At 39.3% G+C, this 288,358-nt stretch overlaps 1 protein-coding gene across 2 annotated transcripts; it reads left to right on the top strand.

Annotated features, from left to right (window-relative positions):
• Positions 1 to 102,906: 102,906 nt before the first annotated feature.
• On the top strand, positions 102,907 to 259,156 carry Hel25E (ATP-dependent RNA helicase 25E). 2 transcript variants are annotated; one of them, XM_067144991.2, is made up of 11 exons: positions 102,907 to 103,024; positions 103,367 to 103,582; positions 136,910 to 137,130; positions 138,926 to 139,109; positions 163,143 to 163,261; positions 188,868 to 188,999; positions 189,125 to 189,271; positions 196,401 to 196,538; positions 223,393 to 223,510; positions 239,147 to 239,196; positions 258,899 to 259,156. In XM_067144991.2, exons 2-10 carry the CDS (start codon positions 103,378 to 103,380, stop codon positions 239,158 to 239,160), a joined length of 1,278 nt encoding a protein of 425 aa, XP_067001092.1. In that variant the 5' UTR covers positions 102,907 to 103,024; positions 103,367 to 103,377; the 3' UTR covers positions 239,161 to 239,196; positions 258,899 to 259,156. The 2 variants fall into 2 exon arrangements, with proteins under 2 accessions (XP_067001092.1, XP_067001093.1); XM_067144992.2 differs by having other exon boundaries at positions 102,935 to 103,035.
• The last annotated feature ends 29,202 nt before the right edge of the window (positions 259,157 to 288,358 follow it).

Below are 288,358 nucleotides of genomic sequence, written 5' to 3'. Positions count from 1 at the left end.
TTCTAGTCCCGAAACCCCAAGGAGGCTTCAGGCCTGTCATTGATTACAGGGCTCTCAATCGGAAGGTGGTGTTGCAATCTGTGCCCCTTCCTGACCTTCATTCTTGTTTTTCATGGTTTCGTAAGGCCAAGTTCTTCACCATCTTGGACTTAAATCAGGCCTATAATCAAATTCCCCTTGCCGAAGAGTCTAAACACCTTACAGCGTTTGCCACGGACTGGAATTTATATGAATACAACCGCGTGCCTTTCGGGCTCCCTACGGGAGCAGCTGTGCTCACTAGGCTACTAGATAGGGTCTTCTCCGACATCAAATTCGAGTACTTATATCACTATTTAGATGATGTCGTCGTATTTTCAGAGACTTTTGAAGAACATCTAGATCATCTGCGAGAAGTTCTCGATCGCCTTCGTAAGGCTGGGTTAACTGTAAAGTTGTCCAAGGTTGCCTTCGCTAAGCCCTCTATGTCCTTCCTAGAGCATATTGTGTCACCTGATGGTGTAGCAGTCGATCATTCTAGAACCCAGGCCATCCGTGATTTCAAACCTCCCAAGGACATTAAAGGTATCGCCAGGTTCATTGGTATGGTGAATTTCTTCAGGAAGTTTATTCCTAACTTCGCTAATAGAGCGGCGCACTTAAACCTTCTTCGTAGGAAAGGCATCAAATTCGAGTGGGGACCATCTCAACAAGCCGCTTTTGAAGATCTGAAATTAGCTCTCTGTAATGCCCCTGTCCTTGCTATGCCTGATTTCTCAAAGAAATTCATCGTCCAAACGGACGCGTCATCGTCAGCTGTAGCTGCAGTCCTTCTTCAAGAGACTGAACTAGGGAGGCGACCCATCGCCTATGCATCTAGGACTCTATCGGCTCAAGAAGCCAAGTATTCCATCTATGAGCTCGAAGGTTTGGCAGTCTTATTTGCCTTAGAAAAGTTCCGTCTCTATCTGGAACATGTCAAATTCGACCTGGAGACAGATAATCAAGCCCTAAGCTGGGTCTTAGGTAGGCCGCGTCGTACTGGTCGTATAGCCCGTTGGGCCATCCGTATTTCTGCCTTCCAATTTGATGTCAGGCATATCAGAGGTACCGAAAATGTTGTTGCTGATGGACTCAGCCGTATGTTTTCTAACGACGTCGAGACCCAGGAACCGGTCGACAGTTCATCACCTCCCGAGTCCATACTATCTGGTGTTAATGCCATCTTAACAGATGCTCCCATGCTTTTTAGGGATATTGAGAAATACCAACGTGAAGATCCGACGCTGGCTCCGATAATGGAAACCCTTTCTTCTGGGGAACATGTTGTCCCTTATGTTCTGAGGAATGGTGTTCTATGTTGCCCTTCGAGGCATGATAAGATGATGAAAGTTGTTGTTCCAGCGGTTGTTGTACCTATGATCTTCAAGTATTATCATGAGACCCCATTAGGAGGGCATCTTGGTATCTTTAAAACCCGTGAAAAGATTCGTGAAATGTTCATCTGGAAAGGTATGGACGGCGAAATTCGTGAACTTGTAAAAGCTTGTAAATCCTGTTTGATTAGTAAACCAACCATGTCCACCAAGGTAGGCCTCTTGTCTTCGCATCAAGCATCGCGCCCCATGGAACGCCTGTATATTGATTATGTAGGACCCTTCCCCCAGTCGAAGGGAAATGCCAACAAATTCATCTTTGTATGTGTAGATGGTTTTACCAGATTTTCCTGGTTATTTCCGACTAAGCTGGCTACCGCTCAGTCCACCATTACTTGCCTAAATTCTATTTTTGCTTCTTTTGGTCCGTGCCAATATATTGTATCTGATAATGCTAAGGCTTTTACATCTAATTTATTTCGTAAATTCTGTTTTGACTTATCCATCTCTCATGTAACTACTTCTGCTTATTACCCTCAACCATCTCTGGCTGAACGGGTTAATCGTAATCTCAGGTCCGCACTGATTGCCTATCATCATGATGATCATTCCAGGTGGGACACGTCCCTGCATTGGTTAGCTTTTGCTTTGAATTCAGCGGTTCATGAATCACATAAATTCACTCCAGCTTCTTTGATGTTCAAGTTTGTTCCCAACTCGCCGCTCTCTAACCTCTGGTCTCTGAGTGACATTCTACCCGAGACAATAGATCCGGATAATATTAAAGATCTTTGGAAGAAGGCTAAAGCCAATCTTAAAGTGTCTCACGAAAAGGTCAGGGAAAGGTATGATCGTGGACGGAGACCCAACACTTTGAATGTAGGTGACCAGGTAATGGTCAAGAATTTTGTTCCCGCGGGCAAGCTTGCCCCCAGATTTCATGGGCCATGCATCATTCTCGATTTTCTTACGCCAGTTACGTTGTTAGTAAGCAATCCAGCCACCGAGAGGATATTTAGGGTTCACCTGTCACAGGTGAAACCAGTGTAAATTTTGTGTCAACTTGCTTCATATAATTTAAAAGGAATATGAAGGTTATATTTTTTTTTTTTTGAGTTCAACTTTTAAGGCTTTCTGCCCCTTCTATAATATTTTGTCTTATATGTAAGCCTCTTGTAAAACCTTCCCCGATCCGTTAAACTGCCATTCTGTCCTTGCCTCGGCCATTACCACGCTCCCGTCTCCTGCTTCAATACACACTGTGGCTTGATTTGAGTAAATGCCATGGATATCTGCACGCCGCTGACCCCTCAACCTCCTCACCAAGCCTGTGCCCTTAAAAAAGATGATGGTCCAACACAATTCTGCCGCCAAGCTTTAATGTTTCAGTGCCCCCGCAGCCGCGCGGCGCCGTGCAGCAACTGGAGCAGAGGACGGGTCCCCTCGGCCCCAGCGAGGACGACGTGTGCACGGCGAGCCGGAGCTCTCCTCCCGGCCAAGGCTGATGTGCGGCGCACGACCTGCTACTTGCCCGCAGCCTGTATATGTTCACCGCGGGCGCGGCGTGCTTCAACACCTCTGCTCCCCTCATAGTGCGGGCGAGCGGTATCTCAGGGTACTTGAGGGGTCCGAGCGGCCTCCTTTGGACGCAAGCCGCAACGGCCGGTCTGGCCATCCCCCTTCATCATCATCTACTACATGAACAGTTACTATGAGTAATGACTTCACTTGGGAATTCAACTGCAATATTTGGTGGACTTTGAAAATTTTTTTTTTCCTTCACTTTCAAGTATAAAAAGTTATCTTCAGAAATTCAACTTCTACAAATATAAAGACTTTACTTCATCTGCAACAACAAATTTTGAAACCAAATCAAACCAAATTAAGAAAATCTTATAAATTTTTTGGCAATCAATCTTCATACCCACAGCATAACTTGGACCTTGTTTCAAACTGATTTCATGTGTCTCCCCTTGGAGGAACTTTTGGGGGGGGGAGGTCTGTACCGGGTGGTACACCTCCACGCCGCTAATTTAAATGCGCGCCAGTTAAAACTCCTCTGCTGGAGGAAGTCTGAACTTTATTGACGGTATTAATTTTCTACCTTCTCAGAAGATGTCACTACCTGTAAATTTTGGAGTTTTAGAACTGTGTCACTTTTGATGTGTTTTTGTTTCGCTTGAAGTAAGAAGTGTGAACTTTCTCTTCTAGAGGACACTACTGAAGATCTACAATAGTGCAACCTAGTGCGGAGTCAAAGAACTATTTTTTTGGAGAAAATTTAATTTCAAGAGTTTGTTCTTTGTTAAATTTCTTTCTGTCATTGTTTAAGTTGGCAATATTTACCCCTTTCTTCCCCTTGTTATGAATGTATCCAATCCCGAATTTCTTCTATTAATTTCTGACCAATCTGGTGTATCTTCCCCCAACTTTAATCTGTTGCGGGGTCCTACCCAATAAAGAGTTTGTGGGAGGGTGTTTTCTTTCCCCTAACGACTAGAACCTTCCACGAGAGGATATAAACTGCTGATTTTTGGGTCTCTGCGCCACTTCTGTTCCATCTTTCAGTGTATTAAGTACACAGCAGGGGGCGGGAAGCGCCTCTTTCTTCTCCAGCCGTTCAACACAAGGTAATGGCCAATTAATAACTTCTTTCGTTGCTAGATCAGCAGTTTGACTCTCGGGGCGGGTTCTAGGCCTTCCACCATGTAACTTTCCTTAAAATGTAAAAACTACTGGTATCTATTCTATCTTTCAAACGACATATCGGGATAGAGAGTGCTTAACCCTCTCGAGCTCCCACTCACATCGTCTTGAGGTGAACTTACTTTTCTCAACCAATTCTTCCGGAATGTAATGTAAATTGTTATTAAGTCACCTCTGTAGTATGGGATTAGCCCTTGTATTAATGGCCTAGTGCCAAGTTGGTCTTAAGCAAAGTGTATTAGGAGTGCAAATTTGCCTCCTCTCAAATTGTATTTTAGAGGTCATGTATTAACTTTCTTGTCATTTAACAGACCTCAGTAGGTTGGGTATTTTACCCCTGTGTATATGGCCTTTGAGGACAGCTTAAAAGTGGAGTTCGGAGTGGCCTATGATAGGCTTGTATTTTAGGGGGAAGTTGCCCTTTCTTGAAAATTGTGTTTCTGCCTCAAGGAGGCTTTTGGGTGTAATTGGAAGCAAATGTTTCTGGCATGTTTGGGGGTTTTCGGCCCCTTTGTTGTATGGTGTTCATTGTAAGGTTGGGCTCTTTGCTCAAGAATTATGTTTCTGACTTTTGAATCCCCAAATGGGGTACCTATGTAAATGTATTTTTCAATCGTGTTTCAGCTACTAAGTACCTGTTCTATTTGTTGTTACCTAATTTTCAAAAGAAAATATAACCTTGTTAAATTTTAAAATTAATTTCACTTTAGTAGCTTGAGACCTATTCACCACCCAGCACCTTCTTTCATGCATAACTACCACCAAAACACGGTAACAATTATTATTATTATTATTATTATTATTATTATTATTATTATTATTATTATTATTATTATTATTATTATTTTGGGGAAAACCTTTTTTGACACTCGATAGTGATTTTACTCCTTTCCTTGTAGGAACTGCCTGGGATGTACCTCAAATATCATTTGCGTTTAAAAAAAAGAAAAGGCAATTAAGTGAACTCGATTCCTAAAATTCGCAATATCAAAATTGGAGTGAGGTATATTGGTTTTATACCATATCTAAAAGGTGGAAGAAGTGTTTCAATATGGCGTATGGCCTTAATTAATTTACCTGTTAGTTAATTTCTTTATTCTATTTATTTCTAACGAATCGGTCCACCGTAAGTTTTTCTTAAAACAATTTTTAAGTACTAAGTTCTTTAGGTTTAATTCCAGCGAGGATTTTTCAATAATGTGTAAGTTTCTTATGGTTTATCATTAAATCTCTCTTTGTTTCCAAGTAAGTGGTTGTGTTCATTTGTAAAAGGTAAACATTTTAAGATGACCAGGTCTCCCTCTGGTGTCACCGGTTCATTAAACAGCGAGTACTTGTTCATTTTTCTCATTTGATATTTGTTTGGTTTCGCACGTTTCCACAACTCTGATAGAACCTTTTAGGTATGGCCAGAGAATGTGTGCTGTCACTTAGAGTAATTGTGTTGTTAATTGCCCTAAGTGGTACAGTTTTCAGTCAGCAGTATCTAAATATTGTTAGTTACAAGGATAATTTCCAGATAGAGGAGGTGACTAATACTAAGAAAGTATTAAAATTTACTTATGATAACAACGACATTTACAATAAGATACAAAAATTGAAAACAGCTGGAATTTATAAGATTTCTGGTAATATACTAAAGACAATGGATTGAGATATAGTACCATATCTGAAGTACTTATTTAATTATTGTTTACATGAAGGAGCTATACCAAGTGGATGGAGAGTTATAGTAGTCCCTGTGTATAAAGAAAGGGGTGATATACATAAAGCTGAAAATTACAGGCCAGTCAGTTTGACATGCATTGCATGTAAGCTTTGGGAAACCATTATTTCTGATTTTATTAGACATGTTATCAAAACTAATAACTGGTTTGATATAAGGCAGTTCGGGTTTAGGAAAGGTTATTCCACCGAAGCTCAATTTGTAGGATTCCAGCAAGATATAGCAGATATCTTGGATTCAGGAGGTCAAATGCAGTGTATTGCGACTGACTTATATAAGGCATTTGATATAGTAAATTATGGAAGTATGCTGGCAATAATGTGTGTGTAGAGAACCACATACTATTCTTTGACTCTTGATACATTTTCCGAGAAACCTTCCACTATTATTAACCAAGAAGTCTTTGATGGTTTTGAATGAACGAGTGAAAGTGCTTGTATTGATTGGGTGCTGCATTTCTAGTTAAAATTAAAAATTAAATGAATTTTGATTATTACGTTACATGTAGGCTAACTCGTTGAAATCCTACAAGTGGTGACCCCGAAGCACTACGATAATATGTGTTAACCTTACATTGCTTGTCATCTGCACCAACGTGTGAAAATAGTGACGATGCCAAACAATGAATTGAAAAGGTGAGTGTAAAATTACCTCCCTTCTGGGTTGAAAAGCCAGGAAGAAGGTTTTCACAAGTAGAAGGGCAATTTAACCTTATCGGAATCACAAATGAAAACACAAAATTTAACTATGTTATGGCTCAACTTGATCTTAAAATTGTTGAAATCATTTGGGACTTGGTATCATCAAACGAGAAGAATAAACACACGTGAAAGTGAAGAAATATAAATCAAAAAGTTAGTTAGTGAAATTGAACTTGGTGACTTAAAACCAAGCCAATTACTTCGGAAAGTGAAAAGTCTCGGTGGTACTGAAATTTCGGTAAATTTTTGAAAACATTGTGGCTTGACGAATTACCTCAGGAAATTCGCAGTGTATTAGTGATTGCTGACGGTGATGTGAATAAACTTGCAGATATTGGTGATAAGATATAGGAAATTTAGTCCCGTGGTAGTGTTGATAAAGTTAGGTCAATAACCTCGACCTCTAACCCCACTGAAGGTTTCTCTCTTCATGTAATCAGGAGAAAATATGTGACTTGAACGGAAACTTAAGCGTCGTGATAATTCTCGTCCCAGGTCGCGAAGCCGTAGCCGCAGCAGGCAGCAGGAAAGTACTGTTACTACCATTTCAGGTTTGGTTCGAAGTGCAAGCCAGAAAAATGTGTACCACCATGTCAGTGGAATGATCAGGGAAACACGAGGCAGCAGACACTGTAGCGGCTCCGTGCGCTGCTAATGATTCATTGGAAGGCCGCTAACTTAACTACGGTCTGTTCGTCAATGATCGTCATTTCGGACAACGTTTTCTGGTCGACAGTGGAGCTGACGTTTCCGTATACCAGTAACAAAGTTGACAGGAATTGAACCATCAGATTTCAAGTTTTTTGCAGTCAATGGGACTCAGATACAAACTTTTGGTTAGAAATTATATTGATTTAGGACTAAAGAGAAAACTCGAATGTCCCTTTATTATTGCTCAAACATCCAAGGTTATTTTAGGAGCTGCTTTTATTCACCAATTCGTTCCATTAATTGATTTAAAAAAGAACAATTGATTGATAGAAACACGAAGTCGACTGTTTCATCTGACTTAGCAATTGTATCGGAGGCTGATTCAGTTAGTACATTGAAAGCTAACTGTCAATTTCCTGAGCTTCTAATGAAATTTCCTGATATAACAAAACTTGCTATTACACCTGGAGAAATCAAGCATGACCTTCGACATTTCATTACGACATCTAGTGACCCACCAGTATTCTGCAAACCTCGCAGACTTGATCCTCAGAAGCTTAGCCCGCTAAAAAATTCCAATTTATGTTGAATATGAACATTATCCCACCATCGAATCTTAATGTGCTAGTCCCCTGCACCTTGTTTCCAAGAAGAACAGACAGTGGAGAGTGTGTGGTGATCGCACCATTCCAGATCACTATCCCATTCCAAGGATCGATGATGTTAGCCAGAGCTTAAATAACAAATGCATATTTTCCAAGCTATATCTCCTACAGGCGTATTATCAAATACCCGTAGTTGAAGAAGACAAAGAAAAGACTGCTGTTATTACAGAATTTGGACTTTATGAATTCAAATTCGTGCCGTTCGGGTTTCGGAATGCCCCGAGATTCATCAACGAAGTGGTACGAGGACTGGACTTCTGCTTCGCCCGACGACATTCTAGTTGCTTCTAAATCCGCAGAAGAGCATGCTGAACATTTTAGACTAAACCATTTTGGACTGCGCCTTAATTTCAAGAAGTCCATATTTGGAGCAAAAGAGATAGTATTTCTTCGTTACCTAATTATCGAAGAGGGAACACAACCATACCCCGAAAGAGTTGTTCTTGTTGATGGGGGTGGGGAGATTTGGTTCTTTTAATGTTACCCAGTCACCACTCAGGAGTATAACTTTACATGACTCCACATTAAGCACATACGATAGTAACGAAGAACTTAGTCACAAAAAAGCACTATTATATACACACGTTATTTACTGAAAGTTATGGACCATATTGAAGAGATACTGAGTTCATATGACAATGGAACGTAGGAGTGCGAACATCTTTGTGAAACAAAAGAAGATCAGTTGTTTACAAATTTAATTTAGAATAATCAAGAAACTGGTTTATAAGTTTAAGGATGTTGGAAAAAGCTTCGAATAACAAGCACGAAACACTAGTTGAGGAGGGGATACGTAATTGTACCAGTTGTTTTAATGACGTACGGCGTGAAGAAGAATACTCAGGACACTGGAAAAGCAGATGATTACTATCGCCCTCTGGATTACCACATATACAGTGGTTTTTTTTGTAATGTTCAAACGATATTTATATTGAGGAGTGAGTGCAAGGTTGAACCGTAAACGTATAATGCTAATAATATGCCGCCGCGTATATGATCCTTTAAGGTACCAAGGTTTCTCTGGAATGTATGGTTGAAGCTGATAATAAAATCGTATTTTCGTACGAGCGGAGCGTTGCCACACGTCCTGCCAAGATTGAAAGGCTGCATCTTTAATTAGAGGATAATAATCGGGGAGGGGAGCAGCTACTGTAAAGGGCTCAGAGGGTGAGTTACTCGCTTCGTGAGCCCCTAGATCAGCTTTATCATTTCCTAGATTTGCGGAATGTCTTGGAATCCATATTAAAGTTAAATAAACACCCGAAGTTTCAAGTTGATAAAGTAAATATTTAACGTTATATAAATACCAATTATACGACTGAGTGTTCAAACGAAGAGCTTGTAAAACCTTTTGGCCATCAGTATATATGGTTGCTTTTTTAGGGAATGGTGTTTAACGTATAAATAATAATAATAATAATAATAATAATAATAATAATAATAATAATAATAATAATAATAATAATAATAATAATAATAATCGTATGGCCTCAGCTACCGTGTGCAGACATTTCGATTTGACGCCATCTGGCTGTCTGCTCGTTTATTTCCACGTTCCGTTTTACTCTAGGCCCACTAGATGGCAGACAGAGTAAACCGGATCTTTCATGGGCGCCTATGGCTGAGATTTAATTAATTTTGTCTGGTAAATACCAAATGTTTAGCGTGATTAGCTGCCACCCCCGGAGGGCCGGGTTCGATTCCCGGCTCTGCCACGAAATTTGAAAAGTGGTACGAGGGCTGGAACGGGGTCCACTCAGCCTCGGGAGGTCAACTGAGTAGAGGTGGGTTCGATTCCCACCTCAGCCATCCTGGAAGTGGTTTTCCGTGGTTTCCCACTTCTCCTCCAGGCGAATGCCGGGATGGTGCCTAACTTAAGGCCACGGCCGCTTCCTTCCCTCTTCCTTGCCTATCCCTTCCAATCTTCCCATCCCTCCACAAGGCCTCTGTTCAGCATAGCAGGTGAGGCCGCCTGGGCGAGGTACTGGTCATACTTCCCAGTTGTATCCCCCGACCAAGAGTCTGAAGCTCCAGGACACTGCCCTTGAGGCGGTAGAGGTGGGATCCCTCGCTAAGTCCGAGGGAAAAACCGAACCTGGAGGGTAAACAGATGATGATGATGAAATACCAAATGTATCACCAAAGATCTTTTACACGCCGACATCGTACGTCATGGAGTGTCGAGTGGACTTTTTTCTGCCCTTAAAAAATCCGACTACCTCTGCCGGGTTTGAACCCGCTATCTTGGGATCCGGAGGCCGACACTCTACCACGGATCCACAGAGGCAGCTTGTTTAACGTATAAAAACGCTTGTCGAATTGCAAAGATTTCTGCTGAAAAGGTGGAAAAGTTAGTTGGCAAATGAAATTGCTCGATTGCGTTCGTATTAGAAACGAAGAAGGCCGCACCTACACCCCGATGAGATTTCGATCCGTCAGTATAGATATTAACGCCACAATCGCAAGGAGAAATTTTAAGTTTCTTGTTCGCTGAAATAGGGAATGAGGCACCTATTGAATGATCTGGGGAAATGGATGTGGAGGTAATTATGATATGGGGAGTAAAATTTAAGCTATCATAAAAGAGGGATTGCATAGATGTCTGAGGGGTGCGTAGTAATGAATTGCGAAGAAAACTCATCTCAACGTAAGCCTGGCATACTGCAGGAGTTCGTCCATATTTTTGGGTTGTTGGCTATAATATTCGTGTAGAAGTTGTAGCTTGGGTATTAATATGGAACGGAATAGAGCGAGTTGTTTAAGAATATATTTTTCGCAAGAATTTGGCGTCTAATGAAAAGGGGACATTCACTTGTTTCTACGAGTAGAGCATTGGTGGGGGAAGTTTTGAGAACGCCAATACAAGTTCTTAAGGCTTGGTGTTGGATTGTATTGAGTTGAGATAAAGTGTCTTCCGACGCTATATCTTGGAAATTGGCACTGTAATCCATATATGTACGGATAGTTGCTCGATATAGCGATAACGCTATTGAAGGTTCGACTTCCCAATGGCGCCTTGTGACTGTTTTAAGGATTTTAAGTTAGCCGTCTGCTTTATAATGCAATGTCTTTATATGTTGTTTCCAATTTAGGTTACGGTCTATAAGTATGCCCAAGTAGGTATGTTGAGTAGTGAAAGGAATACTGAGTTCATCAAAGGAGATAGTCGTATGATCAAACGAGCGCTTGTGTGTAAAAATCCTTGCAGCGCACTTTGAAATAGAAAGTTGCAAGCCATTTATGTTGAACCATTTTAGTACATTACTCATAACGGTTTCTATGGACTTTCAGCATTCATCTATGCTAGTTTATGAGGCGTAAATGACGAAATGCTAAAGCGCGAACTAATGGTGTTACGGTCTGTTCTAAATCACTCGTGTAGAGGGCAAATAATATGTCACTTAATGTCGCTCCCTGTGGTAACCCATTCGATGTCCGGCGACTAGGAATATGGTGGTGTGCTGATTTAATTATTAATTTTCGGTAAGCAAACAGTTGATGTAACATAGATAAAAATTTAAAAGGCATTCCCTTTGAAGCTAACATTTTCCACAGGAGATGTAAGAGAACTGAATTATACGCACTCTTTATGTCGAGAAATATAGCAATAGTGCTGTGTTTTCTCCAGCGGGCTAATATAATGTCAATGAGTAGAATATTAATCAGCTCCTGGGTACTACGACCTTTTAAAATGGCATATTGAAATTGTGGATAAATATTGTAATAGTCCAATGACCACACTAGTTGGCGCAGTAGAAACTTACAAAAGGTTTTACGTAAGCAAGAGCCCAGTACAATTCCACGGTGATTTTCGGGGTCGTTGGGAGTCTTATGTGGTTTTAATATTGTCTTTAAATGAAAATCACTCCACTGAGGGGTGATACGCGCAGTATGCAAAAATTTTGTTATAATAGTTAAGTAGGACCAGTTGTGCTTGAGGAGGGAGTAATCGAAGCATTGTGTACGTTATTGAATCCGGACCTGGAGAAGAACTGTTTGCCGTAGTCAATACAGCTCTTAATTCTGCGAATTGTATAGGTTGTAGTAAAGTAGAGAATGGTTGTAGGAGGGAACGAGAGTTGTGGTACTGTGAAGTCAGGCGTAAGGGAATTGATAAAGGCACAAAGTATATCTCGCGATATCGGTTGCTGTTTTTGATTTGGGGACGCCCAGCATTCCACAAATGGGACGCCGGGACATGAGTGTTTAAGGAGGATATGAATGCTCTCCAAGCAGCTCTTTTATTATTAAATATAATTTTAGTTCGAGCGAGGTGACGCTTTATACTCAAATAATTCGCTTGCGTTAAAGATTGACGATAAGTTTTAAATAAAATTTCACGTTGTCTAATTAGATCATGACACTCTTTATCCCAACAATGTATAATTTGAAAAGGCCGGGGAAAAGACTGGATTATTGGTTTATATGGGTGGAAAGTAGAAATATAATTGTGGAGGATTGTAAGCAGCGTCGAATAAGTTATTGTGCGTCCGTGACGGCTATTAAAATAATTGTTTAGGTATTCGACGTAAGTTTCGTTATCAAAGTTTCTAAAAGATCGCATATTACTGGCTTGTGCAGCTAATTGCATAGAAGTACGTGGTCCACCAGTACCGATAGTGGTCGCTAGAATAAGTGTCGGATAAAGTATTCCAAGTAATCATGGGGGCCATGTAATCCACAGCGCTGGGAGGAGATCCTGGAGGGGAGAGTCTCGTGGGAGATCCATCATTAAGGATGCTGCTGAGAGGCGAAAAGGAGGTGGGAACCTTTCGGGGTATCATTTATATTTCCCCATGCAGTGTGGTGGCAATTAAGGTCTCCAAACACAATAACATGCGATAATAAATCAAATTGAGTGAAGAAAGACGACCATTGTGTTGTCGAAACATATATATCAGGGGGACAGTATGTTGACTAAATGTAAATTATTATGTGTAATACCAGCAACGTAAGTTTGCGGGATCCTACGAAATATGGCTAAGGGTTGATATGAAAATGAATTATGTATACATATCGCTACTCCAGCGCAAACTGGCCCATCTTATCGCTCGATATTATATCCTGGAAGAGAGAAGGTGGTTTGAGCGGTAAACCATGTTTCCTGAATCATAAGAATATGAGCAAAAGTATCTTGGAGAAGTAATTTTAATTCACTTTTTTTAGGAATTACTCTCCTAGCAATCCATTGTAGGACGTTTATCATAAAACTCGAGGATATTAGCTATACGGTCCCGTAGTTGATAAACGACATGAGTAAGTTGCGGCTCATTGCCAAGGAATTGTAATAGTAGGCTAATATGAGAATTTGGTGAATTTCTTTTTGGAGATGATTCTTCTTACTTTGTAGCTGGTGTTCCTGATGTGATGAAATATCACTATTGCATACATTTTGCGTAGCGGATATTGAAGTTTGTTGTTTGGAAGCGGTAGATACATTAGCCGGCATATAAACGGGTCTTTCCAAAGGAATATTTTCGTTACGAAGGAGGGCCATATACCCTGTTCTATCGTAACCTGGGGGAGGAGTAGGCTTAGGGGTGTCCAGGATAACTTGTGTCAATATTCTCTTCCTGGGGTTTTCAGGAGGAGGAGGGGTAGTTTCTTGAGACAAAGAGGGAAAATGTTGTGGGTTTTGACGAGGATAATATACGGGAAGTGCTATTTTACATTTCGCTTCGCCGAAAGACATATATTCAGTGTCATTACTTTCTTCACTTGCAATTGATATTTTATATTCTGGACACTCTGGAGATCCCGTCAAATGGTCCCGTTTGCAATATACGCATTTTTAAAATGTTCGGTACATTGGTTAGTAGCATGTTGTTGAGCACATTTACCACATCTGTAGGCCTGTGCTCAATGTTTTTCGGTATGGCCATATCTCTGGCATTTCCGACACATAATAGGGTCAAAGATAAAAGGTTCAGCATCTAAGTAAACTCTATACAAGGACACGTGTTGCGGCAAGTTCAGCGCACGAAAAATTACTTTGATCGATCCGGTGGGGAGGTATTCGTTTTTATCATTTTGTACTAATTTTCGGTTTAGCCTTTGAACTGCCTTAATATGGAGATTCGATTCAAGGTGTTGTAGTATTTCTTCGTTTGTCGAATTTTTATCAACTCCCCGTATTAGATCGACACGTAAGACGTTGGAGGACGGAATATAAGCCTTCACTTTAAGAGTTTCAAGAATAGGGTTGCGCAGGAAGGCACTTGCCTGTGAGGCTGATTGAAAAGACACCTGTATACGATTTCTGCCCCTACGTGATATGGATTTGACACATAAGTCATTCTCACAAAAATGTCTGCCTAATGCCATGGGATGCAATTGACCGGTATTTTCGTTATTAGAAAATTCTACGAACACAATGTAAGGGCCATAATGAAACTTATTGTAATACTCCTGCACGTTTGTCGCCTGAGCCACTTCACCAAGTTGAGCACGTTGTTGAATTGGTGGAAGTTCCTTATCTTGAGGCATTTGACCGAGTTGATCACTCTGTTGAATTTGTGATTGATCCTTATTTGCATGTTCGTGAGAAGAGTTATCCGTGGATTCATCGTTCATAGGAATCTCAATCTCTTTATCGACTACTAACTGTTCACCCGCAAGTAGCACCACCGTACACACGAGGGAATACGAGTAACTAACTCGTCACACAAAGAATGGCGACCGCGTAACTGACCCCAAAAAAGTAACAGCTATAAAGAACCATAAGCGACCTGACACTGTCAGAGAACTTAGAACATTTTTGGTTTAATCATTTTCTATCGCCGACACATAAAGAATGCTGCTCAAAATCAAGGCCTTCTGAATGACTACCTCAGAAAATCTAAGAAGAATGACAATCGCCAAATAGAGTGGACTGAAGAGACAAATGCACAATTCGAGAAGTGCAAAGAAGATCAATGTTGTTGTTGTTGTTGGAGAGGTTATGGGCTCTATTATTTCACCCAGCCACTACACTTATTATCGTGATATTGCACTTAATATGCGAAATCACACGCAATTATTCACACTACGAAGATCACACGCAATGAGTCTCACTACAAAGGTCACAAGAACAAAGTTGAGCATCATGTCTATGTACACATCTTAAATAGCGCGTAACATAACAAAGGAAGTGCATAGAAGTAAAAAACAGTGGAAGCAGGAGTATGTAACCGAGCGAACAATAAAAAGACTGTAATTTACAAATGAATATGAGAGTCATCCAAATATTGATTGATAGCATGTATTATAGCAGGAGACATATCGGTAAGCAAACAGGAGACATTGGTGGGGAGAGCTTTCTGAAGACTGATAAGACGAGAAATAAAAGCCGGACGAAAAGAATCATACACAGGGCATTGGAATAATAAATGATTTACATCAGCATACGGAGTACTACATAGACAGGAGGAGTGGGGGGAGAGGTTAAAACGATGTTTATACAGAGGAGTAAGGGCATGATTAAAGCGAAGACGAATAATGTTGGTAATGTGGCGGCGAGAATAGTTACCCTTCAAATACCAAGGATAGGGAGGAATACAAGGCTGAATATTGTAATAATAGCGACCTTTATAAGAAGCTGATCGAGTCCAATCTTCTTGCCACTGACGATAAGCGGAATGTTTAATAACAGGGTAAAAATCGGGTAGAGGAACTGTAAGTTTAAGTAGGGATTTTCCATCACCAGCAGCTCGCTTAGCAAATAAATCCGCCTATTCATTCCCATAGATACCTATATGACTAGGGATCCAGACAAAAGTGAGAACCACCCCAGATTGATGCAAGGAATAAATTAGACTTTTAACATCATACAAATACCAGTTAAAAGAAAGATGAGAGGACATGATCGATTGAATGGCACTGAGAGAATCCGTATAAATAGCTGCTTTAGGTATAGAATGATGCTTAATGTACATGAGAGCTTGACGAATAGCAAACATTTCCGCAGTGTAGATAGAAAAGTCACTGGGTAAACGATAGAGTTCAGCAACATTGGTATTGACAATATAGAACGCTGCTCCAACACCAAAAGAGTTTTTGAGCCGTCTGTATATATGTTGACACCAGAATCACTTAGAGCAATACGTAGTTTTTTAAAAGGAGGGCCAGTCAACGAAGAACCAGGAATAGAAGAGGAAAAAGAAGATGTAGGGGAGGTAATGATAGAAGGGACAAAAAATAAACAGTCAAAATGTACTGAATAAAAGGGAGAAGAAGCAGTGCGTAAGATAGTATTTTTGTAGGAGAGAAGAAATTGATATGCATACAACAAAGCAGGCATCTTACGACGGCGAGCCTGTGAAAGAAGAGAGTATTCATCTAATAACTGCAATTTAGGAAGCAATGGGTGTTGAGCCAGGGCAAATCTTTTAAGTAAATATTTAGATGTTATCATTTTACGGCGAATTGGAAGAGGGAGCTCACCAGTCTCGACAAGGAGAGCATTAGTAGGGGTAGACAACAATGCTCTAACACAAGTTCTCAGGGCTTTAAATTGTAAAGTATTTAAGTGGTTAAGAAAAGAATCCGGCGCAGTATCTATAACATGTGCACAGTAGTCGAGTCTAGAGCGAATAGTAGCGGAATATAACAACTGAGCTGTGCCAGGGTCAGCACCCCATGATCGTCTAGTAACCGCTTGAAGAATTTTAATATGCATATCAGAAGAATTACGTAACTGAGTAATATGATGTTTCCAAGATAACGAGCGGTCTAGCATGACACCAAGGAATTTATGGGAGGAACAAAAAGGAATGACATGAGAATCGAAAACAAGTGGTAAACCTACGCTTAGAGGTAAAAAACATTGCACAGCATTTGGAGGTGGAAAGTTGAAGACCATGAAAAGTAAGACATGTAATGACTTGCTCCATTAGCTGATATATATGGTGACGACAGTGGCGGCCCGTGGCCAAATTATCCGGCGGGGCACAACTTATAAAATTATATGGACAGTCAAGTAGATATTTAAGGTATCGGTTGCAAAATATAACAATAATGCGCATGTGAATAAATACACTAACAACTGACTTGTAAATCAGCTTATTCCGTTTACAGTTGGTGCCAGTTAGATATTAACACCAAGGAAAAAGACAGTGAAAGGTGGGGTCAAAGGAAACGAACCCGTGACCTCTCCATTTCCGGTCAAGTGTTATTTCACTGAGCTAAATGGCAGGGGATAAGCTGATCCTCATTTCGTTTATAACCTGTTCCCCTACAAGTCAAGTAATAATGAATATACTAACCTTCTCATTTTTAGATGAAGTCTATTCTTCGATCCTTTGCTTGAGCAAATATTTCGATAACTCGCTGGTTGAAGTCGGAAATCGAACGTACCATTTTACTTTCAATTGAAAGCATCGCCAGGGCTGTTAGTCTGTCTTGACTCATCGTATTCCTCAAGAAGGTCTTTATTCGATTTAGAGTAGAGAAAAACTTTTTACTTTCCACTGTCGACGTCGGGTTTGTAACAATGATGCTCAGTAACCTAACGCATTCATTGAAAGTGTCTTGCATATTGTTGCGCAGGAAAAGTTGCAAAAGCGCCGCAGCACCATCTGCCGCACGCACGTCTACTCTGGAATATAACACTTCAAGTTCGGTCCTGAGCCTGGCTTTGTTCACTTTCGGGTACTTGTTTACGGTTGACGCGGAATATTTTCCGGAAAGAGAGTACAATTTCTCCAAAACTTGATACCCGAATAAGGTTGGCAGCTGCTAAATGGCCTATTAGAAACACGGTAACCTCATTTAAGATAACTTATTTTAATAATGAAAACATCTGAAAGCAACTAAATCCCTGCATGAGCGATATGAACGCATTTTTAAATAAACAAGACTAAAATATTATTGGATTTACTTTAGTTACAGAATTGGTGAATTGGCTACTCTGATGTTTGTAAAGCGCGGATATTTCTCGTGATCTGTTATTTGCTCTATGCGCATGCGCTGCGGAAGGCCTCAAGGATCTGAGTGCCCAACCAGAAGTACTCCCCGTCGCCCGCTCACCCACACAAGCCCACAGCTGTCATGGACTTTCACCATCTTCAAATACTGTGTTCTAATGCGCAGGCGCGTCGTTTGGGCACAAGACGGTCTAGTGCCCAGAGCTGCACATTTCGCCTGCCACTCGCTTCGCAAGACTCCTGCAGTCATTATTGTCGCACTGACAGCAACAGCTTGTCTCTTTAAATACGAGTACAAAAGGTATCCTCTCTTCGTGCTTAAAGACATGGTTGTTTTAAATACCTACCAAAATCCGTAATCCAGTTAAGAATATAACATTTTGTCGTGATAATATTTGTAGAAATAATTCTGTTGTTCGGCTGTAGGGTAGCCCAACTAAATTATAAATTATTTCCTGAAATTCTGAGTGCAAAAACTTGACAGGGCACGTGCCCCTGTGCCCCTAAGGGCCCACCGCCACTGGGTGACGACACACTTCGACATTACTATGAGAATAATAAAGAACTATATCATCAGCATAAAAGAGAATGCGAGCTTTTTGTGTAACCAATTGTTCAAGATTACTCATGTACAGGGCGAAAAGCAGACCACTTAAAATGTCCCCCTGAGGAACACCGACAGATGACAGACGACAAGGAAGAGAAGAAGAAGTGGATTTAAGTGAAAGTTCCCGATACGTAAACAAATTACGCAAGATGTGGAGAAAATGAGCAGGAAAACCTCTCTGTGCGAGATTAGTCCAGAGAAGATGAAGTGGTATGGAGTCAAAAGCTCCTCGTATGTCCAAAAAAATAGCAATAATACAATCCTTACGAATTTGCGCTAATAAGATATCTATAATTAAAATGTTAATAGCATCTTGAGCACAACGACCTTTAAAGTAGGCGAATTGATATTTGGGAACCAAATTATAATATTCAAGAGACCACAGGATTCGTTGAGGGAGAGTTTTTAAAAACGTCTTGCGGATACACGAACCAAGGACAATCCCTCGAAAGCTGTTAGCGTCAGTGTGAAGTTGACCAGGTTTGGGGATAGGCACAAAAGAAAATCATTCCAAGAGGTAGGAACAGAAGTAGTGAGAAGAATATTATTATAGAGAGCTAATAAAGCTTGTTTAGCACGTAGAGGGAGGATCCGGAGCATATCATATGATATATAATCAGGGCCTGGAGACGAACTCTTTGCATTACACAAGGTGGCCTCAAGTTCAGAAAGGTGTATAGGTTGGAGTAATACAGAAAAACGGGAAGAGCAGGGGGATAATAAAGTCAGGCACAACATAATCAGGAGTGAGTGAGTTAAGAAAGATAGATAGAATCTGTGGAGGGGTGACAGAGGGTGGAATGTATTGAGAAGCTCGGGTAAGTGAGCGAATTGCACTCCATAAATGAGAAGACGAAGTACAAGCGTTTAGGGAGGAAATAAAAGATCGCCAGGCAGCACGGCGTTTAGAAAGAAAAACTCGTCTAGCGTAAGCAATATGTTGTTTAAGACGTAAATAATGATGGGGGCTAGTGTTTTCCTATATATCCGGAATAAGCGACGTCGTTTAAGAACCAGATTATGGCACTCTGAATCCCACCATCGTAAAAAGGAATAGGGACGAGAAGAGTGAGAAGAAATAGGTTTATAGGGATGGTAAAGATCGAGATAATCTTGTATAAATTGAAAGAGAGTAGAAAAGGACAAAATAGTATCCGAAATAAGCTCAATACGATGGGTAACATAAGAAATAAAAGATACTCTATCAAAGTGACGGAGGGAGCGAACATTACTGATACATGTAGGAGCGGAAGAAGAACTAGGAAACCTACCAAGACCATACGTAAGAATAATAGGGAAATGGTCGCTAGAATGTGTATCAGATAGACGATACCAAGTTACAACCGAAGCCATTGCAGGACGACATAATGATAAATCCACAGCACTGGGAGGAGAGCCGGGGGGAGTGAGGCGCGTGGGAGAACCATCGTTTAAGATGACAAAGTCGTGCGATTGGGAAGCAGTGAGGAAATAAGAACCCAGGGAAGTATCACTACTGCTTCCCCACATAGAATGATGAAGATTGAAGTCCCCTAAGAGGAGAAGCTCGTTATGAGAAGAAAATTGCTGCAAGAATCGACACCATTGAATATGAGAAATAGAAAGATTTGGAGGGCAGTAAAGGTTAATAATGGAAAGGCGATTATATGAGATACCGATAACGAACGTATGGGGTAGACAATACGAGATATGAAGACGTTGATAGGATAAACTGTGGTGAATAAATACGAAGCTGAAGGCAAACACTGAGAATTACGGGACGTAGACGGAATTGGGGACGGGGAGGATGACGATGAAGTGGATGGAAAGACCGAGGTATGTGAAGACACTGGAGTGGGTCTGATGAGATTAAGATACCCAGACTTATCGAAACCAGGTTTTGGAATGGGACGGGGCTCTTTCATAACCACCTGAGTAAATTTACGTTTACTGGGGGTTTCCACAGGTGAAGAGGAACTAGTAGAAGGAAGAGGTGGAAAATGATGGATATTATTGGACATGTCAAATTGGGTCGAGGGTTTTCTAGCAGACGCCTCGGAAAAGGATAGATTTTCTGTACACATAAGCTTTTTAAGAGCAGTTTGCTGTTGATGAGTAGGGCAGTTTGATGAGCCAGTATAATGTTCCTGCTGACAGTGAACACATCGGCGAATATTTTCCTGACACTCAGACGTAAGGTGATGTAACGCACAATGCCCACATCGGGGTGACTTAGCCTGACAGTTTTTGATCGTGTGTCCATATCGCTGACATTTTGAACATATAATCGGAGAGAATATGAAAGGGTGAACCTCTAAATGCACTTGAAACAAAGAGACGTATTGAGGAAGAGTCTGAGAGCGAAAAACAATCTTAACTGTTCCAGTAGGAACGTACGTCACTCCACTGGGCTCCACAACCTTACGGTTAAGCCGCTTGACCGATTTGACCCGAACATCAGATTTGAGGTATTTAAGAATGTCAGAATCAGAAATATTCTTTTCCACACCGCGTATAAGTCCAACACGAAAGATATTGGAACTGGGAATATATGCTTTCAAAGAGTGAGTTGCAAGTATTGAATGACGTAGAAAGGAATTAGCCTGGATCGCGGAACTAAATTCCACCAATAATCTATTTCGTCCTTTGGGCGTTTTACCTTTCACAAAAATATCATTATCGTAAAACAAACGCCCAAGCGCCATGGGATGTAGCCCACCAATATTTTTCGACTTAGTTGATTCAACAAAGACAATAAATGGACCAAAATGAGCCTGTTGATAAACCTCCAACTCTTCAGGAGGTGGAGGAGGTGGCTGAGCGTCATTAGACTGTTGAGGTTGTAAAGGCTGCTGTAATGAATTCATATGTGAAGTGAGATTAATCAAATTGGTTTGCATCGGCACAGTTTCTTCACGACCAACATTGGCATTGGATGAGGGATCCGGTGCCTCATCTCCTCCACTATCAGTATCCATCGCCAAAGCTTACACAGACACACACTCGCCAAACGTTCACACACTACTTATCACCGCAGGCAAACACCAGACTGCAACCAAAGAACGATCCGCACCGTACAAGACACACGGACGGACTTTTCTTGTATGTTGTTGGGCTTAGTTACTATTATTTGTGATTTATTTGGGAGAATACTTTTTCGCGAATATTTCCAAGATGGCTGCTGAACAACAATTGAAGATCAATGCAATGCGGCTCTCTTAACATGCCCCAGCACGGACTATGAACTCGTACTGTTTGTGGATACTTCTGATTTTGCGGCTGGTGCTGCCAACCAAGAAAGAAAAGTATGTCAAGAATGGAAACCCATTGTATTTTATTCCAAAAAGTTATCAGGTACCCAAAGAAAATATTCGACATATGGCCGTGAACTGCTCAGTATTTATCTAGCAGTCAAGTACTTCAAGTATCTTCTAGAGGGCAGAGCTTTCTCAATCTACACAGATCATAAGACCGTGATTTTTGCCTTCAAACAAAACAATGAGAAAGCTTCTCCAAAACAACTTCGACATCTCCAGTACATTTCGCGATTCAAAACTGACTTGCGCCATGTATCAGGAAAGTAAAATACAGTTGCAGATCACCTTTCCAGAACAGAACTGCTTTCCATCGACTATGATGATTTTGCTAAAGCACAAATGAAGGATGGCGAGCTTAACTTATTGCGTTCAACTCCTCAAACTTCGCTGCAGTTTAAACCACAGCCTTTCCCAGCTGAAAATATACTATGGTGTGATTTATCTTCAGGCAATATCCGTCCATAATTTTCGGAAGATTTTCGTTTAGCTGTGTTTCAACATTACCATAATGTGTCTCATCCAGGCATCAAAGCAACTGTGAAACTGTTTTCTTCCAGATTCATCTAGAAAAACATGAAGAAAGACGTGTGCATTGTGAACAAGGTGTGACCTGTCCTGTCAGAAAAGCAATATATCGAGGCACACAAAAACTCCCATTTCAGAATTCCCAATAGTCGATCAACGATTCAGTTAGTGCACATAGACCTTGTAGGACCACTACCACCATCCGATGGCTTCAGTTACTGCCTAACATGTTTGGACAGATGCTCAAATTGGGTCGAAGCTATTCCTCTTCAAAACATTACAGCGGAGACAGTGGCACAAGCTTTCTACAACAACTGGATAACCCGGTTTGAATCACCTAATCAAATAATTACAGATCGAGGAAGACAGTTTCACTCAGAACTTTTCTGTGCACTAGCCAAAGTATGTGGATGCAAACTGTCAAGAACCACCGTTATCATCCGCAGAGCAACGGCAAAATCGAGAGATTTCACCGCACCCTTAAATCAGCAATAAGAGCGCACTCAACTGACAAATGGACCGAAGTATTACCAACCGTTCTCTTAGGACTCCGATGTACAGTCTGAGAGGACACTAACTCCTCTGTAGCTGAAATAGTGCATGGCACACCTCTCAGAATCTCTGGTGATTTATTTATTGAACCATATTCTAAGTCACGCATGGACCTGCCAACAGTTGTTAACCAACTTCGCCACAGAATGAATAATTTTAAATCGGTGAAACAGCTTCAAAACAATAAGACAACGGCATTCATCCGTAAGGATCTCCACGAAACGTCTCACGTCTTTGTTCGAGTTGATCGATTTAAGTCATCCCCCGAAAGGCCGTATGATGGTCCGTATTCCGTTATTAATCGGACTGAGAAGTGTTTCACTTTGAGCATCAAGGGAAAAGAGGTGAATATTTCAATCGACAGACTTTAACCTGCCTACCTCCTGGCTGATCTCCCAAGACTTCGTCCAGATCATCTAGATCACTATTCTGGTGTTAATGATTCTGACAGACCCGACCGAAATTCACAGCAACAGCAGCCACGGAGAGAAACTCGGACTCGCAGTGGAAGAACGGTTCGTTTTCCAGCTAGATTGTATACGTTGTACACTGAGGGGGGAGTGGTGTATGGAACCACATACTATTCTTTGACTCTTGATATAGTTTCCGAGAAATCTTCCGCTATTATTATTAGTATTAGTAGTAGCAAGGATGAAAAGGAGAGGACATACAAGTCTCTGGTAAGACCCCAAGAAAAGTATTGTTCCAGTGTATGGGACCCTCACCAGGATTATTTCATTCAAGAACTAGGAAATGTTTACAAATTTTAACAATATCTGTATTAACTTTGTCCAATTCAATGTTCACACACGAGTCTCTACTCAAATCATGTCTCTGGGTACATTCACTACAAAGATGTTAGTGTGAGTCAGTTTCTCTAGTGTTTAATTATATAGGTTGAGAACTTACACTCTTGGCGTCGTTGTGAGCTACGTCGTTCGTACCACCGATGATAAGCACTGCATCGCCACTCCCGACGTTTCTAGTTCTACGTTTTCCAGGACATTTCTGATAGAACCTCCCGGATATACTCCACCAGTTGCTGCTATATTCTCGTCGTTTATCACTCCCGCAATTCCCTTTCCTTGGCTATCACCAAACACATCTAACTTTGTTGATTTAATCTTAGCTGGGTCATAGTTCTGAAATCTAAGTCTACGGCTGTGGTTCGCGGTGTTTTTTTTTTTTCACGCGTGTGATCATTTACATCCTGAATTAGATTATTTAGTTCTTTAAACCTGATGTTTATTTCCGTATATTCAGCTGTATATTTCTTCTTAGCAGAGCAACCATGAACTACCGGTACTTGACACCACATGCTCGAGCTTGTTAATGGTACCGGTACATCACTCGTAGAATTGTCAGTCACGTCAGTCTTTCTTTTAATTCTTTATCTTCTACTTTAAATGCCTCATTGTCCTTTTGTAGAATGTTTATAATTTCTAATGTACTTGGGTATGCTCATCGTTTATTTTCGATCCTTCATCGTCAGTGCCGTCGCCAATTACGCCATTCCGAGCACACTGGTCACAAATTCACTGAACGTTTACATTCATTTTTACGTCTCTAGTGCAATTTTCGCACTTATAATGCCACCATCGATCACATGAATCACTAATCGTCGACATTTTCAGCACTTTTTGTCAAATTTTACTCGGAGGGGAAAACACTACGTTGTCATTAGCGGTCGCCATCTTGTATATACTTTTGAAGTGTACTAAGAAAGAGTGTTGGGCAACACGACTACAAACAAAACTATGACCTATTTTAAATTAGAGCTACAAAGCGAAACCAGACATGGTCTGTGAGGAACTTAGAACTCTAGGAACAAGTAAGTCCTTTAGAATAGGGATACCTATTCAGAACTTGGAAGACACCGAAAATACCAACTTTTGGCCCGAAGGTGTAACTGTACAGTCCTTTTGGCTCCGGTTTGGGAGATTACGTAAGAGGAACCAAGGGGTGGACATGAAATAATATATCGTTTTTTCTATGGAATGTAGAAGTGCTTAACAATGTTAGGAAACTAATTCCTTTAAAATGTTCAGGAGTGTACCGGGAGGTACACCCACCCCGTTCATTTAAACGAAGCGCCTTGGAAAATGCCATCTTAAATCTAAAACTTGCAACAACTAGCGCAAAAAGTTTGAACTTTTGTCAACAAATGTCTTACTACAAACTATGTTTATGCCCTCTGGCATGAAGAGGAATTATTAAAATGGTCAAGGAGTTTTTAAGGTTTACTACACTGAGTTGATTATTCTTTGTTCTTTGGTATGTTAAAATTGACAACACTTCTATCTCTTCCCGCCAACTTTGGATGCCGGCCAATAGAAAAATGTGTATATTTATTTTTCAACCAACTACATCTATCTTGTATCTATTTACTTACCCAATGGAAATTGGGGGTGTGTTGGGCCTTAGCCCAGAGTTCTCTAGAACCATCCTCTCGGGTATAAAAGCAGGCATATTTTCGACCAGGTGGTCTTATTCATCCCTCCAGTCTAGCGTGTGTGTTAATAAAGGAGTAATGCACCAGCTCAAAGGTAATGGCAGTTCTATCTAAATGATAGTCTTTGAAAGCTAGTTCGAGGGGAAGGTTTCCAATCTTTACTAATGTACGTAACTTCCAAACAAGTCAATAGAATTTAGTCGAAATCAGGGAATAGGGAGTGTGATACCCTCTCGCGTTCCCTACCAACTTGATTTTGATGTGACTATGATTTTGTAACCTGTTTCAGTTTGAAATCTTATTTTAAATATTCCCTCCATCTAGTCACCTCCGTAGTCTCCGTAACTTCGGGCCCGAGGAGTGCAAGTGTCCGCCTCCTGTTGTTTTCCACAAAGGACCTGGAGAATGGGTATTCGCTACCCCTATCAAATTCATTCTTTTATGTTAAGACTGTTGTATGTCTACTGTTCGAATTGTAAAATGTAGGTTGTGCCTTTGATAGGCGTGGACTTTTCTGGAGCTAGGTCTTTAATAGAGCAAAGCCGCTCCTTGTTTGGAATGGTTAAAGGCCGGTGTGGTATAGTGTTTGGAGGAAAAGGTGCTCTTGAAACATTGTACATTTTGAATACTGTGTAAAAGAAATTGGGAGGCTCGTCTGCTTTGAAAAGATCCGCAGCGCTCAGCGAGCTTGTTTGTTGTTATCCGATCATCTCAAACTGTTACCCTATCTTATGAAATTTTGTACCTGAATCCGAGAAAAAATATAACACTAATTTTAAAATTTTAATTAATGTTTTGATAGACCCATTCATGCCCGCACCATCTTTCACCTCTGTCCACCACGGTATCCCCGGAACAAGCAATATGGTTATCTTAGTAGAGAGCTTCCTAAAAAGGTATCCTACATAGAATGCTATTTCAATAATCACACCTCAGCCGTCCAAGGACCAAGAACTTGACCTACTGGTGGAATTACTTGTATGTTAATTGCAACTGAATTTGGTAGTGGTGATGTCAAATGCACCGGAGACAATACGGGACAGTTAGTGGCATATCGCGAATCCGCGCTATGAACACCATCTGGCGTTAGGGTATGGCAATTCCTGTTTTTGTGGATATACGCCGTGTTAAGTCAATCGCAATCAGGAAGGGTTCAAAATTCACAATTTATGGATTCACCTTAGTGAAAATTTGTGCAGTTTATGGCTGCTATAATATGGAATTCAAAATAACTTGTATTCTTCTTTCACGTTTCAAAACGATAACATTCAGCGAGCATCTGTGAGTTTGTTAATGATTAGTGCATTTTTACCTCACTACTAATGTAGGATAGGGTTTAGCAGAAGACTATCATCGTTTAATATAGCCTACGACTTTTAAAACTTATTTTCAGATGTGACCAGTGGTTGTCAAAATGCAGGAGGAGTGATCTGGACAAGCTCTATAAGAGAGAATGCCTCTCACAGCGCTTTCGAAAAACGAATGGGTATGTGCAGTTCATTTTCAAATTTTTGGTTTTAGAAATCCACGACAGAGTCAGGGGTAATTGAAAAGCAATACGATTATTTAAATATGGGCGAACACATAGAGTTAGTATATTATACACTAGAGGTAGCATGGGCGCTGCAGTCGCGTGCGAAGTTGAACGAGCGTGCTGTTTGGCAAAAGTTGGATTGTTTGGCACTGTCACTACTGGAGCTTCCCGATAAATTGAAGTATATACTTCTCTGAAGGAAAATGCCAGTCTCCTGTGCATCTTATTGATGCATAGAGAGGTTCATAAAGGGCAGTGGCGTATCATTTCACAGGTATGTTTCCTTGAAATTCATTTCCTTGCGTATAAAATAGTACTTTGCCTGACACTCATTGTCATGTGAATTGGCCTACTTGGGCTGACTTCGCGACTGATTATCCTGTCGGTGTGAATGAGAGTCTTTGGATCTTTCCTTGAAGACTGTAATTAAAGTTTTAGGAGATACAAGCGATGACATTTTCCTTTCACTGAATGGCCATGCTTTTGAAAGCGAATATGCAGAAATATCATGTGCACGATACCGAGCGAGTGGCTGTAGGCTTCAGGTCACGTAACTGTCAGCTTGAACCCCACTGTCGGCAGCCCTGAAGATGGTTTCCAATTTTTACACCTTAATTAAGGCCACAGTCGTTTCCTTCCCACTGCTAGCCCTTTCCTGTCCCATAGTCGCCGTAAGACCTATGTGTGTCGGTGCGACGTAAAGCAAATTGTACCAAAAAAAAAAAAAAAGAAACTTTGTGCATGATAGTCTGGAACTGTGCTCCGTTTTTCAGTTCTGTGTGTATTTATAGTATTAAAACCTAATGAATATATGTTCTGTTTATTATACAGTTGGTTGCTTTCCCTTCGTACAGTACGTGTAGCAGTCCCCATTCATACCTTACCAGAGCCTAAATGTGCAACACCGTGTCAACATCTGAGTCCTTTATTTCGTGAATATTATTCCCTTGAATGGCATGTCTGTCTATCTGTTAGGTCATCAGCCCAAAGGCTGGTTGGATCCTCAAATAGCACCACCAAATGTTATGCGGTTATAAGGAAACCCCAAAAACCAATGGCAGCACCAAAATTAGGCGTACTAGGCAAGATGAGGAGTGAGGTAGTTTGCCATTGTTTTCCTCACTGGGGCAGAAAGTACTATTGCAGCACGACTGACCCTATGAGCAGCACCTTTCATAACACTCAGATGCACTAGTCATGCTCTGAATGTCATTACTCAGCACCACCCATACCCCAGCAGCTTCCATATTGCCACAGCCATGGATGTTGACTGGGACTTCGGTGGAAGCTACACTTTACTCTGGCCTGAGCCAAGAGATGGATGAAAAAGTACTGCATCCATCAAGAAATGACAGCAGGCAATTAAATGGCATATAGGACTATAAACAACCATAATATGTAAATTATTGACCGAGCGAGTTGGCAATGCGGTTAGGGCCACGCAGCTGTAAGCTTGTTTTCGGGAAATAGTGGGTTAAAACCCCGCTGTCGGCAGCACTGAAGATGGTTTTCCGTAGTTTCCTATTTTCACCCCACCCTGGTACTTTCCTATCCCATCGTCACCATAAGGCCCATCGGTGTCGGTGCGATGTAAAGCAAATTGTAAAAATTATTGTATTTTTTCAGTTCTCTTCAATCATACAATTTACCACTTTCCCTTTCCATTAACAGAAATCATTTTACAATCATACATTTCAGGAAAAGCTAAATAAGAACTCCATAATAGGCTGAAACCACAAGCGAGTGTCATATTTCCACTTGTAATCGCATTTAGAAAACATCGATAATAATAATAATAATAATAATAATAATAATAATAATTGTACCGGGTGGTACACCTCCACGCCGCTAATTTAAATGCGCGCCAGTTAAAACTCTTCTGCTGGAGGAAGTCTGAACTTTATTGACGGTATTAATTTTCTACCTTCTCAGAAGATGTCACTACCTGTAAATTCTGGAGTTTTAGAACTGTGTCACTTTTGATGTGTTTTTGTTTCGCTTGAAGTAAGAAGTGTGAACTTTCTCTTCTAGAGGACACTACTGAAGATCTACAATAGTGCAACCTAGTGCGGAGTCAAAGAACTATTTTTTTTGGAGAAAATTTAATTTCAAGAGTTTGTTCTTTGTTAAATTTCTTTCTGTCATTGTTTAAGTTGGCAATATTTACCCCTTTCTTCCCCTTGTTATGAATGTATCCAATCCCGAATTTCTTCTATTAATTTCTGACCAATCTGGTGTATCTTCCCCCAACTTGAATCTGCTGCGGGGTCCTACCCAATAAAGAGTTTGTGGGAGGGTGTTTTCTTTCCCCTAACGCCTAGAACCTTCCGCGAGAGGATATAAACTGCTGATTTTCGGGTCTCCGGGCCACTTCTGTTCCATCTTTCAGTGCGTAAGGTACACAGCAGGGGGCGGGAAGCGCCTCTTTCTTCTTCAGCCGTTCAACACCAGGTAATGGCCAATTAATAACTTCTTTCGTTGCTAGATCAGCAGTTTAACTCTCGGGGCGGGTTCTAAGCGTTCAACCATGTAACCTTTTCCTAAAATGTAACTACTCTTTTCATATATTATCTTTTAAAGCTTCATACTGGGATAGAGAGTGCTAACCCTCTCGAGCTCCCACTCATATTGTTGTGAGGTGAACTTCGTTTTCTCAACCTATTCTTCGTTAACGTAAAACAAATTGTTCTCTTCTTAAGTCACCTCTTTAGTATGGGATTAGCCCTTGTATTAACGGCCTAGGGCCAAGTAGGTCTTAAGCAAAGTGTATTGGGAGTGCAAGTTCGCCTCCTCTCAAATTGTTTTTTAGAGGTCATGTATTAACTTTCTTGTCATTTAACAGACCTCAGTAGGTTCGGTATTTTACCCCTGTGTATATGGCCTTTGAGGACAGCTTAAAAGTGGAGTTCGGAGTGGCCTATGATAGGCTTGTATTTTAGGGGGAAGTTGCCCTTTCTTGAAAATTGTGTTTCTGCCTCAAGGAGGCTTTTGGGTGTAATTGGAAGCAAATGTTTCTGGCATGTTTGGGGGTTTTCGGCCCCTTTGTTGTATGGTGTTCATTGTAAGGTTGGGCTCATTGCTCAAGAATTATGTTTCTGACTTTTGAAGCCCCAAATGGGGTACCTATGTAAATGTATTTTTCAATCGTGTTTCGGCTACTAAGTACCTGTTCTATTTGTTGTTACCTAATTTTGAAAAGAAAATATAACCTTGTTAAATTTTAACATTAATTTCACTTTAGTAGCTTGAGACCTATTCACCACCCAGCACCTTCTTTCATGCATAACTACCACAAAAACACGGTAACAAGTGGTAGCAGAGCGTGGTTGAATGGGTCTCATTTTAGCCCCTTTTGACGGCTAAACATTGTTTTGTTCCGAACTCTAACTATTTTCCCAGTTGCTGGAATTTTTGAGTTTTTCAAAATTGTTCTGTCACCATGCCCGGCCCTCGCGATGTTCTCCATCTTAACTATTTGCGCAAGGAGGAGTTGATCTATGAATTAACTATCAGAAATGTGCAATCTGGAGGCACGGTTGCAGTAGACACTAACAAGCTTAGAGAGTCCCTTGATTTGCCCATTTCCATCCCCAATTTGGGAGAGAAAGAAATTGACGACTCTCTTTCCACGATCACGGAGAATATTACTGGGCTAGCTTCTGTAGTTAGTTTTTTTGATGAAAATGATCCTTCTCCCAATCAAATTAAGCGTGTGCAAGCTAGGCTATATCACTTTTCAAATAGAGTTAACGATCTGTTGTCTCTAAAGTTGAATGACGTTCAGAAGAAGGAAGCTAGTACGCTGCTTGAAAATATGTCTGAATTATCTAGCAAGGTCACTCAATTGTTAACTGGGGAAGTTCCTCCCAAATCTGATCAGCCCACCATAGTGAATGTAGGTAGCGAGGAAGAACCTGCTAAGGGAGAAGTAAATAGGAAAACCATCGCTGCTCAAACTATCTCTGCCCCATTGGACAACAAGTCTGAACGCCGTGCATCGCTGAGTAACATCCGTTCTGAATTAAATTCTTTGCCATTGAAACCTTTACCTACTATGTCACCCGGGTTTAGCAGCTTGCCTCATCCATTGGCAATGTTGCTCAGAGGTATCTCTAAGTTTTCGGTTAATACCACCAGTGAAGTAATTTCATTTTTAAGATTTCTGGTTGAATTTCAGGATCATGCCCTTGTGTTTTCTCTTTCTCCATGTCAAATTTTGCAAATTATCTATCCGTATGCTATAGGTATTCTCTCAGACAAAATAGTTAGAGCCATTGCCGAGCAATCATCTATTGAGGATTTCCATGCCCATTTGCTAGCTAACTTCATCCCGGCTAGGGCCAGGTCCTCCCTTATTCAGAAGTACTATTATCGTGTACAGCGCTTGGATGAAAACTTGGCTGATTTCATACAGGACATTAAGTTTTATACTAGGGTGTTTGCCCTTCATTTTCCTGAAGATCAGATTGTACAGGCTATTGTAGAGGGAATTTCACCGCCCTATAGGTCATATTTGTGTTTCGCGGCGTGCCCGCAAACCTTCTCTGAACTTGAAGCATTGGCCGTCTCAGCGGAAGGAGTTAGATACGCCGATTCTTTGCGTGTCGCGAAAGAACCCCCGCCTTCCTTTAGTAATACTCGGCCTCCACCTCGCCGACCAGTCAATCCCCGTAAATGTTATGCTTGCGGGTCGCCTGACCATCTGCGCAACAAGTGTCCACTGATCAAGTCAAGTGGGACAAGGAATGGAGCCGGGTCATCACAAGGCTGTTTTAAATGTGGGGCTTTCTCACATATTGCCAAGAATTGTCCCAACTTAAATAGCACCCCCTCCTGCTCAACTTCTGGTGCAAATTCCACCTATGCCAATAATAAAAAGTGACTAGTGGCTTCGGCTGAGTCGACTAATCCATCTTCCCGAGACTCAGCCCCTAGTAAACAGGTTGTAAATGCAGAGAACGATCAGCCTTCAAATTCATCTTTTGAATGCCCTAAAGAATGTCTTAGGATTGCGGCGGATACCCCCGCACCTGTTCCTTTTCTTAAGATTGAGTTAAATAACGAGCCTATAACGGCTCTCTTAGTTTCAGGCAGTGTTTGTTCGATTATTTCGGCTGAATGGTATTCTAAATTGAAATCGGTTTGTAAACTTCCTGACTATGTCTCTTCTCCTGTTCAATACGTTTCGGCTAATTCATCTCCATTAGAAATTCTAGGTTCCTTATTGGTCAAAATTCGTATTTTTAAATTCACTTGGAGAGTTAAATTGTTTGTGGCCAAGCTCTTGTCTTGCCCCATTATATTGGGAGCGGACTTTATTTCTCACACTGGTCTTGTGCTCGATCTTCAGAGTAGGTCTTGCACTTTCAAATTTGCCTCTAATTGTAGCATTCCTCTATTAAAGTGTAAAGCTGCATCATGTTCTTCTATTTCGCCTACCCAGGATGAGATGTTGTTAGACCTTAGACATCTACCTGAGGAGCAGGCTGATAGTATTCGCAAATTGTGTCAGTCGTTTCCCGAGGTGTTCTCTGATACTCTTGGTGTTACTGACCTGATCGAATACAAAATTGAGGTCACGGATTCGATTCCTGTTCGTTTTCCACCGTATAGGCTATCTCCACCTAAAATGAAGGCTCTGAAAGAAATTATCGACCAGATGTTGTAGGATGGTATTATTAGGCCCTCTAAGTCGGCGTATTCTTCGCCTATTTTTCTAGTTCCGAAACCCCAAGGAGGCTTCAGGCCTGTCATTGATTATAGGGCTCTCAATCGGAAGGTGGTGTTGCAATCTGTGCCCCTTCCTGACCTTCATTCTTGTTTTTCATGGTTTCGTAAGGCCAAGTTCTTCACCATCTTGGACTTAAATCAGGCCTATAATCAAATTCCCCTTGCCGAAGAGTCTAAACACCTTACAGCGTTTGCCACGGACTGGAATTTATATGAATACAACCGCGTGCCTTTCGGGCTCCCTACGGGAGCAGCTGTGCTCACTAGGCTACTAGATAGGGTCTTCTCCGACATCAAATTCGAGTACTTAAATCACTATTTAGATGATGTCGTCGTATTTTCAGAGACTTTTGAAGAACATCTAGATCATCTGCGAGAAGTTCTCGATCGCCTTCGTAAGGCTGGGTTAACTGTTAAGTTGTCCAAGGTTGCCTTTGCTAAGCCCTCTATGTCATTCCTAGGGCATATTGTGTCACCCGATGGTGTAGCAGTCGATCATTCTAGAACACAGGCCATCCGTGATTTTAAACCTCCCAAGGACATTAAAGGTATCGCCAGGTTCATTGGTATGGTGAATTTCTTCAGAAAGTTCATTCCTAACTTTGCTAATAGAGCGGCGCCCTTAAACCTTCTTCGTAGGAAAGGCATCAAATTCGAGTGGGGACCTTCTCAACAAGCCGCTTTTGAAGATCTGAAATTAGCTCTCTGTAATGCCCCTGTCCTTGCTATGCCTGATTTCTCAAAGAAATTCATCGTCCAAACGGACGCGTCATCGTCAGCTGTTGCTGCAGTCCTTCTTCAAGAGACTGAACTAGGGAGGCGACCCATCGCCTATGCATCTAGGACTCTATCGGCTCAAGAAGCCAAGTATTCCATCTATGAGCTCGAAGGGTTGGCAGTCTTATTTGCCTTAGAAAAGTTCCGTCTCTATCTGGAACATGTCAAATTCGACCTGGAGACAGATAATCAAGCCTTAAGCTGGGTCTTAGGTAGGCCGCGTCGTACTGGTCGTATAGCCCGCTGGGCTATTCGTATTTCCGCCTTCCAGTTTGATGTTAGACATATCAGAGGTACCGAAAATGTTGTTGCTGATGGACTCAGCCGTATGTTTCATAACGACGTCGAGACCCACGAACCGGTCGACAGTTCATCACCTTCCGAGTCCATACTATCTGGTGTTAATGCCATCTTAACAGATGCTCCCATGCTTTTTAGGGATATTGAGAAATACCAACGTGAAGATCCGACGCTGGCTCCGATAATGGAAACCCTTTCTTCTGGGGAACATGTTCTCCCTTATGTTCTGAGGAATGGTGTTCTATGTTGCCCTTCGAGGCATGATAAGTTGATGAAAGTTGTTGTTCCAGCGGTTCTTGTACCTATGATCTTCAGGTATTATCATGAGACCCCATTAGGAGGGCATCTTGGAATCTTTAAAACCCGTGAAAAGATTCGTGAAATGTTCATCTGGAAAGGTATGGACGGCGAAATTCGTGAACTTGTAAAAGCTTGTAAATCTTGTTTGCTCAGTAAACCCACCATGTCCACTAAGGTAGGCTTTTGTCTTCTCATCAAGCGTCGCGCCCCATGGAACGCCTGTATATTGATTATGTAGGACCCTTCCCCCAGTCAAAGGGGAATGCCAACAAGTTCATCTTTGTATGCGTAGATGGTTTTACAAGATTTTCGTGGTTATTTCCGACTAAGCTGGCTACCGCTCAGTCCACCATTACTTGCCTAAATTCTATTTTTGCTTCTTTTGGTCCGTGCCAATATATTGTATCTGATAATGCTAAGGCTTTTACATCTAATCTTTTTCGTAAATTCTATTTTGACTTGTCCATCTCTCATGTAACTACTTCTGCTTATTACCCTCAACCATCCCTGGCTGAACGGGTTAACCGTAATCTCAGGTCCGCACTTATTGCCTATCATCATGAAGATCATTCCAGGTGGGACACGTCCCTGCATTGGATAGCTTTTGCTTTGAATTCGGCGGTTCATGAATCTCACAAGTTTACTCCAGCTTCTTTGATGTTTAAGTTTGTTCCCAACACGCCGCTCTCTAACCTCTGGTCTCTGAGTGACATTCTGCCCGAGACAATAGATCCGGACAACATTAAAGATCTTTGGAAGAAGGCTAAAGCTAATCTTAAAGTATCTCATGAAAAGGTTAGGGAAAGGTATGATCGTGGACGGAGACCCACCCCTTTAAAGGTAGGTGACCAAGTAATGGTCAAAAATTTTGTTCCCGCGGGCAAGCTTGCCCCCAGATTCCATGGGCCATGTGTTATTCTCGATTTCCTCACCCCGGTTACGTTGTTATTAAGCAATCCAGCCACCGAGAGGATATTTAGGGTTCACCTGTCCCAGGTGAATCCGGTGTAATTTCTGTATTAACTTGCTCCATATTATTTTGAAAGGATATGAAGGTTATATTTTTTTTTTTTTTTTGAGTTTCGCTTTTAAGGCATTCTGCCCCTTCTGTAATATTTTGGTTTTAGATGTAAGCCTTTTGTAAAACCTGCCCCGATCCGTTAAACTGCCATCCTGTCCTTGCCACGGCCATTACCACGCTCCCGTCTCCTGCTCCACCTTACACAGTGGCTTAACTTATGCCATGGATATTTGCACGCCGCTGGCCCCTCAACCTCTCCACAAGCCTGTACCCTCAAAGAAGATGATAGTCCAACACAATTCTGCCGCCTAGCTTTAATGTTTCAGTGCCCCCGCAGCCGCGCGGCGCTGTCCCGCGGCTGGGTTCGAGGACGGGCCCCCTCGGCCCCAGCGAGGACGACATGTGCACGGCGAGCCGGAGCTCTCCTCCCGGCCTAGGCTGATGTGCGGCGCACGACCTGCTACTTGCCCGCAGCCTGTATATGTTCACCGCGGGCGCGGCGTGCTTCAACACCTCTGCTCCCCTCATAGTGCGGGCGAGGGGTATCTCAGGGTACTTGAGGGGTCCGAGCGGTTCCCTTTGGACGCAAGCTGCAACGGCTGGTCTGGCCATCCAACTTAGCCTACATCAACTACATGGACAGTCACTATAAGAGATGACTACACTTGGGAATTCAACAACAAATTTGGTGGACATTGCAAAATTTTTCATCACCTTTAAAAAGATTATCTTCAGAAATTCGCCTTCTACAAACATAAATACCTTACGTTACCAATTACAACAAAATTTTGGAACTGAATCAAACCCAATTAAGAAATTTCTCAAATACTTCTGCAATTTATTTTAATATCAACATCAAAACTTGGACCTTATTTTCAAACAAAAGTTTATGTTCTTCTGTGTTACCCCTTGGAGGAACTTTTGGGGGGGGGGAGGTCTGTACCGGGTGGTACACCTCCACGCCGCTAATTTAAATGCGCGCCAGTTAAAACTCTTCTGCTGGAGGAAGTCTGAACTTTATTGACGGTATTAATTTTCTACCTTCTCAGAAGATGTCACTACCTGTAAATTTTGGAGTTTTAGAACTGTGTCACTTTTGATGTGTTTTTGTTTCGCTTGAAGTAAGAAGTGTGAACTTTCTCTTCTAGAGGACACTACTGAAGATCTACAATAGTGCAACCTAGTGCGGAGTCAAAGAACTATTTTTTTTGGAGAAAATTTAATTTCAAGAGTTTGTTCTTTGTTAAATTTCTTTCTGTCATTGTTTAAGTTGGCAATATTTACCCCTTTCTTCCCCTTGTTATGAATGTATCCAATCCCGAATTTCTTCTATTAATTTCTGACCAATCTGGTGTATCTTCCCCCAACTTGAATCTGCTGCGGGGTCCTACCCAATAAAGAGTTTGTGGGAGGGTGTTTTCTTTCCCCTAACGCCTAGAACCTTCCGCGAGAGGATATAAACTGCTGATTTTCGGGTCTCCGGGCCACTTCTGTTCCATCTTTCAGTGCGTAAGGTACACAGCAGGGGGCGGGAAGCGCCTCTTTCTTCTTCAGCCGTTCAACACCAGGTAATGGCCAATTAATAACTTCTTTCGTTGCTAGATCAGCAGTTTAACTCTCGGGGCGGGTTCTAAGCGTTCAACCATGTAACCTTTTCCTAAAATGTAACTACTCTTTTCATATATTATCTTTTAAAGCATACTGGGATAGAGAGTGCTAACCCTCTCGAGCTCCCACTCATATTGTTGTGAGGTGAACTTAGTTTTCTCAACCTATTCTTCGTTAACGTAAAACAAATTGTTCTCTTCTTAAGTCACCTCTTTAGTATGGGATTAGCCCTTGTATTAACGGCCTAGGGCCAAGTAGGTCTTAAGCAAAGTGTATTGGGAGTGCAAGTTCGCCTCCTCTCAAATTGTATTTTAGAGGTCATGTATTAACTTTCTTGTCATTTAACAGACCTCAGTAGGTTGGGTATTTTACCCCTGTGTATATGGCCTTTGAGGACAGCTTAAAAGTGGAGTTCGGAGTGGCCTATGATAGGCTTGTATTTTAGGGGGAAGTTGCCCTTTCTTGAAAATTGTGTTTCTGCCTCAAGGAGGCTTTTGGGTGTAATTGGAAGCAAATGTTTCTGGCATGTTTGGGGGTTTTCGGCCCCTTTGTTGTATGGTGTTCATTGTAAGGTTGGGCTCATTGCTCAAGAATTATGTTTCTGACTTTTGAAGCCCCAAATGGGGTACCTATGTAAATGTATTTTTCAATCGTGTTTCGGCTACTAAGTACCTGTTCTATTTGTTGTTACCTAATTTTGAAAAGAAAATATAACCTTGTTAAATTTTAAAATTAATTTCACTTTAGTAGCTTGAGACCTATTCACCACCCAACACCTTCTTTCATGCATAACTACCACAAAAACACGGTAACAGTAATAATAATAATAATAATAATAATAATAATAATAATAATAATAATAATAATAATAATGGATTTACGACCCACTAACTACTTACGCGGTTTTCAGAGACGCTGAGGTGTCGGAATTTTTTCCTACGGGAAATTTTTCATGTGCCGGTAAATTTATCTACAAGAGGCTGACATATTTGAGCATCTCCAAGTATAACCGTACTGAGTCAGGCTCGAACCTGCCAACTTGGGCTCAGAAAGCCAGCGTCTAAACCGACGATGACAATATTTTGTCTACTTTACCCCATAATCTGGCCAACGCTGTTAGGCCTAAAAACTCTCTCATCCGCTTCGTACGAGAGAGGACATTTTCGGTCATTGGGCAGAATTATACCAAATTCCTGGCCATTTACACAAAAGATAGCGAAATATACGTGCCCTCCTTCTTAACGTATGTTGTTAGAAGACTTCATATGAACAGCAAATTGGTATTGTATTACTTAACTGCAACTGAACACTGCCCTCTTTTATCACGCATTTCTTCTGTATTTATGCTTTTAGGGCTTTCTTTTTTACTGGAGAGAAGCATCGCAAGTATACTGTAGTATCTGAGAATGTTTACATGTAAGAAATTTAAACCGTATCTATATCCACATAGTCCCCAATTTACATTGATGAGTACGGCGGAGCTCCGCTCGCTGCAGTGATTCTCTCGTCGACGGTGGCGCCAATGCTACCTCTAGTGTATTATTTACTAACTCTATGGGCGAACATAACATGTTTTAATATCACACTGCAAACCTAACCTAACCCCTCTTTTGGAATTAACGTACAATATATGTCCCAAATGATACAAGTAATACCACAGTCTAATATACACAGTCGCGAAGCTCGGCTTATTTTTTTCATCCATGCGACTGCAGCGCTCCACGTGGCCAGCAAGCTGCCGGTCTTCTGGGATGTGTAAGTTGTATACGTTTTGCGAGGTAAGCGTGAGGTAATTACATTATAGATGATCGGTTTACTATTAAATTGACATGGTATGTACGAAAGGAGGTGTGTGTGGCGCAATAAATTGCTCAGTTACAAGAAGACACCAGAGCTATCATTCTTTAGGCTGTCTAAAGATCCTGAACATTAAAGCCTTAATTACTGTTTAAATTTTCGGATAAGAGAACAATATTGTGAAGATTCAGAAATTAACTTCAGATAAGTAGGCATTTCGTTCATCACTGATTCAGGAATGTAACTCGTAGTGAAATCCATCCAATGATATGAACTTAAATAACGTTTTAATACAACCGTAACCTCTAACACGTAGCGGTGTTTTGATTTTCAATGTGTAGAAAATTGCTTGTCGCCTCTGTGTAGTGGTTAATGTGATTAGCTACCACCACCCGGAGGCACGGGTTTGATTCCCGGCTCTACCACGAAATTTGAAAAGTGGTACGAGGGCTGGAACGTGGTCCACTCATCCTCGAGAGGTTAACTGAGTAGAAGGGAGTTCGATTCCCACCTCAGCCATCTTCGAAGTCGTTTTCCGTGGTTTCCCACTTGTCCCGACAAATGCCGGGATGGTACGTAAGTTAAGGCCACGGTCGCTTCCTTCCATCTCCCTTGTCTATCCCTTCCAATCTTTCCATCTCCCACAAGGCCCCTCTTCAGCATAGCTGGTGAGGCCGCCTGGGCGAGCTACTGGCCCTCCTCCCTAGTTTTATCGCCCAAACCAAAGTCTCACGCTCCAGGACACTGCCCTAGAGGCGGTACAGGTGGGATCCCTCACTCAGTCCGAAGGAAAAACCAACCCTGGAGGGTAAACGGATTAAGAAAGGAAGAAAGGCAAGAAAATTGCTTGTAAATAGTAGGGGGGATGATTTATTGAAGAAAAATGTGAACTATTTGTACAATAACATCACGTTATGTTCCAATCATTTTGGAGACAGCCAGTTTATGTCAGCAGAGAAGAAGAAATTAGTATGGAATCTCCGCAGATTTCTTCGAACCGAAAGTTATTGATAAGAGATGATTAGCCCGTCTCAAAGGAGCACAACACACAGTCATACGTTGCACCGACTCAGATAGGTCTTTTGGCAACAGTGGGATAGGAAAGGGCTTGGAGCGAGAAGGAAGAAACCATGGCCTTAATTAAGGTACAGACTGTTTTGACAATTGGAAACCACGGAAACCCATCTTCAGGGCTGGCGACAGTGGAGTTCGAACCCACTATCTCCGAAATGTAAGCTGATAAGCCGCCCAGCCACTTGCGCGTTTGTCAGAGGAGCCGAGAGAACATGGGCTGTATGCTCACTAACTTCGATGTAGTATACTATTAATTCCCTAATGTTAACACCTGATTTTCCACATTAATGCTGTGAAGGTACTAAGTCATTAGTGTTGAAATTATTTGTGAAACTAAGATTAGATTACCTCGTGATATTTTGCAATGAAAGTTTTCAGTGTCATAAAACAAAAAAGCTCAAAATCCAGCCATTTAGGTTCCTGAGATGTTTGAATATTATTTGAATTGTTTTATAGTTCATTACTATTTTTATGATGTATGTGAAATTACCAAATTCAGTTCAATAATAGGATTTCGAAAATGGCTAAGACCTTAATTACAGTGGTATGATAAGCTGTTCCTTCGAAAATAAACTATTGTTGTTTTCCTTCGGTATTATTACCACTCTGTAGTCTAGTGTATCAACGTATTTTATTAAAATGTACGATTAATATAGTTGTCGAGGTGGTTACAGTTTATAATTTACGTGGAAAGTGCATTCAACTGTTGGGTAGAGAATTGTTCCGGTCAGTTAGAGCTTGCTGGCCGCTACGAGCGCTAGTGTCGTTCCGCCTGACAACAGGACGCCATTTCATTACTAAGGAGCTTCGCGTCTGTGTATATTAGACTGTGGTAATACACCATCAGGTAGGAAGAGAAATCCTTGGAAGAGAAAAAGAGATGACGAGAAAACTGTAGAGGAACCAACAACAGAGAACCTTGTTAATGAGTCAGTTAAAGACAAAAGTGAAGTCAACATTAAATTATTCACACTAAGGTTACGTAAGCGGGTAATGTAGACTAAGATTCGTCATTTAGAATGCAGGGAATCCTCAAGTAAATCAGATGTCCTAAATTATTTTCAAAACTTCAGTGTTCATTCGCAGGCCTTTTTCCTAAGCCAGTTAAAAATTACGGGCTTACATGTAAAGGAAGGCGATAGACTGATCTTGACAAATCTATTGCGCTGGCAACTTATTATTGCTCGTGCAAAGCCTATAAGATCTTTCTTTCTTCTTGATGTTTGGTTGGGCTCTGTATTTAACTAACACCCAGTTCCAATACTTTATAAATGAAACACTAAAGCCTATACGATACTGCGTACCTTATCTGCTCTTCCAACAATTCGTTCACTCAGGAGATGGCTTCAGAACTCAGGCAGACGAGTTTCATGGTTTTATACATTTTGGAGGACATGGGTATGGTGCAAAAATGTTTTAGTGCATGCTGATCAAGCGATGATAATTTTGATTCGAGGACATGAAGTACATTTTAAGCACGTTTTAGGCTGCGGCCTGACTAGAGATGCTATGCCAGGATATTGCTTAAAAGACGTAGTCTTAGATAGAAAAGGAAAATCATGGAAATTGGATTTATTCCGAAGGTGGTAGTTTGCAATTAAGGTAGAAATAATCTCAAAATGAGGCCACCGTTAGGAGTCTCTTCGCATAAACCATTCAATGAAGTTAGTGGTAATAAAGTGTATTATTTTATTCATGCCCCACACTTGTTAAAATCAACAACAAATAATTTTAAGAAGTGCGATGTTTTCTGTTGGTGCTCTTGGAGCCATACAGTGAATTTTACAACAAAGGTGTATTTATTTGCTTGTATTTACTCCAATGAGAGTCTGCTTAGGAGCACATGTGTTTAGCCAGTCTGTTAGTTGTGCCATCATGACCCATGTTAAATTCAAATCAATGTTCCCTGATGCAATGGCTAGTGTGAATTTCATTAATATAATTTTGCTAATTTGTAAATTTTGTAAATCTTTAAATGCTAGTACATACTCTAATAAATATGACATTTTTAAAGTTGTGCTTAATTTATCTTCTTCTTAAATGTGATTATTTTAAGTTACTGGAGTTGCTAAATATTCGCCATTTTGACATTTTGATATTTTCAATTCATCCCTTATCCAGTGTCCAAATGAGTTGTTGTGCAGTAAATGATGACCGGAAGCACTTTGCACTTTTTAGATGATACAGTAAAATATTTGGCTAATATTTTTATTACGAGCAGTCAACACAGGAAACCACATAGTATTAAGAGATGAATTCAATAATTTTAGCCCTAAAATTGCCGTCGAAAGATGAAATTTGATTATGATTTTAGCTACCTTCTGGACTGATTCAAGATTGTCTTGAAAACTTATTTTCTGTGATCAGGGGCAAATGTGGCTATAATGTCTCGCCAGATCGATGTAAGTTCAGGATTTCCTTAAGGCAAGCTGTAGCCAACCGATTATTGCAACCTTCAGGTGATAGTAATTGTGCAGAACGTGTTGGTCAGTTTTTGATTGTAAAATCTGAATTAGATGAAACACACATTGCATTTCATATTCAAAGTGATGTTCCAAACAATGCTGAAATCAATACTCATAATATTCCTGTACCCACTGTTCAGAAAAGTGCTTGTTCATGTGTATGTGGTTGGTTATGTACTACCTTAAAATATTAAGTCCATTAACTGCATTTGCACGGAATTTGCTAATCTTTTTTGTTGGAAAATGTTTGAATATGCATAATCAGTGTTATTTTAATGAAGAAAACGAATAGTTCAGGAAGTGTGAGGCAAGAAATGTCAAAGATAAAGTAATGCATTTTAACAGCTTGATTTTGTAAATATATAATTGCCATTACATACTCTAGTAAATATGTCATTTTACATTTTGTGCTTTAATTTGTCTCCTTGATCGTCATGCTGAATATTAAAAAAAAAGATCCTCCTTAAATGTGAATATTTTAAGTTACTGGAGGTGTGTAATGTTCACCTTCCTCCCATAAGATTTACGGTACATTAACTTTGCAATTTAACGCCATTTTGCCAGGCTCGCTCAAGAGGAGGCCGAGGTAGCAGTGGTGACTGACCTGCGTTGTCTCTATACGAGAGTTGGAGTCTGACGTTTAGCGCCACCGGTGAAAAGAAGTTGACTAACGATGCTCGAAAGTGGACTGTTGCTATGGCAATGATAACAGCGATGCCACAGCAATCGCTACGTGGTTGGTTTGCTCTCAGTCCTTTTTGTGATATTACTCCTAGTGGCACTGTGTTAGCTGTTGCTGCTTGTTGTATTTACATGTTTGTTTTCTGAATATTATTTTCGTGGTTAGTTTATTTTTGTGTAATTTAATCAGTGGCTAGATTTTTTTGCTATTGGCTTTACGTCGCACCGACACAGGTAGATCTTATGGCGACGATTGGAGAGGAAGGGCCTAGGAGTTGGAAGGAAGCGGCCGTGGCCTTAATTATGGTACAATCCCAGCATTTTCCTGGTCTGAAAATGGGAAACCATGGAAAACCATCTTCATGGCTGCCAACAGTGGGATTCGAACCCACTATCTCCAGGATGCAAGCTCACAGCTGAGCGCCCCGGACCGCACGCCAACTTGCCCGGTCAGTGGCTAGCTGTGCAGTTCTACTCCGTATTTATGATGTACAGTTTTTGAGGTTATTTTCTTAGTGATTACGAAATCTCATATTTATCCGCAATGTTGTATTCTGTCTTAAATGATGGAATTATTAACTCGAGCTTCGGATCGGGTCAGAACTTAATGAATTGCATTAAGCCTTCATGTTTTATTAAACACTCAGCCTGTATTATTACCTGCAGATGGAGTTAACTAGAGTGTTTTTTCGTTTCACATATAGATCTGCATGTCCCAGGACCTAAACCTGGTCCATTTACATGTATGTATCTGATTTTTTTTAATTAAGGAGAGAGAATCACACCTAAGGTATGTTTCTTCTGGCCTTAAAGATATTCGCTATCGGGGAGAAATCGTATGCGGTCATGTATAAAATACATGATTGGAATGAAAAACCCCTACTTTAACACGCATCAGTTTTATCTTTTATACATTAGCCACGGTCCTCGGGGTTTACGCCTAGTAGGCAATTTTGAAATTTGGAAATATCTTCTAATCATGTTGATGCCGCGATCTTGAAGACCGGCACTGATGCGACCTAATACACCTAGAGCTGTCTTGTCTATGAACCTGCGTATTGTCAGGGTTTGTAGGGAGGTGTGTAGTCTTCGTAGATTCGTGAATCGTGGGGAGTTGATCATAATGGATATGACCCTGTTTTGCACGACCTGTAGTTCTCTAATATATGTCTTTGGGATGTATCCCCAGGCCTCGTAGCCGAACATTAAGACAAGCCTAATGCAGGCTAGGTACATCCTCTTTTTGAGTTGAACAGACAGATGCCTGTCTCTCAAGAGAGGGTACAGAGCGGACGTACGGATTTCCCAAATATCTTGTCCTGGGTTGCCATGGTTGTTAAAAGTCAGTGGCGGGGATCATGTTAACCTTAACACGGTTTATAACGTTAAGTGCAACATCGTGTGCGTACTGCGGTAATCTTGGAAGATCGTTCACCATGAGGCTGTAGTGTGCTGCCTTGGGCACTTCCGCTTGGAGGAGCGCTCGCCATCTACACTCACAAAGGACCATCTTCTCTCCAGGAAGCTGGCTACCATTCGAGTCAGGTAAGGCGGTACATAGGCATCAAAGTGCATTTTATATAACAACAATGGGTGCCACACTGCATCAAATGCATGTTCGATGTCTATAAATGCAGCCGGGACAGGCTGCCTGATGTCTATGGCAGTTGTTATGTCGTACACCAGGCGTAGAACCTGTAGTGAGGCACTACGTTTTGTCCTGAACCCGAACTGCTCGGGTCGTATTATGTCATGGCTGTTAAGGAGAGAACTGAGGCGTCTTAAGAGGTATCTCTCAAGTATCTTTGAAATATGGGACAGCAATGAGATGGAGAAGATGGTCCTTTCCGGGCTTGGGGATCATTATTATCTTTGCTATTTTCCATTCACTAGGGAAGTAGCAAATGGAAATGAAACCATTGAAAATACCTGCCAAAAATTTTAATGAACTGGGGAGGGGGGCAAATATTTTAAGTGCTCTGTTGTTACACTATATGGGCCTGCGGCTTTGCCCTTTTGTAGTTGTATGATTACCCGTCTAATCTCCGTAGGAGTAATTTTGTCAAACTCGTTCATGGTCGTTGTCTACTGTCTTCTAAGTCTCGAAACGTTTCGCAGAATATCATCATGAATGTTAACAATGTCTTCGTCGTTCGTAGCCCTATTAGCTGTGAATTGACTCTCTAAAGTATCTAAGAAAGCCTCGGCTTTTTCCAATGGCGAGAAGGCTAGCCCATGTCGCCCGTGAATAGCACGTTTTGTTGCTTTAGATCTGGTAAGGGAGCGAGTGACGCGCCAAATGTCACTGTCGCTCTTAACTAAGGTCGCAGTTAGCAACTCCCATCTTTCAATCTTACGTTCAAGTAGTCTCACCTGTACAAGTTTATTTAATTGTTTGAATTCTTCTTTAACAGCAGGTTCCCGAAATCTCTGCCAGCGCTTTCTGACATTATTTTTAATTTAGATCAAATCCTTAAGGAGATCTGCGAGTCTTGAGTCTGGTTATCTGATGACTGGTTGTGAACCCTGTTCTGTTGGCATCAGGTGGAAGTATTCCTGTGTTAGCCGGGTCATGGGAGTTGCCTACCTGGCCTTGCCATTGGGGTTCATTATTTCTTGTGTTTGAGCCTGTCACCGTAATTGTTTTTGCGTGTCGTATTGGATTACGCATTTTATGAATATAATGAGTAATGGCAAAGTCTATTTTGTCTTTAGTCTCGAAAGTGAGGCTGGTATTAATATTTTTATAAATATGTCGATTATATCTAGCAAAATTAATACCAGGTCTGACGTCAGACAGAGGCGCTCTCTGATATGTACACATAAGATTAAAAATGATTGGTGCATGATCTGAATTTAGAACTCTGTGTACATTAACTTCAAACTGGTTGTAATAATTTTTACACAGAACAACGAGATCTTGTGAGTATTATGTAAATATGCCTATGTAAATACGGTAACTGTATATAAGAACACCATGTAGAATGTAATTGTATACTTGTATATTATAATTTTAAGTGGTGATGGAGGCACTTTTGTGTATGTAGGGCTATGCCCTTTCTCCATTCACCATCCCTAAATTGTAACTACAATTAGTGGAAAATAAATAAATAAATAAATAATAATAATAATAATAATAATAATAATAATAATAATAATAATAATAATAATAATAATAATAATAATAATAATAATAATAATAATAATGGAATGTCTGGTTTACACCTTGATGACCACGGATAGTATGTGGGTTCATCAGAGCATTATTATCGTGTAAAAGGAAGGAATATTTCCCTTTGGATTAGTAGTTCTACTTTTGAAGTCTATGTGCTTTGAATTGAGGTCGCCGGCTACTACTATCGGAACCCTATCTTGTTGATTTAGTAAAGAGACCAAGTCTGCTGGTTGTAGAGGACTTTTAGATCTTGAGTAAACGGAATATATACGGTAGTGGAGGTGGTTCAGCGTTACCTCTACACTGATACATTCCATAGTCATGTCAGAGGGAGGAAGTAGCACGTGATGTACAATCTTCGTTTTAATACATACGGCTATTCCACCCTTAGTCGTCAGTCTGTCGAGTCTGTATACTGTCATGTTAGGTAGTTTAAAATTGATATACGGTTTAAGATAGGTTTTCGACAATAGTAAATCGTCGATATTATTGTCCGAGACGAAGGCCTCGAGCTCAAGTCTTTGGTCAATCACACCTTCACAATATTAAAAGCACATATAGTGAGTCTATAGTCAGACAGTCGCCTACTCTGAGTCATAATATCTCAAGAAGGCGTTAAATAGTACCTCTTTTACTAAATATATCGGGACACTGTCTGATCTTAATGGCCGTTTCACGTAGTATGATTATTAACCTGGGGAGGTTAAGTTCCCTTAATAAAGACAAAATTTCTAGTATTCCGGAGAGGTCACTTATCGTCACTCCTGGAGCAGAGGATTCAGGAGGGGCGTCTCCTCCTGCAGCATTCGCAAAAGAAAAGTCACTAGTGATTTGTCTAGCTTGCTGGATAATCGTGCATTTCTGTTTCCTAGCCTCCATCTGCTTTACAAATAACTGACATCCTTTCCGGAAGGCAGGATGATCGCCACCACAGTTTCCTCGAGTGAGTTGGAGCGTGTGCGGAACCACACTTTACACACCTCAAAGGCATGTAGCAATAGTTAGCGGAGTGGCATAACTTATGACATTGTAGTGGGGTATTACCACTTCTGAACTCCTCAATTTTCACTTTACATCCGTAGATATACCGCACGCTGTAAATCGTCTTCTAGAATTCTCACCGGTTAAGTGTCAGGGAGAAGGCAGGGAGTTTGATAACACTCTTACTGTCGTCTCTTTTGAGAACTGGTGCACGTATATAGGTGCATATCCTAATTCTGTCATTTGCGTTTTTAATCGTCAATATCGACGGTCTCGGTTAGATTTCCTATAATAACTTTTAATGGTCTGAGGTGGGGTAACTGATGGGTGTAGTGGGGAGCAGTTGAATTTTCGATGTATGTTTTCAATTTCTTGTAACGCTCGATGCTATCAGCATGATATTTTAAGCAATCACGTTTATTGATTGCTCTTATCTCCCCACTGAGAATACCTCTAAGGTATTTAGAATCACAGGAAAAATTAACTTTGTCGAAAACAATTATTGGGGGGACCCTACCTTTTCTGACCACCGAAATAGGTTCTTCATCCATAGATGAGACCTCACTGGGGCCCGATTCGGTTTCCCGGGACTGTGATGTTGAGGCCACTTGTAGCGGGAGTCGCTTCTGTCTCACCAGGTACTCTCCTGGCAGGTTGGTTGTTCTCAGCGAGAATTGAGAAAACATTACTTATTTTAATGGGCGCATTTTTTTCTGATTGGTTGCGTTGTCCTTTTAACCCTTCCGCGGAATATAACCTTTCTGGTGGATTTGACCTTTCTACTCGGAGGTGGAGGTGATAGTTTTAACAAATTTTTTACTCACTGTAGGTTCACAACTTGTCACTTAGTGACTTGAGAAGGGGTGGCTGTAGAATTTGTGAGTAATTTAAAAAGCTGGAGGATCTCTGGAATGCAGCCAAAGTTTCCAGGGTTCGTGAGGAGGTAACTCGTCAAATGGTGGAAGTGCCCCTTCACACCACACAGTCACTGGGAATGTACACTTATTTCAATAGGTTTCTTCCAACAAGCAGTTTGCGTACGGTTTTGTATCGATTCATGGACTGATGTAAGTGCATGCGCGAGCTATGTACTCGTTGGCAACCGTCGCTAAAGAGCAGTCTGTTGGAACGGTTCATGAACGGTCAAGGAAACTACAATGAGCATGCGTTCACGATTACGCGGGAGATTCCTGTTTGAGAATAAATAAACAGCTGTGCTTGTTCAACTCTGCTAAACAACTCAATGGAAGGTAATTGGCAATAAAATGACTCAACTAATAAAATTATAGACTATTGCACCTGTTTCTAAAATAATAATTACTTTATTCCAGAATTACGTGAATTTATAATTCTACCACGAGTACTGGCAGCGTAAACATCGATGATGTAGACGGTTCTCTTCGGAGGATAGCCACTGTCACATATAAAAGAAAATATTGACCACATTATTTTCTTCTAAATTATTGCCAAACTTCTAAATACTCTGCTAGTTGTAAAAGTTCAGGCAGGAATGCTAAAGCTAAAAAACGAATGCATAAATGAAAGAACAAGCCCTTTCACAGCAGTCCATTTCACACCTTGATTATATGTCACCCGCCGGCCCCAGGTTCGATTCCCGGCCGGGACAGGGTTTTTTAAATTGTAATGATTAATATCCCTGGCCTGGAGTCTAATAATAATGTTATTTGTTTTACGTCCCACTAACTACTATTTTACGGTTTTCGAAGACGCCGAGGTGCCGGAATTTAGTCCCGCAGGAGTTCTTTTACGTGCCAGTAAATCTACCGGCACGAGACTGACGTATTTGAGCACCTTCAAATACCACCGGACTGAGCCAGGATCGAACCTGCCAAGTTGGGGTCAGAAGGCCAGCGCCTTAACCGTCTGAGCCACTCAGCCAGGCAGGCCTGGAGTCTGGGTGTTTGTGAGTCCTTAATTTTCCTATCCTCACATACAACATTCTACATGGGTCGACGCCCCGAACAAATAGCATTAAAAATGCACTGAACCAGGATACTCCAGAAACAACTTGCATCTGAGAATTAAAAGTACCAGTATATAACATTCATTAATAATAACAGTGGTCTACTATGTACGAGCGGGTTATCAGACAGCCACTAACGACACCTGCAAATCCACTTTCCCTGAAATGTTGCTCAATATTTACTTTCTCATCTTCTGTAGGCCAAGTGATCACTTGTGGAGGTAAGTTGCAAACGAAGACAGTCAATCGTTTGACAGTTCTATCAAGAGAGCCCAAGGAAATGGCAAACCGGTCTGCAACATCCCGGAAACTTGCAGTCTGATGCCCAATAAACCACAGGAAAATTTGAACCTACATTGGAAAAGTAACACTTAACGATTATTATTATTATTATTATTATTATTATTATTATTATTATTATTATTATTATTATTATTATTATTATTATTATTATTATTATTATTATTATTATTATTATTACCGTGTTTTGGTGGATCAGCAGAGGTGAAAGAAGGTCCGGGCTGGAATGGGTCTAACTACGAGTCCGAAAGATGAATTTAAAATTTAAATAAAGGTTATATTTTCAACTGATAACAAGATTTAACAATTTTCACTAGGTGAAATGACAAAGAAAAATCAGGTACAATGCAACTTTACAAACGATAGCACGAGTTAAGGGGTCTTAAAGGGCAGAAAACCCCTAATTACATGGAGCACTTGCTCCCACCTCGTAATGTCAAGCCTCCTAGAGGCACCTTTCACAATACCAGAAAGAGCTGACCCGCTCTTAATCGTCCAAGCCTATTAAAGGCAATAACAGATTATTACACTTAACTGCCATCAAGACGCAACTTATAATGGAACAGGGGTACCTTGTACCCAATCTACTGGGCCTTCGCAGGAAGGAAAACCAACACGGGTTAAGTTAATGGCCCAAAATACAAAGCTGAATGGAGGCGAGTACTTGCACTCCTACATGAAAGCTTGTTAAAACCTAAGTGGCGCTAAGCCGATACCCAGGGGCTATTCCCATACTATAGAGGTGACTCGTATAAGAAAAATAATTTAACACATTAATGAAGAGAAGAAAATCGGTTATGAAAACGTAGTCACCTTAAATCCAAATTGAAGGGGAGCTCGAGAGCGTAAGGCCTCTCTATCCCCTATTTACAGTTAAAGTAATAAGACAATGTTTACATAAGCCGGCACTAAGTTACATTTTTGAACAGGTAGGACACTTTGAAAAGGTTTCGAACCTTCACCGGGGGTTAACCTGCTGAGCAAGAAAGAAATAAAGATGTTAAAAGGCCATTACCTTTGCTGAAGAGCTGCTTCTCGAAGGAAGAGGCGCAACCCGCCCCCTGCTATACTTCCATACACTAAGCTAGATGTTGTTGAAGTGGCGAAGAGCCGAGAAAATCAGCAGTTTTTAAACCCTCGTGGAAGATTCGAGACCTTTCATGAATAATAAAGACACACCCACTCAACTTTATTGGGAAGCTAAGAGTTACACATGGAAATTCGAAGAAGAAGGTGGAAAATTAATTACAGAAATTACTAATTGTCTAAGTTCAAAACAGGCGGAAAGAAAGCTTAATATTGCCAACCCACAAATGAAAGAACAAAATTTAGTAAAGACCAAAACTTATAAATACAAAATTTCTTCAACAAAAGTTTCTTCACTTCGCACCAGGGTGCATGATCATAGTTTTTTTGGGTAGAGACATCTGTTTGCGAATGTCCACACTTCTTGATCCATAGAAAACAACACACGTTGAAATCCACACAGTATAGACAACTTTGTAATCCCAAAATTTTTACTAGAGACCTCTTCTGAGAAAACGCATGAATTAATAGAGTTCTAAAAGTTCACAGTTGGATTTATTGGCGGAAGATTTAACTTTGCGGCGTAGAGGTGTTCCGCCCGGTACAGACCTCCCCCCCCCCCCAAATGTCCTTCCAAAGGTTGGCACAGAAGAAGTTTTTTTGTGTTTGATCGAAAATTAATCAAAATTTTCTGATTCCTTGTCAATAGATTTGTTAATGACTCATGGAAGAGGTATTAATGGTTGAAATTGATTTGCAGAAGAATTTTGAAGACTAACGTCTTTTCACATTTTTTTTGAAGTAGATTTGTGGAAATTGTTTAAACACCAGCTTGCCGTAACCAGCAAGGTACATGTTGATAATTCTGATGGCCAGACCAGCCGCCGCTGTCGATGTCCAGTAGAAGTCGCCCGGACCCCTCAAGTACCCTGAGATACCTCTCTCCCGCACTATGAGAGGGGTAGTCGTGGTGAAGCACGCCGCAGGTGCGAAGTTGTTTACAGTCCCTGGATAAGCTGGCGGTTGGTGCGCCGCACATCAGCCTTTGCCGGGAGATGGACTCCGGTGCGCCGTACACAGGTTGACATCACTGGAGTGGAGTGGACCCGTACCCCACCTCGGTGGTGGTACGGCGCCGCACGGCTGTGGGGACACTGAAACAATAAGATCTCGGCGGCAGAATTTTGTTGACATACGATTTCTTATTTTAGGGTACGATCTTGTTGGTGAGGCAGAGGGGTCAGCGGCGTGGAAAATTTTTATTGCCACTGGTATGGTTTAGCAGGAGACGGGAGCTTGGTAATGGCCGTACAGGAAAGGGCAGCAGAATAACCCACGGGTAAGGTCTTACATCAAATATTGATTACAATAACAATTAAACTATATTGGGGCATAAGGCCTCTGAAAAAAAATATAACCTTTACGCCGCTGCAAGACATAGATGGCAAAGTTAACAATGACCCTACAGGGGTTTAATTTGTGATATATGTACCCTAAAGATCATCTCAGTGGCTGGATTGCTTACTAACAATGTTACTGGAGTTAGGAAATCCAAAATTATGCACGGCCTATGAAATCTGGTGGCAAGCTTGCCCGCGGGAACAAAGTTCTTGACCATAACTTGGTCTCCTACCTTTAAATTGGTGGGCCTCCGTCCACGATCATATCTTTCCCTAACCTTTTCATGAGAAATTTTTAGGTTGACCTTAGCCTTCTTCCAAAGATCTCTAATATTATCTCGATCTATTGTCTCAGGTAGAATATCACTAAGAGACCAAAGGTTAGAGAGCGGCATGTTGGGAACAAACTTAAACATCAAGGAAGCTGGAGATTCATGAACCGCCGAATTCAGAGCGAAAGCTAACCAATGCAAGGACGTGTCCCACCTGGAATGGTCATCATGATGATAGGCAATTAGAGCCGACCTAAGATTACGATTGACCCGTTCAGCTAGAGATGGTTGAGGATAGTATGCAGAAGTAGTCACATGAGAGATGGATAGATCAAAACAGAATTTACGGAAGAGATTGGAGGTAAAGGCTTTAGCATTATCAGAAACGATATATTGACACGGACCAAAAGAAGCAAAGATGGAATTTAAGCAAGAAATAGTGGACTGAACGGTAGCCAGCTTGGTCGGGAGTAACCAGGAAAATCTTGTGAAACCATCTACACACACAAGGATGAATTTGTTGGCGTTCCCCTTTGATTGGGGGAAGGGCCCTACGTAGTCGATATAGAGGCGTTCCATGGGGCGCGACGCTTGATGGGAGGACAAAAGACCTAGCTTAGTGGACATGGTGGGTTTACTAAGCAAGCAAGATTTACAAGCCTTTACCAACTCACGGATTTCATCGTCCATACCTTTCCAAATGAACATTTCTCTGATCTTTTCTCGAGTTGAAGATGCCTAAATGCCCCCCTAATGCGGTTTCATGGTAGTACTTGAAGATCATAGGTACACGAACAGCTGGAACCACAACTTTCATCTTCTGATCATGCCTCGACGGGCAACATAAAACACCATTCCTCAATACATAAGGGACTACATGTTCCCCAGAAGAAAGGGTTTCCATAATAGGGGCCAGCGTCGGATCTTCACGTTGATATTTTTCAAGATCCCTAAACAACACGGTAGCATCTGTTAGTATGGCATTTGCCCCAGGAGATATGGACTCGGGAAGTGAAGAACTGTCTTCCTGTTCAAGGGGCTCTACATGATTGGCAAACATACGGCTTAGTCCATCAGCAACAACATTTTCAGAGCCTCTTATATGCCTAACATCAAACTGGAAGGCAGAAATTCTGATGGCCCAGCGGGCTATGCGACCAGTGCGACGCGGCCTACCTAAGACCCAACTTAAGGCTTGGTTATCAGTCTCCAAATCGAACTTGACATCAGGCAAGGCAAGAACAGGGGCATTACACAGAGCTAATTTGAGATCTTCGAAAGGGGCTTGTTGAGAAGGCCCCACTCACATTTGACGCCTTTCCTACAGAGTACGTTAGCGAAGTTAGGAATAAATTTCCTGAAGAAATTCACCATACCAATAAATCTGGCAATTCCTTTCCTTTGATGTCCTTAGGAGGTTTGAAATCACGGATGGCCTGTGTTCTAGAATGATCTACAGCGACACTATTGGGCGACACAATATGCCCTAGAAATGACATGGAAGGCTTAGCAAAAGCAACCTTGGACAACTTCACCGTTAACCCTGCCTTACGAAGGCAACTCAGGACCTCTTTCAGATGATCTAGATGTTCTTCATAGGTCTCAGAAAATACGACAACATCAAGATAATGGTATAAGTAATCGAATTTGATGTCTGAGAAGACCCTGTCTAGCAGTCTTGTAAGTACAGCTGCTCCGTGGGGAGCCCGAAAGGCACGCGGTTGTATTCGTACAAGTTCCAATCAGTGGCAAATGCTGTATGATGTTTAGATTCTTCCGCCAGAGGGATCTGGTTATAAGCCTGATTGAAGTCTAAGATGGTGAAGAATTTAGCCTTTCGAAACCATTAAAAAACAAAAGTGAAGGTCTGGAAGGGGCACAGATTGTAACACTACCTTCCGATTGAGAGCCCTATAATCAATCACAGGCCTGAAGTCACCTTGGGGTTTCGGAACAAGGAAAATAGGCTATGAATACGCCGGCTTAGAGGGCCGAATTATACCATCTTTTAGCATTTGATCTATGATTTCCTTCAAAGCAATCATTTTAGGTGGAGATAACCTATAAGGTGGAAATCGAACAGGGATCGAATCCGTAACTTCAATCTTGTATTCAATAAGGTCAGTAACACCAAGAGTATCGGAGAAAACTTCTGGAAACGACTGACACAACTTACGAATACTATCAGTCTGCTCCTCAGGTAGATGTCTAAGGTCTAACAACATCTCATCCTGGGTAGGCGAAACAGATGAACATGATACAGAATTACATTTAAGTAAGGGGATTTTGAAATTACTAGCAAATTTGAAGGTGCACGACTTGCTCTGAATGTCGAGCACTAGACCGGTGTGAGACATGAAATCCGCCCCCAATATAATGGGGCAAGACAAATGCTTAGCCACAAACAGTTTAACTTTCCAAGTAAATTTAGCAATTCTAATTTTGGCATATAGGGAACCTAGAATTTCTAAAGGAGAGGAGTTTGCCGAAACGCATTGAACCGAAGACGAACAATAATTAGGAAATTTGCAAACAGATTTTAATTTGGAGTACCACTCGGCCGAAATAATGGAACACACACTGCCAGAATCGAATAGAGCAGTTACAGGTTCATTATTCAATTCAATTTTGAGAAATGGAACAGGTGCGGGGGGATCCGCCGCAATCTTAAGACATTCTTTGGGAGCTTCAAAAGATAAATTAGAAGACTGAGTTTTCCCTGAGATTTGATCGGATTCAACCGGGGCTGAGCCTGAAGAAGGTGGACTCGCCGACTCTGCCGATGCCACTAGTCACTTTTGATTATTTGTGGAAGTTGCACCCGAAGTTGAGCAGGAGGGAGTGCTATTCGAATTCGGGCAATTTTTGGCAATATGGGAGATAGCGCCGCATTTAAAACAGCCTTGGGATGACCCTGCTCCATTCCTTATCCCGCTAAATTTAATCAACGGACACTTATTACGTAGATGATCTGCCGATCCACAAGCATAACATTTGCGGATTGGTGGAGTTCGGCGAGGTGGAGGCCGAAAATTACTCGAAGGTGGAGGGGGCTCCTTCGCGACACGTAAGGTGTCGGCATATCTAACCCCTTCGGCTGAGACAGCCATAGCTTCCAACTCGGCAAAAGTTTGCGGACGCAACGCAAAGCACAAATATGACCTGTAAGATGGTGAAATTCCTTCCACAATGGCCTGTACAATTTGATCTTCAGGGAAATGTAGAGCAAATACCCTAGTGTAAAATTTAATGTCTTGGATGAAGTCGGCAAGATTTTCATCCAGTCGCTGTACTCTATAATAGTACTTCTGTATGAGAGAGGACCTTGCCCTAGCCGGAATGAAGTTAGCTAACAAACGGGCGTGGAAGTCTTCGGTGGAGGATTGATCAGCAATGGCTCTTACTATCTTGTCTGAGAGAACACCATTGGAATAGGGGTAAATAATCTGCAGTAATGACATGGAGAAAGAGAAAATACAAGGTCGTGATCCTGAAACTCAACTAAAAATCTTAAAAATGCAATGACCTCATTAGTAGAGTTAACGGAAAATTTAGAAATACCCCTGAGCAACATTGCTAATGGATGAGGCAAACGACTGAACCCGGGTGACATAGTAGGTAAAGGCCTAAGGGGCGGAGAAGCTGCTTCAGAGGGTGCATTATTCAAAAAAAGGGTGGAATGGACGTGCGCCGACCTGACTCAGTTTCTAATGGAGCAGATGTTTGTTGGACTCCTACAGATTTCCTTCATTCTTCCCCCGTGGGAGAATGCTCCTCGCTAACTACGTTTACCAGAGTGGGTTGGTCGGTTTTGGGGGGTACTGCCCCAGTTAACAATAGGCTAACCTTACTGGACAATTTAGAAAGGTTTTCGAGAACAGCACTAGCCTCCTTCCCTTGAATGTCATTTAACTTCAGAGACAATCGATCAGTAACCCTATTGTAAAAATGGAACAATCTTGCTTGTACACGTTTAAGTTGATTAGGTGATGGATCACCCCCTTCAAAAAAACTAACTACTGATGCTAGCTCAGTAGCATTATCCGTGATCGTGGAGAGAGCGTCATCAATATCTTTTTCCCCCAAGATGGGTATACTAATCGGCAAGTCAAGAGAATCTTTAAGCTTGGTGGTATCGGCCGCAACCGTGCCTCCAGATTGAACATTTCCAATAGTTAATTCGTAAATGAATTCCTCCTTGCGCAAATAGCCGGGATGGAGTACATCGCGAGGGCCAGACATGACGACAAAAGATTGACAAATTTAGAAAATAAGAAGGAAAATTCCAGCAACGGAGAAAGTTAGAGTTCAAAACAAAAGCAATGTTTAGTCGTCAAAAGGGGCTAAATTGAGACAAATTCAACCACGCTCTGCTACCACTTGTTACCGTGTTATGGTGGATCAGCAGAGGTGAAAGAAGGTGCGGGCTGGAATGGGTCTAACAACAAGTCCGAAAGATGAATTTAAAATTTAAATAAAGGTTATATTTTCAACTGATAACAAGATTTAACAATTTTCACTAGGTGAAATAACAAAGAAAAATCAGGTACAATGCAACTTTACAAACGAAAACGAAAAGGTGTCTTTACAAATTCTGGGCTACGGACCCCAAAGTTTAACAATTTCTGAGCTCTCAAATTACCAAAGGGCAGAAAACCCCTGATTACATGGAGCACTTGCTCCCACCTCGTAATGTCAGCCTCCTAGAGGCAACTTTCATAATACCAGAAAGAGCTGACCCGCTCTTAATCGTCCAAGCCTATTAAAGGCAATAACAGATTATTACACTTAACTGCCATCAAGGCGCAACTTATAATGGAACAGGGGCACCTTGTACCCAATCTACTGGGCCTTCGCAGGAAGGAAAACAAACACGGGTTAAGTTAATGGCCCAAAATACAAAGCTGAATGGAGGCGAGTACTTGCACTCCTACATGAAAGCTTGTTAAAACCTAAGTGGCGCTAAGCCGATACCCAGGGACTATTCCCATACTATAGAGGTGACTCGTATAAGAAAAATAATTTAACACATTAATGAAGAGAAGAAAATCGGTTATGAAAACGTAATCACCTTAAATCCAAATTGAAGGGGAGCTCGAGAGCGTAAGGCACTCTCTATCCCCTATTTACAGTTAAAGTAATAAGAAAATGTTTACATAAGCCGGCACTAAGTTACATTTTTGAACAGGTAGGATACTTTGAAAAGGTTTCGAACCTTCACCGGGGGTTAACCTGCTGAACAAGAAAGAAAAGATGTTAAGAGGCCATTACCTTTGTTGAAGAGCTGCTTCTCGAAGGAAGAGGCGGAACCCGCCCCCTGCTATACTTCCATACACTAAGCTAGATGTTGTTGAAGTGGCGAAGAGCCGAGAAAATCAGCAGTTTTTAAACCCTCGTGGAAGATTCGAGACCTTTCATGAATAATAAAGACACACCCACTCAACTTTATTGGGTAGCTAAGAGTTACACATGGAAATTCGAAGAAGAAACCTCTGATAGGTGGAAAATTAATTACAGAAATTACTAATTGGCTAAGTTCAAAACAGGCGGAAAGAAAGCTTAATATTGCCAACCCACAAATGAAAGAAGAAAATTTAGTAAAGACCAAAACTTATAAATACAAAATTTCTTCAACAAAAGTTCCTTCACTTCGCACCAGGGTGCATGATCATAGTTTTTTTTTGGGTAGAGACATCTGTTAGCGAATGTCCACACTCTTGATCCATAGAAAACAACACACGTTGAAATCCACACAGTATAGACAACTTTGTAATCCCAAAATTTATAGTAGAGACCTCTTCTGAGAAAACTCATGAATTAATAGAGTTCTAAAAGTTCACAGTTTCTCTGGTAGAGGAGGATTTATTGGCGGAAGATTTAACTTTGCGGCGTAGAGGTGTACCGCCCGGTACAATTATTATTATTATTATTATTATTATTATTATTATTATTATTATTATTATTATTATTATTATTATTATTATTATTATTATTATTATTATTATTGCAGCTGCAGACAAACCTGACTCAGTGCAGAAAGTTTTCCATTTTGGCTAGACTGATGTTTGTACTGGTCACTTCCTTCATACCGTTCTGCAATATTTTCCATTGTCTCCCAACTGACGCTGAAATGCTCCTTGAACGTTTCATTGTCATAGCGAGGTACTGATTCTTCTGTAGTCGGAGAGCGAAAGAGAAAGATAACACTAGTTAACAAATTTAAACTTTTCTTTTGCATCTGGTTTGTAAATTGGTGGATTTACCTAATTTTGGGGTGCTGAATACACTGGTAAAATCAGTTTTTCTCTATGACGTCACATTTCCTAGGTATGCAGCAGAATAAAAAACGGCAATAGCGAAAATTGACACAATTAAGTCAAACAAAAATACATTCAGAACGTTTGAAATCAATACTGTTTTGTATGTATATATGGGCATGATGCCAATAAAACTTCCAAATTGGTTCAGAAGATATTTTCACCTTCAATCGTCTTTGGTTTTTGAAAAATGCGACGACGGAGCTCTTCTTTTGTTTGCCGTTTCATCAGTCTCCCTAACAAGACCCCAGCAGTAGTCACCCATCATCGAAGGGTTCCAATGGCCTTGGTAACGGTGTTCCATGGTAAGAATGTCTTGGTGAAAGCGTTCACCATGCTCATCGCTTACGGCTCCCAAATTTTCCGGGAAGAAATCAAGGTGAGAATGTAAAAAGTGAATTTTATGCGACATTCTACACCCCATGTTCTTATATTTGTCCAGTAGGTCATTCACAATGGTAACAGTTTTTGTCTTTCCTGTTACCCAAAAAGCCCTTCAAAATTGCTTTAAAAGAAGACCAAGCAGCTAATTGGATATCTGTGAGTTTGGTATCAAAGGTTGTGTCTTTCAGCAATTTTCTTATTTGTGGTCCAACAAATATACCCTCTTTCAGCTTTGCCTCACTTAATTTGGGAAACATTTCTTTTAAGTGATTGAAGTTCTCACCTTCTTTATCCAGAGCTTTTAGTAAGTTCTTGATAAGGCCCAACTTGATATGAAGGGGAGGGAAAATTATTTTATCGGGCTCAACCAATGGGGTATTGTTCGCATTTACGTTTCCAGGAACATATGACTTCCTTATAGGCCATTCCTTGACTGTATAGTGGTTCTTGGTGTCACGGCTGTCCCAAAGGCACAAAAAGCAGCAGTATTTCGTGAATCCAGCCTGTAAACCTGTAAGGAGTGCAACAACTTTTAAATCACAGCAAAGCTGCCATTCATGATCCTTATATTTGATTGCATCTAGCAGCAAAGCCATGGCTTCATAAGTTTCTTTCATGTCTACTGCGTAAGCCAAAGGTACCGATGGAAATGCATTGCCATTATGCAGTACTACTGCTTTCAAGCTGGTTTTACTGGAGTCAATAAATAGTCGCCATTCCTGTGGATTATGTTGTACACCTAGCTGCATCATCAGACCATTGACATCTCTACATACACACACTGAATTCTGCATATCGAAATATTGAGCGAAGGAAGCACCTCTTGATCTGAAGCTAGAAGGTTCCGTTGCTGCAGTCTCGACCCCAAGAGCTCAGCTTGCTGTTTCGAAAGTTTTAGATCGCGAACCAAATCGCTCAATTCCTCTTGATTAACGAGCTGAGGTGAAGTGTCATGATATTGAGGGCAGTACTCTCCTGTATGTTCAGTACTTTCTGATTCACTTGACATGGTGTCTGGTTCCGTGGATTTCAAGTTACAGACAGGAACAGGCAACCCCTCATCATGGGGCACAGGCAAATGCACTGAAGATACATTTGGATACTTTATTTTATGTCTAGTTTTACTTGAATGTCCCGAAATATTTGTAAAACAGAAGTAACAGTCTGAATAATGGTCTTTAGGCTCACACCACACCATCGGAACAGCGGACGGCATGACTCGGCGTTTTCCTTTCAACCACTCGGTTAAAGTTGTAGTACAGGTTATGCAGGCAATATGAGGTGCAAAATTTTTATCTTGATCACCAACAGGACAATCAAAATACAATTTATATGCCTTCTTAACCAAATCAGTGATTGGTTTTCTTTGGGCTTTTGGAGTGAATTTCCCACACACATAACAAAAGTTGTCGGAGTGGTTTGGACAGCAACGCGATTTACTAGTTGCCATTTTTCTTAGTGTAAGTTTTAAACACAGAAAGTTTGCACTATCTTTCACAGGAAACACTCACTGGGGATCTCTTTCACACCACTGGATTACCACACCAACCATTTACTGACGATTTGTAGATCTTCTAGCTCTCCTCTGCAAATCAATAAGTAACAATTGGACATCAAAACAGAAGAAGAGCAAAAAGCGAAATACTGAATAAAAAAATTAAAAAAAACGTTTAAAAACTCAAAAATGGTACGTGCTAGAACATTTTGAAAGGTATATTCGGATTCTACACACCAAAATACATACTAGTTGATGTATCACATTCCAGATGCAAAATGGCTGTTGACTAGTGTAATTTTGATTACTAAATTATGAGTTACTCGTACAAGTACCGTAGTGAAAATAAATATCATTTAAACATAATTGCGAACACCGAGCTCGATAGCTGTATTTGCTTAAGAGCAACCAGTATCCAGTAATCGGGAGATAGTGGGTTCGAACTCCACTGTCGGCAGCCCTGAAGATGGTTTTCCGCGGTTTCCTATTTTCACACCTGGCAAATCTTTGGGCTGTATTGTAATTTAAGGCCACGACCGCTTCCTTCCTATTCCTAGGCCTTTCCTCTCCCATCGTCGTCATAAGACCTATCTGTGTCGGTGCGACGTAAAGCAAATAGCAAAAACAAAAAATTGCAAACAAGTAAAAAAATTATAATAATTAGCCTAAATAATAATTTTTCGCTAGATCATCTTCACTGGAGTGCGAGTTGATAAGACCATCATCAGAATCGGCTTCAAAATTGTTATGCATCATTCTCGTTTTTATCTCGTGCCTCTTACTTAATTCGTATGTAGTCAAATATGACTTTTTAACTGTATAAATTTAACTGTATAATTGTATAACAATACCATGTATGTGTATGTTCAGTCTTCAGCCCTAAGGCTGGTTGGATCCTCAACAGCTCTGCCATCAGCTGTCATAGATGGCCTAGGCATCACTGAAGAGGCGTACTAGGGAAATGAGGAGTGAGGTAGTTTCCCGTTGCTTTCCTCACCGAGCCAGAAGTTGCTATTACATATCAGTCTTCCAAGCCTCTTGAAATGCATGCACCAAACGACCCTATGAGCAACATTTTCACACCATTCATAGCAGGGACTGGCTGCAGAAGGAATGGCATTACTAGCATCGCTCATACCTCAGTCACTTTCATATTGTCAAAGCCAAGGATAAGACTGAGACAGATCAATGAAAGTAACAGTATTGCTCTAGCCCACACCAGAAGACAGAGCACTGTAAACTCTAGGTCCTGCCAGCAAAGGCACAATACCATACGTCTATTAAATTGTACGTGTAACGTGTCGTCTGCTCGCGTCAGATGATACCAATCAGCTGTTCACGCTGCACCAAGTGATAGCTATAGACCACAATGCACAGCTCACACTTATTTAGGTGAATTGTGCATGTCACTGACGAACAGTTCTTGTTCTGGAGCACGAACTGCTTTGCTAGTCCGCAAACTTCTATCATGAATGGTCCACAGTCTGTTGGAACAACCGACTCGGAGTCCGCGTTTGAGTTTGAAGCTTTCCTTACTGCGCATGCGTCAGGAAGTTTGCAGACTGTTCCCGTTCTTGTTGGAACAAACCTTATGACAACTGTTCAATATCGCAGTCAGTCATCAATCACTACTGATCTGCATTTAGGGCAGTCGCCCAGGTGGCAGATTCCTAGCCTTTTCTTAAATTATTTCAATGACATTGGAAATTTATTGAACATCTCCCTTGGTAAGTTATTCCAATTCCTATCTCCCTTTCCTATAAATGAATATTTGCCCCAATTTGTCCTCTTGTATTCCAAATTTATCTTCATATTGTGATCTTTCCTACTTTTAAAGGCGCCACTCAAACTTATTCGTCTACTAATGTCATTCCACGCCATTTCTCCGTTGACAGCTCGGAACATACCACTCAGTCGAGCAGCTTGTCTCCTTTCTCCTAGTTCTTCACAGCCCAAACTTTGCAACACCCCTGCAACGCTACTCTTCTGTCGGAAATTACCCAGAACAAATCGAGCCGCTCCTCCTTGGATCCCTTCCAGTTCCTGAATCAAGCAATCCTTGTGAGGGTCACACACACTGGAACCACACTCCAGTTGGGGCCTTACTAGATACTTATAAGCCATCTCCTTTACATTCCTACTACAACTCCCAAACACCCTCATAACCATGTGCAGAGACCTGTATCCTTTATTCACAAACCCATTTATGTGACTGCCCCAATGAAGACCCCTCCCCACATTAACACCCACCTTCAATGATCCCCAGAAGAACTTTCACCCCATCAACGCAGCAATCAATGCTCAGAGGATCCCTCCTATTTGTGAAACTTTTAACCCTTTTTATCATCATACCATTGCCTACCGTCCATCTCACAACACTGTCGAGGTCACTTTGCAGCCGCTCACAATGCTGCAACCCACCTACTACTCTATAGAGAATAACATCATCCGCAAAAAACCCTACCTCCGATTCCAATCTCCCACTAAAATCGTTTATATATATAAGAAAACATAAAGGTCCAATAATACTGCCTTGAGGAATTCCCCTCTTAATTATTACAGGGTCAGATTATTACAGAGTCCTGATTTTATAGACATCGTCACTTCAAAAGTAAATACATAGGAGATAATGGTCAGCATCTTCTAAAGTGAATGTTTGATATTGTTTTAAAAGTTGTACGGATTAAATATCCTCCTTCATTATTTGATTTTTTAACATGACGTAGGGGGGAAATTTATCTTCGTGTACCGGTATGGTTGGTCTAGTACAAATGCTACCCGTGTGGTGTAGGCGGTGTTGCGATTTGGGAATGGCTCGTGCCTCTTACGAAAATAATCACAGGGTCAGTGGTGCTGCAATAACACTTTCTAGCTGAATAGTAAAAGGGATGACGAACAAACTCAGCACTTCCTTCGCCTCGTCTGCCTCATTATAGTAATGCCTTCGGATTTTGGCATTTCTCTGTCCTCACTTAAACTATATACTGTGGTATTCTTCAAAGATCTAACCAATCTCCAGGGCGATGACTTTATAATGCAAGAATTATCAAGAAAGAAACTATAATGTAATCAAGTGAGCTTACCCCTTCCTGCAATGACACAGTTCCGCTTTAAAAGAAAAACAAATACTCATGGTCACTACTCACGGACATTGGCCGTTCTTTCTTTAAACGGAGCGTATTCCCTAGAATGTAGACTAAGGGTTTTCAAACGAATTGCATTGCGACAGCACTTAGTATGGGGACAATGGTGTATTAAATAAGCGTAACACAATGTCACTTGAACGCTCAGTCACTTCAGTTGGGCTTAAAATGGCTTACAGTCACTTCACTATTTAATGTTTATTTTTCTACTACCTTTATTTGTACTTTAATGGGACATAAATTTTTATCGTGTAATATGATCAATATGGCTGGCAACTACAGCATGACAACGCTCAAATGTCAGACTCCAGCTTTCGTGGGCCAAACTCTGGTGTAGTACAACTGGGCAAACATCCTCTTTTAACATTAACGAGATGGAAAATATGGAAGGGTCTGATACTTCGAAAAATTGAGCTATCGGCTAAAGTAAAACAATGGCCACGAAAGGCGTTAAAATGAAGGACTCCTTAAGCCTTGTTACTGCCGTGGTCGGAAAAGTGCCAAAGATGACCATGGCAGATCGGATAGGATAGAAGAACGTGAGGAGCCTAACACAAGTTGTTGGAAGCAATGACAGGACTCAGGTAAAGTCCCCGTGGTGGCCAGCGTAAGCTCCCATTTTAAGATCCCCTGGATCCCCTTTTAGTCGCCTCTTACGACAGTCTTTGGATACCGTGATTGTTATTCTACTGCCCCCACACAGATCGCGGATGAATTTCATGTGCAGTCATTTTCATGATGAAATAGTGAAATACCGCACACATACGTTTGGGATATTCATATATTTACCTATGATTAACTTTTTGAATTCAAGTAATTACTAATTTTAAAATATATCTTACACATTTCTTATTTTTTATCAGACACCTGGAGGTACATTTCAACTGGTATCAGTTACCTCGAATTTTCAATTTATATTAATTATCAGAAAATTAAATTTTTCTGGTATGAGTTTCTAGTCGTTGCCTACGAGATATGCAAGGCCGGAAGTGTGCGCTAGTTCAAAGAATAAAAATCGTCCCCAACCAGGTTCGCAGTACCGCCGCCAGATGTCTCGTCATCGTGCTATAGTTTGCATTTCGTCGTTGCCGGGACAAAACCTCCTATGTGATAATATTTTTGGAGATATACTGACCCGCAACACATACATTATGAAGAGCGAAAATGCCTTGACAGTATTCACACAATATTGCACCTTAGATAACAGAACCTTACCGGCCAAAGTTCTAAGCTAAAATATTTCACATAGGAGGTCTCGTCCCGGCAGCGACGATTTGCTGTAGTGTATTAACCGTGACGTCAGAAAAGTTGGATGGCGCAGCCACGCGGTAGAATATTGAAGCTGCAACATAGTGACTGGTGAGTTTTATTTACATGGCGAAGCATTGACATCGTGATGGAAACAGAAAGAAAATTGTCAAATTTGAGGAGGTACTGCTCTGTATACGGTTGCAAATCGTATAAAACGGATGCGAAATCTGTTCACTACTTTCCTGTACAAAAAGTTCAGAGAGAAAGATGGGTTTTCGCGCTGTCAATTGGAAAACGCGTTACGCGATACATGACAGTGTGCAGTCTGCATTCTCGTGAAGACGACTTCTTTCCACAGTGTAGGTACCGGTACTGTTTATTGTACTCAGTGATAGTTATTGTCTCTAATTTGTATTCACAAAGATTTAGCTACATCAAAAATACTGATAAACTTGTAGCCTAATACTTCTGTGCCGCACATAGAATGTAATCCGCTCTTTGTAAACTTCTTCATATGTGTAACTTTGCTAGTTGCTTTACGTCGCACCGACACAGATAGGTCTTATGGCGACGATGGGACAGGGAAGGGCTAGGAGTGGGAAGGAAGCAGCCGTGGCCTTAATTAAGGTACAGCCCCAGCATTTGCCTTGTGTGAAAATGGGAAACCACGGAAAACCATCTTCAGGGCTGCCGACAGTGGGGTTCGAACCTACTGTCTCCCGAATACTGGATACTGGCCGCACTTAAGCGACTGCAGCTATCGAGCTCGGTCATATGTGTAACAGCAGACAGTAAATTAACTATCTACGTGTGAGTAATATCTTTAACTGGTAGTAACTAAGCACTGCATTTAAACTGCCTATAAAATACTTCTATCAATGAAAGAAAAAATGTAGTATTTTGCCATCATAAATTAGCTTTTTTTGATATTTGTTTTACGTCATTCCGACATGGGACAGGAAAGGTCTAGGAATGGGAAGGAAGCGGCCGTGACCTTAATTAAGGTACAGCCCCAGCATTTGGAAAAACCACGGAAAACCATCTTCAGGGCTGCCGACAGTGGGGTTCGAACCCACTATCTCCCGGATGCGAGCTCACAGCTGCACGCTCCTAACCGCACGGCCAACTCGTCCGGTCACCGTAAATTAGAAGCCATAACCTAATTATTTGGTAGAATTGGACAAACAAAGTATTCTTCAACCCCAAAAAGGTGTGACTGTAGAGGTTATAGAACTCTTAAATTATAATTTTCAAACTTTGCTCTGCGTATTCTGTAGGTAGTTATAATTTTTATACTTATTATTGTTGGTTATAAGTTCTAACTCTTGTGCTGATGGTAAAAATGGAAGAATATTGAGACTAGGATGTGGGCTGTTCCAATCAACCAATCAATCAATCAATCAATCAATCAATCAATCAATCAATCAATCAATCAATCAATCAATACTGATCTGCATTTAGGGCAGTCGCCCAGGTGGCAGATTCCCTATCTGTTAATTTCCTAGCCTTTTCCTAAATGATTTCAAAGAAATTGGAAATTTATTGAACGTCTCCCTTGGTAAGTTATTCCAATCCCTAACTCCCCTTCCTATAAACGAATATTTGCCCCAGTTTGTCCTCTTGAATTCCAACTTTATCTTCACATTGTGATCTTTCCTACTTTTATAAACGCCATTCAAACTTATTCGTCTACTAATGCCATTCCACGCCATCTCTCCGCTGACAGCTCGGAACATAGCACTTAGTCGAGCAGCTCTTCTTCTTTCTCTCCATTCTTCCCAACCCAAACTTTGCAACAATTTTGTAACGCTACTCTTTTGTCGGAAATCACCCAGAACAAATCGAGCTGCTTTTCTTTGGATTTTTTCCAGTTCTTGAATCAGGTAATCCTGGTGAGGGTCCCATACACTCTAGTTGGGGTCTTACCAGAGACTTATATGCCCTCTCCTTTACATCCTTACTACAACCCCTAAACACCCTCATAACCATGTGCAGAGATCTGTACCCTTTATTTACAATCATATTTATGTGATTACCCCAATGATGATCTTTCTTTATATTAACACCTAGATACTTACAATGATCCCCAAAAGGAACTTTCGCCCCATCAACGCAGTAATTAAAACTAAGAGGACTTTTCCTATTTGTGAAACTCACAACCCGACTTTTAACCCCGTTTATCAAAATACCATTGCCTGCTGACCACCTCACAACATTTTCGAGGTCACGTTGCAGTTGCTCACAATCTTGTAACTTGTTTATCACTCTATAGAGAATAACATCATCCGCAAAAAGCCCAACCTCCGATTCCACTCCTTTACTCATATCATGTATATATATAAGAAAACATAAAGGTCCGATAATACTGCCTTGAGGAATTCCCCTCTTAATTATTACAGGGTCAGATAAAGCTTCACCTACTCTAATTCTCTGAGATCTATTTTCTAGAAATATAGCAACCCATTCAGTCACTCTTTTGTCTAGTCAAATTGCACTCATTTTTGCCAGTAGTCTCCCATGATCCACCCTATCAAATGCTTTAGACAGGTCAATCGCGATACAGTCCATTTGACCTCCAGAATCCAAGATATCTGCTATATCTTGCTGGAATCCTACAAGTTGAGCTTCAGTGGAATAACCTTTCCTAAAACCGAATTGTATTCTATCGAACCAGTTATTAATTTCACAAACATGTCTAATATAATCAGAAAGAATGCCTTCCCAAACCTTACATACAAAGCATGTCAAACTTACAGGCCTGTAATTTTCAGCTTTATGTCTATCACCCTTTCCTTTATACACAGGGGCTACTATAGCAACTCTCCATTCAACTCCAAACAATAATCAAATAAGTACTTCAGATATAGTACTATATCCCAACCCATTGTCTTTAGTATATCCCCAGAAATCTGATCAATTCCAGCCGCTTTTCTAGTTTTCAACTTTTGTAACTTGTTGTAAATGTCATTGTTATCATATGTAAATTTTATTACTTCTTTGGCCTTAGTCTCCTCCTCTATCTCGACATTATCCTTGTAACCAACAATCTTTACATACTGCTGACTGAATACTTCTGCCTTTTGAAGATCCTCACATACACACTCCCCTTGTTCATTAATGATTCCTGGAATGTCCTTCTTGGAACCTGTTTCTGCCTTAAAATACCTATACATACCCTTCCATTTTTCACTAAAATTTGTATGACTGCCAATTATGCTTGCCATCATGTTATCCTTAGCTGCCTTCTTTGCTAGATTCAATTTTCTAGTAAGTTCCTTCAATTTCTCCTTACTTCCACAGCCATTTCTAACTCTATTTATTTCCAGTCTGCACCTCCTTCTTAATCTCTTTATTTATCTAATATAATAACGTGGGTCTTTACCATTCCTTACCACCCTTAAAGTCCGACTCGTTGGCTGAATGGTCAGCGTACTGGCCTTCGGTTCAGAGGGTCCCGGGTTCGATTCCCGGTCGGGTCGGGGATTTTAACCTTCATTGGTTAATTCCAATGGCCCGGGGACTGGGTGTTTGTGCTGTCCCCAACATCCCTGCAACTCACACACCACACATAACGCTATTCTCCACCATAATAACACGCAGTTACCTACACAAGGCAGATGTCGCCCACCCTCATCGGAGGGTCTGTCTTACAAGGGCTGCACTCGGCTAGAAGTAGCCACACGAAATTAAATTAAATTACCACCCTTAAAGGTACAAACCTGTTTTCGCATTACTCAACAATTTCTTTAAACCCAACCCAGAGTCTGTTTACATTTTTATTTACCGTTTTCCACCGATCATAGTTACTTTTTAGAAACTGCCTCATGCCTGCTTTATCAGCCATATGGTACTGCATAATAGTCCTACTTTTAAGACCTTCCTTTCTACCACATTTATTTTTAACTACCGCAAAAACAGCTTCATGATCACTAATACCAACTATTACTTCAGTTTCCCTATAGAGCTCATCTGGTTTTATGTTGGTTCCATCACTTCCTAATCAGCTGTCCTTCCCATATTAACTTATTTGCCATTTGTTGGTCATGCTTCCTGTCGTTCGCATTTCCTTCCCAATTGACATCTGACAAATTCAGATCTCCCGCTACAATCACATTTCTTTCCATGTCGTTTCCCACATAGCCGACTATCCTATCAAATAATTCCGAATCCGCGTCAGTGCTACCCTTTCCCGGTCTGTACACTCCAAATATATCAAGTTGCCTATTATCTTTAGAAATGAGCCTTACACCTAGAATTTCATGTGTCTCATCTTTAACTTTTTCATAGCTTACAAATTCTTTTTTCGCCAGAATGAACACTCCCCCTCCCACCATTCCTATCTTATCTCTACGTTACACACTCCAGTGCCGTGAGAAAATGTCTGCATCCATTATATCATTTCTCAGCCATGATTCAACTCCTATTACAACATCTGGTGTGTATATATCTATTAAATTACTTATTTCTATTCATTCCTTTACAATACTTCTACAGTTCAACACTAACAATTTTATGTCATCCCTACTTGAATTCCAGTTCCCTGTTCCCTTATCACCGCTCCCTAGGCCATCCCGTTTCCCTGAATGTACCTCCATATTACCCTTACAAACAAATTTCCTAACTTATACGTACCACTGCGGTTTAAATGAAGGCCATCCGAGCGCAGATCCCTATCTCCTACCCACCCATTAGGATCTAGAAATTTCACTCCCAGTTTCCCACATACCCACTCCATAGTCTCGTTTAAATCCCCAATCACCCTCCAGTCAGTATCCCTCCTACACAGTATTCCACTAATAACAATCTCCGCTTTCTTAAACTTCACCCGTGCTGCATTTACCAGATCCCACACATCTCCAACTATGTTGGTACTTATATCAGCTTGCCTTACGTTGTTGGTACCAACGTGAAACACTACCACCTTCTCCTTCCCCTCCTCCCTCTCTTCTACTTTCCTCAACATCTGCCTCAATCTAATTCCTGGATAACATTCTACCCTGGTTCCCTTCCCTCCACACACTTTCCCCACGTGTCTAACGATGGAATCCCCCATGACCAGAGCCTCAACCCTACCCACCTCAATTGATCCCTCCCCTCCTGGTCAGCCCTATCTTTCCTGATAGCTGCAGAAGCTACTTCCTCCTCCCTTTTCTCCTTCCCATGACCCTGTTCCACCTGTCTTTTCCTATCCTCTACTCTACATTTCCCTTTCCTACCTTTTCCCTTCCTCCTACTTCCACACATCTCACCAACAGTTCCCTGTCCCTCATCTTACCTCTCTTGTTCTACCTGGAGTGACTCGTACCGATTTCGCACAGACACCTGTCCTGAATTCTGATCCTGAATAGAGCCCTTAGCCTGCAATCTCCTTCCCCTTAGAACATTAGACTACCTGTCTTCTACAACTCCCCCCTTTCCTTCCCCTCCCTCTTGTACACCTACTGTAACCTGTACATTGTTTGAGGGAGTCATATCTTCCTTCCTGTCTTCTGTGAGAATCCTAATTATCTCCCTCAAACTTTCAAACTCCTCCCTCATACCCCTCAATGCCTCGCCACACCCACAGTTCGTACACTCGCGCTCCTTAGTCATTCTTCACGGGAAAAAATGAAATTAAATATAAAATAACTTATTTGCAAAAAATAAACGGAGGGATAATATTGTCTGGGATATTACCTACTCAAAGATCACACAACAATAAGGTAATTAATATACGACTACAACACTACAATACTACTTAGTCGTGCTCTATTTTTTTTTCTTACAACCCCTAACAGGATAACAGCCTGTATAAAGCCTAGGATTTATTTGCTTTACAACATTTACTTAGTAGAATTATTATTTTATTTCTTCCCCAAGATTACAGTTTACAAGACAGGTAACTCCCCCGTCACCTGGCTAAGGCTTTGGCATGGACAAAATCAACAAGAAATTACTCCATAACCTCTAATAGTGGAAAATTACAGTAGCTTAACTGTTAAGGTGAATTAGCGTGTCAACGGTAACATTTCTCTGACACACCCGATTTACATGTACAGTTGCACTTCACATTTTCACTCCCTTTGTTCAAGACAACATTAACTTTGTGGGGTTTTGAATCGATGTGGGATGATTGTAAACACAACGCGACAACACCAGTTTCATCTTCTATTTCAAACTTTTTACTTATACATATCAAGTAATTACGCTTGAATAATTCTTCCCCTTCCACTAATGGACGCGTGAAATCTCCGACAACTCTCAACAGTTGCGCATACGACACCAAAGACATTTTGAACACTATCTCGCTGCCATATTGGAAACAGCTGACCGTAAGCTCCTCCCCCGTTTCGGACGTCATACAAAGCCTTGAAATGCACTCATGGAAACGTGTGACATCCTAGTTCACCATTCAGCCGCTAGGACCGCGTACTTGTCCCCTTGTATTCGCATGGCCGTATATGTCAATAAGTAAATTATATCCTAAATAAAAAGAACTGAATGTTTTTGCGAGTATTGACATTGCTTTATTTATAGACCGGTGCTGCTTTGGTTTGGATATGTCATTGAAGTTTCAAAACTTTTCTTTTGAAAGGTTTCTTATCAAGTTTCAAAACTTTTCTTTTGAAAGGCTTCTTATCAAGTTTCAAAACTTTCTGTCTTCTACTTGAGTGGCTTGAAGCAATGTTGTCTAATAGAGGTCTCACAAATTTTCATAGTAGAGAAAGAGGTGGTTTCTCGTCTTTACACTTTCTACACTTAATTTCACTGTTGAACATGGCCTTCGAAAAAAAATCACATTTTAGTAACACTCTTCGGGGCAAGTACTGCGTAGCGGAGGTGACAAATTCCGTCGTTCACTGCAGAAGTACCACAGACGATGATTTTCGGTATCTGAGGGCTCCTCGATCTTGAAAACGAATAAGACACAATGATAATAATAATTTCGTGTGGCTATTTCTAGCCGAGTGGAGCCCTTGTAAGACAGACCCTCCGATGAGGGTGGGCGGCATCTGCCATTTGTAGGTAACTGCGTGTTGTTGTGGTGGAGGATAGTGTTACGTGTGGTGTGTGAGTTGCAGGGATGTTTAGGACAGCACAAACACCCAGCCCCGGGCCATTGGAATTAACCAATGGAGGTTAAAATCTCCGATCTGACCAGGAATCGAACCCGGGACCCTCTGAACCGAAGGCCAGTAAACTGACCATTCAGCCAACGAGACGAACATAAGACACAATGTTGGAATTTGAGTAGCTGGAGAAGAGATATGTTCTAAGCAGCCCTTACAGCCTGTTTGTTCTTTTGCCACACGAACCATAATGACATTTTTCCGCTTGGCGTCTTAGGTAGCTGAAGAAGAGTTCGATGTTATCGCTTGTTAGGTTCCTCGTCAATGCATAATGCAAATGTATACTTATGAGGTATTTTATGCAGGCCACAGTGGATTGGAGTAGTATAATAAGCGGGTTCTGCCGCACCTCCGCCGCCGCACGCCTCCTCCTCCGCCGCCGCCGCCGCCCGCGGGAAATTTGAATTTTGGCGGGAAATTTGAATTTTGGCGCGAGATTTGAATTTGTAAACAAAGCCACGTGCTTTTTGACAGCTGTCATCGACAACAACGCAACGCTAACCTCACTGCTGCCATCTTGACGGGCCTAAACCTCACTAGTGCCAACTTAACCTAACTAGCATGAGGTAAACAAAGCCACGTGTTTTTTGACAGCCACGTGCTTTTTGACAGACAACAACGCATCGCTAACCTCAGTACTGCCATCTTGACGGGCCTAAACCTCAGTAGTGCCAACTTAACCTCACTAGCGCGAGGTAAACAAAGCCACGTGCTTTTTAACAGCCACGTGCTTTTTGACAGATTTGTAAACAAAGCCACGTGCTTTTTGACAGCTGTCATCGACAACAACGCATCGCAAACCTCAGTACTACCATCTTGACGGGCCTAAACCTCAGTAGTGCCAACTTAACCTAACTAGCATGAGGTAAACAAAGCCACGTGTTTTTTGACAGCCACGTGCTATTTGACAGATTTGTAAACAAAGCCACGTGCTTTTTGACAGCTGTCATCGACAACAACGCATCGCTAACCTCAGTACTGCCATCTTGACGGGCCTAAACCTCAGTAGTACCAACTTAACCTAACTAGCGCGAGATAAACAAAGCCACGTGCTTTTTGACAGCCACGTGCTTTTTTGACAGCTGTCATCCGCCATCTTTAAACTACAGAGCACCGTGCTGCCCTCTTTCGTCACCTGTCATCGGCAGTGCTGCCATCTTGACGGGCCTAAACCTTAGTGCTACCAACTTAACCTCACTAGCTCGAGATAAACAAATCCACGTGCTTTTTGACAGCCACGTGCTTTTTTGATAGCTGTCATCCGCCATCTTTGAGCATAGTGCTGCCCTCTTTAGCTACTTACCTTTGAAATGTGGTGGCGGATAATTTGAAAAATGCTTTTCGACAAGCAGCCATCTTTAATCCAGAGAGAACAGTGCTGCCCTCTATGTGGTGGCGGCAAATTCCACGTGCTCTTGTTTGAAAACAAACTCACGTGCTTTTTTGACAGCTGTCATCTGCCATCTTTAATCTATAGAGCACAGTGCTGCCCTCTTTAGTTTGAAATGTGGTGGTGGTAAATTCCACGTGCTCTTGTTTGGAAACAAAGCCATGTGCTTTTTTGACAGCTGTCATCCGCCATCTTTAATCAACAGAGCACTGTGCTACTATCATGCGGGCAATTTCATCACCTGTCATCCGCCATCTTTAATCCACAGAACACCGTGCTGCCCTCTTTATGGCTACTACCTTAAGCACGTAGTAGCGGGCAATTTGAAAAGTTCTGTTAGCTATCATCCGCCATCTTTAATCAAGAGAGCACCGTGCTGCCATCTTTAGCTAGATACCTTTGAAATGTGGTGGCGGCAAATTGAAAAATTCCACGTGCTCTTGTTTGGAAACAAACTCACGTGCTTTTTCGACAGCTACCATCCGCCATCTTTAATCAACAGAGCATAGTGCTGCCCTCTTTAGTTTGAAATGTGATGGCGGCAAATTCCACGTGCTCTTGTTTGGTAAACATAGCCATGTGCTTTTTTGACAGCTGTCATCCGCCATCTTTAATACAGAGAGCACCATGCTGCCCTCTTTATCGTAGTAGATGTAAATTCGTCACCTGTCATCCGCAGTGCTGCCATCTTTAGCTAGATACCTTTGAAAAGTGGTGGCGGATAATTTAAAAAGAAAAATTCTACAGCAGCCCTCTCTCGACGCTAATTGCATAAGATGGCGGCTATACATGACTCCTTAAGGGTGCTTACGCAAGATGGCTGCTATACACAGGTTCTTATGAGACGCCCTTGGGATGCTTGCGCAAGATGGCAGTTATACATGGCTCCTTATGAGATACCCTAGGGATACTTGCGCAAGATAGCGGCTGCTCTTATGGGACGGCTTAAGGGTCCTTGCACAAGATGGCTTGAGACGCCCTAAGGATGCTTGCGCAAGATGGCGGACACAAGATGGCGGCTATACATAACTCCTTATGAGACGCTTTAAGGGTGCTTGCACAAGATGGTTGCTACTCTTATGAAGAATGCTAGCTTAGAGGCTAACGTGTCGTGATAGTTCGATTCATTAAATTTAGGGCTTAAATGCAAAATGTTAAATATATCGAAAACGGTGCACCGTAGAGCAAAACGGACAAAATTTTTCTGCCTAATACCTAGGTTCGCAGTATGAGGAACAAGAAAATCATAGTCTAATGATGGGATCAACGGTTCGGTTCCTACTTAGGCCCTTTGGCATTTGCTCTGTTTTAGCTTGTATTGAAGCGAGTCTTCGTAACATGATCAGGTCTAGCTATAGTAGAGAGTATAACGTACCGTGCAGGTTCGATTCATTAAATTTAGAGGCTTAAATGCAAAATGTTAAATATCTCGAAAACGATGCATCGTAGAGCAAAACGGACAAAATTTTTCCGCCTATTACGTAGGTGCGTAGTATCAGGACCAAGAAAAAACATAGTCTAATGATGAGATCAACGGTTCGATTCCTACTTAAGCCCTTTGGCATTCGCAGCTATCTATTTCTACAAGATGGTGGCTGCTCTTATGAGAAACAAGATGCCTTGAGACGTCCTAGGGATGCTTACGCAAGATGGCAGACACAAAATGGTGACTATACATAGCTCCTTATGAGACGGCCTAGGGGTGCTCGCACAAGATGGCGGCTACTCTTACGAAGAAAGCTAGCTTAGAGGCTACTGCGCAAGATAACAGCTGCTGTTATGCATGTGGTGGAGGGCAATTTGAAATTCTATGTGCTTAATCAACAGAGCACCCTGCCGCCCTCTTTAGCTGAAATGTGGTGGTGGATAATTTGAAAAATTCTTTTGACAGCTATCATCTTTAAAAACAATGGCGACTATACATAGGCTGTTAAGGCCTTATCATTCTCCTCATCCTCCTCCTCCTCTTCCTCCTCCCCCCCTCCTCCTCCTCCTTCTCTACCTCCTCCTCCGCCTCTTATGTCAAGGCATAGCTTTATATCGAACAAGTTTAAACCTGCATCGCGAAGGCAAGCGTGTGCAGCGATAACATTATTGTGCATGTTTAGACTTTCGAAACATAAGAAGAGTAGAATCAAACGCTGTACTCGATACGACATGTGATCAGAACATTGATTGATGCGTTCAGAAAACAAAATAAGTGATCAAGACTAGAATCGAACAATGTACTCAATACATCATGTGTTTAGAATATGTCAGGGGATACGCTTGTTCTAAGAAGATCAGATTGAAACATAACAAGACTAGAATAGAACACTGTAATCGATGTTGTTAACTTCAACATGTGATCAGAACATTGATTGATGCGTTCAGAACACAAAATAAGTGATCATGACTAGAATCGAACACTGTACTCGATACAACATGTGATCAGAACATTGATCGATGTGTTCAGAACACGAAATAAGTGATCAAGACTAGAATCGAACACTGTACTCAATACAACATGTGTTTAGAACATGTTAGGGGGTACCCTTGTTCTAAGAAGATCAGAATGAAACATAACAAGACTAGAATCGAACACTGTAATCGATGTTGTTAACCTCAACATATGATCAGAACATTGTTTGATGTGTTCAGAGCAAAAGTACAATTTTGATGATTTGCTTAGTGTAAAATAAAAAACTATGGAAACACACTGTGCAATTTTATGGGTATAGGTTATGCTAAGATAGCAGCACGATCTAGCGGGTGAAGATTAGTTCGATGGTCGATGCATGTAAAATCGATAGGTCATGTGTACACGCTTTGAAACATAGCAATTCATACTGCTGCTCTGTTCCCAAGACTTTTAAGCATAGCTAACCCTAATACTGCTCTTAACGACGTCGAGCTAAGGATTGATTACGTGACCGTGACGTCACGACCACGTGCTCTTGTTTGGTAAACATAGCCACGTGCTTTTTTGACAGCTGTCTTCTTGACGAACCCTAACCTCACTTTGAAGGACAATAGACCGTCGCTAACCTCACTGCTGCCATCTTTACGGCGGTAAACCTCAAGGCTGCCACCTTATGCATGTTATAGCGCGGAATTTAAAATCTAACAACAGAACATTGTTAACCTCACTCTTGCCATCTTTACGGCGGTAAACCTCAAGGCTACCACCTTATGCATGTTGTAGCGCGGAATTTAAAATCCAACAACAGAACATTGCTAAACTCTCTGCTATCATCTTGAAAAGTTCAGTGTTCCAAACACTAGTTCGAAAAACGTAACTCATCGCACCTCGGGGATTTTATTACGTAAGACGTAACCCCTAGGTTCCATTCCTTGTTCTGAACATGAAACCATTTACAAATAAAGATTAATTTTCTACAAAGTACAAGCGTTCTTGCTGATAGCGATCGACGAGGTTGTTGCTCCTTTAGCCCTTTAGCCCATTAGCCCTTTAGCCCATTAGCCCTTTAGCCCTTTTGCCCATTAGCCCTTCAGCCAATTAGCCCTACAAGGAATGTGCGGTAAGGAGGAGGAAGAGTCCTTTCATCCTTTTTGCCCTTCTGATAAGATGTAACCCCTGGGTTCCATACCCTATCACGATTTTTTTTTCAGCTATGTTTATGCGATAACTTGTTCGACTGATTTTTACACACAAGACGAATGATGGAAGGTAAATAATTTGAAGTTATACTTTGGCTATATCGTTTACCGAGCGAGTTAGCTGCGCAGTATGGGTACAGTGTGTTTTTGATTTTTACACTATGCAAATCATTGAAGTTGTAGTTTTGCAATATTGCTTACTGAGCGAGTTAGCTACGCGATATGTGCACAGTGTGTTTCCATAGTTTTTTATTTTACACTAAGCAAATCATCAAAATTGTACTTTTGCTCTGAACACATCAAACAATGTTCTGATCATATGTTGAGGTTAACAACATCGATTACAGTGTTCGATTCTAGTCTTGTTATGTTTCATTCTGATCTTCTTAGAACAAGGGTACCCCCTAACATGTTCTAAACACATGTTGTATTGAGTACAGTGTTCGATTCTAGTCTTGATCACTTATTTCGTGTTCTGAACACATCGATCAATGTTCTGATCACATGTTGTATCGAGTACAGTGTTCGATTCTAGTCATGATCACTTATTTTGTGTTCTGAACACATCAATCAATGTTCTGATCACATGTTGAAGTTAACAACATCGATTACAGTGTTCTATTCTAGTCTTGTTATGTTTCAATCTGATCTTCTTAGAACAAGCGTATCCCCTGACATATTCTAAACACATGATGTATTGAGTACATTGTTCGATTCTAGTCTTGATCACTTATTTTGTTTTCTGAACGCATCAATCAATGTTCTGATCACATGTCGTATCGAGTACAGCGTTTGATTCTACGCTTCTTATGTTTCGAAAGTCTAAACATGCACAATAATGTTATCGCTGCACACGCTTGCCTTCGCGATGCAGGTTTAAACTTGTTCGATATAAAGCTATGCCTTGACATAAGAGGCGGAGGAGGAGGTAGAGAAGGAGGAGAAGGAGGGGGGGAGGAGGAGGAGGAGGAGGAGGAGGAGGAGGAGGAGGAGGAGGAGGAGAATGATAAGGCCTTAACAGCCTATGTATAGTCGCCATTGTTTTTAAAGATGATAGCTGTCAAAAGAATTTTTCAAATTATCCACCACCACATTTCAGCTAAATAGGGCGGCAGGGTGCTCTGTTGATTAAGCACATAGAATTTCAAATTGCCCTCCACCACATGCATAACAGCAGCTGTTATCTTGCGCAGTAGCCTCTAAGCTAGCTTTCTTCGTAAGAGTAGCCGCCATCTTGTGCGAGCACCCCTAGGCCGTCTCATAAGGAGCTATGTATAGTCACCATTTTGTGTCTGCCATCTTGCGTAAGCATCCCTAGGACGTCTCAAGGCATCTTGTTTCTCATAAGAGCAGCCACCATCTTGTAGAAATAGATAGCTGCGAATGCCAAAGGGCTTAAGTAGGAATCGAACCGTTGATCTCATCATTAGACTATGTTTTTTCTTGTTCCGGATACTACGAACCTACGTATTAGGCGGAAAAATTTTGTCCGTTTTGCTCTACGATGCATCGTTTTCGAGATATTTAACATTTTGCATTTAAGCCTCTAAATTTAATGAATCGAACCTGCACGGTACGTTATACTCTCTACTATAGCTAGACCTGATCATGTTACGAAGACTCGCTTCAATACAAGCTAAAACAGAGCAAATGCCAAAGGGCCTAAGTAGGAACCGAACCGTTGATCCCATCATTAGACTATGATTTTCTTGTTCCTCATACTGCGAACCTAGGTATTAGGCAGAAAAATTTTGTCCGTTTTGCTCTACGGTGCACCGTTTTCGATATATTTAACATTTTGCATTTAAGTCCTAAATTTAATGAATCGAACTATCACGACACGTTAGCCTCTAAGCTAGCATTCTTCATAAGAGTAGCAACCATCTTGTGCAAGCACCCTTAAAGCGTCTCATAAGGAGTTATGTATAGCCGCCATCTTGTGTCCGCCATCTTGCGCAAGCATCCTTAGGGCGTCTCAAGCCATCTTGTGCAAGGACCCTTAAGCCGTCCCATAAGAGCAGCCGCTATCTTGCGCAAGTATCCCTAGGGTATCTCATAAGGAGCCATGTATAACTGCCATCTTGCGCAAGCATCCCAAGGGCGTCTCATAAGAACCTGTGTATAGCAGCCATCTTGCGTAAGCACCCTTAAGGAGTCATGTATAGCCGCCATCTTATGCAATTAGCGTCGAGAGAGGGCTGCTGTAGAATTTTTCTTTTTAAATTATCCGCCACCACTTTTCAAAGGTATCTAGCTAAAGATGGCAGCACTGCGGATGACAGGTGACGAATTTACATCTACTACGATAAAGAGGGCAGCATGGTGCTCTCTGTATTAAAGATGGCGGATGACAGCTGTCAAAAAAGCACATGGCTATGTTTACCAAACAAGAGCACGTGGAATTTGCCGCCATCACATTTCAAACTAAAGAGGGCAGCACTATGCTCTGTTGATTAAAGATGGCGGATGGTAGCTGTCGAAAAAGCACGTGAGTTTGTTTCCAAACAAGAGCACGTGGAATTTTTCAATTTGCCGCCACCACATTTCAAAGGTATCTAGCTAAAGATGGCAGCACGGTGCTCTCTTGATTAAAGATGGCGGATGATAGCTAACAGAACTTTTCAAATTGCCCGCTACTACGTGCTTAAGGTAGTAGCCATAAAGAGGGCAGCACGGTGTTCTGTGGATTAAAGATGGCGGATGACAGGTGATGAAATTGCCCGCATGATAGTAGCACAGTGCTCTGTTGATTAAAGATGGCGGATGACAGCTGTCAAAAAAGCACATGGCTTTGTTTCCAAACAAGAGCACGTGGAATTTACCACCACCACATTTCAAACTAAAGAGGGCAGCACTGTGCTCTATAGATTAAAGATGGCAGATGACAGCTGTCAAAAAAGCACGTGAGTTTGTTTTCAAACAAGAGCACGTGGAATTTGCCGCCACCACATAGAGGGCAGCACTGTTCTCTCTGGATTAAAGATGGCTGCTTGTCGAAAAGCATTTTTCAAATTATCCGCCACCACATTTCAAAGGTAAGTAGCTAAAGAGGGCAGCACTATGCTCAAAGATGGCGGATGACAGCTATCAAAAAAGCACGTGGCTGTCAAAAAGCACGTGGATTTGTTTATCTCGAGCTAGTGAGGTTAAGTTGGTAGCACTAAGGTTTAGGCCCGTCAAGATGGCAGCACTGCCGATGACAGGTGACGAAAGAGGGCAGTACGGTGCTCTGTAGTTTAAAGATGGCGGATGACAGCTGTCAAAAAAGCACGTGGCTGTCAAAAAGCACGTGGCTTTGTTTATCTCGCGCTAGTTAGGTTAAGTTGGTACTACTGAGGTTTAGGCCCGTCAAGATGGCAGTACTGAGGTTAGCGATGCGTTGTTGTCGATGACAGCTGTCAAAAAGCACGTGGCTTTGTTTACAAATCTGTCAAATAGCACGTGGCTGTCAAAAAACACGTGGCTTTGTTTACCTCATGCTAGTTAGGTTAAGTTGGCACTACTGAGGTTTAGGCCCGTCAAGATGGTAGTACTGAGGTTTGCGATGCGTTGTTGTCGATGACAGCTGTCAAAAAGCACGTGGCTTTGTTTACAAATCTATCAAAAAGCACGTGGCTGTCAAAAAGCACGTGGCTTTGTTTACCTCGCGCTAGTGAGGTTAAGTTGGCATTACTGAGGTTTAGGCCCGTCAAGATGGCAGTACTGAGGTTAGCGATGCGTTGTTGTCTGTCAAAAAGCACGTGGCTGTAAAAAAACACGTGGCTTTGTTTACCTCATGCTAGTTAGGTTAAGTTGGCACTAGTGAGGTTTAGGCCCGTCAAGATGGCAGCAGTGAGGTTAGCGTTGCGTTGTTGTCGATGACAGCTGTCAAAAAGCACGTGGCTTTGTTTACAAATTCAAATCTCGCGCCAAAATTCAAATTGCCCGCCAAAATTCAAATTTCCCGCGGGCGGCGGCGGCGGAGGAGGAGGCGGCGGAGGAGGAGGCGTGCGGCGGCGGAGGTGCGGCAGAACCCGCTTATTATTCTACTGATTGGGTAGTCAAGATCTATGCCTGATACATTTCCCCCATGCATCTTTTTAACTTTCTCTTAATGCATTTGAATTTTCTTAATATACGACAGGAAATGATTAATTAACCAACTGAGGCGTTCATCTTCAGCACTAAATGATGCTCGTTTGTTCTCATTTCTGGAATATGTCCCATGTGAGGTGTTGCAGACGTCATGTGCATCGAACAATTTCATAAAATGCTCCATTAAACAACTGGTTTATTTTAAACTGTGTTTAATGCTCTCGGGACCAACCATCTCCATACTTTTCAAACCAGAGATTGTTTCAGGGGAAAATACAATATTTTTGGCTCTTGCTACATTCATTTTCTCAAAATTTGTTGGGCGAATTATTTTTCTGGTTGGTTTCTTAATTTAAGGTTTTCTGAGTTTAAAGAGGCTTCTCACGGTAGCGCTGTTAAAAAAAAAAAGTCCAGCGATAAATTTTGGGATCGCCCGATTCTTATGACGTGCCGGTAACTCGGATCAAAACTTAGGAACAGAGGCCTAAATTCATCAGTTTGAAGTCGTATCTCATGCGTAATACTTCCTCTGTATAATGTTTTGAACATTGAACAATCACTGGAAACTTGTGAAACGAAATTCCACTACCTTTAATTTCTCGTGAATAAACCATGACTGGAACTGCGAATGCTTAACATCAGACGAATACATAATACATTCACAAGCAACTCAGTTTATAAACACGTTTACAGGCACGAACCTGGTAGACAGGGGGCAAGAAAGCGATCCTAGCGGTCCGGCATTGAACTTCAGTATGACCACCTCAATAGCGTTTTACGGGCTCTATTTCCAGGCCTTGTATTATAACGTAGGCAACGGTATTAACGTATGGAGAAAAGTGTTTTTAATACGCTTACGTATAGATTTCACTTATTGTTAGTGTTCAAATGAACTCCAAGTAGATTTCATATACACTATAAAATGTCGTACTGTAAGTCCAGTTCGTCAAAGAAAGGAGAAAACTGTTTTCAATCGTTTCCGGTCGATCCAGTTTTAAAGAAGTGGAGAATTGCTATATCCAGGCAGGGGGCAAATTAGGTTACCTTTGGTCGCGTGGGACGTCATCGAGAGTTTATAATTTACATTTTAAATATTGAGGGTTCAGTTTAAGGTCTACAGATTCATTAGATCACTTCACTGCCTCCGACTTCCGCATCAAAAGACACTTAAGAATTATGTTGGCTTTTCGAATGGAGAAACTGGAATAACATTCCTCATTAAAGAAAGGCTCCATTAGGCCTACGAAGCCATGAATTTGACATGCGTGGAGGAAACGTTAGGATACCTTATCATAGATGAAATAGCTATCAAGCTCAGAGTGCACTATAATCGTAATCCTGACCAACAACAGTTTTGGAATTACTTGATAAGACGCTCGAAGGTAAGCTAACTAATCAATTCGTGATTATTGTATTTTCTTTTAGATATACTATTTTTAATAAGCCTAAAATATCTGCAAGTTTTATATTATCTTAGGTGCTATTGATATTAAGAATGACAGCGTGCCTTTTCAGAAAAACCTGTCACTCTGGGGTTGTCTTCCTGGGCCATGATAGGTGATTATCTTGTTTGAGATGCGGAGTAAATTTCCAATTGGAATCATGCATGGGACAGATATCCTCGGTCTCTGCTGAGCATTACGCTACCCCTCAAGAAAAATGGTTTACTTTATGCAAAATACGTAGAATTTTACGCGTCACCCATTACGTTATCTGGGAAATACGAATTTAGTTTTAAAACCTTAACGATTTTGTTGTTCCAAAGGTATTTGAGGCATTCAAATGTGACGAGTGTGATCAGAGAGCACAGACTGTAACTCTCATTACAAATCTTTTAAAACCAATACTCGACAATGAAGCTCATAAAATTACAGATGCTCTTGACTTGGAAAAGAACTTCACGACAAAGCATTTAAGTTGGAAGATCTTAAAAGAGTAATTTTAATGTATCACTTTTATTATTTATTGCACTTCACTTCGCCTAAAATAATTCCAGATATCACTTAAGTGTGTTCTACTTTACATCCAATCACTCTAAATCACATTTAGGTGGTCCTAACTTCATTATTTGTAGTTTTTTACGTTTTTACAAACCAACATGTACTATTAATTGAATGTATTTCCCGTTGCCTACGTTATAATGCAAGGCCTGGAAATAGAGCCCGTAAAACGCTATTGAAGTGGTCATACTGAAGTTCAATGCCGGACCGCTAGGATCGCTTTCTTGCCCCCTGTCTACCAGGTTCGTGCCTGTAAACGTGTTTATAAACTGAGTTGCTTGTGAATGTATTATGTATTCGTCTGATGTTAAGCATTCGCAGTTCCAGTCATGGTTTATTCACGAGAAATTAAAGGTAGTGGAATTTCGTTTCACAAGTTTCCAGTGATTGTTCAATGTTCGAAACATTATACAGAGGAAGTATTACGCATGAGATACGACTTCAAACTGATGAATTTAGGCCTCTGTTCCTAAGTTTTGATCCGAGTTACCGGCACGTCATAAGAATCGGGCGATCCCAAAATTTATCGCTGGACTTTTTTATAAACAGTGCTACCGTGAGAGGCCTCTTTAAACTCAGAAAACCTTAAATTAAGAAACCAACCAGAAAAATAATTCGCCCAACAAATTTTGAGAAAATGAATGTAGCAAGAGCCAAAAGTATTGTATTTTCCCCTGAAACAATCTCTGGTTTGAAAAGTATGGAGGTGGTTGGTCCCGAGAGTATTAAACACAGTTTAAAATAAACCAGTTGTTTAATGGAGCATTTTATGAAATTGTTCGATGCGCATGACGTCTGCAACACCTCACATGGGACATATTCCAGAAATGAGAACAAACGAGCATCATTTAGTGCTGAAGATGAACGCCTCAGTTGGTTAAGAAAATTCAAATGCATTAAGAGAAAGTTAAAAAGATGCATGGGGGAAATGTATCAGGCATAGATCTCGACTACCCAATCCACTGTGGCCTGCGTAAAATACCTCATAAGTATACATTTGCATTATGCATTGACGAGGAACCTAACAAGCGATAACATCGAACTCTTCTTCAGCTACCTAAGACGCCAAGCGGAAAAATGTCATTATGGTTCGTGTGGCAAAAGAACAAACAGGCTGTAAGGGCTGCTTAGAACAGATCTCTTCTCCAGCTACTCAAATTCCAACACTGTGTCTTATGTTCGTCTCGTTGGCTGAATGGTCAGCTTACTGGCCTTGGGTTCAGAGGGTCCCGGGTTCGATTCCTGGTCTGATCGGAGATTTTAACCTCCATTGGTTAATTCCAATGGCCCGGGGCTGGGTGTTTGTGCTGTCCTCAACATCCCTGCAACTCACACACCACACGTAACACTATCCTCCACCACAACACCCAGTTACCTACAAATGGCAGATGCCGCCCACCCTCATCGGAGGGTCTGTCTTACAAGGGCTCCACTCGGCTAGAAATAGCCACACGAAATTATTATTATCATTGTGTCTTATTCGTTTTCAAGACCGAGGAGCCCTCAGATACCGAAAATCATCGTCTGTGGCACTTCTGCAGTGAACGACGGAATTTGTCACCTCCGCTACGCAGTACTTGCCCCGAAGAGAGTTACTAAAATGTGATTTTTTTTCGAAGGACATGTTCAACAGTGAAATTAAGCGTAGAAAGTGTAAAGACGAGAAACCACCTCTTTCTCTACTATGAAAATTTGTGAGACCTCTATTAGACAACATTGCTTCAAGCCACTCAAGTAGAAGACAGAAAGTTTTGAAACTTGATAAGAAGCCTTTCAAAAGAAAAGTTTTGAAACTTCAATGACATATCCAAACCAAAGCAGCACCGGTCTATAAATAAAGCACTGTCAATACTCGCAAAAACATTCAGTTCTTTTTATTTAGGATATAATTTAGGTACTTATTGACATATACGGCCATGCGAATCTTAGCCTACAAGGAATACAAGCCTGCTCACTCGCAGTGCTCTCTTCGGAAACATTGTCCGCCTGGCAGTGCGCGTCTTTACCACTGCAGCGCTAGTATACCACCTCACATCAGCACTCACTAGCATTGCTAACGGGAGTTAAAACCAGCATAAATTTACCTCTACACTATAATTACAGTATATTATATACGCTAGTGAGCAGAATGAAGTAGACAATAATAAATGTTCCCCTTTTACCCCTAGCAGTCCAATTCAACTGTGGACTTTCATTTGAGATGACACACATAACTCGAAATTTGTCTGGCATTTAAAAGGATGTAAGGTCTGCACTAGATATCTTTACTATCGCACCGCAGATTTTCAGTGGAAAGGAACGACTTTAACCATTTTTCTTGATATTTGCTTCTCATAAATTATTTTTCTTCCCAAGAAGTATTCTCCGCGATACTCATCTGTCATGCAATTAGCGTAGTTAGTGATAGAGGGGCGCAGACACTTCTGCAGTATTATTCTGCTTAGTTCCTCAGGATGATCACTTTTCCCACACTGTAGATTAGGATTTTTAGCAACATGCGGCAACAGTATTTCAGTTAATGTTTGTGCTATTTTTGGACTGCCCAGCGTTACCGATATCATTTCGTCCGTTACTTGCCCCAGTATCATCAGCAGTGAAACAAAACTTGGCTTTGGATACCTGAGGCCACCTCTGTATTTGATTTTTATTAATGACGTTAGTGGAGATGGACTCTGGATACTACTAATTTTATCAACACACTCTTGACATGGCATGTGGTCTTCGACAACTCTTACCAAGTACCCTCCAATTTATGCCATTGCAGCCTTCGACATAGAAACGCATGGTGCTCCTTCGGCTTTCTGTTTGATGTTTTCCAGTTGTGTTTGAAAATTTCTTGCTAACTCAGGATTCGTTGCTGCCGGTTCACCCGCGTCATTTGTTGAGCTAGTATGTTTCCTTGTCGAGTTAGATGTTGCCATCCAGTCACTGCAGGCGGATTCATGTGGCACATTTCCCGTGAGAGATGCACTAACAGGTCCAGTTGTTAAAATTTTATGTAGGGCCTGTGTAACACTTGCAGCGTTTGTTTGGTTGTGCTACCTCCAAGTTGTCTGATGCAACTAAATAAGCTTTCTACTTCATCAGAAGAAAATGTTCTGGTTAGCACAAAATGGAAGACATTCTCAAGCAGGTACTTGACACACAGGATGGCAGATTTTGTTGTCAGACAAGCTGCTTGATAAGTTTCTTTACTTATGAATTCCACCGGACTTGCTGATGCTTTCTACCAGAGTTCCAGATTGGAAATGAAGTCGTTCTCCAGCCATTCCAGTCTTTCATCATTAACTGAGAAGAAATGCATTGCATCTTCATTCCGACAGCGAATATGCTGCAAAGTGTTCTTCACGTTGAGGATGGTGAACCATTTATTAACTATCTTCAAGAACTCAATAGTACCTTCAGCATCCTGAAATTCCTTTATCCCAAACTGAGACCCGTATTGCCTCAAGAAATCGAGCGACGAAATGACGGCTCTGCTCACGTGCATCTTCTCAAATGTTGTTTGTGTGTCAGTCTTCTTACTAATTTTACATTCATACTGTAACCGTAAAAGCTTAATTTGGCGACTAGCTCTGCATAAGACTCGGCCCAAGTTGTGACCGGTCGTTATCTGAAAGGTTACAGGTGAGAGGGAAGCAAATAAGTATAATGAAGCAATAACTGTTTAAAACAAGTTTATTCATGAAAGAAAACCAGGTTTCAACATCACCTCAGCTCTTCAGTTGTAATGGATACCTCTCCCTGGGGTGGAATTGACTCTGATGCATTGTGGGTCAGAAAGTCTATTTATGGTGCCACCATCTTCCGAGCTGGTCTTGAACCTCTGGAAGGACCTGAGTGTCTCGAAGTCCGGATGGCCGAGGAGCGACTGAAGCTTGAGTTGTAATGTGGCACTGGACAGGAAATAGACCCTAAGAAACTGACCTGCACAGAGTAGATAATGGTTAGTAGTGGTCTACACATTTGACTTCACGGTGGGATCCTCTAAAAAAACACTGTTATTGCTGATGAACTAAACTCAATATTACATCTGTAAGGTCTCAACCACGGAAATAAATAAGTCACTTTATTAAACTTAAAGATGAAAATTTCGGTGGAATCGTGACGTAGGAAATACAACATTCCACACAGTTCAAGTCCGAATTAGTAACAAATGAAATCAAGAATTTATTCTGGGAGGAATTTACTCCCGCTCTCGATAAATGAAGAAATACTGTCTTTCTAGAACCGTCCTGGGTTCGATACGAGATATATTAACTATATCAGTTATTTAACCACAGTCTTAAGGCTGGAAATAAATCTTAAGTTCAATGGCATTGTGAATTTCAACTACCTGTGTCAGTAGCTTGTAAAAAAAACGTATAGTATCACTATCACCAAATTCAATCACCTGTACTGAATTACGTCTTACTATCGGCACAGGTTTATCACTCGTTAGGACCAAAGGCAAAATTATGTACAGTCGAAGTTTCTCGAACGACAAGGTTCTCTCACCATTAGCAGTCAATGTGAAGTTTAAATACTGTCACTAAATTCAAATTGCACTGTTCCTGTTAAGAGTTACACGCCTAAATTGTTCGCGTCTTAACTTGTACACAACTCCTATTACCACACGCAAATCACGCTATAATTTTTTCTAAGTCTTGGAGATGCATTCGTAGAATCAAAGTCCACTGAGGCGAACTTGCACTCCCATCGGAAAGTCGGACTGGCGACAAGCCTCATGGTGACAGCAGAACCAACAGCCGATCGACCGGCCTCGACTGTGGTACAAGGTACACTGATCTGACGAGCGAAATGCTCGCCTATTTATCTGTCCGAAAGAAATTAATGATGGAAGGAAATGGAACATTCCACCTGACGTAACACGACTCTAGAACATGTTACTCAGTCGTGACGTTTCACTTCCGCTATGCGCAGCTGACATGGCCGCAGGGGAACGAATTTGGCGGGTAGCATAACTCCGCATTCATCGGGAGTTTTAACGAGAACCATGTTACGGGTATATATTCCCCTCTCTCCAAGGAAAATAAAATCCGATCAGTTTTTTCTTTTTTTTCTCTAATGGTCTCGATGATAATATTTCTTCAAATTGGCGGAGTTGTGAATTCCTTCCAAGTCCCCATTTAATTTACTGACTTCATAAGTCCCATTATCAAAGACTGCAGTAATCCTGTGAGGTCCTATGTAAAGGGGACAAAATTTAGCGTACACACGAAGTTCTGGTCGTGAGACAGCGGGTTTCCTACTTAAAACCATGTCATTTACTCGAAGTGGTGGTCGAAATGTTCTGTTTCTCATCCTCCTCTCTCGGATTTGGGCTGCATGTCGAAGTTGTTCCTTACGATCGCCAAAGGGTTTAAATAAGGAGTGATACACTTAGAGATAATGCCATCGTTCTCCATCTTCCGGATCAAAGTCCTAGCTTCTTCTCGATATTTTTCGGGAACAGGATACGGTCGCTTTTTATATGGTGAAGCATCCCTGACATTCAAACAGTATTGAAAATTCTCGATTACACCAAGCTTATCATTGAAGAGATCTGCGTACTCCTCGAACAATTTTTGGGTCGCCTCTGCCACCTGAGAACTGAACTCTGGGCTTTCAGTTACACTGTTGAGAAATACGAAGTCATTACTACCCAAGTCGAAATCATCCTCAATGATGGGAATTTCTTGGCCTTCGACGGGTCCCACTTCATCGGGTCTACCCTCTTCCTCGATAGGCGGAGCATCGCTCTTATTGCCTTCGGAATTAACTATAGGGGCATTTAGACCCTGGCACTTCATATCTTCACTATTTAATAGCTGTAACTCTACAGAGTTAGTATTTGAAAATTTTAAGGTATTGGCAGAATAATCAATAACACCACTATACTTAATTAGAAAATCAGACCCTATGATAATATTAAACTTCATCGCAGTAATTACAAGGAATACGTGTTCAAAGTAGACACCTTCGATTTCGATTGTCAAGAATGCATGTGTCTTACATTTGACGAATTTGTCAGGTACAATACCTTTAACTTTAAGTTGGGCGACTGTCATTAAGGGTACCTCCTCTTTCCTTGTTAACTCATCAATTAATCTGTCGGAAACTAATGAGGCCTGAACTCCGGAGTCGACCAAAGCAGATGTGATGAGATGGCCTAGCTTAATGCTAATGACTGGGAGACTACGTTCTATCCTGGGGTTGGATATAGTAGGCTCTTCGTACAATAATTCGCTATCATCTAAGTGCCAATAATTAATGTTAGTGGTGCAAGGAATTACTTCTTCATACTGGTTTTCAGGCAAACTTATTGCTGGGAAATTGAAGGTTTTTTATCGCGCCTTTTCGATTCAGGATTTGGCTCGGACGTCTCATTTCGTCTACCAACATTCTCTTGGTATTCTAATGAAGCGGCGCCTGGTAATCCATCGTCCTGATTTCTACGTTGGATATATTCACGTGTGTCCCTCCATCTTTTTTCGAGTTCAGCCCCATGTGTATTTCGGTCTTGGAGAGCTGATTCAGTTGGCTTCTTCCAATTTTGATTACGCCCGTAAGGTATTTTATCCCCATATGAGCGTCTTCGGAATCCACAGAAACGAGAGGGTGTATCTCTCCTCTGTTCCGTGTCCATGGGCGGTTCCAGACTCGGCCTCTTGTGAACTTATTTCCACGTGGTTATTCGTGACTTCTTTCTGTTTGTTAGTCTTAATGGGATTCTGCGTGTGAGCGGTGTCCAACCTCCTAAGAACATCATCAAGCTGTTCTATATCTTGGACATTAGCCGCAACAAGAATCTCTTGAACATGCGTAGGAAATTGAAGTATTACTACTTGAATTAATTCATGTTCGGGTAGTGGTGGATCAAAAAATTGCATCTTTTTAAATTGTGATAGTAAAAAGTCGGAATAGCGTGAGGAATTAATTGCTGTGTTGTACTTTCTTGAATCTCTAAATTCCAAAATCTTTTCAAAAGTGCTTCTTTAAAATCATCGTAAGTTTTAATATTAAACTTGAATGCCGAGTACCATGTTAGCGCTCTTCCTTCGAGTAATCGGGAAGCTATTCTTAACTTGCAATCAGATCTTACTTGATTATCTAAAAAATATTCATCAAGATTGAGGAGAAATTCCTTTGCGGTATATTCTTCCCTTCCGGAGAACCTCGCAGGTTTGTCATCAGGCATTCGTATAACTTGGGAAATGTGAGAAGTGCTTCCGCTAGTGTCGAGAATGCTTGGTGCTGTCCCATCCTTTTCCACTTGAGAAACACTATCACTGAGTGTTTCAATTTTACCTTGCAGATCTAATTTAATGACTTCGACCTGACTACTAATGGATGTTTCTACATTTTTAACTTCTTTTCGAGGTCTTTTTTGACTTCAACCACGTCATGGCTTATGCAGGTGATCTGTGTGTGTGCGTTATTTAATTGGGTTTTAACATGTTTGTCAGTTTCTTCTTGTTTAGTTTTCAACAAGTCTACTTCATTAGTTAAGTTGTGAATACCACTCTTAAAAGACTCACGAATATTATCCTGTATTGACGCAATCTTAGCTTGCGCTTGCGAAAGATGTGCATGCGATTCTTGGAATTCCGCTTTTAAACTCCCTACTTGATCAATTAATTGTTGGGATGTAGGAAAAGCAGTCTTTGAATCCGCGACAACTTGTTTTTTTATGTCCTCTTTTACTATGTCTAACTCACGGGTGAGGCGTTCATTAATCTCTGTAAATTGAGAATTAATTTTAGCATTGGTATCAGAGAATCTCTTTTCGATCTCTGAACCAGCCTTGGCGAGTCTACGTTCAAGGTTTGTATTTATCTCAGAAAATTTACTATCTACATTTTCCGTCATTTGAGTAATACGAGTTTCAAAATTGGTATTAGACTCGTTAATACGTGCTTCCAAGTTGACGCCGAGTTGAGTAGTAGCCGCGTTTGCTTCATTAATGCGAGCTTCCAAGTTAGTGTTTGACTCATTAATGCGAGCTTCTAAGTTTGCATTGGACTCCTGAATACGTCGTGATAAATTGGTGTTAGATTCCGAAATCTTTTCATTCACGCTAATTTTTAAAGCTTCAATAGCTGCTAATATACTTTCCATTTTGACAATATTATATTTGATCAAGTACCATAGACAAGTAATAAATAAGCACTTATAAAATTTGCAAATATCACCATTAATGTTCAATGGTAGACAGTTTGTAAAATAATCACTGAGGCAAATATTTCACATACAACATCAAAATCACATTTTGAAGAGAGAGAAAAAAATATTTGTGATAGTTCAGTGACCGAATATAACCAAGTATTGACTTTTGAATGAATCCAACTAAGTTCAAAATTAGTCCGTTAATTTAAGATTGCTCTCATTATACAGCACACGATCCATGTTAATATTTCTATCACAGCACTTCACTAAACTTAGTATGATCTGAAAATTAAAGTTTCTGTATTTTAACATGATTGTAAGATCTATTCAGGTCAAGTTCTGAAAGTCTGATCTTCATCTAAGTGTTTCTTATGTTATACTTTGTGATAGTACATATATCACACCCCCGAATTATATGTAGAAGTTATAGATATTATTGTCAGTATTCGATTTATTATTATTATTATTATTATTATTATCAGTATTTCATTTGTATATTTTGCCAGTTTTATTGGTAAGCTGGAAGATATCCACATATGTAGGTATGAGTAATTTGTTTTGCACGAGTGGGAAAACATTGCTTTAATAACTCTAGTAATTTGAATGAGTCATATGGCTACCCCAGTGTTTGTTGTGATGTACCTGTGTCGGGAAATTCATGAGTCATGTATATATCCCAGCCTGATGAGATGAGCTTGTTGTTGTATTAGGAAAATTTGGTGACTCATGGAATATACCCCAGAGTTTGTTATTGTCTTGGGAGGAAGAAGTAGTTCAGGGCTTGGTCTTGACTTGAGATCACTCATGATTGGTGGGCAAGCACCAATCCAGACGTCTCATCTGAGAGGAGGGGGATGTTGATGTCTATAAAGGTTGATCATACGGCCTCAACCAAAAACATTGTAAGGGTGATTGTAGAGGTGATTGTAAAGGAACGAGAAGGAAGATAACTACAAGCAGTAACACTGTATGAAGGAACGACAACTGACACACTGTACGAGAAGGAAGTAGTGCTGATACACGGTACTGGAGTGACACGGCAGCAATGGACTGGACTTCAAACGTTCGTGGAGCGTAGTCTTGTTATGTTCGTGGAAAGTGGCTGATTGTGGAGAGTGCTTGCGCATTAAGTATGGTAGCACTTGTGGCGGCCTAGCATTAAATGTTGGTGAAAGCTTCAGACTTTCCATAAATTTATGTTGAGGATCGACAGACGTGTGTATATATCTTTACAACAAGTGTTAAAATATGTGAACACAGTAGTACAAGGTACAGTATCTGTGTGATGTGATAACTGCCGATTATGAGAATCGGTAAGTCGAATTGATATAGAGACAGTGAAGGGTATTTATCTTCATACATGTACATTGTTCATCGGACTATCTACAAATGGTAGCTTAGTTCTCGCTTTCGTTTTCCCACGATTTTCATTATTGTTGTTGTTGTAAATATGGGGTCTTCCAGCAATATTTTATGTGTGTATTATATGTATAATGTTGTAGATTGATGAGGTGCTCACGCACGGAATTTGTTAAGAATATAGTTAGCTATTTTAGAATCAGTGTTATTGATGAACCTAGGTGCAGTTCCTACCTAAATAGTCGTTTTCAGGAGGTTAGGTAAGGCCTGCAGCAGATGTACCAGTACGCAGCATTATGTACACGCCCTGGGATATAAAGTTTATCATGCTCTTATCTACATTCGAGGGATCCATTCTGGTGAACTCTGGCGCCCATACTACGGACATTTTGGTTAATTATGCTTATTAATTTTATTAAGTTTTTGAGTAATTTTATTTATATATTTTTTATTCATGATATTATTTATATTCATAAAAAAAGTTACAACTTGTACGCTGTAGATAATTCCTATCACATCTGAGTGTCATTTACACTTATGTATCCTGATATGTTATTCAGATCGAGCCCCTATACGTCTGGGGCGCCATTTATACTTATCTTCCCTCTCTGTAACCGTAAAAGCTTAATTTGGCGACTAGCTCTGCATAAGACTCGGCCCAAGTTGTGACCGGTCGTTATCTGAAAGGTTACAGGTGAGAGGGAAGCAAATAAGTATAATGAAGCAATAACTGTTTAAAACAAGTTTATTCATGAAAGAAAATCAGGTTTCAACATCACCTCAGCTCTTCAGTTGTAATGGATACCTCTCCCTGGGGTGGAATTGACTCTGATGCATTGTGGGTCAGAAAGTCTATTTATGGTGCCACCATCTTCCGAGCTGGTCTTGAACCTCTGGAAGGACCTGAGTGTCTCGAAGTCCGGATGGCCGAGGAGCGACTGAAGCTTGAGTTGTAATGTGGCACTGGACAGGAAATAGACCCTAAGAAACTGACCTGCACAGAGTAGATAATGGTTAGTAGTGGTCTACACATTTGACTTCACGGTGGGATCCTCTAAAAAAACACTGTTATTGCTGATGAACTAAACTCAATATTACATCTGTAAGGTCTCAACCACGGAAATAAATAAGTCACTTTATTAAACTTAAAGATGAAAATTTCGGTGGAATCGTGACGTAGGAAATACAACATTCCACACAGTTCAAGTCCGAATTAGTAACAAATGAAATCAAGAATTTATTCTGGGAGGAATTTACTCCTGCTCTCGATAAATGAAGAAATACTGTCTTTCTAGAACCGTCCTGGGTTCGATACGAGATATATTAACTATATCAGTTATTTAACCACAGTCTTAAGGCTGGAAATAAATCTTAAGTTCAATGGCATTGTGAATTTCAACTACCTGTGTCAGTAGCTTGTAAAAAAACGTATAGTATCACTGTCACCAAATTCAATCACCTGTACTGAATTACGTCTTACTATCGGCACAGGTTTATCACTCTTTAGGACCAAAGGCAAAATTATGTACAGTCGAAGTTTCTCGAACGACAAGGTTCTCTCACCATTAGCAGTCAATGTGAAGTTTAAATACTGTCACTAAATTCAAATTGCACTGTTCCTGTTAAGAGTTACACGCCTAAATTGTTCGCGTCTTAACTTGTACACAACTCCTATTACCACACGCAAATCACGCTATAATTTTTTCTAAGTCTTGGAGATGCATTCGTAGAATCAAAGGCCACTGAGGCGAACTTGCACTCCCATCGGAAAGTCGGACTGGCGACAAGCCTCATGGTGACAGCAGAACCAACAGCCGATCGACCGGCCTCGACTGTGGTACAAGGTACACTGATCTGACGAGCGAAATGCTCGCCTATTTATCTGTCCGAAAGAAATTAATGATGGAAGGAAATGGAACATTCCACCTGACGTAACACGACTCTAGAACATGTTACTCAGTCGTGACGTTTCACTTCCGCTATGCGCAGCTGACATGGCCGCAGGGGAACGAATTTGGCGGGTAGCATAACTCCGCATTCATCGGGACTTTTAACGAGAACCGTGTTACGGGTATAATACCTTTCTGTAAGTCGCACAGCTTCCGGATGAACATGCCAGATATGGGTTTCCCATCCTTGACCAAATGCTTCTTCACGTCTAATAAAGCATTTCTTAAATTTTTCAATATATGACATTGGTCATAAGAGAGAAATACATTCCGTGAGCTGTCCGAGGGACGTGGCACAACAGATAGAGGGGTACTACCTCCAGAAAGCAAACGAAAAATTTCACATTTGTGGAGTGATTATCTGCCACTCTACGTACAACTCGAAAAGAAGCCTTTTCCACTTTATCAATAACTTAAATAGCAAGTCGATGAAGTACTTCAGCCTTTAGGTCCTTAGTAAAAAAGTACGCCACAGGGATTTTAAAATGGGAAGCAAGTCCAACGAACACAAAACAGAAGTTTTGTTGCAAATACATTTTCTAGGCCTAAATCTTTTTCCAGTCCACCCAGTGACACAAGTCCCTGTACTTCATCAGCTGCTTTACAGTAAAGCGCGCGGGGTTGAATAGCCATCTCATCTACAATAATCGAGCCAAATGTATTTATTCCCTCGGTGCATTTTGCTTCTTCGTGCATTCTCTTTACTATTAAACATGAAACCATTACACCAGTAGTGCTTCCAACATAACGTTTGATAGTAGACCTAGAAGGCAAGCTTAACAGTTCGCTACTTCGTATAAATCTGTAACCTGCCGGGGGCTTACTGTGCCAGATAATGCAGTACCTGACAGTTATATCACTCCACCTGGGCTTTTTTGTACAAATATTTTAAGCTGTTCTTGTAAAAACTTTGCTTTTAAATTTCCTTCAGCACTCGAAGCCTCAACTGCGTCTAGATTATAATCGACCATTTTTTCTCTAGCCTAGTGACTTGTTTCTTGAGTTGCTGTTGGTAACGCCTCAGTGCAGATATCTTCTGCCTTGCACGTCGAAGTGACCTACGCAGTGTTTGTAATGTTCTATTCCGCGAGTTTATATGTCGCACTTGTAACTTTGCTTGTGTAGACACATCTTTCTTGGCTAAATCACTACTACTTGAGATACCAGTTGGGGGGGGGGGGGCGTCATCAGGAGCACAAGAATTATTCGGAAGAGAACCAGCATTGGAAGATGTTTTGGGTATAATGGATTTTACAATACATCTTCTTGGCACTGAGAGTTTAATTTTCTTACTTGGCGGGTAATCACTAAAGACGCTGGGCACCGTATCAGGCTTTAACCGCTTTAGCTTTAGTTCATGTTTGTGATCACATTCCATAAAGTGATTACTGCACACGACGGAGCGGTCACTAGGGTTCCATAACTTATCCTTGGTACCACCTACAAAACAAATAAGGAAATTATCATAATCAGAACAGGAGCAATAATAATAAGTACCTAACTTTTTTCCGTCACATGGTCTGCGTATTTACTGTACCATACCTTGTCTGCTTATTGCTTTAATCCATAATTCCCTAGTTGGCTCTTGGCAAGGGAATTCATGGAAACTAGTTCCAGGAACTTTATTTATAGAGCCTTGTTTACAAAATGGTACGCAACAGTACACCATTGTAATATAATTGACGTATTTTAACAATACGACGTCACTACTAAGTATACAACGTGTAGAAATACCGCCAACCGAGGTGTTCATGTCAGGTTGAATTACAGCGCCTCTAGCGGCAAATATAACATCCATAGGGCGGACAGCTTTGAGTGGCTATGTGGCTATTGGGCAGGCTTTGTATTCCTTGTAGACTAAGTGCGAATACAAGGGAACAGGAACGCGATCCTAGCGGCTGAATGGTGAACTAGGATGTCACACGTTTCCATGAGAACGTAGGCAACGGTATTTCCCGCGAACATCATAGCGCAATGTCGAGACCTCTAGCGGACGTTCGTAAAACTACTTGCGACCAGCATTTCTGTCGGTCCACTTCCCGGCCTTGTATATCTCGTAGGCAACGTTCTAGTTTATACTTCGTGAGAACCAAGGGTTTGACAGCGGCATAAGTCCTACCCTTCCGAGGGCCCGGCTCAGACTGAATACTTTCGCCCTCCACTCGTGTGGGCGCGCTCTTGTACATCACGTCATTCACTCTAAGCCCACGTGACGAATACGGCACCTCCTATTGGTAGAAACAAACATCTCCCGATTGCTATTGGTCAATTTGAGTTTGATAACTTGGACCACGTGGGACGACCACGTTTTTGACGTTTGTGACATTTTGCTTCACTTTGATTTGTACGCGTATATCTGTTATCTTCGTTTGCGTGTTTGAAGAAAAAGTACAAGATATTTGAGGTAAGCATCCTTACTGTTCTTGTTTTAGTAATCTCCTGAGGCCAGAACATGAAAACATACCACACCAAGGCAAATGAATTTCGGATAATTTGAAACATAAGTGCGGTCAGTATCCAGTATTCGGGAGATAGTAGGTTCGAACCCCACTATCGGCAGCCCTGAAGATGTTTTTCCGTGGTTTCCCATTTTCACACCAAGCAAATGCTGGGGCTGTACCTTAATTAAGGCCACGGCCGCTTCCTTCCCAGTCCTAGCCCTTTCCTGTCCCATCGTCGCCATAGGACATATCTATGTCGGTGCAATATAAAGCCAATAGCAAAAAAAAAAAAAAAATAAATAAACATAATCGCCTAGGCCTAAATTTTCTGTTTATTTTATCTTATTGTTTTAATAATGTTTGCGGATATTCCATTCTATTTTTAAATAAAATCATATTCAAAGGATACTAGGCCGCAGGAGGTTAAGTAAGTTAATAAGTTAATGATTGATAGTTGCTATTATTTTTTGCTGTCACCTTTTTATTACCTTTTTGCATGGTGGCTGATATGATAGTTACATAAGCCTACTTGAAACAGACACCTTAAAATTCAGTTGATGTAATGTTTTATTAGGCCTATGTCTGATAGGCCACTATCGTTTTGATAGTATTGATATTAGCAGTAAAAATATAAACTGATTACAGTGTCCTTAATTATTTTCTTCTATTTCTTTTCATGTCTCAGACCATGCACGAAAAGTGTCAGATCTGTGGAATTTACACAGATAGCAAAGAAGGCCGGTAACAGGGAATCTTATTTCATCATTTCCCTGTTGCTAGACCTAACATTTGCAGAGAGTGGTTGGACGTTGTGGGGGTCGAACGGTTGCGGCAGCTTCCTCCGAAGCAGCTGAGGAACCGCACTGTGTGTTCAAGGCACTTTCATCACTCCAGCTATCAGGACCCCTATCAAGGATGCTGTATAAAGATGCTGCCCACAGGTCCACAGCAACCGATTGGGAGGCCTAAGTCCACTGTAACATGATTTGGAAGGAGCAATAGAACACTAGAAGTTCAACGTACTCTGTTATAACTTGTTCGTGATAATAACATTCAAATAGTTCAATTGTGCAGTTAATACTTACCTGTCTGATATTATTGTTAATGCCCTGAGGGGAAAGAATTGAAATTTGTATTCACATTGAAGTTTTACGTAGTATTCCCCGCCCAGCTACTCATTCTTGCGACCCGCCTGACAAACATTTCTGGGGAGAACACTGGTGCTAATGTTATTAATGTTAATTTTACATTCAAATTAAACAATTTCAGTTTATGAAAGCTAATGATTGTTTATCAATATATTTAATTTTGTATTACAAAACACCCAACAAGTAGGCTGTGCAGTGTGGTCATGTATCTATGAAATTGCGCTTGGGCAGTGGTGGGTTTGAACCCCGCTGTCAGCTATCCTGAAGATGGTTTCCCTTCTTTGCAATAGGCAGGCAGATACTAAGGCCATACCTTAATTAAGGCCACAGTTGCATCCTTCTGAGACCCATTCCATCGTTGCCATGAATCGGTGATATATGAGCCTCATAGGCAAAAAAATGAGATCATTATGAAGCCCAGAACGTCATTATAATTGTTCATAAAGGTTGAAAACAAGTACCTATGTTCAGTTCATGTTCATTGTTGTAATTCAAAATATGCCATACATCTGCATGTTTCAGACTCCCATTTGTCTTAATTGCATTAATGACTTTTATAAATTCCTGCCCTACAGTTGTTATATAATCAAACACTTTATTTAAACTTCATGGGACATGTATTATTATCATTAATATTAGTATTAATATTAATAGTATTATAGGGAGATTAAGTACAGCATGAAAAATATTTGCTAAATGGGATGTGAAAAACTGTAATGTGGAGTTATTTTCAGGAGCAATGAACCTTTCAAACATGTGGTTTACTGTACTCATAGTCTGTTCCTTTACATGAGATCATCATTTGTGTATAATTGTATGATAATAATCAAATACTGAAGTGGAAGTGTCGTGTGATATTGTGTGAATGATTTGTGCAAAGAAGTCATAGTTTTGGTCAAGCATCCATTTCTACCATAGGAGGTTTCACTGAAAATCTCGTATTTTGGAGAAAATTTCTCATCAGAACACAGGAAATATATTATGCTCTCTCCTCTCTTATTTGCAGTTTGTATGCACATCCTCCTATACAAAAGTACGTACTGGTATGTATGCAATGTCCATGTAACTAAATTAATCTTTGTGAATTTTGTAATGTTGGTAACCCATTCATTTGATGTGATGGTAACAGTTGTACAAACGTTCCTTATCATAGTACTGGGGGAGTTGGCTGTGCGGTTAGGAGCGCACAGCTGTGAGCTCACATCCGGGAAATAGTGGGTTCGAACCCCACTGTCGGCAGCCCTGAAAATGGTTTTCTATGGTTTCCCATTTTCACACCAGGCAAATGCTGGGGCTGTACCTTAATTAAGGCCACGGCTGCTTCCTTCCCATTCCTAGGCCTTTCCTGTCCCATCATCGCCATAAGACCTATCTGTGTCGGTGCAACCTAAAGCAACTAGCCTTATCATAGTTGTCCCCCTGTGGGTAGGGGCAGTAGAATAACAGCCACAGCATCCTCTGCCTGCTGTAATAGACGACTAAAAGGGGTCCCATGTGGGCTCTGCACTTGGGAGTTTGGGTAGGCGACCACGGAGCCCTTAATTGAATTTTGGCATTGCTTCCGCTTACTTGTGCCAGGCTCCCCACTTTCATTTATCCTATCTGATCTACCTCGATCACCACCTGTTCTTTTCTGCCCCCGATTGTATTATGTATGGAGGCCTAGGGAGTCTTATTTTCCCTCCATGGCCCTGGTCTTCCTTAGCTGATACCATCATTTTTCCTAGTGTCGGCCCCCTTCCATTTCTTCTCTCCGATTACTAATATATATAGGGGATGGTTGCCTAGTTGTACTTTCTCTTAAAACAATGACCTAGATGTTAGGCCCTTTTAATCAAGAAGCATCATCATCTTAAGCAAGGAGATTTGTGGTGAGGGCAAGATGTTTGGTGGCCATGACATATACTAGGAACTGTCCCATTATTCGCTTTACTGCAGGCGAAAGGAAAACCATTCTCAGGACAGCCAGTGGTAGGGGAACAGCCCGTTTCTGTGTCCCAAATGCAGAGGTGTAGAAACACGGTGGAACCATAGCCACCCCTCCTCTGCTTGGTTGGCCAGTTGGAGTGCATGCTGTCAGACCACAGATCAGCGTACTCTGCAACCACCAACATAGATTTCTGCCTTCGATATACAGTAGGTACAAATGGCACTGTCTGAAGTGAGTTTCCACTGTCTTCAACTGGCATTTCGTCTAGGTCACAGCAAAGTCCCTTGCACACCGTAATGTTGTGGAAGTAGCAGCATATTGTTCATAATACTATACTAAATTAGCAAACAATTCCTTGGACATAGCTCTTAATAGGTGGAGCTATGTTGTGACTTGGCATGGGAATGTTTTGTGCTGGATCAGCTGCCATATTATTGTATGTAGATCCTGATGCTACATATTTCTTATCAATTTATTGGAACTCCTCTCCTGCGGATGGACTGAAAGGAAGCATTATTTGTACCTCCTGCATGTTGTAAGAGGGAACAATCACCAAATTTGTAAGCGCTCTCTTGTCTTTTAAACCCTCAAATATATTCATGATTCCATCCTTTTCCATGTAGCAGACAAATTTAGATATATCCTACTGTCACATAAAATACAACATTTTTTATTGTAAATAGTGTAGATCAATGAATACAAGGGATGTATACAATTTTGTAGCTTGACAATGTTTATCATCTAAATGCAGATGACTGATTGAATGATATGTTGTGTTTTGTTGCAGTATGTAGGAACAGAGTATGTGCTATCATGTCTTGGTTTCTTCAAACACTACTCTGCCAGAGATTTGCCACCCTCTAGTAGATGCAAAAGAAGTACAAATCTCAATATTTCTCAGTGTGTGGCCCTAGGTGCCTCTTTTGACAGACTGAAAGATGTATCATATAGTAAGTTCCTTGGGAAAATACAAATGGTGTTGCTGAAAACTTTTGCAATGTCAGTGCAATGTTAGACTGCAATAAGAGAGAAAAGTATTATGTTGTACCTTGTCAGTTGCAGTCTTTCTTTCATAAATGAATGATTTTGTATTTGTGTTGTATTGAATAGTATTCTGGCTGATGAATATTAATTGATGATTAACACTGCTGAATGTAATGTCATGAGATTATGATATACTATGATCACTAAAACTTTTGTGCAAATTTCTGCACAATTTTATACCTGTAACACTGTGGATAGTAGGTAGAATATAGCTCCATAAATCAAAAGATCATGTTTCATTTCAATTTACCTTTGAATCCTACAAACTCCCTCCTTAGCATATGAGTTTCCTTGCATCATTTTGGTTCCTGTGTATGGTTTTCTTTCTTACATTGTATTTATATTTTATTTCCTGCATAAGTGGCATATCTTGATACTATTGACTGTTACTATTGGCTTAAGTAGTGTTAAAGAGGACTGATGTACGAGGGGATGTTAGTGTCTATTTCTGTCATAGGTCTTAATCTGAGATAAGGATTGCCAATCCCACTCACCTTCTGGTCACTTCCTTCCTCCCTTTGTGAGTTAGCTTCCTTTTTCCTCAGCAGAAACAAACAAAAGCAGCACAGGCAAGGCCGGTCACTCCCATTCTTCATGGCTTTGTGAATTAGTAAAAATAAAATATAGCTCCATAAATCAAATAATTATAATAAGCAGCACAAGCTGGTAAGCTTCTTTTCTCCAGTAAAAAAGTAAATAATAATAATAATAATAATAATAATAATAATAATAATAATAATAATAATAATAATAATAATAATAATAAAAATAAAGCACAGGCCAACCTCCAGGTGTACTGTTGTTCAGAATACAGTATTTCAGAAAAAGGTAACAGAAAGAAGGAAATAAAGAAAAGGAAATGAAAGAAAAATATAAGAGAAAGAAAAAAATATATATTTAATATAATATTTAAGAGTGGAGGGGGGACGAGAACCTGGAAACCCTCCGCGCGCTAAACGATTTAAATCACCCGCCCGATAATTTTAGTTCAGCCCTATTTACACTAGAGGCGCTGGTGTGCAATTCCTGGCGATCATTGCGCAGCCATTGCGTACAGAAGTGAAAAATAATAATAATAGTTTTATTGCAGCCAAAAGGCCATGTAATTAAGTACATTAATTTTAACATTTCCAAGCCACATGGGTCTCATTCTTCTGAACAGAATTTAATCAGCGATTTCCCTCTATTAGGACATGTTAAGACGTGGTATCTATCACATTCACGATCGCACAATTTACACATGCATCCGAAATCAGGTTCATGAAATGTTTTGGATTTGCAAAGCTTAAAGTGAAAGCCATGAACAGCCTATCTAATTGCAATATGTCTTAATTCGTAGTTCGCTTCCATCCCCGCGTCGTCATAGCATCTGTTGCATAGAAATGTAGCCAAATGTCTTCTCTTTTCTGATTCAGTTCCGTAAGTAGTCGATCGTAATTTGTCGTGGATGGTAGTGACATCTTGAAGCGTAGCTCTTCGATCAGGAAAGATTCCCTCGTCAGAACATACACAAGTCGAGATAGCGTATACTTCGAAAGCCCCAGAGCTCTCTTTAAGTATGCGGCTTTGACTTTCTCTATCCGTCGTAGACTATTGATATTTAGGTATTCCCAGACGAGTTGTAGACCATAGGTGATTATAGGCACAACTTTAATATTGAAGAGCTGTACCGCTGCTTTAACTGACATCTTACGTAAATCTTTGATTTCGTTCACTGCTTTAAATGCAAGATTGTCCTATTCTCTATGTGTTTTGTGAAAACATCACCTCTGGTTTGGAATATGACTCCCAGATATTTGAAGTGACTAACCCTTGTTAGTTCTTTGCCATTGTAATGGGCTCTGTCAGTCACTGCTGGCCTTCCCCGTTTTCTGAAAATCATGTAGACAATGCTGAGATCAATTTCATGTGCCCATGCTGCCAGAAGATCAAAGGACTCTTGCAGGTCCTCCAGCCGTTCTGCAGCGAGAACCATATCATCTGCATATACATACAACTTTACACCATCTTTGATGCATCGTGTCACATCCGAAGTGATTATTGAGAACAGAAGAGGGCTTAGAGGATCTCCTTGTAGTACACCATTGGTCTGTGCTATTGCATCTGATATTGATATGTTATCCTGTATATATACTGTATTGTTGGAGAGAATGTCTCTGATTATGACCGTCAAGTAGTGACTCTTACCAATTAATTGTTCCAACTTTGTCAGGAGTATGTTCCTATTGAGCATATCGAAAGCTTTAGAGAAGTCAACAAAGATTGCGTGGAGCTTTCCACCTGGTACTCTTAGTGCTTCCTCGATATCTTGTTTTAAACACTCCACCGCTTGCAGGGTAGATCTACCTCTTCTGAAACCAAACTGTTGCTCTGGTATATATTGATCCTATCAGTGATAATTTTGGTCATTAACTTAAAAAGAGTGCATTCGAGTGCGATACCTCTGTACGAGTCTGGATCTCCCATGTCCCCTTTGCCTTTGTATACCATTTTGATGTAGGATCTCCTCCAGAAGTGAAAAATAACGTTGAGAGTCATCTCTTACTCATTCTCTTTGATGAGAACCTTTTACTCTCTGGACGCCAAGCTGGCTGTGGGACGCTATACTGTCGAATACTTCCGGTTGCGCCAGTTGAGTCTTTTCCTGTGTGTCGCCATTTGATCAATTGTGTTGGGAAGGTGAGTCGCAGGTATCGTTATAAATTTGAACAATCTTATTTGATTACTTATGTTATGTGTATGTATTTCATTGGAGGTGTTGATATAGATTGAAATACAACCTAATCCGGTTGATATTTCTGGGTTTCGACAAGTTATTGAAGAATATCACGTTTTTTTAACGACTTGTTTTCCCAACAATTTTGGTGTCGTGCGATTCCTTCAAATGGACGTCTGTTAGACTCTTGGTAGTTTTGGTATCAATTCTGTGATCGCCTTACATGGCTACAAGTGCTCATCTTGATCACTAACTTAAAGTTGCTTGTATTTCTGAGTTTAATTTCCTTTTTTCCCTCCTGGTAGAAAAACTGATAATGGCCGACAACGACGATCTTTTGGACTACGAAGATGAAGAGCAACCAGAACAGAGTGTTGTTGATGGAACTGGTGACGCAACGACGAAAAAGGAAGTCAAGGGAACTTACGTGTCTATTCACAGTTCTGGTTTTCGTGATTTTCTTTTGAAGCCAGAGATCCTTCGTGCTATTGTGGACTGTGGTTTTGAACATCCATCTGAAGGCAAGTGTAGTTTTAGTTTACTTTGATGTGTGGGCAACCTGTTCTTGTTGACACTGTTATTACATCTTCGTACTAAGGTCTTTTTCGACCTATTGGTTCATTGTCGCCGTTCGGTTTATATATGGGTGACGTGGTCATTAAAATGTATTTGTTGGACTATGATTTGACTCCATGCGAGGATCTCGCTATATCTTCTGCCTTGTGTAGGTCCCCCAGGTGATCTTAACTTGGGAGTTGGCGACTACGGGGCCCTTAATTGTGCCAGGCTCTTCACTTTCACATATCCTATCCGACCTCCTTTGGTCAACTCTTTTTCTCCCTACAGTATTAGAGCACTCGAGACCGAGGAAGTCTTTCATCTTCACGCCCTTTGTGGCCCTTGTCTTCCTTGGCGTTGTGTATAGAGGATGCTTGCCTAGTTGTACTTGCTCTTAAAATAATATTAATGCTTTACTTCTCGCAGCCCAGCGCTCGCTACATTTAGCCGCGCGCGGAGCGACTCTCGTTTGTTTGTCGTTTCTTTACAAACCACAAAAGTGGTGGTCAGTTCTGCCAACGTCTGTACTTAGGAACTAATGTGGACTTAGGAACGAGAACGTGTTGATGATTATTGTTACACGATTGGTCTATTGTTACATCCAGGTACAAGACCATTGGCCTGGACGGTTAGAAGCCGCGAAGCGGCCTTAGGCCAGGTACAAGACCATTGGCCTGGACGGTTAGAAGCCACGAAGCGGCCTTAGGCATCTACTTTCGATACCTGGTGGTGGTGATTATTCTTACACGATTGGTCTGGACTTGTTCTTGCCGTGCGGATGGTTAGGATACGATCTGGGCGGTTACGATAGGATCTGGGCAAGATTCCTGCCGTGCGGACGGCTACGATAGGATCTGCACAAGACCATTGGCCTGGACGGTTAGAAGCCGCGAAGCGGCCTTAGGCATCTAGTTTCGATATCTGGTGGTGGTGATTATTCTTACACGATTGGTCTGGACTTGTTCTTGCCGTGCGGACGGTTAGGATAAGACGGTTAGAAGCCGCGAAGCGGCTCTAGGTATCTAGTTTCGTGTGGAACATAGTTTCCTTTACATAGTGTTTGTGCTTTAATTCAGCCGGGGTTGGTAACGCAATGTATTTATCAGCATTGATGGCAATGACGTCACATTCTGTTCACGTTGACCAATAAGAATGCGAGTAGCTACTTTAGACATGGCCGATAGCGGGTGCTGCTCTTCATTAGGTTATAAAAGTAAATATACTTCTTGGGGCGGGATAGTGGGTTTACAGACACCGCAATGAACACATCGCTCCTCTAAAAGGAATTACAAGTAAGATTTGCATTATTTTAACTCCCTTATAATGTTATAAACGCTGGGCTGCGAGAAGTAAAGCTTTACCAAAATAATCATTACGGCGAAGCTTTAGTAACCCTTACTCAAGGTTTAGTAACACGAGCCACCGTTAGGTGGCGCATGTCGCTGTCGCATTAGTAGCGCTGAGAGGGAGCGCCGAGAGGAACAACAGTGCTGCCAACTGTTGGTTTGATATGGCTATACTATTTTTTCGTGCCGTGCGGACAGTATGTGCCACGGCGATGGAAAAGTCTCTCTCGAAGGGAGTGTTGCCACTGTTCTCATGACAAAGATTGGCCTGGATATGCAAAGATAGGTTACAACTACTAAACTACATTTTTCTTGCCGTGCGGACAGTATGCGCCGCGGCGATAGAAAAGAGCCTCTCGAACGGAGTGTGGCCCTGTTCTCATGACAGAGATTGGCTTCGAGGTGCAAAAATACCTTGAAGCTAATAAATGACCTTTATTTCTCGTGCCGTGACCCTTTTAAGCTTCCCTGGCTGCTTCATAATTTTCTTCTTCTGCAATGGTTGGTGACATTCTCGGCCTCATCCTAGGTGTCAGCGCCGTCATTCTCTTCTCTACGTGAACCAATCACCGTTATAAGCAATGGAGTATGGCGTCTAGAATGGTATTTCTGGTTAGAAAAGTAAATGTAATTCTAGGGGTTGGCGGGTTGGTCCCAGGATAGCGTATTGAATACATCTCTCTTCCACGATCATAAAGTCAACTTGGAGGCATTTCAAGTAACATTCTGTGTAATAATCCTTGAGTAACGGTTTCTATATTTTTATCGGTACATGTTTTGCTCCTTTTCGTGAGCATCATCAGTCAATTATCATTTACTTAAGGTTATATAAGATCGTGAATCCACAGGGTGGCGCACGAATAGTTGACACATTTAATTTTAGATTAAGTAATTCATTTTTCACAGAACATTAATGAAATTTTAGACACAGGCATCTTGGAGCCTGGAAATACATTTCACTATATCACAGGTTCAATGTGGCCTCCATTGCGGCAGACAACCTCTTCGATACGAGTACGCATGTTTCTGATGACTGCGGTACAGGTCTTCATGAATTTCACTGCAGAGCTGCACGATCCGAGCACGCATTTCCATGCGGCTTCGAGGTCTTGAAGCAGAAAGGTTTTCTTTCAAATATCCCCATTAAAAGGAATTACAAGTATTTACATATGGGCTTTAACTCTCTTGGTGCCAGGCGGTAGTAGGAGCACCCGCCCTTTAAATTGCCAGAACCGATCTGGTCGGCCTTTAACAATCCAGTTGGAAATTGCCAGAGCTGATTACATCGGCCGGCTTAAAATTCTGTGATATACATAATTTTGAGGCAACCTATAGTGACGTTCATACTTTTGTTACAACCTGTAGCAAAGGGTCTACACGTTACTGTGTGCCTGGCCTTGCTTTGGCAGTTCTAAGAGGGTGTTACCTTTCACAAGAGTCGTTTACTGTGTTTTCAAATACTGCTAACCGGTCAGTAAGTGATTGCTCCGTGCAGTGAGTGGATTTGTGACAGGGAAATGGCAAGTTGTTCACATGATATTTTTTCAGCAGGTATTGATGACAATAAATTAATGCAGTATTTGGAACAATGCGAAGTTAACGCGGATGATTTATCGGATGGCGATAGGGAATTTAGTTTAGAGAGTAGCGACGAAATTATACCGGACACGTCCACGGAATCACTGCAGCTAAAGAAGAGACGTTTAATTGTTTCTAACGGCACTAAATGAATATTGTGGTAGTTGAAACTAGAAGAAAGAAGGTAGAACTGGCTGAGTCAGCAAAGAGGATGCATCTGGATGTGCTAGGAGTAAGTGATATTCGGGTAAGGGGAGATAAGGAGGAAGAGATAGGAGATTATAAGGTGTACTTGACGGGTGTTAGAAAGGGAAGGGCAGAGTCTGGGGTAGGGCTCTTCATCAGGAATACCATTGCACGCAACATTGTATCTGTTAGGCACGTAGATGAGCGATTGATGTGGGTAGATTTGTCAGTGGGAGGAATTAAGACAAGAATTGTGTCCGTGTATTCACCATGTGAGGGTGCAGATGAGGATGAAGTTGACAAGTTTTATGAAGCATTGAGTGACATCGTGGTCAGAGTCAACAGCAAGGATAGAATAGTGCTAATGGGCGATTTCAATGCGAGAGTTGGGAATAGAACTGAAGGATACGAAAGGGTGATTGGTAAATGTGGGGAAGATATGGAAGCTAATGGGAATGGGAAGCGTTTGCTGGACTTCTGTGCTAGTATGGGTTTAGCTGTTACGAATACATTCTTCAAGCATAAGGCTATTCACCGCCACACATGGGAGGCTAGGGGGGCGAAGCTACAGAGAAGAGCACTCACGGTTTAGTAACATGAGCGACCGCTAGGTGGCGCACGCCAGTTCACTGTCGCACTAGCAGCGCCGAGAGGAACGACAATGCTGCCAACTGTTGCATTTTAGAACCTCTGAATGACTTTTTTTTTTGCCGTGCGGACAGTATGCGCCGCGGCCATAGTTAAGAGCCTCCCGAAGGGAGCCACTGTTCTCGTGACAGAGATTGGCCTCGAGGTGCAAAAATACCTTAAAATAATGATCTTTTCGAGGTGCAAAAATAACTTGAAGCTAATGCAATGGTTGGTAACAAATTCTCGGCCTCATCCTAGGTGTCAGTGACGTCATCCTCTTACTTACGTGAACCAATCACCGTTATAAGCAATGGAGTATGGCGTCTAAAACAGTATTTCTTATTATAAAAGTAAATATACTACTAGGGGCGGGCGGGTTGGTCTCTGGCAAGCGTATTCAACACATCTCTCTTCCTCGATCATTATAAGGTAAAATTGGAAACATTTCAAGTAACATTCTATGTAATAATCGTTGAGTTCCCCTCTCTGTATTTTTACCGGCTAGGGGTACCAGATCCATAATAGACTATATCTTAACAGACTTTGAATTCAGGAAATCTGTTAGGAATGTAAGAGTTTTTCGGGGATTTTTCGATGATACAGACCACTATCTGATCTGTAGTGAACTAAGTATCTCTAGGCCTAGGGTAGAGAAAGTGAAATCTGTCTGCAAACGAATAAGGGTAGAAAATCTCCAAGACGAGGAAATTAGACAGAAGTTCATGGATATGATTAGTGAGAAGTTTCGAACAGTAGACAATAAGCAGTTTCAGGATATAGAAAGTGAATGGGTGGCATACAGGGATGCTGTAATAGAAACAGCAAGGGAATGCCTAGGAACAACTGTGTGTAAAGATGGGAAAAGGCGAACATCTTGGTGGAATCATGAAGTGAGAGCAGCCTGTAAACGTAAAAGGAAGGCTTATCAGAAATGGCTCCAAACAAGGGCCGAGGCAGACAGGGATTTGTACGTAGATGAAAGAAACAGAGCGAAACAAATACCGGTAGTTGTTGAATCCAAAAAGAAGTCATGGGAATATTTTGGTAATAACCTGGAAAGGCTAGGTCAAGCAGCAGGGAAACCTTTCTGGACAGTAATAAAAAATCTTAGGAAGGGTGGGAAAAAGGAAATGAACAGTGTTTTGAGTAATTCAGGTGAACTCCTAATAGACCCCAGGGAATCACTGGAGAGGTGGAGGGAATATTTTGAACATCTTCTCAATGTAAAAGGAAATCATCATGGTGGTGTTGCAAACAGCCAAGCTCAAGGGGAGGAGGAAAATGATGTTGGTGAAATTATGCTTGAGGAAGTGGAAAGGATAGTAAAAAAAACTCCATTGTCATAAGGCAGCAGGAATAGATGAAATTAGACCTGAAATGGTGAAGTATAGTGGGAAGGCAGGGATGAAATGGCTTCATAGAGTAGTAAAATTAGCGTGGAGTGTTGGTAAGGTACCTTCAGATTGGACAAAAGCAGTAATTGCACCTATCTATAAGCAAGGAAACGGGAAGGATTGCAACAACTATCGAGGTATCTCGTTGATTGGTATACCAGGCAAAGTATTCACATCTTGGAAGGGAGGGTGCGATCAGTCGTTGAGAGGAAGTTGGATGAAAATCAGTGTGGTTTCAGACCACAGAGAGGCTGTCAGGATCAGATTTTCAGTATGCACCAGGTAATTGAAAAATGCTACGAGAGGAATAGGCAGTTGTGTTTATGTTTCGTAGATCTAGAGAAAGCATATGACAGGGTACCGAGGGAAAAGATGTTTGCCATACTGGGGGACTATGGAATTAAAGGTAGATTATTAAAATCAATCAAAGGCATTTATGTTGACAATTGGGCTTCAGTGAGAATTGATGGTAGAATGAGTTCTTGTTTCAGGGTACTTACAGGAGTTACACAAGGCTGTAATTTTTCACCTTTGCTGTTCATAGTTTACATGGATCATCTGCTGAAAGGTATAAAATGGCAGGGAGGGATTCAGTTAGGTGGAAATGTAGTAAGCAGTTTGGCCTATGCTGACGACTTGGTCTTAATGGCAGACTGTGCCGAAAGCCTACAGTCTAATATCTTGGAACTTGAAAATAGGTGCATTGAGTATAGTATGAAAATTAGCCTCTCGAAGACTAAATTGATGTCAGTAGGTAAAAAATTCAACAGCATTGAATGTCAGATTGGTGATACAAAGCTAGAACAGGTCGATAATTTCATGTATTTAGGTTGTGTGTTCTCCCAGGATGGTAATATAGTGAGATTGAATCTAGGTGTAGTAAAGCTAATGCAGTGAGCTCGCAGTTGCGATCAGCAGTATTCTGTAAGAAGGAAGTCAGCTCCCAGACGAAACTATCTTTACATCGGTCTGTTTTCAGACCAACTTTGCTTTACGGGAGCGAAAGCTGGGTGGACTCAGGATATCTTATTCATAAGTTAGAAGTAACTGACATGAAAGTAGCAAGAATGATTGCTTGTAAAAAACAGGTGGGAACAATGGCAGGAGGGTACTCGAAATGAGGAGATAAAGGCTAATTTAGGAATGAACTCGATGGATGAAGCTGTACGCATAAACCAGCTTCGGTGGTGGGGTCATGTGAGACGAATGGAGGATAGGTTACCTAGGAGAATAATGGACTCTGTTATGGAGGGTAAGAGAAGTAGAGGGAGACCAAGACGACGATGGTTAGACTCGGTTTGTAACGATTTAAACATAAGAGGTATAGAACTAAATGAGGCCACAACACTAGTTGCAAATCGAGGATTGTGGCGGCGTTTAGTAAATTCTCAGAGGCTTGCAGACTGAATGCTGAAAGGCATAACAGTCTATAATGATAATGTATGTATGAAACTAGTGATAACGAATATGATGATGTCGCTGGTGAACATTTTGTGGAAATTTGTCCCAATGAACCCGACAACATATTCCTCAACCTCCTTTCTGTTTCAAGGAAGTTCTTGGACCTAACCTTGCCCTACCGTCTGATTCTCCGCCTGTATCATACTTCAATTTCCTTTTTACTTACTCTCTGCTAAACCTTATAGTCGCATATAGTCCTCTATCATTACCTAAATGCCGGTCTCCGCGGGCCAAGTGTAGCGTGCCCGCCTCTCACCCGGAGTTGATGGGTTCTATTCCCCCCAGGTCAAGAATTTTCACCTGGTCCTGAGGGTTGGTTCGAGGTTCACTCAATCTAAGTGACCCTAAGTGATTGTACTTGTGGAGATATCCGAGGGTGAGAGGGCGACCCCGGTCTGGAAAACCAAGAATAATTACTGAGAGGATCCGTCTCACTGACCATGATTCACCTCTTAAACTGCAGGAACCGAACTGAGTAGCGGTCGCTTAGTAGGTCAAAGCAAATCACGGCTTTAGTGCCATACATGGTAGAAATTCAGTAAGACTTGCATTACTTTTATAGCATGATAAGGATGTAATATGTTGGAAATCTTAAGTGGAATACCTTGTGGAGGAGCGATGTGTTCACTGCGACAGTTAAGAACCCGCTCACCATCCCCCAGAAATAATTTTACTTTTATAACCTATTAGAAGTTATCACGCGCCATAGTCCATCGCCTAACTACGCACCAGCATTTCCATTGGGTGAGACGCTATGGGATATGACGTCACTCCTAGCAATGAAGTAAGTGAATTCCGTTACCAACCCGCGCACAAGAAATACACAACTGCCCAGACCAATGGAGGTGTCACGCGGAATACTAGAGGCCTAGGGCCGCTTCGCGGCTTCTAACCTGGACGCCCCCAGGCCCAATGGCTTTGTCACTGACCAATGGTCTAACCAATCCAGACCAGTGGCTTTGTCACGCGGGATACTAGAGGCCTAGGGCCGTTTCCCGGCTTCTAACCTGGGGGCTTATGCCCCCAGACCCCCTTTGCTTCGTCCAGACCAATGGCTTTGTCACTGACCAATGGTCTAACCAATCCAGACCAATGGCTTTGTCACTGACCAATGGTCTAACCAATCCAGACCAATGGCTTTGTCACGCGGGATACTAGAGGCCTAAGGCCGCTTCGCGGCTTCTAACCTGGACGCCCCCAGGCCCCCTTTGCTTGATCCAGACCAATGGCTTTGTCACGCGGGGTACTAGAGGCCTAGGGCCGCTTCGCGGCTTCTATCCTGCCAGACCAATGGCCTAACCAATCCAGACCAATGGCTTTGTCACGAGATTCGTAAATAAAAGTAGCGCCGCTGCACTAGGACTAGTTCTTTATATGAACAGTTGACAGCTCTGTCCACCGCACGATCAAGTCCTTCGCGAGAAGCGAGAGAGAAACTAATGACAGTGCAATCGCACCTGGATGCGTAGCGCTAGAAAATGTAAGGTGTTCTGAACTTTTTCCGAAACGGTAATATCAACTACTATTTTTTACTTATTTAATAATTCAGAATTATTTTTATGCTGTGTTGTCCGCACGTAGAAATTATGTTGTCAGTATTTGCCAAACATCGATACATACACGTGAATTTTATCGGTGAGTAAAATGTCTTGTTTTTACTAGTGACATATGTTTGAATTTTTATTTTTTATGTTTATATTTTTCTCGTTCAAATTAGTTATTCTGTAGAATTGTATTTGGAAATACATTATACATAATAACGTATATTCTTTTGTATCGTAAAAATTATTTTTTTCAAAGTAGATATTGAGAGAGAAATTGCGAAAATATTTTTCTCTTCCTAATGATTAACGTTATTGACAGCTATAAATCAACAATAAAACGTTTTTGACTCTTTGTATCACTCCAAACCAGTTTCTTATTCTACGTGGTCAATATGTAGAAAATTTAATCCCGGTATTTGCTATACACGGGTAGATATACGCAAGTTTTAAAATACATGTATTTCCACTGAAAACGGCCTGGCACTTTACAGTAGCAGTGGAGAAGCGGAGCTCTGGCCTCTTCCAGCTCTGCTCTTGGCTTCAAGAGGGTTAAAGAGGCCAGAAGAATCCGCCATAATCATTGTAATGTGGGTACACCAAATACTCCCCTCAAAAACTCAAGAATATCGTTAGCTGTGCGAGGTGTTGCACCATCTTGCACCAACTACTGTGTATGAATAGGGATAGCGTGAATTTGAGGCATGAATCCATTCCCCAGCATGTCCTTCTATCGCTATGCAAAAACTGTCTGAAAAAATGGTCCATTTAGCCCATGTCTTGACAGACCTACACACAGACTGACTTCCCCCGTACGTGTTTTTTTTTTTTTTCGTGAATAATGTGCGGTTTATCTGTAGCCCAAAACCGCACATTTTGTTTATTAAGTAAGTGCCCCGTTGAGATGAAAATATGCTTCATCAAAGAACCAAGTGTTAAACGGTACTTCATCTTTATTTTGAGTCCATAAGGCGTACTGCAAACTTTTCTGTCTGAGAAGATCTGTTAGCTTGTGTAGTAGTCATTTTTTACAGGTACACTTTAAGGTCACTGTGTAACGTTCTTTGAACTAAATGGCGTGATCTTTATCTTGAAGCTCCCCGTGTTGACTTGTGTTGGGCTGCGCTGCGTGGCGTCCCTCAGCGCAAGGATGTTTTCGGGAGACCGAACTGCTGGTGCATGTGGTCGCTTTTCTTTCTTCACACTGCCTTGTTCTTCAAAGTTTCTGTATAAGCGAAGTACGGTGTTCCTTGCTGTGCCCACCTGGTCTGAAATACAGCTCGAAATTTCCTTTGAGTCGCCGTAACACTTTTTGATTCGCAATAAAAGGTAACTGTTTTGGCGCGCTGCTGAACGGAGAGTCGGCCGTGGCCGGCCATGGCAGAAAGCTCATTGGAATGCAGGCATTTGGAAACAGCAGCAGTGTCACCTCTTTAGTCATTTCCATGAAACGGGGAAGGTGTGCGCAAAATTTTTACAACATAGTACGTAAGTTGCATTTTATATTTGCTTCTCAAATGTGTCAACTATTCGTGTGCCACCCTCTATTCTATTTGATTAAATTATGCTTGTAAACCTGATTGACAAATCGTATAATATTTTACAAGTCTTATAACAATAAAATTATGTCTTCAAGTTAAAATATTTGTCTAAAATCCATCTAAGTCTAACATTTTATTGACAAAACTCATCTGGTGAACATCCTTTAAAATTATTTTAAATCTTTCGAGATCTGGCTAATTGTATTGATTCAACGTTGCTTGACTTGTATGATTGCCGTTGAAACTTCGTTAACAGAATTTGTTCCTGTCCTGCCGGCGCCAGAGGAACTTGCAAACATGTAGCTGCGGTAGTGAATTATATAAATAATGAAAATGTTGTCTCCGAAACAGAACGTACGCAGCAATGGGGGAAACCGAGCCCGAAAACAATGTTAATAGAAAAATATAGTAAAGGCAAACTCGTAGAAGAACTGTTCGGTAAAATGACTTTGGAGACATCTCTTCCCCCCTTCGAATTAACTGAGGAAATTTTAAAACATCCCTTGCAGTCTTCGTACAATACTTTGAGCAGAAGCAAGTACTGAAATCGAACATTCGTGCAGGGCCGTAGTCACCTCATTGATAGGGTAGTGAATGATGTGGAGAGAGAAGAACGTGAGGAAATCGTGACACAGCTATTACATTTACAAGAGTCTAACGACGTGCACCAGCCAGACAAATACACCTTTTGCACTGTCAGTGACGAATCTCCAATTGGGGGAGCTGCTTTGAACAATCTTTCTTACGGAAGTGAAATGGAAAGTGAAGCAATAGAATGCTATGAAAGTTCATTTGGTGTTTGTGTTATTCGATGTGGGTTAATAATCCACAAGAAACAACCTTGGATTTGTGGATCTCCAGATGGCATAGTTCTCAAAGGAAATGTAGCTGACAGCTGCTGTGTGTTGCCTTATGTTAAAATCAAATCATGTTGTCCTGTGACGTCCATAAAATTTGAGTGACATTGGGTTCAAAGTAGTGGCTCCTTTCCCATTTGTAGCTTTGCAGTGATGTTATATTTATCTGTGGAAGATAAGATTGAGCTATGAGTGATATTTGTTGGAGGAATGTCTTATGGGTTGTGTGTGCTAATTTGAATATTTACTTCTCACTAATCATATCCATGTACTAATTTCCTCGTTCTGGAGATTTTCTACCCTTATTCGTTTGCAGACAGATTTCACTTTCTCTACCCTAGGCCTAGAGATACTTAGTTCACTACAGATCAGATAGTGGTCTGTATCATCGAAAAATCCCCGGAAAACTCGTACATTGCTAACAGATTTCCTGAATTCGAAGTCTGTTAAGATATAGTCTATTATGAATCTGGTACCCCTAGCCTCCCACTTGTAGCGGTGAATAGCCTTATGCTTGAAGAATGTATTCATAACAGCTAAACCCATACTAGCACAGAAGTCCAGCAAACGCTTCCCATTCCCATTAGCTTCCATATCTTCCCCACATTTACCAATCACCCTTTCGTATCCTTCAGTTCTATTCCCAACTCTCGCATTGAAATCGCCCATTAGCACTATTCTATCCTTGCTGTTGACCCTGACCACGATGTCACTCAATGCTTCATGAAACTTGTCAACTTCATCCTCATCTGCACCCTCACATGGTGAATACAGACACAATTCTTGTCCTAATTCTTCCTACTGACAAATTTACCCACATCATTCGCTCATTTACGTGCATAACAAACTATATTGCGTGCAATGGTACTCCTGATAAAGAGCCCCACCCCAGACTCTGCCCTTCCCTTTCCAACAGCCGTCAAGTACACTTTATAATCTCCTATCTCTTCCTCATTATCTCCCCTTACCCGAATATCACTTACTCCTAGCACATCCAGATGCATCCTCTTTGCTGATTCAGTCAGTTCTTTCTTTCTTCCATAAGCCCCATTAATATTGATAGCTCCCCATCGAATTCTATTTCGTTCGCTAAGTTGTTTCCAATGAGTCCCTCGCCTGTCAAATGGGAGTGGGACTCCGTTACTCCCATAGGTCCGAGGCTTGCTTAAAATGTTCTGAGCTCGGTAAATTCATGAAGCAGGATGCTACCCTACGTGCACAGTCCATGTGAGGACCTCTGTAACGGGTTATGGACCACCGGTGGATTGTATAGTCCTAGCCGCCTGAGCACAAGGAGGGCTAGGACTCGGAATATGTCCGAGATGCCCACTCCCATTCCATAGCAACTGGTATCCCGACTCTCAGGACCACTTACTAGGCCACTCGGCCGTTGCCCATGGTTCACGAACTAGGACGTGACTGCAGTAACCCACAAACATGAACCATATAGTATTAAATATTTTTTAAATGTTGTATTGCAAGGAACAATAAAAATTAAATGCGGTTGTGAAAAGAAAGTGGTAAAATTAAAGTGTTTAAGAAAGAACAACTAAATAACAAAACCAAGCCCAAATAAAACACACGTCAATTTTTTTTTGATCGGCACAAGTTATGCCATGACGTATCAGTCCACACAACACCAAAATTTTCAGTAACAAGTTCTGTACAGTACAAGAATAATAGAGCACATACTAATACTGTACAACATACAACTAACTCTCACTCACGAAAAGTATGAACTGATTTAAAGCCTAAAAACACACACGCAACAAATAAATACTTTACTACAGAACTGAGCTGTCCTCAGTTCACAGAGTGAGGGACTACACTATGCTTGTACCAGAGCAACATAGAAAGAAAATGAATAAAGTGGTGACTGTTCGTGCTTCAACCCTACGAATATATTTATGAAAAATAAAATGTTGTGTAGTTATTTTAATAACTCACAAGAAAAATGCCTCATCCTTGTTATCTGTCTTCTGTAATACACTACAAAGTACAGTATAATACCCCTTACACACAAGGAATTATGGGTGTCTCGGAGGGAGTGTGTTCACTCTGTAGGTCCATAAGAGCAATACTGTTTTCTTAACGTAGAATGAGCTATAGTATTTGGTATGCATGCACTTTGATTGGATGACAGATTCAATACGATTTATTGCAGGAATCTTTGATTTCCTTATCATTAGGGGCTGTATTTTTTGGTAATACCGATATGCACGAGTTTTTTGATATCTTTCTTACCTGTGATAAATCTCATAATTAGACCGTATTGAAGATAATGTATTATAGTTAAAAACTTTTTATTACCACCTATTTAATACAAAAATAATGCACTCAATTATTTATAAAATATTCATGAGGTACATTGGTTAATAGGACATGTTTCATTCGTCCTTGCGAACATCATCAGCTATAAATACATAAAGCTTAAGGTCAGGGCCCTGAGTTTATTTAAATGGTTAGAAATGTCGTTATATTAAAAGAATGGTAAAGTTGTAATAAAAGTGGTTGTATAGTATTAAAATTAGCCTGTAACATATTATACAGATTAGCATCAAAGATTTTTCATAACGTACAATGAATATTAATAATCTGAAAAGTAAAAACAATCATAAAGGTTGTTAAAATAGAAATGGTGTAATAGTAGACATTAAAAAGAACTTCGATGTTTGAAGCGTGGATTAATTGTAGAGTTGTTGGGTATAAACTTGAAGTTTGAAATCTGAAAAGAAAGAAAAAAGGGGAAGAGTGAAGTAATGTTTTACGAAAATAAAAAGGGGATGGAAATTGTAAAAAGGAGAAAGCTTACCCGTTAGGCCGGTGAAAATATTTGCTAGCGATGACAGTGTGAATAGGACAAGGCAGGCCACTTGTTATTGCCTCTCGTGAATTGTGTTGAATTGAGACACTAAAATACGTCCATATGTGATCTTTTCAGATTTCAAACTTCAAGTTTATACCCAACAACTCTACAATTAATCCACGCTTCAAACATCGAAGTTCTTTTTAATGTCTACTATTACATCATTTCTATTTTAACAACCTTTGTGATTGTTTTTACTTTTCAGATTATTAATATTCATTGTACTTTATGAAAAATCTTTGATGCTAATCTGTATAATATGTTACAGGCTAATTTTAATACTATACAAGCACTTTTATTACAACTTTACCATTCTTTTAATATAACGATATTTTTAACCATTTAAATAAACTCAGGTCCCTGACCTTAAGCTTTGTGTATTTATAGCTGATGATGTTCGCAAAGACGAATGAAACATGTCCTATTAATCAATGTACCTCATGAATATTTTATAAATAATTGATTGTATTATTTTGTATTGAATAGGTGGTAATAAAAAGTTTTTAACTTTAATATCTTCTTTCTTGTCTATATATGACTTCCCAGGTACTAAAAATACTGTATTTTAGCAAAATGAACGCGCGAAATATCGCGAAATTTGATTTATTGCGCGAATTGCGCAAATAATCGCGAAATATACACCACTTGGTGCGAAAAATACAAAATGGCACCGGAAGAGCTCTCCAATAAACGTTTAAATGCTTCTGAGAACTTGACTATCGTAGTTTCCTTCTCATTTGCTTGATACCGCTGTATATTCTCCACACAAATGCACATAAAGCGCTACGCACTGTGTATCGAAAGTATGTGTATTCAGTTCCGTGATCTCTAAGGCAGTCGATAAAAATCAATATCTGTTATCGATTACAGCAAATAGCGTTGTGGTCGTAACAAGATAAAAGACCGGTTGTAGATACAGCAGTGCGCAATGAGAGTTTGTTACTTACGAACCTCTATCGGCAAATGTCCAACATTTAAGTATAAAAATGCCGAAAACTGAAGTCGCAACAGGTTTTTCGAGGGCCGAAGAATACTACAGTGAGGGGTTCTATATATTTGATGCTGCAAGAAAGATTCTAATGTATCAGTAGTGTACCGGTAATATTCGTAAAGTTGAAACGTGCCATATACACTGCAGAGAATCAGAATGAAGCAAATGAACATAATTCAAAGCGGCAAATAACAATCGGCAATACTTTACAGATCGTAAAGGTGTTGAAAAATTATAGAGAGCAATTTGTAATAGACAAAAAAAGCATTCACGCAAGCCAACATAGCAAAACATGATAATCCTGGCATAAGGAAGAGAATGAATATAAAAGGAAAGATAAATAATACTTTTACTGTAAAATATGACGGTATTGGTAGGGCTATTGTATATAAATCGCCTGTTTGAGTAGTAATAATGTTATTGTTTTTATGTCCCACTAACCACTTTTACATTTTCCTGAGACGCTGAGATACCGGAATGTTGTCCCGCAGGAATTCTTTTACGTGCCAGTAAACTAGTGACACGAGGCTGACTTATTTGAACTCCTTCAAATACCACCGGACTGAGCCAGGATCGAACCTGCCAAATTGGGGTCAGAAATCCAGCGCTTTAACCATCCGAGCTACTCGTCCCCGACCGGGGAAAAAGAGTATATCCATGAACACCTTCCAGAGCTATATGACTTTGCAAAATGCAATGAAAGCACATCTGGTTGAGGAAGTGAAAGAAGACAGTGTTAGCAAAGTTTTAGGAGGTTTTATAAAAGACCACAGTGAATTTGCATCCAAGTGTTCGCAAGCATTATGGTTTCCGACGTCTAATGTGGTCAGCGAGAGGAGCTTCTCTGCTTACACAAAGACACTTTCTGACTGTTGCACAACTCTGCATCCTGATAATGTTGATACCATGCTTAGTTTGTACTTTGGAGACAAGTAATTCAACGTCTGAAAATGTAGGCTATGTATAAATGTATATCACAGGGCAGATCATCTAACTTCATTTTGAAGTATCAGTGATTTATATATTTATTTCTATAACAATTTGCATATTTGGTTTTTCTAAGATTTAGTAACAATGATACGTTACAAGAGTTTACTTTAAAACCCCGTATCACAAGGTTAGTTTCATTTACCCTATACGCTACTACAAGGAAGATTTGGCAGGAAACATCGATCAGTATAACAATTTATTTCACGAAATACCTACCGAAATAGTTTTAACACCGAAATAAAGTTTTATTTCACCAAAAAATAAGGCCCCTACTTATCATGGTTCCATTGAGTGTGTCTATGAGATTTATCTTGGTTGTAATGCTGTTTTTCTTCAGTTTTCTCTTCACAATGGCCCAGAGATTCTCAATACGGTTTAGATCGGGGCCAAGGAAGAGTTTTTACTTTTTCACTTAAGAACTTTGTCACAGAGTTTGCTTAATGGCAAGGAGCACCATCGTGCATGAATACAAAATCACCATTGGGAAACCACTCTCATATTTGTGGCAATAATCTTCTTTCAAGTACTATTTTGTATTGATGCTGGCTCATCATACCTTCTGCTATGTAGAGACGTCCTGTACCATAAACTGACATAACACTCCAGACCATAACCTGCGTGGGATCGGCTGTGTTGATAGACATATTACTCGCTGAACTTAAGGCGCTGAATTTTTCTTACAGCACTTTAACCTGGGTACAGTCCTATCTTAGTGATCGTCAGCAGCGTGTATCAGTATCATTATCACCTGTATACAGATGATATTCAATTATATATTCACACAAAGCTTAGTGACTTAAGGGGAGTTTGAAAGGCCTATCCTGCCAATGTTAAATATGCCAAGATTATGTTCCTATATTTTTGGAACCAATGAAGATACGACTGAATTTTTTACAGCTGACATTTCTATATTATTTACGTTGACGGAAGCAGAATTAAAATATAGAAACCAAAGGAACGAGATATATTCATTTTTTTTATAAAGTGCCATTTTTACACCAAATATTTGAAGATGGACACCCCTTACTTCATGTCTATGGAAACCTGTGCTATGATTCTGCTTCAGTAAGGACAGTAAGATATAATAAAGCACCTCACAAAGTTTCATGTATGTATCACAAGCAGTTTTTCAGATACAGGAACATTAATTGTAAAAAAAAAAAGTCATTTTGAGAAAATCAGGTTTAAAACTTGAAATTATAAGAACTCATTCAGATTTTTAAATTAAGGCTCAAAAGCACCTTGCAGCATAGTCAGTATCCTCTTCTTGGTATCCCCCCCTCTAAAAACCTTTTCCTTCGCAATGACTTTGCTGCTTTGATGTTGATCTCTGCTGCTCGCTGTGCCTTGGCAATTCTTAATTTGTCTAAATGTTGCACTCCCTTCATAGCATGATGACCTGGGTTGATGATGAGATGCAATAACACTCTTACTCTTCCTATGTTCCCACCATTAAATGTTAATACAGCATCACTGACTCCCCATTTCAAAGTTCTTAACCCCCCAAAATTAATATATTTTTGGGCACTCGAGTCCAGATAATATTGTTGAGACTTGTTGGGATTCTGAGTGCACCCATGTAGACACTTTCTGAGAAGGTCTGGATGAGCAAGGTCTGTAGATTGGCTTGATAGCATCCGTAACTGCTTCAAGTATAGAATTATTGTGCTCAAAATACTTTCCTGCAACTTCAGCCTTCCAGATCCCAGTTCATCAAAATGTTTGCCTAATTTAGATTCACTTTCACTGGTAGGGGGCGTGTCTGTCTTGTTTTGGTGTCACATTTTGACAATCTGTTTCTACACTGTTGGCGGATTCTACCTCATGTGAACCACAAGGTCTTGTGTTTTAGTATGCTGGTTGCCACAAAACTTACGTTTCCCAAAACTTCTAGGCATATTTATACTTTGTTTACCAAAATAAGTGCAATCAAACTACACGGAAGCACTTCTAGAGACACTAATTCACACGAAATTCAACATTCTTTACACAAAAGCAATCATAGTGGCAGACATATTTGAAACAGAAGAGTAACGAAAATTGAGCGCCGAGTATTCTCTATCGATAGGTGAAAACCACAGCCTTCTACGTGCAGTAGTTTCAGAAATATTCGTAAATAAAGAGATGCATGTGCGAAATCAACCAGCCTGACGGCTACAGTACCTGGCCACTTTATTAGACTCAACATAAAAATCTTCATTTTTCTAACAAAATGGTATATTAACAGACTTTTAATGGAATATTACACATTCACTAATGGATAGCATTACAGTATGTTTAATTTATGATGCCATATGCAGTTTTATGACTGCAATTCTAATATTTAGTCAGTCCACCCTTAGCTTTTATGACTGCTTGCACCCTGCGAGGCACACTTACAATGCAAGATGAAGCTGCTGCTGACAACTTTTCATTATGGTTCCAATGAAATATGATCTTTTCAAGTAGTGAAGCTTGGTAGTAATACACTCTTTACCAATTTCACGTTTCAGACATTGCCACACATTCTCAATCGGGTTCAAATCGGGTGAATTACCAGGCCAATCCAAAAGAGGAATTTCTTTCTCTTTCAGATCTTTAATAGATTTTTCCGCGTGGCATGGAGCCCCATTTTGCATGAAAATCTTCACTAAACCAGTCCTTCAATTGCGGGATCAGTCTCTTTTCAAGTATTTGTCTGTACTGATCCTGACGCATTATACCCTCCACAATCTGAAGACGTCCCTTTCCACTTATCACTGACCAAATCATGACCTTGGTAGGATGTTTTATTGTTTGCTGGACGCAATTCTTCTCATAGGTTTCACTAGACAATCTTCTTACAAACCGGGATTTCTCGCTTGACAGCTCAAAAGTTGATTCATCACTGAAGCAAAGCTAGAAATTAAGACGTGTATGAAATTTAACCCTCTTGGAGCCAAGAGCCGATCTTATCGGCCGCTCCCCATCAGCTGGAAGAGGCCAGAGCTCCGCCTCCACTCTACTACTGTAAAGTGCCAGGCCGTTTGCAGTGGAAATACATGTATTTTAAAATTCGCGTATATCTACCGGTGTATAGCAAATACCGGCATGAAATTTTCTACGTATCGGCTACGTAGAATAGGAAACTGGTTTGGAGTGATATAAAGAGTCAAAAACGTTTTATTGTTGATTTATAGTTGTCGAAAACGTTTATTTTTAGGAAGAGAGAAATATTTTCGCGCTTTCTCCCTCGATATCTACTTTGAAAAAATAATTTACGATACAAAAGAATATACGTAATTATGTATAATGTATTTCTAAATACAATTCTATAGAATAACTAATATGAACGAGAAAAATAAAAACGAAAAATAATTCAAACATATCTGACTAATAAAAACAAGACAATTTTACTCACCGATAACATTCGCGTGTATGTATCGGTTTGGCAAATACTGACAAATTTTCTACGTGCGGACAACACAGTATTAAAATAATTCTGAATTATTAAATAAGTAAAAAATAGTAGTTGATATTATAGTTTTTGTTTTCAGAAAAAATAGTTTCCCGTTTTCGGTTGTAGTATATATTAGAAAAATAATTTTAAAATACAACAGAATTTACGAAATTAAGAAATGTATGGCACTAAAGCCGTGATCTGCTTTGACCTACTAAGTGACCGCTGCTCAGTTCGGTACCTGCAGTTTACGAGGTGAATCATGGTCAGTGAGACAGATCCTCTCGGTAATTATTCTTGGTTTTCCAGACTGGGGTCCTCTCACCCTCAGATATCTCCTCAATTGCAATCACTTAGGGTAGATTGAGTGAACCTCGAACCAACCCTCAGGACCAGGCGAAAATTCTTGACCTGGGCGGGAATCGAACCCATGACCTCCGGGTGAGAGGCAGGCACGCTACACTTGGCCCGCGGAGACCGGCATTTAGGTAATGATAGAGGACTATATGTGACTATAAGGTTTAGCAGAGAGGAAGTAAAAAGTAAATTGAAGTGTGATATGGGCGGAGAATCAGACGGTAGGGCATGGTTAGATCCAAGAACTCCCTTGGAGACAGGAGGTTGAGGTATGTTGTCGGGTTCATTGGGACAAATTTCCACAAAATGTTCTCCAGAAACATAATCATATTCGTTATCACTAGTTTCATCTACCACCATATTCAGAGTAGCTTTAGTGCTGTTTGACACAATTAAACGTCTCTTCTTTAGCTGCGGTGATTCCGCAGACGTGTCCGGTATAATTTCGTCGCTACTCTCTGAACTAAATTCCCTATCGCTATCCGATAAATCATCACTGTTAACTTCGCACTGTTAAAAATACTGCATTAATTTGTCATCGATACCTGCTGAAAAATTATCACGTGAATAACATGCCATTTTCCTGTCACAAATCCACCCACTGCAAGGAGCAATCTCTTACTGACCGGTTAGCGGTATTTGTAAACACAGGAAACAACTCTTGTGAAAGGTATAACACCCTCTCAGAACTGCCAAAGCAAGGCCAGGCACACAATGTGTAGCCCCTTTATTACAGGTTGTAACAAAAGTATGCACTTCACTATAGGTTGCCTCAAAATTACGTATATCACAGAATTTCAAGCCGGCCGATGTAATCGGCTCTGGCAACTTCCGACTGGATTGTTAACGGCCCACCAGATCGGCTCTGGCAATTTAAAGGGCGGATGCTCGCACTACCGCCTGGCACCAAGAGAGTTAAAGTTGTAAATACTCATTGGAATTTTCCTAGCTAAAACATCACTTGTTAAGGAATAAGGAACTTCCCCTTTTCCAGTCTTCTGTTGTGAAATGTTGGTGTTTTCTTGCCCACTGTAGCCTCCATTTCATCATTCGCTCAGTAAGTTTCGCTGTCTTAGCTGGTCGACGACATCGGTACCCCAAGCTGCAAGTACGTCGTCGCACTGTTCTCTTAGAAACCTTGATACCACTGTTGTTCAGTTCTTGGGTTATAGTAGCATAAGATGCCCTTCTGTTTCCTTTGACAATTTTAACGAGCAAACGTTCTACTCTTGGAGTCAGAATTTTTTTCCTACCACATTTCCCTCTTCTGTTCTTCGGGTAATCTCTACCAGTTTTATTTGTGCGAGGAGAAAGGTACTGAGACTTCCCATAACTGTTATCAAGAAATTGTTTGATTTCAAAACTAACAAATTTAAAACCACTGCTACCTCATAAAGTCCCGTTATAAACACAGATTTAGCGTAAATATATAAAATACGGCAAGACAAACTGTTAAAGTTAATTATCAGTAAACCAAACACATCTGACACAAAAACCGTGGGAATTATTACCTCATGTTTATGGCAAGGTAGGTACTAAGTTAATAAAGTAAAAAAGGCGGGAATTTGTAAAGATAATAAGTTCCGAAACTCACATTATTAGCAAGAATACCATGTCCTACAATGTAAGTATCAACAATGGGTTTGCTGTCACATAAATCCAAGAATTAGGGTGTCAAGTGAAAAGAATTGCTAAAAAGGTCCTTAACCCTAATAATGTGGCCAGGTACTGTATGCAAGCAATCACCTGCCTTCGTTTGACTGCACTCCATTACTTTTGTTTTGGACTTAATTATTTTCATCTTGTACTCCTTACCCAAGACTTCGTCCATACCATTCAGCAGCGTCTCGAGATCTTCTGCAATCTCAGATAAAATAACAATATCATTGGCAAATCTTAAGGTTTTGATTTCCTCTCCTTGTACTGTGATTCCCTTTCCGAATTCCTCTTTGATTTCCTTTACTGCCTGTTCTATGTAAACATTGAAAAGAAGGGGGGGGGACAAACTGGAGCCTTGCCTCACTCCTTTCTGTATTGCTGCTTCTTATCACTGCGGACTAATTTTTATACAGATTGTAGATAATTCTTCGTTCTCGGTATCTGATCCCAGTCACCTTCAGAATCTCAAATAGCTTGGTCCGATCAACATTGTCGAATGCCTTTTCTAGATCTACGAATCCATGTATGTGGGCTTGTCCTTCTTGATTCGATCTTCTATGATCAGACGTAAAGTCAGGATTGCTTCACGTGTTCCTACATTTCTTCTGAAGCCAAACTGATCTTCTCCCAACTCAGCCTCAACTTGTTTTTCCATTCTTCTGTAAACAATACGTGTTAAAATTTTGCAGGCATGAGATACTAATGGTGCAATAGTTTTCACACCTGTCAGCACCGGCTTTCTTGGGAATAGGTATAACAACATTCAATAAGGATACAAAATTATAGAGGTTAAGTAAATTAATTTTAGTGATTTTTAGAAATATATGTAATCTATACAAATAAAAATGAATCGCTACATGTGTTGCTAAGCGCAAAATTCGGGAACGGCTGGACCAATTCGACTAATTATTTTTTCAAATATTCGTCGAAGTCTGAGTAAGAGAAAAACTGGAAAAAAAGGCCAGGAAAAATGTAAAAGCCCCATTTCTCTTTTTCCATTCAAACTGTTCGTGTCTCTTTCCTTCTTGCATGTTTGCGCTTAGTTCCCATTTATCTTACAGTCTATCAGGGTTATTTCTGGGTAGTGATATGCTGTGACCTATTTCAGCCTTTCCTTATTCACAATCAAGATATTAATATTGCAGGTAATGAAAACACGTTTTTCCAGTAGTTTGTTATTAAATTTTTATAGCAGTAGAAAATTAATTCATTCGATGTTGATAATGTAGTCATTTGCATTCTGATTTTTGCGTGCAGTACGGACTGAATTTGAGTTCATTCCATTGTCATTTATTTTTGACAGAACGACGTCTGTCGGGTCAGCTAGTATGTAATATATCGTCGTTGCTGGGACAAAACCTCCTATGTGAAATATTTTAGCTTAGAACTTTGGCCGGTATGGTTTTGTCATCTAAGGTGCAATATTGTGTGAATATGGTCAAGGCATTCTCGCTCTTCAAAATGTATGTGCTGCGGGGCAGTATATCTACAAAAATATTATCACATAGGAGGTTTTGTCCTGGCAACGACGATATGTAAAATATGATTTTTTGTAAATTGTATAAAGCTGTTGTATAATGTGGTTTGGCATAATGGCAGGCTTCATAGCCTGAGCCCCGCCATATAAGAAAGGCAATAAACAAACATACACACTTCGTAATAAAGAAAATTAAATGAATACGTTGCTTGCAAAGAGAATTGCATCCATTTGTGTTAAATTTGGTATTTTCTGACTTCAGAATAGCATATTACAGTTCAGGTTCATTGACTGGTATTATTCTAAGTAACTAATACTAATTTTATAATACCTTGCTCCAGTCATCTCCGAATCGTTCTGACGTCTTTTGCCCAGGAAAGTCTTTTCTTTGCCATTGTAGGCGTGATCTTAGCCTTCTTTTGTGGACAGCATGCAGGGAGACCAGCAGAAATTAGTTTTCGACGAACAGTTGAATCGCAGACATCTACTCTGTAGTTCTCCAAACTCCGTTTGAAATCTCCGCTAGTGACTCTTCTATTTTTCTTTGCTATTTGAAGTAATTTTCTTTCAGTCCTAGGGCTGAATTTACTTTTCCTTCCGCATTTTCCTACCCGAGAGTTTGCATATTCGGAACCAGAATTCAAAAACTTCTTCAGGTTACGTCGCGCATTCCTATCTACGAAATGTCACTGTAAAATTTGTCACAAATAGAACATAATAATTGCTCTTACACAGTTGGTCTAAAATCTGCGGTAAATTAAGAAATATTTTATTTTTGGTGAATATTATGTATACCGACTTTACTACTTTACAAGTACAGTAGAATCTCGTTAATCTGGACTAATTGGAACCGGAGTCTGTTCGGATTACGAAATTTTTGGATTAACCGGAAAATATTTTCTAATGATAATGTTATTGTTTTTACGTCCCGGTAACTACTCTTACAGCTTCCGGAGGCGCCGATGTGGCATTCTTTATCTGTTACATTAATAAAATACTGTATATAATAACAGTAGGGTAGTTAACAACCCGTAGAGGAGAAAACGACTAAAAGTGGGTTAAAATGACCAGTGATTGATGGTTTATGGTGTGTAATTATATTTACATTGTTATATATATTCCAAATCACTCTTGAAAGATGAAAGTGAAATGTACTAACATGTAAACTCATAATGGAAGTGAAATAGTACACCTAATTAGAAGATAAAACAAAAAAGTGCTGTTAATTGCAATTATTTGAATAATTTTCACACCTCTGTAGATCAATACGTTTTTGTTTTCTAAAAAAATGAGGTCAAATGTCATAACAAAGGATCGGCTTCGGACAAAGTGGAGGTGATAGAACACTAAAAGGCGAAGAAATTTTACTTCTACATGTCAGGTACGCAACCTAATAATTTCTCAAAATTGATGTATCCCAATTCCAATGCAGCACTTATATACTTGGAGTTGCATCACAATCACACGGAGTGGTGGTCTAGTTGTGCGAACCACATTGACGTGAGCTTGCGTCTCGTCGCAGCTATAATTCTTGCACAAAATAAATTTATTATTTGAGGGAACATGAAGATAAAAACGGGAACAAAAATATTACGCAAATTGCAGTACACTTTATTTTCTACCTGAAATTAATACAGGCCTAAACATTCTCACAGTTCCTGCCAGCTCTCTCTTATTGTGCTTTTACGGCCGCATTGGACCACTGTAGTCAATTTCTGTCTGGTCTTCAATGATGTTTCATTAATACAGTAGAACCTCGATAATTCAAAATCGGTTAATTCAAAATCCTTCCTAATTCGAAGCAGCTCTCGTTCCCGGATAATTCGTAATTCGAAGTACAATGTCGGTCCCATTACCGAAATTCAGACTTTTAATTCGAAACTGCCTTTGCATTTAAAAACAATAGTATGTTACAGAGTAATTTCAACTCGAAATTTATCCGTTCCGCGTCATAATAGAATGCGCTTTCCGGAACGTGGAGGGGTAGCTTTCTGCACTTACATTCACTTCGGTGGGTCTACAATGCGCTTCATGATTGCTAAGTTGAATGAAATCGGAATTCTTTTGTATTCAACCTTTTAAGGAACGCCGTAATATCACACAACAGGCAGTGTGCGGGGAAACCGAATCCGCGAACACTGGCGATGCCGACAGTTGACGAAAAACTTGGCTCATGTAATAAATTCGTAAGCACCGAACAATATTGTCATTGCCAGTGAAACTGCGTTGCTTTTTCATGCGAGCCCAAACGGTCTTATGGTTTTAAAGGAAAAATTGCCATCCGGGAAATCGTACAAGGGTGAGGGATGGGGGTCATTGTAGTGCGTTGCAATGCACATGGAAGGGAGATACTTTATCCCCTTGTCCTAGGAAAGTTCGATAAACTACAATGTTTTAAGGGCGTCGGGCACTTTCCATGCCAGTACAAAGCATCTAAAAATGCAAACAGTACAGAAATCCAAAAAATAATGCATTTGCACAGGGGAACCAGAGAATACTTTGTGACTCTGCAAGTGTTTACGTTTCTGAAGTACAAGAGAAGTACCATGGCGGGAAATCGTACAAGGATGGAGTCATAGAAAAATTCGATTTTAAAGGCATCGGGTACTTCCTTTGTAAATACAAGGCATCTAAAATGCATACAGTATAGTAATCCAATTAATAAAGCACTTGCACATGGAAGCCAGCATAGATTTCTAATCGTCTTTGAATCGTGCTTTTTTTCTTTCGTTCGTTGCGTGAGATTGTTTACCAGTGAGATATCAGAGTGCATTATTTGAATACTGTAAATGCACCTTCTTGGATACAGTTTGGAAATAGTTCTGTTTTCATGGCATTTGAAAGGTATAAACTGTGAATCAAGGTTAACTGCATGCAGTAACGGGCCTTAGAATATTTCGTAACACGGTGAGGGTTGGTACTTCTGAATTGCAAATTGGCAGTTAATTCGAAATCACGTAATTCAAAGTCCGATTTTTTAGTCCCAGCGACTTCAAATTAACGAGATTTTACTGTCTATATATCAGTAGCTCAGAGGAAATTGGATGAAAACCAGTGTGGTTTCAGACCACAGAGGGGCTGTCAGGATCAGATTTTCAGTATGCGCCAGTTAATTGAAAAATGTTACGAGAGGAATAGGCAGTTGTGTTTGTTTTGTAGATATAGGGAAAGCATATGACAGGGGTACCGAGGGAAAAGATCTTCGCCATACTGAGGGACTTTGGAATTAAAGGTAGATTATTAAAATCAATCAAAGGCATTTATGTTGACAACTTGGCTTCAGTGAGAATTGATGGTAGAATGAGTTCTTGGTTCCGGGTACTTACAGCGGTGCCGGGCTGAGTGGCTCAGATGGTTAAGGCGCTGGCCTTCTAACCCCAACTTGGCAGGTTCGATCCTGGCTCAGTCCGATGGTATTTGAAGGTGCTCAAATACGACAGCCTCGTGTCGGTAGATTTACTGGCATGTAAAAGAACTCCTGCGAGACTAAATTCCAGCACCTCGGCGTCTCCGAAGACCTTAAAGAGTAGTTAGTGGGACGTAAAACAAATAACATTATTATTACAGCGGTTAGAGAAGCCTGTAATCTTTTTCACCTTTGCTGTTCGTAGTTTACATGGATCATCTGCTGAAAGGTCTAAAATGGCAGGGAGGGATTCAGTTAGGTGGAAATGTAGTAAGTAGTCTGGCCTATGCTGACGACTTGGTCTTAATGGCAGATTGTGCTGAAAGCCTGCAGTCTATTATCTTGGAACTTGAAAAATAGGTGCAATGAGTATGGTATGAAAATTAGCCTTTCGAAGACTAAATTGATGTCAGTAGGTAAGAAATTCAACAGAATTGAATGTCAGATTGGTGATAACAAAGCTGGAACAGGTCGATAATTTCAAGTACTTAGGTTGTGTGTTCTCCCAGGATGGTAATATAGTGAGATTGAATCATGGTGTATTGAAGTTAACAATTGTTGATGAGATAACCATTTTGTTAAATTGTGTGTTTCTCCTTAACTGCAGTGTTAACACCTAACATTTGTTGTAGAAACTGGGCCTAATATTATTGGTACAGGGGTCATGCTATTTTTGGCAAAATACATAATTTCGCCTGAGGACCTGCAATATTCTTCTGGCAAAAGAGCACTTTTCACTTACATTTTTCAGTTTCAACTCCCCGTGGTAGTCATGATAGACAAAGATACTGAGAATTCAGACAGTACTTACATTTGTTGGATCTCGAGAGGTTACTGTAGACGATGTAATTAAAGCACAATGCTGCAGAAGAAAGCTGTGTATGTAGCAAAGTAGTTGTCGTTTATATATACATCACTGCTTTATCGGCTGATTGGTTAGGGCGGCTAAACAGATGCTACTGGCTATATTTGCAAATGTAATACATAGTGATTGAGAGCATTCATAGGATAATGTGGCTGTTGAAAGATACGACCTTTAGTTTCAAGTATATTGCATGCCTGTTCTGTATATTTTTCACTTCAGGATTTATGTAAACAGCACTTATTGAGATGAGACCTCATAGTTTAGGTTAGGTATGTTGTTTTCACGTCGTCATAATGAAAATTCAAGGGACGTAATAATTCTCGTGGAATTTATTCAGTGAATTTTGATTTATAGCATGTTCTTGTGGAAATACTGTGAAACGTCGTTAGTGCATTCCGCTTTCACACATTTTCCCCGCTTAACATGTCGTAAATTCAAAGTCCCAATTCTCATCGTATTAAATCTACATAAAAATACCTCGCTTACTGCATCACCAATTTTTGCTATTACAACTTCGTACGATCACATTTTTCCTAGCCTTGAAAATGTTATGTCATCCCTTGTGAAACGTGGTTTTCAATTTGGGTAAGATTCGTCACCACAGTTGCGTGATTAACGGAAAGAGGCCTTAAATTCCTGAACTTCACAGGATAATTTGAGAGTTCAGGGAGCAAGTGAGCCTCAGGAATGTTCTGTTTTGCTTGCTGGTTAGCAGCAAGATCGCTGAATAACACAGCCTATTTGCTTCCATTTTGCATTCCATTCAGAAGTTACAAATGGAAGACAATTTAGGATTGAGTTTAGGTTGGCTGCATTATTGTTTCTGAGGAAAGTGATAAATAGATCGAAGAGTATGTTGGGTTTCTCTGAGATTTCATTGAGATTGTGACTGGCATTCAAGTATTGGTCTAGGTGTATGTAGTAATTTTCCATTATGTTGAGTAAAGGGCCCTTGTTTGCTAATTCGAGGATGTCCATGTCTTGTTCAATATTGGTGAAATTATGGTTATAATCTTGCATGTGTTGGCCGATGGCTGAAAACCTGTTGTATTTTATTGCGTTAGTGTGCTCGTGGTATCTGATAATGAAGTTTCTCCCGGTTTGCCTGATGTAGGTTTTTTTACAGGTGGTACATTTGATCCTATAAACTCCTGATTTTAAAAAACTGCTGGTTTTGTTGATGTGTGAAGTATTGTATAAAACGTTCATTGATGGTTATGAATTTCATGTTTTTGGTCCGTATTGAACTGAGAATAATATATAAGTAATAATAATAATAACAACGTAAATGTTTCCACCTTTTCAATACTACAATATATTCACAAAATTACAAATTACACGGTACTAGTTTCGACCCATCTAGGGGTCATCAGCCGTATTGGAGCAAAGATCATTTGTGGCGAAATCCAGGACTCCCCACTGCTAAAGCTCTTCCCAAAATTCACAAAACCGGAATTCCCATCCGGCCAATTATCAACTATAGACCGAGCCCCTTATACAAAATATCACAATTCATCCAATGTTTCTTACGAAAAAATTATCAATTCTTATCCAAAAAGTCTATTAAAAACACATCTGAGCTAGTAGAAAAACTAAACAAGTTCAATTTGCAACCGGATCACTCCATCCACTCTTTTGATATTGTAAACATGTACCCAAGCATACAAGTATCAAAATTAATTCCGATAATTATAAACAATTTAAACAAAAACAGCCACTTAGCAAACTAGAGATACAAGACTTTATCACAATATTAAAACTTATCATCGACAATAACTTCTTCACTTTTGACAATGTCATATATCAACAAAATGGTTTGGCAATGGGGTCACCGGCCTCAGGTATCTTTTACAAGACTCGATCACGCGAACGAGACCGTTACTTTGAGAAAGCCAGGCCACTAGAGAGGACAACCACCTACTGCACACCATTAGAACTTCATTGACGGTTTCCACTAGATTACTGCAATTTACTATGCATCTGTCTTCTACCTAACACAGCTTCTCATATTTTTATATGCGGCCCTTCCGACCCCTCTATAATAAGGCAAAACACCAGCCAACATTATGAAACAATAATGAAGAAAGGGACCGCTAGATTGAGAAGATATTAAGAATGCTGCTATTTCTGATGCCTTAAATTTAAGGTGTTTTTTCTCCTTATCACAGGCTTTTCGCCTGCAGGTTAATTCAGGCTTGGTTTCTCTCAAAATGTTTGCTCCCGCTCTCCTCCTGACCATTTTGATGTGATGGGTTTCCACTAGGATTTTGACAGCGATTTCAAACTGTTTTGTCGTTTTTATAAACTAATAATTTGTAAACTATGAGGTCCACAACCCCACCATGTGCTACTATTATTCATTTCCATCTGCATCATTTGTTTTCTCATTCCCTTGTTTCTTAGGTTAACGCAGTTTTTAGTATCAATTATTATTTCAAATTAACACCTGTTTCACTGAATTTTGTCGCAATAAGTTGTTTTGCTCTGCATATTGATGTAAATATTGTATATTTGTGCTATTTTGTTTCCGTCTAGGCTCTCTTTTGTTTGTTTTTTCATTTACGCTTTCATTATGTTTATTAGCATTTTTTCAACTCATATTATGTAAATAATTATTCCAACCCCCCTAATTTTTCCACTGAAGATGACTCAAACGAGCCGAAACATGTCTGAACTTGTTTACTCCGTCTAATGACGGAATATATGATGTATTGAATAGGAGGATACTTTCATTTTTCGCCATTGTAAAGTAAACTCAGGTATCTTAGCAGAAATATACCTGGACTTCCTCGAATACACCAAAATTGACAACGAATTTGAAAACATTCTCTTTTGGGCCAGATATGTCGACGATGTCTTTGTAATCATGAATGAGAAATCAATTAACGCACCCACCACCCTCTTAAGACTCAACAATATTGATCCTCATATCAAATTCACACTAGAATCCGAATCAAATCAAAAAATCAACTTTCTAGATTTAACCATCACTAGAAACTCAGATTCTTTCAGTTATAAAATTTTCAGAAAACCCACTCAAACAGCCTCAACCATTCGCCAAGATTCAGTGCACCCCCAGTCCCACAAACGAGCCACATACAACAGCCTAGTTCACCGAGCCTTCAGCATACCTATGTCCAATAAAGATCTAAAAAACGAACTCAACACAATCCGCGGAATCGCAAAATTCAACGGCTTCAGCAATCATTTAAAAAAAAAAAAATTTCTTAGGATTTCGCCACAAATGATCTTTGCTCCAATACGGCTGATGACCCCTAGATGGGTCGAAACTAGTACCGTTTAATTTGTAATTTTGTGAATATATTGTAGTATTGAAAAGGTGGAAACATTTACGTTATTATTACTTATATAAAACGTTCATGTTCTTATTGTTGGTTTTGAAGGCTAATTTAATGCCTTGTTTCTTAAAGATGTTGGTTAACTTGTAGATATCATTGTTGAACGTGAAGGTGGAAAATGGTAGAGGTTTGGTTATTTCTTTTTTGAGGGTAGTGTTTGGGCGATGTTTGTGTTTATTGATTATCCTTTCTATAAAATGATTGCTGAAGCCGTTGAATTTTGCGATTCCGCGGATTGTGTTGAGTTCGTTTTTTAGATCTTTATTGGACATAGGTATGCTGAAGGCTCGGTGAACTAGGCTGTTGTATGTGGCTCGTTTGTGGGACTGGGGGTGCACTGAATCTTGGCGAATGGTGGAGGCTGTTTGAGTGGGTTTTCTGAAAATTTTATAACTGAAAGAATCTGAGTTTCTAGTGATGGTTAAATCTAGAAAGTTGATTTTTTGATTTGATTCGGATTCTAGTGTGAATTTGATATGAGGATCAATATTGTTGAGTCTTAAGAGGGTGATGGGTGCGTTAATTGATTTCTCATTCATGATTACAAAGACATCGTCGACATATCTGGCCCAAAAGAGAATGTTTTCGAATTCGTTGTCAATTTTGGTGTATTCGAGGAAGTCCAGGTATATTTCTGCTAAGATACCTTTTCCACCTTCACGTTCAACAATATCTACAAGTTAACCAACATCTTTAAAAAACAAGGCGTTAAAATAGCCTTCAAAACCAACAATAAGAACATGAACGTTTTATACAATACTTCACACATCAACAAAACCAGCAGTTTTTTTAAAATCAGGAGTTTATAGGATCAAATGTACCACCTGTAAAAAAACCTACATCGGGCAAACCGGGAGAAACTTCATTATCAGATACCACGAGCACACTAACGCAATAAAATACAACAGGTTTTCAGCCATCGGCCAACACATGCAAGATTATAACCATAATTTCACCAATATTGAACAAGACATGGACATCCTCGAATTAGCAAACAAGGGCCCTTTACTCAACATAATGGAAAATTACTACATACACCTAGACCAATACTTGAATGCCAGTCACAATCTCAATGAAATCTCAGAGAAACCCAACATACTCTTCGATCTATTTATCACTTTCCTCAGAAACAATAATGCAGCCAACCTAAACTCAATCCTAAATTTAATCAAAGGTACTTTTCCAAGACAATTACACTTTCTCCCGCACCCTTCAGCCCCACCTTAAGCCCTCTTCCTAAGCCATATATAATTTTTTATATGTCATTTCAATACAAGAACTTACTGATTTCCATGATTATAATTTTTACAACACCCCATTTTTACTTTATTCTTTGTTAAAAACCTCTTAGTATGTATATTCCTTGTATTATTAACTATTACCATAATAACATCTCATTTCACTTGTTATTCTTTAAAATAACATTTTCTTAGGATTTCGCCAAAATTGATCTTTGCTCCAATACGGCTGATGATGACCCCTAGATGGGTCGAAACTAGTACCGTGTAATTTATAATTTTGTGAATATATTTTAGTATTGAAAAGGTGGAAACGTTTACGTTATTATTATTACTTATATATTATTCTCAGTTCAATACGGACCAAAAACATGAAATTAATAACCATCAAGATGGAATGACGTCGGATATGATTTACAATAAAGTGTAGCGAATATTTGTTGCGAGATACGATAGTCTATATCTGGATTAGGAACATATAAACATACCTATCACATTGCAAATTTTTGCTATTACCGCTTACTAAGAGTACGATTACATTTTCCTAGCCCTGAAAATGTTATTGGTCATCCGTTGTGAAAGACATTTGATTTACAAGGGTAGGAGCCATCGCCACAGTTGTGCGATTACGGAAAAAGTGAGCCTATTTGTGCTTGTATTTCGTATTCCATTCAGAAGTTAGAAATGTTCATTGTCAACAAGTTTTGTGTCGGCACGCGTGGGGGATGGAAAGAAAAAGTGTGCTTACTGTGGTAATTGTCAGTGGTGTTCATTACTGTCGGGCCGCGAATGCAAAACGACCCTTGATTTTTCACATGAGATTCTGAGAAAAACATCATCTTGGATTCGGAAAAATGCGGTATTACTCCAGAGGCTTGTGTGGCAAACATTGCAGTTTTCTTCTTCAAACGGCGTCACCTAACCGTGTATATATCATGAAAACATATTTGAAACACATGTAGAGAAATAACCTCCTCGCTAAAAATTTACAGGAGAATAGCCTTTCCGAAATTTAACTACAAATGAGTAAATGTAAGCTATCCTCTGAAATCAGTGATGTACTCTGCCTTATCTTAAGGTCTATCACATTTTTACTTAATTTCAGTATCTGACATTTAAAATTAAGAGCGCATTTACTTCAGCCTTTATGTTCAACGAATTAACAATGCTATTGGCCACGTTATTTACGCATTTATTACGAAAACTTGTTATCCTCTTTCATTTCAAATTTTCTTTAGAGAATAGTAGTCTACGAGTATTAGTAATCCACTCCAACATCGCCTTTGAATGTTGTCGAGAGAGCTTGCAATGTAGAAAACTGTACCGTACTGAAGATGATCGATCACATTTTGTAGCAAACTCTTCTGTTTTCTTATTCAAACAGCGTCACCTATCCTAACTGTACTATGCGTATGATGAAAACATACTTCAAGCGCCAGTAGAGAAATTATAACCTTCTCGCTATAAATTTACATTTTCTGTAATTTAACGGACGCGAGAAAATAGAAACTAACCTCTGTAATCAATGACGCACTCTGCCATATTTTGAGGTGTATCCCATTCTTACTTAATTGAAGTATTTAGCATTAAAATTAAGCAATCGTTTATTCAGCCTTTATCTTTAATGTGTTAGAAACTGTTATCGGATACATTTGTTATAAAAACATGTTCTCTTTCATTTTCTTTATGGAACAGCAGTTGAAGGGTCAACTGAGACATGGCCTTCGAATGTCGACGAGAGACTCGCTAATGGACGTAGTGAGAAAACGGTACCGAAGATGATCAATCGCATGCAGTGTAGTGACTGGGTGCATAACTATCGGTAACGGAAAAATTTGTGCACGTTTAATCGCTCGTTATAATGGATGCGTCAGTGACGGGACTTTCACTCTAACCGAAGGATAAGACAGTTTAATATAGGAATTTTGAAGGGACGTTCAAAAACTGTTGTTATAACGGGGATTCTAGTTATATACTGTACTCACTATAGCGGACTTCTACTGTACCTATTTACTGAGGTTTGTGTGATACTTAGAAATTGTATGAACCTTTCATAAATATTTCCCTAATTTTAAAATAATATTGTTTGCTATTTCAATAACTTGATGTTCTTTTCTTTTTCTTCCACAGTGCAGCATGAATGCATTCCTCAGGCTGTCCTTGGCATGGATATTTTGTGCCAGGCAAAATCTGGTATGGGAAAAACAGCTGTGTTTGTCTTAGCAACACTACAGCAGTTGGAACCTACTGAGAACCAGGTGTATGTTTTGGTTATGTGCCACACTCGAGAATTGGCTTTCCAAATCAGTAAAGAGTATGAGAGATTTTCAAAGTATATGCAGCAAGTGAAAGTGAGTATTTTTGGATTTATAATAAATCGATGGCTTAGTGCACAAGCATTGTATGTCCAAAAATCATGATGCTGGGAAAACTCAAACTGAAAGTTTATGAAGTTGCAGTTATGCCAAATAATATGGCTGTAGCCAGTCTTACTGATCTGTAGATCATTTCTTTGTAATTGTATTCCAACAACTATATCACATTTGTATGCATCATTAAAGGAATTATTCACTGTATTTTAATGGAATGTTGGGACATACATTTGGCACTAAGAATGTGAAAGAGAACTTCAAGGTACAAACATTGTATTTCTGAGAGGAATTGATTTCTACAGTCTTATTTCATTATTTATAATTAAATGATTTTATTTTCTTAACATCCTGAGGTATGAATAATAAGTAATTAAAGTTGAATAATCACTGTTCAGTTGCAAATGTGTCTCAAATCTTTCAAAACAGTGCTATTTTTCCTCAGTCACAGTTCTCTTCTTCCTTTTTTTTTTTGTGACTTCAATTTTCTCAAATATGTCTCTGATCGCTCTGCATTCGTCTTCTCTTTTCATTTTCATGGATGCTAATTTACGTTCCTTATGACCTTTCCATTAATGTTCTAGCGGAGCTTTATCAGCAGCACTGTAATACTGGTTACATCTTGAACACTGATCCTTCTTGGGTATTTGAAAAGATAGCTCTGGATTACAGCTCTTGAATATAGCCCTGTACACACTCTGAGACAGATTTGATATTTTTATTTGGACAGAATGTATCACAGTACAATTTACACATCTTTGCCACATTCAGTTCTGGAGACAAGTACAGTTTTTCTGAAGCTTTGGCAGTAATGCGATTCCATTCTTGGAAAACTATGTGCATCTTGACATGATCCCTGTCTTCATCACGGGTTTTATTTATTGCACATTTTCCTGATCTTCCGTCAGTTCCCATGTAAGAGCCTTTGTATTTCAAGGCCAGGTCTATTACTTGAAATGATATTGCAAAGGTATTACAAAAACAATTTCAAGTATACCCCGTGATTTTCCACTTTATCTTCAGAAGGTAAGGTATAATTTTGAGATTTACTCTTCCCCTTCGAACTCTCAGGACAATACTCATGGCACAAAATCTTCTGCTTTTTAAAAGAAATCCGTTTTTGAACAGTGGAACCTGCACTTAGAACAACCCGTCTTTTTAGGCTCTCCCACCAACAAATCGACCTTTTCTGTCAATGTATGATTATCCTGATACATGCCATTTGTACTTACAGCAGAGAACACATGCAGTATGTCCAGGACGTACAATATTTGTGCTCCATCAAGGCAGTAAGAACTTGAAATTTTCAACAGAAAAATAGTATGTTCGAACATACAGTATCTGCGCCTTCAAGTTCAATGAAACCAAATGGATATACCGAGGCTAAGGTTATTAGCCTATACGGGACATACAATATTTGTGAAGAAGAGTTGTTGCTTCAGCTAGGACATGCAATATTTGCACCTTGGAAATCAGCATATTCCCTATTATTTGGATGTACTATAATTGTGAATTAGCTAGATATGTATGAGACATCCAAATATGGTATTAACTCCAAACGGGCCATAAATGGACATACAATGTTTGCACGAAGCCATCGAAATGTAATGGTGAATAAGATGTCATATTTTGTGCAAATTAGAGGGGGGTGGGGGGTGGTTGAAATATCAAATATTGTACCCTCGAAAAGGATTTGTGCTGTACACGTTCATATTTTTTCTTTTATGGATATACCTTTTTGTTTAGATGCAAAGCTGAAAGTATGTTTGTTTTACAGGTGGGAGTATTTTTCGGAGGGTTGCCTATTCAAAAGGACGAGGAAGTTTTAAAGAACAGTTGTCCGCATATAGTTGTTGGTACTCCAGGACGCATTTTGGCTTTAGTACGGTCCAAAAAGCTCAATTTGAAACACCTGAAGCACTTCATTCTTGATGAATGTGATAAAATGTTGGAACTTCTAGGTTAGTACCTTTTTTTATTTTTTGCAACATTCATTATTTGCCAAGTCTCTAATACTAACTAGACTTCACCTCTTACCCTCTCCTTGGGTTTAGCCTGCAGATATTTAATGTATTTACTCATGTATGAAATACTCCCAATGTAATCTGTTAGAGAACGATTCTGCTTCGAAGCGGGTACAAGCCTTACTGCAGCTTTAATGACATCAGTCAAATTTGTGAATAGTTTTGTACGTACGATGCACGCATTGAAAACGTGTTGAGGTCGTGCACTACATCTGTGTTCTGTAGTTAAGAAATGTCCACCTCTGTTGCGTAGAGACGCCAACTATTATGATTCAGTCGTAATAATTAAGAATTACCCATCATAATTACGTCTTTACGAAACACACACCACAAATTAAGACTTTTGTTGATTTTTAAATCTAAGTGTATGAAGTGTTGAAAAGGATACACAAGTATACCTGCCAACCCTTCTGATTTACCCGGAAACTTTCAGATTTTTAACTCGTCTTTCGGTTTTCTGATTTTTATTTCTTCCTATTTTTGACCAATATAACCTCCAGTACGGTCAGTACTCTTCCCCTAGGACGAATTCTTATGTGTTTGTGTAATTTACGCAACCTCATTTTTAAGCATATGTACCGGTATTTGATGCTTTATTGGGCGGGCGGATCATCCGTCGCCTTCGTGTATCGTATCTCCCGTTCACTACAGCAGCGTGTGTGCTGTTCGGGCGGGAATTCGGGACGGCAATCGTCCTACGAGTCAGAGAAGGTCATGCGCACTAGCGACCGTTAGGGACTCCGTTGATCGGGATGAAAGAGTGAGTTTCTTATTGGTTCGCGCACTCGTTTCGTTGGAGTTTTAGACCACTTGTTTTTTCTTGCTGTTATGTGCTTTTCCCCCTGTCAAAGTCATATGTTATTAATGTACGAGGCATACTGATCTGTTTTGTATGTGGTAGTTTCGCATATTTCAGTGCTTTTGTGTTGACCAGAGTTCATAATTTTAATGACTTGAATGTATTTCAGAGAGTTGTGTCGGTGACAGTTTGTGGTATTTTCTCTTCACATGATGACTACAAAACATAACAAACGTTATCTCCAAGTGTTCAGGGATACCTATAAAACTGAATTTCCGTTCATTTTACAGTCTAGTACAGGAAACTATTATGCATTTTGTTCCGTCTGTCGGTGTGATATTAATATCTCACATGGAGGGAAAACAGATATTGTAGCTCACAGTGTCGCACAGAAACACAAAGATAGTGCTAGCTGTCTCGAGAGGAACAAACTATTAAGTAATTTTTTTGTAGGTGGTAAGGAAGTTGATGCAGTCACTCGAGCAGAATGTTTGTTCACGGCGTTCATTGTCGAACATAACCTTGCATTGTCTTGTTCTGATCACGCAGGGCCATTGTTCAGAAAGATGTTCCCAAATTCAGACATTGCGAAGAAATTTGCTCCTGGATGTTCTGAAAAGATATGATGTTCTGATGGCAAACTGTATAGCTTTTAGCGCAGATAAGGCTCCTGTTATGATGGGAAGAAAAAAACGGTGTTGCTGCTAAACTAAGAGAGCAGTGCGAAAACGTTATTATGGGATGCCCATGTCATTTGATTAATTTGGCTGCCATGAAGGGTGCAGACTCCCTTCCTGTAAACATTGATGAGATGCTAATTGATATTTATTATTATTTAGACAAAAGCTTGAAGAGAAAAGATCATCTCAAAATGTATCAAGCTTTGTACCAAACTGATGTTTGAAAAATATTAAAGCATGTGTGTACACGCTGGTTATCCTTGGGGAAATGTTTGGAAAGATTGATTTCAGAGTGGGAGCCACTTCAGAGTTTTTTAAAGGATGAGGTAAAACGGTCCAATTCCCAAGCTAAAGGCACGTGAAGATACAGAAATGGAACGTGGTCCTTGTAACAGTAGAGTACAAGACCAAGCTTCTGTTATTTCTGGAAAAAGGAAGGCGGAGAGTAGTTCATCTCCATCTGTGAAGAAAATAAAGGAGTCTAGTTGCACTGCCAGTATTTCACGAGAGGAGAGACTATTTCTTTTTCTGTCTTCAAACTTTAATAAAGCATTTTGCTCATTTCTAGCATTTATCATCCCTACATTTGAGAAAACTAATAAAGTTCTTCAGTCGCAAGCACCTCACATTTGTCATAAGATCAATGCTAACGGATATGTTGAAGGACATTCTGTGTAGGTTTGTTAAGCCAGTGGTTATAAAAAATATCTTACAGTTTTAGAAGTGGTCTGTCACACGAGAGAGAATCAGAAAGCTGATGATGATTTAGTAATTGGCTGTTCAACATCTCGTCTTGTAGAAAATCTGGCACCTGAGGAGAAGAAAAACTTTTATTTGCACGTCAGGAACTATTTTATTGCAGTTTGTGATTATATTATTCATAAATTTAATTTGAATAGTGATGTTTTTGTTAATGCTCAAGTAGCTCATAAATTCTTTGCAGACTTCTTCCTTCAATGCCATGAAGTATATTGTTTCATTCCTGTTATATTGCCAGTGAAAGATGGTGAAGATGAACAAGAAGAAATGGATGCATTACAGTGCCAGTTTTGTGCTCTCCAAGTGGAGGATTTACCATTATCTGTTGTGCAAGGAGAAAGAGTAGATTGTTCTTGGTCTGCTATAGGGGATATACGAGGTGCAGATGGGTGTTTCAAATGATATAATCGCAAAAGTAATGCTCTCAATATTGACAATTCCACACAGCAATGCCGAGTGTGAAAGATTGTTCAGCCAGGTAAAAAAAATACGAGGACACAATTCCGATCATCTCTGAATGACGAAAATCTCAGTAAACTATTGGTGGTCAAATCAAGTCTAAGTGGAAAGTGTTATGAGCAGCAGTATGACAGTGCATTGTTGAAGAGGGCAAAGTTAGCTGCCAGTTCAATGCTAAACAAGTAAACACAGCAGTCTCTATCACCTACATGTGTATATTCTTCACCATTTGGCAAGTTGTAGTCAGTTCTTGACTTATCTGTCTAAATGTTACTATTCGTATGTATGTGTCATAAATGAGAACGATTATTAGGTACGTTTTCTTGCAATCGTTTTGTTTTCTTAGTTTAAGATTTTAAATGTAATGGTTAATTCGCATTGTAACTGTAGATATGTATACCTTTTATCTTGTCCTCTTTTTACCGAGACCGTGGCGCAATAAACTTGATGAAATCCAAGAATTTAAAAAATCTTCCTATTTTTGATTTCTAAAAGTTGGCAGGTATGCACAAGGAATGCCTTTACAGCTTGAATTCTCAGAATATTATTTTCAGATTTCTCAGTAATAATTTATACCCTTTACTGACCCTCGTTTAAGAATATTTCGAGTTGTCACACATCGAACGCAGTGTGTGCTTCCAGTACCGGAAAAAAGTGGTACCTGTGAAGTGGTGTATCTTGCAGAGTTGTCTTTGTTCGTCACATGATCAGACTTCCATGAAGGTATGCAAATTCTTTTGTCTTTGTTTTGGTGGCAAAGTGGTGACAAACTCCGTTTTATTGTGAATATTGTGTGCGTGACTGTTGAAGTATTTATTGCGATTTTGGTTGCCAAATTTACATATATTGCTCTTCTAGGATCTATGCTAATCGTGTTACGAAATGTGAAGGTTTGAAATAATGCTTTCTTGTGCAGGAGAATACGTGTGATGACGTTTAAGTGACTAGTGATGTTAGTGATTAACCAAAAATAGTTGAAAAATGTAGGGAGGAATACTCGAAAGAATGGCCCTGTTTACTGCGTTCCTCAATCTCATTCACACGTGTTTTATAGTGTGTGTAGCCGCGATATTTCAGATGCTCAGGAGGAAGAACAAGACTGAATTCCTTGCTAATATGAACACCGAACTGTTAAGTGCTCTGTTAGTGCAAAGGATTCACATGATATCAAAAGAAAAAGCATGTCACCAGTGTACATTTAGCAAATAGGAACTACAAGCTGCTAAGGGAGCAACTACAGTACTCGACAAAAGAAACGATCCTTCAACTCCCACTCAGATATGTACTGCAGATCACTTGTTACTTTCTCAGGTAAGAATCATACTCTGTATATGCCAGTCTTTGAATATGTTACATCTGGTTGAAATGTAAGTTGTTCATTGATTTTTCAATGATATGTAAGTTAGTAAGATCTCGGGGGGGGGGTAACAACATTTCTACGCCCGATTCCTCCCCCCCAGTAAGATCTGTGGGGGGGGGGGGGAATCTATGCCCCCCCCTTCCCCACCTCCTTGTGCCCTAATGGCTGCAATACGAATTGCCTTTCTTGAAAGTTGGCACCTCTGGTAGCGTAAGCTTTCTGCAGCTCTGATTACGTCACACAGATACGCATGTCTGACCTGCACATTGTAAGCACGCATTAGTCATTCTATATATCTTCGTATTGTAGTAAAGAATGTCCGCCAGCGCAATGGTTAGCACAATTAGCTGTCGTTCTCGGAAGCCTGAGGTTGATTCCCGGTACCGTACTGCCAGAGATGTGCGAATGGCAGAAAGGTTGATATGCAGTTAAGACGGTTCATGCAGCTCGCCTCCATTGGAGATTATCTAAAATGAGCTGCATCACCTCGGGATGAGGAAAGAAGTTTACTTTAGCTGATAAGTATTCATGGTATTTGCTCTTAATATAGTAGGCGGGATCGTTTACAAAGTGATTGTTTAACCCATCCGCTTACCTTATAAACATCAGTTCCTGATCTTTAAATTACCATTTAAATGCTGGTGTTTATAAGGTCCATGCAAGACTGCGCTTAAATGATATCACTGCAACTACTGGCTCAAACGTTGTCAAACTTTCATAGAAATATTCAAAAATAATCATTTCAATGGAATGTGCTATATTACAGTGAGAAATATGAACTATGCGCTATAAACTTGCGTAGTAATTCTTACGGTGTGTCGAAGCATATCCGTTCGTAATATTTACATATGCTTCTTGACTCGTTTTACTATCACTAACTTCACTAAGCACAGATAACGTATCCACATGACTAGATTTACAAGTAGAACTTTCAGATATATTATAATCTTCTTCACAATCACTATTCCGTAAAATATCGACTATTTCTCGCTCGGTAATAGCCTTGTGCGTGCTCATCTTTACTCGCTGAACACCCGTGACATCAGCTCAATGCTATCTTCAATTTATGCGGTTAATTCCCTAAACATGACTCATATACAGCGGAAAAGACTTTCTTCAGTTATAAAGAATGATTGTAATGCCATCTGTTGAGTTTTTAACGTACTAACTTCCCTTTACCATTGATAAAGCAGAACGCTGCATTCGATGGTTAGGTAAGCCGTGCACAGGCTCGTGCATCCCTTAGATTCAACGCTTAGATAAGCCAGTGGGTTAATATCTCGTAACCTGGAAAATATAGGTATTTTTGTGGAGAGAAGTAAGTTTAAAACGTGATAAAAACAATCCAATCATAACGATTGCTTTACTTCCCAACGTACCTAATAAAATAATTTTGATTTTATGTCCCCACTTAAACTTTTAACGATTTTCGGGGACTCTGAGCGGTACAACATAAGAACCTTGTTTATCTGGATTATCGAAAATCTGGATAATCCAAAAAACTAAAGAGCAAATACACTACATATTATATAAATGTAATAACATAACTTGTACAGTAATACCTTTTTTCAATTGTACAAAAAATATAAGAACACTTTTATGCACTAAAATAATGTGAGTTTTTCTGTTTCACATTTGTATAGCGTTTGCGCGCAGCATGATCACAAAGACTTTTTACTAACAACAGTTCTGTTGGTGTGGTTTCAGTCAAGGATTCTAAATAGGCCATCAGATTGTCCAGTTGCGTTGTTGCCTCTTCACGAGTCATTGTTTCTTCTGATGGTGCGCCGGTTTCATTTTCGAATTCATCATCAGTGAATTAATAGTGCATTGCATTTATAAGAGCGTGGGTTCAAATCCCACCTTGACAGTCCTGGGAATGGTTTACCATGGTTTTCTATTCTCAATTCCAGGCGAATGCCGGGATGGTGCCTTTTGTAGACTGTGGGCGAATTACTTTGTTCCTGTCCTTAAATATCCTTGGAGGAAAACGACATTCAAGAAGAGTCAACGCTGTAAAAGAAATACTGGATAAACAAGGTTCTTGTGTACTATGCATTAATAAAAACGGAGACAATGAACGTACAAAATTAAACATAATAAAACCCATTACTGCCACACCTGTAGATATCCATAAATACGGCAAACTTCCCTGTTATTTATCTTTATTCTTACCGTTGTGAAACTTCTGACACTATCTGGGCACTTACACGCATATGTAACCTAAACAATGCGGCCTCCCTTATCTCATTTACAGCTGTTTAGGTAAATCGTGATAAATGTAGAGAACAAGCATGAACTACTTTAAGGTAAGGATCTGGCTTTCAACAGCTGCAGTTATCCAAAGAATGCTTCCAGTCACTATGTATTACATTAGGAGGCACAATTCGTAACATATGCTAATTATCAGCGGGTGGTTTGGCAGGGTTTCTACAGCACGACGCTATTTGGAAGGAGTGACTTCTACTACACATACACCAACTGGGAATATCGGAAACTATCTTCAGAAACCATTTGGGAATAGATTCTTACTTAGTTGTTTCTTAATATTGTCAATCTTCATATGGTAATTTTAAGGACACTTCCTCTAAAGCATTGATACTTTGTCATTATATGAATTTTTCATCTAAACAGTGTTATGTGGCTGACGAAACATGTACCACCTTTAACCAATAAGTTGCCTGAGGTGCACAATAGGTTTGTGATTTGTAGCTACAAGTGTGTGCTCAGGATGCATTTTACAGTACCTGTGATTCGTACCACTATATGAGCGACACCATGGTTCTGCTTTGCCTATGATTAGTACCCACTGTGCGAGGAACACCACAGGATAGTGCAGGTCCCCGTGCTTAGTCCACTTATATGAACAAAATAGGTTTGCGTTGCCTGTAAATAGCGACACCCTGTGTGAAACACCATAGGTCTGTGTTACAAGTGCGCATTACAATACCTGTGACTAGTACCACAATGTGTGGAATACCGTGAGTCTTCGCTACTTTTGATTAGTACTACAACATGACAAATACCATGCTTCTACTTTCCTAGTGATAAGTACCATTATGAGTGGCCGATGACCTAGATTTTGGACCCGTTCAGACTACAAGCTTTCAGCAGTCCCTTGGTCACTAATACTATTAACGCTAGTTTCTGGGCGGGTGGGGCATTGCGGGTCGGATCCACTGATTGTTTTAACTATTTTAAATCGTCCTTGCATTTAGTCTCATTTCGTGCCATTAGGGGCTGATGACCTACATGTTAGGCCCCTTTAAACAACAATCATCATCAATTTGAAATACGGTATTGTGTGGTGCAGAAGGATGTCATGGTGCAGTTTGAATGAAAAAGTATAGTCGAAAAAGGTTAAGATGTCCCTTTCTAGTGCGTTTCCTTGGTTATTACATAGTTATTCCAAAGTCCTAGGGCATGTCCTATTAAAATACGTGTTTAAGAAACCTGGATAGCACATTTGTCACTCTTTAGTACGTAATTCACACTATAAGAAATTTATATTAGCGTTCCCAGCCACATTGCGCGCACAATCCGACAACTGGCCTGTGTAAGGATTTGGCACAGAAACTAATTTCACTGCCCTAGCGTATCGGTCTACAGCTGCAGGGAGTGTCGTTCTTTAGCCAGTCTTTGTTGCTTTGGTGTGTGTGTTTGGATTGCACAACAGTAGCTTGTTTGACATGGTGGTGCTTAATTTTATGTTTGTAAGTGCATTGTGTAACGTATGTAAATTAGGCCTATTGTTGCTTAATATTAACAACTATTGCACATGATATCAAAAGAAAAAGCATGTACGTTTGTACATGTACGTTTACTAAACAGGAACTACAAGCTGCTAAGGGAGCAAGTACAGTACTCAACGAAAGAAATGGTCCTGCAACCTCCATTCAGACATCTACTCCAGATCACCTGTTACTTTAGCAGGTAGGAATCATACACTCTTTATATGCCAGTCTTTAAATTGTTACATCTGGTGGAATTGTATGTTCATTGATTTTTCAATCATATGTAAGTTAGTAAGATCACAGGGGGGGGAAAAAAAACTACGGCCGCCGCCCCTACCCCTGTGCCCTAACGGGTGCATTACGAATTGCCTTTCTTGAAAGTTGGCATCTCTGCAGTATCTCTCCAAGTATCAGAGTAGTGATCCCCTTTTGCCTTTTATGTTCTCTGATATCAGTACGGTAGAACCTCAATGATTCAAAATCGGTTAATTCAAAATCCTGCCTAATTCGAAGAAGCTCTCGTTCCCGGAAACGTGAGATACAGTTTTGCATGTTATTTGAAATGTTTAATTCGAAATACGGATAATTCATAATTCGAAGTACAATGTCAGCCCCATTACCGAAATTCAGACTTTTAATTCAAAACTGCCTTTACATTTTAAAACAATAGTATGTTACAGAGTAATTTCAACTCGAAATTTATCCGCGTCATAATAGAACGCATGTTCCGGAACGTGGAGGGGTAGCTTTCCGGACTTAACACTCACTCTGATGGTTCTACAGTGCGCTTTCATGATTGCTAAGTTGAATAAAATCGGAATTCTTTTGTATTGGACCTTTTAAGGAATGCCGTAATATCATGCAACAGGTAGTGTGTGCAAAAACAGAATCCGCGAACACTGGCGATGCCGACAGTTGACGAAAAAGCGTGGCTCATAACCTCGTATAATAAATTCGTAGGCACCGAACAGTGTTTCATTGCCGATGAAACCACATCGCTTTATTTTAATGCGAGCCCATACGGTCTATGGTTTTAAAGGAGAAAGTGCCAGCCGGGGAAGCGTACAAGGGTGGGGGATGGGGGTCACTGTAGTGCGTTGCAATTGCAGTGCACATGGAAGCGAGAAACTTTATCCCCTTGTCATAGAAAAGTTCGATAAGCCACAAAGTTTAAAGGGCGTCGGGCACTTTCCATGCCAGTACAAAGCATCTAAAAATGCAAACAGTACAGATATGCAAAAAAAAAAAAATGCATTTCCGCAGGGGAACCAGCATAATTTATCCTCGTCTTTGAATTGTGTGATTTTTTTTTTTTTTTTTTTGCATTCGTTGCGTGAGGTTATGTTTGTCAGTGCATTATTTGAACATTGTAAATGCACCTTGTTGGATACATTTTGGAAATAGTTTTTTCCATGGCATTTGAAAGGTTTAAACTGTGAATCGAGGCGATTGCATGTATTAATGGGTCTTAGAATACTTTGTGATGCGGCAAGTGTTTACATTTCTGAAGTACGAGAGAAATGCCATGGCGGAAAATCGTACAAGGATAGAGTCATAGGAAAGTTTGATTTTAAGGGCATCAGGTACTTTCTGTGTAAATACAAGGCATCTAATATGCATACAGTATAGTACTCCAATGAATAAAGCACTTGCACATGAGCCAGCTTTGATTTCTCCTAGTCTTTGAATCTTACTTTTTTTTCTTTCTTTCGTTGCGAGGTTATATTTGCCAGTGAGATATCCAAGTGCATTATTTGAATACTGTAAATGCACCTTTTTGGATACATTTTGGAAATGGTTCTTTTTTCATGGCATTTGAAAGGTATAAACTGTGAATCAAGGTTAACTGCATGCAGTAATGGGTCTTAGAATATTTCGTAACGTGGCGAGGGTTGGTACTTCTGAATCGCAAATTGGCGGTTTATTCGAAATCACGTAATTCGAAGTCCGATTTTTTAGTCCCAATGACTTCGAATTAACGAGGTTTTACTGTACTGTGCTTGAACACATGTTGAGAAGAATTGTAAAGAACCAGGTTTTAGTCACCGTAATAGAAAGCAGTCTATAAGAATGTAAAACTCCACATTGGTTTATAGAGCAAAATTCGACCCATTAGGATAACGGAGTAGACACCCGTAGACAACAGTATGACATCAAGTAAGGGCGTGATGAGAAGTGCCTGCGTTAATTGGTCGCAAACACTTCTTTTCTGAGGGGGGGTGGGAGGTGTCATGTCTCCGTGCCACCCGCGTACGAAGGGTTTCGAACGATAAAGACAATGCAGTTCTTGAGAGCTTGAAACAAGCCAGGGCATGGTGAAATATTAGGACATATCACAGGATGTTTGTACCAGTCTTATCATAGTATGTAAATATTCTAAGAGCAGTAGATGAGAACTTCAGGGATGCACGTAGGCCATGGAAATTTACATGTCCCCTATGCTTCTAGAAAGAACAAGAGGACAATGATCTTACAGTCTTACTAATAAACGGTGTATAACTTTTATACAAGGTTTATACACCGTTTATGTGAAATTCGTTACTAATAAACCGCGTATAAGCCTTCTATGTATGCATCTGTTATAGTAATTCATTGAATTGCTAATACAGACCAGGACCCTTGTATAAGCGCTGTATAGCAGCGAGTAGCGGAAAAAGAAACGAGTGAGCAGTTTATTTTCGTGGTGTCTACAGTAATATAATCATGGTTAAATATTCGACTTATCCATATAACATTGAACGCACATTGAAAAAATGGACGATAACGTTGATTATCTTCACGGTATTTTAACCCGCGAGTGGTCGCTATATGAGATTTCCTCTCACGTTATTTTTAATTGTGATATTACTTCACAGTGATGAAAAGGAGGTGACTGGTCCCTCTTCTAGCTGTGTTTATTACTGTCGTGAGTAGAGCGATTCACATTTGAAGGGTAAGCACCCCCTCCCCTAGTCAGAACAAAGGATCCTATATGTCCGTGTGCGCTGCGTGAGAGTTTCTCTCATCGCGCGACTAATGACGTTGGTGTTATTTTGAAGTGGACCAGGAAACTTACTCCTGTTGTATGTCTTAGTATTTGTATTATGAGCATCTCTTCTTTTTGAAAATATTATTGTGTTCAGAAACCTTGCTTTGTACGTAAATATTACTAAATATAATGCATGTGTGAGATTTTACTTTTTACAACTTCAGGGCGGAAGTTATTTTTATGTACATGGCATGTTATTTTAGGTAGTAATTTGTGTGTTTAATAAACAGCTAATCATATCCGGCTCCACGGCTAAATGGTTAGCGTGCTGGCCTTTGGTGACAGAAGTCCCGGGTTCGATTCCCGGCGGGGTCGGGAATTTTAACCTTAATTGGTTAATTTCCCTGATACCGGGACTGCTTGTATGTGTCGTCTTCATCATCATTTCATCCTCATCATGATGCGCAGGTGTCCTACGGGAGTCAAATCAAAAGACCTGCATCTGGCGAGCCGAACTTGACCTCGGACACTCCCGGCGCTAAAAGCCATATGCCATCTCTCTCTCTCACACACAGCGTATCATTTCATTTTTATCTAAAATATATCAGGTAGAACTTGCGTTTCATTTCAGTAGTAAATTTCAGCCTTACGCCCCACAAAACTGTGAAAAATGTAAAGTCTCACACGCGACCACTCACGTTACATTTCGGCTAGCGACCACTCGCGGGTTAAACATAGAAGACATACACCATTCAGAGGTTCTGGAGGCTAGACATCTTCGTAAAGTAAAACACTTTAAAGAGACGGAATGACAATAAATGACTAAAAGAAATGATGGTTGGGCGTATTTTTGTGTAATGTGTTGCTGCTTAATAGACTTTTGAAATTGCGAGTTTATTATACATTATCTGCATCTACAAAGATCTTTATCAAATTTGAGTACCGGTACCCTAAAAAAAGGGACATATTCCTCGACATAAAAAATGGTATAACTTGAAAACCGTACGTAATATGATTTCCATACTTTGTAGTTGAATATGCAGAAATAGGATGTATAAATTCTTAATAGAAACTTTTTTGATCAAACCTTTCTTTTAGCTTCAAAACAGATTTTCCTTTCTCCTGAAAGTAAGGATTTTGGAATGAGTACACTTTTCAACTCGCCGATTCAATTACAATTGGCTACGTTTTCTGTACTATCCCAGTTAGCAGCTGTTGATCTTTTCTTAAGCTTTTTCATTTATTTTTTGGCGTTCATTACACAAGCAAGCTGAAGAAATGTTGACATCAGTATAAGCCAATTTCCAGCTGTCTCACTTTGTGTTGCCACTGTCTTTTCGATATGCCGTGCTACTGCGCGACTTTCCGGAAAATTTTGCTCGTAGATAACAAGCAGAAGCAATCATAAAGGCGGTGAACGTGCGAAAAATGCCAGTGAACTACAGGAAGAGATTCCTACGCCTTGGAACGATGTGTATGTGCTGTATAGTAATACAATGCGTATACAACGTTTATTAGTAAGAAAAATATAAAACGCTTATACAGGGTTTATTCCCTGTATAACTATACAAGTGTTAAATAACTGTATAAGGACTTTTTATTAGTAAGGCGGTTAATGGATAAAGGGAGACGCCAACCAATAGGAAAAGGCCAACACAGAATCTTGAGTAGGCCAAAGTCGAACCGCCAATATTTCTCAACTAAAGTAAACTCGTTTCCTCATCCTGAGGTGGTACAGCTCTTTTTAGACACACCCCCAGTGGAGGGGAGTTACATGTACCACTTTTACCGCATATCAACCTTCCTGCCATTCGTAAATCTCTGGCAGTACGGTACCGGGAATCGAAGTCAGACCCCTGAAAGCGGCAACTAATTGTGCTAACCATTACGCTGGCGGACATTATTAACTACAAAACAGACATATAGCATGACTGACGCATGCTTGCAATGCACAGGTTGGACACGAAGCTAGGCCTATTCATCTATTTCTGCGACCTCATCAGAGTTGCAGTAGACCCACGCTACAGAGATGGACATTTCTTAACTATGAAACTCGGATGTACTGCATGGATTGGCGCATTTTATTGCGTAGGTTGTACGGACGAAGCTATTCGCAAATTTGTGCGATATCATCAGAGCTGCAATAAGACTTGTACCCGCTTCGAAGCGGAATCGTCGTCGTTCTCTGATGAATTACATTGGGGGGTTTTATAGGCGAGATTTTTTTTTTTCATTTTCTTAGTCTCGAAAAGCCAGAAGGGGGTCTAATACACGAGTAAATACGGCATATACTAGTACATTTTTGTTAATGAAAGCTTGTATTGTGGCTATCTTATAAATTAAATACTCTTGAGTTGCACCCAATTAAAATGGTAGGGTCATCTTTTAGGGATATTGTTCTTGAGCCCTTTGGTAGGCTTAGATTATTCCTACCGGACTTAAAATCTGCACATGAATTATTCCTATTTGAGTATATGTAATGGCTGAGGCTATAACTTTGTATTGTTCATCTATCTGAACTATCAAATCCTAGATATCTATCAAATGTTGGTTAATACTAATCTCAAGGCTTAGCTGTGCATACGTCTGTTCTAATTGTTCCGTCTTGTTTCTAATAAAGCTTTGAATGTGTTCTAAGTTTTGGCTAAGCTTTAACTCGTTTCTGGTGGCGCCATATAGTGTGGTATTCATGGACTGTAGTGTTGACGTACTATGACTGTTTGCTCTTTGGCGATTTTTTGCCTTGATAAGAATCTGCATCGCTTTGATCCAGCGTACCAAATGGTGATTTCGATAGTGTACCAATAAAGTTAGAGTCCCTGTCTTTCCCTTTTGCTTCTTACTCGAGAGAATTGTTTGATTATAACCTTAAGTTCTTGAACCTTCTGTAATCTGGTTAACTTTAATTCTGTCTCGTGTTGACAAGTGTAATTTAGTACTTGTGGCACTTGATAACATAGGGTTTGTGTCTTCTAAATATTTTGAACGACTGAGTGCATTGTTTAGCTTTGTTAAGTTTACGTATCCGATCAGTCTCCGTTCTCTGGTGGCTAAGTGTATTGTTCCCTGATCCTTAAAGTAAATCCCTGGAGTCTTCTCATAGGGAGTGATCTGGAAGTCTATTGCTCCAACAACATTAATGCGACATGCTACTATTAGTGTGATGGTTGCTACGAAGTAAGTCGCCTTTCGACATGGGCTTCGCCATCTTGTCCCGAGAGAATGACCTGAAGGAGAATCTTCATTCTAGCTGCTGTGTCTATATACTTCTATAGCTTGTATTGTTTAGGCATGAATGATTAATCTTTAAGTGGTCGCCTAATTTACTTGAACCTTAGGTAGTTAACCCTTCTAAGGTGGTGGCGTTCGTCCAGAAACAGCTCATCTTCTCAGTACTCAACATTCTCGAGAGGAGACGGGTGTCCTGGCCCACCGTAATTTGAGTGCTGGAACTTTAACGTTAAGGTTTTGCAATGTACATTTATCCTCCATGCACTTCCTCTTTCTCAGCTATCCTTATGTGTGTGTGTGTGTGTGTGTGTGTGTGTGTGTGTGTGTGTGTGTGTGAGCTCAAAGGAAAGATGGTTGGTAACTGCAGTCTCATCTATGGTGCTTGAACTCCTAAACTGAATGTCATGAAGGTACAAAATTATCCTTCAAGGAAGCAATTGGATCTTTTCAGACTTTTTGGCATCCAGTTCAATATATATTTTTGAAGATACACTTAGAGTCCAGTTAATCCGAACTGAAATATTCAATTTTAAAAAATCTCCTAATTGAAATGAAAGAACATATTATAGAATGAAGATTTACTTGCATTTCATTAGTTATATTTTACTAGAACAACTTAATGTAAATATAATTGCACATCATAAACTATCAATCACTGGTCGATTTATATTTACAAAGTCCATTAGTTTCTTTTGTCGTAGTGATTGGAACCTACTCGAAGATGCAGTGTTAAACCAGTGTCTCATAAACATCACATCAGTGGGAATAGCAGCGGAGTGTTGCTTGACATAGCGGGCGGCTAGTTCCAAGGCGGCTGTGGCATCTGATGTGACACTAGTTGTTCCTTGTGGTCTTCTTCGTCACTCTGTTCCTCATCAACTCCAGATTCTTTCTGACAGTCAGCTTCCATCCACTCGCTTATGTCATTTTCATTGTCGTTTTCTCCTCTACGGGTTCTTAACTGCCCTACTGTAATTGTATACAGTATTTTATTAATGTAACTGCTAAAGAATGGACATTTCAAATTACAGTATGTACTGTATTGTAGAAACCATTTTCCTGAGACTGTTGAGGCGCTGGCCTTCTGATCCCAACTTGGGAGGTTCGATCTTGGCTCAGTCTGGTGGTAGCCTCATGTAAAAAGATTTACTGGCACATAAAAGAACTCCTGTGGGAGAAAATCTGGCACTTAGGCATCTCCGGAAACCATGAAGGTAGTTCGCGGGACGTAAAATCAGTAACATTATTATTAGAAAATATTTTCTGGTTATCTTGATTTATAAATTTCATTTTTGTTCCGTATTGATAGCCACCAAATGTCATAAAAGAAAGAAAAGTTCCACCTGATCAATACTTATTTTTATTCATTATTTATAGATTTTACGCCCACATTGGAGCACTTAAATCAGACTACAACAAATTTGTCTTCCTTTTCTTCTCCCAAAAAGTCTTGAGTCTGATTGACCTGGCTGCCCTCTCCGCATCCGTTATAACATATTGTTTCCTCTGTACAGTGATCAGAGGAAGCCTGATGCATTTATTCTTCAAAATACTTTTCTCGCCTCTGTTTTCTATGGTTTGCATGGTAATATTCAACTCCTCCGAATCACTTTGAACTTCTTTAAACCAATTGTTTTTTGATTTACTATTCCAAAAGTAATTAAATAATTGTTTTAAAACTCTGTTATCACTTAGTCGAAATATATGACAAAAAAAAGGCAATTCTTCTTTTTCTCATTGTCTGTGATGGACTCACTTTCCCGATAGATAACCTCATTCGGCAACAATCTCCACTGTCCATCCCCCTGATGTTTGTTTATGATCGTCCTGACTATCCTTCGATCAACTCGTAAGCGTTCTGTTGTTGATCTAGTATTGAGTTAAAATAATGTTTCACAAGCATAAGTTGCTTCTGGTTTAATAACAGAGTTATAATGCCTAAATTTAGCATTATTCGAAAGACATTTCTTTTTGTATGTAGGCCAAGTTATCCGTTGTGCCTGCTTCAGTTTATATATTCTGCTCTCTATTGATGGTTTTTCATTGCAATTCCAAGTGAGATTTTCACCCAAATATTTAAATGTACTTACAATTTCAATTCGTTTATTATTATTACCTAATAATAGCTCTGAATTTAAAGTTCTGAAAGTAGGCATTATTTTTGTTTTATCATACGAAATTTGCAATCCAACTTTTTTCGCTATATTTGCAAGTTCTTCCAATTGAACTTTAGCCTCTTCGAAACCATTTGCCAGTATCGCAAGATCATCCGCGAATACCAAGCAATTTAGTTTGATATTTTTTCCAATTTTGACTTTTGGAGGACATACCTTAGTCCACTCTCGCATGACCTTTTCCAATACACAATTGAATAATAATGGCGAAAGTCCATCTCCCTGGCGGAGGCCTGTTGTAATTGCAAACGATTTAGATAACTCATTTCTGAATCTAACTTTAGATTGAGTATTCTTGAGTCATACCAATCAGGCTAATAAGTTTGGAATGTAGACCAAATTCCTGAAAGACATTCAACAGTGATTCACGATGTATACTATCATACGCCTTCTGAAAATCAACAAACGTAATAACTAAATTTTTGTTTCTAGATCTGTGATGTTTCATAATGCATTTTAAACATGATTTGGTCAGGGCTGCTTCTTCCTGGACGAAATCCACCTTGATATTCCCCTAGTTCAGCCAAGATGTCCCTGTATTCTGTTATAGATAATCTTAGATAAAATCTTAAATGTAATATCCAATAATATTCCCCGATAATTATTTGGATCAGATCTATCGCCCTTTTTAGGCAATGGTTGAATTATTGCCATATTCCACTCTTCAGGCATTGTAGCAGTATTCCAAATATCTATAAGATGTTTATGTAGATTCTGAACGGTTTGGTCATTAGCATTCTTTCATACCTCTGCGACGATTTGGTTCTCTCCCGGTGCTTTATAATTTTTAAGGGAATCAATTGCTGCTCGTAATTCATTATAAACGGGCGGTGTAACCTTTTCTAAGGATATCCTATTTTTTGGATCTGTGTCATATTGCAGATATTCTGAAGGTTCCTCACTGTTAAGTTCTCAAAGTATCTAGCTAAAATTTCCGCATTATCTTGATTAGTATGTGCCTGTTTTCCATTAGTATCTCATTAGGAGTGTTGGGGGAGTATAATTTGTTTGGTATTGCCGAAATGTTTTATAGTAATCTCTTGTGTTACGTTGAGTAAATGCTTCGTCAATAGAGTGTAACATCTCCGTGTGATAATTTCTGTTAACCCTTCCGATGATTTTAGCCGTATGTCGTCTAGCAGTAACAAATTCTTTGCGTGACTGTTCTGTTTTCCGTTGTTGATCAATCAACCATGCCTTGTGTCGGTGTTGAATCGCTGCATCGCACTCCTCATTCCACCAAGCATGTTTTTTCCTCTTTTTAACGGGAGCGTTTTCCTCAGCAATGGTTTTTAGCTTGTTAATTACCGTTCTCAAATCATCACTTAGATAGGTTTTAGATTGTTCGTAATATAATTTATTATTAATGAGATAGCTAGGGTCATATGTTTTCTTCCTATTACATTTGGAGAGAATGTTTCTTTTTTGGAGTTAATTTTATTTTAATTTTGGACAAATAATGATTTGAATCTATGTCCACTCCACGGAGGACCCTCACATTGTAAATTTCCTTATGATAGTTCTTATCCATAGCTACATGATCAATTTGGAACTCCCCTAATTTAACATTAGGTCACTTCCAAGTCAACAGTTTATGTGGTCGTCGTTTGAATCGTGTGGTTTCCAAAAGTAGCCCATGATCAATACAAAGATCGATCAATCTCTGACCATTCCTGTTAGTTAGATGATGAGCAGGCCACTTACCTACATTATTACGAAACTTTTTCTCACGGCCTATTTTAGCATTGAAATCGCCAGGCATTTTTTAAATATGGTTATCGGAAATGGATGATAATAGTTGGTCTAGTTCTTCCCAAAATTTGTCTGTGTCTTCCCTTTTGGTCCTGTTTTTTTCATTCGTTGGAGCATGGACGTTTATCATTGTGTACGTTTTATTCTCTACTTTGATTGTCATCAATGCCGTTCGGGGGGAGGTGGAAGAAAAATCTTCAGTTGAATCTAAGATACTAGTATGAACAAAAAAGCAGACTCCAAACTGAGGAACACTCTTTAGTACTCTCTCACCTGGGGGACCCTTGTATAGGCGATATCCCCCTGACTCAAGGGGGGTCTTGATCCGTATTACGCAATTCTTGAAGAGCAGTTATCAGTATCTTATGTTGATCTAAGACGTCTGTGAGATGTTTTAATTTGCCCACTTTCATTAATGAATTTATGTTCACTGTAGCGAAATATGAGAACTGTCCTGATTTATTAAATTTATTAAATTAATTTAAGACTCGCCTTGGTCTTCCATGTGACACCCCACTGTATCCGAATGGTGTCTTTGTTTGGCTCTGATGATTGTGTGTATCCAAACCGGTGGATATTTCATTAGAAGACTAATCATAATAGGCTGATTGTCTGATCAATGATCAATACATTTCTGACCGAAGTCAGGGCTTACAATGCCAGATGTGATGTGGCAAGGTGATGAATGGTGAATGATGGGTGATGAAAGATGAATTGTGAAGAAGGCTTTTTGCCTTATTTCATCCTAGTTGTTCAGGACTGGGAGTAGGCATTTCCTCCATACCCCGCGAACGTTATGGTTTTCCCGCCAATACTCGGGTAGCTGATTGCAGTGGTTTCCCACTGGGCAATGGGGTCGCCACATCCCTACGCCACAATACTTGTTTATTTAAATACTTATTTACTTAAATACTTATTTAAATAAGTATTGATCAGGTGGAACTTTTCTTTCTTTTGATATTTTCTGGTTTATCCAAAAATTTCGTAATCCCAACAGACTCCGGTCTCAATTAGTTCGGATTAACGAGACTCTACTGTGTATCAATACGAGTGTAAGAGTTCTACAGGGTTGAGGGAATAGTTCACGCTCTGAGATAATTGTGTTTTTTTTTGTTAGTTTAATTGATGGAAATATAACGGTATGTAGGATGAGCCACGTGTGGTTTTGTTACATCTTGCTCTTCTCACAAGAGCTACGGGCAAGGGCGGGTGTCTGAAGTTCAACCCGTCCTTCTATATGCTACGGACGACGTATACTATGGTATAAACTTCCTAGTTGTTTGTCCTAAATTTGTGTGGTTGATTTGGATGAGTGCAAGTGGTATGACTGTGACGTTTTGCGGGAAAACATAAACCTTCAACTTCAGGGGTAGCAATAACATGCTCTGTTACTTGGGTTACTAGTGATAATGTATGTTACCGTTTGTTCAGATCGGTCTGATCGTGGTGGAATTTTCTCTCTGGGTTCTGCCCATGGAGAGGGGTGCTCTGTTTATCTCTTCCATATGGAAAGCTAATGGGTCTCGCAGAGTTGCTTCGCTTGGCCAGCTTACACCATGGGTTGCACTGCGCCGTACTATCTCATCGGAGCTTTGTTTACTAACACCTCTGCTCTCTCTTATTCATTCATTCATTCATTCGGAGGGATGTAGTGTTTCCTTGTAAGTTATCTCTTACATGTTGTTATAAAATTATATTATCCATTACGGGGTATTAAGTCTTCTACAGTGTGCCTAAAAATGGTCTATACTATGTACTGGAGTACAGCGTTTTATTATAGTATGGAGTTATCTGTTAACGTTAACGCACTCCTTGTGACGTTAGGTGTTGCAATTACCCTTAATTGCGAGGATACTTGTAGGTCATGCCCTCGCCTCTCATGACCTTTAGTGACAGGTACCATTCAGTTGTGCGCACTGCGCTCTGCATACCAATTTCTCTAGGCTCTTTTTTGTGTTGGATTAAAATTTCTATATGCCACTAAATTTAGCACATGGGTTGGCTGAGTATTTCAAGTAACTCTACCAGCAGTCTTCGGTATGTCCAAAATCCATTGGGGTAGATGGGGGTGTGGATCTACCATGGTTGAAACCAGAGCCATATGTTCACAATCACGTGGTTTAGCTTACGTACAGTTTAGCCTGTTCTTGTGTACATTAATAATTTTGCCCTTTTTATTGACTCCTAGCAGACCGTTGATGCCATCTATTTGTTTTACTTCGTAAGGTCCCCTATAGGGTGTCTCAACCTTCCACGCCTTAAGGTTTCATCCCTTAGAAGTACTTCGTCCCAGACTTGAAAGGTTACCTCATATCGTTAAAAGAAATAAGTTTCATAATGATAGATCCGTATTGAACTGTGATTACAATAGAGTAAAATAATATATTATTATTGGTCCACCTTTTCAATACAAAATGAAAATTACATAGGGACTAGTTTCGACCTAGTAATAGGTCATCAGCCTGAAGTAAATTAAAGTGTAAATATCGAAGAAAAACATAAACAATGTAAACACAAGTACAGTTTTTTAAAGGTACATACCATGTGGGAATTTGAGTAGAGATATATTAAAAATAACTCTTCCAATTGACGAAGCACTGAGCGGAAGTTATGTAAAGTTCGGTGCGCCGTATATTATAAAAGACCACTGTGCACTAAATGATGTAATAAAGAAGAAGAGTAGGTTGAATGCTGGCTTCTTCTTAGCTGTTGTATATTCGAAGAAGATTACGTCGTATTTTATAAGGTATTGAAAGACGTCAAAATACATGGATGTTGGAAAGGCTCTTCATTTTTTGGAACAAGGCAGTTGTTGCGCGAGGAGGCTTAGGAAACCAGAGAAGCGCTATATTATGTTAAAAAATAGAGATCCTTAAAAAAGTTCCGTGCGTCGTATAAATTGTGGAAATGGAAATCGATAAAACTTGGTTCTTAAGCGATAATGTTGTTCATTCAGAGATCAATTGAAAATAAAGAATCGTAACATTGTCTTCTCAAGATGTTTATAAAGTAGAATTAATAGACGATGCGAAGTATGATACTAGGAGAAAGCTCTTCTGCTTCTGGAATCTTGAAGGACGATGGATGTTTCACGAGGTGGAATAACATATGGAGTTAAATAAAGGTGGATATAAATTCGCAGTTCAATGCGGACCATAAATTTGATTCTGAATAAAAGACAGTAAGATTTTTTTTTTTAGCTGAAGAGAGAAACGGAGGTAGGTAAGGATCAAAGGAAAATTGTTGAGGAGGTGAAGGAAGGAAAATAAAGGTGAGGAAACTATGATTCTTTTCATCTGCCAGGGGTTACTTTTGCACAGCATGTGATTATATTAATAACAAGTTCCCTCTCAGTGATGAAGTACCTAATCTGCAAAGGTTGCAGATGTTTCAAAAATTGAGGATGCCCAGTTTTCTTCTGTACAATTCTATATAGAAAGATTTCCATCATTGCTGCCGAGGAAGGGCAGTGAGGTGGTTGAGGATGAGATGAATGTGCTTCAGAATGGGCTCTCTTAATGAACATTTGTGGAGTTGATGGTGTTCTTAAGTATGATGGGATATCCAGGCATGTGATCATTTCAGTTCTTACTCTACTGCACAGCAATGCTGAGTGTGAATGTGTGTTCAGCTTGGTGAAAAAGAACCCAGTTTAGATCCTCAGTGTCATGAAATTCTGGATTCTATTTCTGTTTTAAAAACCAGAAGTACTGGTCCGTGTTACTAAGAGTAGTTTTCCTCCAGAATTTCTGAAGAAAGCAAAGAAAGCAACTCATCTCCATCTGTCCTCTCCAACCTGTAATGGATAATAAGCCTACATATTGTGAACTCGAGAAAATTTTGTAAGTAAATGTTTAGTTCAATTTTGACGGTGGCATTCATATTGTGACCCGCAAGTTTAAAGTGCAGAAAAACACTGTACTGTGTGAATTGTTCTTACTGTTAAGTGAAAACAGATGAGCACACATCAAGGTGTAACTTTGTGTATTTAATTTCAGGGGTGATAACATGTATTTGACTTGTATTGGTATTGTTTGTAATCCCCCCCGCTGTCCTTTTTCGCTATGTCTCAAGACTTTGTGATGTATGTGCGTGTTGTTGAAATTTTTCTGCTTTAGGATCTTCTGGATTTATTTTTGAAAGATGGCAGGTATGGTATTGAAGATGCCTTTGGCAATTAATGGTCTTGCCGAGTGTGAAGTACAGGCTGTGATTCGTTTTCTAAATCCTACTGCCTTGAAAGCTGTTACTTCAACCCTTCGATGTTTCGATAAACCATTTAAGGACAGTGTGCGGAAACACTTCTGAAGAATTTATTTGTTGTGGTCCACTGTTCAATATAATGTTGATACAAGGCACTAAAACGAAAATGGTATGTACACTCATAAAACGGACATGTTTCAGCCTTTTGGGGGGGGGCGTCATCTTCAGTTGGTGTTCATTAAAATGTGAAGACATCTTAAAATTCTTATGTGAGAAAATTGAGGAAAGGTAACCATTTTGTAGGTCTCTCTTGATGAATGCTGTCCATAACAACACAAAAATTGCTCCTCTAGCCTGGTGTGTTGCACAATTCATTGCATTATAAAGATGGTGAAAAACAATGCATGATATTTAAAAAAATTTCATTACTACACCTTTCCATTAATCTAGTCTTTTGTCCTTATATTTTACTTTGGGAATCTTAAGATATCTTCATTTTTTTGTTTACTAGATGATGATGACCCTGAAAAAAGGTTGAGACATGCCCCATTTTTTTTAGTGTATATGCCATTTAGTTTTAAGTATCAGCATTGTAATGAACTGGAGGACTACCACAAATAAATTCTAAATTTTTTTTATCAGAAATTGTCAATACAGAACAAGGTATGAGATTCATTCCTTGTAATGTTTAGTAGTAACTTTTGCCGTATAACACATTCTTTTCTCCTCTGCAAAAACGTCTTTAACAAGGTTTTAGTGTAAGTACCGTATAATGAACAAGGAGAGAGAATGCCTGAAATGTAAAAATGTATAGAATATCGTATTGCAGGGGTATGGAACTATTAGACTTTTTTTTACAAGCACTTTACATTATACGTATATTTTAAGTTACGTAAGAGTTGCAGATTTGCTATTTCTGATGATGTGAGGAGAGTATGTTCTGGGGCCGATGAAACTAACTATATTATTTGAGGTCACTTTAAAAAAGTGTGTACAATGTTGAACTATGTTTTGGACCAGGGTGTTATTAAATGATGTTTCCTGGTTACACTTTTTGACTGAATTACTTGGAGGTTACACTTTCTTTGTGTGAGTGCTCTATGACCTTCGTAATACCCAGCTTTGGTTTTGGAAGACTCGTGTCGAAGCTGCGAGTTTTAGCATTCGTGCCAACTCTGTACGCTTAAGATGTGTGTAGTTATTCACTTCTTGATGGATTTTAATTTTGCCTTCATTGGTGGAGATTTCATGACATCTATATCCTTAACTAGGCTATTGAGGGACGAATGTTCTATGCTACTGAACTTCTCGGGATTATGTTCCTAATCTGTAAGTAAGCTGTCGCTGTTCTTCGCTGTACAGCTCAGCACACAATAAATTCCTAACTTCTGACGAATGACAAATACGAGCACGAATAGGCTTGCTGTTTCTCAGTATTCTCACACCAAATTGGCAAGCAAAAGTGAACTTCCCTGAATCTAACAGCTTGCTCTCCAAAGATGTAATTTACCATGTGAGGTTAAGGAATTCAAGGCCTTTCCCTGATATTGTGCGAATTACCTCAACCTACCTCTGATGGTAAGGGCTCTTACCTCAGTGTGAAATCTTATTCCATTTACTAGGGATGACAAGGAGCATTGTCTAGAAATTGCTGTCCTGATTTTATCTTCCCTCTGCTGTTTTGTCAGGTGTTACCTTGCAGCCATATTTCTGAATGTTTTTGAGTAGGTCACTGTTATTTCTATCTCCATATTGTTTTCTATTCTGTAATTTGCACGGAAATTCTTAGGCATGTGGAGTGCTTGAAGTGTTTGGTGTGATAGTATACATTCTATTTTTTTCCCCTTGTAGATATGAGACGGGATGTGCAGGAGATCTTCCGCAACACGCCACATGGAAAGCAAGTCATGATGTTCAGCGCTACGTTGAGCAAGGAGATTCGACCCGTCTGCAAGAAATTCATGCAAGATGTAATTGCCCCTCGTTACATACCACTTATAACTTAGCGTCAGTTTCATGCTCTTAATTCCACCTTCGCTAATGTTGATACGTTCGGCATCTGTAGTTGGGAGAAGTAGGGTTTCCAGATATGCCAGAAGTTGCCCTGTCCTATGTAAATTTACGAGAGGTAATAATACCGTGGTTACTCCCACTCCTTTAGTACCTATCCCGTTGAACTTCAACTGAGTTGTTCAACAGCTGCTAAGTCTGTCCTTGTATAGATCTTTGACAGCTGATACCTTATCCTGCACTCCCATCATGTCTGAAATATTCGTCTTAAGTCCTATTGAGATCTGGCATTTTAGCACGTCTGGGAGGGAACATTTTTGTATGCGTTAGAATAGGGTGGGGAATCGGAAGAACAGAAGATAAGAAGATCAAGAGAGAAGAAGCAAGAAAGAAGATGCAAGACACGAAGATATTGGTTTTAGTCATTGGGAGGGATTCTTCACTTCAACATTTTTCATGTTAAATTTCTACTGCTGTAATTTTGGCTGGCTACTCTGGGCTCCAAATTGACTAGGGAGTCATGTTGCCGAAAACACCGTCATCGATTTGAAGAGTCTCGAAGTCCTAGCAGATGCAATGCTGAGTCCTCTTGAGGCTACTGTGCATCTCTGGTACGAGAGGTCTAGTGGTCCGTCATCCACCCCATTCAGCCAACCGTATGTAAATGATTGGATGGTCTGGTAACTGCCTTTTTAAAAAATTTGGGGTTAGGAGACCAATATGTGCTTTTATCATTCTTTTGTAGGGAAGTTTGTATTTTATGTGAATTTCAGTATCTAGTTTTGGTCTATTCCAAGTGTATATGGTGAATTAACTTCCAAAAGTAAACATTAAGGACTGAAAGTTACGTTGATCTGTTGATCATCTATGATGGGTTATGTTGAGATAAGGTACTTTATGTTCAAATATAGTGCTGAGAACAGTTTCATCTCTGTCTAGGTACAGTAGAACCTCGATGCATCATTCCCGGAACTGTCGTTTTCCCGTATCCATCATTCAATTTATTCGGTCCCAAAAGTGTTCCATATAAACCAATGTTAAATTTCCCCACATCTGTTGTTCCTTGGAACTATAGTTTTATCGCATCGATAGTAAAAAATATTTGTCCGCGACCACAATTTTCCCGCATGGATCGATCGTACATAAGATACATACGCAAAAGTTTTTTGAATTTAAGGAGACAGCTGAATACTCTTAGCATATATTAGCAACCTGTTACGCAAGAATGTACGAGCGATTACGATTTGCTAGTCTTGTGTAGTGTGAAAATGTTCAATTTTAGGTTCCGTATTGAATCGAGATTTACATTCAAACTTTGTTAGTTATGGGGATCCACCTATTCACCTATTCTTGTATTGAATAGGTGGATCCCCATACCTAACAAAATTTGAATGTTGCTAATCTTGAGAGAGGATCTTGTAGGCTGGAGTGCTGTGCGCAGGTTTATTCACGCTCAACGAGGCTCCTGGCGCCAACGCTTATCCTCGACCCACTAACCGGCCCCTAGAAGTATTCTTATTTACAAGAATTAAAACGGAGGTACTGTAAAACTCAAATTTGCCACCAGTTCCTGTGTTGCTATTGGCTGGCTAGAGCTGCCAGCTTTGTTGAAAATGAGAAAATTGCGCAGCTTAAAATAGTCGTGGTGTGCGCCGGGTAAGTTTTAATTAGACACAGGGTTATTAATCGCGTTGTACATTGTGATATGTGTGGGATGCTAGAGGCCTGTTGTTTATTGCCCCCTGCCCAGTTGTTAACAGTTGACCTCACCTAACCAAGCCAGACTAATAATCTTTTCATTATTATTATTATTATTATTATTATTATTATTATTTAATCTCCAAAGTGCTGTGAACCCTATTTTACCATAAGGTATGTTAGGGTTGTAGTTCATACAAAATATACAATTTCTCTGATAAAATTCAAAATACATAAACAGCAAAATAGACATGAACAGAAATAGAAAAATAAAAGTATGATATGATATATACAATCCTTAATACTAAGAGTACCATACTAATATTTAAAATACCAGACATATAATATATATATATATATATATATATATATATACAATATATATGTTAAGCAGCTAATAAGCAGACAGTATGAAATTATATATGTTTAAATACATAGTCAATAAATTCTGAAAATTGAGAAGTGCAGCATTTTTTGTATTAAAAAAAATGAAATTTAGTGGTTTTTCAAAATAGCAACTGCAAGTTAACAAATGCATCTTAAGTTCAAAAAAACTTGCTGTCTTAAAAGCAGGACAGTTGAACAGAATGTGTTCTACAGTTTGAATGTCTTCAGTGCAGAAGCACAGTGAGACATTTTGTGTTGGAATTTTGAATTGCTCAAATTAAGCATTGAATTTACCATGACCTGATAGCACTTGAGTTAAATGAAAGTTGCACGCTATATATTTACATCCCAGCCTACTATATACATTTGGAAAAAGCAGGTCTTTGGTTACTGAGCCATTTTTACTTGCTAACCACAGTTCATTCCAGCGAGAGAGCATTTCATCCTTTATGTTCTTTTGACAAAAGAAACTCGGCATTTAGTATAACTCTGACAAGTTAGAATTACAAGCTTCTTTGGCCAATTGGTCAGCTCTTTCGTTCCCTTTTATGGCGGAATGACCTCGCACCCAACCGAAACATATATCTTTATTGTCATCATCATTTCCCTTTATCCAGCTGTAGCCGGGTAGGGGCAAATATGGTTCCTCTCCACTTTCTTTGGTCTATCCACCACTCCTCCAACACTGTGTCCCAGTCCAGGTTTCTTTCTATAATGCTGCGTTGGATGGTATCCTTCCATCTCAATCGTGGTTGTCCACGGCCTCTCCTTCCTTGGATTTGCATTTCCATCACCTTTTTTGGCATTCTTTCGTCGCTCATTCGCTTTGTGCCCCAACCATCTTAGTCGGCTCTTCTCTATTCTATCATTCATTTTTTCAACTCCAATATCTTCCCGGATTTTCTCATTCCTTATTTTGTCTCGTCTACTCTTCTGTATCATACTCCTCAAGAATTTCATTTCGGCTGCCTGTATTCGACTCTCATCCTTCTTTGTCATTGTCCAAGTTTCTGCTCCGTAAGTTGTTATGGGTACATAATACATCTTGTACATAGTATCCTTTGCTTCCATTGGCACATCTTTGTCCCATAACATATTTCTTCTTCTTTATTGTACTTTGATATATTCTCTCTTACATGTACTGCCAAATTGTGTAAGTTGTATTTATCTTTTATGGAGTTCAGCGCCGCTTGTGAGTCACTGAGTATAGTCGCATACGTATTTTTGTTTATGCACCACTCGACTGCTTTCAATATTGCAAGCAGCTCAGCTTGAAACGTGGAACAGTATTCCTTTAGTTTTATTTTCTCAGAATGAACTTCGTCTTCACCGTCATATACCACAAAGGCGCAGCCCACTAGTGTTCCGTTGCTGGAAATGCGAGAACCATCTGTGTATATTGAATGGCTGTGATCTCTGGTACATGGTTGGTCTAATACAGTTCTCATATAGTCTGCTGGATGTCCGGCGGCAGTATGATGTGCAGGAAGTTCAAGTTCCACTCCTTCCAAATCCTGCGGATGTATTCTGTTCTTCTTACAGTTGACAGAAGTTGACATGCTGAGTCCTGTGAGATGCAGAGGTTCTATACGAGAAATAAGGGCAGCGTCTGTTGATATTGTACGGTAAGCGCGTGTGATGCGTAACACGAAACCTCTTTGAATTTGAGACAATTTCTGTTGCGCCCATTTTTTATGCAGAACATGTTCGAAAGCAGTGACACAATAAAGCACCATTGGTTCAACAGCTCCACGATATATAATCTTCAAAATTTTCGAGTTTAGTCCCTAGGTGGGCCGTGTTACCATTGTCAGGCTCCTATACAATTTGGCTGCTTTAGTTTCCAAATGTTGAAAGTGCAGTCTAAATAAAAGTTTGTCGTCTAAAATTATTCCTAGGTATGTCATGCCATCTACAATATCTCATTTTTGGCTGTCTAGTTTAACCACCGGTGTTTCAAATTTCCTTTTCTTGGTGACTAGCATAGCAACAGTCTTAGATGTGTTGAATTTCAATTTGTTATTCTGTCCCCACCTTAGAAGTATGTAGAGTGCTTCATTTGCTGCAGATGTTAATGTATTTGTTGTTCTACCCCTAACTAGTAGTAATGCATCATCTGCGTAACCAGTTAGCGAACAATTATCGGGAAGCTTCTGTTGAAGAATGTCCGTTTTAAAATACTTTGGTACATAATCATAAATTTCTGCTTGTAGAAAGTTTTCAATACAATTGTGTGTGAAGTGCATACATGGCTGTACAGATAACTAAAGCCTGGTGAGGCTATGAAAGTTCAGATCCCACCAAACCATGACTGACGTGGTGTTGTGATTCCTCCGATCCTTACAAACTCTCGTAAGCTGCTTGAGTGTGTGCTGCATATACCATGTTGTTCTCTGATGCCCATTGTTGGCTTACTGCTGCAGGAGTTGCCTTGATTTTAGTTTGAGCTGTGGTGTCAGGAAATGACCAGTGCTCCGCCGATAAGCTCTAAAGCTAAGGTCTTCTTGAAGTACCCTGTTTCTTGACTGTTGCATACATGTCGATACTTTTCCCATAGGATAAATGATATATTCATATGCTTGTGTATTTGTCTGATGCTCTATTTTCCGAGTGTATCGTCCGTCGCCGCTGTGTATAGTGTTGCTTGCTCATCACAGCAGCGTGTGCTTCACAGGTGGGAATTCGGGATGGCACTCGTCTTACAAGCAAGAGAGACTATAGAGCATCCAGCGTTAAGAAAAGACTACAGGCCTTATGGGCTTTTACTTCTATTGGTGTTACCCATTTTAGTTCTACATGTATATAAAAATTATAATGAATTCCTATCAAAATGTATAATTTTTCTTATGAAACAAGCATTGGTTGTGCCATACAATACTAAAGAAGACGTAAAATCATTTTGATATCTTTGAGTTTATCCTTTTAAATATCGTATATGCGGTTCAGTACACGGAACAGCCGGCCATGCTTGTCGCATTGCGCGCCACATTTCAGCGTGTAGTGCGGAAGTGTGTACAGTAGTCAACACGTGTAATAACTCAGCTTAACCACTGCGAATCATCGTTGGTGAGGTCAGTGCGGCATGTTTCCCTTTTTGTGTGTGTCACTCATTACAGTGATTGCTTATGTAAGGGAGATATTCGGCACAGTGAAGTGATCGTCTTCCTGGGGCGCATAGTGTTTTGTTATAAATACAGTATATTGTTTCATTTTTCGTGTATTGCATTGCTTTTTGTTGTGTGTATCGTGTATTGTCTTTTTCTGTTTAGTATTTTATATAATCAATCAGCGAGTAATACATTTAAATTATAGCTGAACATGTGAAAAGGAGAAGTAGTGAAGTTGTGAGAAGAAGGGAACGGCAAATGGTGCTTAATTCATTTTCATATTTGAAAACAAAGCATCCAGGACGAAGTGTAAACTGGGTAGTAGATAAAGCCGCAAAGTTTTTAGGAATTTCGAGGTCTTCTGTCTTCAAAATAAGGAAGGAAGCCAGCGAAGGGCCATTCCAGAGTCCAAGCAAAAAGCGGGAAAGGAACGCAGTAATTCCAGACTCATTAAATACGATGATTTTGTCAGAAGTGGAATACGGCGCACTGTTCATGAATTCTATTTTAGAGATGAACCGCCAACTCTGAACACAATCCTCACTTCCGTAAACAGCAACCCCGAACTACCTGATTTTAAGAAATCATACGAATAGGTCATTCAGCATTCTGTATTTTATGTTGCGGAAGAATATTTAAGTTATCGTATTTTGTGATGAACATGAAGCCCTTGCATCTGTTGTCACTTACGAGTAAATTTATCTGAAATGAGCTGAAGGATACATCACCGAGATAGAGATATCTCGCCGTCAGCTTCCTGTGTTGTAACCACACAGTATTTGCCTTAATAATGAAATATTTCTGGCGGCTAATAGACTCAGCACTGCGCTCCCTTAAAGCAACAACGATCATGAAACGTTCTCAGATATAAGAAACAAGACTATCATTTCGGTTTCTGGGCTTGCTTATTATTATTATTATTATTATTATTATTATTATTTAGTTTGCATCCCTGCATGTTCAAACTCTTACTCTATTTCGAATGATACAGTCAGTGGCTATTATCCTTAGAAACGTTATGGCAGAACGAAATGTCATGACTGTAATTTCATTAATTCATTAATGACTGGAGATAATCTGGCATTTACAACAGCTGTACCAAGCGATGTATAATTTTATGTCATCACTGTATTTCACAAGCAGTGTCCGAGCCGCGGTGAGTGAGCGAGTATGGCAACAGTGGAAGGCAGCAGGCCCATAAGGCCTGTAGTCTTTTCTTAACTCTGGATGCTCTATAGCGCGCTCTAGCGACTCCGTTAATCGGGGCAAAAGAATGAATTTGTTATTGTGTGGTTCGCGCGCTGTTAACGTCGTTTCTGTTTGTTGTTCCTTTGGAGTTGAAGGCCACTGCGTGTTTCTTTCTTGCGGTTCTGAACTTTTCCTCTTTCAAAGTAGTATGTTAATAATAATAATAATAATAATAATCATCGTATGACCTCGGCTACCATGTGCAGACATTTCAATTTGACACCATCTGGCTGTCTGCTCGTCGATTTCGACGTTCGGTTTTATGCTATCCCTCTAGATGGCAGACAGAATAAACCAAAACTCTCTTAGATCTTTCACATGCCGATATCATATGACATGGAGTGTCGAATGGACTTTTTTCCGCCCTTCAAAAATCCGACTACCTCTGCCGGGTTTGAACCTTCTGTCTTGGGATCCGGAGGCTGACAGTCTACCACTGATGTATGAAATACATTGATCTGCGAATTTTAGTACATGTATTTCAGGGAACTGTGTCGGTGGCAATTTCTGCTATTTTCTCTTCACATGATGGCCACAAAACATAACAAACATTACAAAGTGTTCAGAGATACGTATAAAATTATAATTTCAGTTTATTTTACAGTCCATTAAAAGGAACTATAACTTATTTTTGTGTATGTCTCAAATGAGTATATTTTCTTAGTTTGCGATTTTAAATTTAATGGTCGATCCGCATTGTAACTGCATACATTTTATCTTGTCCTTTTTTCACCGAAACCGTGGCGCAATTTGAGTGATGAAATCCAAAAATTAAAAAAATCTTCCTACTTTTGATTTCTAAAAGTTGGCAAGTATGCTGTGATAAAATATTGAGCTCCTATGTCATCTATTTTCAGAAAAGATTTTGCGAGATACGGTCCTCTTACTGCTGTAAGTGCCGCCACTGGTCTTTCACTGCGAGGGTGACCAACCCTGGTGAATTTTTCCACACGACCCGTCTCTGTAAATTGCTGGACTGTTCAGTAGAGAAATCTTACGCTAATTTTGAGCTATTTCAGGGATTGGAAAATCTCAGTAGGCGCCTTCCCAACACTGTGCATGGCATTTTTTTCTTCATGTTCGCCCCACATACACTGTTGATCACTTTTTGACCAGGACTAATGTACAGCACCAATATTGCTTACTATCTGGAAAATGAGTTTTACAGCCGAAGCAAAAAAAGTGTGGCAAAAGTTTATGGCTAGGCAAATATGTATATTTTTCTATTTATATTGCAGTACTCTGTGCTAGTCCACTAATGTGCAGAGTAAACCTGTTTGATAATGCCTCGGATCTGGGCTGTTGTGGACAGTCATTCATACTCCTTGACCGAGCGTGTTAACCACGGAGTTCACCTTGCATCGCCGTGATTTAGTATTTGATAGGTGGTGTGTTCCAACCACACTGTTGCCAGCTCTTGAGGTTTTTCTAAAGTTTTCCTATTTTCACACTAAGCAAATAGTTTTAGCTCTGTCCCTGTCGTAGCCCATCATTGCAATAAGATCTGTCCAAGTTGATGTGATGTAAAGCCATTAGCAAAGAATAAAAAATACACTCCTAGTTCTTGAGATTTAGAACAAAACGGGTATGCAGCATGGCTCATCCGGTGCAAGTGTTGCACTGTGGTCACCATGTGGGTGACCAAAATAAACATGGAACTTGTTCGTTTTTAATGTATGTTCATGTACTCCACAGCAACCTAAAACTCGTGAATGCTGGTGATGACGATCATATACACCTGAGATAGTGTATGTAGCAAACAAACTGTATCAAGTCTGAAATTTCCATTGATGACTAGGAAGGAAGCAGCCCCAGATTGGCAGAATGTGGTAGTATGGTTTACCTATTTAGAGGTTTTCGTTGGTTGGAAGCCTGGTTTTTATTCTGCTACATTTGGATTGAATTGATTCAAGTGTATAAAAGTAATTTACTTAGAAATGGGTAAGATTGAGACACAGTGACTTTTCTTTAAACAATTGTCTTTACGTCGCACCGACACAGATAGGTCTTATGGCGACGATGGGACAGGAAATTGCCAGGAGTGGAATGGAAGCGGCCGTTGCCTTAATTGAGGTACAGCTCCAGCATTTGCCTTGTGTAGAAATGGGGATCCACGGATAACCATCTTCAAGGCAGCCGACAGTGGGGTTCGAACCCACTATATCCCGAATACGGGATACTGTCTGTACTTAAGCGATTGTATCTATCTAGCCCGGTAGTATGTGACTGACCATGTGTGCTTATTAGGTATCATTCAATAAAGGGCCTGCTCTTATTGAATGCATTTATTGTATGGCAGAGCCTGGGGTATCCTGGTTTCATCAGCTATTTTTACATATTGGGATTTGTTACAGGTTACTATGAAGTAATCTACTGGATAAAGTTTTTGAATTCTTGGAATAGACCATTCTTTTACTGTATGCTAGCTAATTGTTTTCATTACATTCAAAGTCTATGTATTAGGATCTGCATTAACTCATTTCTAAGGTGTCAATTTGATGGTTACATAAACTGATCCTTCCTTTTTTTTATTCTAATATTGGTGCAAATCTTGGTTCTTTGTTCTTGCCATTGTGTTTAGAATAAGGCTTCCACAGTTATATATTGTGGGTTCAGTAGCGAAACACATTGTTTTCAAATATTTGATAATTGTGGGATTCCTTCAGCTCTATTCACTGGTGATATCCATTAAGTTGCACAATAATTTTAATAACTGAATTTTCTAATTTACATTTTTCTGAGAAGTCTTTGAGAAATTTTCATTCAGGTAAAATACATTAATGCAATTTCTCCTACACAGCACTAATCTATATACTTTTTAATAAATCCATTGCAAAATTTTATTGAGAAATCTTCTTCTGTGTACAGATATTGCCATTGAAAGGCAAAACTGTCAAATCAGTTTTTCTTAGAAGTAAGATTTTTGAATTGGAGTTTTGCCTGTAAACCCATGGTATGGATTGCGAAGTATTCATGAATATAAATTTCAAAGTACTTTGCGATAGTTAATGTGCGGGTATACCTTTCATTTGAGATTGAGGTGGTTTATTCATTTTGAGGAGCTTTCGATTGGATACTCTTGTCTTTTGGGGCAGTTCAAGCTACTTGTAAAAAGTAAACCAATGCTTTATGTTCATTTAACCCTCTGAAAAGGCATATCAAACACTGGAGCAGGGTCAGGTTTGCATGTAAATGAGTCAGTGTTGTGCTGTGTCTCTTTGCCTTATTAAATATCAAGTTAAGGGGGGGGGAAATGGTTCTAGCTCTTTGTTGTTGGTTCTTTTGAGGAGTCAGCCCGAAGGTTGGTTGGATCCTCAATAGCTCTGCCATCGGCTCTGAAGACGCATATAAGGAGGGTTGATTTCCTGCTGTTATGTATCAGTCTGCAAAGTCCAATGAAATGTCTGCACAAAGAAACCCTGAGCGCGCCATTCTTAAAGGGGACTGGCTGCGTAAGGAGCAGCAATTTATGGCATCACTCTTACATTATTCACTTTTTCGTCAGAGCCAAGGGTGAGACTGAGGACAGGTATATGAAGGAAATAGAGTTGTTATAGTCTTTCAGGTAAATGTAATCCCTATAGTAAACTTTATCATGTAGGGTGATAACTGTATAAAGTAAGTGCATTGTTATAGTACAAGATGTCGGAAAGTTTAGTTAGTTATTTCATAGCCCATAACAGAAGATAAGCTAGTGCTCTGTAAACACACGGTCTCACCAGCAAAGACAAACTGCTTCGATAAATTCACGGTTCTTCAGTTTTTAAATTTGAAGTGCTGAGAATTGTCAAGTGTATAATGCATCAGTGCACATCGAGAGCTTGCCTCGGTTTCCTGACAACTTTCTTGGGTATGATAGTTTAACGGGCTGACTAGCTCAGACGGTTGAGGCGGTGGCGTTATGACCACAAATTTGTATTTTCTTCCTCATAGTTTGCTTGTAAATATGCAAACCAGGTGTCTGGGTGAATGGTGTTTCTGCTACTTGGATTGCTGTCAGTATTTATCTTCTTTGTGCATTGTTGGCCAAAAATTATGATGTCCCTTGTCAGTATTGTAGATAAATGAGGTAATCTACCTAATCAGTACAATATTAAATTAGTACTTCACTTTAATCATGGTGCTGTTTTGGCTGTGAGCGGAATATTTTTTTCTGAATTTTAAAATAAGTAGAATATATTTTTCATGCACTAAATTTAATTGTACCATAGTTGTCTTACGCTTACCTGTTGGTAGTGGAAGGGTGAACAGCATCTGGTGGTTGCAAAGTTGAATTTTCTTATTTTATGTCCTTACATTTAGTGCAATAACAGCACAAGTCGCTGTAATTTACATATAGTACTATACACTACAATTTTTCTACAAAACACAACACTTACGCGGCTTTTTAGAAATGTTGTGAAGTGTGGTACACCTCAAAGCATCTATCGGGTGCAGAAAATGCTTCTGGCTGCAGGTTTTGCAGTAATAAATTGTTTCCTTGCAAAGCGCTGTTCCCTTTTTTTTACATATCACAAGCTATGGAACCTTTCTCCCTCCTAGCCATAAAGCCAGTCCGTTCAGGCATTCTTCTGGGGGACCAAGAGAGGGCCTTGTCCTTTTGGAACACCCCTCTTTTTGCTTGGAGGTCACCCGTTCATGGACCAGGGACTCGAGTTGTTGCCTGAACTTTCTGTGTGCAATTGGTTCAGACTATATCAAATATGAGTTGACAATGCTTGTCTCAAGGAGCCAGAAGAACATTTTTCTATACCACTTTATTGTCCTATGCATGAAGTGGAGAGAGGCTATATAAGGATCACTACGATAAACACCACCCATGTGTTTCGTGTAGTCTACAGTCATATTGGTTTTGTCTATCAGGGCTTGTGTGGGTATTTGGAGTTGACTGATATAACATCTGTCTGTGACCCTTTGTGGCTAGTGCTCAACATGAAAACTGTGCTTTTGTCCTTCCATGCCAGAGCAAGTTAAGATTCTTCACGAAAAGAAATTGTTCCCTTGTTTCATCTTGCTCAGGTTTTTCTTTTGGAGCGGAGGTGGCATGTCTTGACGGAATGGCATGACTGTGCCTGTTAGTATATTCATGGATAGAAGTTGGTCAGCTAATTGTGGTGACGTATAATACCTGTCAGTATAAAGTATGTGATAACCATGGGGAGGGTTCTTGGGATCTTTTGTGAGAGAAGCAGCGAGAGCAGTAACAATCCGAGTGGTTTTTAGGTCTGAACTAGTTTCCTCTTACCGGTGTATGATTGGAAATGGTACACATACCTGTCACTACTATCAGACAGAACAAACATTCTGAGTCCAAATTTTGTTATTGGGTTGTAAACTCTAAATGACACTCTCCCCTTGAAGGATATCATACTCTCCTCAATAGAAATCTTTTCACAAGTTGATTTTATTAATGACAAGCTCTACATACTGAATTTTTCTGAGACGATCTTGATTTTGCGGAGGGTGTTGAAGTGTACATTCCAAAACAGGAGTGAAAATTCATTACGGGGAAGTACGTCCGTAAAGAACGGTACCCCACTAACCGATGTCGTAGAGAAATACTCTGTAATATCCGTGAGGGGGTGAAGCCCCAGCTTATCACAACTCCTAAGAGTGCCTTTATGTCTTAGTTTAGAGGATGTTTCCATTCATTTAGCCTTGATTTCTGTGGAGGGGGCTGTTCTTTTGTTTCTTTGTCACCGTAGACGCGGGTTTCTTCACGAATTATATTTACTAAGTCATAGTCAAGAAGTAGCTCAAAATACTCTACAGGCTCTGTATTACTATCAAAACTAGATGGAAGAACTGGACTAGGGTTTATACCTAACAAAGGAACCCTGTAACTAGGCTCTGGATCCCTATCGGACACATCTTTCCATTCTGAGTCACTGTCTCCGTCAGACGCCACTTGTGCTGTTCTTGCTCTCACACTCGTCAGTTTTACTTATTTCACTATCTCTGTCAGAAAAAAGTAATATCTGAAATATTATCATTCACATCCAAAGCAAATAATATTCCCTCCTCAGTCCCTAGTCTTTTCCGTGACATTATGTGAAAAGCATCAAATAACAGAAAAACTAACACACACTACTAACGCCTACGAATTATCACGTAAGCACATTTGAATCAACAGCTGGCTACAAATATTTGTGAAGTCACAGAGGTCTCTACTGGTGATAAGTTAACCATCAAACCTGTTTGCATGGTGCTGCCATCTTCTGAGCCTAGCAGTGAAAATCAGCACCAGTTTTAAATAAGAGCTATACCCGGATATGTCAGTTCTCCACTCTTGGACGACAGATCGGCTCCAAATATATCAGTGTTCCACTTGGGAAAGGTCCCGTGGAAGCTCAAGGCTAGAGATCATTTCACAAAAGTGTAGTTCTGGAGTAATGTGGCAATTACTTAAGCCTCATAATAGTAAATTTATAAAACAAATTTTAAGTAAATGAATATTGAATTTTCACGACCTCATTGTAGGTTGTGTTACATAACTGACAAAACCTTGCTAAGTGGTAAAGGCAGTATTCTAAATCCATGTTATTCCAGTTTAGAATTTCTAACTCTGCAATTCGATTGTAAAAAAAAAAATCTCTGTAAGTGCTGTTATGAGTAATGTAGGAACAAATGTTGAGAAATTTCAGCTTGTTGCCAGTTCAGTGGTTGCTTCTAGAAGCCGGGCCCCACATTTTCGGGGTAGTGAGCCTGCCTTTTACCCGTAGGCCTCCGGTTCTATTGGATGCGAGTGGTGATTTGAGGTCCACTTGGCGTACTTGACAGTACTTGAGCTATCTGACGAGATAGCAGCTCCAGTCTAGAAGGCTAAGGCTAAAAATTACTGCTGAGAGGATTTGTTGTGCTAAAGCTAAGCAAGACTACGAACAGAATTTGTTGTTTTGACCACACATAGTCTCATCTGCAGGACTTTGGGCTGAGCAGTGGTCACTGGTCGCTTGGTAAACCAAAGCCCTTCTTGCTGCAGCACCATGAGATTTGCTTTTATTACTTCTTGAATTGGTAGCTTCAATAATTGTTCATCCTACTTCTCATTATGTTGCTTCAGAAATTTCGGAGAGTAATATTAATTCACCTAATGAAGGATAATTAGTCTGCAGTGGTGCCATGTACACAGCCCGCATAACTTCTACGTGGAATGGAATCTTTGGAGAGAGATTAATACTGGATCAATTTTATTAAATAGCCAAAATTTGTCAACAATGTTATGGGGTGGAAAAGCTAATGGTGCCAACTGCCAAAATTTAAAAAAATAAGTTTTTTTCTGGCAAAGCAAGCTGTGTGCCAAGCCAGCTATTGAGTGCCTTCGTTCTTCCAGATAGTTTCTACGGTCAGTAAGATATAGACTTGCGTGTATTCACTAGCACCTCTTGGAATGCTAATAGCTTCATTATGCCTGGCCGAGGCAGTAGAGGCGTGCTCGGTTCGCCCGGAAGGACGTTGGTTCAAATCCCCACCAGGAAGTCGTCAAATTTAAGAAACAAGATTTCCAATTCCGGAGGTACACATGGCCTTGAGGTTCACTCAGTCTACACCAAAAATGAGTACCAGGTTACTTCCTCGGGGCAAAGGCGGCCGGGCGTAGATCTAACCATTCTATGTGTCTTCACGTGCCGAGGTTACGAGTGGTGGAAGCCTTTACCTTCCATCCCTCCAAGGGCCTTCATGGCCTGTACGGAGATGACTTTGCTTTACTTCAGTAAATAATGGAAACTCTTGTTGTGTCTTTACAAGTGGAAATACATCTAAATCTTGTAGAGAAGTGGAAAGGTCGTACAAGCTGTGGAAAGGTAATACCAGCAAGATCATTTCATGTCTTAGATAAACATGGAAAATTCAAGAAAAAATCCCCACTTCCAAGTTATCAGAAGTATCATGGCTGAAGGGGACAAAAGACAATCCTGACATTGTTATTGTCTTTACTGGCCACATTGGACCACTTGAGCTGCTGCACGTTCATTTTCTCTTTGTGGGTTTTACCGTTTGGTTCTTGGGATCTGCCCAGTACGTTTCATTTGTTTCAATCGTAACTTTCTGGACTAGTCTGAAATTGCTGTTGCCCTTCTGTGTGTTATTTCTGCTGAAACTTTGAGTCTTAAGAAGGGTATTTAATTTTATTTTTGTTCTTTGCCTCTGCTATCTCAAGTCCAACTGATTTGAGATCTTGCTGAATTTTGTGGATCCACTGCTGTCACTAGTTGTAAAATCCGGTTTCCTGGCAGTCGCAAGATGTGGGAGAAATAAGATATTCCTTTCTTCTTCTTTGTTCGGGTGATTGGATCGGTCTCTTGATAGTTTCATTAACCTGTCAGGATGCACAGTCTGTATTTGTAACGTATGGTTGTGCGCTGGGTAAGTTTTACCCAAGCTGTTATCATTATGAAACACCATATTTAAGTCATTCTCCTATCTTTTCAAGAAGCAAAATGTCATGTTTGTATTATCAGAATCTAATAATATACAGTAAAACCTCATTAATTCAAAGTCGTTGGGACTAAAAAATCGGACTTAGAATTACGTGATTTCGAATTAACCGCCAATTCGCAATTCAGAAGTACCAACCCTTGCCGCATTACAAAATATTCTCTGGCCCGTTACTGCATGCAGTTAACCTTGATTCACAGTTTATACCCTTCAACTGCAATGAAAAAAGAATATTCCCAAAATGTATCCAAGGTGCATTTAAAGTATTCAAGTAATGCACTCGGATATCTCACTGGCAAACATAACCTCACGCAACGAGGGAGAGAGAAAAAAAAGCACGATTCAAAGACGAGGTGAAATCTATGCTGGCTCCCATGTGCAAGTGCTTTATTAATTGGATTACTGTACTTTATGCATTTTAGATGCCTTGTATTTACAAAGGAAGTACCCGATGCCCTTAAAATCGAACTTTTCTATGACTCTATCCTTGTACGATTTCCCGCCATGGTACTTCTCTCGATTTCAGAAATGTAAACACTTGCAGCATCACAAAGTATTCTAAGACCCATTAATACATGCAATCACCTCGATTCACAGTTCAAACCTTTCAAATGCCATGGAAAAATCTATTTCCGAAATGTATCCAACAAGGTGCATTTACAATGTTCAAATAATGCACTTGGATAAATCACTGACAAACATAACCTCACACAACGAAAGAAAAAATCACACAATTCAAAGAATTGGACAAATTATGCCGGTCCCCCTCTGCAAATGCATTATTTTTTGGATTTCTGTACTGTTTACATTTTTATAAGCTTCGTACTGGCATGGAAAGTGCCCGACGCCCTTAAAACATTGTGGTTTATCGAACTTTCCTATGGCGAGGGGATAAAGTTTCTCGCTTCCATCCCATATGCACTGCAACATACTACTATGACCCATTTAAAACCATAAGACCGTTTGGGCTTGCATTAAAATAAAGCATTGCAGTTTCACCGGCAGTGACAATATTGTTCGGTGCCTACGAATTTATTATCTGAGCTACGCTTTTTCGTCAACTGTCGGCATCGCCAGTGTTTGCGGATTCTGTTTTTCCACATATTGCCTGTTGCGTGATATTACGGCATTCTTTAAAAGGTTGAATACAAAAGAATTTTGATTTCATTCAATTTAGCAATCATGAAGCGCATTGTAGACACACCGAAGTGAGTGTAAGTGCGGAAAGCTGCCCTTCCACGTTCCGGAACGCGCGTTCTATTATGACGCGGAGCGGATGAATTTCGAGTAGAAATTACTCTAACATACTACTGTTTTAAAATGTAAAGGCAGTTTCGAATTAAAAGTCTGAATTTCAGTAATGGGGCCGACATTGTACTTCGAATTACGAATTATCAATATTTCGAATTAAACAATTTAAATAACATGCAAAACTGTATCTCATGTTTCCGGGAACAAGAGCTTCTCCGCAAAACTGTATCTCATGTTTCTGGGAATAAGAGCTTCTTCGAATTAGGCGGGATTTCGAATTATCGAGGTTCTACTGTATTTTGGGTAGAAAGTTAAGTTAAAATTGTTGCGGAGCCCATTCCTTATTATGTGATCTATAAAAAATTTTATTCCCAGTTATGACTAGTACATTAATTGCATTAGACCTGATAGAAAGCTATTTTGATGCGACAGTGTCAGAAGCGAACAATTTCAGATATATTGTGTCAATCGCACATAAACTTAGAATTATCCACTCTATTTCTTGCAGTCAATGTGCCTCCACGGCTCAGGCGGCAGCGCGCGGGGTCTTCACCTCTGGTTCCATGGTTCAAATCCTGGTCACTCCATGTGAGCTTTGTGCTGGATAAAGTGGATGCAGAACAGGTTTTTCTCTGGGTACTCCACTTTTCCTCGTCTTTCATTCCAGCAACACAGTCTAATATTTCATTTCATCTGTCATTGATCATTGCCACAGACGAGTGCCACAGGCTTCGGCAGCCAACACTGTTCCTATTCTCTCCACTCAATGGGGGCTTCATTCCATTTCTGACCCATTTGAAACCGGAAACAGTCTGTGGATTTTCATTTCATTTTTTGCAGTCAGAAGTTTACGAGGGTCTTGGACCAGTGATTGGTAACAGCACTGTCAAATGGCATAAACATTAACAAATCATTTTTTTGCACCTTACACAAGTTTGCATTTTGTGATCTTTCTTCTTAGAGCATTCTTCACATCATCGAGCTCGGCTTTCCTCTCTTGTCTGGTTATCTTTAACTACTCCATTCCAAACTGTTCAAACGCTGTATTTGAGCTTAAAAATCTGATGGTAGAGAGCTTGTTGCTCGATGTGTCCCTTGGTGAGCTCTAAGGAAATACCTTTCAAAAATTGCCTTCGATGGAGCACCCCAGTTCGTGTTACTAATGAATGACAAATGCATTTATTCAAGCAATGTTCAGATATCGAAAAAAATATAGTCAATGGCCAGTGGAAGGACATCGTGTATGACCCACCAATCATCAACCCTTGATTTTGTTGTAAAATGTCATTACCACAGCTTTTTTTCTTATCTCTGGTATAAGGATCTGTATCGCTATCACGGTGCTTAGCAGAGACAACTAATGCCACTTTTCCTTTCCTTGCAACATATTAATTTGTGAAATAGAACAAAGATGAAAACTCTTTGGAAGATATGAATTCAGGTTATATTTCGCGTTTGCTCTTGGAGTGCCTACACATGTGGTCCTGTGGTTTTTCAGTAAATCATTTGTCAATTGCTCACTCATTAACCAATTGTCCATAGTTACGTTCCAGTGCGATCAATTGGAAATAAGTCTTTTCACTATAGCATTTCCACTATCCTGCCGAAATGGACCTTCTGGTTGTTGGCCGATATAAACCTGTGAATTGTGTGGAATGTACGAACATCGGCTAATAAAAATATCTTTAGGATGGATTTGACTGGCTTGTTAGGCATACCGTGACTAAAACTGCAGCGACCACGAGAAGGCTCTAGCTTCTCGTCGGTTGTGGCATATTCTCAGTTTGTATAAGCATTTTGTATGTCCTGCTTGAATATTTCAGTAACTTCTCGTAATGGCGCAAGATTGTCCAGTGTCTCTGATCTCTAGAAATCAAATCAAAATCTCTTTTATTTGCAAATGAGGTGTCTACCTCGGTGGCAAATGGTACACTAAAATACATTATTGTCAAGCACTAAATATTAAATTAACAAGAGAAGAAAATTTTCCCAAAATACAATATTATACAATTTACGCCAACAATTTTTTCTATTAAACACACAGCTCATCCTTAATAAATTTATATTGTTTACAAAATTCTACTTATAATATCTCCTGTACTACTTATAAAATAATATAGTCAACTGATATACAGTATGTGGAATTACTTCAAATGATACTAGACATCTGGTATAAGATTAAAATTTACATTGCATTTATTTACTTATCTTTTACCCGTTCTGGAACCTAAGTAGCATAACGACCTGCTGCGTCTTAACCAGAGCCCCTTTTGCCACCACTTTTCAGAGTTCCTGAAGGGCCTTCACAGTTACTGTAGCGGTCCCAGGGCCCTCGAAATCCCCACTGTACTTCACCCCTACAGGCAGTCCCCTACTTGGGCTGTCCAAACTCCATAGACCAGGGGATGGAATTAATTTAATCCTGCACTGGTCGAATGCCCTCTTAACATTTCATTTATTTTCTCTGTTGCTGTTCATTCCCTTCTTGAATATCTGTACAGATTTAGGAAAAGGATCAAACACTACCCCTGGTAAACTGTTTCACTCCTTCACACCCTTCCCAGTCAATGAAAATTTACCCCAATCCCTTCTGCTAAAATTCCTTCTAATTTTATAATTGTGGTCTGTCCTGCCGATATAATTATTTTCCAACTGAAGCCTCTCACGGATTTCTCCCCATGCTTCTCCTGTATAGGCTCTATATAATCCTATAAGTCTAGTTTTGTCCCTTCTCTTAAAGTTTCCCACCCAAGTTCCTTTAACATTTCTGTTACGCTACTTTCTCCTGAAATCCCCTGTTACAAATCTTGCTGCTTTCCTCTGCACACTTTCTTTTATTAGGTATTCTTGGTGAGGATCCCAAACACTGTTTGCATATTCCAATAATGGACGAACCATACTTAAGTAATTTTTTTCTTTTAATTCTTTATTGCATCCTTTAAGTAGCCTCATTATGACTTGTAACGATCTGTATGCTTTCCCAACAGTGTCATCAACATGACCCTTCCAGTGCAAATTACTTTCAAATCTCACACCTAAGTATTTGCACATGCCATCTTTTGGAATAACTTCCTCATCCAAAGTATATTCAAATTCAGTTTTAAAGCTCCTGTTTGTAAAAGTTGTAACAGTTGATTTGCCTCCAGTAACCTCCATATTATTTTCTTCAACCCATTGTTGGATACTTTGAAGGTCCCTTTGTAATTTTGAACAATCCTCAGTGTTATTTATTTCCCTATAAACAATAAACAATTATGTCATCTTCATACAATCTGATTTTGGATATATTATTCCCTAAATCATTTACGTATATTATGAAAAGTAACGGACCGATTATACTATGTGCAATTCCTTTCCAAACTTTCTCGTCCTGTGATACATGATTTCCTACTTTGACTTTCTGAACCCTTGAATTTAGAAATGTTTTTATCCAACGTGTAACCCGTACGTCTAGTCCTATTGCCTCCAATTTCTTTAATAATATTCCATGTTCCACTCTATCAAAGGCTATGGAAAGATCTATGGCTATGCAATCTAACTGACCTCCTGAATCCCAATTGATCTGATACGTCCTGCTGAAATCCCACCAGTTGTGTCTCACAAGAAAATTTCTTTCTAAATCCATACTGGCTCCTCATGAACCAATTTTTATCATCACATATATCTCTGATGTACGTTGATGATAAACTCTCCAGTATTTTACAAACTATATTGGTTAGGCTGATTGGTCTGTAGTTCTCTGGTTTCCTTTTATCACCCTTTCCTTTATAAATTTGTATTATTATAGATTCCTTCTATTCCTTTGGTATTACACTATTATTTATGACATTGTCAAAGAGAAATTTTAAATAAGGCACTATGTACCACCCCATTGTCCTTAACATCTCCCCAGTAATTTGATCACTTCGTGCTGCTTTTCCTTGCTGAAGCAGTTGGATTTCTCTGAAAATATCTTCATTTGTGAATGAGAAGCTTCTTGTTTCCCTCTGTGTCTCTCCCTCTCTATCTTCTGTTTCGGTTTCCAACCCCTGACAATCATCTACTGAATCTCTGAATTCCTTACTAAATAGGTTTGCTTTCTCAGTATCTGTTAAATAGTGTTCACCCCCTTCTCCCACCATTGTAGGAATTTGGATTCCTTTTCCTTTTTGATTCCTGATATATGAATACAGCTTTTTCCATTTCCCTTTGAGGTCATTACCCTTTTGAAGAATGCCATTCATATAATTCTCTATTGCTTCCTTTTTCACTCTATTAGCTGTTTTCTAGATTCTCTACTCTCCTTACCCTCTTTCATTTTCCTGTTTACTATTCTACATTTTCTTTTTAATTTTCTTATTTCCCCTGTATAATAAACAGGGTCTGAGGTCATTTTACCCTTAACAGGTACAAATATCTTCTCTCCTTCCCAAATGATTCCTTTAAATTTAGCCCAAAGTGTATCCACATTACTCCCTTCACAACTGAATTGTGATTTAAGGTTAGTCCCAAATTCATCAACTTCAGTTTTTCTGTACAATTTCTTGTCTTGTTTGACCCTCGTAATAAGCCTTTTTGGTACCAGTCCTACATCCGTTATTACAGCCTTATGGTCACCTATTCCTTCAATTACCTCTGTTTTATCATCAATTTCCCAGGGTTTAACCAAGAATACATCTGGTAAGTTATTGAGACGAGTCGGTTCTTTTACTACTTGTGTAAATCCTCCCTCCCAAATTAACTTATTTGCCAGTTTCTGTTCATAAGCTTCACTTGCAGTTCCATTCCATTCAACTTCAGGCAAGTTTAGATCTCCCCCAATTATTACCATATCATTATTGTTTTTATGAGTATAATCTATTATTTTCTCAAATATTTCCATGTCTCTTTCCTCTCTTCCAGGCCTGTCTGTTCCTATAATTCCCACCTCCTTCATATTATCACAAACTAATTTTATCCCTAATATTTCATCCCTTTCATCGGTAAACCATTCATGTGAACAATAAGTTTCCTTAACCAGAATAAACACCCCCCCCCTCCCTTTTTATCTCCGCAGTCTCTACGATAGACTGTGTACCCTTCTGGAAATACTTCTCTATTACCCACCCCTTCTCTCAACCACGATTCCACTCCTATCACCACATCAGTCTCATAAGATTCCATCAATGTACCGAATTTTTATTGTTTATTTACTACACTGGCAGTTTACCAAGAGCAATCTCAGACCTCCTTCCTCTCTAAAACTTGACTGTTACAATTGAGTAACTTCAAATTCCTTACTTTCCTGAGTTTCATTTTCTAGTTGACTGAGCCAGCTTGAAATACAGCTGGCTCTTTCTACTAGTTTTCCTGGTCAGTATTATAACTCAAGGGAGTTGCCTTTTTTACAGTACATATCTTAAGATTAATAAAATCTAGAACAATATTTGTTACCTTTTGTTTACCTGAATTGTTTAGATGAAGGCCATGCTTTGTGTAACAATGTCTCTCGAAACTGCTGCTATCAATTACCTGTGTGTTACGAAAATGTTTACAAATTTTAACCATATCTGTATTAACTTCGTCCACTTCAGTGTTCACACACGAGTCTCTAATCAACTCATGCCTGTGGGGCACGTTCAGTACAAAGATGTTAGTGTGAGTCAGCTTACCTAGTGTACATTTAAGCTTAGAAATTACATTCTTAGCGTTGTTGTGAGCTACGTCGTTCGTCCCGCCGATGATCACTACTGTATCACGACTTCCGAGATTTCTTGCTGCCTGTTCCGTGTTTTCCAATACCTTCTTGATTGGGGCCCAGGATAGATGATGGCCGATGCTGCAATATGTTCATTGTTCATTTTCTCCGCAATTCCCCTTGCCTGGCTATCACCAAATATAAGAATGTTGGACACTTTCACCGGTGCACTGTGTGGTATTTTAGGCCTAACTTTGCCGCTTCTCGTAACAGATTTTGCGCTATACGTTTGACTGCTTCCCATATGGATAAGTCCTTGCGTATCGCTTACTTCCCTCAGGGCTGAAAATCTATTTTTGGTGTCAATTACAAATGCTAATCAAAAGCATCGTAAGATATCTTTTCCTGCACATTGTCGCAATGAAAATATTGGTGCCCCAAAGCTGTTGTATTGAGATGCATGGATCACAGCATACTGGCATGGTATAGAAGTCCAAACAAAGCTTTTATTTCTGATTTGTTAGTTTCTGTGGCTCCTCTTTCCCTAGGAATTTTCTGCTTCACACTTGCAGTATAAATGTATAAGATCTGTTATATCTTCTACCATTAGCCCCCAACAGTCAATAAGTCTTTGCATTTAGAGCATCACCTTTAAGACCTGGCAAATGAATTGATATTTTGCAATCTGGTGTGGCCCCATTGAGGAATGATACTTTTGTACCTCATGCTACCATCCTTCCCCTGATAACCATCAAGTCGCATGCTTAACGTTAATCGTCCTCAGAAACTTCATGTGCAGATTCACTGGGAGGAATACCTTCGTGTTCTGACATGCAGCTGTTCTGCTCAGTATCGCTGCCATGATCACTTTCATAAACTAAGTCTATATCTGAATCATAACTTCCACCAACCACTTCATCTTGTTTCCTTATTGACTTAGTCTATTCATTACAGAACTTCTGTGAGTCCGTGAGGAAACTAGACATCAACGTGCAAACTAGTCAACAGTGTGAACAACGCTAGTGATACGAAAATGACAAGCAGTCAGGACAGCATGGGAGAATCCGTTGGTAAAATCTGGAGGGGTGCAACGCAGAATACCCGTTGCACTTAGAATTATTCACAATTCTTTTTATCCTGGGTAAAAAGTACACACATGAACGTCCTAATGGGTTAAGGATTCTCCAGACTCCTTTGACCTGGTATTCTCTTTATGAAAGTTCTGATGATTCTTGGTTTGATTATCCTTTAGAGAAATCGGGGAGTTCTTTCTTTCTTAATTTGGAACAGGGTTTCACGAAGTTACAGTATGTGGCTTCCAGCAGTTACGGTTTTATGGTGTTGTATCTTAGGGTCTAATGACAGGCATTTCTTATTTTACGTTGACCCGGTTAGAAATTCAGGCATTTTTCATTTTGTTCTATATTTATCCTTGTTTCTTTAAGTTAAGTGTTATTTCTCTGAGATATTTAAATTGTGGAGTTATGTTAATTTTTAATAATTTATGAAGATTTTATTTATATTCTGGTTTCATGGGCATGATCTCGTTTTTTTTTAAAGATATTTATAAACAGAATTTTAGAATGTTTTTTTGAGACTAGTGATCTGGGCATGAATTTCTTCCAAGTCAAGGGCTAAGAGAGTTATGTTGTTTGCTATTTAAAGGCAGTTATTATGGTACAGGAAACCAGTGAATTTTCAAAGTAATGAATTTTTCATGTTTTCAATGTGTCTTACAATTGAGAATATTATATCAGTGGAATTTGAAGCTTAACCGGATATTCCATTTCCATAGGCTTGAAAGAAGGGATAAGAAGTTTTCTCACTGAGCAAGTCATAAATTCGAAGTCCCGGTTCACGTTGTATTAAATCTATATAAAATTACCTCGCTTAGTGTGTCACAAATTTTCGCTATTACTACTTAGTACATTCAGTTTTCCTAGCCAAGAAATGGTTCTTTGTCGTCCCTTTTGAAAGGAACGTGATTTCCAACGCTGATGATAGCCGTCGCCACAGAAGGCAGGTTGTGTAAAGTGCTGCGAAAAGGGGAAATGGCCTTGAATTCCTGAACTTTATAGGGCACTTAACCTATGGAAAGCAAGCCGTTAGGTCCAAGGAAATTTCAGTTTTGCTTGCCAGGTCCCATTGATATTGCTGAATAACCCAGTAAACCTGTTTGTGCTTGGAATTTGTATTCCATTCAAAAGTTGGAAATTACTTCTCTGAGTGATACGGTGAAGGGTAGAGAGTTTTGACTAGAGTTGATAGAAGTGTTGTTGCATACAAGATGGCGGTCAAAACAGTTCTGTTCCACATGGCTGAGTTATACCTCCAAATAATTCATGGTTCAAGAGTCACCAGAAAACTCATCGGTCCGAAATACAAGGCTCCAGCTGACGTTTGTTTTAGAAAGAGTGTGATCGGCAATAATGCATTGATACTTAATACAGTTCCAATGCAAATGTTTTTTATTTGTCTGGTATTTAACACATCTTATTTAATAAGCCCGACTGAGCGAGTTGGCCTTGCGGTTAAGGGCATGCAGCTGCGAGCTTACATTCGGGAGATAGTGGATTCGAACCTTGCTGTCGGGGGCCCTGAAGATGGTTTTCAGTGTCCTGTTTTGACACCAGGCAATTTCTGGGGCTGTACGTTAATTAAGGCTACAGATGTTTGTCCTCTCCTACCCATAGTCGTTTTAAAACCTATCTGTCGGTGCGACTTAAAGCAGCTTGTGTAAGAAAGCCAGAGTGGAAAAGGTTTCGTATTTGTTCTCTCGTCTTTTTCACACCTTTCAGTACTGTCATGTTCAGAAATTGTAGGCCTATATATTTCACTGTGCCTATTCATACAAGACTTAAAATTCACACGTCTGAAAAAAACATATCAAGTGTTTGCATATCCCTTTTGGATAGTTTTTATTCTCGAATAACCCATTCTCCTGTCCGCTGCGGAATCATCCTAATGAGGTTTTACTGTACATATTTTTTGTATGGAATTAGTGCTTGAGTAGCCCTCAAGATGACCCAAAGCTAAAATATGTTAAAGCGGAGGCCGCATAGTTCTATTCCACATTTGAAAATATATGGTTGATCTCCTCAAATATATTGAGGTATCATAAGATTTACGTATGGATAGTCAAGCTTTGTGCATTAACACTTTGAAAATAAAGCTCTTCATTTTAAATGTTAACTTTTTGTTGAAAAGCTCTGAACTAACTTTTTTTGGCACTTAGCTTTTCCATTACACAATTAGGGTTTGGAGGGTTGATGTTTTGACTCCCTTTTGAAAGTAGGCTACTTTAGTGAGGAATAAATGTGTTGTGTTTGAATGACCTGTCACACTACCTCTGCTTCATTGGACAAGCTAGTCTCTGATAGAACCAGATATGATAAAGATAGGGTAGCTGGTTTGGTATGCATGCTGTCTCTTCTGATTGTAAACCATAAAGTCACCTGAGGAATATTGTTGGTGAGATGATAGCCATTTGTTTGACTACCTAATTTTAGAGTTTTGACAATCCCACTGTTATGAGCGTTTAATTCACCATTACTGACATACTTGAATAGTTTCTCAGCTGGTATTCTTGGTGTGCCATCAAGGCAGTTGCTCTCACTTTAATTTGTCATCGATCAAATTGACACCTTATAATTGAGTTATTGTTCTTATATTATTTATAAACTTCTTTTGTATTTTCATCTTTTAGAAGTGTTTTATTTTGTAATGGGGTGAGCGAAGGGATCTATGTCTAAACTTGTTTGCTGCAATTCTACTTCTCAGCCGATGGAGGTGTATGTGGATGACGAAGCAAAACTGACTCTTCATGGCTTACAACAGCATTACGTGAAATTAAAAGAAAATGAGAAGAACAAAAAGCTGTTTGAATTACTTGACATTTTAGAGTTCAATCAGGTAAGGAATTTCTGGGAAGCCAGTTGGCTTTGATATGCACTTTTCAGTAAGTTTTGAAGAGTTGTAACCTGTTAATATGATGCTGTTCTTTCATCCTTGTTCAAGTTTGAATGTGGCTCTTTTAGGTTGTGATATTTGTTAAGTCAGTGCAGCGTTGCATGGCTCTCGCCCAGCTTCTTATAGAACAGAATTTTCCAGCTATAGCCATTCACAGAGGGATGACACAGGAGGAAAGATTATCGAGATATCAGCAATTCAAGGATTTTCAGAAGGTATGCTGTGACATTGACTTCTTTCTATTAAGTACTAATATGTTAACATGAGTGTTAAATGTTTGTATTACTGAGTTCCAGTGGCTTTTTAAAACTGTGGCAAGCAGGAACATCTATCTTAATAGATATTGAAGTACAATATATTATTGTAGGAAATGTATAGTTTTTGAGGAGAGAAAATTAGGTCATTGCTACTACGTTGACAATTTTTCTCTACGTAGCTTCTTCCAATCCCCATACAGATTCCTTTATAGTTTTTCGTTTTTCTCTGCCTAAATATGAGAGTACAAATGTGTGGGAACAATGCTTTTAGGCTACTTGGAATGAGGCAATAACGTCTGTTAGGATTAAGCACTATGGACAAAGGTGTACGACTCGGTTTCGGATTATTTAACCCTTTTAGTACCAGTCGCTTATAGGTGGTGTATGCGAAGAATACCAGGCTTATTTTTAAGAAATTGCAATATTTCAGTAAAATCATCATAACTTTCTTATTATTGAAGATATGCCTCCGACATTTTAACTTATCATAGAAAAGGAGTTTCTTTACATGTTTTTAAATTCACAAGCTATGTTATGTTAACGCTATAACATATAAAAATTTATTAGTTTATCAGTTATCAAAATGAAAATTGAAAAGTCATAATTGAGATAAAAAAACACAAGTTAAAATTATGCACTGAAAAATATTATTGTCTGCGGATACATGCTCTTGGTTCACTATTTGCAAAATTTCAATAACCTAGGCACTAATGTTTCTAATTTAAAAAATATTTTATGACCGGGTGTTTCGAGATACAGCGGGGAGGGCTCGAACCGTGTGTCATTTCCAACTGAAACTTTACTGAACACAGTGTTGTGCATGTAGGCATTGTTGTCATTACTGCCTGCATCACGGCCTACACTCTCTTCATTTCCGTCACTTTCCGAATCAGCATCACTGTCGCTTTCACTAATGACAATACCACGAGGTTTATTGTACTGTGGAATGTCATCGCTACACTCACTTCCTGTCTCTGAAATAACATCACCAACATCATTATCACATGACCCTGATATAGGTACATCTTCACCAGACTCAATATATTTGTCATTGGCACAGAGTCTGTTAATATATTCAGCTAAATCGTCATCATTCTCGAAAAAATCGCGCGTGGCAGAGGCGGCCATTTTCCTATTCACAAACGTTTTCGGCGTTCAGAATATAGGTCGCTTTGATAAAATCATATCTCCGTAAATAAAGCGATTGGCGCGATAATTGTGGTAGATTTAGAAAGTACAGGTTCCAAAGAGTCTAGATCACCTGCATTGTGCTGCTATATGTCCGGAAACTAAGAACTACAAGCAAATACAAAACTGCTTGCGTAAGGAGCGCTATTGCGTTCCCGACAATTTTCGCTCGCTCGTCGAGGAACGCTTTTGCGCTCTCTGGTAAGGTTAAAGATTAGAGGTATAGTACGAGACCACCAGAACTAGTTGCAGATAGAAGTGTGGAGGTATTCAGTTTAATTCACAGTGGATTGCGGACTAAACTCTTGAAGGCAAAACAGTCTACAATGAAGACTAATGTATGTACCTTAGGTTTGTGTCCAATTGTAGATATTGCAAAGATTCTTCATTCCTGTGTTAAAGTGGTATCCTAAAACAAATGTGTTTGTGGCATTCGCCTTATTTGAGAAACCAGAATGCATTACCAATACTAATTGTGTATTACATCTTCAATAAACCCCTAAGTGTGTCTCATGACCTCTTTCTTCAAATGCCAAATTGTAATGCAAATTCCCTGTTCGGTATAACGGACAAAATTTTCTTTGTCACTTCCCGTTTCACTCTAAAAACATATTACTGAAGTTCTAAAGCGTACAAGCTCGCACATCATTCCTATTCATGAAGTTTTGTAGTTTATACAACATGAATGTTTCATTTAGACTTGTCATATCAGTTTTATTGTCTTGCATCCTCACCTGAAAGAGAATGACTGGTATCTTGCACAAGACACATCAGCTAATCTGAATTTTCTTATTTACATATTTTAATTTATTCTAGGTAATCAATACATAGTTTATATCATCAACTAGTACTAGTTCACTGCATCAGCAGCTTAAATTAGGACAGTATCATTAACATTAAATGGGGTTGAATCCCATAACTTTAAATTACAAAAGACAAAAACAAATACACATATATACAGTAGAACCTCGATAATTCAAAATCGGTTAATTCTAAATCACGCCTAATTCGAAGAAACTCTCGTTCCTGGGAACATGAAGTACGGTTTTGCACATTAATTAAATTGTTTAATTCGAAATACAGATAATACGTAATTCAAAGAACGATGTCAGTCCCTTTACCGTAATCGACTCTTTATTCGAAACTGCCTTTTAAGTTTTTAAAAAAGGTAGTAATTTAAATTCAAAATTTATCCGCGTCGTGATAGAACGAGTCTTCCGAAACGTACAGGGGTAGCCAACCGCACTTTCACTCACTTCGATGTTATACAGTGTGCTTCATATTTGCTAAGTTCAAGTGAAATCGTTAGTCTTTTGTATTCGGAGATTTAAGGAACGCCATAATATCACGTAGCAGACAGTGTGCGGAGAAGCAGAATCTGTGAGCGCTGGCATGCCGACAGTTGGCGAAAGAATGGCTCATATAATCAATTTGTATGCACCGAACAATATTGTCATTGTTTTGCATCTTTTTTTAAATGCCGAGCCCAGGGGGACTTCTAAACGAGAGAAGTGCCAGCCGGGAAATCGAACAAGGGTGGGGGTCATTGTACTGTGTTGAAACTTGTACTGCACACAGAAGAGAGGCTTCCTCCTCTTGTCGTAGGAAAGTTCGATAAGCCACGACGTTTTAAGAGTGTCAGGCACTTTCTGTGCAAGTACAAGGCATCTAAAAAATAACAGTAAAGTAATAAAGCATTTGCACTGGGGAGCCAGCAATATTTGTCTTCATCTTTGAATTGTATGGATTTTTTTCATTGCGTGAAGTTTTTTTCACCAGTGATTTATCCAAGTGCATAATATTTGAATAGGACTAATGTCAATGGACTTTGTAGGATACTTTTTGGAAATAGTTTTTTCCATTGCACTTCAAAGGTTTAAACTGTGAATCAAAGCGATTGCATGCATTAATGGGTCTTAGAATACTTTGTGACACGACAAGGGCTGGCATTTCTGAATTTCGAGAGGTCCTGTGGCGAGAAATTGAAGAATGTTGTAATGCAGACGGAAGCCAAGGACTTTCTCCATGTTACAGAACTATTTAAAATAGTCCGCCATGTCATTGATGAAGGTAATGGATGTGTTTCCTGAAACGTATGGTAAAAGTGTTTCCTATTATTATAAGGTATATTGACAATGCAGACTCAAGTAAAACTATTTTAAATAGTTAAATAATTCAAACAAGTTAATACAGGATCAAACATAATACCTATTATGGTTAAGTTTATTAACAGACATTTCTCCCCTCGTCACAGGAAAGTTCTATAAGCCACGATGTTTTAAGGGCATCGGGTACTTTCCGTGCAAGTACAGGCCATCTAAAATGCATACTACACCATAGTCAAGTAAATACAGCACATGCACAGGGGAGCTAGCGTAGATTTATCTTCATGTTTGAAAGATTTTTTTTTATTTATTTATTTCATTGCGTGAGGTTATGCTTGTCAGTAAGTTATCAAAGTACATTATTTGAATACTATAAATGCACCTTGTTGGATACATTTTGGAAATAGATTTTTGCCATGGCACTTAGAAGGTTTAAACTGTGAATTGAAGCGATTGCATTCAGTAATGGCACTTAGAATATTTTGTGATGCAACAAAGATTGGCATTTCTGAATTAGGAGTTGGCGGTTAATTTGAAATCAAAATCACGTAATTCGAAGTCCGATTTTTGCATCCCACAACTTCGAACTCTTCTGCTTGTTCTTCCACATTTTATCTGGGCTACCAACCAGACTTGCCATAAAATCATTCCATTCTCATCACCTTTCTTTGTGTCTGTTATTGGTTTTTTTGCTCTGATTTCCTCTTGAAACTGCTCTTTGATTTCCAGCTCTGCCGGGCTGAGTGGCTCAGACGGTTAAGGCGCTGGCCTTCTAACCCCAACTTGGCAGGTTCGATCCTGGCTCAGTCCAGTGGTATTTGAAGGTGCTCAAATACGACAGCCCCGTGTCTGTAGATTTACTGGCACGTAAAAGAACTCCTGTGGGACTAAATTCTGGCACCTCGGTGTCTCCTAGACCTTAAAAAGTAGTTAGTGGGATGTAAAGCAAATTATTATTATTATTATTATTATTATTATTATTATTATTACTACTACTTCCAATCTTTCAATTTCCAGTCTTTAATTGGGTTTTTCCCTTGTTTACTTTAACAATGGGTTTGGCGACTCTCAGGTCTGCAGTGAGGAGTCTAGTCACAATCAAGGCTCTCACCTTTACATCATCAGAGGTGCCAACTGTTACGGATTATCCGTAATTATTACGGATTTGCCCTGACGATTACGGCATTACGGTCCAAGGGTAAATTATTACGGAAAAGCGACATTATAACGAAAGTATAATATCTACGGAAAAAAAATAAGGAAACAAGGAGAATTGAATCTTTTAGATTATTGGTACTCGACTCTCTTCGTTTCAGATTTTGTGAGTTGGCAACAATACTTACTCGATCGTCACTTCCTTTCGCTGCACGCGAGCCTCGTGAAATTCATTGCGAATGAAGTAACTCTACTCTCCTATTCACTAAAAAATGTAATCTTGTATTATTACAGTTTTAAGTGTACCTGACATTAAGTCTCCCACAGAAAGTGTTTTCAGTGTTAATAGGAAAAAACAGAATGACTTCAGGCCTACAATAATCACATCTACACTGGAATCGCTTATTGTTCATGAGGTGAAAATGTCCTCACGGGGGGGGGGAAGAATGCTAAGAGAAAAATCCCACACAAAAGCACCTGCTGCGTGGGGAAACAAGTAACTAAGAATGTTTTATGACAGAACTCGTAATGTGCAAATTTAATGTGTAATAGGATATATCTTAGAATAGATTGTTGTTGGGAAGGGCAAAGAGGGTGTCATTATCCAGAAGGGATGCGTGTGCTTTGGATTTGACTCCAAATTTTTTCGGAGGGTAGAGGAGGGGAATTACGGAAAAGCCATTTCAAAGGTTGGCACCTCTGCATCATGCACTTTTTCTCCACTTGGCCTATCTGTGACGATAAGGTCTATAACTGATCTACACTGACCATTCCAGCTGTACCCAGTTATCTTGTGGTTGTCCCTGTCCCATTACTGAAACCACGAGTTCTTCACCAGAAGTTGGTTTCGTGTACGCAGATCAAGCAGAAGTTCACCCTCATTTCTATTACTAAATCCATATGAACCAATAATTCCTTGATAACCTGACCTATCAGTTCCTACTTGGGTATTAAAATCCCCAATTGTTATGTTCTCTACATCAGTGATGTCTTCTAGTTTTTTTTAGGAAGCTTGCTTTCGGCTCATCACTACAACCCTGCTGGGGAGCATAAACTTGGATCAGAGGCTGATGACGATATTAGGCCCCTCTAAGCAACAAGCATCATCATCATCATCGAACTTGCATCACAGTTAGGGTTTCTCCATTTAGGCATATTTTACCTTTGATTAATCTCTTATTGATGAATGAGATGTTTGTTACACTATCAATGTCTTTATGGAGTAAGGAATCAACTCCATTCCTCACCACTGCTGGATTACCACTCCAGCATAATTTATATCCATTCTCTTAACATTCTTGTGTTGCAACCTTTCCATTTGGTTTCATTTAGCCCTAGGATGTGAATATGTCTATGGTCATTAAATCCGTGATTTTGTTGCATTTTTCTGTTAGTCATAACGTTTAAGGTTCCAATCCAAAGCTTGTTTCTATGATCGGTTCTTCTTGTGCATCTTGAATGAACATTGAACACGACTTCATAAGTTCCTAGAGTACGTGAAGTATAGCTGACATTCAGAATATTTTTATTTCTGAGGCTCATTGTTTTGAAAGCAACTGCATTGTACTTCTGTACTGACTTGATAGGCCTAATGTACTAGGGAATATTCTTTCAGGGTGGTCTCCCTTAGCCTTTCGTAGCCCCCTGCCTCATTGCAAGGTAGCAGCTGATGAATTTGTGTGTTATTTCCCACACAAAGGTCTCATCTTATCCAACCTTCCAACAGAAAACTCCTCTGCTCGGAGTTATTGGTTTTCCCTTAGTTTGCCTGGTTTTGTATCGGTTGCCAAACCCTCGGCCTGACAGTCACAGGTAGTACCATCTACTGTCACATACGGTAGCAGAATATATTCTGTCCTGAATATAAATGGGATAGGGAAAATGCACGTGAAGAATCGTGGTTTTTGGTCCCGAAAAATGGAGCGGGGGGAAAATATGCAATGCTGATAGTTATACGAGTAAATACTGAATTTTTAACATAGTTGCGATTGTTATGGTCTCGGTATGGGCAGTTACGCATTTACGAAGAAATTAAGAAGAGTCATGACAAGTATAATATGAAATGTGATAGTTTCGTTACTGGATTTGAGAATACATCATGTACAGGAACGGTAGTCCTAAAAATATAGAAAACACCCTGATTACGGAAATGTCTACATAATGCGCGAAAATTATGACATTTTAATTTTTCCTTGAATTTCTATGTTGAAGTTCAGGGTCGGATAACCCAGTTTTATTATAAAATTAGTCTTAACTTCTTAAGAAATAGGGTAGGCTACCAATCAAGGACATGAGAATGAGTGTATGTTTTTCCCGTTCAACAGATTTATTTCCTATATTTTTTACTGAAAAGATTCATGCATTTTTGTGTGTTTTGAAATAAAAATGTGCTTTCTTTGGTATTGCCTTTTTCTAAAACCACTTACTGTTTCATTCAGCGTCTTTCTGCTGTAAATTCAACTTATTTGGATGAATTCTTTATTGAATGCTTTTAGGAACTGATATGATGATTCCAATAGATAGGGACATCTGACACTTTTTGATGCAAATCTGTCTATTCTGATCTCTCCTAACCATTATTACCATTTACTCAAAAACTTCGATTGCATGTGTTTCTGATCAGTATTTTTGATTTTCAGAGGATTCTTGTTGCTACAAATTTGTTTGGAAGAGGTATGGACATAGAGAGAGTAAATATCGTGTTCAACTATGATATGCCAGAAGATTCTGATACGTATCTGCATCGTGTGGCAAGAGCGGGTCGGTTTGGTACAAAGGTCTGTATGCTGTTAACATGCTGCTATGAATAATTTTCTAAGCTTAAGTTTATGAATACTAATATCAATTTTTGTCTTGATAGAGGGAGCAACAAAAAGGAGTACTTTCTTATATTTATAATCAGATCCGTACCAATATATTTTAAAGTCTACCATATTGAAATCCTTTTATGGAAGGAGGGGTGTCCTTGTATATATTACAATTTATTTTCACAAATGCTCAATTCTGTTTCCTTTGCTGAATACCCTCTACATCCCTGCTCTAGATTTTTTTTGTAGCCCAATCCTCCCTTGTTCAACAAACACAATACAGTAGAATCTTGATAATTCGGAATCAGTTAATTCAAAATCCCGCGTAATTCAAAGCAGCTCTCATTCCCGGAAACACGAGGATAGAGGTTTGCATATTTTAATTAATTCGAAATACAGATACCATATTTACGCGAATGATCTCCACATATTTTAAAAAGAATTGAGGCACGAAATTGGGGTGCAGGTTTTATTTGCGTCAAGGTTGCCAACATGTTCCTGGCTCACCTAGTTTTCGATGCTGAGTGTACAGTTATGCTTTGTGCAACTGTAGATGGAAGAAAACTCCCCATATGTTATATTTAAATGGAAAACAATTCGGACTTTTAATTCTAAACTGACTACTTTTTTTCTTAAATAGTACCGTATTTTACGGAATAATTTAAATTCAAAAATTTCTCCGCGTCACAATAGAACGCGTCTTCCGGAATGTGCAGGGGTAGCTTTCCGCGCTTTCACTCACTTCGGTGTTTCTGTAGTGTGGTTCATAGTTGAAAATAGGCAGAAAAATGTAATTCTTTCGTATTCAGCGTTTTAAGGAATGCCACAATATCGCTTAGCAGGCAGTACGCGGAAAAGTCAGAATCCGCTAAAACTGGCGGAGGTTTGAATTTCTGAATTACAAGATAGCTGTTAATTCGAAATCACGTAATTGGAAGTCTGATTTCTGTATTACAAAGACTTCGAATTAACGAAGTTTTACTGTATCGCAAAACTAACATCAGATTTCGCCGTGTCTGAAGTGTTTACATTGCTCGAAAAGAATTACCCACCATCTGCCGTGTTACTGTCCAGTAACTGTCTTACTTATAAAAATTCCTTATACAGTTGTTTAACACTTGTACAGTTACACAGTGAATAAACCCTGTATATACGTTGTATATTTTTCTTACTCATGAACGTGGTATTCACATTGTATACAGCACGTATACACTCGTTCAAAGTTGTAGGAATCTCTTCCTGCAGTTCACTGACGTATTTTGCACGTTCACCGCCTTTATGATCGTTTCTGCAAAACCTTTCCGGAAAGTCGCGCAGAGCACGGAATATCGAAAAGACAGTGGCAACCCAAAGTTACAGCTGGAAATTGGCTTATATTGATACAAACATTTCTTCAGCTTGCTTGTGTAATGAACACCATGAAAGAAATGGAAAAGCTTAAGAAAAGATCAAGAACTCCTAATTGGGATAGTAGAGAAAAGTAAGCAATTGTAATTGAATCGGTGTGTTGAAAAGGGTACGCATTCCAAAATCCTTACTTTTCAGGAGAAAGGAAATACCGCTTTGTAGCTAAAGGAAAGGTTTGATCAAAAAATTTTCTATTAATCATTTATACATCATATATCTGCGTATTCAACTACAAAGTATGGAAATCACATTACGTACGGTTTGAAGTTATACCATTTTTTTATGTCAAGGAATATGTCCCTTTTTATACTCATTTTGAGAAAGATCTTTGTAGAGGCAGATAATGTATAATGAACTCGTAATTTCAAATGTCTATTAACACGGTGGGTGTCACGTGCCGCCATATGGCATCACGGTGGTCTTCAAATTTGAGATGGCGGCACAGTTGAGTTTCAGGCGATGCACCGTAGATAATCAGCTGTGACATCTATGCGCGTAAAATTGGTACTACGTGAAGGGTGAACTTCAGGGTCTATTCCAGCTATGTACTTTTACTCTATGCCACCATGTGGCGCCACAGTATTCTTCCGAAGCCACTGACTGGCCAATGGTCATTGTCACAGGTGAAAGCGCGCCAGGCATTGTTCATTCCTCGTTTACGTAGGTATTATCACTCAGTTTATATAGTTGTGCAAAAATATAAAACATGGAAGATATTGGTAATAATCTTATGAAGGAACACATACATGTGTTGCACTCGGATTCAGTTGAAATTTGGTAGGAATATTCGTGGGAGGCAGTAGAATGCTAAGGTGAAAACTGCATGTACCCAGCTCAAGTTTAAACGCCAAAACTGAACAAATAAATAGTCGTAAAATTAGAAGTGTCGCGGGAGTATCGGGATTTGGTGGAGAGGTAGGGAGGAGCGAAGCAGCGGACTTGAACCAACCGGGCTGCGTCGAGCTGCGCTAGCAGCCAGGTAGCGTATAGTTTGCACGTTACCCTTAACTTCCCGATCAGATGTGCAAAACGTAAATATGAAAATAGCACATGAAACAAGTGTACAAAGGACTATGTTTGAACAACGATGGCAATAAGGTTTGAAAAATTACGAGTAACAAGAACTCGGGCATGCAGAGACGCATATTTTCATTGTTTAGAGTTATCAGAAAACTGTTCACAACAATGTGTAATGTAATATAAGTACTTGTTTTGCATTTTACTAGGTTTTCATAAATATTGCGTTAATTTGAATTAGCAAATAAATATCCCGTATTTTAAATTCGTATTGCACATTCCATGTCAAAAAATTCTGTGACACCATATGGCGTCACGCTATATTTTATCTTTCCTAAAAACTGATGTGACACCATATGGCGTCGCACATGACCATGGTATGGTGAGATAAAATTTACTTAGTACATCATATAAATACATCCCAAGATTATATAAACAGACTACAACGCGTACAATTGCTTTGGCACCAGTGGAATAGTGTGCTACAATCGGCTCGGCACTCAACGTGTTAAGCAGTAACACATTATTACATAAAAATTTGCCCAGCCATAGTTTCTTCTATTGTTATTCATTGTCATCCCGTCTCTAAATGTTTTACTTTACGAAGATGTCTAGCCTCCATAACCCCTAAATGATGTGTGTCTTCTATGTTTAAAATATCATGAAGATCATCAACGTTATTGTCCATTCCTTCAATGTTGAGTGGATGTCGAATATTTCACCACGATTATATTACTGCAGACAGTAAATACCAAGAAAATAAACTGCTCACTTGTTTGTTTTTCCGCTACTCGCTGCTATACAACGCTTCTACAAGAGTCCTGGTCTGTATAAGTTATTGAATGAATAACTATAACAGATGTATACACAGGAGGTTTATACACGGTTTATTAGTACCGGTAACGAATTTCATATAAACGGTGTATAAACCTTGTATAAAAGTTATGCACCGTTTATTAGTAAGTCGGTAAAGAGACCACATGTGAGAAGTGTTACGTTCAGATTAATGAAATAACTGTCACGTAAGTAGGTCTACTCGCTCATTCTCATGGAAAATATATTTCATAGCAGTGATAATGTATTTTTATCATCTCAGGCAAATCGGCTATATCCGTAAATTTACATGTTTATATTCGCATAAAGACCACGTGGACCTCGCGGAGTGATAAGAAATGTTTGTTTATGCTTACGTTACTCTTTCAATGGAAGGAATTTTAGTTCATTTCTCTTTTTTTTTTTCAAAATGACCCTAAATTGAGGGTGCGGGCATTATTCGATGGCGGAGATCATTCGGGTAAATACGGTTATTCTTAATTAGAAGAACAATGTCGTTCCCGTTGCTGTAATTACAACTTTTTATGCAAAGCTGTCTTTAGATTTAAAAAAAATGTTTTACAGAGTAATTTAAATTTAAAATTTATTTGCGTCTTGATAGAACGAGTCTTCCGGAACTTGCAGGGTCATATCCTTCCGTACGTTCCACTCACTTTTGTGTGTGTACAGTGTGCTTCATACTTGCTAGGTTCACATGAGATCGTAGTTCTTTTGTATTCAGCGTTTAACCTCTTCACTGCCGAGTTTTGATGACCAGATGACCGGGAGAAGCACTTTTACAGATACATTTTTATTGATATTATTAATGGAATGCATATCGTCCCCTTAGCCTCGCAGCCCAATATGGAGTCGGGGATGAAGTGAGATTATATTTTACACCATATTCTTACGGTCGAATGCCCTTCCTTTTGATGAAATGAATGATTGTGAAAGAAACTGGGTGAGGAAGTGGAAGGAATCTGCTTTGGCAAATTAATAGGAACTGTTCCGGCATTTGCTTGGAAGTGCAAAAGGGAAACAACAACAACAAAAAAGAGCATTCTCAAGACAGCTGATGGTGGGGTTCGAATCCACTCGCCTGCATGTTAATACGCGCGGCTACTCTGCTCAGTGATACTATTACTGAAATATCATAAAATTGTTGATCCAAGAACTGGTATCCGAATCATTTATGTTAGGTGAAAAAAGAATTTATCTGAGGAAGGGGTGACAATTCCGCATGAGATTCATTATTACTACTTTGTCTGCTATGGCCACTTAGATATTCTCGATTTTCATCACCAAAATATAGCTCTTCAGAATCACTATTTATGATGAAACATTCCATTTCTTCATCAACAAGAGATGAAAGTACACTTCAGGATGTCACGATGGCTACACACAATAGCGGGAAAGGTGTTCCACTTCAACAAAGCCGAAATAACTCCAGATCGCTTTCACAACATGTGAAATGGAGTGGTATATGTTCCGGCAGAACATCTTTGAGCATCCTCACGGAATCTCAAAACGTGACACTATATTGCTTTCATTAGTCAGATCGGTGAAGTACACACTGCACCAAAACGTATATATGTGGGTTTGGTGGAGGAGGCACAGCGTTCAGTAACGTGTGTATATATATATATATATATATATAGGGGTTTGGCAGAGGATGGGTTAAAGGAATGCCACAATATCACGTAGTAGGCAGTGTGCGGAGAAGCAGAGTCTGCAAACACTGGCAATGCTGATAGTTGGCAAAAAAAGAAAAAAAAGAAAAACCAGTCGCTCATATAATCAATTCGTACGGATGAAACTGTATTGTTTTAAAGGAGGGAAGTGCCAGGCGGGAATCTTATACGGGTTGGGGTCATTGTACTGTGTTGCAATGCACATTGAAGCGAAAGACATAGAGGAAATTTCGATAAGCCACAATGTTTTAAGTGTGTCGGGCACTTTCCATGCAGGTACAAGACATGATTTTAGGAGCAATTTGGAGACAATTCTGACTAATTTTAATTTACTTCAGTATAATATAAATAAGAAAAGAGTTTTGCATGTTCATTGCTCCGAACTTAAAAAGAATATTTCCATACTGGTTGTGACCACAGTAACTAGGGGAAATGCACGTTTTAATTTTCTGCTATGTCGGGGAATTATTCGCTGCAATCTAGGCCATAAATAATTTTATTCACGCTGAGTGATATGCTAGTTTAGGGGAAGACCTAAAATTTATGTATCAAATATTTGTTATTATTGGCCCTATTGATAAATACTTCATAACTAAAGTTATATATTATTAAATTTCCTATCCTTTATGTCTAACATTTTTACCGTACCGGCCACGATAAGAGATATGAATGAATTTGGATTTTGTGTCCTAAGACCATATCGGCGCCGAGGTACAAGAAAATGGGTGACTAGAATTTCATGTAAAGTCGGAATAAGGAACAACATTCTACCCTTAGAAATTAAATAATTGAAGTTCAACCAATTCAATACATAAAAGAAAGAAATGTAGTAATTACATTCTTATTTAAATGGGACCGGTTTCGACCCTAGTCCAGGTCATCGTCAGCCGTAAAAACATGTAGGCGAAATCACACCATGTTTATGAATATTGGAGAACGGTCAAATGGGTCAGTTTCACACTCTGTCAGGCACAAAGTCGCAGACGAATAGATCTGTAGAAGCAAACCGCCAGTTCCCGGTGATCAGCGCGGCACATTCAAGGTCATGTGCTGCGGTCTCGAACGCCAAAGTAGAGTGGAGAATGTCTTGAAGGTCCAATATTCGTCTCGGTTGCGGGAAGTTAAGTACGTATATAAAAAATATACGACGCAAATCAGTATAATTGAATGAGTACTTGTGCTCCTGCTAAGTTCTTGGAAAACAGTTGACTTGAAAAAACAATTGTAAAGAGAAAAAAATGTAGTAAAAAGCGCAATATCGGAAAACAAATGAAAACTTATATGCACAGTGCGCTATTTTTTAAATTGAAAAATTTTTTAGGACAGGATTGAAGTAGTCGGAAGTTGGCGCAAGACAAGAGTTAAAATTTGAAACAGGAGAACCGAAATGAAGGTCGATTGGGTTTTTTTTTTTTAATAGAGAAGGTAGAATAAATTAACAGAGGAAGAGTGATAGTGAAAAAAAAAAGAGAAAAAAAATAAAAGATTGAAGTTAGATGGTATTGAGGAATTATAAGATAGGGAAATGAAGGAGGGGTAGTTTAGGGTGGGTTATTGGAGGTAGAAAATGTGGGTGGGAACTTTGTAAGGCATGGAAAATAGAATTGGGGTTTTGGAATTTGGAATTTTTGAGAAGAAGAATTAGGAAGTCAAAAAGGATATTGGGTTTTTCAGAAATGTCGTTAAAATTGAAATTAGGGTTGAAGTACTGGTCAAGGTGGATAAAGCAATTTTCAGTAATGTTTAAGAGGGGGCCTTTGTTAATGATTTTAAGTATATTCATGTCATTGTTAATACTGGTGAAACTGTGCTTGGAGTCTTGTATGTGCTGTCCTGTGGCAGAGAATCTGTTGTATTTAATGGCGTTGACATGTTCAGAGTACCTGATATTGAAGTTGCGGCCAGTTTGTCCGACGTAGGAGGAATTGCAGTTGTTGCATTTGAATCTGTATACACCAGATTTAGAAAAAGCATTAGACTTATTTAGAGATTTAGAGTTGTGTAAGATATCAAGATTTCTATTGTTAGTTCTAAAAGAAATTTTCATGTTATGTTTTTTAAAAATATTAGTTATTTTATAAGCATCCTGAGTGAAAGTGAAGGTGGAAAAAGCAGTTGGTTTTATTGTGTCTTTAGATAAAGTGGTTTTTGGACGGTGTTTGAATTTGTTGATGATGCGGTTAATGAAGGAGTTGTTAAAGCCATTAAATTTAGCAATGTTGCGGATGGTGTTTAATTCATTATTTAAATCTTTTTTGGACATAGGGGTGTTGAAGGCACGAAAAATTAAGCTGTTATAAGTAGCACGTTTATGAGCTTGGGGGTGCAAAGAATCTTGTCTTATTGTAGTTGCTGTTTGGGTTGGTTTTCTGAAAATTTTGTAAGATAAAGAGGAAGGATGTCTAGTAATAGTTAGGTCTAGGAGTTTGGTTGTGTTCTGATTCGAGGGTGAATTTAATGTTAGAGTCTAAGTTGTTGAAGAAGAAGTGTAGAGGCTGCGTTGGTTGATTCCTCATTTAATATTACTAATGTGTCATCGACATATCTCGCCCAAAAGAGGATGTTGGAGAAATTATTATTATTAATTTTAGTGTTTTATAAGAAGTCGAGGTAAATTTCAGCAAGAATGCCAGAAGCTGGTGAGCCCATAGCCAAGCCATCTTGTTGATAAATGGTGTTGTCAAAGGTAAAATAATTATTGTTGAGAACTAATTTTAAAATAGACATGAAGTCTTGAATTTCAAGTTTACTTAGGTTACTGAATTTGTGTAGGTTGTTGTTTATAATGGGGAATAATTTTGAAATTGGAATACTAGGGTACATGTTCACAATGTCAAAAGAATGGAGAGAAAAATTTGGTTGGATTTCAAAATTCTTTAATTTGTTGATTAGATCAGAAGTGTTTTTGATAGATTTGTTGGATAAAAATCGATAATTTTTTAGTAAAAAAGTTTGGATGAATTTAGAAGTGTTGTATAGGGGACTGGGTCTGTAATTGATTATTGGACGGATGGGAATGTTAGTTTTGTGAATTTTAGGGAGGGCTTTGGCAGTGGGTAGTCCTGGGTTCATGTTTATTAATTTAGTTTTTTCTTGATCTGTGAGGAGAAAGGAAGCGTTTTTTAAAGTATGTTTGAGTAGGCGTTGGATTTTTGTGGATGGGTCTTTTTTTACTATAGAAAAAGAAGGGTCACTGAAAAAGTTTTTGGTTTTATCTAAGTAGTCAGTTTTATCCATTATGACAGTAGTGTTGCCTTTATCAGATTTGGTGATAATGAGATTGTCATTGATTTTCTTTTTAAGATCTGAAATGATTTTATTATCTTTAAATTATTATTATTATTATTAAGAGAAGTGTTTTTGTTATTGTTAATGAAGATTTTTTCGAGTTTCCTTTTTACTTCATATCCGATTTCATCTTGTTCATCTGTTGGCATTTTGTTAATGGCTATTTCAGATTCAATAATTAAATTGGTGGCTACATTGAAAGTGTTGAGATTGGGCCAATTGTGTTTGAAGCCCTTTGAAAGAATTGAGTTTTCAGTATCACTCTGAGTTGTGCTTTAGATAGATTTACGATGGGAGAATGGAATTGTTCAGTAGTTTTGGAGGGTGTGTTACGGTTCTTAAACTGGAATTTATGTGAAGAAGAGTTGTTCTTAAGAATTTTGAGTTTTTTCTCTAGGGTTTGTTGTCTGATTGACAGTACATGAAATAATTTATTGTCTACTTGAGTTAGGAAGAGGTTCCATTGTGCACTCGGGAGAAGATTAGCAATTTCTAGATGTGTTTCGTATAATCTGTTGTTTAAAAATGATTTTTTCTTGTATAAGAAACAAATTTCGTTTTTTAACCAGATTTTGTTGGTTATTCTTTGGGTTTTTAACATGTGAGGAGAAGAAATGTTTTTTCTGGTACAACTTTGAAGAAATTTGGGGGTAAGATTGTAGGATATGCATTGTTTCGGGAAGTCGGTGTCTTTTCCTAATTTAGCGATCTTGATCTTAAGGCCCATGTAAGAGAAGGCTTTTTGTTTAGCTTGGTTAGCTTGTGCATTTAAAGATAAAAATTTCATTGTTCCGTATTGAAAGTAATTAACGTTAAAAATTAAATAATTGAAGTTCAACCAATTCAATACATACTAGGGTCGAAACTGGTCCCATTTAAATAAGAATGTAATTACATTTCTTTCTTTTATGTATTGAATTGGTTGAACTTCAATTATTTAATTTTTAACGTTAATTACTTTCAATACGGAACAATGAAATTTTTATCTTTAAACATTCTACCCTATAAATAATTTTGTTCACCTTGTTCGAAATGGTAGTTTAGGGGAAGGTGCCAAAAATTTAATTTTTAATTACCTATCTTATTGGTCATATCGACAAGTATTACTTAACAAAAGCTATAGATATTGCAATTTCCGATTATTTATGTCCTATTCAGATTTACCGTACCGACTATAATAATATTGGTGGTGATGGTGATTAAATTGTGAAGGTGATTGTAGGAATGAGAAAAGTCATGAAGGAACGATCGCTTGTATAATAACTCGAGGAGGAGTCAAGAAAGAAAGGATGACTCACCTTACATTAGATGCTCTAATATCACAGGGTTGGAAGAAAACTGTGAAGGCTTGAAATATAGAAAGCTCATAAAATTGATCAAATATAATACCGTATTACGCAAATAATCCCTGCATATTTAAAAAAAAAAATTGTGGCAGGAAATTGGGGTGCAGGTTTTATTTGCGTCAAGGTTGCCAATGAAATGAAATAAGTTTCATAATGATAGATCCGTATTGAACTGGCGATTACAATAGAGTAAATTAATGTATTACTTGGGTCCACCTTTTCACTACAAAATGCAAATAATTTAAATTACATAAATGATCAGGGACTAGTTTCGACTTAGTACTAGGTCATAGTCAGCCTAAAGCAAAATTAAAACACAAAATATCGAAGAAATTCAACAATGTAAAGATACGTACGGTTTCGTAAAAGTACATACCATGTGAGATATTGTGCGGCACTATGTTAAAAAATAACTCTCTGGAAGAGATTCATAATAAGTCCAGTGCATGTTAAAAAGATGTTATTGAAAGGGATCCTTGAGTTGCTGGAATATTCTGGCTCCTTTAAGTTGCAGGTATCCAATTGAAGAAGCACTGAGCCGAAGTCACGTCGTTTATTTACGATTAAAGGCCAGTGCGCCGTGTAGGATTAAAAAGTTTATAGGGATGGACATTTTTCAGTTGTTGGTCAAGGAATTCAACATATACTGGCTTCTTAAATTTGCTGCTGTATATTCGAAGAACTGAGATGAAGTTACGTCGTTTTTTAAGATATTCATAGACGTAAAAACACATGGATGCTGGAAAGGCTCTTCAGTTTTTTGGAACTTGAAGGAAGGTAATTGTTCCGCGTGGAGGCTTAGGAATCGAGAGATGCGCTATATTATTTTAAAATCCACAAAAAGGTCCCGTGCGCCGTATAAAAGTAACAAGTTGTAAAAGTAATACTTAAGTTGTTGGTCATGGAAATCGAAAAAGGTTGGTTTTCAAGCGATGCTGCTGTTCATTCAGAGATCAATTGAAATTACAGTACCGTAACATTGTCTTCTCAAGATGTTTATAAACTTGAAATAAATGTCGATGCGAAGTAAGATGCTAGAAGAAAGCTCTTCTGTTTCTAGAATCTTGAAGGACGATGGATGTTACGCGAGGAGGATTAACATATATGGAGTTAAATAAAGGTGGATAGAAATTCGGAGTTCAATGTGGACCATACATTTGATTCTGAATAAATGGCAGCAAGGAAAGAAAGAAAGAAAGAAATTTGGTCAGGTGGAAGAAAATATTTAAATAAAATATGTCAAAAGGGAATTAATGCGTGTTGTAATAAGCTGAAGAGAGAAATGGGGGTAGGTGAGGTTCAAAGAAAATCTTGAGGAGGTGAAGGGAGAAAAATTACGGAAGGAGAAGAAAAGGACAGGGGGAGAGGATATTAAGGTGGGGCTGAGGGATGTGGGAATATGGAAGATTGTTTAAGAAAAGTACTATAAATAGAATGAAAAATCGGACCTTTAATAAAGTGAAACCTCGATTCTCCGTTTTTCGAGGGACCATGAAAATAAAACGTACAAAACGGGAAAACGGAAAATCCGGGAATGAATGAAAACCATCAACAATTTGGCTAAACATCACAAAAATGAAATATGTATAATTATAATCTTACAAAACTCCTAAACCAAACCAAACTACAGCCCCAGTGGGACTTTGCCTGTCAAGCGACCACTGCTCAGCCCGAAGGACTCGAGATTACGAGGTGCGCATGGTCAGTGCGACGAATCCTCTTGGCCGATATTCCAGGCTCTGTAGATCGGGGTCGCCATCTCACCATTAGATAGCTCCACAATTAAAGGTAATCACGTAGGCTGAGTGGACCTGGAATCAGACTTATATCCAGGTAAAATTGTCTGACCTGGTCACAATCGAACCCGGGCCTCTGGATGAGAGGCGGGCATGTTAGACCACGAAACCGCATTCATTACCGGTACGCGAGTTCAAAATCTCGATACTTTATGTTCATTTTTACAGGGGAATCTTCGTCAGTTTGCCGTGAAAACTTCTTTCAGTTCAGCAACTTTGATTAGGCTAGCCAAACTCTTCGAAAAATCTAACGCCAAGCCAAACGACAATCGACCACAAGTAGTTTTTAATTCTCTCATCTAATAAAATAAAGCACGTTAGATACGAAAGCACTCAAAATGAATGCGAAATCCGTTCATTTCTTAATCTTTCATTGTAATTTGGTCTCCAGTATACTGTTCGTAGTCAGTTTCTGGAAATCTCGTACCGCGTAAATTAGGCCTACGCCGACTTTTAAAGGTTATGTTGAACTCGAAAACATGGTTTCGAATGTAAGTATCGATTCTTAAAAGTTCTCGAATGCATTATATTCAATTCTGCGTGTCACAAATCCAATCAAATTGGAAAGATAAAAGAAATATCAAAACTTCAGAAACTACCGCTATTCGTGACCTTGAGGTCATCTGGAAAGCGCGCTCGCTGCACATGTCAGTAAGAGTTTGAAATTATACCAACCATTTAAAATGTAATGTGCGCAAATAAAACGACTGCGGTTTTTGGTATTTTAACATGAAAACGTAAAATTCCCAGTCTTACATTAGGACCTAAACAGTAATAGGCAATTCCAAGACCTCACATGGCTTTTTTTTAATGTAAGGTGCAACATCTGTTTTGGTCTCGCTAATATAATCATGTAAATTTAAAGATAAAAATTTCATTGTTCTGTATTGAAAGTATTAACGTTAAAAATTAAATAATTGAAAAAGAGGTTCAAGATCAATAGGTTGAACCTCTTTTTCAATTATTTAATTTTTAACATAATCATGTACGATAATATCAAAAATACTGAATTTGTGTTAAGAAGCAGTTTCGATTCCTGCCTGAAAGCCCAGTTACTCTGCAGTTCCCTGAGCAAAGTGCCAAAAACCTCTTCGGCAGCACGATAAAAAAAAAAAATATATAAACATCGAACCCTGGACGTTTTATACGTGCGAACATTTGACGAAACTCGTTCCATCTTCAAGCAGAGCTGTCGAAATGCGCAGTGTCTCCTTGCAATTGTTGTCTCCACTCTCTGCTTTATGATTTTCCGAGATTCTCTAAACAATACCACCCGAATGCGATGCTAAGATGGTCCCTTATGCAAGTTCACCGCCGATCGCTTTTCCAGTACCGGTACAGTACTTTAATTATCGCAGTGACGAGGCGTTAACGCCAAGATCCATAAATATGCCATAGCCGTCCTTTTGTCAGATACAGTTTATTAAAAAACGATTGATCGAGGATTTAACGTTGATGGGACTGGAATTTCTGGACGGTTGATCGGGGAAATCGTTTCTTCGAGGAACGGATAATGCAGGACTTTTACAACGTGATTTAATTACGATGCTCGCGGGACCATGTAATTTGAACGCATATTCCGGGAAAACGTATTTTCCGGGAATGGATAATCGAGGTTCCACTGTATTAGATTTTGATTGTCTGAAAACCTGAATGAGCAGGTCAAAAAGAATGTTTGATTTTTCGAAAATGTCATTAAGATTGAAGTTTGGATTTATAAAGCAATTTTCTGTTATGTTGTAATACAAGTTGTAATACTACAAAATAAAATATCGATTAGGTGGTTCTTTATGTTAACTTCCTGATTATACTCGTCGATACGGTCATGAAATGGGATAGCTTGTAATACGAATGCTAACCAAGCAGGAAATAGTACGAACATCTATCTTAATCTTAAGATGAAACTTGCAAACGTAAGCACAGATATAATATTCCTTAAAGAATGTCTAAAGTATAATCCAATTCCTAAGTTCTTAAAAGGGACACAAAGAAACAACATACGTTCAGTTTTCCAAATTTCAACACAGAACAATCAACCGCATATGGCTTAAACGTGAAATCAAATTTATGTATAGGAAGAAATCCTTCCTCAACCGAGAACTTACCTAGCGCACCTTTCTGCTTCTTTTAACTTAGTCCCACTATAATGCGATTCCGTACAAAAATACGGCAGAGATAAAGTAGAATATCTAATAAACAAGAAACGAACAACATTGAATAAGAAGTTAGAAAACCTAAAAAACAATGCCCCAACAAATCTAAATAAGCAACAACCTAAATCTTTTTTTCAATTCTGAAAAACTCCCACCCCCTGTTTTGAACATGGAACTACAAATATTAAGCAAAGGACCAAATCACAATTGGTGTAATTTTGATAACAGACAAGTATTAATACAAACTTTGGCTGAAATGGCCATACAAACCATTCAAAATGACGTGCGGTATGAAGCAGAGAAAAAAAATTCCCTCCGTAATTAAAGGATTACTGACCAATTCCACAAATACTAAGATCGAGAAGGATCTTCAGCGTAAAATTAGACAAAGTGACGTAGTTATAACGAAAGCCGATAAAGGCGGAACAGTGGTAATATTAAATGAAACCGAATACATTAAGAAAACGGAAACTTTTTTCACTAACAACAAGTTTAAGGTAATTGAGAAAGACCCCACCCCTAAGAATTTGAAAGGGATACTGAAGCAAAGCTCCTTCCTTTTTAACGACCTAGAAATTCAAAAACTCATAAATATGAATGCAGGACTGCCTAAAGCAAGAGCTATGCCTAAATTACATAAAAAGGATGCACCTTTGAGGCCTATAATTACTTTTCGGAGAAGTCCCACATACAAAATATCCCAATTTGTTCATAAATTCTTGACCCATAACTACGTTTTTTATACTGAATCTTCAATAAAAAACTCCAAAGAGTTTTGCATGGCTGTTAAAGAATTCAAGTTAACTTCATCTCACGTAACATGTTCCTTCGACATCAAGGACGTGTACACGAACATCCCTATTAAAGACACCATTGAGATTATAAAAAAGGAATTTATTAGTTCACAAACGTATCAGTACAGCAGAAATAGAAAACTTTATAACTATCTTGGAATTTGTTTTGAACCATAATTTCTTTTCTTTTAATAATATATCAGCAAGATGGACTACCAATGGGAGCACCAGCTTCTGGAATTTTAGCTAACATATACCTCGATTATTAGGAACACACTCAAATAGTAGGCCACATTAAAGGACTTGATCTCTGGCTATGCTATGTTGGTGATACTTATACCATAATTCATAAGGGCATCAATAACAGTTATAGTATTCTAAATACTTTAAACAATTTAGACCCAAACATAAAATTTACAGCTGCAGAAGAAGAGAAAGGCATACTTAGTTTTCTAGATATCCAAACTATTCGGAAATAGAACCATTTCCAGTTTAAAATATACAGGAAACCCACCTTTACACCGACCACAAACAGAAGCGATTCTTTACATCCTATCTCACAAAAGAAATCTGCTTACTACAGCTTCATCAACCGAGCCTTTGAAATACCGCTAACAGGAACAGACAGAAAGAAGGAACTATCTTTCATTCGTCAACAAGCCCTACATAACGGTTTCAGTTTGAAATTCATTAATTAAATCGTTACTAATTGCAAATATCAACAAATTAAACTTAAACAGCAATCGGAAAAGGCAAAGGGATATGTCAGATTCACCTTTAATAACCCGAGGTTTTACACCAACTTATTCAAGAAACACAACACCAAAGTAGCTTTTTCGACCAACAACACGAAACACAGGTTCTTTAACCACAATAAAGCTAATAAACTTAAGGATGACGAATTCCAGAATTCTGGCATTTATAAGCTAATGTGTACACCGTGCAAAAGAACTTAACGTGGGGCAATCAGGAAGGAACTTTTTAATTAGATATCAAGAACACGTCAATGCTTAAAAATACAGAAGATTCTCTGCCATGGAATCTCATATGAAAGAGACTAACCACAAATTCACTAATATCAGACGGACCTTCAAATCCTCTGTATGATCAATAAAGGAAGTCTAATGAGCAACCTGGAAAACATCCATATCGTTCTTGATAAATTACAAAACGGTGAACAGAATCTTAACGAAAACAACTAGCAGAAAAACATCTTATACGAGCATATCAGTAAATACTTGGAATGGGTAGGCAAGAAACAGACAAGACGAACAAGAGATATAATCAAACACGACATCGCAGAAGCACAACCTAATCTCCCTCCTCCCTCACATGATATCTTAGATGACGACGGTACTCTACTCCCCTTCTCTCCAGAGTTTTGCACGAACTGTCAGAATGTGTCACATCGCTACTACACCAGATAATACCAATTTAAATGGTCCGTTATTGGACATTATAAATTTTCCAGCTAGCTCATTCTTGGTTGCTAGCTGGAAAATTTATAATGTCCAATAACGGACCATTTAAATTGGTATTATAAATTTGCTCATTCAGGACAAATATTTCAGATTCCCTATGGGAATCAACATCTATATCACTACACCAGATCGCGCTCACCCTCTGGACGGCGCAGAATAAACATCTTTTCCAAATAAGAACGAGAGGCAAGACATTCTGATTTTGATGTCCACCATCTTATAACAAAGGAGTCGAACTTTTACCAAACAGTCAACACAGTGATTTTTTCTTTATAAGCTAAGATTATTACTTGTGCTTATTGTCCTAATGTTTTTTCATCTTAGTTTCCTCTTTATACAGCTGATGATGACCACTAAGTGGTCAAAACATGTCTGTAAGTGTTAATATATATTCTATTTTGCCTAAGGCATAAAATAAAGTATCGATTAGGTGGTTCTTTATATTAACTTCTCGCTTTGTAGTGTGACGTTTTGCGCAGAGCCAATAGAATCATTTCAGTGAGAAGTGCCTGCTTGTGCGGGTCACGAGGGAATGTTTCAAGTTTTATTTGTAAATATCATCAACGAATTTGGGGAAATATTTGCGTATGTACGAAGGATCCATGAAGAGCAAAAAAGACAGGCGAGGGAAATAGTATTTAGAGTGTATTTGTATTCTGTAAACATGCAGCAGCATGCTTTCAGGAGCGGGGAAGGTGAGGAACGCCATTCTGCCGCGCCTCAAAAGAAGACAGCAATTGTGTGTTGTATTGGGCTGCGAACAGTAGAGGATAAAACAAGCTATGGGAATAAAAATAATGCAGTTTTCGGGTCGCCAGGGAAAAACCCTAGGAGGTGGAAGCCAGTGATTTGATATGACTGTATTAAAACGGCGAATATCCTACGGAATTGAAACTGGCCCGTCCATTTACCTTCTTTAATATCTCAAATTTCCCTCAATACTTTCTCGGGGTTTGGTGTTAAAAATGTAGACTTTCAGGAAACATTTAAGCCTATAAAAAATATAGGTCATCGCTTTCAAATTAAAGATATAACTGGATGAAAAAACGTAGGCCTACTTGCTCATTTTCATGGAAAATATATTTCATAGTAGTGATGTATTTTTATCATCTCGGGCAAAGGAGCTATATCTGTAAATTTACATGTTCATATTTGTGTAAAGACCCTGTGCACCTCGCGAAGTGATACGAAATGGTTATGCCTACGTTACTCCTGCGATGGAAGGAATTTTAGTTCATTTAATTTTTTTTCAAAATGAGCCTTCCTAAAATGAGGATGCGGGGATTATTCCGGTAAATATCGTATTACATTTACCGTAGTTTGTTGTGATGAGCTTTGTGTATTCTGCTGCCATTTATAACCGATAGATAGGATTACTGCGTATCGAGTATAACAGCCTCCCTGAATATTAGCGGGAAGTAGCCGGGGAGTTAGATCTCTCTCTTCTTTAGCATGCCATTCCTCTGGTTTATAAATTTTCTGATACTACAGGTACGCAGACGTGCCATCTCCCCCGATTTAAGCAGGAGACTCCCTATTGTTGGTCCTTCCTACCTCCCTCCTGATCGCAGAGACTTATCTCCCGATTTTGAGAACAGATCTAGTATTCCCAGTTTTTCCTCCTTTAAGTAGCTGGAGAGAATTGAAGTTCAGTGGGCTCTGGCAAGACAGATGTAATCAGCTGGTGGTTGTCTAAAATATGATAGAATCTCTAACGCATTGCCTTTTATTTTTTCATTTGCACATAGCCGTGCATATACGACTATTTTTAACATACTTGCAAGGGCAAAAACTCACTTCAGACTAAAGCTTTCCGAAGAGGAATTCTGGAAAAAAATTAAACCTTAAAACCCGTTCAGCAAGGCCAGTGCTTTGAGCACAAAACTAGTTCAAAAATTTATGAAGGCACTTACAATGAAGAGTTGTGTTCTAAAGCTTGGATATATGCAGTAGTTCAGTATGTACAAATTCATGCGATATTTCGGAATTTGTAAATTAATTAATTCATGAATTAATATGAGAAATTACATAAATGCGTCTTATAATGTGTTGAATATTCTTCAAAGTTATGTCCTTAATGATGTGTCGTAACATGTTGGGATATGCTACTCTGAGTCAGTGTTTGGAATGAGCTGCGTGCACAACAAAACGGAATAATTACACAAGAGTGTTCCCTGCTGTCTGCGGCCTCGTCATTCTAGCTCTGGAACTTTGAACTGTTAGATCGACACCGTAGTACTTTATCAAGAGTATTACAAGAATGTTTATTAAGACAACCTTTAACATTCTTGTAATACTCTTGATAAACATAAAACATAAAATTCAATACGGACCAAACATGAAAATTATCACACGTAACCGTAGTACTTTTCATTACAAGTGAGAAGAGGTGCTGGTTTTTTTTTATTTTATTGAATATTTCATGTGACAGCATTACTGTTCATCGCGACATTCGTACTGATGTCATTGTAATGACTATGTTTACTGCAGTAAACCTATAAAGACTGTCTTTCTGAGAATTCTGTAGCGAAGCACGGGTACATCAGGTAGCTACTTCATACAAGTAGCATTGGGCTTCGCATAATCGCGCGGGCGCTAGATGCAATATGTTAATCTATGCATTTGCTAAGGAATGGCATCTAAGTGCATGACTTGATTCACATGTGTGGAGCACGAGTTCATACTATTTTCGGAAGGCTTATCAGAGACCGATCATCTCGCTCACTTGTGAGTGAATAGAGATGTGTAATTTTTAGCCTTGTAGCCTTATATAGCTACAGTCGGCCGTTGAGACAATAAGTGTTATAAATATATCATAGTACTGTATTGTACAAGACATGTAGGAAAAGCAGTTTTGACCAATTGTATCTCATGATTTCTCCTGATTTTTACCTGATTTTCATATTAAAATCTCCTGATTTTTGGTTTTGTAAAATTGGCAGGTGTGATTTGTATTGTGATAGCCTAGTTATGGATACGGAAAATGGTGTGAAATTTTTTACTAATGACTACAATATTACAGTCTGTCAGAAAGTGCACCGCCGTAAGTGCGCAGAGGTCTTGAATGTTGAAACTCGCTTCTTCGAGTTTCGGCTCGAATACTCCATTTGTCAAATCATCATTCGATCCAGAATCATTCCTGGCAGTTGGAAATGGTCGAGTGTAACCTCCAATTCATTTTCTAAGAGTGTGACCAGAAACTAATGCTTAATAACCTACTGCTCTGAAATAAAAGGCTTCTACTAACATTTGTTTTAGAAAGAGTGTGATCTGCAATAATACTTCGATTTTGTTGGTCCCTGTGCACATGTTTTCGTATTTGTTTTCTGGTGGGTTTTTTCCCCATTCGTCAGTGTACTTGTTATTTTATAATCACCACCGGAAAAGATATTTATATTTGTTCTATCGTGTTTTTTCACACCTTTAATACTTTCCTCTCATGTTTAGCACTGTAGTTCTCACTGTGCCCGCGGATACACGATGTAAAATGCCCTCAATGTCAGAAAAAGTTGTATTTTCCATATCCCTGTTGGATAGTTTTTATTTGTATATTCATCAGTACGTTTTCTCACTTAACACTTTTTTTTTCCTTGTCCCCTGCAGAAACTTAACTATTTTTCACTGTATTTGAATACTCGATAATTGCCCCTTGTTGGGTACATTCTGGAAATAGGTTGCTTTTTCATAGCATTTAAAAGGTTTATACTGTAAATCAAGGTTAATTGGATGTAGTTCCTTGAAATTTCCTTCAATTTTGCTTGATTCACATTGTCAGAAACTTATATCTCGAAACAGAATTATACAGAGCTATTCAAAAAGAAGGAACAGATTGCTTCCAAACTACAAAAGGTAGAACCACAATATGTTGTATTCATGACATTCATGTTGGTGCTTGTGTACACATCTTCATATCGTTGGCATTATGTTATCACTGTGGTATTCCGCTAACAATTTTAAATAAACTATTTTAATTAGAATTTTAATGGAAGAAGTTTCAGTCTCCGACAAGATTATCGTTTAATCATTGACAGCGTTTCCGTTAACATGTTTGTATATTTGTATAATGTATTGCCCCCATTATTGCCTGGCTAAGCCCAGCCAGTGAGCGAGAGATCCCAAGGTGGACCGTTCGTTCCTGGCTTCCGTTTTCTGAAGGCATTTAAGGGTAAAGGGGTTGACGTCCAAACAAAATAAAATTTCAAAAACAACACTCTTACATTTATTAACATACGCATTTCACAACAAAAAAATATCCTTGCTGGATTTTTTTTTTTTTTTTTTTCAACGAACTTCCATAATATCTCATTCTTCAGTAGTGCTTTAGAACCACATGTATTTCTCGTCCTCCAGCCTTACTGTTCTGGAATGAAAACTAACAAAGAAAAATTAGGCCTTTACTACCTTTAAAATTAAAATATTTACTTGAAAGGGTTCAAGACTTCAATAAAGGTTTTTACAATATTATTAGACAGCTGTCTCGCTTATTATTTCACGGGAAAAGTTGCTAAAGGTTCCGTGAATTTACAGTAATCTCGACACGTGGTCAAAGTTGAGTTCTGATGAATCTCAATATTTAAAATGTATACAGTAGAACCTCGATAATTCGAAATTGGTTAATTCAAAATCCCACGTAATTCGAAGAAGCTCTCGTTCCCGGAAACATGAGATACCGTTTTGCATGTTATTTAAATTGTTTAATTCGAAATACGGATAATTCGTAATTCGAAGTACAATGTCGGCCCCATTAGCGAAATTCAGACTTTTAATTCGAAACTGCCTTTACATTTTAAAACAATAGTATGTTAGAGAAATTTCAACTCGAAATTTATCCGCGTCATGATAGAACGCGTGTTCCGGAACGTGGAGGGGTACGGTAGCTTTCCGCACTTACTCACTTCATGATTGCCAAGTTGAATGAAATCGGAATTCTTTTGTATTCAACCTTTTCAGGAACGCCGTAATATCACGCAACAGGCAGTGTGCGGGAAAACAGAATGCGCGAACACTGGCGATGCCGACAGTTGACGAAAAAGCGTGGCTCATATAATAAATTCGTAGGCACCGAACAATACTGTCATTGCCGATGAAACTGCATTGCTTTATTTTAATGCGAGCCCAAACGGTCTTATGGTTTTAAAGGAGAAAGTGCCAGCTGGTGAATCGTACAAGGGTCGGGGATGGGGGTCATTGTAGTGCGTTGCAATTGCAATGCACATGGAAGTGAGAAATTTTATCCCCTCGTCATAGAAAAGTTCGATAAGCTACAATGTTTTAAGGGCGTCGGGCACTTTCCATCCCAGTACAAAGCATCTAAAAATGCAAACAGTACAGATATCCAAAAAATAATGCATTTGCACAGGGGAACCAGCATAATTTATCCTCGTCTTTGAACTGTGTCATTTTTTTTCTTTCGTTGCGTGAGGTTATGTTCGTTAGTGATTTATCCAAGTGCATTATTTTAACATTGTAAATGCACCTTGTTGGATACATTTCGGAAATAGTTTTTCTATGGCATTGGAAAGGTTTAAACTGTGAATCGAGGTGATTGCATGTATTAATGGGTCTTAGAATACTTTGTGACGCGGCAAGTGTTTACATTTCTGAAGTACGAAAAAAGTGCCATGGCGGGAAATCGTACAAGGATAGAGTCATAGGAAAGTTTGATTTTAAGGACATCGGGTACTTTCTGTGTAAATACAAGGCATCTAAAATGCATACAGTATAGTACTCCAATGAATAAAGCACTTGCACATGGGAGCCAGCATAGATTTCTCCTCGTCTTTGAATCGTGCTTTTTTTTTCTTTCTTTCGTTGCGTGAGGTTATATTTGCAGTGAGATATGCAAGTGCATTATTTGAATACTGTAAATGCACCTTTTTTGGATACATTTTGGAAATAGTTCTTTTTTCATGGCATTTGAAAGGTATAAACTGTGAATCAAGGTTAACTGCACGCAGTAACGGGCTTAGAATATTTCGTAACGCGGCAAGGGTTGGTACTTCTGAATTGCGAATTGGCGGTTAATTCTAAATCACGTAATTCGAAGTCCGATTTTTGAGTCCCAACGACTTCGAATTAACGAGGTTTTACTGTAATATTCGTGAGAAACACCAGTAGAAGCTTTAGTGAAAATCAAAATTAATTTCAAAATTTTATTATTATTAGTAATAATCTCTAACCTTGTCTGTCTAACATTTTCCTTTATCATCACACGATCGTGTTTTCTAACTAGTGTATCTCACTGAATAATCCACATTGCAATTCCCATTTTTAAATAATATTCTTCAGTTAATTACTATGACTCATTATTACCAGAGTTCAAGTTAATTATGCCATTTGTGAACATTTAATTCTGACATTTGCATAGCATTCAAATTTTCAAATTAATTTAAAATGTTTCGGAATTTGAATATAAATGTATTGGAAATTTTCTTATCCACGTGTGAGTTAATTAAAATATTAATTTACAAATTGCTTGCCTTTGCGGAAAAATAACGAGACGATCTTTCCCTTAAATCATAATAAACAGCAAAATAAAATCCTATTCTAGTCTTCCTCGACATAAAACTCATTAAATTTTTCCTTAAGGTGCGCAAAAATAAATTCTCAATGTAGCACACAACGTTGAACACAATCTGTATCGCCATAAATGCACGACCAGATTAAATCAAATTGAACAATCAAAAGACATGGGCAATATTCATATTTACAGCACACACATACCACATTCATACAAGGTAACACGTACTTTTATATACATTATTTACAGCGAATCCTGCCCTTATAAGTTTATTCTTTAATTTTAAGCATGGTCACGACAACAGTGCAGAGGATGAATTCGTGTACGGAAGATACTCTTTCTTCAATAGTGGCTAGTGTTCGAAATTCGGGATATCACTTGGGTTGAAATATTTCTCACACAACGATGGAGATTCATCTAAACTCCTGAAATTTATTTGAAAATTCCAATAAGATTCCATAATCACCATCACATGGGTTACGAGTCGCAAACATCACATTCGTGAGCTTCAATCGCATTATTATTATTCCCTATCCGTGAAATACATACGCAACACGTGCTCCACGTACAATAAATTCCATTGTGCTCCCAAAGACATAAGTCATTCACCAATAAGAAAATTCTCCAATTAATAAATTACATAATTAACATCCCGCAGGATTGCCGTATTCCAGGCACATCATGAACTGAGCACATTAAATCTCACATATAAGGAATCTGAGATAATTTATAGCTCACGACCGTTTATTTCCATTCTTACCTGATCTTTACTTGATTTTATTATTACTCAAGTGATTATTATATCTATCAATCCTCATGAAATATCGTAAGATGAGATGACTCGATCCTAAAGAGATCTTAAAATGACGCTAGGTTCGATCCTATCTCACAAATTGTACACGTAACTCCAAATCAGATTAATTTCAATATCACAGGCAAGTACATAAGGTTAATCGCGTGGTCAGTGATTTTTGGATATATCTAACTCATATGCATGGGAACTCACTCAAAGACAGACTACACATCTAACCTAATAGGGTTCCAAATTTGTCACACACATGAAACTCGACTACCATAACACCTCAGGAAAAATTAAATGCTTCTATCTACAACAAAACTAATAGATCTACAATTTAAAGAAGAAAGATCTTCTAGCTTTACGAAGATGAGAAAGAAATAAGCTTTTAATGGTACTCAAGTTTTAGATTAGGTTCGATCCCTGGTTGCAGTCAGTCGTTCCAGCATTTCCCCGGTCAGTCACCTTCTCTGTCCAGATACGCCTCACATACTTAGGTCATGGAGACACGGCAGTAGACGTCCCACGATGAAGTTAAGATGCACATTCTAGAGGAATAATCCATCTTGATGTACACTGCGATCACCGGGGTAACTTCTGTCGCGTTCTAGAAGTGCAGGCTGTAACTGAGATGACAAATATTAAGATATATTCACACACACAGAATCACTGAATGTTCTCCTGGATAAATACACTTAACTTGGATCTCCTAAGTTGGAATTTACTCCATAAGAGTGAATAAATAATTTCCACTAAATTCGGCAGAACGGACGTCTGCTCGTATGGCAAAGTTCTCTCCCACGTGGTCACGATGAACAGCAGAGTGACGCCAGAATAACGTAGATCAGAGTCGAGTAGAGTAGAGTACAGCTGAGTAGAGAGCGAATTACATTGAACATGGCTTTTTATATCCTTGGCTTGGGAGGCGTGTAACCTTTTGAAGGCGATCATTGGTTCCCGGGGTCTCTTATAATTGGCTATGACTTCGAGAAGCTTGCTGGTAATCAGGTCGTCCGCGCGTGGCAGGCTAGAAACACAGGCTCGTCATGTGATTTACCTTGCCCTTGGTCGAACGTGGATCAATACATGCCCCTCTGAATAACGAAAAAAAACCTGGTTTGGAGCTCGCTGGCTGCTTCCCAAATGACAAATATAGCTCCCGGCGAACAATAAAACTTTTAATGTTAGCTTGTCGTAAATATTCTCAAGATCACCAAATTTGAAGGGGACAGTATGATATTCTCAGATTTTATGTCCCGATTTTTAGTAACTAGCTAAACTCTAGGTTCCATGTTTAATATTAGATGTACTCTTGAAGATTATTTTTAGGCTGAAGATGCCTTAAATTGAAGGCAAAACATGTCCCATTTAACTGATAGTGTGTTTATGTAATCACTTTAAGTGAAAATAAAAGTATTGAATAGGTGGATAAAAAAACCACCTTTATTGTTTTTGAATTGTAAATTTTCAATACGGACCAAAAATGAGAATTGTAACATGTAATCGCCTTAGAATGTTGACGAGAGAGCTCGCAAGCGAACATGATTGAATTTGTGTAGTGGCAAACTTTTGAGTTGTGTTATTGAAACACTCTCCTAATCTAACTTACCCGTACTATATGTAAAATGAAAACGTATTTCAAGCGCCAGTTGAAATAACTTTCGTGCTATAAATTTATATGAAAGGGCCTTTCCGAAATTTAACTAGATACGAGAAAATATAAAACTTGACCTCTGAAATCAATGATGCACTCTATCTTGAAGTGTGTGCCATTCTAACTTAATTGCAGTATTTAGCTTTAAAATTAAGCGATCATTTACTTCAGCTTTCTTTTTTAAATGTTAAGTACGGCTATCGGACACGTTATTTACGCATGTATTATGAGAACATGCTCTCTTTCATTTCTATTTTTCTTTACGAAAGAGCAGTCGACCGGTGTTAATCAACTCCAATATCGCCTTTGAATGTCGATAAGAGAGCTCGTTTGTGGAAGTAGTGAGGAAACAATATCGAAGATGATCGATCGCATGCAATATAATTACTGGGTGCATAAATGTCAGTAATGGAAAAATCACACACTCTTAATCGCTTGTTATAACGGATGTGTCAGTGATAGGGTTCTCGCTGTAACTGAAGGATCACAGTTCAACATAGGAATTTTGAAGGGACCGAAGAAACTGTCATAACGGGTTTCTTGTTATAGCGGACTTCTGTATGTTTTTTGAAATGCCACTATTCTACTAACCTTGTAGTATATAAAGAGATTTACAGTCCTTCCGTAAAAGAAAATATTTATTATAGGTCCGGTTGTACCATTTGGGTCTTTCACAATTTGGCAGTATAACAGTTGGAAGTACATAATAATCTAGCAAATGTCCGGCTCCATGGCTAAATGGTTAGTGTGCTGTTCTTTGGTCACAGGGGTTCCGGTTTCGATTCCTGGCAGGGTCAGGAATTTTAACCATCATTGGTTAATTTCTTTGGTACTGGGGCTGTGTGTATGTGTTGTCTCCATCATTTCATCCTCATCATGACGCGCAGGTTGCCTAGGGCGTCAAAGAGAGAGACCTGCACCTGGCGAGCAGAACATGTACTCGGACACTCCCGGCACTAAACGTCATACGCCGTTTCATTTCGTTAGCAAGTCGCGCAAAGAACGCCAACATTCGAGATCTAACAATGAAAGCAATATTTATCCACCTAATCGATATTTTTATTTTATGCGGACATGAAGTGGATAGTTTGCAACATGCGAGATGAAAGATAACAGGAAGACGTATTGGCAGGCAGGGTCCACACACACTATGGTTGGCGGTGCAGAATGCAACCCAACAGTTCAGAAAATAACTAAATCGCTACCTGCCGTAGTAATGGGGGGTGAATCAGGTAGGTTGCTCCCTTAAGGACCAAAGTTACATGGCGTGGCCTGTACAGTTAATGATGCCACTTTCAATAAATTTAGGTCGACTGCTGTGTTCTCACATTATTCCCACCATGTTGGGTGTTGATCCTCTTTTTTGGGTACAGTAATGCCACCGGGTGAGTTGAATGTGCGGGTAGGGGTGTGCAGCCGTGAACTTGCATCCAGGAGTGGGTTCGAACCCCACTGTAGGCAGCCCTGTAGATGGTTTACTGTGCTTTCTGATTTTCACACCAGGCAAATGCTGGGGCTGTACATCAAAGCCACGGTTACTTCCTTCCCACTCCTAGGCCTTTCCTATCCCATAGTACCTATCTATGTCGGGAGTGGCGTAAAATAAATTATAAGAAAACCCATTCCTACATAGATGTGGCAAACTCAATTTCTGGTCAAAAATCTTGACTGAAAGAATGTCCTCAAATATTATAAGGATCATGTTATTTTCTGGATAACTAATGTTATATTAATGCATGCCTTGTCTCTTTAATAATGATTGTAGTATTACATGCAGGAAATGAAATGATGACATCTATAGATAGGGACATCTGATAACTTTTGATGCAACTCTGTCTATCCTGACATTACGGCCTGCTATAATGCTATGTAACAGTAGACTTGCATAATGTATGTTTTTGATGAAATCATCTTACTGTGCTTAGTAAGAAGCACAGTGCATCGAAGGTTTGTGACATTCTTGACAAGACTAGGTACACAGAATAGAGGACATAAATTCATGTACAGTTGAGATGTATACCTAACCCATGTATTGTATTTATAAAATGGAATCTCGTTTGTCTTCTAGGGTCTGGCAATAACATTTGTCAGTGATGAAAATGATGCGAAGATCTTAAACGAGGTCCAGGACCGCTTCGATGTTAACATCACAGAATTACCTGATGAAATAGACTTGTCGTCTTACAGTAAGTAAAATGGATTTTTCACTTCGTTGTTGCTGGTAATAGAGTGTGTGTGCCTTCAATCATCCTACAGTAAAATGCCATTTTAATGAATGCCAGTTTAACGCAATGTTCAGAATATTGCAAGCCGTCCACTTCATGACCGTGTCGATGAGTACAATCAACAAATTTATTTGAAAACCACCTAATCGATACTTTATTTTTTGCCTTGGGCAAAATTACGAATACATGTTTCGACCACTTAGTGGTCATCTTCAGCTGTATAAAGATAATTTGAGACGAAAAACATTTGGACAATAGTTTTTAAGATCCCATGGGACATAGTTTTAAGGTTTAATGTGCTTACTGTCCAAATGTTTTTCATCTCAACTATCTTTATACAGCTGAAGATGACCACTAAGTGGTCGAAACATGTTCTGTGTGTGTTAATGTATTTTTATTTTTCCCAAGGCAAAAAATAAAGTATCGATTAGGTGCTTTTTAAATTAATTTGTTGATGTTCAGAATAGCGAAATTATTTTTAGGCTCCTTCCTTTTTCCCTATTTAACACGCTGGCGACTATGAGGCCCGCCGGCGGGTCACGCCAACTCTTTACTTCTGGACGGTGAGACCCGCCGGCGGTCTCGTGACACAATATATGTACTGGAGCCGTATCACGCGCCATTCACAGATTATGCTTTCGTCCTTTCTGGTTCGTCTCTACGTAAGACAAACTAACTTCGTATACAGTGGGACATGCAGAGAGTACATAGGAGCTAGGATAATTAAGAAATGATTCAATATGCTTGTTCCATTTCCTAAATCATTTTCTATAAAGAAAATGTCTACAAATGTAAGAATAGAGACATTCAGGTTAATTCTGTTCAGAAAATCATAAGTATCGGTTGTATTGTGGTTGAATACTAAACAGCATCGTTATTGCAACCTTACCAATTAGTAAACCAAACATTCAAAAGAAAAGCACAAACATCAAGAAGAAAACAAGCACAATACTTACCGAAAGGCAGTAACATAAAATATGAAGCGTGGAGGGCAAAAGCGAGAATAAAAATATAGATTGTCAATCTCTCGTTCTCATCTGCTATGTTTGTGTTCATTCATATCAGAATTGATTATTTTCACCATATTGGTTATTCTTGTCCGTATTAACTTTTATTCAATTTTCTATACAATACTTTCCTGCCTTGTCAATACTTTACATATAATTTGTATTCAATTATCTATAAAATACTTTTCCCGCCTTGTCAATACTTCACATATAATTTATTATACCTAATTTCTGTACATGTTTCGAGAGTCATTTACACTCTTCCCCAGCGGTGCCAAAACATCAATCTTTGGACTTAGTACATTGTAACAGATGTACTTATCAACACAACAGTTACATACGAAAATCTTGAAATTGTTAAAATATTTCTTTATGTTTCAACTTACTTAGTTACTTACTTACTTACATACTATGTCAATTTATTACAGACTTTATATAGAAACGTTCAAATCATAAATGGATATCTGTGTTAACCACATCTTTATGTGCCATCCGAACAATGTCCAACAACATTCCAGCATGATTTAACAAGCACCAGGAGAGCATCTCATTTTATTACCTTGATTGATGATGAAACATCTAACAGTTCTCAGTCAGCTAATGGTTATTTACAGTGGTGTCCAATGGCTTGCATATGACCAACACCACTCAAATAGATTTGCTGATGAACTACGGGATCAACTTCTACCAGTTCCCATTTACTATTGAATTATTAATAATTAGATGTTCTGTGTATATAAATTAATACTTGAAATATTCTCAATGATGAGCATACTCAAGAAGTTATTGTCACGGCCACGAAATTAGGCGGGTCAGAGAAATTACGCTGTTGCCAAGGTTATGTAGCAACTGGCGAAGAAATGCCTAACTGAACACATCATTTCGGAGCGCGAGGCAAGTTGTTCTCTCTGAAGCTGCTGATGTTACTTCATACAATGTATCGAAACAAATTATACTACAAGCTTCGGAAAAGACTGCTGATTCCAGTGGTATAACTATTTTCCATGTAAACCACTTTTAAATAATTATGAAAAATAAAATCTTGAACGAGTAAGTTTAAATCCGTAGAATCATGTATTGAAAATTTCAGTAAGCGGCCAAGTTTTTATTTCTTCAGCCAATCAAATTTTGTCTGCGGAAAAAATGTAAAAAATCGCCTGACTTACATTTTTTATCTGAAACATATTTTCGTGAGTCTTGTAATTTTCCTGGAAAATGGCCCGGAAAGCGATCATGTAAATGTCGCTTGCAGAGGCAGTTCGGGGCGCGCGCACCAGCACAGGCTGCAGGACCCGGTAAATACTTTCGGATTACATATTAATCCGTATCAGTTTTATTACATTATAACTAAATATTTCAATACTGTATATTGTACCGAGTAATATAGAAAAAGAACTACTTTAAAGAATAGGTTTACATTAATTTACAATGAAGTAAGAATCGGTTTCTAGCTTCAAGGCAGTCTTAAGATTTCTTAGTCACTGTCATCACACATCTCACTATCTGACGCGTCGTCATTTACACTGATGATGAATAGCTCCATTCTTTTGTCCCTTACTATTTCCTTGGCCCAATCATCTATTTGAACATTTTCCGCGCGATTGAAGCACTTTTCCCAATCTGCAGCAATCACACGGTCGATGGCTTCTGACATGAGTTTTTCTACGCCCTTTATTTTGAATGTCTTGTTCTTCTCTGCCACTTCTCTCTGCCAAATCAATTCACATTCACTATCCATCTTTAACTGCACTTACAATGCGAACTCAACAACTGCTTGACAGGAAATGACTCGGGTAAGGTGGCCTGGAGCAGATGGGCTTCAGTTTGACAGCACTGCACGATGAGCGTTGCCAATCCATGCTCGGAGGTAAGCGACTCTCGACCATCTGTCGCTTTGCCGTTCCCATATCTGACGACGGCGCAGTTTTCCTCACCCGCCTAATTTGGTGGCCGCTACAATAGTTTTTCAAATTTAATCAGAGTTTCATCCCAGGTTTTTAAATGTAAATTTGTATATATTTGTTTCATTTGTTTGATGTTACGTCAGTTTAGTTATTAGATGTTTTACATTGAGGCTGAAGATGGCCAGCCCCGGCTGAAACTAGTCCCTAATTCTTCTTCTTCTTCTTTTATGACCACATAGGATCACTTTAGTCAGTCCGTCGTTCAGGTCTCTTTGAAGGGATTGTTCGGGCTTTGCGGTCCTCCCAGTACTTCTTCAGACGCTCCGATCTTCGTGCCCTTTCCTCAGTTGAAAATGTGCGTGTTGTTGGTTTGTTTTGTGTAAGGGTAAAGCGGAGGTTTGTATTCTTGAGTTTTGTATTCAATTTTATCTTATTTTTGGTGTCTTCTGTTGTAAGGCCTATTTCTTTCAGATCCTCTCTTACTTCTCTGATCCATTTACATCCTGTTGTGGTATTTTTTGAGACGAGATTGTGTTGTACTAGTTGTTTCAGAAGTCTCGAGTCCTGCATCCTCATGATATGTCCAAAGAATCCCAGTCTCCTCTTACGCATAGTATCTGTAATGGGTTCTAGCTCTTTGTACACGACTTTGTTAGGTATTAACCGCCACTGTCCATCTTTCTGATATTTTTTGTTGATACAGGTTCTTCCAATCCTCCTTTCAATTTTCTGAAGTCTGTCAGTCTTTGATTGTTTATTCAGGTAAAAGAGTGTTTCTGCTGCATATGTAGCTTCTGGTTTTATAACTGTGTTGTAGTGTTTTATTTTTGTATTTATTGATAGACATTTCTTTTTGTAGATATCCCATGTTAATTTTTGTGCTTTAGCTAATCTATTTGTTCTTACTTGGATTGAGATTTTTTCATTTAAGTTATGTGTTATTACTTCTCCAAGATATTTAAACTGAGTTACTATTTTGATTTTATTACCATTTATGGTGACTTCTTTTAGCTGTGTTGGTTTTTGGGGCATAATTTCTATTTTTTCAAATGATATTTTGAGGCCAATTTTATTTGCAATGTTTTGAAGTTCTGATATCTGGGTTTTTGCTTCTTTTATGTCCACTGCTAGTAATGCTAAATCGTCAGCAAAACCCAGGCAATTTGTTTTGATTTTTCGGCCAATCTTTATTTTGGGGGGACATTTTCTAAACCATTCCCTCATTACCATTTCTAGAGCACAGTTAAATAATAGTGGTGAGAGCCCATCTCCCTGCCGTAGTCCAGTTTTAATTTCAAATGTCTCTGATGTTTCACCCCTAAACTTCACTTTTGACTTGGTATTGGTGAGAGTCAATTTTAACATGTTTATTAATTTGGGGTGTAGTCCAAGGTGTCTTAAAATTTTAAACAGAGATTCTCTATGGATGCAATCATAAGCTTTCTTGAAATCTACAAATGTTATCACCATATCTCTGTTTCTTCTCCTGTTATAGTCCATTATCAACTTAAGACTCATGATCTGATCAGGACAGCTCCTCCAGGGTCTGAAACCTCCTTGATATTCTCCTAGTTCTTTCTCAAGTTGTAAACTTATCCTATTAAGGATGATTATTGAAAATATTTTGTATGTTATGTCTAGGAGAGATTCCCCTGTAGTTATTAGGGTCGGTTTTGTCCCCTTTTTTGTGCAGAGGATGAATGAGGGCTGTTGTCCAGTGTTCTGGTAGTTCTTCTTTAATCCAGATAGAGACAAGTTGTTGATGGAGGGCAACTTTTGCTGAGGTTCCTGCATATTTCCAGATTTCCGCAAAGGTCTGATCTTCTCCTGGCGCTTTGTAGTTTTTTAATTTATTCAGAGCTTGGTAGACTTCCTTTATTGTGGGGGGATTGATGTTTTCTGGTGATGTTTTTATCGGGGTGTTGGTGTCCAAATGAAGGAGTTCTGTAGGTTCCTCACAATTTAAAAGCTTGTTGAAATGTTTAGCCAAAATTTCTGCATTGTCTTTATTGTTATGGGCCAGCTTACCATCTTCATCCTTCATCAGTAGGGTCGGGGGTTCATATTTTTGGAGCTGCTTTCTGAAGGTTTTGTAGTAGTCCCTTGATTTAGTTTTACTGAACTGTTCTTCAATTAACTGCAGGGTGTCCTTGTGATGTTGTCTTTTTATTCTTCTTAAGACTTGGGTAGTTTCTTTTCTCTGTTTTACTAGCTTTTGATAGGATATTTCTGTCTTTTGGGACTGATGTAATAGCCATGCCTGATGTCTTTTCTCCACTGTTTCATCACATTCACTGTTCCACCATTGGTGTTTTTTACGTGGTTTAATTGGAGCTAGGTCTTCTGCAATTTGTTTAAGGTTGTGTACTAAGTCTTCAAGTTTGTCTGTGATTTTTATTTTTTCAGTTGCTTTCTGGTAATTTTTGTTGTTGATTAGCTGGGTAGGATCTATTTTTCTTTTAGTTTTAAGGGCTTGCTTTTGTTGTCTCCTGGGGAGTGAGTTTAATTTTAATTTTAACTACGTAGTGATCTGAACCTGTGTCTATTCCTCGGAGGACTTTGACGTTATAGATCTCTTTGTGGTGGTATTTGTCCATGCAGACGTGGTCCAGTTGCCATTCTCCTTTAGTGTAGTCAGGGTGTTTCCATGTTTTGAGTTTTTGAGGTTTCCTCTTAAAACATGTAGATTTTGAGATTAAATTATGGTTTCTACACAGGTCAACTAGTCTCTCTCCATTTTTATTTGTTTTCTTGTGTGCTGGCCATTTTCCGATGATGTCACGGTATTTTCTTTCTCTGCCTAGTTGAGCGTTGAAGTCGTCTATTAATAATTTTATATGGTGTTTGGGAATGTTATCTATGGTCTGGTCCAATAGGTCCCAAAATTCTCCTGTTTCCTCCTGGTCTTTTGAGGAGTTGTTTTTATCATTAGTGGGAGCATGGGCATTTATTATAGTATAGATTTTATTAGATGCCTTTAAGGTGAGCGTTGAGAGTCGTGGAGACTGTGATCTGAATTCTTGAACTGAGTTTATTATTTTAAGGCTGACCAAAAATCCTGTTCCAAATTGTGGGACATTCTTCATCACTCTCTTCCCGGGTATACCTTTATAAAGTCTGTACCCTAATTAATTAATGTAATTTATAATATTACGCATTATAGTATTGAAAGGTGGACCATTACTACATTAATAATTACAATTCAATACGGATCAGGAGCATGAATTTTATAACCTGTGATAAGGGAGTAAACCCCGAAAGAAAATCCTCAGTTGCTTTAGGCTTAGTAGGTCAGCAGATGAGTATATTTGTACTTGCTTTCAACTATATTACAAGCCTCGGATGATATTTTAAAAATAGAAATGGATCTCTCTGACTACAGTTGCACAGTATGATGGTAATGGTGATGTTCGTGCAAGTGTTAGATCAGAGAACAAAACCCGATTTGGAACAATAAATATTTTAACAATGAATTGGAAGGAAAATTAATGAAGTGATTGATCTTATGTAGAGACGAAAACTCGACATCCTGCAAAGTAAAAGGGAAAGGAATGAAGAAACTGTACTGGATCGTAACAGTAAAGAGAAAAGAAGTGGAGTGGAATTTGTAGTGAATCAGAATGTTGAACCAATAGCTGAAAGAATTATAATAATGCACATGCATGGAAGAAAAGGAAAAGTTCCTCAATGAACTGGAAACATATTCTTGGAGATAGAATCATGATAAGAATGGGAGATCTGAATGCTCATGTGGGAACTGATAGAATGTGATATGAGAATGTTTTGGGGCCACATGGGTATGGCGATAGAAATGAAGATGGAGAGAAACTGTTGGACTTTTGTATCAGAAATAACCTGATAATAAAGAACACATTGCATGTGAAGAGGATTAGCCATAAGATCAGCCGATATAGTCGGTATGGACAGTATGGAACACGCATCGATTTTATAACAGACCGGGAATGGGGAAGATACGCCTTGAATACGAAGATAATCCCCAGTGAAAGTATGGAAGGTGATCATATATTATTAATCGTGGAATTAAAACAAGTAAAAATATCTAAAATTGTATTGAAGAAGAAACCAAAGATCAGGATTTTAGAATTGGAGGAGGATAAAAAAATGGCATTCCAAGATTATAAAAAGGAAGTTGCCTAACACAGATAAATGAAGTGGAGAAGAAGAGCGGGACAATTTAAGACAGGCATTTGTGGAAGCAGCAACTGATGTATGCGGAAAAAAAAATCAAAGTTTAAGGGAAACGAGACACTGGTGGACAGAAAAAATAAAAAGTAATAAAAGAAAGGAATAAGGTGAAGAAAGAAAAGGATAAGGAAAAGCATAAAACGTATCATAAAGGGATGGAATGCAAAAGATTGAAACTACAGGTATAGAGGAGTATCAAGGAAGAAAAGGAGAAATGTTGGGGAGAGTTTACCAACAAAATTGAGCAAGATGGTCGAGGAAATCAGAAACTATTACACAGAGTAATGAAATCGACAAGAATAAATCAAGGGGAAAAAATGAAGGCATTGGAGAGGGAAGATGGATGCATAGTACATGACGAAAAGTGTCTTCAGAAGGTGATGGCAAAGTATTTTGAAAAACTTATGAGGATGACTGCTCAGAGGAGGATGGAGATAAGAAAATGGAATTAGATAGAGAAAAAGCAGAGAACCCGATAACATGGTTGGAACCTGAAAGGGCAGTGAAACAATGACCAAAGGTAAAGCAAGTGGAAAAGACGAATTCAATGCTCACATGATTAAAGGCGCCCATAGACGTGCATCATTATTGCGCAAAATGGATTGTACAATATATTGTTAGCTACCCACAGACATACAATATTATTGCACAACAATCGGGTTAGTGCAATAAGTAGGATCGTGTGGAGATAATATTGGTGGTTGTGCAATATATTGTGCAAAAGCGGTCACAGGCGTGGCAATATATAGTCAGTCCATGCCGGTATTTTGTTCGGTGAACACACTTTCCTGTATCACCAAGCTGCTTCACTTCCTTCCAGAAGTTTGTATGCAGAAAACTGATTTTTAAAATAACTTCTTGCTTGTCGACGTTCGGGCGCAGTCGTTTTCACGATATTTGTCAATAAGCCCCTCGTTCTGGTCACCCTTTTTTACGAGATTACTGTAATCTTTTGCTTTTAACGTACCATAGAGCCGGAAAGCTTCCATAAACTTCAAAATAAACTTTTTCATCACCTGCTTGTCTGCCATCACGATGCGTTCTCCCCCATTTGTTGATACCAACTGGCGGGAGGACGCGATATTGCACAATATTGCCAACACTCACCACAGTATTTTGCAATTTACGCAATATATTTCAAACTTTTTTGTACAGTATATTGCACAACCCTTCAATTTTGAATACACACTATAGCCCGCAATTGCGCAATAATATTGCACATCAATGGGCCCCTTAAGGCAGCAGGAAGCATTGGACTACAGTGGCTATACAGAGCCGTCAATGCCATATGGAGGGATGAAATGATACCTGAAGATTGGCAACTAGGAAGCATTGTACCACTGTTCAAAAAAGGAAATAGGAAGATGTGTGAAAATTATGGTGGTATAACTCTATTATCATATGGGCTAAAAATAATGGAGAAAGGCTTAGACAAAAGACTGAGGGATATAATAGAAAAACATTTAGACGAAGAGAAACATTGTTTTGGACCGGATAGATCAACAATAGACTAGATATTTACAGTGCGAATGATTATGGAAAAACATCTGGTAAAGGAACAAGGAAATCGTATTCATATTTTTGGATTTGGAAAAAGCTTTTGATACAGAGAACATGTATGGGAATGCGTACTGAAAAGGAAGTGCAACTGTCACCGTTATTGTTTATTATACAGTGAAACTCTGTTAAGTTTTTCATTGGACTGCAAAAAGAAAACTTCTTCAGCAAGAAACTTCTTAAGAGGGGTAATGCCCAAAAACTTATTCTGTACTTTGAAATATATATGAAAAACACAGCCAACAGATTTCCTTGTTTGTGAACAATACCGAAATAGGCCGATATATAAGAGCTGCGAACAGAAAGCCACAATATAAAAATTCGATTATCACGACAATATTTTTAGAGATCAAGTAAAATAATTGAACATACCGTATTATAAATATATTTGATAAGAGAATGGAACATATTAAGTTATATAAAAACATTGCAAGGTTTGCTTATTTTAGCAGCCAGAACCATTTCCTTCCATGCTTCCCTTTCCACTGCACTTACACTCTCTGCTTCGCAACAAATTGTTTTGAAAACAATGCCGGCTCAATTTTTAAAGCGGTCCAGCCACCCGTTCGACGCGGTGAAAGGTACCCTTAATTTGCATGCGGCTTTCTCCTGCACAATAGTCCCACTGAAATGTATGTTTAAACTTCGCTGCTGTTTAAACCGTATTAGCAGAGCTTGTTCTATTTCATCTTACTTTTCAGACTTAACTTAATATTTGCTGAAGTATTCCCTGCAGAAGCAGATGTATCTTCTTTCTTCGCTATAAAACCGTTCAAAGTAGACGGCGGCATCTGCAGCTCCTTTGCCAAAGCAACACGGGAAAGTGTAGATGACTCCACTTTCCTTATAATCTCCACTTTGTCTTTTATTGTTAGTGCCTTTCGCTTGATCTCTTTCCTCTGAGTTCTGCTCATTTTCACTTAAAAAGTTTGTACGTTGATATTACAAGTACAACTAACTTCACTGACTCCTATTCATACTAATTATGACGCTACACTATGCTTGGCAATCCCCAGCTTAGGCTTACAAGACGCAACGACAAGACGTGTACTACAGTTTGTTAGCATGTGTTTTCTACCTTCCTCACACCCCTGACACCTGCTTCAAGGACAACGGCAGCAAATGGAAAATCTAGCAACTTATTCTTAGAGATTCTTAGAACCTAGGCCTAAATCGCCCCTGCATTCCTACTGGTTGTCACGGCAACGGGCACATTTTCTGGCTGTTTTGCAAGTACCGCATGGCCAAGCCAGTATTGAGTTTATTTTCCCCCTTCAATCTTCTTCATGCTATAGGTAATGAAGAAAAGAAACAGGTTCGAAGTTGCAGAAATGAGTGCATGGAAAAGTATCTGGGGTATTACGTGGGAGTGATAAAGACGCAGTAGCAACGCTAACACATCTAAACGTAAACAGTTTCTTTCGCCGCGAGAATTTTATTTCATGTCTCCTCATCCTTGCGCTACGTTCTAATAATGTGATTATGAGTGACACGATAATTCAATGTTTAGCTCGTATAAAAGTAAAATTAAAAATAACTTTCAATTTTATGCCAACACGTGGTATTGCAATGCCTCTGTGTGCCCCCCACCAACATCTGGTTGGCTATCAACATTCATTCAACTTCGTAAACGATCGGGATCTTTCGGCCGTTTTTTTTGGCGGCATGTGTATCAGTTGGCTGCTGGCAAGTCAGCTGTTTCCTGCATAGAGTCGGGAAGTTGTTTTTATTCACCTCACTAATAATGGACACGGAAAATCTTATCAATTTAGTTCAAAAACTTAATTTCCTCTACGGCAAGACCCTTAAGTATTATTGCAACAACAATGTAAGAGAGAATGCCTGGAAGGAAATAAGCAAGGGAATGAAAAATCAAACAGGTTAGAATATTCAATTTTGTGGCAGATTAACAGTAATGTTGTGGACAAATACACTTAACGGTTTTTTAAATTAATGTTTCGGCCACCGCGATTAATGACTTCACCCTGTCGTGGCCCGCAAATTACTGCATTAAAGTTTTATCAAACCATCCCTTGTGCGCTTTATGTTTCCCACATAGAATCCCGTTCGATTCTATTCCGCTAGATGGAGCGGTGGAGTGGAAATTTCGACTGATGGGTTCGATTCGATTCCACAATTTGAGAGTGAGGATCTGCTGTCCTTGTTGTCATAGCATGACGTCATATGGCCTTGGCAGGCGCGAACATGCGAACGGTCTAACACAGGGTGCAACTTGCGCAGAGACTGGAGGGTTCTAACCATGGGCTGCTTTGAGCGGACGTTTTCTATCTCAAGGGGCTCTAAAATCTGAACTGTTTAACCGGGAAATATATTTACAACAGAACAATTTAAACGGAAAAAATATACATAAATGTTAATGCAACTGATCAAGGGACCAAGAATATCACACTTCTTAGTCGGGAAACCTTCTTATGCAGGAACTTCTTAACCGAGTTTCACTGTATTGATGGATGAAATCATAAAATGTGTAAAACAGAATATCAGTAGTATTATTTGGTATTTGCAGATGTGGTAATTTGGGAAAAGGGAGAAAAGGAAGTACAAAGGAGACTGGACATTTGGAATGAAAATCCAAAGGAGTTTGGAATGGTAATTAGTAAAAAGAAAACTGTAGTCATGCACTGTGGAAAAGAGAAGGAGAAGCCAAGTGAACATAGATGGAGAACGGTTTGAGAATGTAGAACAGTTTACATATCTGGGTTGCATTATTCATGGAAGTAATGAAATCAACCCTGAAATTAACATGCTAAGTAAAGATGGGATAACAAAGTACCCAAGAGAACAAAATTAGCATTATATAAACAGTATTTCATACCTATTGTAACTAGAAACACTGGTAACTAATAAGAGACAAGATAGTAAGATGCAAGCAGAAGAAATGAAATTTTTAAGAACATCGTTTTAAAAGACAGGAAGATATAGAATTGAAAATATTAAAATCAGAGAAGAGCTAAATTTAGAACCGTAAGTACAGAACATACGGAAAACAAGAGTGAGATGGTTCGGACATGTGAAAAGAATGCGAAAGTAACGGGTAGCAAGAAGGGAATTAGAAAGAGAAGTTAAGGGAAAGAGACCAGTTGGAAGACCGAGGAAAAGGTGGATGGACCAGATTTGGAAGGACATAAAGAAGCTGGACTGGATGTGGCGGAAGTAATGGAGCAGGAAAAATGGAAGGACAGAAAGGAGTGAAGGAGGCGACTGGAGTGGGACGTTGATGATGATTATTATTATTATTATTATTATTATTATTATTATTATTATTATTATTATTATTATTATTATTATTATTATTATTATTATTATGGTGATGACGACAAAGTGATGTGCCAGAATCTGTGTTAAATTCTAGTACAGTGGTTGCCTGACTGCTTTGAATATTTGTTTGTGTCTGGGAGTGTCCACGAGAAAACTCGACTTTTTCAAAGTAGAAAGTTGGGGACATAATGAACCGGCAATTTGAGATGCTGAAAACTTCTTGCAAGTACCTGTACTTCATATCATTTCTTCATGTATATATTTGTATCCTAATTTTCCTTTCATTTAATAAATACAGTATTAAGGTTTTTTTATCTGTGAATTCATGTTCAAATGTAGATTATTCAACAGGTTTTGCACACGGTAAGTTCTTAAGAATTGAATCTCAGTACCTATAACAAAATTTCAATATAACAAATTAAATTCTGAGGTTTCCAAAATTTTATTATACTGGTATTTCACTGTATGAAGAAACCAGAATTGAAAGAGCTTTTTTCTGTTAGTTTTCTTTGTAAAACCACCTTTCTGTTGCATAGTCTTCTTTTACGTGTTAACATACCGATGCTATGATCATGTTAAAGATTGCCATACTTAACGATGACGTGACATGGTCAATGATTAACCCACCGTTTAAGTCAGGTTTATATGGCCTGTAGTACTACCAGTGTGTCGCCAGAGGGCAAGGTACTTGCTACTTCACTACTAAGTGGTAAAATTGGTTCTAAATTACAGCTCATTGGGCACTCTCCTTCAATGCCTTCAGCTTGCAGGATCGGGTACTGGCTTGGTTTGATGTTTCTCTGATAGTTCAGCTTCTTTGTGGGTTTTTTAGTCCTTGTTAGATTATTTTGCATTATCTGCAAAGGTAGTTCCAAAAATTTAGGTAAGAACTTGCATGGATAAATTTTATATACCATTATTACTGCCTGTAAAAGATTGTTAAGATTGTACCCTATAATCCCAAATACTAATAGCACTTTCTTCCCCAAATTATCGGTTCTAAATCGTGGGTGTCGGTTGTATTCAACCCATTCATTAGATTTGAATACGGTTACAGTACTACATGTAAACGGGCTTTCAAGTCTTAGTGCGTTTTACTTGCGTTCTAGAAAACAAGATTGATTTTTTTTTTTCTCAATATGGTTACAGTGGCGGCATGTAAATGCGAAATGCAAGGTAATGAAATACGGTAAATCAAAGAATGTGGGTAAATATGCGGTACACATGAAAGCCGCTGCTGCGGATGCTTGATATCATTTGTTTCACAAGTGTTGCTGGCATGCTGGATGCTCGAATAGCTTATCTCGTGGAATATCGTAATTTGTGAGAGATGAGACTGTTGGTTATGGAAGTCTACCTCGCTCACATTTGAGTTCCGCATCTGACCCGTGAAAATGCTGTCTCGATAGAAAGCGATGGGTTCAATACGGCGTCTGCGGTCGTTTACTGTGCATGAGCAACTTAAAGTTGTAAGTGAAGCTGAAATATACATTATTCATATACGGATATCATGGCAGAAAGCACGGTATTGATGAATCGTGTATTTGTGATTGGCAGGAGAAGGGAAAACTTCCGAAAAGTAAAGGCAGTCGCAGAGCGTTCTGCGGGTGGAGTTCAGTGTTTTCAGTAATTGATGACTCCACAAATTTGTGATGGAATAACGTGAGTTAGGATATGGTGTTTCTAGTGAAATGTGTCAATTGAGAGCACTAGAGATCTCAAAAGAACTCAAAACACAGGGTTTTACTGCAAGCCGTGGATGGATCCGAAGCTTTTATCCAAGAAAGGGATTGTGCATTCGGAGACGTTCGTCTATTTCACGCCTCCCCGGGGCATATGAAGAAAACTTAACGGCCTTTCAGCATCACATTATTCATTTGAGAAAGAAAAATTCTTATTTGCTGTCGTAAATTGGGAATGCTGACCAGACACCTGTCTATATTGAAATGCCGTTGGAAAATACAGTGGATACGAAGGGTCTAAAAGTGTAACTATCAGAACAGGTGGTAACAAAAAGCAACTATGCATGGTAATGTTGTGCATGTTACCGGGTTGAACCAAACTCCTCCATATGTCGTTTTGAAAGGAAAACGCTTCCGAAAGGAAACTTGCCGTCCGGTGTTATTGTTGGAACACGAGTCCGGCTGGATGGACAGTGCGTTAGTTGAGGAGTGGGTGAAGTGCGTTTAGCAACGTCGCCCGCAAGCTTTGTTACAAAAACGATACATGCTTGTGTTGAACAGTTACCGAGGACATATAACTGACGCCGTAAACGATATGAGGAGGAAAGGAAAACCGATCTTGCGGTAATTCCCGGAGCACTTACTTCTATTCTGCAGCCGTTGGATGTGTGTGTGAACCGGCCTTTCAAAACTGCAATGAAAAAGTTGTACACCGAATGGATGTCTGATGGTGATCGCGTGTTAACACCAACGGAATGAGTGAAGAGGTCTGAAGTGGGGCAGCTGAATCAAGACCGCATGGGTGCACATTCCCAACGATTTAGTGTCCTAAAGCTTTAAGAAATGTGGAATTTCAAATTCAGTGGACGGTAGTGAAGATGACTATTTGTGGAAGGATGCCAGCGACGAAACTTCCTATGATGGTGAATTGTGAATAATCTGAGTATTGGACCAATTTTATTTATGATTTTTGTGATTTTATTAATTGTAAGCTGTTTGAATTTATATTTGAAGAAAATTAAATAGATATGCAGGTTATTTGATTTTTTATTTTTTGCCGTATTTTGCCGTTTCAAATTTAGGGTGCAGGTCTTACTCGGTGGTGGGTGGTATTCGGGATTATACGCTATTTAACCAAATTTAACTGAAAATGACTACTTTTTGATAACAGAATTGTTTGAATGCCTATATCTCAAATCACTTCGTAAACTACAGAGCTTGATTTGGGTTCAAACTGTATGAAATTTGATATTTTTACTCTACCAGCTCTTTAAGATATATTTTGAAAAAAGTGAGGGAAGGTAAATTTTTTAATGTTTTTCCAATGTCAAGTGGCATGCCATTGTTGGAAGCTTGGATTTTACATAACAGGCCCAACACTAATAACATATCGAAAATCGAAACTTACCAAAATTTTACTGGACTGTTTTTCAAAGGATTGGACCCCTTAGTTTTCCCACTCTGATTAATGTTAACGGGATGATTGCCCAGTTGTACTTGCTCTTTAGACAATAATCACCACCGCCACTCCTGCTTTAGCCCTGAAGAATTATCTGAACGTTAGGGGGAATATGTCAGCTGTTCGAGGTGTTGAAACTTTATTTTCTGAAATGCCTTTCTGCATATTGGCTGGTCAGTTTCGTGTAGGTTAAGTTTACTTACCTTCTGGGTTTTACGCATACCAAGTCTTTCCCTGTTTTGAAGAACTTTCCTATTAAGATACTATTTTTCTCCTAGATATCATTTTCCTCCATGTTCCTAAGATTTGGTTGCGATGTATAACTCAAAGAGTTCCTGCTACCATGATCACGATAAGTCGAGTAAAAGTATTAGTTTGGTTAGAGAAATTGTTTCGTTCTTTTGATTTGTTTATAGTGATGTACTGCCTGAAAAGGAAAGTACTTGTGTTTATTAATTTTTTATTATTATTATTATTATTATTAATGTTATTTTTTTTTGCAGTTGAAGGACGCTGAAATACTGTGCTTGCTGGCTTCGTACCTTCTTTTCTTGTAAGTATTTGTAACATTTTTATCATTTTAAATTCGCGTATCAGTTGATTCCACTTGTTAATCTTATGCATGCCTGGTCTCACAGTGCTCGTGCCTTGTACCAGTTTTTGCTTTAGGAATTCCTAAATGTATCTAGTTGCATTTTCTCTGTTTTAGAAATTAAGTTATATAGCGTTTAGCCAAGAGCCAATTCTATACATGGATTATTTGATTATCAAACAGTTTAGTTGAATCAACAACATGCTGGTTATTTTCATTCTTCTACAGTAAAATAAATTCCCGTAGTTTTTGACATTCTGAATTGTGGAAAAGTAATGTCATATTTTGTAGATTTTGCTTCTCTAATGTCTACGTGAATGTTCTGCAGCTTATGTGTACACTGCCACTGTTTTACTTCACCTTTTCAATACTACCATTGGTTACTACTTACAAACTCTTTTATTCTTCTGTCATTAGTGAAATTATGGCTGCCTGCAAGTTGAGTGACGAAGCGGTGTGCATCATGTCCTTGTGGACATGATAGGAAAGCTCTTGCTTTTTCCTGGATTCGTCGAAAATTCATCTTCTCTTTGTTGTGCTGGCATACCACTCGCTTTAAAATTATCTGTTTTAGGCCGCGGGGCATTTCTTTGATCAAGCTCCGTCGGAGAAGCTCAGGTTGGATAAGTGACTTTCCCAAGGCTATGATAAATTCACGTCTTGTAATAGGTTGGGAGTCATTTCAGCTTGTTAGAAAGATGTGCCATTTAAGGCAGCGATGTCAAAAATGGCAAAAAATATGACCATTGGCCATCGTATTGTTCTCCGTCCTGTGGAATAGGTAGACACTTTCTGATAAAGTCATGTGATGCATAGTCGACAGCAAAATGACAGATTTCTTCTTCTTTGGTACATAAGAGTAGTTTGTTGGTTGAAACCGAAAAGTGAGGAGCCAACTTTCTTTTTGTTATGAGGAAGAAATTCAGATGGTATTTGTCTTTTATTTCTCCTCAATGTTCGGACGTAAGTTAGGCCTCTTTTCTTCAGTTCATCGGCTAACTCTACCGAGGAGAACCAATTATCAACCGTGATGTTTCTATTTGTCTTTTCTGTTGGCTTCACGAGTCGTAACACATGTTGTGTAGGCACAGAAATCTTTCCACTGCTGACTTACACCTTCCTTCCCCACGTACACATGAGCATTGACTAAATAATGCATTTTTGCATCTGCCAGAATCATTATTTTTATACCATATATCTGTTCGGTTTGGATGGGGGGTACGTTTTGAACGAGCATCTTCCTCGAAATGGTGCCAACATTTAATCAATTGTTAGGTACTCACTAGGGCTATAATTGTTTTGACAATTGAACACAAACTTCCGAATATTTCAGACACAGCCACAAGTTTGCCATTTTTTTTTCTGTGTTCCCTCGTATCTTTACAGTCAAACCTAAGAGAAGGAAGCAGAAATAACAACCGCTTTAGAGTCATTGTTGCTGGAAATATGTCTCTACCAGTGCCATCATGCGCGTATAATCCTTCCAAATCTTCATGTCCACTTTTGAAAACCCCAGCTAAATACAAAAGAGCAAGGAATGCCCTAATCTCCTGATTATTTGTTTCCTTCACAAATGGTGCTTTTTGCAGGCAAGAGTAGCCATTCATTCTCCATGCTATTTCTTGGTTTGTGTACTCTACAATGGAATTTAACTTGTTAAAAATAAAGACTGAGGTAAACGATATCTTAATTTTTATGTTACATACGGAAATTAAGTAAGAATATAATACACCTGAAGATATGGCAGTGTCCATCACTGAATTCAGAGGATGGTTCATATCTTCTCACATCTAGTTAAATTTTGGAAAGGCTATTTACATGTAAATTTTTAGCGAGGAGGTTATCATTTCTCTACATGTGTTTCAAATGTTTTCATGATACATATATGGTTAGGTTAGGTGACTCCGTTAGAAGAAGAAAACTGAAGTGTTTAACACAGAAACCTCTCCGAATCCAAGTCAATGGCTTTTTTCTCTACGAATCTTGTGCGAAAACTCGAGGGTTGTCTTGCATTCACGGCCTAACAGTAAGTTAATGGATACCACTGGCATCTACCGCAGTAACTACTCTGCTTCTTTTCACCTGCACGCACACACAAAACTCGTTGACAATAAACGACCGCCTCTTTATTATACATCGCTAGCCGCGATAACCGGTTGTACAAGGCCTGTGTGCAACGTTACTGGATCTAAGGAAATAGTGAAGAGAGAGTGACGTTCCATTAGCCTCTACAAAAAGTTTCTCAAATCTGCAGAATGGCATCAAAAAATGCTAGCCTTCGAATTCTTAGACAGGCCGGCTACTCAGTGGCAGAATTATAAAGAGTCATTGTACTTGAAGCTTAGTAAAATTAAGTTTTATAGACAGCAGGAATATTTTCGTGATGGATAGTCGTACTGTAAAAATACGTGGTAAAAGGTATTGCCGGCAATTTTTCAACGAGTTCTTTTCTATATTATGATGCCAATTTTGAGTTAATGGTTATTAAACACTCGGAAATGTGAAGTAATTGTACAGCCGCAAGAAAATACGGCGTAGGCCTAACTAAAGCCAATATTTGACGTTAGCGTGAAGGCAAAGAGCTAAAAATATGCGTACTGTACAAAAAAATGCATTCAATGGTCCGCAACAAGGACGCTTTAAAGAATTCGAAGATGAAATTGTTAGGTATGTGCACGAAAATCGCAAGGGCGAAATGCCCATACCGTGACGCAATAAACTCGTTCGTTGACTTTCAACGTCCGCGATTGTAGGCCTATACATCGCTAGGCGGCAACCGTGACGTGCGTGTAGAGGTAGCCGGTTTTATCTGGCGCTAAGTAAAAGTAACAGTTTTATAGACAGCAAGAATAATTTCCTGATGGATCTTCGTATTATAGAGCCGCATGGAATAGGTATTGCCGGCAAATTTTCAATGGGTTCTTTTTGGTATTATTATGCCAATTTATAAGTTAATGGTCGTTAAACCCGCGGTAATAAAGAATAATTGTGCAGCCGCAAGAAAAGTAAAATACGGCATGACGAAAACCAATGTTCCGCGTCTAAAAATAGTCTGAAATGCGTAGGCCTACTGTACAACAAAGGCATTCGTATGATTTTACAAAATACTTTTTGAGCCTGATTTAAATTTTTGAAGGAAAAAGTGGTGTTCGTCGTGGATTTGGAGAAATACGGTACTATATTTTTGCAGAATGAAATTAAATATGAACTTTCGCGTAGTATCGATTTCGGAAAATAACAAGTAAGCCGTAGTGTGGATATCATCTGTGGAAACGCAATTTTTTAACAAACTGATTGCTGTTTCATACCGAATTTTAATGCGTATGGGTTTTTTCCGACTTTTATACAAAATGTTTAAAATTAAATATTTGAAAAGGAGGTTCAACCTATTCAGTACAAAAATCGGATATAACAGCACTCTGCTATGGAGAGTAAATTTTTCGCTGTTATAAATTCTCGCTATAACGGACTTCTACTGTATTCGTAATTAAGTCGGTTTTGAAGTTCAATGAGGAATTTAGGAAACATACACTCACTCGCACTTAATTTAACGCTATGTATTTCATTTCTTCGGTGTTTGCCTAGTGTAAATAATTCAGCTGCCTTTTTGAAATTTGCTATGACTTGTCAGCCATGTGAAACCACGCTGTAATAATACACACAAGCCAATACGGTATGTTGCATATACGTATGCTATAAGTCAATAACAATACACAAAGGCTAAGTCTACAAACTGTACCAAAGTTGTGAAAAGACAAGGTTAGATTGGGTTGATGAAATTTCCTTCCATTTTACCTGAACTGGTCTTTATAGAGGAGGTGATGTTGCTTTCCTTTTTGGAGGTGTTCTTGCAGATTTTTCTTGCTTATTTGTATGAATGAAGTATAAGACCGTTTTGTTAAAATGCTGCCGAAGTCATTTAACATGAACTACATTATTAAATGCATTATTCAAACATGCCACAATTGTACTTACCTGGTATTACCCAAACTGATTTATAATCCTGCAGAAAAAGAAAATATGCTTACTTATATCCACAGATGTAACACTAGTAATTTACGTAATATGGTAGTGGCAATGCATAAATCTTACGTGTCAAGGGAAGAACCATGACTATATGGTGCCAGTGTGAAAGATTAACAGTAAATCTAAGGCATCGTATTGGCAAGTACGGTCCCTGAACTGTATGGTTAGCAACTCCAAATCAAACCCAACAGTTTGAAAAATAACTATAAATCACTAATTTCAGTATTAACACAGGGGAAAGCGTACGGTTGAACTCTTAATGTATAAGCTTACATGGCGTTGAGTATAATCAAGGGACCGCTCCCCCACACTACATGATAATCAAGCAAAACATTTAAACTCCAATGCAGTTGTTGCAGTTACGCTGACAACATTGAAGATCAATCATTTAAATAGTTTAACCCATTCACATACCATTTAATTGAATTTAGTTATGGCTTTGTGTACCATTTATATTCATTACTTTACATTATATTATCACCGACACTGAAAAAGCATGCTTTACAGCAACCTAATGAGAGGAAATATCCAAACTACTGTCAGATGTGCATGGTAGACCATCGGAGTCATATACGTGCAGCGCCACGTTACACCGGTGGCATTCAAATGGAGATTCCTTCCTCAGACCCCGTGTCACACAGACTTTGCATCTCTGTGATGGGGTAACGTTCTTCGTTGTTGGGGGTATTTTGGTTGGAAAGTGTCCCCAGTGCCTCCCCTGAAGTGTCAGTGGTGTATTCCCAGGGCTTGGGCATCCTCATTTTGGATAGTCGGGCAACGTCACATTTCCCAACAGCTGTTCGGCCAAATTGATCCGGAAGCTGGTAAAACCTACTCGTTTCTTGTCAGGGTTGAGGAGGGGGTGAATGATGTTGGAATTCAGAAGTGTCATGTCTAGCATGTAGAAGTATATATTTTTTGTATCCTTTTACATACTTCCTCATCAAGGGGAATGATGTGAGTCTCTGGTCATGGGATCCCACAGTTGTAGTCAACAAGATTGGGTCTGAACTACTTCAAGGTAATCTAGCCTTCATTTCATCCACAGATACAGGAAACCACTGTTCCTTTTCATACGACATTACCCTATTTATATCATCGGCAGCTGACACAAAACCTTCACTTTCATAAGCATTTGTCTCATTGGTTAGATGTTCCAAATTTGCTGTTAGAAATTTGTTCAGAACTTGCAGTTCCCTCGGTGCCTTTGAACAACACTTTATTTCACCAGTTGCGATGCACATATTTGACGGCAAAGCAGCACTTTGTCCACCCCTACCAGCGTTCACCTCAGTCACACGAGCTACTTTCACTACTTTCATTTCCACTAAATTCTTAGTCGCTTATTTATGTCAATGTCACTCTCTTCTAAAAATTACCTTATAATCGCTTCGTCACTTAACTTGGCAGCCATGATTTTGCTTATGATGAGGTTGCTAAGCAACCACCGAATAACTGCACAGAAGTGTTGATCGAGTACATCAATGAAATAAAGCAGTGCTTCCATCTGTCAAGAGTTTACCTTACTGATATGAAATCCTATCACAAAGGAAACCGGCTAGGAGCGGGTCCGGAAATAACCGCTAAGCGCGGACGGAGAGATCAGTCTTTGTACCAGAGTGCAGTCGAGAGCCTGGATGGAGAGATCCGTTAAAGTACGTCAAGTGGTTTCTGAAAACCAGTTATGTATATACATACCCTGAGTCCCTTGGACTCACGTTTTTGAAATATCAGAATTACAATACGAATGAAAATGCAGTTTACTTGATAGTAATTTTTATTGTTAATGCCCTTATTTATTAAAGGAATAATATTGAAATATTTTCCTAATGCACTCTTGTAATATCAAACTATCACTCCCAGACACTAATGTTTTGAAAGAAAATGATATTTTAAAAACTTTTGAAGATACAAATGTCAACAGCATCTTTTATAAAACAACTATTACTGCTTTAATCAACACAAACAAAATATTGCATGTTATGCTATGAAAATCAAGAACCAGCAAGTGTTCCACTCCTTCTTTGTAACACATTTGCATATTTTCTTCGAACAAGACAAGCATACAGGTTTCCAAAACGAGCAGCAAAAATAGGCAGTCTTTGTTCTCTTCTTATAAATACATGTACTTTCTCTCATTTCTGGGTCATTTTTGCTGATTGACAACACCATTGAGCGAATCTGACATGGCAAATTGGTGTTATATAAACGTGTCATCAAATTATTCTTGTTGAGATTTTCAGCAACAGCTTTCAAAAATTGAAGTATGGTAAGCTTAGGTGCATTTGATTATCTTTCATAAATTACTTAGGTGTTTATTGCTGAAAAATCTACGATTCTGGGGAATACAGCCAAAGGCCATCACACTGTCCTGCGATTGCATGGATAAACTGAGCTTTTCTGGTCAACAGTATCAACGCCTTCTTTGGATCTGTTGTAGTACAGTAGAAGTCCGCTATAACGTGTACTGCTTATAACGAGAACCCCGTTTTGCCGACAATATTTTGATGTCCCTTCAAAATTCCTATGTTAAACTGTGTACAGTGAAACCTCGATTCTCCGTTTTTCGAGGGACCGTGAAAATAAAACGTACAATACGGGAAAACGGAAAATCCGGAAATGGATGAAAACCATCAACTGTTTGGCTAAACAGCACATAAATGAAATATGTATAATTATAATCTTACAAAACTCCTAAACCAAACCAAACTACAGCCCCAGTGGGACTTTGCCTGCCAAACGACCGCTGCTCAGCCCGAAGGACTCCAGATTACGAGGCGCGCATGGTCAGTGCGACGAATCCTCTCGGCTGATATTCCTAGCTCTGTAGATCGGGATCGCCATCTCACCATTGGATAGCTCCACAATTAAAGGTAATCACGTAGGCTGAGTGGACCTGGAACCAGACTTATATCCAGGTAAAATTGCCTGACCTGGTCGCATTGGAACCCGGGCCTCTGGATGAGAGGCGGGCATGTTAGACCACGAAACCGCATTAATTACCGGTACGAGAGTTCAAAATCTCGATACTTTATATTCAGTTTTACAGGGGAATCTTCGTCAGTTTCCCGTGAAAACTTCTTTCAGTTCAGCGACTTTGATTAGGCTAGCCAAACTCTTCGAAAAATCTATTACCGGTAACGCCAAGCCAAACGACAATCGACCCCAAGTAGTTTTTAATTCTCTCATCTAATAAAATAAAGCACATTAGATACGAAAGCAGTCAAAATGAATGCGAAATCCGTTCATTTCTTAATCTTTCATTGTAATTTGGTCTCCGGTATACTGTTCGTAGTCAGTTTCCGGAAATCTCGTACCGCGCAAATTAGGCCTACGTCGACTTTTAAAGGTTATGTTGAACTCGAAAATGGTTTCGAATATAAGTATCGATTCTTAAAAGTTCTCGAATGCATTATATTCAATTCTGCGGGTCACAAATCCAATCAAATTGGAAAGATAAAAGAAATATCAAAACCTCAGAAATTACGGTTATTCGTGACCTTGAGGTCATCTGGAAAGCGCGCTCGCTGCACGTCAGTACGAGTTTGAAATTATACCAACCATTAAAAATGTAACGTGCGCAAATAAAACGACTGCGGTTTTTTGGTATTTTAACACGAAAACGTAAAATTCTAGTCTTGCATTAGGACCTAAACAGTAATAGGCAATTCCAAGACCTCCCATGGCTTTCTTTTTTTAAATTACATTTAGGTGCAACATATGTTTTGGTCTCGCTAACATAATCATGTACGATAATATCAAAAATACTGAATTTGTGTTAAGAAGCAGTTTTGATTCCTGCCTGAAAGCCCAGTTACTCTGCAGTGCCCTGAGCAAAGTGCCAAAAACCTTTTCGGCAGTACGATCGAAAAAAGTAAAAATATAAACATTTAACCCTGGACGTAATATGGACGTTTATAAGTGCGAACATTTGACAAAACTCGTTCCGTCTTCAAGCAGAGCTGTCGAAATGCGCCGTGTCTTTTTGCAATTGTTGTCGCTACTCTCTGCTTTATGATTTTCCGAGATTCTCTAAACAATACCACCCGAATGCGATGCTAAGATGGTCCTTTATGCAAGTTCACCGCCGATCGCTTTTCCAGTACCGGTACAGTACTTGCTTTAATTATCGCAGTGACGGGGCGTTAACGCCAAGATCCATAAATATGCCATAGCCGTCCTTTTGTGAGATACAGTTTATTAAAAAACGATTGATCGAGGATTTAGCGTTGATGGGACTGGAATTTCTGGACGGTTGATCGGGGAAATCGTTTCTTCGAGGAACGGATAATGCGGGACTTTTACAACGTGATTTAATTACGATGCTCGCGGGACCACGTAATTTGAACGCATTTTCCGGGAACGGATAATCGAGGTTCCACTGTATTATCCTATGGTTACAGCGAGAGCCCTATCACTGACGCATCCGTTATTACGAGCGATTAAGCGCGCACGATTTTTTCCGTTATCGATATTTATGCACCCCAGCCATTATGATGCATGCAATCGATTATCTTCGCATCGTTTCCTCGCTGTGTCCACTAGCGAGTTCTCTCGTCGACATTCGAAGGCGATGTCTGAGTTTATTAGTAATACCCGTCGACTGCTGTTCCATAAAGAAAATTCGAATTGAAGAGAACACATTTCTTAATAAATGTGTAAATAACATGACCGTTAACAGTTCTTAACTCATTAGAAATAAAGGCTGACTAAACAATTGCTTAATTTTTAATGCTAAATACTGCAATTAAGTAAAAATGAGATACACCTCGAGATATGGCAGAGTGCATAATTGATTTCACAGGTTAGTTTATATTTTCTCGCGCCTGGTTAAATTACGGAAAGGATCTTATGTAAATTTATAGCGAGACGGTTTATAATTTCTCTAGTGGCGCTTGAAGTATGTTTTCATCATATGTATAGTACAGTGAAGTTAGGATAAGTGACACTGTTTGTATAAGGAAACCGAAACTTTCACAAAATGTGATCGATCATCTATTGTACGGTATAGTTTTCTCATTATGTGCATTTGCGAGCTCTCTCGTCGATATTCGAATGCGATGTTGTAGTTGATCAGTAATACTCAACGACTGCTATTCTCTAAAGAAAATTTGAATGAGAGAATAACTAGTTTTCGTAAAAATGCGTAAATAACGTGGCCAATAGCAGTTGTTAACTTGTTAAAAATAACGGCTGAAGTAAACGATCTCATTGAGTAAGAATGGGATACACCTCAAGATATGGCTGAGTACATCATTGATTTCAGAGGATAGTTCATATTTTCTCGCGTCTAGTTAAATTTCGGAAAGGCTATTTACATGTAAATTTTTAGCGAGGATAACTCGTTGCTCTACATGCGTATCAAATATGCTTTCATGACACATATACGGTAGGTTAGGTGACGCCATTTGAAGAAGACCACTCTGGAGTGATACCGTATTTCTCCGAATCCAAGACGACTTTTTCTTCCTCAGAATCCCATGCGAAATATCAAGGGTCGTCTTGCATTCGCGGCCTAACAGTAATGAATACCCCTGGCAACCCTCACGGTCTCCGCGTTCTGAAGATGGTTTTTCCGTGGTTTCCCAGTTTCACACCAGGCCAATGCTGCGGCTGTATCTTCATTAAGGCCACGGCCGCTTCCTTCGTACTCCTAGGCCTTTCCTATTCCATCGTCACCATAAGACCTATCTGTGTCGGTGCGACGTAAAGCCCCTAGCAAAAAAAAAAGTTATCCACGTTGCTTCTTTTCATCCCCGCACGCACGTACAAAATTCATTGACAAATAAGCGACCGTCTCATTATTATACATCGCTAGCCGTGACAACTGGTTGTACAGTGCCTATGTGTAACGTCACTGGATCTCGGGAAATAGGTGAAGAGATAATGACATTCTATTAGGCTCTACAAGAACGTTTCTCAAATCTGCAGAATGGCATCAAAACATGCGAGCCTTCGAATTAGTAGATAGGCCACGGCTACTCAGTGGCAGAGTTATAACGCGTCTACTGTACCTGACTCTAGTAAAATTAAGTTTTATAGACAGCAAGAATATTTTTGTGATGGATAATCGTAAAGATACGTGGAACAGGTATTGCCGGCAAATTGTGAATGGGTTCTCGTCGATATTGTGCCAATTTTAAGTTACCGGTAATGGTTATTAAACGCTCTGAAATATAGAATAATTCTGCAACCGCAAAAAAATATGGCGTAGGACTAAGTCAATATTTGGGGTCAGTGCAAAGACAAAGATACAAAAAATGCATTCAGTGGTCAACAAGGACGCTTTAAATAGTCGAAAATGAAATGTGAGGTATGTGCACGAAAAACGCAAGGGCGGAATGGCCATACCGTGGCGCAACAAACTCGTTCGTTGACCTTCAACGTCCGCGATTAGGCCTAGCTATCCGCTTAAGTTGGCCAAACCCGGCAAGCGAGACGTGCATGTAGCGGTAGACGGTAACATCTGACGCTGAGTAAAAATACCGTGAAAGTTTTTATAGACGGCAAGAATATTTTCCTGACGGATCGCCGTATTGTATAGACGCATGGAATAGGTATTGCCGGCAGATTTTTAACGGGTTCTCTTCGGTATTATGATGCCAATTTTAAGTTAATGGTCAATAAACTCGCAAAAAATGCGGCGTAAGGAAAGCCAGTGTTCAGCGTCTAAAAATTGTATAAAAATGCGTACTGTACAAAAAAGGCATTCATATGATTTTACAACGCACTTTTTTAGCATGATTAAAAATTTTGAAGGAAGAAGTGGATTTCCTCCTGGATTCGGAGAAATACGAAACTGTATATTTTTTCAGAATGAGATTAAACATTCACTTTAAAGTAGTTTCGGATTTCGAAAAATAACAAACAAGTAAGTCGTAGTGTGGATATCATCCGCGGAAATGCAAATTTTGAACAAACTGATTACCGTTTCATACCTATTTTAATGTGTATGGGGGTTTTCCGAATTTTGTACAAAAATCTGATATAACGACAATCCGTTATAGTGAGTAAATTTTCCGCTGTTGTGAATTCTCGCTATAACGGACTTCTACTGTATTTAGTGAACATAGGTTTTCCAGAAATCAAACTGATGTCATCATGATGCATAGAAGAGTACAATATCACTGCTCAGTTTTTGCGCTGGAACAAAACTAACCGGTGTACAATCTTTAGTAAAACCAAACTGAGATCAAATGGCTCTACTCTTGCCTGTAGGAAATTCTTTTGGTCTTTACTTTTTTTTGAGAGTTCCAACTGTTGTCAAGCCCTTGTTCAGTTCTTCCAGAAGCTCCATTGACGAGTGTACCAATTGTCGGCTGTAACATTGATGTTTGTATTGAAAATAGGCCTGCGTAAACGAAGCACAGCCTTGGTTGGCACTGATTTTTTTCATTTCTCCTCATCCAGTGCAGATACATAAGATCCCTTTCTTGTGTCGAAACTGGTTAGTACGTCCCTCTCTAGCGTGCTTCCCTGATTATTACACCGTTATTCCAAAGTCCCAGGGTGTGTCCTATTAAATACATGCTAAAGAAACCTGGATGGCAAATTTGCGTCACACTTTACTACGTTCGTAACTCCCAGCGTAAGAAATTTTTGCGCGCGCGACAGGCCAGTGACAACTGGCCTGAGTAAGGATTTGATAGAGAACTTAACTTCACGGGCAGGGAGCGCAGTTTGCATGTTGGCCTACAGCTGCAGGGGTGCGTCGGTCCGAAAACAGTCTTATTCCCTTTGCGTGTGATGCGTTGGTGCTTAATTTTACATTTGTGAGACCTCTCTCAGACGGCGTGAGTTCGTTGCGTTTCTGCACTTTACTGCCTAGGCCTAAACTAAGGACTGTTTGTTCAAGTAGAAGCTTTCAGATGTTGTGGAGGCGGACAGTTACAGGGCGTGGAAAAAATGTTTGAGCGGGCAGCCTTTGGTGAGTCGCGGTCCCACACCCACAGTTACTTGTTATTGGGCATTGGTTTTTATGCATGTTGTCATACACAAGCGATCGACCGTGCTCGCGACATCGGTACAGAACCCAACAGTGTACCTATAAAAAAGTAGAAATGGATTTAGACGATAAACAAAATAGCTGTCACCTATTTGACATACAGTATTTATTTCTCAATTTCAATTGAAAAGTTATTCAGGTTTTTTTCTGCTCCAGTGTGATGTATAGCAGGTGTTATGGAACCCCAAATAGACATTTAGAATTTAATATCTTAGTCGGAAATACCAGTCGTCTCGTGTTTTGGAAAGCGTATCATTATACCCGTTATTGTGAGAGTAAGTGTAAACTAAGACTGTTGGTCAATATTTATTACCCACACTGAAAAGTGTTGACAATGATCCACTGGAAAGCGTGGGGAGTTTTGCACCACTCGACCCAGTGTGTGTAGATTCAGCGGAAGCGGGTGAACCCGCGCATACACACGGACGAGTTTTACTCCTGAGTGGCTTATGTACGCAAATTAGGTATACTGTACGTACGTATACAGCTGACAGGTTGGTGCTTACTTTTACGTTCGTAAATGAACTGTGTAACAACTTATATAAATTAGGCTTACTGTACTTACGCATAGTGGTTTGCAGGATATTCAGTTATGGAGGAGATGAAAGCTAGACATTTAGCAGTTGATGAAAAATTTAAGTTGATTGAGAAAGTGAATGCTAAATCACACATGAAATGTGTACAAATCTCCCAGATGTTTTATTTTCCTGTGACAACTTTAAATAATTGTAAGTGACGTGAGAGCGTTTTTCTTTGAAGTATTATGATGTTTGTGTTATTAAAACGTATTATTTTGTTATTTCATTAATTACATTTGTGAACACTTGTTTCTTTGTTTTTATGGTAATTAGGTTTAACCTAACCTGAAATTTAACAGCGAAATAGTTTTCTCTGTTTTAGTTTGTTGCCTCTTTATGATATTTTTTTTTGTTCCCACAAAAATGTCCTAACAAGTTTTGGCTGTACATATTGTACACACAAAAGGTTGTCGATTCTACCATACACTGCATTTTCAATCTGTATTTCCTCAGTTCATTTGGCATGAACATTTTGAATTTTGACAGTCATCTGAATGGAATCTGCAGTTCATCGACAGTCACGTTGGCTCCTGACTGTTTTGCACAAACATTTCTAAAATCTCAGAAATGTGGCAGGATTGATCAGATTCTTTACAAGCTTCATGATCAGTGAAATCGTCAAACCATACTGCCAATAGTAAAGCCACAAATCTGTTTTTTTGACAAGGATGCTCTAAATAATTCTCTGCCTGAACCATCTGTTGCATATAGTGAGAAGAAACCTTTCAACTCCACTTGATTTGTATCTGTAGAGGCTGCATCGTTTGAATACTTGCTACGCATGTCCTAGAGTTTTTTGGTTCATGTCTGTACTAATCGCAACATATGATTACGAAAGATGGTTTGAGATGAATCTATGGGAGTAAGATAATAATTTCCGCCTGGCACCTTTTTGATTTTAGGCAGGCGTAACGGATTGTGTGCAGGTGTACGAACATTTCGAACAGGTCTATTTGACTACTGCAGCAATTTTTACCATAATAGTAGTTCTGATCCCTCGCAGATGATTCAATGTTGCTTTCATCCTATGACATCTCGGGCCATTCAGAGTTGGTGTCATGTTCACTAGAAATATAATCGCTAATTTCATCATCTGCATCTATTTCGGGTAAGCCTTGCTGAACTTTTGTTCTTATAACTGGTAAAATTATCTTCACTTTCATTTCCTTCTTCTTGAAGCCATAAATTCACAACTGATTCTAAATCGGGATTGCAAGATATTACAATCATTCTGTATTGGTGGTTTTCACATTACTAAGGAAAAATTAAATGTATCCTCCTAATTCAATACAAAACATAGCTCCATCATTAGATGGAGGAATAAAATTCAAACAAGTTTCCAGTCGTTTGAACCAAGCTATTATGTAGATTATTTTAACCCCCTTTATTTCACTGAAGATGGGTCGAGTTGAAGCGTGTTTGAATTTTATAGCTCCATCTAATGATAATATTATGTTCTGTATTGAATTAGAATTAGGATGATACATTTAATTTTTTCTTTGTAAAGTCTAAATTAGGATCAGTCATATTTACTGAAGAATGTCCTACTCGATTGTGATTCATATTGAAATTCTGAAACAAAAAATAAGAAAAATTAAGATGTGAATAAAACTACGAGTTATTACATAAACATGTACCATGAAGTCCCAGGGACTCGCTCGTGCACGATTACCCACCTTGAGGACGCCGCTTGCGCACGCCCTCTCAGCAACACATTCAACGCTCAACTGAAGGAAGGTATAGAGTGGCGGTACATTTTTGGTGCAAAAACATGGTGTGCACAAAGATAAAAAAAAATTGTGTTTCAGGGACTTAGATAGTGAATTGAGGGTTAACAGTATTTAAATTTTTATTTGGAACACCAAATGACTCAAATATGCTGTGTATTGACAATATGTAACTAGCACATATCTAGGTTAAGTTATTTACAGGTATGAATTTCATTTGGTTCCGTATTGAAGTGGGATTACAGTAATTAAAATTCTTTCAAGGTCCACCTATTCAATACAATGGCGTTTTATTGTGATTCAATCACATGTCAAATGGTACTAGTTTCGGCATCTATGTGCCATCATCAGCCTTAGGTACAAATTGAACAATTATATACACATTCTTAAAACCTCTAAAACACTACAGTAATGTATTTTATAATGTGTAAAAATGTGTTTTAGATGTTTTAAGAATGTGTGTATAATTGTTTAATTTGTACTTAAGGCTGATGATGGCATATTGATGCCGAAACTGAATAACTTTTTTTATAAAGAGTTATGTGGAGCGACTTCTAGCAGATTCTGTTGCCTTTTTTTAAAAGTTTGGGATGAAGAGACTGTAGATTGGAAGAAAGAACTGTTGACTAAGCTTCCGAAGAAAGGAGATTTATTATAATGTGATAACTGGGGAGGGATTACCTTCCTTTCGATACCAAATAAGGTACTCTCATGAGTAATTCTGGAAAGGAAAAAAATAGCAAGTTAACTCAGAGCTGAGGAAAGTAGAAGCAGGGTTTAGGGAAGGTTATTCCTGTCCAGACCACATCAGTACACTGCACATAATTACAGAACAATCCATGGAGGTGCAATTGTTACTGTATCTACTACTCAGACTTTGAAAGGATGTTTGATAGTAAAATTTTTAATTTTAATGAAACGAATGAATTTAACATAGTATGTTAAAAAGATGTCAAACAACTAGTTTGAGCACAAAAATTGTGAAACATCATTTTTAGTAATGGTTTTTGGTATGATAATCCTCAAAACAAGGTACAAATTTTACTTGCTTACTTAATCTGCTTACCCTCCAGGGTTGGTTTTTCCCTCAGATTCAGCGAGGAACCCCACCTCTACAGCCTCAAGGGCAGTGTCCTGGAGCATGAGTCATTGGGTCGGGGGTTACATCTGGGGAGAATGACCAGTACCTCGCCCATGAGGCCTCACCTGCTATGCTGAACAGTGGCCTTGGTGGGGGATGGGAAGATTGGAAAGGATAGGCAAGGAAGCGGCTGTGGCCTTGAGTTAGGTACCATGCCAGCATTTTCCTGGAGGAGAAGTGGGAAACCATGGAAAACAAATTCCAGGATGGCTGAGGTGGGAATCGAACCCACCTGTTCTCAGTTGACTTCCCGAGGCTGAGTGGAACCCGTTACAGCCCTCGTACCACTTTTCAAATTTCGTGGCAGGGTCGGGAATCGAAACCGGGCCTCTATGGGTGGCAGCTAATCACACTAACCACTACACCAAAGAGCCGGACAACAATTATTTGAAAATGTCAGTTTCTGAAGAATTTTTCGTCAGTGAAACATTCTGAATTCCTGACTTACTGCCATCGAAGTTAAAAGCGGTTGGCGTGAATTGGTTAGTTATAGTCTCGTCCTCCCAAACTCTGTGATTACTAGGCGCTTTATTTACGTTCGTTCGCCTCTGACGTGGCGGCTGTAAGACCTTATCCTCACTTTCATTTAAGTCTTCACCACTTGAATTGTTTCCAAATACACCTACATCGTCTTCATCACTGTCTTCAAATACTGAACAATCACTTTAAGTATTCATAAGAATTTCACTAATTTTATCGTCACTTGTAAGCAAGTCAGCTTGACTTTGCGCAGCCATGTTCAACTGTTTGCAATTGACTCGCTAAAGCTGAAGACATCCGCTTAAAAACATTAAATTTCTAGCGCTCCCCGTGGTGATAACAATAACCTAACGACTTCAAAATATAGCCAACAGATGTAGGGAGCTATCCGTTTTTCAATCATTGTCCAAGGACATACAGTTACGAAGATATATCACTTCAAATTCCGACACGCAATATATTGCGTCGTAACCACAGCGGCACTTACTGCTACACGCAATATATTGCGCCGTGACCTTCAAGGGGTTAAGGATATGGAAGCAAAGCTGAAAGATTAAAAAACTTAAACATAAGAAGTAGGATAGAAGATCAGTAGGAAGAACACCAAGGAAATGCAGTATAATAACAAAATAAAGTGCTATTATTTCTAGGAAACCAAGAGATCAAACAAGTCCAGCAGTTTTACTACCTGGGAAGTATGGTCGTCACTGAGGAACAGGAGAATATAGGAAATAGATTAAATAGGGCTAAAGGAGCACTTGCAATGCTGAGACAGATCTGAAAATCAAGGGGACTTAACACCTATATCAAACTGTGAATCTTCAATACAAATGTCAAATCAGTTACTGCTCTATGGGGGGTAAAACTTGGAGGATGATATGGTGGCCACAAGTAATCTGCAATGAAGAGCTGTGGAGAACCACCCAACAAACACCCATTGACATTGGGATGCATTGTAGGAAATGGGAGTGGTTTGGGCATACAACACAGCAAGACGAGCCCTTGAATGGAACCCACAAAGTAGCAGGAGAAGAGGCAGACCAAGGAACACATGGAGTGTAATAGCGGAAGGGATGGAGAAAGGAGCGAAGACCTGGAAAGAGATCAACTCCTGAATGGAATGAGAAATACAAGCACAATCTTGGTAGGTTATTTAGCAATGTCATTGAAAATAGGCAAGCAAAAGTGAACTCTATTGGGGCTAAAAGCTTACTCCCTGGAAGTGTAATTAATCCCTGGAAAATTCAGAATACAAGACCATTTCCTGTTTTCGCACATTTCTCTGACGTGCCTCCTGTGGCAAGGGCTAAGTTCATTTTCAAGGCTAGGAAAAAAATGTGATCTTACTAAGCGGTAATAGCGAAAAGTTTGTGACGCGATAAGCTAGGTATTTTTATATAGATTTAATACTGCTTGAATTGGGACTTGATTTTATGACGTGTTAAGCACGAAAGTCTTATTCAGGAACACGTTGAGGTTTCAATGTGTTACGAAGATGGATGAACAGGATTTTTGTTCCTAAACATCAACAGTTGGTAGGACTGGCCCTGCACTTTTGCTATGCTTAGGAGGGACCGTTAGGAGTTGGGAGATTCCCGCCGTATTGTCCGTAATGCTCACGATGTCGGAGCAACAGGTTCACCCCTCTACTGTGCAACGCTTAATTATAAAATTTCTTGCTCGTGAAGGAGTTACAGCGGCGGAAATTTGCCTGATGGACTGTTTAGTTCGGTGATACAACATTATTGTATAGGATGCGTGTAAGGAGTGGCAGAGGAAAGGGGAGGCAGCACCCGTGGAAGCCAAGACTACTGTCAGCTGGCAAGGTTCTTGCAACGTATTTTTTGTTAGATTGGCAAGGCATGAGTGACTCGCAATCAATGCTGCTTACGACTGTGAGCTGTTCAACAAGGCGAGGGTTACATGTCGCCACAAAAGACGAGACCAACCAGTTCGACAATGTGCGGCCCCATACTGCAGCTCTGTCTCCAAGCTACAGGAAATGCACTGGACTATACTTGATCATCCTGCTGACAGCCAAAATTTATCGCCCTGCGATTTCCATTTGTTTGGACCGCTTAAACCTCTAAGAGGGCAATGATTTGAAGATGACGAGTGTGGAGAACTTCGCAACTGGCTGGTGACAACACTCTGTTCTTTTTGCGATGAGGGCATAAAAAATGTGCACATACGCTGGGACAAATGCATTTCCAAAGCCGATATTGCCTTGTGTTTTTCAATAAATGAATTTAAATAAAAAACAAAATCCTCTTTAAATTTGGTCCCTCCTTGTACATATTTACTGCGTACTTTGGTGCCCTTTGTTACATATTTATGTAATTATTTTTTGCCACTGGTTAAATTAATTGAGACTTTCTTGAATGTTCTCTTATGTAAAAATATTTGGGCAATCCTAGGAGAATTCTTTTGTAAAAAGTAAGTTTTAAAAAAGTTGATTTTTCAGGAGAGTCATTTGAAACTTTCATCACCAGAAGCTGCTTTACACATTATATCACTATAATATAGCCTAGTTCAGTAATGGGAAACAACACTGACTTGTACGTCCAGGATTATACAAGCTGAAAAGATTGCCTCAAAGCTACCATAATCAAGAAATAGGCAAATATTGACTTAAACTCTTAATACATTTCATGAAAGAGTTAAGGGGTTTGAATAAGGGTTCTGCTTAATATTCTACTGCTTCTTCTCCTGCACTATGATGAAAATCAAGAGTTTGATTTTACTATGATAAAATGAACTCTCTCACTGAGTGCTTTTGAAGACTTTTCTAATTTGTCTTTTGGATGCATTAGATTTTTCCCCGGGCATGTCCTTGCTGCTGTTTCCACGTTTAATGTGGTTATTATCTACATGATTTTATCTAGACAGGGTAAAACATGTACCCGACCTAAATAAGTCTACATAAAATAATGTAGATAATAACCACATTAAATATGGAAAGTATAGATTAGGTGGTTTTTTATTAAATTATCCTTGATATTTATGCCTAAGTTTTCAGTTAAACCAAACCAAACCCCATGGTACTACAGCCCTTGAAGGGCCTTGGCCTACCAAGCGACCGCTGCTCAGCCCGAAGGCCTGCAGATTACGAGGTGTCGTGTGGTCAGCACGACAATTCCTTTCGGCCGTTATTCTTGGCTTTCTAGACCGGGGCCGCCATCTCACCGTCAGATAGCTCCTCAATTCTAATCACGTAGGCTGAGTGGACCTCGAACCAGCCCTCAGGTCCAGGTAAAAATCCCTGACCTGGCCGGGAATCGAACCCGGGGCCTCCGGGTGAGAGGCAGGCACGCTACCCCTACACCACGGGGCCGGCTTAAGTTTTCAGTTAGTCTGACAGAAAAGCATCTGACTCTGCATAGGAAGATGTTCTGTGAGAGTTTCATTACATACTGTGGTCAATGTCTAATTTCAGAAGGGATCGCTCCATCTAAATGAAAACTGGTGAATCATACATTTCTTTATGTATTTATTGAATTACTATGCTATAAAAATATCATCTGCTTAATGTAATCTAGGTTGGGATATTCTGATTATAAGTTAGATATTAGTTAAACTACAAGGCAGAGTGAAGTGCAGACAATTGCAGGAACGAATTATTGAGGTAGAAGTTTAACTGTAGTTTTGGGATGCCTAGCTTGGTCTGTTTTCCTTTTCTAATTGATCTTATTCTTTCTTGTTGCAGGTAGTACAACTTGAGACTCTGAAGCAAAAGTTTGCAGAAGATTTGACCTTTTTCTCTAGTACTGTGTACTAATTGTGATAATGTTAAGAGTGTGCTGTGAATATGTTCTCATTCTTCCTGGCTATGTACATTATTCAAATTATCATCATTTACACGAATGAATGTTGTCGTCATTATGCTAAACAAGTATGAATGTAAAATGACTAAATGTTTTGAAATAGTTTTATTTCGTAAATAAAAATGGCTCATTTCTTTTTACCTGGCAGTAATTTTTTCCCTGACTACAGTGACAAAGGAAGGAATCCCATGTCTAGATGTAATGCATTGACCATAAGCATTTGAGAATGTGATTTTCCTGTAAGTTGGCTAACGGATCTCCTTGACTGTTTACCCTTTCCAAGCTTTTCCTAGCATTTTTTATAAAGATAGAACAGCCAGTTGTTCCCTCAGGCGAGGAAAATCCACATAAAATTATATGCCTTCAGGGGTCGAAAAATACCGGGCGCCCAGTTGCCATGGTGCCAGAAAATTTTTACCTGGCGCCTAAATTTTCAAATTCGGTTTTGAAAATTTATTTTTTGAAGTCCGGAGTTCCCTTACATGTACGTTCCCATCACTTTACAAAGTAACAAGGCGTGTGGTGTTTCATGTTGTTTTCTGTAGCTCATATATTCTATATGTGCAATAAACATTTTCTGTGCTTCTGGCAGTCTTGAATTCTGTAATTGCTCTTCGTACCTTGGAACTGGATGTTTCAGTTCTGCGCGGGAGCTGCCTAGCGCTCATGGGAGATATCGGTGTAACTCGTCCAACAAGTATCCTACATGTGGACATATCGTAACACATCGAGTTCCATTACAGATGATCAGCTATCGGTAGCCGAGTACAAAGATCAGACCAGAATTGTGGAGAAATGCAGAGAACTACTTAGTGAAATAATTCCACAAACACTACATTACCGCCATCTTTCCTGTGACTAGCCATTCCTCAACTATTGCCGCCTAAGCAGTGCTGATAAATTCCCGTGGAATTCATTCTTTGCATTTAGAACATACGGAATGACGTGTTTATCAATTCTTGTATTTTCACCGAACAATATTTATACTTTTAATTTAATTACAGCATCTTGGTATTGAACGGTTTGCACTTTATAAATACGGTTGTGTTTATTCCTGTGCATTTACGGAAAATTTGCAACGTAGCATCAGACATCGAAGCTCGCGAACTCGGAAGCCATTTAACGCTGGTGTATTTGAGAAAATCGGCAAAATTAAACGAACAAAACCGCACAAATTGACTGATGTAACAGTGTCTTCTTTCAGATTTCTTCATAAGTAGGGCCCGTAAATGTAACACAAAGTGATACAAAAGGGCGTGAATATGAGAAAACACTTGATGGAAGTGCCGACTGTAGAGTTCAGGACGACAATGACCAGCGTGAAATTTATGGTGTTCAAGACAATGATAGGTCTTACTACTTGTTGTATAACAATCTGTTGTTTTATCCATTGTACTTATTTTAGCAGCCTTCTAATGTTAATTTTGTTAATACTTCCACTATTGTATCTCATCACATTGTATTTTCATACCATCATTGTTATTTTTAATGTTATTTCACTTCAAATCTCTTCAAGATTTTAAAATTCATTTCATTACTACATGTTATTTAGACGCTTATTTTTAATTTAAGGTTAAGACTATGGCTGATGATGCCTTCAGGGAAGGCGAAACATGTACCACTATTAGCTAACAAATTTATGTAAATCATCCAAGACAATTTTGTATTGATTAGGTGGTCTAATAAATAACTTAATGTTATTATTTCAATCAAATATCATCAATATGGACCAAAAATGATATTTATTACATGTAATATCAAAAATACGTCAATTTCAATTTTTAGGCAAACGGAAATTTCAGCACGTTCAGCGAAGTGCGTACAGAAAATGAATGCTAATGTTACAGCATATGAATGCATTGTTCATGGCATCTTATTATATTGCAAAAAATAACAGACCCTACACTGATATTGAAGGTTTGGTTACATTGTTAAGCAAGCTGAATGTTACTGATTCAGAGAAGTATGAGAATGATGCACAATGTAGAGAATCGTAGCTTGAATGACTACCGTGGCTGTGCCATGAAGGAGTTGCGAAGTGTAAATTATGCATTAACTTTCGTAGTATTGCCGACAAACATTCTAAAGGTGTATCCGGATTTCCAGGACCATTTAAACTGGAAATGTTTAAAACAAACGAAAAATTCTATCCCCACTCGAAGTGTTAGGAGGCTGAAGAAATGGCATAACAGCCCCTAAGTGCCTTGGCCTACCAAGCGACCGCTGCTCAGCCCGGAGGCCTGGAGATTGAGGTGTCCTGCGGTCAGCACGACGAATCCTCTCGGCCGTTATCCTTGGTTTTCTTGACCGGGGTCGCCATCTCACCGTCAGATAGCTCCTCAACTGTAATCGTGTATGCTGAGTGGACCTCGAACCAGCCCTCAGATCCGGGTCAAAATCCGTAACCTAGCCGGAAATCGAACCCGGGGCCTCCGGGTAAGAGGCAGGCACGCTACCACTACACCGTGGGGCCGGCAGGAGGCTGAAAGTTTCATGAAAAATCCTGAATGTGCACTTTTAGCGAGGTGCGTCAAGAAAATGAATGCTAAAAAAAACAGACCGTACACTGATTTTGAAGGTTTGTTTGCATTGTTAAGCATGTTGAATGTTACTGGTGGGAAATCAAACAGGCACATGTAGTGTAATTTTAAAAGATGCTGCCCTTGAAGGTGACTGGTGATTATTTGGGTTAGTATATCTTAAAATATAAATTTACATTCTTATATGAAATGAGACTATACTACTTAAGGTCACATTTCAAAAATAATACGTAGCTTTATCGTAGTCTAACCTGTGGTGTTCATAATGTATATTTGTGAAAAATATGCTGGCTACTGAATTATTTCTATTTTCTTCTACCCCTGTATGCCTTCCTCTGCAACCATTTTATTCAAGCTCAATATTTTTCCCACCCTAGTATGGGCTTTTAAGCTAGTTCTGCATGCAAGATTTTTAATAAGTTTAATGGTTTCCATGGTTTCCCATTTTCACACCAGGCGAATGCTGGGGCTATACATTAATCTAGGCCATGGTCTCTTCCTTGCCACTCCTGGCCCTTTCCTGTTCCATCATCGCCATAAACCTATCTGTGTCAGTGCTACGTATCGCAAATTGTAAAACAACTCTTGGTCATATTGAAGATGTATTTTATTCTCATAATGCTCCCCATTGGTATTAATGAAGTTTTAGGTAGAAAAGATCATGGTATGTGTATAGCTGGGCTGAGTGGTTCAGATGGTTTCTGTATATTTACTGGGACGTAAAAGCTCCTGCGAGACTAAATTCCGTCACCTTGGCATTTTCGACAACTGTAAAAACAGTGTGATTATATAGTCGAAACTGGTTAAGACGTGTCCTAGCGCATTTCCGTGGTTATGCCATTGTTCCGAAGTCCCATTACGTATCCTATTAACCGGATATTGCATGAAGTTTCCCACTGTCGGCAGCCCTGAAGATGGTTTTCCGTGGTTTCCCATTTCACACCAGGCAAATGCTGAGGATGTACCTTTAGGCCATGGTCGCTTCCTTCCCACTCTTAATGGAAAAATCTAAGTTCCCATGGGGGAATTAGATATTTTTCACTAATAGAGCATGTCAAAAACAGATCAGATGTAAGACTTCAGGCGTTCGCTGTATTAACTAGCGTTTCGTCTTAGTTCTGACACTAGACTCATCAGAATGGGATGTGTCAGACCCTACCCACTGACACTGGGGTGTATGCAGGGGTGTATATATCTATTATGCATAGAGCATGGGATATTGCGTACTTTTGATCACATGCGAGGATAAAATAAACTGAGGAAGAGCGAGAGGAAGAGAAGACCAGTACAACACAAATAGTTTCTTTATTGTTGATTTTGTCAGAATATCAGAAATACACTCACATACAAGAATCATGCTCAAATGTTGATACAATTTTCTGTACTACTATCACAATTTGCATAATACTTTACATCAGTCTGTAGAGTCCTTCAAGGAAACTGCCTAAGGCATAATACCACCACTGTTTTTCTAGTATGAATGGCAGGAAACATTTCTGGTACAGACCTACGTCACATTTGTCGCACATGATTTTTGCTTTACCTGAGCACTGGCTGATTTCTTTTCTGTGCTCATGGAAATAATCCAGTGGTTCCTTCCATCAAAGCGACTTATGTTGGGATCACACGGTATTTTCCCCTTCTAGAAACTTAAGGAGACGTTGCGATTTATCATCATCCGGTAAGACTTAACAGCATTATCAGTCATGCATTGACAATGCAAACGTCCAGTAAGTAAACAAGGATTGGCCAGTGCCATTTTTTATGACGTGTTCTGGTTCTGTATGTTGCCACTAACTGATCTATGAGATCTACATCCCCTATTCCTTTAAAATAGGAGCCAAAAAGTGTTGGCTGCTTGATTGTCACCTTTCCTTTCTTTTCCTTGGACCATCTCGAGCAGGTTCCCTCTCTATTTTCACTGTGGTTTGTTGCTATGGTAACAACATTGTTATCCTTCCACCTGACAGCAAGTATTTCCCCCGAAGAGCAGAAATCGCTGGTTCCACATGGCAGTTTCTTCACTTCTGCTGTGCGTATGTGAGGGCAATTTCTCAGCACGGCCTTCTCGAATAGTTCCCATTGCACAGTAACCTTCATCAGACAGGTGTTTGAGCAATTTTATTGATGTGAAATAGTTATCCAAGTATAGCTAGAACCCTTTGTGTGGGGGGTTCATCAGCAGATTTTATTAGCAAGATAACTGTATCACCACTTAAGCCAAACTGCTTCTCATCAATTTCTTCCTTCCCTGTATAAATTTTGAAGGACACCATATAACCAGAGGAAGAACCAAGTGCCCAGTTCTTGAATCCTTATAACCAGAGGAAGAACCAAATGACCAGTTCTTGAATCCAAATCTGATTGGTTTATCTCTTATATCCCTTTCAGACCTGAAAGAAAACTGATGGTGTGAATTTTTGTTTGTATGTCAAACTTACTAAAATGCTCTCAAATACATGTTTTTACAGTTTAAAATGAGAACTTTCAGTTTAAAAACGGAACTCGCATAATTGTGTGTCAGGATTTAATTCACCACTTAGAAAAAAATTAAAAAACTCAGCTCATTACATGTGAATATACACATGTGCATGATCAAATGTTCTATTTTACAGTGTGGAACAATGTATTTTAAACAATTAAAATCTTATACATTACACTTCTCACGTAGAGTTAAGAGCTCTGCTTTCACAGTCCTTTTGGTGGCAGCACCTCTTGCATGCATTGCCTGTGGGGAAACAAATTTGTGTGTATGAACATTCAGAACCTCATGGTATTACGTTGGATGCTGTAAGTTCACAATTTATGTTCGCTAAACAATTTACACCCTTCATTGATTATATTCTGATATTCAGTAGAACTTCTAGATTAAGATGAATGCAATAAATAAATACTTACTTTAGGCATTACTGCTTCCCCCCATCTTGCCGATGAAGTGTATTTTAAAAATCTTTTTCCTACCCCCTGGTGGTCAAGCGCTAAATAAAAACTGAAGTACAGGTTACGCGTCCCGTACAAGCACTGCAGTCCGGTCTAGCGAACCCGCACAATTGTGCGTACACGGTCTGAAAGGGATATATTGTTTAGGATAATGTTTCCCATAGTGTGGAATTATATTTTTGTCTGTAGATAAGTGCTCTTCAACTCCACTATGGCTCCTGGAATTTTCGTTCAGTATATCGTTCGGGTCAGTTATTGTCATTGAAATGCAGGAGTACAAAATACTTTCAAATCTATTACAGTGGATGCTGTTGGCTGAAAGTTCGGGATAAATGCAGGTAGTGCAAAATGCTGTCAAATCTATTACAGGGGATGTTGTTGGCTAAAAACTTGGGAACATCATCTGCTGACGAGTACATCCTTCTGTTGGGATATATAGTGTACTCTGCTGAAAGCAAGCCTCCTATCAGCACCCAAAATTCTGTTAGGCTGAGAATATTTTCCGAGCTGCATATTATTGCTTTCTTCTACAATTTTCTGTTCTTAATTCTTTGAATAAAACTGCAATGGTGTTTAACATACAATAGAAGAAAATTTGATGGATCCACCTTTTTTCAATGCATGTGATAATATGATCACAACATTTTTGTTCAGTACCAGTTTTGGTGTCTATGGACACCATCATCAGCTGAAACAGGTTGTATGAACAAAGATAAGTATGTAGTGGTGATTATTGTTTTAAGAGGAAGTACAACTAGGCAACCATCCTATAAACAAGTGTGTAGTACATATAATAGACCCTTAGTAAATGACATTAATAGGAGTAAGTAAAAATACAATGCTTATAAGAATATAAACAAGTTATGTGCTTGCTGGTCAAAGTATAAAATGAAAGTGAAGATACTAACAAATGTTTTCAAGATATGATCATTTTGAAATACTTAAAAAGTCTCGAGCGTAGCACTGCTAAACACTAGGTTAAAATAAAACATCCTAAAACTGTCGTAGTATGCAGTCTTTCCTTGCGACAGTTTTTGGATGTCCACGTTTTATTTTAACCTAGTGTTTAGCAGTGCTACACTTAAGACTTTTTAACTATTTCAAAATGATCATATCTTCAAACATTTGTTAATATCTTCACTTTCATTTTATACTTTGACCAGCAAGCACATAACTTGTTTAAATTCTTTTAAGCATTGTATTTTTACTTCATCCTATTAATGTCATTTACTAAGGGTCTATTATATGTACTACATACTTGTTTATTTTTGTTCATACGACCTGTTTCAGCTGATGATGGTGTCCATAGGCACCGAAACCAGTACTGAATAAAAATGTTGTGATCATATTAACAACATATTATGTATTGGAAAAAGGTGGATCAATCAAATTTCCTTCTATTGTATGTTATCTCCTTTCAATACGGACCAGATATGAAGTTTTTAATGTTGAATGCAATGGTGTTTGGCATGTTTCTGCAGTCTAGGAGACAGGTATTGGTTCGCACTGAGTTTTCAACACAGGATGAGGATCTGATTTCCTCCACCAGGATGTCCACCCGTATGGAAAACCGGGGAAGCCGGGAAATGTCACGGAATTCAGGAGAAAAATTGAAAATTTGTTCTGCCAAGTAAAGTGGACGTACCGTATTTATCCGTTAATAGCTCATTTTTTATAACATTAATATAGGGAATGTCTTTTATGCCAGGAATAAATTGTAAAGAAAACTGAAAAAGACCTTTCGAAGCAATTTGAGTCTGTGAAGAAACGTACACTAGCTTCACTAGCACATAAAGAATGGTGTTGCATGACAGTATGCATGCACCATATAATCTCAGCTTTGGTTACTTGCTCTCTTGAAAGATAATTCTGTAGACTTCTCGCCTCTGGTGAACCACCTTTAATGGAAGAAACAGTGGAGTCATGTGATAGTTCGTTCGGCTAGCTGCGGTAGGCAGAAGCTAGACAGTCGTTGGTGGCTATAGACGAATAAATTTCTTCGCTGAAGCAGTAATGGTAATCAATTCTTTTTATTAAAGATCTTTAAGTGAATTTAATTGGACTTTTCAAGTTTAAAAAAAATTTAATATGCACATTAATTGCTCATTTAGCCCGCCTGGTGGCCGTGATCGTTAAGGCGCTGAAGTCTAAACGGTCTGACACCGAGGTTAGCCGTTTCGAGTTCCGTTGGTCGAAAAAAATTTCACCATCAGAACGTTGGCCGGCAGGGTAGGGGAGGTGGTGGTATACAATTTCTAATCACCAGATTGCGTGCCAAAAGCCTGGATTAAAATTCCAAACCTCTCCGCAGTGCTCATGGAGTGAGGGCACATGACGCTGTTGATGGTGATTCGTCCGTCGGATGGCGACGTTAAACCTTGAGCAGACCCTTCGTGCTATTCGACAGGAGTAGGCTGTGTGCCGGCACCGGGTTTCACCCTCTCCCTACTATCATATATCACGTCATTCATCTCATCTCATAAACTCGGATGAGGTTGACGTCAGGAAGGGCATCCGGTCATATTCCGCCACGGCAGATTAATCTCCTCATCAAATCAAATCTCTTTATTTGCAAATGAGGTGTCTATCTCGATGGCAAATGGTACACTAAAATACATTACTGTCAAGCACTAAATTTTTAATTAACAAGAGACGAAGAAAATTTTCCTAGAATACAATATTATACAACTTACACTAATCATTTTTTCTATTAAACACACACATCATCCTTAATAAATTTATATTGTTTAAAAAATTCTACTTATAATATCTCCTGTACTTACAAGCATAGTCAACTCGTATACAGTATGTGAAATTACTTCTAATAATACTATACAACTGGTATAAGATTAAAATTAACATTGTATTTATTTACATATTTGTATTTGACCAATTTTTGAACCTAAGTAGCATAACGACCTGCTGCATCTTAACCAGAGCCCCTTTTGCCACCACTTTTCAGAGTTCCTGAAGGGCCTTCACAGCTACCGTAGCAGTCCCAGGGCCCTCGAAGTCCCCACTGTACTTCACCCCTACAGGCAGTCCCCTACTTGGGCTGTCCAAACTCCATAGACCAGGGGATGGAATTAATTTAATCACACACATTTTTTATTTACAATATCCTGCACTGGTTGAATGCCCTCTAACATTCCATTTATTTTCTCTGTTGCTGTTCATTCCCTTCTTGAATATCTGTACAGATTTTGGAAAAGGATCAAACACTACCCCTCGTAAACTGTTCCACTCCTTCACGCCCTTCCCAATGAATGAAAATTTACCCCAATCGCTTTGGCTAAAATTCCTTCTAATTTTGTACTTGTGGTCAGTTCTGCCAATATAATTATTTTCCAACCAAAGCCTATCACGGATTTCTCTCCATGCTTCTCCTGTATAGGCTCTATATAATCCTATAAGTCTAGTTTTCTCCCCTCTCCCACTTAAAATTTCCCACCCAAGTTCGTCTAACATTTCTGACCTGTTTCTCCTGAAATCCCCCATTATAAATCTTGCTGCTTTCCTCTGCTCACTATTTCTCTTATTAGGTATTCTTGGTGAGGTTCCCAAACACTGTTTGCATATTCCAATAATGGACGAACCATATTTAAGTAACTTTTTTCTTTTAATTCTTTGTTGCATCCTTTAAGTAGCCTCATTATGACATGTAACGATTAGTATGCTTTCCCAACAATGTCATCAACATGACCCTTCCAGTGCAAATTACTTTCAAATCTCACACCTAAGTATTTACACTTGCCATCTTTTGGGATAACTACCTCATCCAAAGTATATTCAAATTCAGTTTTAAAGCTCCTGTTTGTAAATGTTGTAACAGTTGATTTGCGTCCATTAACCTTCATATTATTTTCTTCAACCCATTGTTGGATACTTTCTAGTTCCCTTTGTAATTCTGAACAATCCTTAATGTTATTTATTTCCCTATAAACAATTATGTCATCTGCATACAATCTTATTTTCGATGTTATATTGTTCCCTACATCATTTGCATATATTAAGAAAAGTAACGGACCGATTATACTACCCTGTGCAATTCCCTTCCAAACTTTCTCGTCCTGTGATATATTATTTCCTACTTTGACTTTCTGAACCCTTGAATTTAGACATGTTCTTATCCAACGTATAACCCTTACGTCCAATCCTATTCCCTCCAATTTTTTTAATAATATTCCATCTTCCACAAGGGTTGGACAAACAAACAACAAACATTAATTGCTCATTTAGTTCTTGGATGTTAAGCTTTCAAAATATATTTTAATATTACTGTCATAGCTGGAAACTTCCTTTATAATTTTATTTTTTCGTCGCCATAAGACCTATCTGTGTCGGTGCGACGTAAAGCCCCTAGCAAACCAAAAAAAAAATATTTTTGGTCGTGTGTCAGGGGAAAAACTGTGTTATATGTCTGGAAAACAGGGAATTTCAAAATTTGGATTTGGTGGACACCCTGTCTACGTAAAATTTTGTTTTACCCTCACAGGAACGCGCTTCTTCTTTCATGTGATTCCGCCATCTCCATCTGTTTTTGGTACATGAACAACTTTTGAACCAGACGCGATAGGTTCTGGTGTGAGTCTGAGAATTTTCCGCTTCAGTGTCTGCGTCATTAGTCTGTATTTCACACGAGTTGCAGTGGCGGTTCGTGCATGAAGGGCCTTTGGGCGCCGCCTTTACTAAAACACGTAACATAATTTCACTCCGTAGCTGATTATATAAAGAGATGGGCAAATGTAGCAAAGTCCAACTTATGGTAGTGTGTTATTCAATGTTATCTTTATTGTTTTGGCTGTAAACGTTTCGCTTTTTTATTTTCAAAGGCTGTCTGACCGTGGCATCCGTTCAGCAAGCACGATGTTTTCTCTTTAGTCCAGCACAATGTTTTCTCTTTAGACATTAGGCGGTCGGGTGCTGGCAGGAGGGCCCCCAGCAAGTTCCTCGAGTTGTTTAACAAGAGCGAGGGGTGCGGGAGGAGCATTGGAAGACGATTTGGGCTTGTCAGGGGAAGGAAGAGTGCAGGCGGGTGTACGCTTAGAGCATTTAATACTTGAAGGGTATATGGTCTGTCCGGCAGAGCCCGTAGCAACGTCGCCAACCACTTTACAATGTACCTAGGCCTTTTCCCACACATTTTACGTTAACTGTTGTTGGAGGTTAATTCCAAAACTGTTTACAAAACAGTGGATTCCATTAGACTGACTATTTAAACAATTCAGTTCTAAGAATAAGCTAAAATAAAGATTTAAATCTAATCATAAGGTGACGGCACTATTGTGAGGTTTTCCTAAATCGCTGACTAATTTTACAAACATATATAAAACTCTGCATTTAATTGGAAAATCTGCATTTAAAATGGAAATTATAAAAATTAACATTCATTAAATAAAATACACACACGTCGGACCTTGTACTCACACTTACTTGTTTCCTGGTTACTTACACATACGTTATTTGAAGGGCGCCAGCTGTCACTCAGTACAGCAATAATAGAATGAGACTCTTGACCATCTCTAGGGTGTGGGGTAATAAGCTTACTTTTGACAACATACCATATAAGTTCTGGGAAAAGGAGATTGGCGTTCGGTTTCCCCATTAATTTCGAGGTTAAGATATTTTACTGTCAATGAAATGAAACTATGAATTCGTTTGATAGAACAATATATATTCTTTAAATAATATATCAAAAAAATAGTGAGTCTTGTTGCGATAAAACAGATGAGAATATGAAATTATGACATTGCAACTAAAAGAAACTAGGCATGAATTTGAATTCTTCTTGACCGGACATTTAACAATTTATACGAAATATTTCCCTCACTGATTCACTTGACTGTACCTTCAACACTTTGAGTGTAATTACGACGTAATCCATTGCTCTGGTGTTTACTGTAGATGTGTCACGCCTAACGTGGTGATACATCATTGAGACTGCTTCTTCTCCATATCATCTGACTTCTTTGTAAGTCAGTATGGTATGACCTCTTGGCAGGTCCAGGGTTGCCCTCTCTGACTCCTTGGTAAGCCTTGCGTCCGCGTCTTCCACTAAGTGACGGACCAACCATTTAGTCTCACTCTCTCAATGACCAATAATGGCTCACTGAGTCTTCACCATCTCTCGTTCACACTGGTTGGCTGACCACTTAAGGCCTCTTGATCTAGTAGACTACTTCACTGTACTGCATCCGTATAAGTAATGACTGACGCTACAATGTGCATCCACCTTATATAGACGTTGGTTGACACAACTACGTAATCTCCAGAAATAACAATGACATACTCCCACCTACGCGACAGATATTACATACAGTGGTGAAATAGCCCTCCGGCGGCTAACTCTCTGAGCGCATATTCTAAATAAATACAATGACATAGCCAAGGCGCGGCGATGACTTGGCAGAATCGCCACTGGTGTCGCAATATAACAACGTCACTTCCAATCTCTGATATATACAACAATTCTCACTGTACAGGTATTGAGTGTTATACTACACATACGTATATATGTATACATCTAAGTGCAATCTTGCAAGCAACAGGCAATTGCAAAATTGAATAAAACGGATAATTACAATAATAGTACAATATCGCAGATAACATAATAATAATACTGACATAATAATAATAATAATAATAATAAAATACAGATAAAATCATACAATAATAAAAATACAGATATCATCTTGTAACGGGATTTGAACCGTTACAATTCGTCTCCCTCATAAATAAATCGAAGAACAAAGAATCGATTGATTTATGAACAAAATTATATATATAACACTGACACAGATAAACACTTTAAATGAGTATACAACAATAATTTTCTTTTTCAACATCCATACATTTTATAATACATCACATATGAGAATTTTTCTCGCACATTGCCATCGTAGATAACTGTTCAGTGTCCCATTCTCTTTTTCTCTCATACAAATCACAAGAGTACAGCACTCAATTTAACACATACAAATAATTTTAAATGATTACACTACATTCTTCTTTTTTTTTAACATATCAAAACTTTTTGTGAAATATCACTTATATGAGAACTGTTCTCGCATATTGTTATCGCAGATAACTGTCCAATGTCCTGTTCTCCGCTTTGCCATACAAAACATGACAATGTAGCACTTATTCTTCCAATACACCAATACGACACTTGGTTCACATGCATATCGCAGATGTTAGTTTTATTTTGCCAGTTTCTCACAAAATTAATCATCTTATTTTTATCTCAACAAATCTCACGTGAAGTACTTCCTTACATGTATTATACTATAAACACCGACAATATCCCCTTCCTGAATCTTTTAAGGAATATGCACACTTCCCGATACGGTTCACAATAGTGAAATACCCCTGATACAAAATAATAACTTCAACATATTTCCCGCCTCTGCAGATGATGAAAATGGAACTCTGAGTAGCACTCTGTCACTCAAACTGAATCAATTTTGCCCTTGTAAACTTACATATCTCAAGAAATCACATCCCACTTGGCAACAATAATAAATGAAACAATACTATGGCTACAAGATGGTTCAATTATTCCGTAATCCAGCATAATGTTTATTTGTTCCTAGACTTCACTAGCATATTTAAGTTGAATGGGGTACTTACCTCCCACAAACGATCTATGGTCATTTACTACAAACTTATGTTCATATACGTGTTCTTCCTCACTTACCACTAAATACCTCTCGATGCTTACCTAACATCGAACACAATTACTCCTCCTGTAATTCACTCAAATTACCTCACGTCACTGCCTCATACCGACTATCCCTCGGATACTGGTCGTTATAGACACCTGACACACTCAACAAAACATTTCCTCTCACTAGGAACAACTTCACTTACCTCTCATATATTTCAAAGAACACACGTCACCAACCACTTACCTCAGACCATCATAATTAATACGTACTTCTTTGCTAGATTACTCCCAGAACAAACACACACTACCTAAATTAAAGTCTATTCTACTTCCATGATTTGCAACCAAGTCAGCTCCTAAAACAACTGAATACACAAGTTTTGGTACAACGCATAGATGAAACTTACAATCATCTTCTATCGTGATTACTACCGCTATCATCTTATTTACTCACTGTGACTTACCCAACGGCTGTTATAAGATCTGGTAGTACCTTCACTTACCTTCTTCATATCACAATTTCAATCATCGGAGTTACTACCTCACTACTTACGTCATATTCTCGGCATTACAAGTACTTACATCACTTAACAGAACACTTCTTACGTCTAACTTACCGCTACCATTAATTACTGCATTATATATGACTACGTCATTACTTAAATATCTCACTTAACATTACTCAGGTCACAATCACACTATACTTAAATCTACTTTCACTACATAACTACTTATACTAAATACCAGTTCATCTACTACCTTCAGCCTGTTCGCTTAATTTATCCGATTCCCTGTGAATCTGAAATACTCGGGCTCGACAACGACACCTGAATAACATTCATATTAAGACTATCATAGTCTCTCTGATAACTCAAATCCGTACGCCTCCCATCTCCCGATTCTCTCTGATTACTCCTCTGACCTTCTCTCTCATAACTCAAATACATACGCCTCCCATCTTCCGATTCTCTCTGATTACTCTTCTGACCTTCTCTCTCATAACTCAAATACATACGCCTCCCATCTTCCGATTCTCTCTCGTTACTCTTCTGACCTTCTCTCTCATAACTCAAATCCATACGCCTCCCATCTCCCGATTCTCTCTGATTACTCTTCCGACCACTATCACCATCAACACAACTATTAATCCTCTGCGGATCATGATCACTACCTCTTCTCTCGTACACGGCTAACATTTTTCCCCTTCTCTCTACAATATTACTTTCCCTAGACATCATGCGCTCTCTCTCGCACACGCGCCCTAGCACACATTCCTCCCAAAGCCTATCAATGAACACTTTAATCTCTTCTAAATTAGACATATTATTCCAGTATACTCGAAACCATATTCTACTTTCACCGATAAAAACATTAGACAAAATCTCCAACACATATTCCCATTCTATAACAGTATTCCTCAACTTCCTTGCAAATCTTTTCTCAACTACTTTTACCAATTCTATAGTACTGAACTTTTCTCCAGAAAACTTGGTTAAATCACGATCCCTACTGAACAAACCACTCACTACTATCACCTCACCCGCCGACTTACCTCTACCTTTCTGCTGTACCACTCCCTGGCAGTTCACTTCTTCTTCTTCTTCCGCTGCTCTTTCAGCATTCTCTTCCACTATTCTCACGTCTTCCTGCAATTCTTCCTCTCTTTCTCTCACCTGCTGTGATAGCGTTTCCTGTTCGTTCCGTAGTTCACTGACTTCCACAAGTTTGCTTTCAATTTGTTCATTACTACTAATCTGTTCCCCCGTATCTTCCCCAATTGCATTGCAAATCCTGTCCAATCTCTTCTCGACTACCTCATGAATTTCTTCCCGATTACTATAAATCTTATTACTTAACTCCTTGATATTCTCTGTACAAGTTCCTTTGACATGCTCAATTTGAGTATGAAGCTCGCTCCGACTCGACTCCATTTCTTCCCTAAGGTCAACACACTTTTCATTTGATTTACTTTCTAACTTAGATGTTTGATTATTTATCTGTAATATCGTAGTATCTATATTACTAATGATCACATTACAATTTTGGTTATTGCTGCTAATTAATTGATCCATTTTGCTACTCACAGAGTTAATATGTTTATTAAAATTTTCATTACTAGTACTAATTAATTCTTTTATCTCTTCCTTACTATTTTCGTTACTACTAATTATTTGTTCCATTTTACTACTTAGAGAGTTAATCTGTTTATTACAATTTTCATTACCTTTTTCACTGAGCTCGGTCATTCTGGCCATCAGCAAATTAAAAATATCTTGGTTCATTCCCCCCGCGATTTCCTTTTGAGTTTCAGTTTGCTTCTCAATTTCTGCACTTTTCTGAATTTCCTCAGAAGCTCCCAACGTATTCACCTGCTCCCTACTCTGAATTTCACCTTGGATGTCCGCGGAAGCAATGACCTCGTCGTCACATGACTTGTTATTGTCTTCCTTGTCCATCTTTGGTTCACTAGTGATAGTACGCGATCTCAAATTAATTTCCCTCTTCAAATCCCTTGACATCCCCCAAATACAAATATATATCACAGAATTACACTCCTGACATTTACCGGTAATAATTCCGTTGGCTTAAATGTGTATACTCTTCCCAAATGAACCCATGATATGCTGTCATTCAGACCAAATTCTGAATTTATTCGTGTCCCACGTTGCGTCGACACATTGAGAACATGTTTATTACTAAAAACTAACAGGGTGTGGGGTAATAAGCTTACTTTTGACAACATACCATATAAGTTCTGGGAAAAGGAGATTGGCGTTCGGTTTCCCCATTAATTTCGAGGTTAAGATATTTTACTGTCTATGAAATGAAACTATGAATTCGTTTGATAGAACAATATATATTCTTTAAATAATATATCAAAAAAATAGTGAGTCTTGTTGCGATAAAACAGATGAGAATATGAAATTATGACATTGCAACTAAAAGAAACTAGGCATGAATTTGAATTCTTCTTGACCGGACATTTAACAATTTATACGAAATATTTCCCTCACTGATTCACTTGACTGTACCTTCAACACTTTGAGTGTAATTACGACGTAATCCATTGCTCTGGTGTTTACGGTAGATGTGTCACGCCTAACGTGGTGATACATCCTTGAGACTGCTTCTTCTCCATATCATCTGACTTCTTTGTAAGTCAGTATGGTATGACCTCTTGGCAGGTCCAGGGTTGCCCTCTCTGACTCCTTGGTAAGCCTTGCGTCCGCGTCTTCCACTAAGTGACGGACCAACCATTTGGTCTCACTCTCTCAATGACCAATAATGGCTCACTGAGTCTTCACCATCTCTCGTTCACACTGGTTGGCTGACCACTTAAGGCCTCTTGATCTAGTAGACTACTTCACTGTACTGCATCCGTATAAGTAATGACTGACGCTACAATGTGCATCCACCTTATATAGACGTTGGTTGACACAACTACGTAATCTCCAGAAATAACAATGACATACTCCCACCTACGCGACAGATATTACATACAGTGGTGAAATAGCCCTCCGGCGGCTAACTCTCTGAGCGCATATTCTAAATAAATACGATGACATAGCCAAGGCGCGGCGATGACTTGGCAGAATCGCCACTGGTGTCGCAATATAACAACGTCACTTCCAATCTCTGATATATACAACAATTCTCACTGTACAGGTATTGAGTGTTATACTACACATACGTATATATGTATACATCTAAGTGCAATCTTGCAAGCAACAGGCAATTGCAAAATTGAATAAAACGGATAATTACAATAATAGTACAATATCACAGATAACATAATAATAATACTGACATAATAATAATAAAATACAGATAAAATCATACAATAATAAAAATACAGATATCATCTTGTAACGGGATTTGAACCGTTACACTATTTGTACGTTGGTCACATTGCTTTGAGATTTGAGGAAGCCGAAAGGAACCCGGGCGTGCATTGTTTATTTGTTCTTGTGAATGTCATTGTCGTTTGTGATCAGTGAAACTGTTGAGTGCCATAGTAGCCGTGATTGCAGTAGCTGTTAGCCGGCTAATGTTTGTACAATTCCGATTACAACTTCAGAAAATGAAAGGTGCTTCTCTACGCTGAAAAGGATTAAGTCGTTCACTAGGAATACCATGGAGGAAGACCAACTTAACCCTAGAACTGCCAAACGTCGCGCTTGCGACTCAATAGTGTCACTAGAATGCCAACGTCGCACGCGCGACGCATAGTACATGCATTCGCGTAATCAGTCATAACATCATTTATCGTTCACCTACGTTATTTTAATAAGTAAGACATTGAAGAGGAAGCTTCAAGTCTTCCATCACACATTCCTTACTAGCCGGAAATGACTCAGTCAAGGTCAGGGTAGGTATAAATTCAGCTACTCATTCCTCATCTTCCTGCCGTCTCAGTTGCTATGTAACTTCGCGGTCGCTCGCTGTTCCTGTTAGTTTCTGTGAATATCTTTCGCTATATTTCAACAGATTTAGTTTATTCTTAAATTGTTTCTTTCGAAGTGTAACGTTTCATCATGGATTATGAGCTACGTGATTCAAGGGATATTCACAAAGTTCTTGAAGACGATTGGGATGCTTCCTCTTCCAGCGATATACAGTATTTTCTTGAGATGATGATTCTTCTGAGAGCGGAGAAGAATATATTCCAGAATCTGAAGTTGAAAGTGATTCCGATGAAGAGAGCAGGCCTGTCGACGTTTCATTGGATGATACAGTTTCCGTAACACCAAAATGGTGCAGGGTTTATCCACCCGAACCGAAGTTTAATGTTTCCGGGAAGTTCCGCGTAAGGGTTCCTGGAATTTTGATCTGCTCGCCCCGAAACAGTACACCTATTATGTATTTCTACTTGTTATTTACGGATTTGATTTGGAAGCTCTTGGTAAAAGAAAGTAAGGACTATGCGGCGAGAAAAACTAAAAGACATTCTGGAGAAATGAAGGCCTTTTCTCGTATGCGAACCTGGTTTGATGTAACTGTCTCCGAAATGAGGAAAAGAAAACTCCCGGAGAACGACTCCCAGTAGTGCTCGGCGGCTGACGGAACTGTGTGCAGCTCGGAAGTTTTAATTCTTTTGTGATTATATTTTGTTGCTCCTTTTGGGAACTTAATATTTTTAAAAAACTAGAAGAAATTTCGCGTGTTTTGTATATAGTGATTTTTTTAATGAGTGGTTATTTATTACTAATAGAGAACTTGAAAATATGAAAAGCACAACTTTTTAATTTTGCCCAATTTTTGATCGCCTGATACGCACCAGATAAGCAAGTAAATGATCTAATACATATATAAGCATCTTAAATAAAGCTTTCTGAGTAATATGGTGTGCTGCATGCCTAACTTTTCTGCACTAAACGTGCTTACATTTCTTAAAAACATAAATGTGCAATACATGCGAAAATGGCCTGGCATTTAAGGAAAAACACTCGGCACTTCTAGGGTTAACGCGCTTGCTATGTGCTCCATCGAGAAACAGCTGTTGGCATTTCCTAACTTCAACGAACGTGTCATCAACCACTTCGCAGAGCAGAAGGAGAGGAGAATGGGTTTTATATACAAGCAAGTCAGCTAAGGTATCGTTACCTACTTTCTTGTATTATTTTCATGTGTATCTTCATCCCGTCATCATCATCATAATCAAAGTACGAACTTTATACTTATAATAACAATTGACTGACATTTCGTAATCTACTAGAATTGATTTTCGGATTCAGTTGTTTATTTCTTGTTAGTGGTGTTCGCTCTGCTGTCTTCACACTTCACTTCACTACATGTGTTGTAATATATTAACCTATGTTTTTTGAACCTCAACCTGAAAAGTATATCGAGTCATGAATTTAGTCGTTTTGTGAACATAAGTATATGTTTATTGTCGATGTTTTAAGGGTATGTAGATTGTAATGCTCCCGGATTTGCGATGCTTTAAGTTTCTACTTTTTTCCGCTTCGCGATATTATCTGATTTTCTCTACGTGATCGTTCTGCCTCTGAAGAAGATACGTACAGTATTTAGCCAGTGTCATCGGATTATTATTGTTATTGTCATTATCTATAACTATCGTGGTGCTGGCCAGTGAAAACTGGGCCGTTGGAGGGGGGTGGGGAGAGGAGATGACGGTACAGTCCTGCCAGAGTAAAATGTCACGAACCGCCACTGACGAGTTGATCATCATCCTCCAACCAAGCTGGTTAAGGTTACCCTTATGTTAGTCATCAGTTTTATCACTGTCAACGCCTGTCTCCCCTCTGCCGGAACTGCAGCGTATATTACATTCTTAGTGTCATCACTAGGGGGCGGATTTCTATGGCGTCATATTTTTTCCCTTAGCATTATATCTTAGTTTTGTATTTTGAACGTTTCCAAGCATGATAGTCAAAATTAAACAGGTTTTATTGGACATATAAATGCATATTTAGGCTTTTTTAAGTTTTATGGCATATTTTGAACAAAATATCATAACGGCATATTTTGGTAATTTTCATTTGAATTTCGTTTTATAAAGATCGGAATAAGTTCTAGAAATTATTTTTCAGGATATACTAGAACCATTCTAAAGTAGTATATGGAATGTTTCTAACAGGTAGGAGCTTTTGTTTGCTAGCTGGGTCAATTCCTGGAAACCGGGCTATTGTTTACACGGAAGCAGAGGTAATTCTGCAATTATTTTGTTCTTATCTCTCTCCATCGCCCTTCCCTCTTCCACCTTCAACACTTTGAATGACCTTGGTCATTAGGGAGCTTCAGTCATTCAGTTCCTTTAGTATGCCTAAAACGAAAGTCTCAATTTGTGGGAAGTTGCGAAGTTTTGTTCACGATTTCGGTGGAAACATATTCAGTACGGATGAAGTGATATTCTGTAAATTGTGTGAGGTAAAAGTTACTGCCGAAAAACGCTTCTCTGTGCAACAACACTGTAATACTGTAGAACATAAGAATTGGGTAACTATACTGAGAGTCAACTCAAGACCTTAGCGGTCCCTTTGATGTTAGTCAGACTTCTGGTCGGAGAAAAGGCTTCCGCAGCGCCAAATAGTTCCCTAGGTTTGCTACTTGTTCCTGAAGTCAGGAGCTTTCTTCAGTTTGTTTAGATACTCCGGTGAACTGGCTTGGCGAATTAAAAATGTTTGCCCCGTATAAATATGAAAAATATATCACACATTGTATGTTATTCGGGTTCGTTACCAACTCTTATATTTCATACTATGTGGCTATGAATAATTATTGTTCTCAGTGGTGTATGTAGCAAAATAATAATTATTTCATGATATTGATATCTTATTACACTGTGTACTTAGTAAGCTTTGTTCGAGTTCATTCCATTGCTGATAAGTTCCCATAATATGTGCGACGTTGAAGATGGATCCAAGGAAACTGTTGGCAATACTGACTGAACAGCATGTTCAGTATTCACAATGGCTGCCAGCTGTGAGCAACACGTGTGTGATGCTGTGACGCTTGAGTCCCCTATGAAATACTTTAAAGCTAACAAAAGTGGAGAAAAATTAAGTAGGAAATGAAAACCAAATTGTTTTAAACGTTTACAGTAGCCTACGAGATTAGAATCCGCTGTGAAATGTGGAAGACGTAAAAAAAAAAACCGCGCAGCTGACCGGCGTTTCTGTGTACAGTGTTTACGCCGCTCGCTTGGAATTTAAACTCCACGGAAAATCCAAGTCTCCAGCCAAAGATCGATGTGTCAGCTCAGTTCAAACTATGCACTAGCCGTAAATAAAACAGGAAGGGCCTTAACACGGTATGGGAATAGGATCCTTGGCGTATATAATAATATATATAATAAGAGTTTTGTCTGTACATTGCTCAGAATTTGAAAAGAATGGTATTTCTGTATCGGTCATGTCCACAGTAACAAGGAAATGCAATTTTTACTTTTCCGTAATTTCTGTCTGTCTGTATGTACACGCATCACGAGAAAATGGCTGAAGAGAATTTAATGAAAATCGGTATGTGAAGTCGGGGAATGAGCCGCTACAATCTAGACTATAAATCATTTTACTCACGCTGATTGAAATGGTAGTTTAGGGGAAGGCCTAAAATTGAATTCTCAAATATTTATATTATTAGTGGTCCTATCGATAAATACTACATAACTAAAGTTATATAGAATTAAATTTCTGATCATTTATGCCATTCATTGTTACCATACCGGCTTTGTTAACACAGATTCATGAATTTGTATTTTTGTTGCCAAGTCCATATCAACGCCGAGCCACAAGAAAATCCGTTAACAGTCGGTATATAGAGTCGGGGAATGAGAAACTACAGTCTAAGTTATAAACACAATTATTCGCCCCGTATGAAATTGTAGTTTAGGGGAAGGCACCTAGAATTTAATTCTTAAATACCTATGTTATTGGTGCTATCGAAAAGTACTGCATAACAAATAGAGAATACAATTTCCGACCATTTATGTTTTATTCAATTTTACCGTACCGACTATAAGACTGGTATTTCAGAGTCGGAAGAAAACTAAATGTGAAGGCCTACAATATCGAAAGCGCATAACATTGATCAACAATAACATTACATTGACCATTGTTTGTGGTGATGTTCTTTGGCACTTATGCTGCTGCTCAACTCCGATAGATAGGATTACTGCTGCGTACCGAGTACAACAGCCTGACTGAATATTGGCGGGAAATAGCTGGGGTGTTAGAAAACTTTCTTCTTTAGCATGCCATTCCTCTGGTTCATACATTTTCTGATACCGTGCTGCTGGTACGTAACTCACTGGTTCATAGTATTCCAGCTATTCGATCCCTACTCTGACGCTCTGTTTTGAATGAGCAGTGTGCACTCTTAAGGCAGAGCCTCTCGTAGTAGTAGTAGTAGTAGTATGACCTGATCTAGAATTACAATCTATAGAGCGTTTCAACCTTAAATTGCAGTACAGCAGTAATGGGATAATTCCGTCTCTTTCCTCCTCCCATGTTTTGCGGGTAGCGCTGTCCTACTCTAATGCAGCGGGTTTGCCAAATATCCGTGATTCAGAATGTTATCGGTTAAAATGGGTGAATATCGTGTTATGTACAGAATTTCAAGGCGCATTTGATGGCGTTAACAAAAAAATGTAAAAAAATAATTTAGTGTGAAAATGGTAATATAATGGAAAGTTTCGCCAAATGCAAAATCTTCATTGCATAGAACTTATCATGCCATAACTCCTATTTTATATTCATTATTTTCCTAGTTTTGTCACTGCTGGTAAAGAAACCTTTCAGCTCGATGTAGATAAGTTTATTTTTAAATTTAAATGATAACACAATGCAATATATGCGTTTATTTTCAGTCATGTTCAGGGAATTTTATGTGTAGGCACGAAAACGTCAGTCGCTGGCCAGCGTCTTTCCTATTGAATTTGCATGGGGGGTCAAAGCGAGGCAAATGGTCTTTAGATATGGAAGTTATTTTTAAAACAATCCCGAAGTTCCTATCTTGCTTAGTTATTAACTTGTGACAGGAAGAATATCTCCTTGAATTTTGGTTTCGCGCGTGACTCGGCTGGCTGGCTGGCTGGCTGGCTGAAGTACCGGTAGTGATTTCCCAAACATGCGCTTTTAACATTTCCAGACAGTCGCATGCAGTGCAGTGCTCATTTCGTCAGTAGTATGTATAATAGTGATTAAATACATATCAGTGACATATGTACAATTCTTGAGGGAAAGTGTATTTCGTTTGTGTGGTTCGTGAGTTCGTGCTCGTGCGTGGGGATCTAATTTCGAAGAAACTGTGCAGAAGGATCATGGCGTGGTTAAAAGCAAAGCAAAGCAAACGCTCTTCGAATATGGAAGTTATTTTTAAATCATACATTCAAGTCCCTATCTCGTTATGTCTTAATTTATGACAGGGAGAACGTCTCGTTTGTTTACGTTTCACGAGTGAATCGGCTGGCTGAGCTTTTAAATATACTGGCAGCCGTGTGCAGTGGTGTTGATTTAATCAGTATTATAAGATTGATTAAATAAAGATCAGTGATATATATATATATTATTTAATGGCGTGTGGCCTCCGAAGAGACAGAGTGCAGGTCTTTCCAGTGTTGACGCCTGCGTCTATAAGAATGGGGCCCCTACCTGTGATTAATTCTAATGCTGAAGACGGCACACACACACACACACACCCAGCCCCCGAGCCATTGGAATTAACCAATGAACGTTAAAATCCCCGACCCGGCCGGGAATCGAACCCCGGGCCCTCTGGACCAAAGGCCAGCACGCTAACCATTTAGCCATGGAACCGGACAAGATCAGTGATAAATGTATAGTTCTTGAGGACATGTGGATTGTGTTTGTGTAGTCTGTGTAGTTGTCAGTTCGTGCTCGTATGTATAGTTCTTAGTTCGAAGAAAAAGTGCAGAAGGATGTATAATGGATCGTCAAATTAAAAAGAAACGTTCCGTAGGTAAACTCAGCGGAAAACGAACGCAATATTATAATGAGTGTCCTGGATTATTTTTTAAAGACTGTGAATATGAGCAGCGCAATCAGTGAAACAGCTAAGGCTACAAGTAGTTCCGAAAGAACAATCTATGCTATAAGGAAGGAACACACACATGGTCCTTTGGGAACTCTCGAAGAAAAGAAAAAAGAGAAGGACGACAGAAAAATTAAATATGATGAAATTGTTAGAAGTGGATGCGTCAGGTGGTCCACTCTCTGTTATTTGCTAACATACCATCGACATTGAACGTGATTTTGAGTCGCGTAAATGGAGAAGATTCTTTGCCACGATTTTCCAAAACTACGTTGTATCTCTTCTTACATGATATAGGCTTCCGTTATTTAAGACGGGGTAATAAAGCAGCTTTCACTGAAACCGATGAAATTATTAATTGAAGGCACAGATATCTCAGGGAGATAAAACGTTTGAAGGCACAAAATAAAGCTATAATTTACACAGGTGAATCGTGGGTAAATATTGGGCAGACAGTGACAAAAGAATGGAAGGATACGACAGTGAAAAGTGCACGGCAGGCCGCTTTTGAAGGGGTGAGTTCGGGACTTAGGCCACCGAAAAGCCGAGGACCGTGATTTGCCTTAGTCCACGCGGGTAATGAACATGGTTTTGTTCCAAATGCTGAACTAAAATTTTTATGCCATGAAAACATAAGACAATTGGACAAATTACGTGAACGAAGTAAAGAAAAATGAAAGAGTTTTGTGGAAAGCAGACGAATTAGAGGACGATGTCGACGATGAAAAGGTTTTAATACGACTTTCTTCATCGTCCTGATCATCCTCAAGTTCATCTCCCGAACCCGTTTCATCCAAAGCGGGAACATCAGGCCTTGCAGAAATGTTAGGTGTACGTCCAATGTCTGAGATTAAGGTAACGAAAAATGTGGAACTGTGGCGCCCTGTTTGAGTCACACTCGAGCGTGATCTTCACGAGTCGATTTCGCAACAGCGCGCTCCATCTACGCTGTACTGCAATTTAAGGTTGGAACGCTCTATAGGCACATTCCAAATGACAGCGCCACAATTCACTAAATAACTCAAAATTCAACCCTGAAAAGCCGTTTCTTAAAAAGAACATCTTCACTTTGATTAAATCCTACATTCATTTTATTCAAAATTAGCAGTGAAGAGGGGGTTTCCCCTCTGGCTTGGCGGAAAAAATTGCCACCAAGTCAGATAGATTTTTCCGCCGCCAGTGTAGTAAATTGAGATTTTCCGTCTCATCCGGTACTCCTAGGAAACAGATTAGTATTTGCCCTGGGACTCTCCACTATTCGAACCCCGCCCCCTCCGAAAAAAGATAGAGTGTTCAGGAATCACGGCTGTCTGCGGCCTGGTCATTCCAGCTCTGGAACTTTGGACTGTTAGATTGGCAGCGTAGTACTGTTCGTTAAAAGTGAGAAAATGTGCGGTTTTTCATTTGATCGAGTATTTCATGTGAAATCATTGCTTTTACTCGCGGTATTCCCGCTGACATCATTGTAATGACCTATGTTCATTTCACTTGGGAAAACCACTAAGACAGTCTTTCTGAGGATGTAGAAAGGCAGGTGGAGAGTGAGTGCCTGCCATTATAATGCAATTCCCCAACCTGATTGTGACTGATGGTAGGCAAGCGTTCGTACCATTACAATGATAATTCCCTAACGCAGCTTCATATGAGAAAAGACGTTTGGTGATTTCTCCATCGTGTTTCCAGGGTAACGTTAAGAGCTGTGCAATTTAATACAGTCTTGCTCAAAACGTGTACCCTACCTAATCTACAATTCTGTATACAGTATAGAATTCCGTAGCGAAGCACGGGCACATCAGCTAGTAATAATCATAATAATAATCTATACTTTATATTCGTAACCGCCCTCTACCTGCAGAAATGTTGTCATGAGGGGATCATGAGTTCGTTTTTATCTTCTGAATGACGAGACTACAATATTTACAACATTCCTGGAAACATTGTATTTTGCAATCCCACTCACGGGTGGGGTTTTCGGCTTTTTGAACTGTGAGAAACTGCCACTGACAGTCGTTGCACGAGAGCGGAATCGTATACTTATGTTGTAAGTCTCCATGTGCCTCAAACAAATTGCATTATGAAATAAAAATAAATCTTGCTTCTCTTGCCTCGGTAATTGTCAGTAATCTGTAGGTTTTACATGGTCAATAAAGGAATAAATAGGTATGGTACGTAATCAAAGTACAGCTATGTGAAAGGAAGTGATTTCGTTTGATGCTTCACTATTTCAGAATGAAGTACTTGTCAGATAGACTCACGGCGTTAATGATAAGCTGGTTGTGGCGGAGATGGAAAACGGAGACGGGAAGGGGAAGCAGGGGACTTGCTTACATGCGGAAGGATACTTTTCCTAAGCTCTTGACTTGAATTTCAGTATAGATATTCTGCACTCGAAAATAGGCAACGTCTGCTATTCGAAACCCCGACATCAAGTTCACAGTTTTCACAAGATCTCTGCAAGATGATGGTTTCGTCTAATATTCCTTTAAAGAAACTTAAGAGCCGAAGCTGTTAAAATATACAAAGCATCCTGTTCCCAACGAATCTACTCTCAGGGAGGACTATCTCACCCCTTGTTATGAAGAGATGTTGGATATAATAAGGCGTGGCGTGGGAGACAGTAAGATATGGGTTTCAATTAGTGATGGGAAGTGATTTGCAAACCTGCTACTAAATCACTGCTAGTGTGAAATCACAGTTCAACCTGCTAGCGGGTTGGCCAGACTAGCAGGTCTTAACTGCGATTGTGATATTTCGCAGGCGGCAGCGGTGCGCTGCGAGAAATTCTTAAACTAACGTGATCAACCAGCGTGAAACGCGCAGCAAGGCCAATAGTACCAGCCAGTAGCATTTAGCAAACTAGCAGTTAAGAAGGCAGTAGCAACTAATCTAATCAGTAATCACAGCATCGCAAGTCCAAGTCTAGGCTCCTATTACACTAGGCCGCCAGGCGGCTCCACCGGCTGCGCCACTGGTGACTCAGTTGGCGACACGTGCAGGGCAGCCGGTGGCGCCGCCAATAACTCGTTGTTCGGTCCTACGATAGTTCGGTACTTCTCGCAGGCAGAGAAATCTGGTCTTTGTTTTTCTCGCACTGTCCTCTGTGCATTGTTTTATTTACGCGAGTAGTGAACTGCAGATTGTCACTGTGGAAATGAGAGTGAGAGTGTAGACAAGACAAAGGGGAAAAGCAAGAAGCAGGAAGAAGAAGAAGCCCTGAAAGAGTGCCAGAAGTTATTGGACAACAAAGTGAATACAGAAGATTTCATTTGTGCTGTTGAACAACAACCCACCATTTGCGACGCCAGTTCTGAAGCTTATAGTAATAAGCAAGTAAAACTGAATGCTTGGAATGAAATCATTCGTACATTCCTACCTGATTTCGAGCAGCAGTCCTTGGCTAAGAGGAATAACTTCAGTAAGTAATTAAACTTTATATTATCCTTAAGTAATCTCGCTAAACAGAAAGTTTCTTTATACATCAAGCTCTAACTGAAACTGTGTCATTCTTGTGAAGGCTTTTCTCCATATGTCTCAACTACAGAAATAAAATTTGTTATGTATGATTCTGTTAACAAGTTAGTAACTGGGAAAAAAGGTAAAAAAAAGATGTATTAATTTTTAAAATAGCGGCCGTTAATATTTCCTTTTAAAAACAATTCATGTGGTTTTAGGTGTAGGAAAACACAATTAAAACACCAAGCAGATTATACCGATTAAACTTTATTTATGATAAATAGTAGATGTTTTCACTTCAGCGGTCACTTAAATACAGTGAAATCGGCAGACTTACCATATGCACCCACATCCACGAAAATGAACTTGTAGTTGGCATCACACATAGCGAATGGCAATATTGAGAAATAATTTTTGTAATTATAATACAATGAACCACTTCCAGTTGGCTTCATTACTCGTCATTACTTAGGTCATTTATTTAGATTCTCTGCATTTGCCAAGGTACTGCTCCTGCTTCACTGACAAAATAATCACAGAACTTGCCTCTGAGCTGTGTTAATTTTCTTGTTGGTGGTTGACAGTCTTCACTCCATTCATAGAAACCTTCGACTGACAAAGTGTCATGAATTTTGAAACCGTCACGTTCTCTTACGAAGTTATGTAAAACACAGCAAACTCTTATTATGGACTCGCACAAAGGAAGGTCAACATTCAATGGTCGATGGAAAATTATCCATTTATTGGCCAAGATTCCAAACGTACACTCAATATTCCTGTGTGCTCTGCAGAGTCGGTAGTTGTATACACGCTTCTTTACGCTCAAACATTTACCTGCATAAGGTCTTAGTAGTTTAGTTCTCAAACCGAAACCTTCAACCCCAACAATCACGAAGGGCATAGGCTCATCGAAGCCCTGGAAATACTGAGCTTCAGGAATATTTAACGAGCCCTCATCAAGTCTTCTCTTAAAGACACTGTCCTTAAATACAGTGGAATCGGCAGACTTACCATATGCACCCACATCCACGAAAATGAACTTGTAATTGGCATCACACATAGCGAATGGCAATATTGAGAAATAATTTTTGTAATTATAATACAATGAACCACTTCCAGTTGGCTTCATTACTCGTATGTGTTTTCCGTCAATGGCTCCAGTGCAGTGTGGGAAGTTCGTTTTGTCGTAAAACTCAGTAGCCGTCTTAAGCCAAAACTCTGTAGTGAGGTCTGGAAAGCATTCTTGTCTAAAGTTTTTCCAGATGGCATCTAAAACCTGTCTTACTATCACTGAGATTGTAGGTTGGCTTATTCTGTATTGGTAATGAAGATCTTGCATCGAAGTTCCCGTTGCCAGATATCTGAAAACACAACAATGCAATCAATTTAGCGGCTGTGAAAGATATTCTTGACAATAATTCAATCAATTCAACTTCTCTAATATGCCAATAGCGTACAGTAATTTAACTATTTATACGGTGTGTTAAAAGGTCTGTCTGTCTGTCTGTCTGTCCGTCCGTCTTTTATTCTATTATACTCTTTCTTTTTCAGTGACAATCATTCAGAGGAAGTGGAAATCCATCCGTTCATGCTACGCAAGAGAACTTCTTCGGTTAAAGGGTGTGAAAAGTGGTTCATCTGCAACCAGGAAAAAACAGTACACATATTTTGAACAACTACGTTTTTTAGAAACTGCAGTGAAAAAAACTATTACAAACGTAGAAGAAGAAGACATCGTGAATGAAGAAAAAAATGAAACTTCAATTTCGTTTGATAGTGGGCCTACATCTAATAACTCTCAGAGTAAATCTAGAAAAAGAACCAGCAACGACCATGACCTAATTGAAATTCTCAAGAAAAAGATTGCATCAGAAGAGAAATCTCGCACTTTCGAAGAAACAGATGGAGGATAAGTTGTTTCTTCTCTCTATGTTAACCGAGATTCATAAAGTGCCTGCTAAAAGAAAATTACAACTCGGGCAGATATGATTTCGCTCGTAGCTGCTGCCCAAAGACCTGTACTGCAAGGTTGGCAGCAAGTGGGTTGTACTAGACCCTCCAGTCCTATGCCTTCACAATCAATGGTTCAGTATCCTATACAAATACAGCGCATGCAACATCCGTTTATGCAACAAAGTACGATGGAACATCATCCTATGCAACAGCAATCAATGCCTTCGCCAGGACTAGTGAATCAACAACCGCAAGTTCATTTCTTCCAGGCTCAGTTT

The sequence above is a fragment of the Anabrus simplex genome, chromosome 4 (genome assembly GCF_040414725.1).
Source record: "Anabrus simplex isolate iqAnaSimp1 chromosome 4, ASM4041472v1, whole genome shotgun sequence".
In the NCBI taxonomy this organism is placed as follows: Eukaryota; Metazoa; Arthropoda; class Insecta; order Orthoptera; family Tettigoniidae; genus Anabrus; species Anabrus simplex.
Note: the sequence above shows the minus strand (reverse complement) of the source record. Positions and strands in the feature narration are given on the sequence as shown.

Excerpts from the sequence above, each read along its gene's own strand:
- Hel25E (XM_067144991.2), top strand. The coding sequence starts at position 103,378 with ATGGCCGACAACGACGATCTTTTGGACTACGAAGATGAAGAGCAACCA. Across the intron at positions 139,110-163,142 it reads TAAAATGTTGGAACTTCTAG|ATATGAGACGGGATGTGCAG; the intron begins GTTAGTACCTTT and ends TTCCCCTTGTAG. Across the intron at positions 189,272-196,400 it reads AATTCAAGGATTTTCAGAAG|AGGATTCTTGTTGCTACAAA; the intron begins GTATGCTGTGAC and ends TTTGATTTTCAG.